At 40.4% G+C, this 288,358-nt stretch overlaps 3 protein-coding genes and 2 long non-coding RNA genes across 12 annotated transcripts in view; 2 read left to right on the forward strand and 3 right to left on the reverse strand.

Annotated features, from left to right (window-relative positions):
* Positions 1-727: 727 nt before the first annotated feature.
* Positions 728-51,688, reverse strand: akr1a1a (aldo-keto reductase family 1, member A1a (aldehyde reductase)). Of its 4 annotated transcripts, none has more exons than XM_043687794.2 (9): positions 51,633-51,688; positions 39,638-39,741; positions 38,966-39,085; positions 25,211-25,362; positions 21,650-21,845; positions 17,924-18,123; positions 10,776-10,848; positions 4,784-4,870; positions 728-1,260 (listed from the first exon to the last, which is right to left on the reverse strand). In XM_043687794.2, the coding sequence occupies exons 2-9, from the start codon at positions 39,719-39,721 to the stop codon at positions 1,195-1,197; spliced, it is 978 nt and encodes a 325-aa protein (XP_043543729.1). In that variant the 5' UTR covers positions 39,722-39,741; positions 51,633-51,688; the 3' UTR covers positions 728-1,194. The 4 variants fall into 4 exon arrangements, with proteins under 4 accessions (XP_043543729.1, XP_087845638.1, XP_043543759.1 ...); XM_087989512.1 differs by lacking the exon at positions 51,633-51,688 and adding an exon at positions 44,944-45,092; XM_043687824.2 differs by lacking the exon at positions 4,784-4,870.
* Positions 51,689-51,968: 280 nt separating this feature from the next.
* Positions 51,969-164,739, forward strand: LOC148152178 (uncharacterized). 4 transcript variants are annotated; one of them, XR_015757811.1, is made up of 4 exons: positions 51,969-52,099; positions 66,299-66,383; positions 70,194-70,495; positions 150,801-152,142. It is a non-coding gene; the product is annotated as an uncharacterized LOC148152178 (long non-coding RNA). The 4 variants fall into 4 exon arrangements; XR_015757810.1 differs by lacking the exon at positions 51,969-52,099 and adding an exon at positions 161,341-164,739 and having other exon boundaries at positions 66,080-66,383; positions 150,801-151,409; XR_015757813.1 differs by lacking the exon at positions 51,969-52,099 and adding an exon at positions 161,341-164,739 and having other exon boundaries at positions 66,080-66,383; positions 150,801-151,355.
* dnajb5 (DnaJ heat shock protein family (Hsp40) member B5) lies at positions 74,026-150,851 on the reverse strand. Its single transcript, XM_043687782.2, has 4 exons — positions 150,770-150,851; positions 150,351-150,606; positions 109,171-109,781; positions 74,026-76,576 (listed from the first exon to the last, which is right to left on the reverse strand). The coding sequence occupies exons 2-4, from the start codon at positions 150,559-150,561 to the stop codon at positions 76,343-76,345; spliced, it is 1,056 nt and encodes a 351-aa protein (XP_043543717.1). The 5' UTR covers positions 150,562-150,606; positions 150,770-150,851; the 3' UTR covers positions 74,026-76,342.
* Positions 164,740-185,905: 21,166 nt separating the features above from the next.
* The window catches only part of epg5 (ectopic P-granules autophagy protein 5 homolog (C. elegans)), a 147,892-nt gene continuing 45,439 nt past the window's right edge, over positions 185,906-288,358 (reverse strand). The window contains exons 12-44 of one of the 2 annotated variants that reach the window (XM_087989528.1): positions 285,826-285,980; positions 280,900-281,040; positions 278,530-278,694; positions 270,697-270,819; positions 268,188-268,447; positions 265,006-265,146; positions 263,342-263,486; positions 258,453-258,650; positions 257,947-258,057; positions 256,051-256,173; positions 243,438-243,604; positions 242,120-242,350; positions 238,530-238,653; positions 238,139-238,280; positions 237,554-237,725; positions 236,969-237,134; positions 233,243-233,385; positions 231,747-231,903; positions 229,582-229,776; positions 226,973-227,186; positions 224,916-225,061; positions 223,515-223,722; positions 220,509-220,584; positions 215,272-215,375; positions 214,678-214,857; positions 211,205-211,386; positions 209,675-209,878; positions 208,900-209,044; positions 206,541-206,783; positions 198,982-199,201; positions 197,121-197,336; positions 193,918-194,032; positions 185,906-188,167 (exon numbers count right to left, since the gene is read on the reverse strand). In XM_087989528.1, the coding sequence (XP_087845654.1) occupies positions 187,988-188,167; positions 193,918-194,032; positions 197,121-197,336; positions 198,982-199,201; positions 206,541-206,783; positions 208,900-209,044; positions 209,675-209,878; positions 211,205-211,386; positions 214,678-214,857; positions 215,272-215,375; positions 220,509-220,584; positions 223,515-223,722; positions 224,916-225,061; positions 226,973-227,186; positions 229,582-229,776; positions 231,747-231,903; positions 233,243-233,385; positions 236,969-237,134; positions 237,554-237,725; positions 238,139-238,280; positions 238,530-238,653; positions 242,120-242,350; positions 243,438-243,604; positions 256,051-256,173; positions 257,947-258,057; positions 258,453-258,650; positions 263,342-263,486; positions 265,006-265,146; positions 268,188-268,447; positions 270,697-270,819; positions 278,530-278,694; positions 280,900-281,040; positions 285,826-285,980 (5,492 nt within the window). In that variant the 3' untranslated portion in view covers positions 185,906-187,987. The remainder of the gene's footprint in view (positions 188,168-193,917; positions 194,033-197,120; positions 197,337-198,981; positions 199,202-206,540; positions 206,784-208,899; positions 209,045-209,674; positions 209,879-211,204; positions 211,387-214,677; positions 214,858-215,271; positions 215,376-220,508; positions 220,585-223,514; positions 223,723-224,915; positions 225,062-226,972; positions 227,187-229,581; positions 229,777-231,746; positions 231,904-233,242; positions 233,386-236,968; positions 237,135-237,553; positions 237,726-238,138; positions 238,281-238,529; positions 238,654-242,119; positions 242,351-243,437; positions 243,605-256,050; positions 256,174-257,946; positions 258,058-258,452; positions 258,651-263,341; positions 263,487-265,005; positions 265,147-268,187; positions 268,448-270,696; positions 270,820-278,529; positions 278,695-280,899; positions 281,041-285,825; positions 285,981-288,358) is intronic. The other variant, XM_043687752.2, reaches the window with a different exon arrangement.
* LOC148152179 (uncharacterized) lies at positions 238,367-243,522 on the forward strand. Its single transcript, XR_015757819.1, has 3 exons — positions 238,367-238,449; positions 240,761-240,924; positions 243,385-243,522. It is a non-coding gene; the product is annotated as an uncharacterized LOC148152179 (long non-coding RNA).

Below are 288,358 nucleotides of genomic sequence, written 5' to 3' on the forward strand. Positions count from 1 at the left end.
TTGCAAGTGAAGGATGTGAGCAAAGGGGCTAATTGATCCTCCTCAATGTTAATGAGAACCTCGAAGTTTTTTAATGTAGTGAGGAGGAGGTAGAAACCCTGTCCATTATATTGCATCTTTAGGATGTACTACTAAACCTTCATTGCCTGAAATGGTCTCCAAAAAGTAAGCCTTAATTCCAGTGTATACTGCAGGTTCAGAATTTTTGATTTCATCAGAATTAATTTTATTTGGGGGGGGGGGGGGGGCAGTATGAATTTTGAATAAAAAAAGTTTAAGGACCTAATTCATCTTTTACTAAGGGAGCACTGTCTACTGCTCCAAACCAAATAACCATTTTCCAAATTCCATTCTAAGCTCTCTATGTCTAACCATTGGCGGTATATTCAAAGCCATAGTAAATTGTTCCTTTTTAAAACTATGGAAATGTATTTAGATTAGATTAGATTAGATTAGATTCCCTACAGTGTGGAAACAGGCTCTTCGGCCCAACAAGTCCACACCAACCCTCCGAAGAGTAACCCACCCAGACCCATTTCCTTACTCATGCACCTATCACTATGGGCAATTTAGCATGGCCAATTCACCTGACCTGCACCTCCACATGCTGTTTTAAAAAATGGACATATTTGATCAAGTACATTTTGTAATTATGTAAATATTTGGTGTATTTAACATTAAATGCATTGTAAAATAGCATATTGAAGAAAAACAAATCACTTTTACATTTAGCTGCAAACAATTTATTTAATGTTTGATATGCTGAAGACAGTCAGTAAAAATGGTTAAATGTTTACATTGTTGCATGCATACAGAAATTCTACAGAATTATATTCTTGTTGGACGTTCTGGATCTTATGTGTTGTTCTTCTATGCTCACTTCAAATTTGCACTCAGTATTACTGATGAATATGCCATGTTCATTTATTAATTTGCTTAGAAATAACCAATATTTTGTTTGATTTTCAGTTTTTAAAGTAAAATTTGTCACCTCTACTTGCCTTAGCCAATCAGGTTCAGTAGAAATCAGTGAAGTTTTAATTATTTAAATGTTTATATCCATGACATTAAAATTATTTCTCTATTTCTTTTTAATTGTTCCACCAATTTTAAGAAGACTTAATTTCGAAGCTGATTCAAAAGGAAAATTTCCAGTATATGTTGTGGATATTTTTGGAATCTGTCGATTGATCTTCAGTAAGGCTCATTAAAAGGGAAATATGGATGACTTGAATCTCTCCAAACTCTCATACCACCTCTCTACAAAAGTAAAGAAAGGACAATTAGAACCTGTAGTATTTCTGACAAGTCTCACAATGAGTCAGTGGCACTTAGATGTGTGTATATTTCTGCACAGAGGCAGTTATCTAAACTGGTCTTTCAGCAGCGGAGATGCTAATTTTCTCTTCTCTCAACAAGTAGTTGTAATCTTAAATCCTGATTATAACTAATGTATTCTCATTGCTTCCAAATTTTATTCTTAAAGAGTTCCAAGCAAGATAAGTTTTTTAAAAATTATAACATTTTCCTTCTGAACCAGGAAGAGCTTATGTTAATACATTTCAGGCTACCCCTCATGTGGCCTCATGCCACCTGAAATCCCATATCCAAACAAATGCCATTCATTTTGGCGTCTTTGAGTGGTGTACACACAGAGTCATACGGCATGGAAACACACTCTTTGGTCCAACTTGTCCATGCCAACCAGATATCCCAATCTGACCGAGTCACATTTGCTAGCATTTGATCCAAATCCCTCTCAACCCTTGCTATTGATGTACCCATTCAGATATCTTTTAAATGTTTTAATTGTACCAGCCTCCACCATTTTGTCTGATAGCTTGTTCCATAAACACATCACCCTCTGTATGAAAACATTACTGCTCAAGTCCCTTTTAAATCTTTCCCTCTCACCTTAAACCTATGCTCTCTAGTTTTGGACTCCTCCATCCTGGGAAAAAGACCTTGGCTCTTCACCCTATCCATGCCCCTGATGATTTTATATGCCTCTTTAAGGTCACCCTTTAGACTCTGATGTTCCAGGGAAAAAAAACCCTAGTCTATTCAGCCTTTCCCTGTAACTCAAACCCTTCAGTTACAGCAACATCTTTAAGGAGATTCCCCAAGGTTAAAATGTCTGGCAATTTGCGTGTTTAAAGCCATCTGTTACAAAGCAAGTTGCTTACTTTGTTCTTTATATCTGTGTATCCAGTTCAAGACATAACTATGAAGTCTATTTTTTCTAAAGTTAAAAATCACACAACACCAGGTTATAGTCCAACAGGTTTATTTGGAAGCACCAGCTTTCGAGGCACTGCCTCTTCATCTGGTGGTTGTGGAACAGGACCACAAGAGACAGAATTTATGCAAAAGGATTAGTGTCACGGAGCTGTAATGACATATTAAACAAATTTTATATTAAGTCTTTCATCTTTTAGAATGGGAATATGCTAGTTTTGGTTCTTTAATATGTAAATCCTAGAACTCCTTTTAAGTTATATTCTGAAGATAGCTTCAGCTTTTCTAATAGGTGCCATCTTGGCTCAGACAATGCATTAAATGTGTGAGGTTAAAGACTGCCTGTGTCCCAGTGTTGAGACAGACTGGTTCTACTTCTAATGTAGGACTTACAGAATCATACATGGATTTATGCAGTTTTTGAGCAAAAAAAAGTAATTCTGCAAATGCAAATTCACCCCATAAACGTTTATGTGTGCGCATGTAGGAGAGAAAGAGAGTGTGTGTGTGCGCATGTGAATGTGTGCATGTGGGTGTGAGTGCATATGAAACGTGTGTGTGTGTAAGCTTGGTCAAGTATGTGAGTGTGATGGGATATAAGCTGTGAGAGGGTGCGTGTGTGGTGTGAGTGCAGGGGTTGCATGTGTGTGCATATGAGAGAGAGTCTGAGAGTATGTAGGAGTGTGTGTGTATTGTAGTCGGTCAGTGGGTCAACTGTAGTGCAACATGAACCCAAGGTCCCGGTTGAGGCCGTCCCCATGGGTACCGCACTTAGCTATCAGCCTCTGCTTGGCCACTTTGCATTGTTGCTTGTCCCAAAGTCTGTCTTGGAGGATGGTCACTCGAAGGTCTGAGGCCAAATGTCCCTGACCACTGAAGTGTTCCCCGACCGGGAGGAAACACTCCTGCCTGGTGATTGTTACGTGGTGTCCATTCATCTGTTGTCATAGCGTTTGCTCGGTCTCGTTAATGTACCATGCCTCAAGGCATCCTTGCCTGCAGCATATGAGATAGAAAACATTGGTCGAGTCACATGAGTACCTGCTGCATACATGGTGGGAGATTTCCCCACATGTAATGGTAGCATCCATGTCGACACTGACACGTTTTGCAGCGGCTGCCGTGACAGGGTTGTATGGCATTGTGGTCGATGTTGTCCTGAAGGCTAGGCAGTTTGCTGCGAACAATGGTCTGGTTGAGGTTTGGTGATTGCTTATAGGTGAGAAGTGGAGGTGCTCACCCTCATTGATAACGTGTTGCAGGCTGCAAAGAACATGGCGTAGTTTTTCAGCTCTCGGGAAGTACTGGACAATGAAGGGTACCCTATCAGTTGCAGCTCGCGTCTGTCTCCTGAGAAGCTCATTACGGTTTCTCGCTGTGGCATGTCAGAACTGGTGGTCAATGAGTTGAGCATTGTACCCTGTTCTTTTGAGAGCATCCTTGAGCACTTCGAAGTGTCCGTCATGTTCCTCCTCATCTGAACAGATCTTGTGTATGCGTATGGCTTGTCTGTAGGGGTTGGCTGTTTTAATATGTTTCATGTGGAAGTTAGAGAAGTGTAGCATTGTGAGGTTATCCGTGGGTTTGCAGTAGAGTGAGGTGCTGTGGTGTCCATCTTTGATGGAGACGCATGTATCCAAAAATGAGATAAATACTAAAGAGTCATCTATGGTAAATCTGATGGTAGGATGAAACTCATTAATATCACTGTGTAGTTGTTTCAGAGATTCCTCGCCATGGGCCCAGAGGAAGAAAATGTTGTAAATATATTTTGTGTATGGTGCTGGTTGCAGGACCTGTGCAGAAAAGAAGTCTTGTTCAAACTTGTGCGTGAAAATGTTGGCATATTGAGGTGCAAATTTGATTCCCATGGCTGTTCTGGATGTCTGGATGAAGAACTGATTCTCAAAGGTGAAAGTGTTGTGGTCGAGGATGAAGTGGATAAGTTGTAGAACGGTGCTCTGAGATTGGCAGTTGTTGGTGTTGAGTACTGAGGCTGTTGCCCTGATGCCGTCATCATGGGGGATGCTGATGTAGAGTACTGAAACGTCCATTGTAACAAGGAATGTTCCTGGTTTGACTCGTCCATGGGTGCTGAGTTTCCGAAAGAAATCTGTAGTGTCGTGACAGAAGTCTGACTCAATATTGAGACACAGACTTTAACCTCACATGTTTAACGCATTGTCTGAGCTGAGGTGGCACCTATTGTTAGAAAAGTTGAAGCTATCTTAAGAATATAACTTAAAAGGAGTTCTAGGATTTACATATTAAAGAACCAAAACTAGCATATCCCATTCGAAAAGATGAAAGACTTAAGCTAAAATTTGTTTAATATATCATTACAGCTCCATGACACTAACTCTTTTGCTATAAATTCTGTCTCTTGTGGTCCTGTTCCACAACCACCTGATGAAGAGGCAGTGCCTCGAAAGCTAGTACTTCCAAATAAACCTGTTGGATTATAACCTGGTGTTGTGTGATTTTTAACTTTGCCCAGTCTAACACCAGCACACCCAAACCATGACTATTTTTTCTAAAGACTTACTTCTATTGTTGGCACTATTACTCTTCCATTGCAATCAAATGATTCAATTTGTTTCATATCTTCCTTCGATAACATGAAATTGAAGACCTGTTTTATAAAATATATATTATGTTCCTATTATATAAAATCTTGAGTTCAATATTTTATACTGTGAATACATCTACACAGATACATACAAAACTTTAAAGGATGCTTTTAATTTACTTATGTAGGAAGCTCTTTAAGAGGAAGGAATAGAAAATACTAAAAATGTTAATCAAATGATTTCTGATGGCTACAGTGTCTGCTTTGCAAAATAGATCTGCACAGTCTGGCACACCATGGCTTCCAAGTTATGTGTTGCCTGAATTCAACATATTTATATTCTTGTTGGATCAAAACCCTATCACTTTCTATCAGTATTGTGGAATACCTTCACTGCATCATTGCAAGAAGGCGGCTCATCACCAATACCTCATGTGCAACTAAAAACGAGCAACTAAATGCTCATCTTGCAAATGATGCCACATCCCAAGAATGATTTTTTTTAAATTAAAGTACTTATGTCGATTTTCACATTTTATAATTTTGATTATAAGTTTCCACTTCTGGTTCAGATGTCTTATCCTAATTCTTCAACATATTTACAACAATTAGCATCTTAATGTGACTCACAATCTCAGTAATGCAAGGATACAGTGTTTAACCTGACTCATAACCTTGACATTGGAATGCAGCTTTGACTTCACTCAATATATGCTGTTTTACATTATGTTGCCTGGACTAAGCCTCAAATGAGAACCTATGCTTTTGCACGTGCTAAAGGTCTAATATGCGTTATTGTTTATGATCTTGAATTTGAGTTTTTTGACATTTTCATTCTGTGACTTTCTTTTCAAAGGTCAGAAATTCATTTTAAATATTAAGTTCAGATCATTTCTAAGAAGGTATGTGACTTACAGTGAATGACTTAATAAGCTAACTAGGGACTACAGTGCTGAAACTGTGAGTTTATGATTTACAGAAGGAGAGGCTCAGGACCTCAAGTGGTTTCAGTTGTGAAGAAAAGATAAGATAGGCAGTTTTGTTTTGGTATTTCCAGATCATCAAAACTGGAAAGAGGTCTGTAGTTGTTTAAGCAGTCAAAATAGATAGGCCTGGTAAAAGTTCTGAGTTCTTTTTTAGAGTTCAGTAAAGAAGGTAAGTGAGTTAGCCTGTCTGTGTGTCTTGGTAGTGATGGAGAGTATTTCTTCTCATGAATATGCAAAAAATCACCAAAAGGAAATGCTCATGACCTCCTCAATTGAGTAAGACTTTTAAAGTGAAGGTAGGATGAAACTTCTTTGAGCTGAGTGTTCCATAAAGTCTATTACAGGGAAAAACAGTTAAATATTTTATTTGCTGTTTATGACATCTTCAAAATTTTTGTCCATAAATACCTTTTTTTTATTCTTTTGTGTAATAAGCTTGTGTTTTTTGGTTAAAAGTACTTTGGCAGATTTGTGTGGATATATTCAGTGAATGACCACCATAGAAAGCAAATCGCAAAAATAATAGCTTATGTTGTGTCGAGGTCAGGTTTCATTCTGGAATCTGATTTGTCCAATATTACCATCAGCTGGGATCATAACACATTCCTCTCTGAGGAATCCCACTACCTGAATACTGAGCTTCCTGAATCAAAATGTAATGTAATCAATTTAACTATACAAACTATCTATTCCACTCAACTGCTCTTTTTGCAGAAGTATACATCCAGGGCTCCGTAGAGTATCCTCATTGGGTTTAATAATTTTGTAAATCTGCCAGTCAATCTGAAAAAGGATTATTTGTTCCTGGTGGCCCTTAGTAAATGTAATGTTTTTGTAAACATCCACAAGCAGTTGAATAATTGAGTTAACATGCATTTCTTTTAATTGCATACTGCATCCTTGCATTGCAACGATCCTAAGCAAAGTAATAAATGGCACTAGAGTCAAAAAGTGTGGTGCTGGTAAAGCACAGCTGGTCAGTCAGCATCTGAGGAGCAGGACAGTTGACAGCATAAGCTCTTCATCAGGAAGCTTAAACAGCCCAGCAGTAAAATTGGACCCTTGGTCCAACTGAATCTCTCTGGGTAGCCCATACTGTGTGAAGAAAGCTATGAACTCCTCTACTACCCTTTTTGCCTTGATACTCCGTAATGGAATTGCCTCTAGACATCTGGTGGACACATCCATTATGGTTAACAAGTACTGGTTCCCACTTTTAGCTCTTGGGAGGGGACTCACACAATCATAACCCGCGTGAAAGGTTCTTCAAATATGGGAATGGGCAAGAAAGGTGCTGGTTTTATTACCGCCTGTGGCTTACCTACCATTTGGCATGTATGACACATACGGCAAAAGGTAACCACATCCTTGTGCATTCCAGGCCAATAAAAATGTTTTTGTACCTTAGCCTGAGTCTTTTGTACTCCCAGATGACCTCCTACAGGTAGTTCATGTGCAACCTGTAACACCTTTTGTTTATGTGCTACTGGCAACATAATCTGTGTACTTGGGCCCATTTCTCCTCTGCACTAACCTGCCGTGATCTTTATTTCTGCCTTAGGACTCTATCTTTCAGATAATAACCCTCCAGAATATTCCCTGCCTCCTTTTCAGAGTACGAAACCACAGAAATATCTTTTATCATTTTGTCTTGCAGTTGCAAGTCCTTAACCTTTCAGGACTAAACACTTCTGTCTGACCCTCTGCCTGTTCAGGTTTTTCTTGCACCATTACATCACACAGGGTATCCGCTGACTGAACCTCAACTCTTCATTTTTCTGTTTAGTTTTTGCTTCGTGCTGTGACTTATGACAGTGAGATCTGGTTTACACACAATCTGGGAAAATACCAGGATATTTCTGTTTTAACTCATCAGTTTCTTGATTCTCCTTATGTTTCTCCACAACATGGGGTGTCACTCCCACCTTGGATCCTGCCAAATCATTCTCAAGAACGAACTGAATTCCTGCGACTGACACTCTGTCAATCACTCCCATTGCAACTTCCCCAGTCTTGAGTTGGCACTCCAACTTGATCTTATATAGGGGAATGCTAAATATCTGTCCATCTATCCCACATATTATCACCTCTTGGGTAACAGATCAGAAAGAGTGCATATTCACTCATCTCATACTATCAGCGACTGGTTAGATCCTGTATTTCTCAAAATGATAACTTCTTGTCCTTTTCCCCCTGTTCTTTCTGAGTAAACTTTAACCACAGAGGTAAATTCTTTGTAGAGATCAGGTACTAACTCCACACCCAGCCCCTGTCTCGGCTGTGCACTCTCCTGCAGCTCCTTGGCTCTTCTTGGGGTCTCCTTTACTACCTTCACTAATGTCACTGGCTTAGCTTCTTTTACCACATCTTTTCCCACAATGCCTTTCTTTACGTGTGACTTTACGTGTCCCACTTTACCACAGTGAAAACACCTGAGGCCTTTCACCTTCTTTCCACCCTCTTGGGCTTCTTTCTTACCCTGTGGTAAATTCTTTCCAGTGCTCTCTACTCTTGGTTACGTAGCGTAGGATCTCCTCTTCTCCCAACTTCTATTCCTCACAGGATGAAATTCTGGCCAGAAGCTTGTGTTATGCACCAACATGTACTCATCTGCTAATTCTGCTGCCCTTCTCACTTCCTGAACTTTGTTACTCCACGTGAATTCTTACCATCTCTGGAAGTGAGCTTTTAAACTCCTCCAGCAGAATAATCTCTCTTCGAGCCTCAAAGATCTTCTTTATTTTCAAAGCATGCACCCATCCATCAAAATGATTATGTTCAATTCTTTCGAACTCAACATAAGTCTGACCCAGTTCCTCCTTTGTGTTTCTGAACCACTGTCTATATGCTTCTGGTCCCAAATCATAAGCACTTAAAACAGCCTGATTAACTTCTTCATAATCTCTTGACCCCTCATCTGACAGCGCAGCAAATACCTCACTAGCTCTGCCTACCAGTTTAGTCTGAATAGCATTACCCATAAATCCTTGGACCATTCCATCTACCTAGCCAATTTTTTCAAATGAAATAAAGAAGACTTCAACATCTTTCTCATCAAAATGTGGCAGAGTTTTGACATATTTATATCTATCACTACCTTTTCTTTTAATCTCTAACTTGTTAAGTTGATTTTGCTGACTAAGTTGCAACTTCTCAAGTTCAAATTTTCTCTCTTTTTGCTCAGTAAGAACTTTCTCTTTCTTTTTCCTCTATCTCTCTCTCTCTCTCTGTGCTCAGCCAGGAATCTTCTCTCTCTCTTTTACCTCTCTTGCCCTCTCTCCTCTCTCTCTTTCTCTCTTCCTTGTTAATCTTCTAACTCCATTTTCCTTAATTGTAATTGAGGTTTTTCTAACTCTACTGCACTTGTCTGTTTCTCTGATGCACCTAAGTGTTTGAGTCATTCCCTTACAATTTCAGCTTTGCTTTTGTCCTTGGTTAAACCCAAATCTAACTTATTGGCTAATTCTAAAAGTATGGCTTTTTTCTTTCCCTCTGAACTTCCTTGGCAAATTTGAGAATCATTTTCAAACCCCAGAACCTCTTTAGCAATTTTAAGAGCCATTTCTCTCACTTCAAATTTAATCAATCACAAGTCACCGAAAGTGAACAAACTACCTCACCTACGTTTTATTTAAAGATCTCGGACACTAAACTGCAAGTGTTTAAATTTGCTGGAATTTTTCGTACCTCCAAATCTATTCAAATCTGTCCAAACCAGTTCAAGTCATGGACCCGAGCCCCCAAACTGTTATGACATGGGGTAAACTCACCTGCTTAATTTAAAACCAGCAACACAGAAAAGATTTATCCCGTGCAGTAATCTGTGAGAATTCAATAGGCCCAGAACTAGTTAAAGTAAAAATTAACAACTCTATTTCTTAAAGTTTAACAGAGGATAATTAACTAACAACTACTTACCATTCCTTCCTCTAACCTATCTTTTACCTTCCCTTCTATAATACTAGTCTGATAAAACTCCCAATTAAGATTTACAAAACACCACTTCTTATCTCAAAACTAGGTAGCTTTCAGTTTTTTCTGAATCCCTGTCTTCTTTTCTTCTTCTTGGGGAATCTGCTTGACAGGTTACTGATTGATAAAGGTACCTTTTAAGAGAGCTATTTTTTGGGCGGTTGTTTTACATGCTGGTGGCTTGGTCGTTCTCCTCCAAACTGTTCAATTTTTCCCAATCTTATACCCATAAAGCATCAGATTGGGTCACTGGTTTTTAAGATTGTCAATATACTAAATTCAAACTGGATTGGGGTTTGGTTTTTTTTGGGGGTATAATTTAAACTGATTGGCCTAATTTGAATCTGTTTTGTTGTTTCCAGGCAACCAGCTTATCAAGTTGTTCGACTGAATGTTACATTTTTTCTTCAGGACACTTGGTTCTGTCAAGTAATTTTTCTGAGCTTTAACTCTCTTAAAGGTACAGTACACCCACATCTTTATAACACATATCTGTCTCCTCCATATTGACCTAAACCAGCTGCTGGTCCCAACAAACACTCAAAATTTAATATTTTCATTAGCTTCACTTTATGACATCTCCCGTTCTCATTTAGTTATTTCACTTCCTCCAGCCCTACACTTTTCACTTCTAGAATTCTTGATTCTTCTGGCCTCTTGTAAATTTCCTTTTATTCACTGTGCCACTGGGTGCTATGCCTTCAGCTGCTTAGATATCATGGGTCTTGGATTTGTTTCCAAACTCGTTCTACATTTTCATCTCTTTATAACCTGCCCCTTTGACCAAACCTTTGGTCACCATTCCTAACTTCTCCTTGTTCCATAAAGCATTACAGGGCTGTGTAAATGCAAATAGTTTCTGTTGTTACGCCAAGCATACATGTTTAACATCTTTCTGTGATTGTAATGGTCTTGCATTATTCATTCTGAAGCATGACAAATATTCTTAATTACATACTCATGTGTAAAATTGAAGTTTACAAATCTTATGCCATTGCCAAAAATATTACCTCGATATTTTCCTTAATTCTGGAGGGTGTAGCACTTTTTGGTATGCACGGTATTTTTCTTTGCACTTGCCACCTAGAGGCGAAAAAAAAAATGATCAGACTCTCGAAGAATTTTAAGTTATTAATTTGAAGACTCCTACTTTCCATGCACAGAAGAAATATGAAATTAAGCTTTGCTAGTCCCCAATGGAACCAATTTTGAGACAGCTTCAGAAAAAGCAGCTCAATTGTCGTTTTAATCTGCTAAAGTGTCAAAGTGAACAGTTACAGAGGTCGAGCGGTCTAAGTTTCTGATAGTATCTCTTTGGTTCAAGCCCAACCGCTCCACTGTCACAAAGTGTCTGAACAGGTTCATGAAAAGAAAATCCAGAAGTGACATGTACTGATGTGTTAGAGTTTGCGGGGTGATTGAGTAATGTTAAACAACATATATAAAGAATGCAGCATCAATCCATGAAGATATTTGTGCATTTGCAAGGCTAAAATGAAAAGTCATTCAGTATGTTTAGATACTTGATTCTAAAATTCTAAAATTTATTTTGACTTTTGGGTGGCTGAATGGTAACAGTCATACCAATGGTCTCCTGTAACCATCATGAATAAGTGGTCATAATTTTGAGGGTTTGGCCATTTACTTTATGGTGCCGAATAGGTATTCTAAGGCAGCTCCGTGTATTCAGGCTGGACAAAGTCAGGTTGCCCAGTCTGACGATTAGGTAAGCACAGTTTGGATTGGGAGTTCTTGGGGATGGATTACTTACTGAGCAGTAATACTGGAAAATGGCAAACTAAATCCTTTGATCCTAATTTGCACATTAAAAGCTGTCTTAAGTAAGATAGGTGGGTGTTGAGAGTGCCAACACACATTTAAAAATAGTGACAAATTGTTATTATCTGAATGAGAAAGACATAAAGCCATTATTAATATATACTGTCAACAAATATGTCAAATAAAAAATGGGTCTTTCTATATTATATTAATGAGGGTTTTCTTGTGGTCAGTCCCCACCTCTGGACCAGGAGGCCTGGGTTCAAGTTCAATCTGCTGTAGAGGTGTGCAGTAACTTCTCTGAATAGGTTGATTAGGAAAAATAGGGTCATTAAAAAAATACTGTACACTACGTAAAAGGAGTCCTCTTGTGGCTCAGTGGTAGTGTCCCTACCTTGGACCGGAGACCTGAGTTCAATCTCACCTGCTCCAGAAGTATGTAATAACATCTCTGAATGGTTGATGACAAAAATAGATTTAATAAAAATAATTAAATCTACACGACATAATGACTTAACATCATTGCCCCTCCAGAATTTCCTTTTTAAGATTTACTGGGGAAAGTTTATATGTTTAAAAAAGAATGACAATGCCCTGCAGATACTAATTAAACTTACCACAAATGACTTGTGGAAATATATTTCTAGCAACCTATGTATTGTTACAGTTGGGGTAGCCCATGGCACAAAATGGCTGCCCATTGGTATAAATATGGTGGAAATTTTTAATTGCAATAATAGGATCAACTTGCTGGTCAGCATTAAAGTGAGATCATAAGTTAGCACCATGGTAGCTTTGAGAAAAGATAAATCCAAGGTGGCAGGGTCTAATTTGAACAAAAGGAGAAAGTGAGGTCTGCAGATGCTGGAGATCAAAGTTGAAACTTTATTGCTGGAACAGCACAGCAGGTCAGGCAGCATCCAGGGAACAGGAGATTCGACGTTTCGGGCACAGGCCGTCTCTTACAGACATATGAAATTGTGGTTTGTACAGAATTGGCCTGTGCCCGAAACGTCGAATCTCCTGTTCCCTGGATGCTGCCTGACCTGCTATGCTGTTCCAGCAATAAAGTTTCAACACTAATTTGAACAAAAATCTTACAAATTAATATATCGGGAATTCTGTGCAAACCACAATTTCATATGTCTGTAAGAGACGGTCTGATAAGAGATGTCTGGGAACACAGCCTGAAGTTTGTAGCAAGAATTAAAAATAGAAGCATGATCCCACAATAACAGAGACAAGTGATAAGTTAAAAGGACGAGATTATGACTTGTAAAAACCAAGAAGTTCGGACAAGTTCATTGAACTGGGAAAGTGATTGAGTTTCAGTCTTATCAATGGAATAGATGTTGTCTTATTAGGTAAAGAGTAAGTGTAGAAATATTTAGAGTAGGGTCAGAAAATTTCATCTTAAAGGACAGCATGTGGCTAGCATGAATTATGGTGCAGTTACAGAATAAAGGGGCAGTGTTTACCTGACCTTCCAAGGTCAGGTAGGACAGAAGCTGCTCACAACCTGTTGGCTAAATAATTCTAACATTAGATATAACCAAAAACCTCTCTATGTAACCAACTTTATATTACAACTGATATTATGAATTTTATAGCAATTAGGAGAAATTTGCATCTTCTTGTATTAGGGAAGTTGAAATATAAGATGATTTACACAATTTGATAGGGATGTCAATGAATACAATGAATATCAGAATTCGAGCTGTCCTTAGAGATAAGCAAGTCTGGAAATATCTAAAAGAAGAGTATAACCATTAACTGTGGAATGTGAATTCATAGGATACATTGTAAGATCTAAAAGCCTCATGATAATGATGTGTGGTAAACATTGTGAGATCATGGGGAACCAAAGGGCTAGTCATAGGATTGTTCATCATTGATCAGGTGTTTTACAGATTTGATGTAAAGATTGATTGGGAAGGAACAATAACATCAATGTTGCATGTAATTATTGTAAGGCAAAATGTATACAAATACTGTATTCCACTGGGGAAATTAAAGTGTCATTGGCCTCTCCTATCTGAGTCATGATTAAGAGGGCACCTGGGCCTCATGTGAAAGCCTGATGTGGAGCAGTCTCTGGCCTCTCCCGCAGGTATGATAAAGAATTTGAATAAAGATCCATTGTACGGCTGAACATAGAACTCAAAACTCCTCTTTGACATCTCTCTCCAACAGTTACTATATTGTTACATGAAAACTATAAGTCATCTAAAGTTATGCCATTCTCAATGACTCTTTGGTTGGCTACAGATTAATCCAAGGAAGACACAAGACAAAATAAATTTTCTGAACAATCAAGCAGAAAAGTCAAGGTTTGTATTTTGAAAGGATGAAACTATTTGATTCTTTAGTTATTTTAATTTATTCAAATATTCTCTAAAGATGCAGCTAAGTTGGGGCAGCGCAGTGGCTCAGGGGTTAGCACTGCTCCCTCACAGCACCAGGGACCTGGGTTCCAGTCCACTTTTGGGCAACTGTGTGGAATTTTCACATTCTCCCTCTGTCTGTGTGGGTTTCCTCAGATAGTCCGAAGATGTGCAGTTTAGGTGAATTGGCCATGCTAAATTGCCTATAGTGTCCAGGGATGTGTAGGCGAGGTGGATTAGCCATGGGGAATGTGGAATTGTAGGATGGGGTATTTTGGATAGGTACATGGATGGGAAGGGATTGGAACAAGGATTGGAATTAGCTGATTGGGCACCATGGTCAGCATGGACCAGTTTGGGCTGAAAGGCCTGTTTCCATGCTGTATTACTCTGTGACCAAAATTCTGCTTTGGCAGCCAGGGTCGTGGCAAAATCACCAGGCTAATGTGAAATGTCAACTATTCACCAACTAACTAGGATAGTTAACTAATTAGATTACTCACTTTAGAATATGTATGATTATGCAAACTTGATGTTTGGATGGTCTTGACAGACTAATTTCCCAGCATTATTCCACAGTAACTTTTTTAAAGTAAATAGATAACACAAGCATTATAGAATAGTAATTAGAAAATCAAGACTAGACTCAAGCATACAAAGGTCTATTACTGCACAAATTCATACTTGTTACTAAGTAAATCATGGCTGTAAAATATCCAAGATACCTAAGAAATTCCTAGCTCCCCTGAGACATTTCAGAACCGGAGCTAGAATAACTGATCTTTAAGAGGATTTCAGCCTGTGCAGTACATATTATTTGTGGTTAATTATTTATTAATTTCTGAAAGCTTGCCACAATTCCTGGGCACAGGAAGTTTAAGTTCACAATGTAAACTGAATTGACTTTAAAGGGAAGACAGTGCCTAGAGCTACTAGTGCTAGCTTACTAATCCAGACACCCAGGTGATATTTTGTGGACCTGGGTTCAAATCCTGCCATGGCTGATGGTTGAATTTGAAGTCAATAATAATCTGGAAATAAGAGTCTAATAATGCCAAAAAACCATTGCCAATTGTCAGGAAGAACTCATCTCATTCTCTAATGTCCTTTAGGGAAGGAACTCTGCCATCCTTACCTTATCTGGCCAACATGTGACTCCTGGCTCACAGCAGTGTGGTTGACTCTTAACTGGCCTCTGGACAATTAGGGATTGGCAATGAATGCTGGTCCATCCAGTGACGCCCCCATGTCCCATGAATGAATAAAAACAAAAGAACTGACTGGAAAATGTGGCCATAATTCAACTCACTGCTTTGTGTTTTGCTTAATAACAATTACAGTGAAGATAACCACATCACTTAAAATACAAATATTTTAAATAACCATTTGCATAATCTTTCATTGTTGGCTAGATCGACATTCATTTCCAATCCCAAATTGTCCTTGACAAGGTGGCGGTGAGTTGTCTTCTTGAATTGTTTCAGTCCTTGGAGTGTAGTGACAAGAAAATAAGAAATAGGAACAGGAGTAGGCCAACCAGCCCCTCAAGCCTGATCCACTGTTCAATAGGATCATGGCTGATCTGACATTCCTCATATCACCTTCCTGCAGTATCCCCAATACCCTTGATTTCCCTACTGATCAAGAATCTACATATCTCAGCCTTAAATATACACAAGGTCTCGACCCCCATAGCTTTCTGTGGCAAGGAGTTCCAAAGACACTCAAGCCTCTGGGAGAAGAAATTCCTCCACACCTGCACCCATTATTCTGAGACTATGCCCTCTGGTCCAAGACTCTCCCATGAACAGAAATATTCTTACAGTATTTACCCAGTCAAGCCCCTTAAGATTCCTATATATTTTGTATATGATATCCACAGTCCCGTTAGGGAGGGAGTTCAGGATTTTGACCAGCTGACATCTCAGAGGGTTCTTGCAGATGGTGGTTTTCCATTTATCTATTGCTCTTGGCCTTCTAGTGGTAGAGATCACATGGCTGAAAGGTACTGTCTAGGTAGCTCTGGTGACTTGTTGCAGTGTATCTTGCAGATGGTACTACATCTACATGATAATGCCATTTGCTACCACTGTGCCACTGTGTTGATGGTGGAGGGAGTGAATGTTGCAGGTGTTAGATGTCGTGCCAATCAAATTGTCTGTTTTGTATGGAACTTCATGAATGTTGTTGGAGCTGGACACATCCAGGCAAACAGAGTTTTTAAAATCAATTTCTGGATCCTATTGTGCTTAGTAGTCATTGGACAGGCTTTGAGGAGTCAGAAGGTGAGTTATTCACTGTGGAATTCCCAACATCTGACCTACTGTTGTTCCCACCTGGGCGAAAGTGAGGACTGCAGATGCTGGAGAACAGAGTCAAGATTAGAGTGGTGCTGGAAAAGCACAGCAGGGCATGCAGCATCTGTGGAGCAGGAAAATTGATGTTTCGGGCAGGAGCCCATCATCAGGAATGAGTCTGTGAGCCTCCGGAGTGGAGAGATAAATGGGAGGGGGCGCAGTGGGGTTGGGGAGAAGGTAGCTAAGAGTGCAATAGGTGGATGGAGGTGGGGATAAAGGTGATAGGTCAGAGAGGAGGGTGGAGCAGATAGGTGGGAAGGAAGATTGGCAGGTAAGACCGGTCATGAGGATGGTGCTGAGCTGGAAGGTTGAATCTGGGGTAAGGTGGGAGGAGGGGAAATGAGGAAACTGGTGAAGTCCACATTGATGCCCTGGGGCTCAAGTGTTCTGAGGCGGAAGGTGAGGCATTCTTCCTACAGGCACTGGGTGGTGAGGGAGTGGCGATGGAGGAGGCCCAGAACCTGCATGTACTTGGCAGAGTGGGAGGGGGAGTTGAAATATTCAGTCACAGGGCAGTGGGGTTGATTGGTGCGGGTGTCCCAGAGATGTTATTTGGCTGGTCTAGTTCAGTTTTTCTCAAGGTGAGCCAGAATTACAATAATTTCTGGATATTTTGCATTAAGTGCAATGCCCGCACAAATGCAATGCAGGGTCACAGCAAGATTCCCAGAGTACACAGATGTGGCGGAAATAAATTTAGTGCTTTATGGTTTTTTTCCCACACTTGACATCTATCCATTGCTGTTGCAAATGTGGTTTAACATCTACGAATGAGTCTGTGTGGTAAATCTGGACAGATTTCAAATAATTGGATGTTGCCATACTTGGAAATGTTGAGACAACATTCCTGATATATTTAAAGAATGGAAGTCTAGAACACTACAGCACGGAAGAGATGATTTGGCCCATTGAATTTGTGAAGTGCTATCCAATTGGTCCCTTTCTCCAGCACCTACCCATAATCCTGCAAATGTTTCCTTTCTAAATCTACATACACACACAATTCACTTAAAAGTTCTTATTAAAACTGCTTCCATTATCTTACCATCCTACTACATTATAGTAACTAATAGCTGCATAAGGAGATTGTTATCTCACCTCTTTTATTTTTGACTTGATTGCCCTTGGATTTCATACTAATTAATTTTACAGTTCTGTAAAACTACTTGAACAAACAAAGTGAAGTGATGAAAGTAGAAAGTTGTAAATGAGAAGAAAGTCAAACTGGAGATGAAGAGAGATAATGTTATCTTATCAATGCTCACCTTTGGAATATAGGACTATTTAAAAGCAGAGTGAGTTACTGAGCCAAGTACAGTTAGTTCTGCTATAACGTGGTAGTTCCGTTCTCGTGTAATCATGTGTTATAAGGAAATCACATAATAGCAGTACCATTTAAACTAATGGGGCCAGAATCACGTTATATTCAATACATGCTTTAAAACTTCGTGCTTTAGAAACAGTGTCCACAGTTTGTCAATCATGTTATAGCAAATTCGTGTTAACAAAACGCGCATTACAGCAGAACACCCTGTAGTAGAAAAACATAAAGATTGTTTAAAAATATAATCTTACTAATAGGAACTATATGTATTTTTTACTGAAATTTAATCTTTTACATATCAAATGGAACTTCACCGTATAATAACTTGAGCTGGGGATTTTCTATATTTTTCTGCAATTTTCAGGATTCGTGGATCTTCCAGCAGTTTTGCATCACCAGGGCCAGCCCAGGGTCGATCAGGTGATCCAAGAGGGCTGTATGCTGAAACAACAATTTTTTGTTTTGTACAATGATCCACTAGCCGCTTTTGGATCAAGTATGGGTGGCATTCTACCTGTAATAGAAAACCAAAGAATTTTCAATTCTTGATGAGAAAAGGCACAGCATCTGATTTTAAAGTCAGAAGTCACACGACACCGGGTTATAGTCCAACAGGCTCCGAAAGCTTATGGTTTCAAATAAACTTGTTGGACTATAATCTGGTGTCATGTGATTTCTCACTTCATCTACCCCATCTAACACCTACACCACCATATCACATCTAATTTTAATTCTACAATCTCTTCAATAACTAGTCCGGATTTATTTTGAAGCAGCATGCACACTTTGTATTATCTAAGTTATGAGTGTCTTGACAACATTGAATATTCATATCCATGAACAGGAAAATGGTGATGTGTTCCCAAATCAGGATGATGTCATGTCATGGAGGAGAACTTGATATTTCAGTGCATCTGCTTCTCTTGTTGTTCTAAGGTTAAGAGCTGTGGGTTTCCGAAAAAACTGAGGTGAGTTACTGCAGCGTGTCCTTTAAGTGGTTAGAAACATAGTAATGGTTCTCTGGTGGTAGAAGGTGTCCAGGATGGTGTCAAGTCAATTGAGTGTCACCAGAACTGCTCTCACCCTGGAAGGGGGTAATCATATTCTGAGTTTGTGCTTTGTAAATGGTGGAAAATCTCTGAGGAGTCAGGAGTTGAGACACTCCTCAAACAGTACCCACTCTTTGATTTGCACATATAACCAGTTTTTATATGCTGGTCCAGTTAAGCTTCTATTTAATGGTGGCCACAGAGAGTTGAAGGTGGGGGTTTGGTGATCATTTTGCTGATCTCGACTCGGAGCCTAGTTTGTTCCAGAGTCCCCAACTGCAGTACTACAGCTAGGATATTGTATGTTTACATGGCTTTTCATGTAGCCAGTACCTACAGCCATTTTGAAATACCACCTACAATGAGATTGTATTGGGTTCTGCACAAATGGAGTTTTCAGCAGTAGGCTGACATAGATCATTGGATTTCTATTTGTCCCAATTAAAACATTTTTCACCAAATATTAATTAATCTGTTTTAGACTTGCACAGTATATTTTTACTCAAATTACAGGATGCGGACATAATTAGCTGAGCCAGTATTTATTGCTCTAATTAGTCTTGAACTAATTAGGTCATTTCAGAGAGCAGTTAAGTGTCAACAACATTATGGACCTGATGCCACATGTATGCCAGACAAGAAAAGGATACTAGTGAACCAGGTGGGTTTTTAATAACCATAGGTTATATGGTTGCATTAGGCTAGCTTTTAATTCCAGATTTTTATTGAATTCAAATTTCACCCTTTGCCATGGAGGAATTTGAACTCATGACCCTAGAATGTTAACCTGATTTCTAGTGTAATGACAATACCATTACACTACACCTTCGCATATTAAAGGTGACTTTGTCTTCATTCCTAGTATACCTTCTCACAGTTCATAAACCCTGCTGACTTACAATCTGTTAATATTATAAGCACATACCTCTTACTTTCCACACTTTCCTAAACACAACCTGAATCTTATGCTTTTTTCCTCACAGATACTCAAGATCTACAATGAGGTCAGGCAGTGGAGGAAATCCACCAAGACTATGATGACAACACATTGTCTCTTGAATTCACAGTCTCTGCCACCAATGCAGTTATACCCATTGTGCATATTATCAAGGTTAGTAAATAGGATAGAGATGGGTAGATATGGGGTATGGTTAACCCAAAGCCAGGATGGGGGTAAAAGGAAAACATTTGTGCCATTTCATCAGAGACTGGGTTTGCAGTGTAGGTGAGGTCATTGTTGAGCCTTGATACAAAAGAGGACTACTAGATGAATATACACAATGAAATGCTTGGTGCAGTCAGAAAATCTATGTCCAATGTCAAGGAAAATAGGAAAGTTTGGCACTACCTTGGTACAGGACTTCAATTAGAGCCTGGAGCCCATTCTTTTATGGTAATTAACTCCATTAACACAATCTGTCTTTAAGCATGATGCAGCATCTGGTAGCTCATGTTGAAGCTTTCACAGCATCTCAAGCAGCCAGCCAATCTATCATTACTGCAGTGGAGGCCCTGAGTGCTGTTACATATGGTCAGTTAACTGCCATCCTGCCTGTGATACTAGCCTGCAAAAGGGGCTTGAATGGTATCACAGCACCTCAGCTATCAGTCCTGCTACAATTGATTAGGATTGTTGAGGTACAGCCCCAGGGGAGTGGCAGTCGTTCCATGGAGGACAGACTGTTGTTTTCTCTTAGGATAACACCATTTTTCTTCCCACAACTATCACTCTGTCAATACACTTGCCTGCCAGCACAGATTGACAGTGACCACGAAGGTATGGTGCAGTTCCAAATCAGGATTTTCAATGATCACAGTGGCTTGACGTTGTCCTCCAAGATCACTGACAGTCTCTTCCACTAAAAGGGAGTAGGCTTTCACCAACCACAGAATTAGAAAATTAACCAAGGAAACCATGATTACTTTAAGTCTGGATACATAATGGCATGGTCTAATTTATGAAGTTGATTCGGAATGCATATTTTGTACTTGCATTATGGCCAAGAAAAAAAAAGTGTTGGTGGTAATATAAAGATAAGGAGTGTGCAAATGTTGATGAGTCAGGGATTTGACACTGAGGTTATTGTTAATGTAATCAAATTAGTTCTTCAGTGGAGTTTGAACAGGAAGAGGCAGTGTAGCTTGCATCCTTCCCCTCCTGGCAGGTTGTTCCACATTGTGTGGCCTCTGCTTATTCATCAATCTTTTTCCACACTCCAAGGAGAATGCATGTTCATGTTTTGGAGCACTTACTTTGTATACAGGTCTTGAATTCAGCTAAAATCTTTTCAGTACCTGCTATTTTGCTCTCTGTACATTTCTAAAACTTTAAGCAACTATGGAAAGCAGCAAAAGCATGTAGAATTATGGCAGCAGTCAGAAGAAGAAAACCAGCAATGAACCTATAAGTAGTTGATGATCCATTAAAGTAGAGCTGCTGGCAAAGTCATTAAACTTTACTTCAGCTGTGTGAGGTTAAGAGAGGGTACTGGCGAGAACATGGAGTTCCAAAATGGCAAAGGTTGCATTAAATCAGTTTAACACACTGAATGATATCATGATCTGCTTGCTCTGTACATTTCTGATAGCAGGTAGCTGCATATGCACTAAGATGTTTACATTTATCAAGATGGTGCTCCACACACTTTATATCAGTAGTATGTATACACAGTGTGAATGTTATTTTAGAATAACATCAGTAGCAGCAGCCAAAAAACAGAGACTAATAAGTTTAGCTTTGCTTCTTCAGGTTTTCTGAATGCAAGGATCAGAGTGATATATCAAAGATAGCTGGAATGAATCTCACACATCTGCTACTTGTAATGCTTTATTCCAATCTCCTGTACATTCTTATTCAGTTATTGTTTGGCTGTACTTGTGCTCCAATTTTATTGTATGGTATAATAAATATATGCCATCAATAAATAAGTTTCGCAACAAAGGGTTTCTAAGAGATAAAGAAAGTCTGTGAACATTGTCATTGACACAAACCTGGTTAACAACAGGCCTGTAAATTGCAATAGATAATATGTCATCTATTTGCTTTGAGTTGAAGTTGGATAAACCAATTGCCTTAACCAAACCCTTTTCCAGTAGTTTTTCCATGGCCCTCCAGGTATCCTTGTAATCAATATCAGCATAACGCACTGTTCCATCATCATTCTTTGGAATCATAATGTTACCACATCTGCAGAGGCAGGAGACAGAATAATTATCTATTAGGAGGTGAAATTCAGCTCCACATTGCAGCTCAGAGTGTCTTTAATCTGTACTTAAGTTTGCAACTCAGTTTAATTCATGAGTTAATTTGGACTGGAACTACTTCATTTTTCCTTACTCCAGAACTAAACAGTTAAAAAAAATGTTTTACATCACACCTGGCAACCACAGCATGTAAATAAAATGTGACGGGAGACTGGTCTCTGTGCAGTTATTTCAGCTACCTTGGTGGGAAAGGCTGTCGCTCTTAAGTCAAGAATCCAACTCTTTTGTTCACATTTGGACCAAAGCTGTAGTGTTCTGATGGGATCTGAACTGAGCATTGGCGAGAAGGTTTTGCTGAGTTAGCACTGTTGACAACGCTGGTCATCACTGTCTTTGTGAGTAAGAGGAGACTGATGGGGCAATAATTGGATAGGTTGGATTTATCATTTTTCTGGACAGGATATACATGAGCAATTTTTCACATTGTTTGGGAGATCCCATTGTTGATTCTAGAATACCTTAAAACCTGTCTCTTTGACTGAGCCCAGTCCGAATAATTGTTTATGAGTCAGTAGACCAAGACCTAGATTATTTTCATTTTAGAGTAAATGTGGTAATGAGAGAGGAGGGTAATGAGGCAGCAGGTCAGAATCTGGAACTGGACAGATTGAGGAAGTTGAGAGAGGAAAATTGGAGTCCATAGAGGTATAAGAAAGATCAGGGTACACAGCCAGGAAACTTTGTTACCTAGCCAAGGCAGAAGTGCATCAGAAACATTGACTTTGGGTTACAGGCAGGTTGGAAGCTGGGTTTAGCAGGGTATTAGAGATCAGATTCACATTGGAAGGTGGGTCAGAGGATATAGGAAGAGTCAGGTGATTGTGGCAGATGGACCAAAAAGCCTCAGGAAAGACACTGAAGGCCAGAGGCCAGGGTCAGAGCAAAACTGGTAGAGTTGGGGTTCAGGGGAATGAGCTTAAAAATGTGTTGCTGGAAAAGCGCAGCAGGTCAGGCAGCATCAAAGGAACAGGAGAATCGACGTTTCGGGCAATAGCCCTTCTTCAGGCTTACGCCCAAAACGTCGATTCTCCTGTTCCTTTGATGCTGCCTGACCTGCTGCGCTTTTCCAGCAACACATTTTTGAGCTCTGATCTCCAGCATCTGCAGTCCTCACTTTCTCCTAGTTCGGAATGAGTGGGTTATATCTAATCTTTGGTAGTTAGTGAAGCAGCTAAACTGAAATTAGTAAGCAAATGGAAAGGCATTTACCTCTTGCAATAGCTAAGTTTAAAATTTTGGTTAAATATGAAGAACCAGTCTCATGATAATAGTTAAAATTTCCACTTGCTTCCTTTCTCACCTCTTCCAGACTAAGAGTGGAGAGTTTAAAGACAGAATTCAGATCTTCTGGGGGCTAAAGTGATCTGTAATGTGCTCAGGACAAGGGACAGGAAGTGCATCTCAGTCATGCTGCTAATAGAGCAAAAGTTCAGTCTGCTAGCAAGATCGTTGCTAGAAGATTTTATCTAAAAGCTCATTAGAACAAACAAAATAATGCACTTGGAGGATAACTTGATGAATGAACAAATTTTGGACAGTAAAGAAAGTTGAAAGAGTCAAACCATTGTTACTGCAGCTCCTTGGATGCTGCCTGAACTGCTGTGCTCTTGTTCTAGAATACCAAACAATTCTGGTCGAATTCAATTAATTGCTTTGGCTGAGTTAGGAATAATCAACGTCAGTCATTTTCTACTGCAAACTCCAGTTCATGATAAACGGTTTTGATGTTAAAATAAACTCTGAGGAGGGACTTTTCTGGAGGTAAAATATATATTTAAAAACATATAAAACCTATTTTTTGTCGCAATTTCACACTTATTCACATAATACTCCATTTCCAGATCTTTGTCAACTCACTTGGAGTCATTTAATGGGATACAAAAAATAGTGGTATCATAAACAAACATTGTAATAGTACAGAAAAAGTAAACTGAGTGTAATATGTCAGATATTCTACCCTATAACTATCAAGGTGAATTTCTCTAAGAGGAGTGATCAATAACTGCAACATATCTGGATTCTTGAGGCCAGAAGATTGGACTCATTTAGTAAACATCTAAATGCTGTAATGGGAAGACGGTAGAGTTGGTATTTGGGAAGTACATGATCAAACATGGACCGAAGAACTGTCTTATTATTTTGAGAGATGTTTGATGAGATCTGGTATGTTCTATGGGACAAGGAATAAATGAGACTCGTTATGAAAGGATGTAGTATTTTATTTTGAAGAATTAATTTGACTTTTTGTATAAATGGTAGACAAGCTTTTGGAAGGCAGATTCAATTGCAACTTTAGGAGAGAATTTGATAATTATCTGGAGGGAAAATGTTTGCAGGGCTGCAAGGAAAGGCAAGCAAATGAGACTTATTGAGTTATTTCTATAGGCAGCCAGCAAAGACATGGCAGGCTGAATGACCTTAATCTATACTTTGATGATTCCAGGATTCTATAACAATTTTCAATTTTTACTCAAAATGCAAGAGAGAAAATAAAGCAAATCCTGAGTGTTTGATGCACTATAGTTATAGAATAGAATCCCTACAGTTTGGAAACAGACCCTTTGGCCCAACAAGTCCATGCCGACCCTCCGAAGAGGAACCCACCCAGATCCATTCCCCCACCCCACCTCTCGACATTCAACCAACCAATGCATGTAACCAACACATCCCTGAAAACTATGGGCAATTTAGCATGGCCAATTCACCTAACTTGCACATCTTTGGATTGTGGGAGGAAACCGGAGCCCCCAGAGAGAATCCACACAGACACAGGGAGAATGTGCAAACTCCACACAGACAAGTCGCCCGAGGCTGGAATCGAATCCAGGTCTCTGGCACTGTAAGGCAGCAATGCTAGCCACTGAGCCAGCGTGCCATCCATATTGACAGGAAACTGTCAATATTATCCATTTTAATTATTTTAGTACAGAGATCATCAATTTTGTCTTAAGAGGAACTAAATAGGAGTTACTCTCTATTGGTGTGTTGCAGGGCTTCAGGACTATGAGATTCATTAGCAGTGACTCACTCTCCTGTGATTTGATTATTGCAGTATTTCCATATATTCCCATAGTTTACTAATCTCAAACCACAAATCTTTACCATCCAACAGCAAATATGAGGAAAATTTAACATTGTATTTTGACCTAGTTTGTTTTTGTTTACTAGGACTGCCATATTAGTCAATGATGAGACAATTATAGTTTGAATTATTAAACTTTAGAAACACAACACAGTGGTGGTGGTTTAATAACTGGAGCAAAATTGGATAGGTGCATCAGGACATACTCAAATGCCATTGGCCAGTGCATCAAATATAGATCTAGATAGTCTAGTTGTAGGTCCTCCAGTGTCTTACGGCATGCTGCTTCTACATCATCTGGGTGATGCTTGGTGTTCCAAAGTTTGGATGTAATGAAAATGTCCTCCCGCTTGATAGACTACAGAAAAACAATGAGGTAACAAAAAAAATTAATTCAATTGACTTACATAATCTCTTTGCTGTTTTATGATATAAGCTCCAATCGCCACTGAATAAAATCAGGAACGGATACACCTTCTGGGGAAACTTGTTTATTTGTGCACCTATTGAGACTTTGATCAGTAACATGCAATCAATATGACACTAGGTCATGTTGTCACACTGGTAATCACACTTTCTTGCATATTAGAGCAGAAGTTTGATTGGTGATGTGAAATTAAATGTGTGTTTAGTATACACAAGACTTGAAGAAATAGTTCAAAGAAGAAGTAAGAAGACACTCCAACACTTAATTTTTCTTTTAGATAAAGCATTTTCAGTGCCAGTCAAGAAATGGAGAGTTGTAATGATGGGGAATGTTGGGATGCAAGGGGGAAAAAGAAACATCAGAAAAGTTTAGAACAGATCAGAAAGGTGTGGTTTCATTGACAGTCACTAAATTGATAAGTATTTAACATAAATTACTCAATGTAGTGGCTTTATTAGTATCTAAGGACAGCAAGGCATTGTAGTTGCTGCTGGTATGCGAACTCGAATAAGAGAATTCAGAGGCAGGTATCCCATCGCCAAATCACCCTGCATTTACATGTAGAGAGTCCTTGACACTGATCCTGCTCCCTCAAAGCCAGCTCTGAGAGTGAACAACATATCTGACACTCTTGCTTTTATTTGTCAACCAGGGTTCCCTGATAGGATCAGGTTAACAGCCCCAATCAGAGAACTCATTCTATGATGTTGACCTGGCTCACCTCTTTACTACAACATATATAACTATATTATTAGACAACTTGGAAGATATAGCAAGTGCTGAGGGGAGCCTGTAAACATACAGTACTTTGAGTTCCAGAAGGCACTTGATCAAAGGTTATTGTGGGAAAAATAAGAACTCATGGTGAAAAGGGATAGAGAATAATTAAGTATTTAGACAATAGACAATAGGTGCAGGAGTAGGCCATTCAGCCCTTCGAGCCTGCACCGCCATTCAATATGATCATGGCTGATCATTCCTAATCAATATCCTGTTCCTGCCTTATCTCCATAACCCTTGATTCCACTATCTTTGAGAGCTCTATCCAACTCTTTCTTAAATGAATCCAGAGACTGGGCCTCCACTGCCCTCTGGGGCAGAGCATTCCACACAGCCACCACTCTCTGGGTGAAGAAGTTTCTCCTCATCTCTGTCCTAAATGGTCTACCCCGTATTTTTAAGCTGTGTCCTCTGGTTCGGCACTACCCATCAGCGGAAACATGTTTCCTGCTGCCAGAGTGTCCAATCCTTTCATAATCTTATACATCTCAATCAGATCCCCTCTCAGTCTTCTAAACACAAGGGTATACAAGCCCAGTCGCTTCAGTCTTTCAGTGTAAGGTAATCCCATTTCAGGAATTGACCTCGTGAACCTACGCTGCACTCCCTCAATAGCCAGAATGTCTTTCCTCAAATTTGAAGACCAGAACTGCACACAGTACTCCAGGTATGGTCTCACTAGGGCCCTGTACAGCTGCAGAAGCACCTCTTTGCTTCTATACTCAATTCCTCTTGTTATGAAGGCCAGCATGCTATTAGCCTTCTTCACTACCTGCTGTACCTGCATGCTTGCCTTCATTGACTGGTGTACAAGAACACCCAGATCTCTCTGTACTGCCCCTTTACCTAAATTGATTCCATTGAGGTAGTAATCTGCCTTCCTGTTCTTGCCACCAAAGTGGATAACCATACATTTATCCACATTAAACTGCATCTGTCATGCATTTGCCCACTCACCTAACTTGCCCAGGTCACCCTGTAATCTCCTAACATCCTCATCACATTTCACCCTGCCACCCAGCTTTGTATCATCAGCAAATTTGCTAATGTTATTGCTGATACCATCTTCTATATAATTCACATATATTGTAAAAAGCTGCGGTCCCAGCATGGATCCCTGCGGTATCCCACTGGTCACTGCCTGCCATTCCGAAATGGAGCCGTTTATCACTACCCTTTGTTTCCTGTTAGCCAACCAATTTTCAATCCAATCTAGTACTTTGCCCCCAATACCATGCACCCTAATTTTACTCACTAACCTCCTGTGTGGGACTTTATCAAAAGCTTTCTGAAAGTCCAGGTACACTACATCTATTAGATCTCCCTCGTCCAACTTCAGAGTTACATCCTCAAAAAATTCCAGAAGATTAGTCAAGCATGATTTCCCCTTCATAAATCCATGCTGACTCTGTCCTATCCTGTTACTACTATCCAGATGTGCCGTAATTTCATCCTTTATAATAGACTCCAGCATCTTTCCCACCACTGAGGTCAGACTAACTGGTCTATAATTTCCTGCTTTCTCTCTCCCACCTTTCTTAAAAAGTGGTACAACATTAGCCACCCTCCAATCCTCAGGAACCGGCCCTGAATCTATCGAACTCTGGAAAATAATCACCAACGCATCTACGATTTCCCGAGCTTCCTCCTTCAGTACCCTGGGATGTAGATCATCAGGCCCCGGAGACTTATCAACCTTCAGACCTAACAGTCTCTCCAACACCAAATCCTGGCAAATATAAATTCCCTTAAGTTCAGGTCCTTCCGCCACTGTTACCTCAGGGAGATTGCTTGTGTCTTCCCCAGTGAACACAGATCTGAAGTACCCATTTAATTCCTCTGCCATTTCTTTGTTCCCAGTAATATATTCCCCTGTTTCTGTCTTCAAGGGCCCAATTTTAGTCCTAACCATTCTTTTGCCTTGCACATACCTAAAAAAGCTTTTACTATCCTCCTTTATATTATTGGCCAGTTTACCTTCGTATCTCATTTTTCCTCTGCGTATTTCCTTCTTAGTAATCCTCTGTTGCTCTTTAAAAGCTTCCCAGTCCTCAGTTTTCCTACTTATCTTAGCTATGTTATACTTTTTCTCTTTTAACTTTATATGTTTCTTTACTTCCCTCGTCAGCCCCGGCCGCCCATGCCTCCTCCTGGGATCTATCTTACTTTTTGGAATGAACTGATCCTGCAACTTCTGCATTATACACCGAAATATCCGCCATTGTTCCTCCACGGGTCATTCCTGCTAAGGTATTGCACCATTGAACTTTGTCCAGCTCCTCCCTCATAGCTCCATTGTTCCCTTTATTCAACAGAAGTACTGTCACTTCCGACTGTACCCTCTCCCTCTCAAATTGCAGATTGAAGCTTAATGTATTATCTTTGAGGAGAAAGTGAGGTCTGCAGATGCTGGAGATCAGAGCTGAAAATGTGTTGCTGGAACAGCGCAGTAGGTCAGGCAGCATCCAGGGAACAGGAGAATTGACGTTTCGGGCATAAGCCGTTCTTCAGGAATGAGGAAAGTGTATTATGGTCACTACTTCCCAATGGCTCCTTCACTTCGAGGTCTCTGACCAATTCTGGTTCGTTACACAATACCAGATCCAGAATTGCCTTCTCCCTGTTCGGCTCCAGCACCAGCTGCTCTAAGAATCCATCTCTGAGGCACTCCACAAAGTCTCTTTCTTGAGGCCCAATACCATCCTGATTCTCCCAGTCTACCTGCATGTTAAAATCCTCCATAACAACTGTAGTAACATCTTTGCGACAGGCCAATTTCAGCTCCTGATTCAACTTACATCCGACATCCAGACTACTGTTTGGGGGCCTGTAGATGACTCCCAAGAGGGTCTTTTTACCCTTAGTATTTCGCAGCTCTATCCACACTGACTCTACATCCCCTGACTCTAGGTCCCCCCGCGCAAGGGACTGAATATCCTCCCTTACAACAAGGCCACCCCACTCCCTCTGCCCGTCAGTCTGTCCTTACAATAGCACGTGTAGCCTTGAATATTCATTTCCAAGGCCCTGTCCACTTGAAGCCACATCTCAGTTATCCCCACAATATCGTATCTGCCAATTTCCAAAAGAGCCTCAAGCTCATCCATCTTATGTCTAATGCTTCGTGCATTCATGTATAGTATTTTTAATTTGTTCCTGCTCTCACCATTCCCATCAACCCCTATCTCACTCAACCTTACAGCATGATCCCTTTCTGAGTTTTCTGCCTCATTGATACAGTTGTCAAGTTTGTGATACAGATTTTTAATCAATAAGGGAATCAAGGGCAATGGGAGAAGGCAGGAAAACAAAATTGAGCACCTTGAATGGCAGAGCAGATTTGATGGGCTGAATGGCCAACTTGTGCTATGACTTATGGGCTTGTGTAAAAATGTCTGATTGGCAGAACTGGAGTCACACAAAAGTATGAGTCTCCACATTTTACAATTTACATTAATGACCTAGATGATGACATGAGCATAGTGGAAAAGGATGTTGTTAAGAAATTGTCCTTTGCTTTGGGCACTCTGTCCATCTGTTCCACTCTCTCCTCCTCCCCCTATGTCAACAGCATAAATTTTCCAGTTTTCAGCTCTGAAGATGTCATATCAAACTCAAAATATTAACTGTCCAAAAATGCTGCCAGACTGGAGGTTTCTCCATTTTCTTTTTATTTCAAATTTCTAGTGTATGCTGTATTACCTTTCATAAAATTAAAGATGTTGTCTTCAGTTATGTAGAGTACAGGTGAGACCACATTTCAAATACTGTGTGCAGTTTTAGTCTCCTTATTTTTAAAAAAAGCAAATAAATTAATTGAAGGTGATTCAGAGAAGTTTGCTCGATTGATATCTGGAATGTGCAGGTTTTTCTTATGAAAATGGGTTGGACAGGTTGTGCTTCTTTCCATTTAGAATTTAGGAGCATGAGGAGTGACTTGACTGAAATGTGTAAGGATCTGAATAATCTCAACAATATACTCAACAAAAGTATTTTTCTTCTTGTGAGTGAGTCTAGAACTGGGGGGGGGGGCTGCAGTTTTAAAATTAGAGGTTGCCCTTCAAGGACTGAATTGGGGAAATTGGAACTCTGCCTTGAAAGGTGGTGGAAGTAGGATCATGGAATACTTTTAAGGCAGAGGTAGATTTTTGTTGTGCAAGGGAATTGAAGTTTATTGGGGGTAGATGGAAATGTTGAATTAAAAACACACAGATCAGCCATGATCTTGTCGAATGGTAGAGCAGGCTCAAAGGGTCATGTGTATCATTGGGTGTGCTGGAGGGTTTTAGTACTAGCTAGCCTTTGGAACTAAACATTCTTTGAAAAAAAATAGGTACCTTAACTACTCATCAGATCAGGTAGCATCTGTGGAAAGTAAAACAGTTCCATTTCATATTTATCTTAAAATTAATTTGGCCATTTATATGGGGGCACAACTTTCCTCTGTCATTACTATAGCAAGGGGAGATCCACTCGTGCCAACTGGATAAGCTAACACCTTTGGTTTCCCATTTTGACCTCAGTGCAACGCCATGGTGTCTCAGCCTTCCAGCCATCTTATCTAAGTCCTGTCAGCCCGCAGCCAACAAAAACTATCTTTTCCCCTTACCTTGGTACTTGGCTCCAATAGCCTGTCTTTTGTCTCAGCAGTGATCTCTGTACTTGTCTGGCACTGCTGGGGCGCTATACAGCTTCCACCTAGTTAAATGGAGACAGATCTGATGGCAGACTTCCTTTTAATGAGCAGAAATCCCAGGTAAAGCCAACTAAGTGACTGTGGAACACCCTTCCTTCCCATGGGCAGGCTTTGCATTGTCTTTTCAGTCGAGATTGTGGGATGGCAGTATCCACTGTATGCTATAAACTCTAGCTGCATTGTCTCTAAACCATTTATTTCTATTCAATGTCACAAATTGATCTATCTCATTGTGATGATATTTGCTGATGTACTATTGCTGTTGATATCTGTCCCTTTTTGCTTTGCTCGTCATTATACTGCTCCATGGCTTTGATCTATTTTAATCAAACCATCATAAATCACCAGTGTTACTAATTTAAAGAACAGTTAACAAGTATGACCTACCAAGGCGGTGCAGCAATAACAAATATGGGGTCGTAGAAAAGAAAGAGGACAGGGATTAAATTAAAATGGAATTGAAGGGAGAAATAATGCACTCCAGCCTCTGCAGTGCCCCCCTCCTTCTGAAGACTTTGAGGATAATATCTTATCTTTTATTCTTTAAATTTCAACATTTCCTTTACCTGAACTCCCTCTTTTTTAGTTTAAACCCTCTCCACATTCATCAGGACCATTTATCCCAGCCCAATTTCAGTGGTGCTCATCTTGTCAAAATCTATCCCTCTTTCAATTGGATCAAAATCTCAACTTCCCACACAATTCTTTGAACATTGTGTTTAATTCTCCAATTTTCTTGACCCAAGTTAATTAGCCCATAGCTTGGATAACAATCCATTTTTGGACCCTAACCTTCAAAGCTTTTCAACAGAACACTATTGGTTGTATCTGCATCAGTGTTTTCTATCTGAACTACAGGGAGTAGGTAATGATTAAAAAGTTAAGATGATCAATTCACTGCGAGGAGGCTCAAGTGGTATGAACAGTCTGTTTCTGTGCTGTTTAACCAATGTAACCTTCTGGACAAACATATGAACAAGGAACACGAGTAGGCCATTTGGCCCTTTCACCCTGCTATGTCATTCAACAAAAGCATAGCTGATCTGATTTTAACATTGACTCTATATCCCCAATTATCCTGCATCACTCTGTTAGTCAAGAATCTACCTACTTTTACCTTAAAAATATTTAAAGATTCTGCATTCAATGCCTTCTAAGTGAAGGAATTACAAAGATACTCTCTGGGAGAAAGAAAAATTCCTCCATATGTCTTTAATGGGCCATCCTTATTTTTAAATTGTGATGCCTAATTCTAGATTCTCCAACAAGAGGAATCATCTATTTCACATCCACCAGATCAAGTCCCCTCAGGGTCTTGTATGCTTCAATTACAACCTGCCTGACTCTTCTAAACTCTAGAGAATACAGGCTGAGCCTATCTTGCCTTTCTCCATAAGATAATTCATTCATTCCTGGTATTAGTCAAGGAAACCCCTCTGCTCTCTTTCCAACATATTAATATTCTTCTGTAGGTACGGTAGACAGATGCGGTCTCACCCAGGCCCTGTATTTGCTCTCCTAACTGTTTTCCCCATGCACTTCCTATCATTCATTCGGGTGTCCAATGATTTGCTCACATTATACCTGCTAAAAGTCTCTCTTTTCCTTTTTATCCAGTCTTGAGTGTTTTCGATATCCAGGCTGTCCTGCGCTTGTTGTTCCTGTTTCACCTTAAAGGGAACATGTTGGGCTGTACTTGCTAATGCCATTTTGAATGCCCCATTTTTCTGTAGATTTATTGTCTTGCCTGAAGACTGTACTTAGATTCTCAATGTACAGTTGCCAATCCTGCATTTCCCTTAACCACATCTCTGTAATAGCACACGTGCCAATCGACATTGTTAGTTTAATGCTAAGAGTATTATAGATTAGGGCCATCCAGCTTTGCCTTATTCCCTTGTGATTCCACATGGCTGAACTTTCTCTGCCTTGATTCCTTTACTAAACTATGCTCTGTCTTTAATGTACTAATACGGCGTCCCTTCCCCCTGCTGAACCTGTTTAAATTCCTCCCAACATGGAGCCTGTCTGTTCCACTATCCAATTAATTCCTATCACTATTGCTCCTGCTTCCTTCTTCCTCCCTGCCTGTGCAGTCAGGACGCTTGTGGTGTCAGAAGCTTGGGTTTGTCAGTACTCCCTTGAGCAACCAGTTCCCTAGTCAGCTTCCAAAATGGAAAACTGATTTGGAAGCTGGACTCTAGGAGACTCCTGAACTACCTGCCTGATTCTCTGACTATCCAGTGGTCACCCATTAGCATCTTTCCTTCAGTTCCTTGAACTGTAGTATGACCACCTCTCTAAATGTGCTGTCCACAAAACTCACAACCTCACAGATGTGCCACATTTCTCCGGCTGCTGCTCCAGTTCCGAAACACGGAGCTCAAACTTCTGCAGTTGGGAGCACTTACTGCATCTGCATATACACACACACAGTCATCAAGGATTCTGATGGGGCCATGACATCCCACATGTGACAGGTCACAAATTACACTCAACTGATCCCAATCATAATTTATTTAGTCTTGTTATTTTTTCTAATGACTTAATCTTCAGGATACTCCCTTTCCATTAACTGTAATCTCTAATTCACTGACATTTACTTCTATCTCGTGGTTTTCCAGTTAATCCCTTAATCTTCTCCTGCCCTTGGTCTTCTCCTGCCCATACTGCTCTGTGAAAATATTTAGGAAAACAGAAGAGGAGATACAAAGAAACATCTGCCACTCTCAGTTACTGAACTTCCTCACCACTCTGCAAGTTGCTTTCTTAAGTCTGTCCTGACAAAGCGGCTGCGCTGCAAAAGCTTGTGTGTTTTCAATTAAACCTGTTGGACTATAACCTGTTGTCATGTGACTTCTGGTTTTTTGCTGGTTGTACAGAGCCTTTTTTTAAATGCTCCACCTCAGCTTTTGCAGGAACTGGTTTTAACCAGATTAGATATTAACCCCAGTTATCCATCCAAGCTACAGCAGTACTATGAGGCTGTTTTTTGCTTCTCATCCCTAAAGTTGTCTATCCTTTAGAAGTAAACCTTACTAAACCTTTCCACAGGAGCTGAATGCAATTGAGTACATGACAAAGCACTCTTTCAAGGTTTCCATTGATAGAAAAGGATTCTACTCCCTTAACATACAGATCATTTGTTACCACAATAACCAGATAATGAAGCTACGCACTAAATATCAAGTAATCTGTTTTAAATCTTGCATCCTGGACCACTCTGAGGTGCCAGCTTTTGTTTTTGAAGTCTTTCAAAGTGTAGTCAATCTGTGGAATTCTTTACTGTCGAGGCTGTCAATGCTGTGTTGTTAAGTATATTCAAGCCTGGGATAGACAGATTTTTAGTTTGTAAGGAAATCAAGGGTTATAGGGAAAAGTCAAGAGGATTGAGGGTTATTGGATCAGCCATGACCTCATTGAATGGTGGAGCAGATTCAATGGGCTGAATGGCCTACTTCTGCTCATAGGTCATATGGTTTTATCAAAGCCTACAGCTGTGTCTGACAAATTACAACTTCTCACTCACTTTCTGCCCTCAGCCTTTCCCCTCCCTCCCAACCGACTCCCACAGCTACCTGGACTACACCTCCTCCCATCCTGCCCCCTGTAAAAACGCCATCCCATTCTCCCAATTCCTTCGTCTCCGCCGCATCTGCTCCCAGGAGGACCAGTTCAAAATACGTACAACACAGATGGCCTCCTTCTTCAAGGACCGCAATTTCCCCCCCGACGTGGTCGACGGTGCCCTCCACCGCATCTCCTCCACTTCCCGCTCCTCCAACCGCCACCAGGACAGAACCCCACTGGTCCTCACCTACCACCCCACCAATCTCCATGTACAGCGCATCATCCGCCGTCACTTCCGCCACCTCCAAACAGACCCCAGCACCAAGGATATATTTCCCTCCCCTCCCCTATCAGCTTTCCGTAGAGACCACTCCCTCCGTGACTCCCTTGTCAGATCCACACCCCCCACCGACCCAACCTCCACTCCCGGCACCTTCCCTTGCAACCACAGGAGGTGCAACACTTGCGCCCACACCTCCCCCCTCACTTCTCTCCAAGGCCCCAAAGGAAACTTCCATATCCGCCACAGATTCACCTGCACCTCCACCCACATCATCTACTGCATCCGCTGCAGCCGGTGTGGCCTCCTCTATATTGGGGAGACAGGCCGCCTACTTGCGGAGCGATTCAGAGAGCACCTCTGGGCCACCTGGACGAACCAACCCAACCACCCTGTAGCACAGCATTTCGACTCCCCCTCCCACTCCACCGAGGATATGCAGGTCATTGGACTCACCCACCGCCAAACCACAACAACGCTACGGTCGGAGGAGGAGCGTCTTATCTTCCGACTGGGAACCCTCCAACCGCAGGGGATGAACTTGGACTTCACCAGTTTCTTCATCCCCCCTCCCCCCACCTTGTCTCAGCCGAATCCCTCCAGCCCGGCACCGCCTTCCTGACCTGCAGTCTTCTTCTTGACCTCTCCGCCTCCATCCTACTCCGACCTATCACCCTCACCTTAACCTCTTTCCACCTATCACATTTCCAACGCACCTCCTCCAAGTCCCTCCTCCCTACCTTTTATCTTCTCCTGCTGAACACTCTCTGCTCATTCCTGAAGAAGGGCCTGTGCCCGAAACGTCGAATCTCCTGTTCCCTGGATGCTGCCTGACCTGCTGTGCTGTTCCAGCAATAAAGTTTCAACTTTGATCTCCAGCATCTGCAGACCTCACTTTCTCCTCCCTCCCAGAACAAAGATAGGGTTCCCCTTGTCCTCACTGATCAGCCTGTGACTCTCTGCATTCAAAGGATTATTCTCTGCCATTTCCGATACCTCCAAAGTATGCTGCCACCAAACATCCTCCCCGCCATCCCCATCAACATTCTGGAGGGATGTTCCCGCTATAACACCCTGGCTTACTTCTCCATTACACCTAACATTCCCTCACTCCCCATGGCACCTTCCTATTCAGTTACAGAAGGTGTAACACCTCCCAATTCACCACCTCCTTACTCACCGTCAAGCTGAAGCAGCATTTTATTTGTACTACCTTCAATTTAGTCCACTGTATTCACTTTCATAATGCACCCTCCATTCCAATGATGAGTTCAAACAGAGGTTGAGTGACTGTTTTTAAACGGCTCTCTCTATAGAGCAGTAAAAATGACCTTGATCTTTCAGTTGCTTGCCATTTCACTAAACCATGCCAATGTTTCTCTCCTGAGCCTGCTGACGTGTCCTGAGAAACTCAACGCAAGCTGGAGGAACAGCACTTCATTTTCTACACCTTCAAAGCTATTAGCACTCAACACAAGAGTTCAACAACTTCAAAGTATGAACGCTGTTCTCCATTTTGAATTACCAACCCCCAACCCTCTCTGGATCTGGTTTGTGTCTCATTATCTTTCGTTTCATTGGAGTTTATCTATTTTTTCTTATTGAAGCTTACATATTTTCAAAGCAATTTTTACATCTCCATTTCTCCTTTACCAGCATGAGAACTCACTTTGCATTTTGCTATGAACATTATCACATTCTGTTCCACTTGCTGCTGCTTCCCCTTTGTCAACAACATAAAATCCATAATTTCCCAGCCCCTTTCATTCCCAAAGAAGAGTCTTTGGAAGTTCCCAAAGTTGAAATATTAACTCTGTTTCTTTCTCCATAGAACTAGCCATTTGGATACAGAACTGGCTCAAAGGTAGAAGGTAGGTTGGTGGTGGAGGGTTGTTTTTCAGACTGGAGGCCTGTGACTAGTGGAGTGCCACAAGGATCGGTGCTGGGTCCTCTACTTTTGACTAAATGATTTGAATGCGAGCACAAGAGGTACAGTTATTAAGTTTGTAGATGACACCAAATTTGGAGGTGTAGTGGACAGCGAAGAGGGTTACCTCACATTACAACAGAATCTGGACCAGATGGGCCAATGGCTGAGAAGTGGCAGATGGAGTTTAATTCAGATAAATGCGAGGTGCTGCATTTTGGGAAAGCAAATCTTAGCAGGACTTATACATTTAATGGTAAGGTCCTAAGGAGTGTTGCTGAACAAAGAGACCTTGGAGTGCAGGTTCATAGCTCCTTGAAAGTGGAGTCGCAGGTAGATAGGATAGTGAAGAAGGCGTTTGGTATGCTTTCCTTTATTGGTCAGACTATTGAGTAGAGGGGTTTGGAGGTCATGTTGCGGCTGTACAGGACATTGGTTAGGCCACTGTTGGAATATTGCGTGCAATTCTGGTCTCCTTCCTATCGGAAAGATGTTGTGAAACTTGAAAAGGTTTTGAAAAGACTTACATCGATGTTGCCTCGGGTTGGAGGATTTGAGCTACAGGGAGAGGCTGAACAGGCTGGGGCTGTTTTCCCTGGAGCGTCGGAGGCTGAGGGGTGACCTTATAAAGGTTTACAAAATTATGAGGGGCATGGAGAGGATAAATAGTCAAAGCTTTTTCCCTGGGGTCGAGGAGTCCAGAACTAGAGGGCATAGGTTTAGGATGAGAGGGGAAAGATATAAAAGACACCTAAGGGGCAACGTTTTCACGCAGAGGGTGGTACGTGTGTGGAATGAGCTGCCAGAGGATGTGGTGGAGGCTGGTACAGTTGCAACATTTAAGAGGCATTTGGATGGATATATGAATAGGAAGGGTTTGGAGGGATATGGGCCGGGTGCTAGCAGGTGGGACTAGATTAGGTTGGGATATCTGGTAGGCATGGACAGGTTGGACCGAAGGGTCTGTTTCCATGCTGTACATCTCTATGATTCTATGAGATGCTGCCTGGTCTGCTGAGTTTCTTAAGAAGTATCCTTTATGTTCCAAAGTTACTGTTGTCTGGCACTGGGAGTGAAGTTGTTTTTTGCTTAGCTAGATATGCATCAGTACGTCATGTTGTTCCAGCTCATGTCAAGGGACTGCTGGCATATTTTAGGAACAAGGAAAGATCTATCCTGTATTAAGAAGATGAATGCTGTTGAGTACCCTGATGAGTGTATGCAAGCATTTTGATAAAATTTGCCTTAACAAACATGCTTAAAGGAAAGGCAGTATAAAAATGTACTGAAATTCATCACAATACTACATGTGCGTCATCATTTTACAGCACTATGGTGCTATTGCTTTATGCAGATATATTGGGACTATACAACATGTATCTCATGATTTGGGCAGTTATATGTATGTAGTGGTTATTGACTGGGTGCTGGCAGATGCATTATTGAATTGATTTGTGAATTGAGAGAGTAAACGCCAAGGCACTGGAGTAATTCTTAAATCCTAAAGGTACTCAAAAATGTATTAACAGTTACAAGTATTAAGGGACTAATTGCAGAAAAATTATTCTTGGATTGCATTGAACATCAAGGACAGTTAATGTACAAATTGTGGAAAATGAGCTATCATTTCAATGCACACTCAGCACTTTTAAATTGCATGTCAGTTGGTGTGCTACAAGAAGTGACATTGCATACCAAAGTCAAAATAGTCTTGGGTTCCCTGCCTGCTGTATGGTTTCTCCAGAAATGGATCTATACCTGGATTACACCAGCAGACCAGCGATGTATGAAGCATGCTGCCTGAAAGATACAGTTACATTATGTGCTAACATCAAAAATATTGTCTGTAATACAGGGAGATCACTTCTGCTAACTTGTGGGTGATCAAAACTTCAGAATGAATAATCACAAAAGTATGAAACTCTGTAATTTCCCTTTGGGAATCTTAATCCACCTTAACTTGGAATATAAACAGGAAGAAATTTGAATGGAAGGGGGTTATGTGGAGATAAAGGATTTGAGTATCACACTCTGACTTTGTTTCTAAATCCATAGATATACTGAAGATTAAGAGTAGCTTCATATGATCTGTTAAAAATTAAATAAACCACCAAAAATCTTTATAAACTGTAAATCTAGTTGGTTTATATCCAAAAAGAAAACACATGCATTTAATATCAAATTTCTTGATTTTACATAGTTTTTCTCTTGATTATGAAGTGGTGGATTGGCATTCCAATTAACATCTCTTTTTCTAAAATAAACTTTCCAGCTTCCTTACTTTATTAACTTGTAATTTTTCATGAAGGACTTCTCCAATTTCATGCTCATTGCTGTAGCCAAAAGCACAGTCTATATGTTGGTATCCTATTTCAAGCGCATAACTGACTGCTGATTTCACCTGCAGAAAGCAAAGTAACACAGATTCAAATGTTGGTGAGTTGCAATATCTGGTTTTACTGATAGATCTGATTCGACAAATTGTATTGCAAAATATTTAAGCTGCTGGGTAATGGGCTATGATTCCTCTGGGACCAAAGCTTGAATGCAATCTTGATTGATGGGAAGAATTTTGTTGAATGAAGGGAATCTGTATTAAATCAGTTTTTTTGCAGCTTTATATCAGTTTTTTATGGCAAAGTTACACAATGCACACAGTGCAGAAATTTAGCATTAGTCTCACTCCGTGAAGCTGCATGAGAGAGTAGTTTGGGATGTGAAAAATGTAACACTGAGATTGATTATTGGAGGTTGGCTCATGGTGGAGGGACCTTAGAATATAAACTATCCTACAGGTGACTTTACCGAATTCAGTGGTGATGTTGGTTTTATTCCTCAGCATTAGAATAAAGTATAGAAGAAAATAAATTATGATGAGGAACATGTAGTAGCTAAAATGTATTAAAGTAACAAATGATTGACTAATAACTGTGCTGCAATTATAGGCACTTACCTGTCCAGCTGAATTCTTCCATGTTCCAAGTCCAACTAATGGCATTTTCTGCCCAGTGGCGAGTGTAACATAGTCACAACTCATTTTTAATCTTTATTGTTCAGCTGTGAATTGTTAAAACAATACCATCTGTTTAAAGCCACAAAAATAATCTGTAAACAGAGAACGATGTGAAACTCTTGACAAAACCAACAAATGAAGCAATACTCTCAATCTGGCGAAGACACACATCTGGACTGATGTTGTTAACAGCAACTTCTCCAAACCTTGGCTTTCATCGAAGAGAATTATTTAACTTCTAATTCTTTCTTTCCCAATGGCAGAAAAATTTATAACAAAAAAAGTCATTGACATTTATTCAAATCAGCATTCCATCACTTCACAATGTAACACATTGTTGCACTATGATCATGGTTGTGATCCCAAATTCTCTGCAGAAAAACTGTGCTTGAAGGGAATGCGGGTCAGACAGAGCTACAGCTTTGCAGTCTGATTCTGACTGCTTTCCTTTGAATGTAGTTCTGAGCTGAAAGGGCTGGATTTGTTGATAAATTAATAGTAGTCATTGAATGTGCTCTGCTATGGATAAATAAAAACAAATTCAGAATTGCAAATCTCCACAGCAAAGGCAGCATAGTGGCACAGTGGTTAACACTGCTGCCTCACAGCGCCACAGACCCGGGTTCAATTCCCGCCTTAGGTGACTGACTGTGTGGAGTTTGCACATTCTCCTCGTGTCTGCGTGGGTTTCCTCCGGGTGCTCCAGTTTCCTCCCACAGTCCAAAAATGTGCAGGTTAGGTGAATTGGCCATGCTAAATTGCCCATAGTGTTAGGTGAAGGGGTAAGTGTAGGGGAATGGGTCTGGGTAGGTTGGGCTTCGGCGGGTCGGTGTGGACTTGTTGGACCGAAGGGCCTGTTTCCACACTAAGTAATCTAATCTAATCTAATCCCATCCAAAGGTGTGTAGGTTAGGTGGATTAGCCATGGGAAATGCAGAAAAGGGTGGGTCTGGATGGGATGCATTTCAGTCAGTATGGACTTGATTGGCTAATTTTTATGATTCTATAAAACACAAACAACAAATTAAAACAAGCACTGATTAGAGGTAAAGTACCTCCCAGATCAAGAGAGGTAGACAAAAAAAATGAGGCTGGTTATTCCACCATTCCTGTCCACCTGTTGTCTGTATAATGCTACTGGACAAAGATCCAGTAAGGGGTATCTTTCTGCCCTTCAAGGTCAGGATCAATCCATAACATGGTAAGACACAGGGATAGGGGAAGAAATGTTGAAAAGTAAAGCAGGGACATGAAGGCATGTAATATTTTCTTCATTCATTTTTGGAATGCAATTTCCCTTTATTATTCATCCCTAATTACCACAACAAAGAACAGATTAAATTGAGTGGATTACTAGTAGATAGCTAGGCTTTTCTGTGTTTACACTGTCTAGTCCTGTTTCAATCTTAATGTTTCTAAAATGAGATTACCCTTCATTCTTCTAAACTCCAATGAATAAGTCTTAACTGATCCAGTCTCACTTCATATGTTAGTCTTGCCATCCCTGGAAACAATTTGGTAGACTTTTGTTGCACTTCTTCCATAATTAGAATATCCTTCCTCAGATTTGGATACAACACAGCATACAATACTCCAAGTACTTGGGCAGCACAGTGGCTCAGTGGCTAGCATTGCTACTTCACTGCACCAGGTTCTTGGGCCTTGGGTGACTGTCTGTGTGTTGCACATTCTCCCTGTGTCTCTGTGGATTTCCTCTGGCTCCAAGTTCCTCCCACAGTCCAAAGATGTGCATGTTATGTAGGTTGGCCATGGGAAATGCAAGGCTACAGCGATGGGTTGAGGGTGGGTCTGGGTGGGATGTCGCTTGGAGGTTTGGTGTGGCCTTGATGGACTGAATGGCCAGCTTCCATACAGTTGGGATTCAATGATTCTAAGAGAAGATCAGTTTTGTAATATGAGCAATTTGGAGCTGGAGCTGGATATCAGATTGAGTGAGGACAGTAGGTTTCCTTTCTAAAGGATATCTGTTGAGTTGACCTGTGCAAAATTGCAGTTATTCTTGTCTACTTAATTGTTTTAAATGTAGCTTCCTCATTTGTCTATATGTATCTAGATGTGTGTAAAAAATACACACTTCTTATTTGTTGCTACTGATATTTACTATACTCTTGAAACTCAATGTAATGTTAAATTACTTTTTCTGGGAATTGAAAGCCCAGCTTCCATTGTGACCTTTGCTTTTCTGTGATAATTAATCCAATCCGTACTTTGGAATGAAAATGGATAACTTGCATTTTTACATTTGGTTAAAGAATAATTTTGCGTCCCCAAGAGCTCAAATGATTGATTTACACAAAGGTGTGTCAGAACTCAAACTTAACATAAGTATTATAGAAGCATAGAAACATTAAACTGGAGCAAGGGTAGGTCATTTGGTTCTTGGAACCATTCAAAATGATCATGGCTGATCAGCCTGCTCTGTACCCTGTTCCCATCCTCTTTAATTCCTTTTGCCTTGAGAACTATATCTAACTTCTTCTAGAGCTAACTCCTAAACAGCTTACCCAGTGCCTTTAGATTGTGACCTCCAGCTCAGGTCTCCTCAGTCATCAGGAACACCCTTCACGTGTTTACACTGTCTCGTCCTGTTACAATTTTACAGGTTTCTAAAAGATAACCTCTCATTCTTCTAACCTCCAGTGAATATACTCTTAACTAATCCAATCTCTCTTCTTATGTCAGTCTTGCCATCCCAGGAATCAACAGACCTCTATTCCACCTCCTCCATAATGAGAACATCCTTCCTCAAGTATGGAAACAAAATTACACACAATACTCTAAGAATGATCTCATCAAGGCCCTTTACAATTACACCAAGACATCCCTGCTCCTGTACTCTCATTTTCACGCTATGAAGACCAACATATCATTTCCCTTCTTTACTGCCTGCTGCATTTGCTTGCCTAATTTCCGTGGCTGGTGTACAAGGATACTCAGGTCTATATGCACCTCCTTCTTTCTCAAGCTACTGCCATTCAGTTAATCTGCCTTTCTGATTTTGCTAGCAAAGTGGATAGCCTGACTTTTATCCATACTATATTTCATCTGCCATGTATTTGCCCATTCATTCAACTTGTCCTAATCACACTGAAGCATCTCTATACCTTCCTCACAATTCAGTTTTGTGCCATCTGTGAAACTGCGGATGTTACATTTAGTTCCTACTTCTCAAGCATTAATATATATTGTGCATAGCTGGGGTACTAGCATTGATCCCTGCTCTACTCCACTATTAACTGGCTGCCACTCAGAAAAAAATCAATTTATTTATTATGTTTGATTCCTGTCTGCCAAACAATTCTCTATTCATGTTAGTTCACTACCCCTAATCTTATGTGCATTAATCTCTTATGTGGGACCTTATAGGCTTATTTGATGAAAAGATAGCCTTTTACTTATACAGCAGGTTATCAAAGGAAACATAACAAAGCTTTTTGTACGAACTGATTATCTTGAAATGCAGTGACAGTTAATACCAACAACTCAGTACCTTTAATATAATAAAATATCCCAAGCTGCTCTTCAGGAACATTGTTAAAGAAAATATAACCTTGAATCACCATGAAGATATTAGGGCAAACAGCCAAAAACTGTTAAAAGTGACAGGATTTACTAACTGTCATAAAGAAGGTAGAGATGGGTGAGGATGGGGGTGGCAGTGTGTGGGGGGAAGAGGGTTAGGATGGAATTAGGCTTAGGACCACAAACAGTGTGAAGAAAATCAAGAAATTACAGGGAAATGGAATTGAAAAGAGTGTATAACTGAAGGCATCAAGGAGGTTAAATAAGGAAACAAGGATGAGGGATTTGAAAACAAGCATGAGGATCTTAAATAAAGAATGACAGCCATTTTCTACACAACAGAAATGAGTGACCAGTAAAGAGCATTTTGGTAGTGTTGGATGTACAAGAAAACTTGGCCAATACAGTGGCTTGTTTATCTTTGAATTGTGACACAAATCCTTGTATGTCCACTGAATCACTGGAAGAATTGGACAGCTTTACTTTATATGACACCAGCAAGTACCCTGTGATTATTGCCTTGCAGTGTCAACCTCAATTTCTTGCGGAAGCTGGCATTCTGTCATATATCTGCAGGATTCTTGTTTTCCACAAGAACTAGCTGACAAAATGATAAATTCTGCAGGACTTTGTTCTGCCATTTGTCATGGTTGAGCTAAAGATCCATGTTAAGCAAAATATGAGCTAACTAGGTTATGAATAATGAAAATTTCTAAAATGCTGGTTAATCTCAATGACCTTTTTTATTGGATGAATGACTATTAGTTTACATTTAAGCAAAAAACATTGTAATTTTGAGTGGAGACTGGAGAAGATATGAGATATGGGGTGGCACGTTGGCTCAGTGATTAGCACTGCTGTCTCACAGCGCCAGGGACCTGGGTTCAATTCCTGCCTCGGGCAACTGTCTGTGTGGAGTTTGCACATTCTCCCTGTGTCTGCGTGGATTTTCTCCGGGGTGCTCCGGTTTCCTCCCACAGTCCAAAGACGTGCAGGTCAGGTGAATTGGCTATGCCAAATTGCCCGTAGTGTTAGGTGCATTAGTCAGAGGTAAACGTAGGGGAATGGGTCTGGGTGCGTTGCTCTTTGGAGGGTTGGTGTGGACTTGTTGGGCTGTAGGGCCTGTTTCCACACTGTAGGGAATCTAATCCTATCATATAGTCAGTGAATTAATGGTGGGGTGGGGTTGGTGGTAATTAGGAGCAAGGGAGAGAAGATATTGCATGTAGTAATGAGTGGTATAGTGGGAGCTTGGTGTAATTACAAAGATAGAGTGTGCGGTAGTAGAGCAAAGACGGAGGCACTTAGTGGACAGGCAAATAGTCTTGGCTCTTTCTGTCCAATTAAGGATTATTTTCTCCTGGAATTAGACAAAGGGAGAGATTGAGTGAGATGAAAGTGGGTGGTGGTGCAGGTGGAGGTAGGAATCCTGAGTGAGTGAATATGTCGCACAGAGACCATGCGCAAAATGTCATGGAGCAGGTGGGGTGGAGTTGCCAGTGGTTAGGTGCAAGGGAGAAAAAATATTGCTGGCAGTAATGAGAATGGTAGAGTATGAGCCTTGGTGGGAAGTTGGTGTTATTCCAAAGATAGAGTGTGTGTAGAGAAAAGATGTAGGCACTTAGCCTGGCAGAGAGGAGAAGGTTATTGACTTTCTTGTGGCATTTCTACCTGTTTCTCCAGACTGTGGAGATTACACTGACCTAGTTGACAATGTAGACCAAGCTGGCAGGTTCTGGGGTGTCGTAGCCTCCTTTGTCAGTCCTGGATGAAGAGGGCAGCCTTCATCTCTATAACTCTGTCCACCTGGACCTCCAGATCCCTGTCTGAAAAGTCGGCTATCAATATTTCCTTGTCAGAGGCAAAAACAAAAATGTACCATGCTGGCTTCTACAAACTGACAACACTTAACCAGTTGCACAACCTTTTAAAAACATTTGGCACTGGTGCGATGGCCAGGAATGGTGTGTATTTCTGTTTAGTGATCGGGAGTGGAATGCCGTAAGATTGTGCAGCAAAGTTAACGAGGTGAGTTTGGGATGATCATGCTTTGGGAAGAAAACTTGCTAGGCCTCACGGAGCAAAGCTTTCCTGAGACTCAAAAAAAAAATGACACTTAACTGATTTTTGTTAAAATTCAACTCAAGGTGTAATTTTATCTTGAATTTGTATATCATTTATTTTTCTGGTGCACTATGATTTTACTTTTCATTTTGCTTTTGACTTCCCCAGGAAAGCTGGGGGTGTAAGTTATAGTATTGAAGAGGAAGAACTTCTGGTATTGTAAATATTTCCGAGGACCTAAAGGTACTTGGAAAATGTAATGGCACATGCGTGTGAACAGTTGTTTGCTGTCAACAAGTCACTGAGGTTTTAAGTTTCCTCTGTACTTCAGCTGCTTGAAATGTTTTGGTGAAACTGTTGGCAAATCTCCAATTAAGGCAATTAACTCATGTAATTGGATTCGATTAAAGAAGTTGTTGATTTAGCTTCCTCACATTCAATAGCTTGTTGTAAGCTACTGCTCGTTGGATGAAGCATTTATGAAATTCTGCATGACCCACTGAACTATGCCTTGTGTCAGCTATTACAGCTGTTATCATTCAGTTATTTGATAAATGGAATGAATAAGAGATATGAGTATGCAGGGACCAAAGCCTCAGAACACATTATCCCAGGGAGAGGATGTACAAGAAAAACATTCCTATAGCAAATAGGAATGCCTGAGAAGGTTGAGGCTTTCTAAGAATCCAAATATTGAGGACTGTGAAATGTCAGCTGGTGATTTTAGAATCTGTTCAGTAACTGTAATCACAATGTATAGAATTGTTAATGGTCTTTAATTTTTCAATTATGCTAATCAGTTGATGGGGATCCAAAGCAAAAGGGCATTCATCTCTAAGAGGCACTGAACTAGTTTATGGATAGAAAATATTTAATTTTTTTTAAAATCAAGAATCAGATAGACAGATGGTCACAATTCTGATCTATTTCTGCTTTTCCAAGGGTCATCAGTAGTCTAAACTATTTACATGGCTTACCTCAACTTGAAAGTATTTGATTCTAGCAATGGTTCAGGTAATTTGTAGAGAGGAAAAACATTCTTCGTGAATGCACAATCTGTGCAAGTATTCATTCTTAATAATGTTTTCATGATTATATTTGAATAATTTTGCTTGACTGATTACCATTTTTTGGGGTAATCCAAATATCCCAAAAAAAGCAATCAACACACAGAAATAAAATGAGAGAAAAATATCCATGTACTTCGGTCTGTTAAAATAACTTTAATTTTGAATATGAGAGAGAGAGCTAGTTAGATATGGAAACACAAATAGTGTTCCAAGAGTTTACATAAATATTCTAAAAAGAGTTAAAGTGAACATTGGTTCAATATAAAGTGAATCTGGGAAATTAATAATACAAAATGAGGAGACAAAAGATGAATTAAAAAGGTAATTTACATCAGTCTTCATTATAAAGGAGTAAAGTCACATCCTAGAGCTAGCTGTTTGTCAAGAAATGGAAGAGAGGTAGGAAATCAAGAAAATTACATTCAGCAGGGAACTGGTACTGAGTAAATTATTGGAGATGTGGGCTGACAAGAGTCTGGGTTCTGATTCAAATAATCATAGGGTCTTAAAAGTTGTTTGAGAGATAATTGATGTGCTAGCTTACATTTTCCAAAATTACCTGATTTAGGGATGGTTCCTTGAGATTGGAAAACAATGAATGTAATTTCTTTGATTCAAAAAGCAAGGGAGACTATCAGCAACAAACTATAATCAATTAACAGAAGGTGTAAGAAGTTCATCATAGAATCCCTGCAGAGTGGAAGCAGGACATTTGTCCCATCAAATCCACACTGACTCTCTGATGAGTATCCCATGCAGATCCACCCTCATATCCCTGAATTTCCTGTGGCCAATCCACCTAACTCGCACATCTTTGGATTGTGGGAGGAAACTGGAATACCCGAATGGAAATCCACGCAGACACAGGGAGAACGTGGAAACTCCACACAAACAGTTGCCCGAGGCTAGAATCAAACCCAGGGGTCCTTGGCGCTGAGAGGCAGAAGTGCTAACCACTAAGTCACCGTGCTGTTCTTATTAAAGACACTATAACAGGGCACTTGGAGGAATTCAAGGGATTCAGGCATGGTCTTGTAAAAGTGAAATCACGATTTAACCAACTTAATGGAATTCCTGAAAAAAGTAACATGTACTAGAGGGGAACTAGTGGAGTTACTGTTCTTAGATTTCTAGCAAGTATTTAATAATGATTGGCTAGTTAACAGGAAACAGTGAATATAAATAAATGCGTAACTTTCTGTTTGGTAAGATAATGGGTAGTGTACCATAGGGATCAGTGCAGAGGTCTTGACTTTATAATGTAAATAAATGAAGGGGCTGAAGGTTTGGTTGCTAAATTTGCTAATGACACAAAGATAGGTAGGAGAGTGAGTTATGAAGAGGATATAAGGAGGTTACAAAGGAAAAACAGTAAATAGGTAAATGAATGAGTAAAAATCTGGCAAATGGAGTATAATGTGTGAAAATGTGAAATTGTTCTCATTGATCAGAAGAATAAAAAATGATCATGTGCAGAGGTTGTGGTTGTTCGAGTGCATGAGCTGTGAATGGTGCAAAAAAAGAAAATAATTATGAAAGCTAATAAAATATCTTAACAATTCCAGCTGATGGTAATAACGGACAAATCAGATCCCAGAGTGAAACATGTCTTGATAGACCCCATAAGTTTTAGTTTTATGATTTATTTACTATGGTGGTTAGTTACTGAATACTGTATATTCACAAGAAACTGCCAGTAAATGATCGAATATAAAAAAGTTTATTATATGCAAAAGGGAAAAAAAACACTAAGCAATTGCATTACACACAAACCGTTTGGAATGGTCCTTTTGCAAAGATCAATCATTTTGCCATTAACAACAACCTAACAGGTACTGCAACCTCACTGCCTGTACTTCAAAATTCCTTGTAATTGTGGAGTTATACAGTCATACAGATCAGAAACAATCCTTTCAGTCCAACTAGTCCACAGCAACCATATTCCCAAACTAAACTAGTCCCACTTGCCTGTGTTTGGCTCATATCCCTCTTATTCATGTACTTATCCAAATGTCTTTTATATGTACCTGCATCCACCACTTCCTCTGACAGTTCATTCCACACACACTGTAAAAAAAAACAATGCCCCACATGTCCTTTTTAAAACTTTCTCCTCTCACCTTAAAAATATGCCCCCTAGTTTTGAACTCACCCACCTTAGGGAGAAGACCCTTGCTTTTCACCTTATCTGTGGCCCTCATGATTTTATAAACTTGCACAAGGTCACCCCTCAATTTCCTATGGCCCAATGAAAAAAATCCTAGCCTATTTTTATATCTCAGACCCCCCATTCCCAGCAACAGCCTGGTAAATCTTTTGTGAATCCTCTCAAATGTAACGATAGCCTTCCTTTAGCACGGCGACCAGAACTATACACAGTACTCCAGAAGAGTCCTCACCAATGTCCTTTACAACCTCAACATGACATCCCAACTTTTATACTCAAAGATCTGAGCAATGAAGTCAAGTGTGCTCAATGCCTTCTTAATCACCCTGTCTACTTGTGACACAAATGTCAAAGAACTCTGCATCTGAACCTCCAGGAATACTACACTCTAAAATGCAACAACTTGCGTTTATCCAAATTAAACTCCATCTGCCACTCCTCAGCCCATTGATCCAATTGATCAAGATTGCTTTGTAATCTTTGATAATCTTCTTCACTGTCCACTATAGTACCAATTTCAGCAAATTTCTGCATTTTAAAGTCCCTTCCTCAGACCCTTAAATGAACTGTTAACACAAATCGCTTATTTCTTAATAAGGGTTCCTTAATCTCCTCTTCAACAACCTTCTGTCTCTGGCGCTTTTCACTTCCAAACTCTGCTGCTATCACAGGCCTTTACTCTCTGAATGACCCACTTCTCCCTGAAAGAAACCTGTATACAGCACCTGAACTTCTGGATGGTTCAGTATTTCTGTCATAGGACACCTTGTTACGAGACAATAGCAGGTTTTTTTTTTCCTTTCTTTCCCCCTTGTATCTATGCACTGAACTACTTACCTCAGGCTCTACTTGATAAAGCTGCAAACACCCTACCAAGAATGGGTGGGTTGTAGATTAGATTAGATTAGATTAGATTAGATTACAGTGTGGAAACAGGCCCTTCGGCCCAACAAGTCCACACCGACCCCGCCGAAGCGAAACCCACCCCATACCCCTACATTTACCCCTTACCTAACACTAGGGGCAATTTAGTATGGCCAATTCACCTGACCCTGCACATCTTTGGACTGTGGGAGGAAACCGGAGCACCCGGAGGAAACCCACGCAGACACGGGGAGAACGTGCAAACTCCACACAGTCAGTCGCCTGAGTCGGGAATTGAACCCGGGTCTCTGGCGCTGTGAGGCAGCAGCGCTAACCACTGTGCCACCGTGCCGTCTTAAGAAGAAGAGTCAGATAGGTTAGGCTTGTGTCTGTTGGAGTTCAGAAAAGTAGCAGGACGCTTGATATTAAACAGATAGGATCTTGAAAGATCTTGACATGGTGCATGTGGAAAAGAGATTTCCTGTTGTACGAAAACCTTGAACCAGGGGTTACTGTTTAAAAATTAAGTGGTTGTCATTTGAGAAAAAAATTAGAATTTATTTTCTCTCAGAAAGACTGTTTCTTAAAAGGCAGTGGAAGCACAGCCCTTGAATGTCTCAAGGCGGAGATAAATAAATTCTTGGTAAGCAAAGAGAATGTAGGGTTATCAGGACTCGGCAGGAACGTGGAGTAATCAGAAAAACTACAACCTTTAAAATGACTGAGGAGGCACAAGCAGTCCATTGGCCTGCTCCTGCTTTGAAATTTGTATGTTAATATGTAAAACAGAGTTTGATGCCTGAATTTATTTCACTAGTAAGGTCAGCATTTAATGCTCATTAGGCAGCAGAGGCCTTAGTCATTGGGTGGCTTAATAGGTCAATTCAGAGGGCAGTTAAGAATCAGTATAAGAACACAAGAAACAGGAGTAGACCTTTTGGCCCATCGATTTTGCTTTGCCACTCGTAGAACAGTACAGCACAGGGAAAGGTCCTTTGGCCCAGGATGCTGTGCAAAACATGACGCTAAATTAAATTAATCCCTTCTGTTTGCCCATGGTCCACATCTCTCCATTCTTTGCTTATTCATGTGCTTATCTACAAGTCCCTTAAATGGCCCTATCATATCTCCACCACCACTACCTGGCAGCACATTCCAGGCACCTACCACAATCTGTGTAAAAAACTTGCCCCTCACATCTCCTTTGAACTTATCCCTTCTTATCTTAAACACATGTATTAGACATTTCAACTCTGGAGAAATATTCTGACTGTCAACCCTATCCATGCCACTCATAATTTTATAAATTTCTATTAGGTCACCCCTCAGCCTTTGCAGCTCCAGAGAAAACAATCCTAGTTTGTCCAGTCTCTCCTTATAGCTCATACCCTCTAATCCAGGCAGCATCCTGGTAAATCTCTTCTGTATTCTATCCAAAGCCTCAACATCCTTCTTGTAATGTGGAAACCAGAATTGAATGCAATACTCTAAATGCAGCCTAACCAAAGCTTTATAAAGCTGCAACATCACTTCCTGACTCATGTAGTCAATGCCCCGACCAATGAAGGCAAGCATGCCATATGCCGCCTTTAGCACGCGTTCAGTGCAATCGTGACAACCTTGGCCTTCAACACCATATTCCTGCCTGCTTCCACACTGTTAGATTCCCTGAAACAGGAACGGATCTGTCCAATCAGCCTGAAATGTAATCAACAATAGAGCATTCACAACAGTGTGGGATAGAGAATTCTATTGATTAAATTATATTGCGAAGGATGTAGAGTGACATTTGGGCATGCTTAAGCAGGGGGAGAGAGACACAGGCAGACGGGTCAGACAGGTTAGGCTTGTGTCTGTTGGAGTTCAGAAAAGTAGCAGGACGCTTGATATTAAACAGATAGGATCTTGACATGGTGCAGACAGAGTGAGTGAGAGAGTGAGAGAGAATATCCAGATGGCTCTTCACCATTTAAATGGTACATTGGTCCATAACCTCTGGATTATTAGTCCAGTCACCGTGGTCTTAGCAGACAGAAGGGCTGCTATTTCATTACAGAGAGGTGACTAGTGGTACTTTAAACAAAGGGTCACTGTGTCTGAGATGAAGGGAGAGGTTGAGAAGGAGTCCTTCATAGTAATCTCAGCTAATGCAAGAACTGAATCCACACTGTTGCTGTCAATGTCATATGTCACTACTTTTGATATTCAAGCACAAGCAATTACTTACTGTTGCATAAACTGTTGAGACTGACTGTTGGAAACTTGCCTGAAGTACAGATTGTCAGTTGCTTTATGCTGATTACCTGCTTCTGTTCAAAGACTTTATACTTTGGTAACTAGTTAATGGATATTGATTAAACCTGTTAGTTGCTAAATTAACAGAATTAACAAAAAAGATTAGAGTTTAAACCTACTGGCCTCGATTATACTTTCATGATCTTATTAGCTGGTTTACAGTAGCCTTTATAATGTGGGTTGAGGACGTTACTTGGTCAGCCTCTCTGCTGGAAATGGTATTGTGCCAATGGAAAGATCTGACAATTTTTGACAAGATAACTATGCATGGAATTCTGGAATTTTTGTGGGTCAGTTGAGTACAATTAATTTTTATTGCAATCTTGAGTCCTCTGCATTTGGACAAAAATCCAATTATTCATGCTAATGACACGAAGGAGCAATCTGCCTTTTGTTAAGGTGAGTTGTTCGAAACAATTACCATACATGTTTGAAATACTTGTACATCTGTATTCCTGATATCATAAGCTTGAAGGCTACAGATGCAGGTGGCTGAGGATCGAAGTCCTCTTTGTTGTGTAAAAACGTCAGACATCTGTTTGTTGGCTGAGCAACCCAACTGCCTATTTTGAACTCAAAAACTACTTAAAATCTTAAAGAACTGCAGATGCTGCAAATCAGAAACAAAAACATAAATTGTGGAAATGCTTAGCCAGTTTGATAGCATTTGTGGAGAGAAATCAGAGTTAATCAGAGTTGGCTAGCTCACCGAACTGCTGGGCTATTATGAAGATGTTTCGTTACCATGCTGGGTAACATTGTCAGTGTGACTTCCATGAAGTGCTGTTTTTCTGTCCCGCTTGGTTTTTATGTGATCTGGCCTGTTGGGCTAAATAAAACTCCTGGGCTTTCTCTGTCGTGGTATGTACATTGGGTCTATGTGTTTGTTGATGGCCTTTTTGCTTGAAAACCAGGTTTCCAAGAACTTTCTGGTGTGTCTCTGATTAGCTTGTCCCAGAATGGTTAATTTGTCATAGTCGAATTGATGGCCCTCTTGGTCTCTGTATACGGAGATGAGGGAGAGTGGATCATGTCATTCAGTTGCCAGATGGTGTTTGTGAAGTTGGATGGCTAGTTTTCTTCCTGTTTGTCCAATGTAGTGCTTGCTGTTGTTGCAAGGGATTTGTTTGTACCACATTGGTCTGACATGTTGTGGATATAGGTCCTTTGTCCTGGTTAGTGGTTGGTGTAGTGTGTCTGTTGGTTAGTGTACTACCATAATACCTCGTGGTCATAACAGCCTGGTAGTTTATTCTGATACGTTCTTCACTCTTCCACCCAGTGTGTTGGTCGATACAGCGTCTCCTTGATGATGTCTGTCGGGACTGGCATCGGTGGACGAAGCTGATGGTATATCTGTTGTTAGCAAAGACTTTGTGTAAATGTTCTTCCTCTTCCTTGCACAGTTCTGGTGTGTTGCAGTGTGTCACAGCTCTTTTGAATCGTGTCCTGACACAGGTCTGTTTGTGGACTTTGGCATGGTTGCTACTGTAGTTGATGATCTGGTCCGTGCGCCGTTGACTTGTTGGTATGTCTAGCCATTGAAAACAAAATGGGTGGTGAGGCAGAGGTCCAGTAGCTTGACTATGACAAAGTTAACCATTCAAGGACAAGCTAACCAGACAGTTTTTGGAAGCCTGTATTTCAACCAAAAAGGCCATCAACAAACATAGACCCAGTGTACAAACTGCCACAGAAAAGACCAGAAAGTTACACTCATCCCAATAGAGTGGACCACACAAAAGGCAAAAGTGAGGACTACGGATGCTGGAGATCAGAGACAAGATTAGAGTGGTGCTGGAAAAGCACAGCATGTTAGGCAGCATCTGAGGAGCAGGAAAATCGATGTTTTGGGCACTACTCTAATCCAGACCACACAAAAATCAAGTGCGACAGTACAACAGTGCTTCATGCAAGTCGTACGGATGATGTTACCCAGCATGGTAACGAAGCGCCTGCAAAATAACCCAGCAGCTCGGCGAGCTAACCAGTTTCCGCATCCACAATCCAAGCTACAGATCTTGGCAAAAACCTTAATCAGAGTTAATGTTTTGGGTCAAGTGACCCTTCCTCAGAACTAACTGAGGAAGGATCACTCAAACCCGAAATGTTAACTCTGATTTGTCACGACAGATGCTGCCAGACCTGTTAAGCTTTTCCAGCAATTTCTCTTTTTCTGTCAAATACCAGCCTCTTGTATGAGCAATCTATTAGACTTGGAACAACTCTGCCATTTCATCTGTTTTTAACGTTTGATGGTTCTGTATCTTGTTTAGAAATGAGCATGCAAAAACTAATAAACCTTGCAGATAGCATTTGCGAAGCTACAACTTTCACTCCTGCCAAATCATAACCTAGGAAGTTAACCCTGTCCATAGAGAATTTCTGAAACAAACTCAACTGTCACTTCTGAATGTTAAGTCAAATTTAAGTGTATTGTGTTCAAAGGGAGAGGTATGTAGTCCCTATTTATTATATTTATTAAAACCTTTTAATGTGTCCTCTGGGGAAAAGCTTATTGACAGGGCTTTCAAAAGAGCAGCTACCACATGCAGACAGCCACTCTGCTCCTACTTTCTGCTGTTTAAACGCAGCTTTGCATTGCAATGGCAACTTCTTTGGAAATGCGGAGAATACTTTAAATCCAACTGTGACTTTATAGTGCAAAGTAGTCAGGGGAAGGTAGGCCCACATTCTCATGGCAGTAGTTGCTGTATGTGATTTTAAACGTTTAGCAGCACAGACAGCCACTTTGGCTCCTGTGAAAGGCTAAGTATGTTTGTAAGTGTGTGGTTAGGATACCAGGTATATGCCAGGTGGGTGGAGTGCCACATAAGTCGGTTATCTGGGCTTAAGGTGAAATGTACGTTTTGATGTGATTAGCAAGGGTGGGGGTTCAGGTGTAGGAGGGAAATGAACATTGTTGGGTGGAAGAGTGAATATGTCAGGTCCTGGGGAGAGGTGGTGTTTGGATTTTAGGCAGAGAGAAATTTGCTAGGTTAGGGTCCATGGAGATTTAAGGGTTCTGGGGGAGCTGAAATTGGGGTTGTGTATAGTAAGCTGGGTGTCGGTTTAATAGAAAAAAATTTTAATCTTCTAACTATTCTTACATAACTATTAACTGCAGCAAAACAGGTGGGTTTTTATGAAAATTCACAATGGATTTCTGGTCAGCATTAGATTTTTAATTGCAGATACTTATTTTATTCAACTTTTAACAGCTGTCATCGTGGGATTCAAACTAGGACACCAGACCTTTACCTGGGTCACTAGTACTCTTGGGAGGGTCGGTGTGGACCACTTGGGCCGAAGGGCCTGTTTCCACACTGGAGGGAATCTAATCCAATCTGAAAAAAATCTAATCTAACTTGGAGTTTTGAAGGGGTAACAGAAAGGAGCGATGAGGGCAATATTATCATTCATGGATGACGGCATCACTGGCAAGGGCAACATTTATTGCCCATCTCTAATTGCCTAGACAGCACTTAAGAGTCAACCACATTGCTGTGGGTCTGGAATCACATGCAGTCCAGACCAGGTAAGGATGGTAATTTCCTTCTCTAATGCCTTCTAGGGAAGGAAACTGCCATCCTTACCTGGTCTGGACTACATGTGACTCTGGATTCAAAACAATGTGGTTGGCTCTTATCTGCTCTCTGGGCAATTAGAGATGGGTAATAAATGCTGTCTTTGCCAGTGATGCCCTCGTCTCATGAATGAATAATTTAAAAACATATTTAACAAAATCACATACAATCACAGTGTTGTTGCAGAGCATAAGGAGACCATTCAGAAAGTCATGCTTGCATCAGCTCTTCAAATGCGCATCATTACTGAGTGCCTTTTTCCCACATCTTTGCACGTTTTTTCTAACCAAGTAATCATCCAATGCCCTCTTGAATGCCTCAATTGAACCTGCCTCCATCACATTTCTACGAAGTGCATTTCACACTGTAACTCCTTGTTTGATAACAGGCATAGACTTGTGAGAAAACTTATAGCCCATAGATAGTATCAAAATGGATATAAAATTGGCTCAGTGATAGAAAACAGACAGGAATGGTCAATGATGTGATTTAAGGTGTGTGATTTTAAAATTTTGAACGAGTGGTATGGGGGATTCTGTCTGTGTGTATGAGGTTGTTTAATGATTAATTTATTAGTAGTTCTGGAACAATTTTTTTCTTAACACAAGTATATGAGAGAGAGAGTCCCTGGAATGATAATAAAAATTTGTTTGCATTGGGTGAGTTTTGCAAGTGGACAGAATAATTTATTTAATGGCATTTGTTTGCTTGCAGTTTGAAGAATCAGGAATTTTTGCTTGGGGGAATAACTGTATAGTTTGAAGATCTTTTGCTTTCAGTGCTTTTTGGAGTTAGATGTTAAAAACATAGTTCCTGCTGAAGAAGTAAGATAATACAGAAGTTAGGAAATAGGTTACCTCAGGTTTAAGTATTTTAGTTTGAAAGTTCCAGGAAGGAAGAACTTGATTAGAATCCAGAAGGGGTTATTTACACAGGAACGGGTTCTTTGGCCCTCCAAGGTTGTGACGATCACCATACCCTAAGCAAAAAAAAAAACAAATCTTCTGCCCATATTCGGTTCATATGCCTCTGTTCCTTCCCTATTCATGTAACCATTCATGATGCCTCTTAAATGTCACAAATGTGCCTGCTTCCACCACCGCTTCTGGCAGTGTGTTCTAGGATTCCACTACACTGTGTGAAAAACTTCCCTCGCATTTCTCCCTTAGACTTTCCCCCTCTCACCTTGAACCAGTGCCACCTTGTAATTGAAACTTCAACCCAGGGAAAAAGCCTCTGACTATCCACTGTTTCTATGCCTCTCAGAATTTTATGGACCTCTATCCGGTCTCCTCTCAGCCGCTGTCTTTCCAGCTCAAAGTCTAAAATCAGTTGTGTGATTAATCAAGGAAGAGGCTTTCAAACTCTCAAGACTGGGGACTGAAAGAAACTGTTAAATCAAATCTATAAATGTGATAAAAAAAAGAGCATTTTCTCTTGGATTTGAGTACTATAAATTGATGGTGTGTGGATGGTTGGTATTGTATTTTTACTGTGTTTTGAAATCTTCATGAGATTTCTTTAAAGATGTAATATGCAAAGTAAGTAAAGGGGTTCCAGTAGATGTAATATATTTGGACTTCCAAAAAATGTTAGGTAAGGTACCGCACATAAGATTAGATTAGATTAGATTACTTACAGTGTGGAAACAGGCCCTTCAGCCCAACAAGTCCACACCGACCTGCCGAAGTGTAACTCACCCAGACCCATCCTCCTACATTTACCCCTTCACCTAACACTACGGGCGATTTAGCATGGCCAATTCACCTAACCTGCACATTCTTGGACTGTGGGAGGAAACCGGAGAAAACCCACGCAGACACAGGGAAAATGTGCAAACTCCACACAGACAGTCGCCTGAGGCGGGAATTGAACCCGGGTCTCTGTTGCTGTGACGCAGCAGTGTTAACCACTGTGCCGCCCATAAGATTCGAACCTGTGTAGGGAAACCCCAATGGATTTCTAATCCATCACCTTAACCACTCGGCCATGCCTACACTAGCTTGATCCCAAATATGGAGTGATTGTCTATGAGGAGAGATTGAATAAGTTCGGCCACAATCATTGAAGTTGAGAGGAACGAGAGGAGACCTTATTTAAACATATAAGATTCGTAAGGGGTAATTCTGAGAGATTATTTCTCCTTGTGGGAGAGTTAACACCCGAAGGCATAATTTAAGACATAGTGGAAGATAAAGTGGAATTTCTTCTCTCAGATGGTAGTGAATCTGTGGAACAAAAACCAAAGATTCTGAGCTCAGGAGTGGAGGAGCCTCAGCCCTTGACCTTGTCCAACAGGTATGAGATTCTTGCTCCCTGTATGGATGAGGAAAAGGGCTGTGGACAGGATGAGCCAGCTGACCATGGCACCATGATACAGAAGGTCATTCATGATGGGGAGCAAAAAGACAAGTAGTTGTTATTGGGAATCCTATAATTGGGGGACAGATAGTATTCTTTGCGAGCCAGATAAGGAGTACTGCAAAATGTGTTGCCTGCCTGGTGCCAGGTGCAGGACATCTCTGACTGGCTTGAAAGGATATTGGATTGGGAGGGGGAGGATCCAGTTGTGGTCCATGTTGGCACTAACAACATTGGCAAGGCTAGGAAGGAGGACCTGTTTGGGGAATATCAAGCACGAGGAAGGAAATTGAAGAACAGGTCCTCAAGGGTCATAATCTCTGGATTACTGCCCAAGTATAGGGACAGGGATAAGAAAATTAGGGAAGCAAACACATGGCTAAGAGAAACGCGTGATGTGGGAAAGAAGGATTCCATTTCATGAGACATTGGCATCAGTTTTGGAAATGGGGAGCTCAGGAGTGGAGGAGCCTCAGCCCTTGACCTTGTCCAACAGGTATAAGATTCTTGCTCCCTGTATGGATGAGGAAAAGGGCTGTGGACAGGGCTAAATTGCCCGATGGGATGGTCTCCACCTGAACCGATCTGGAACCAGTGTTCTAGCGAAAAGAATAAATAGGGTGGTCACTAGGATTTTAAACTTATGAGTTGGGAGGAAGGGAAAGGGAGAGCGACAGAAAGTATGGAGTCAAGTAGAAAGATAAGCAGCAGGTTAGCATGTGTGCAGGATTTAAGTTCAAGGCAGACTCGGAATGAAGCAAGAAGAAAGAATAACTTAGGACATATCACGAGAGATGTTGGAAATCAGGAGAATAAGAAAATTAGCATTAAGGCACTTTACCTGAATTCTTGTAGTATTGGTAACAAAGTAGATGAATTCACAAGTAGATGGCACAAATCATCGTGAATGATTTTGATGTGATAGGCATCACAGAGACGTGGTTACGGGGATTCAGGACTGGCAGTTAAACATCCAAGGATTTACAACCAATCGAAAAAACAGGGATGTGGGCAGAGGGGGCAGGGTTGCCTAGTTAGTTAAGAATGAAATTAAATCTATGGCACTGAATGACATAGGGTCACACTTCAACCCCAGGGCATCAATGTGGACTTCACCAGTTTCCTCATTTCCCCTCCCCTGACCTTACCCCAGTTCCAACCTTCCAGGTCAGCACTCTCCTTATGACCTGTCCTACCTGCCAATCTTCCTTCCCACCTATCCCCTCCACCCTCCCCTCTGACCTATCACCTCCAACCCCACCCCTATTCACCTATTGTACTCTTTGCTACCTTCTCCCCAGCCCCCCCATTTATCTCTCCACTCTGGAGGCTCCCTGCTTTTGCCCGAAACGTCAATTTTCCTGCTCCTTGGATGCTGCCTGACCTGCTGTGCTTTTCCAGCACCACTCTGATCTAAACTCAGAGGATGTGAAGTCTCTGTGGGTGGAGTTGAAGAACCACAAAGGCAAAAATACCATAATAGGAGTTATGTACAGGCCTCCTAACAGTGGTCAGGACCAGGGGTGCAAGATGTACCGGGAAATAGATAGGGCATGTCAGAAAGGCAAGATCACGATGATCATGGGGGACTTCAATATGCAGGTGGACTTGGTGAATAATGTTGCAGATGGATCCAAAGAAAGAGAATTCATGGAATGCTTACAGGATGGCTTTTTGGAACAGCTTGTGATGGACCCCACAAGAAAGCAGGCTATTCTGGACTTTGTGCTATGCAATGAGCCAGACTTCATAAAAGATCTGAAAGGAAGAGAACACTTAGGAGGCAGCGGTCATAATATGGTACAGTTCAGTCTGCAGTTTGAAAGAGAGAAGGCAAAATCGGATGTAATGGTGTTATAGTTAAATACATGTAATTACATAAACTCCGCTTTTTCCCCTAAACTCTGTTGAACACATCCTATCCTGTACTATCAATCATCTTTTTGACTGTTTTCAGGTGCTTCTGTTTGATAGCTATTGCTGTTTGCAACAGTCCAGATGCACCATCTAGATGTAGAAAAATAAGCAATATTACCTCATGGTCCCCTGTTCAGAATTGCAACTTAGATTAATGGCTCCCATCATTATTCAATGACACACATTACAATTTGTTGAGGCAAGTTCTAAATCTTAATAAACCATCTTCCCTGAAAGCTGTCATTCCTGGTTAATTATGGCATGACAAATGATATTGTGAATGAGCCCCCTGTAATGGGATATTTCCTTCACAAACATCAAATTATTTACATCCTAGCTGATAAACATTAATCCTGATCTCTCGTCCTATTTCTTAACTCAAAACAGTCAAAACAGTCCTCACTACTGTAGAAGTCCAAACTAAGGTGGGTTAATATACCACTACCTTGCTTATGGCAGGCATGGTGTCTTTTTCCCAAAAACAGAAATTACATTGCTGTAAAAATGCAAAAAAAACCCCATTACTGTAAGCATGTGAAATTGATTTCTCCCATGGGATTGAAGCAGACAGAGAAGTTGAAATGAACAATATCTCTGCCTGAACATGTTGCCATTTGCTGCAGGTCGGTAGCTTGCCTCAGCAAACATTTTCTCCTGCCGAAAAGAAATATTGTTTTCTTTTTGAAATTCCACTTCAATGTCACATAGCTACTTGTCTTTTAAAAGGACACTGAATAAATATGCAGGCACATGCAGAGAGAGTTGAAGCTAACACAATTGAGAATTGCATTCTCCTTCTGCAAGGAAATACATTACAATATTTTATCATCTAATGCAGTCAAGCTACAACACAGTCTCAATTCTTTCATCCTAACATCTGTACTTCCACAGTATCTCATTTTTTTGGTTATGTTATGAAACCAGTCAACAGCAAGTAATCATAACTGTACTTCTATTCACTGGACTTGCAACAACAAAAAAAAATTGTCAGCTAAATTGTATCATGAAATGTTAAACGCTAAAAATTCTGAAATAGGCAACTTTATTTAATTATTTTTCACTATGGTAAAAATCTACAAGCCAACTATAAGCAAAGAAAAACATCTTCAATCAAACATGAGGGATTAAATTAAATCCTAATCCTATCAAAATACAAGAAAATTAGATTAGGAGATTGTCATATAACCCATCAAGTTTACACTAATATTCCACACCATAGATTTACATCAACAATTTCCTGCCCAATCACCATATCACTTGATTTCCTTTGTGGCAAAATCTATCAATCTCAGTCATGAGCACAGGAACGAATACACAAACATGAATAAACTACTCAGCCTGTCAAGACTGCCCCACCACTCAACACAATCATAACTGATCGACACATCAATGCGTTTTACTCACCCCGTCCAAATAACACTATTGAAAATCAGAAATCTGTCAGTCTTGATCTTCAAAATATTCAAAAACTGGACCTTCACAACCTCCTGTGATAGAGAATTCTAAAGATTCACTCCGCTGGTAAAATAATTTCTCCTCATCTAAGTGGCTTCCCACTTAATTTTAAATTATCCCCCCAGATTTTAGATTGCTGAACTAGGCAAAACATCTTACCTGCAACTACCCTTTCTAGTCCTTTAAATATTATAGGTCATCTCTCATTTTTTGGTCAGTCTTCTCTGTAGGTGCATGTCTCCATTGCTGAAGATGGATTATAATCATTTGTTAGTAGAAAGTGAGGACTGCAGATGTTGGAGATCAGAGTCGAGAGTGTGGTGCTGGAAAGCACAGCAGGTCAGGCAGCATCTGAGGAGCAGGAGAATCGACGTTTCGGGCATAAGCACTTCATCAGGCATAATCATCTACTGCAAAAGAGTCAACATGCTGCGTGAAGATCATTGAGTATCTTATCTTTCAAAACGTATTTGTGGCAGCAGAGGCCATCCTTAATGTCAATCAAATAAAACAAAGAACTATGTTTGGTTCAGATCTCCAGCATGCAAAGTGCCAGAGAAACTCAGCAGGTCTGGCAGTATCTGTGAAGAGAAAAACAGAGTAAATATTTCAAGTCCAGTGTCCCTTCATCGGAACTGAAACTGGGAAATTGTGGTAATCATGCTGATGACAAGGTGTGAGGAGAGAATCAAGTACATGGAGACAGGGCCCAAAGAGAGAGAAAAAAATGGGGTATGCGAACAAAGAGATGGTTGATGATAAACCAAGAAAGATAGAAATACTAGGTAGAGTTCTAACAAGCAGCATTGCTACATGGTTGAAAATGGATTGACTGCGCTTGAAGCAACCCATACAGAACAAGACCTAGGGTGTTAAGTGGAAAGTAGTGACATAGACAAGGGTGTTCTTTTTATTCACTCATGGAATGTGCATATCACTTGGACTGACTCGGAGGGGAACTTGCTGGTGGTGGTGTTCCAACAGATCTGCTGCCCTTGTCCTTCTAGATGGAATTGGGCGTAGGTTTGGAAAAAGCTGCCTCAGGATCTTTGGTGAATTTCTGCAGTACATCCCATAGATGGTAAACACTGCTGCTTCTGAGTGTTGGAGGTGGAGGGATTGGATACTCGTAGATGTGATGCCATTCAAGCAGACTGTTTTGACTTGGATGGTGTCAAGCTTCTTGAGTCTTGTTGGAGCTGCACCCATCCAGTCAAGTGTGAAGTATTCCATCACACTCCTGACTTGTGCTTCGTAGATGGTGGACAGGTTTTAGGGAGTCAGGAGGTGAGTTATGCACTGCAGTATTCCTAGCCTCTGACCTGCTCTTGTAGCCACTGTATTTATATTGGAAGTCCAGTTGAGTTTCCAGTCAATGGTAATCCACAGGATGTTGATAGTGCGGTAATTTGGTGATGGTAATGCCATTGAATGTCAAGGAGTGCTGGTTAAATTGTCTCTTATAGGAGATGGTCATTGCCTGGCATGTGTTTTATTTTATTCACTTGTGGGATGATAGCGCTGATTGGCCAGCATTTATTGCCTGTCCCTTCTATCACAAATGTCAACCCAAGCTCGAATGTTGTCCAGATCTTGTTGCATTTGAACATGGACCTACTTTGGCATCTGAGGAGTCGTAAATGATGCTGAACATTGTGCAGTCAGTGGCAACTATCCCCACTTCCAAACTTATCATGGTGGGACAGTCATTGAAACTGCTGATGACTGACCTCCAACAGCTACACCAATCTTTCTATTTGCCAGATATGACACCAATCTGCAGAGTTTGCCGCCTGATTTCCACTTTCTGAGTTGAACAACTCTAATGTTGTGTCCTGAAGGCTGTAAGGTATCCAGGGAGATGATTCAGAGCCATTTTTGTGAAGGAAGTGTTAACTGTTCAACAAAGCTGTCATCCAGTCTGTATTTTGTCTCCTGAATACATAGAAGATCCACTTTGTAAGCAGCAAGAACAGCTGATGAAATGGAATGAAGGGCAGATAAATTGCTGCTTCATCTGGAAATTGTGCTTGAGGCCCTGAATAGAGAGGCAGGGAGGAGGTAATTAGGCAAGAGTTGCACCTTCTGCAATTGCATGCAAAGGTGCATTGAGGTGTTGGGAGTGGACCAGTGTGTCTTAATGGGAATCGTCTTTGAGGAGTACTGACAAAGGAAAGGAATATGCGTCTGTTGATTGTATCCCATTGGAGATAGCAGAAATGGTGGCTTATGATGTTTTGGAAGTGGAATCTATTGATGAGGAAAGCGAGAACTGGGAAACCCTATAATTATTGTGGGAGGTATAAAAGGTCAGAAACAGAAAAAAAATAATTGTTATTAAACAGATGGAAAATCCAAACAAAGATTATATAAACTAAGTTCATCATCTTCATGATAACATTTTTAATTAAGGGTATTTTTAAGTTTTAGTTCATCCGTTAGGTTAGTTGAGAACACCAACTAATTGTTGCCAACAGGCTGACAGCTTAACATAAATATGCTGACCAACGGTATTTGTACAGATGGTTGATCTATTTTCCATTACAGTAAACTGGAGTTGCAGGATGGCCACATATGGTATGACAACTCAGCCAATTTTTTTCTACAGAAAATCAAGGGCACAGCAATGTACATAAGATATTCCATATCTGGTAAAAACAAATCATTGGTGTTACACAGTTACTGAACACCCTAACAGTTAAGGTAAAAATGCAGCAGAGAAACAAGTTTGAAGTCATCGGATATGAGCAGAGCAAATTTTTTGATAGTTTCATTAGTTCTGATCAGCTACTGTTTATGTTCGATACACACTTGTTCAGCTATAAAACCAAAAGATATCCCTATGGTTACAAATTCTCAGCTTATAACAACTTTTCTCATTTTAGCTTGTTAAGTTGATCAATATTTCTTCTATTACATGTCCTTGTAAATGCAAACATTTACTGTTGTAAATATACTACGTACCATAAAGTTATAGAGAATTTACAGCACAGGCCCTTTAGCCCATCATATCTGCACTGGCCATTCAACATCCACCTATTCTAATCCTATTTGCCAGCACTTGAAAGTTATGAAATTTCAAATGTGCATCCAAGCACTTGTAAAATGTTGAGATTTCCCACCTGAATTACCCTTCCAGGCAGTGTGTTCTGGATTCCCCACACCTGGGTGAAAAAGAAATTTCTAAAATCTGCTCTAAACCTGAACAGCTGAAGCAGATATTCCAAAAAAAATCCTCTGTGTAACGAGCAGAGGGCAACCTCCAGAGAGTGGAGTGTGGTAGTTTGGTATGTATGGGAGTTTGAATTAATCAGAGAATTTAGTACTAATTGCTGCTAGTTCCTGGATGACATGAGCTAATTAGACCTTAAGACTGAGGAACAAAATTAGGCCATTCAGCCCATTGAATCTGCTCCATCCAATTAGATCATGACTAACCTTCAACATCACTTTCTTGTCTTTTCCCTATAACCCTTGATTCCCTTACAAACTAAAAATCTGTCTATCTCAGCCTTGAATATACTTAACAACACAGCATTGACAGCCTCTACAGTAAAGAATTCCACAGAGCTGAAAATGTGTTGCTGGAAAAGCGCAGCAGGTCAGGCAGCATCCAAGGAGCAGGAGAATTGACGTTTCGGGCATGAGCCCTTGAATTCCACAGATTGACTACACTTTGAAAGACTTCAAAAACAAAAGCTGGCACCTCAGAGTGGTCCAGGATGCAAGATTTAAAACAGATTACTTGATATTTAGTGCGTAGCTTCATTATCTGGTTATTGTGGTAACAAATGATCTGTATGTTAAGGGAGTAGAATCCTTTTCTATCAATGGAAACCTTGAAAGAGTGCTTTGTCATGTACTCAATTGCATCCAGATCCTGTGGAAAGGTTTAGTAAGGTTTACTTCTAAAGGATAGACAACTTTAGGGATGAGAAGCAAAAAACAGCCTCATAGTACTGCTGTAGCTTGGATGGATAACTGGGGTTAATATCTAATCTGGTTAAAACCAGTTCCTGCAAAAGCTGAGGTGGAGCATTTAAAAAAAGGCTCTGTACAACCAGCAAAAAACCAGAAGTCACATGACAACAGGTTATAGTCCAACAGGTTTAATTGAAAATTCACAAGCTTTTGCAGGAACTTTGTCAGGACAGACTTAAGAAAGCAACTTGCAGAGTGGTGAGGAAGTTCAGTAACTGGGAGTGGCTGATGTTTCTTTGTATCTGCTGTTTTGTTTTCTTAAATATTTTCACAGAGCAGTATGGGCAGGAGAAGACCAAGTGCCAAGAGCTGGAAAATTAAGGGATTAACTGAGAATCACTAGATAGAAGTAAATGTCAGTGAATTAGAGATTACAGTTAATGAAAAAGGGAGTATCCTGAAGATTAAGTCATTAGAAAAAATAGCATGACTAAATAAATTATGATTGGGATCAGTTGAGTGCAATTTGTGACCTGTCACATGTGGGATGTCATGGCCCTATCAGAATCCTTGATGACTGTGTGTGTGTGTGTATGTATGTGTATGTATGTATATATATGCAGTAAGTGCTCCCAACTGCAGAAATTTGAGCTCCATGTTTCAGAACTGGAGTAGCAGCCGGAGAAATGTGGCACATCTGTGAGGTTGAGTTTTGTGGACAGCACATTTAGAGAGGTGGTCATACTACAGTTCAAGGAACTGAAGGAAAGATTGTAATGGGTGACCACTGGATAGTCAGAGAATCAGGCAGGTAGGCCAGGAGTCTCCTGGAATCCTCCTTCCAAATCGGTTTTCTATTTTGGAAGCTGACTAGGGAACTGGCTGCTCAAGGGAGTGCTGAGAAACCCAAGCTTCTGACACCACAAGCGTCCTGACTGCACAGGGAGGAAGAAGGAAGTAGGAGCAATAGTGATAGGGATTAATTGGTTAATAGAACAGACAGGTTCCATGTTGGGAGGAATTTAAACAAGTTCAGCAGGGGGGAGGGATACCGTATTAGTACAATAAAGACAGAGCATAGTTTAGTAAAGGAATCAAGGCAGAGAAAGTTGTCATGTGGATTCACAAGGGAGGAGGGCAAAGCTGGATGGCCCTAATCTATAATACTCTTAGCATTAAACTAAATATGTCGATTGGTGCTTGTGCTACTACAGATGTGTGGTTAAGGGAAGTGCAAGATTGGCAACTGTATATTGAGAATCTAAGTAAATCTTCAGGCAAGACAGTAAATCTACAGAAAAATGAGGGGTTGTTCAAACTGGAATTAGCAAGTATAATCCAACATGTTCCCTTTAAGGTGAAACAGGAACAACAAGCATAGAAAACCCTGGATATCGAAGAACACTCCAGACTGGATAAAAAGAAAAAGAGGCTTTTAGCAGGTGAGCAAATCATCGGACACCCTAACAGGAAGTGCATGCGGAAAATAGTTAAGAGAGCAAATACTGGGCCTTCTTATTACTGCATCTGCCTATCGTACCTACAGAAGAATATTAATATGTTGGAAACAGGGAGATGGGTTTCCTTGACTAATACCAGGAATGAATGGATTATCTTATGGGGAAAGGTTGGAGAGGCTCAGCCTGTATTCTCTGGAGTTTAGAAGAGTCAGACGGGTCTCAATTGCAACATATGAGACCCTGAGGGGACCTGACCTGGTGGATGTGGAAAGGATCTTTCCTCTTGTGGGAGAATCAAGTACTAGGCACCATAATTTAAAACTAAGGGTGGTCCATTAAAGACATATGGAGGAATATCTTTCTCCTGGAATGCTGAGTATCTTTGTAATTTCTTCACTGAGAAGGCATTGAATGCAGAATCTTTAAATCTTTTAAGGCAAAAGTTGGTAGATTCTTGATTTAAGAGTGATGCAAGATAATTGGGGATATAGAGTCAATGTTAAAATCAGATCAGCTATGTTTTTATTGAATGACATAGCAGGGTGAAAGAGCCAAATGGCCTATTCTTGTTCCTTGTTCATATGTTTGTCCAGAAGGTTACATTGGTTAAATGGCAAGAAACACTGTTCCTACCAAAAAAACCCCATGTTTGCGCTGTCACTCCACTTGAGCCTCCTTCCAGTAAATTGATCATAACTTTTCAATCATTCCCTACTCCCTGTAGTTCAGATAGAAAACACTGATGCAGATACAACCAATAGTGTTCTGTTGAAAAGCTTTGAAGGTTAGGGTCCAAAACTGGATTGTTCTCCAAGCTATGGGCTAATTGACTTGGGTCACGAAAATTGGAGAATTAAACACAATGTTCAAAGAATTGTGTGGGAAGTTGAGATTTTGATCCAATTGAAAGAGGGATAGATTTTGACAAGATGGGCACCACTTAAATTGGGCTGGGATAAATGGTCCTGATGAATTGTCACTAGGAATGTAGAGAGGGTTTAATCTAAAAGAGCAGAGGGAGTTCAGATAGAGGAAATGTTGAAATTTAAAGAATAAAAGACAAGGCATTATTCTCAAAGTCTTCAGAAGGAGGGGGGCACTGCAGAGGCTGGAGTGCATTATTTCTCCCTTCAATTCCATTTTAATTTAATCCCTGTCCTCTTTTTCTCTACCCCATATTTATTATTGCCACACCGCCTTGGTAGGTCATACTTGTTAACTGTTCTTTTAAATTAGTAACACTGGTGATTTACGATGATTTGATTAAAATAGATCAAAGCAACAGAGCAGTATAATGACGAGCAAAGCAAAAAGGGACAGATATCAACAGCAATAGTACATCAGCAAATATCATCACAATGAGAGATCAACTGGTGACATGAATCAAAAGAAATGGTTTAGATCAGATCACTGTTAGAGTCATAGAGATGTACAGCACAGAAACAGACCCTTCGGTCCAACCCATACATGCCGACCAGATATCCCAATCCAATTTAGTCCCATCTGTCAGCACCTGGTCCATATCTCTCCAAACCCTTCCTATTCATTTACCCATCCAGATGTCTTTTAAGTGTTAAAACTTAAAGTGGCTCCACCACTTCCTCTGGCAGCTCATTCCATACATGTACGACCCTCTGAGTAGAAAAAGTTGCCCTTTAGGTCTCTCTTATATCTTTCCCCCTCACCCTAAACCTGTGCCCTTTCCTTCTGGACTCCCCGACCCCAGGAAAAAGACTTTGTCTATTTATCCTATCCATGCCCCTCATAATTTTGTAAACCTCTAACAGGACACCCCTCAGCCTCCGACGCTCCAGGGAAAACAGCCCCAGCCTGTTCAGCATCTTGCTATAGCTCAAATTCTCCAACCCTGGCAACATCCTTGTAAATCTTTTCTGAACCGTTTCAAGAGGAAGGAGACCAGAATTGCGCACACTATTCCAACAGTGGCCTAACCAATGTCCTGCACAGCCGCAACATGACCTCCCAACTCCTGTACTCGATACTCAGACCAATAAAGGAAAGCATACCAAAAGACTTTTCATCATCCTATCTAACTGCAACTCCACTCACAAGGAGCGATGCACCTGTACTACAAGGTCTCTTTGTTCAGCAACACTCCCTAGGACCTTACCATTAAGTGTATAAGTCCTGCTAAGATTTGCTTTCCCAAAATGCAGCACCTTGCATTATCTGAATTAAACTCCATCTCCCACTTCTCAGCCCATTGGCCCATCTGATCAAGATCCTGTTGTAATCTGAGGTAACCTTCTTCACTGTCTGCTACACCTCCAATTTTGGTGTCATCTGCAAACTTACTAACTATACCTCTTATGCTCACATCCAAATCATTTATATAAATGACGAAAAGTAGAGGACCCAGCACCGATCCTTGTGGCACTCCACTGGTAACAGGCCTCCAGTCTGAAAAATAACCCTCCACCACCACCCTCTGTCTTCTACCTTTGAGCCAGTTCTGTATCTAAATGGCTCGTTCTCCTTGTATTCCGTAAGATCTCACCTTGCTAACCAGTCTCCCATGGGGAACCTTGTCGAATGCCTTACTGAAGTCCATATAGATCACATCTACCGCTCTGCCCTCAACAATCCTCTGTTACTTCTTCAAAAATCTCTATCAAGTTTGTGAGACATGATTTCCCAAGCTGAAACTTTATTGCTGGAACAGCACAGCAGGTCAGGCAGCATCTAGGGAACAGAAGATTCGACGTTTCGGGCACATGCCCTTCTTCAGGCATGTGCCCGAAACGTCGAATCTTCTGTTCCCTAGATGCTGCCTGACCTGCTGTGCTGTTCCAGCAATAAAGTTTCAGCTTTGATCTCCAGCGTCTGCAGACCTCACTTTCTCCTCGATGATTTCCCAAGCACAAAGCCATGTTGACTATTCCTAATCAGTCCTTGCCTTTCCAAATACATGTACATCCTGTCCCTCAGGATTCTGGCTCACTGGTCTATAGTTCCCTGACTTGTCCTTACCACCTTTAATCGGTGGCACCATGTTAGCCAACCTCCAGTCTTCTGGCACCTCACCTATGAATATCGATGATACAAATATCTCAGCAAGAGGTCCAGCAATCTCTTCCCTACCTTCCCACTGAGTTCTAGGATACACCTGATCAGGTCCTGGGGATTTATCCACTTTTAATTCTCCTTAATTCTATTTGCCAAAGCTATCTCACACCTGTCCTCTTTTTGCCCTCCTGATTTTTCTCTCAAGTATACTCCTACTGCCTTTATACTCTTCTAGCTTGCAATGGATCCCGCCATCTCTCCATCTCATCTGAAAAGACAATGCAGAGCCTGCCCATGGGAAGGATGGGTGTTCCACAATAATTTAGTTAGCTTTAGCTGGGATTTCTGCCCATTTAGACAGGAGGTTTGCCATCAGATCTGCCTCCATTTGACTAGGTAGAAGCTGAACAGCCCCAGCAGTGTCAGACAAGTACAATGACCACAGCTGGGACTAAAGAGAGGCTCATGGAGCCAAACACCAAGGTAAGGGGAAAGATAGTTTTTGCTGGCTGTGGGCTGGCAGGACATAGATGAGATGGGTGGAAAGTTGGGTTTGAGACACCCTGGCATTGCACAGAGGTCAAAATGGGAAACCAAAGGTGCTAGCTTATCCACTTGGCATAGTTGGATCTTCCCTTGCTATAATAATGACAGAGGAAGGTGGTGCCTCCATTTAAATGGCCAAATTAATTTTTAGATATGAAAAGGAACTGTTTTATTTTCCATAGATGCTACCTGACCTGATGAGTAGTTTTGTTTTATTAGATTCCCTACAGTGTGGAAACAAGACCTTCGGCTCAACAAGTCCACACTGACCCTCCGAAGAGTAACCCAACCAGACTAATTTCTCTCTGACTAATGCACCTAACACTATGGGCAATTTAGCATGGCCAATTCACCTGACTTGCACATCTTTGGACTGTGGAAGGAAACCGGACCACCCGGAAGAAACCCATGCAGACAAGGGGAGAATGTGCAAACTCCTCACAGACGTTCCAGCCCAAGGCTAGAATCAAACCCAAGTCCCTGGTGCTGTGAGGCAGCAGTGCTAACCCCTGAGCAACCAGGTACAGTACCTCCTTTTTTTTTCAAAAGAATGTTTAGTTCCAAAGGCTAGCTAGTACTAATACCCTCCAGCACACCCAATTAAACACATGACCCTTTGAGTCTGCTCTACATTCGACATGATCATGGTTGATCTGTGTTTTGAATTCAACATTCCCATTTACCCCCAATAAACTTTAATTCCCTTGCATAACAAGAATCTACCTCTGCCTTAAAAGTATTCCATAGCCCTGCTTCCACCACCTTCCAAGGTAGAGTTCCAAACTCTTGCTACTCAAAAGAATTTCCCCAATTCAGTCCTTTAAGGGCAACCACTAATTTTAAAACTGCAGCCTCCTAGTTTTAGACTCACTCACAAGAAGAAAAAACACTTTTGTTGAGTATCTTGTTGAGATTATTCCTACACATTTCAGTCAAGTCACTCCTCATGCTTCTAAATTCTAAATGGAAACAAGCACAACCTGTCCAACCCATTTTCATAAGAAAAACTTGCTCATTCCAGATATCAATCGAGCAAACTTCTCTGAATAGCCTTCACTGAATTTTTATGCTTTTTTAAAATAAGGAGACTAAAACTGCACAAAGTATTTGAAACGTGATCTCACCTGTAATCTTATATAACTGAAGATAACATCTTTAATTTTATGAAAGCATAATACAGCATACACTAGAAACCTGAAATAAAAAGTAAATGGAGATACCTAACAAGTCTGTGGACAGTTAATATGTTGAGTTGGATATGACTTCTTCAGAACTGAAAGCTGGAAAATGTATGCTGTTGACACCGGGGGGAGAAAAGGAGAGAGCGGAACAGATGGACAGAGTGCACAGAGCAAAGGACAATTTCTTAACAACATAGATGATGACAAACGTAGTGGGAAACTAAGTCATTAATGTAAATTGTAAAAGATTGAGACTCATACTTTTGTGGGACTCCACTTGCTATATTTTCAAAGTAGTCTAATAATTTGATTATATATGTTGTGATTGTAATGAGGTGAGCCAGGTCAATGTCATAGAATGAGTTCCCTGATGGGACCAGATTAACAGCCCCAATGAGGGAACTCTGGCTGACAAGAGCAGGAGTGTCAGATATCTTCACTCTCAGAGCTGGCTTTCAGGGATCAGTGTCTTCATTTACACCTAGAGTGGTTTGTTAACAGGATACCGCCTTCTGAATTCTCTTGCTCTAGTCTGCATACCAGCAGCAATTACAATGCCTTGTTGGCCCATATCCTGAAGAAAACTTTAACTGCTTGGCTTTGTTTTGGATTTTTGCTGTGGGCTAACCTCTAGTTTCTCTATCCAGGATATATCCTGAGTGAGGCTATATAATTGCTTTCACTCAAGCGGTGTTTCGCAAGTAAGAACCAAACGAAACTGCAGCTGTTGTAAATCAGAAACAAAACAGAAATTGCTATAAAAGCTCAGCAGGTCTGGCAGCATCTATGGAGTGAAATCAGAGTTAAATGTTTTGGATCGAATGACTCTTCCTCAATTAATTCTGAGGAAGGGTCACGGAACCCAAAACATTAACTCTGATTTCTCTCCACAGATGTTGCCAGACCAGCTGAGCTTTTCCAGCAATTTTTGTGTTGGTGGTTCCCAAACTCAGTCGAATTGCTGAGGTTGTCTACTTCTTGGTCTGTGTGTAAAGATACTAGTGATAGCTGGTCACTTCTTTTGGTGGCTAGTTGTCTCAAAAATAAGAGGCAGCTTGGATTTGTAATATTCCTTAACTAAATCCATCAACTCCTGAAACGTTTTAGTATCTGGTGCCTCAGGGAAGGTTAATAACTGAAAATACTGTGGGTCCACAAGCTATCATGAGAATTACTACTTGCTTTTCATCTGCCCCCAATGTTAGTTACCTGGAAAGAAAAATGCACTCTTTCCACATTTGATCCTGCTGTCGAAGACTGGGCTCAAAGTCAAGTTTCCCAAATGAGCATGATGCTGGAAATGCTGACCCTAACTCAAAGATGATTGTTGTGAGCAAATTTCTTCAGGATCATGCTTTTCTCTTGTCGCTAGTGAAATAACTCCACAACTGTTGGTAGCCTGTCACCAAGTCACCTTATTTACAAGGAGAGTCCTTGACACTGATCCAGCTCTCAGAATGAACAGGATGTCTGACACTCTGTTCTTATCTAAGTCTTGGCTAACAGCCCCAAAGAACTCATTCTATAATGTCTATCTGGCTGACCTCGTCATAATCATTACAGATGTCTCTTTCATTAAACCTCGCAGATTCTCCCCAATTGCCTCGAATGTTTCTAAGTGTGTGGCTATAATCTCATTAATGACCGATTCAACATCTTCCCAAAACCGACATCAAGCTCACTGGAATGTTTTAAGTATCCTCTTTAATGAAGATGGAAGCAAAATATTTGTTCATTTCATCCACCATTTCCTTACGTACCATCAATCCCCCATTCTCATTCTCTAGAGGCCAAGACAGTCATTTTACATAGTCTTTTTCTATAAACTTGTAAAATCTCTTGCTATCCTTTTTTTTTGTTTCTATTCCAATTTCATCCTCTTGGTTAGCCTTTTAGTCACTGTCTGACATTCTTTAAACTCTGACCTGCCACTCCTCCATTGTGCAGTTATATGCTTTTTCCTCCAGTTTGATGTTTTCACTCGCTATTTTAGCTAACCAAGGATGATGGGTCCTACCTTTAGAAATTTTTCTTCAGAGTAGGAATGTACTTCTGAAGTAACTTCTTAAAATGTCGACCACAGCATCTGTCTGGATCTATCTTCTAGTCTAATTGTTTAACCTACTAATTTTAGATCTAATCTTCTCCCTTTCAACTAGTATATAAAATTCACTATACTGTGATCACTGCTACTTTGAAGTGTCTTTATTTGAGGTTATTAGTTATCCTAATCACACAATCTAATACAACGTGTTCTCTGGTTGGTTTCAGAATGTACTGCTCTAATAAATTCTCTCAAAACATTGTGTAAACTGCTCATCCAGGCTACTAATGCTAATGAGTTTTCCAATATAGGGTTTTTGAGTCACATGTAGGCCATATCAAGTGAAGACTGCAGATTTCCTTTGCTGAAGGACATTAGAGAATACATGGCTATTTCTGGCAATGGTTTCATGGTCATCATCAAATTAAATAAATATCTGTAATAAAGAATCTAAATTCCACTATGTGCTGATGTGGGATTTAAACGTGTGTCCTAAGGGCATCAGCCGAGTTTCCAGATTAATAGTCTAACAATAATACCATCAGACTATTGCCACTCCATCATTGCTCCAGAAATTCATTTCGCTTTAACCTGTCTCTTGCTTCTTGCTCTTTGCATATTTGAATAACAATCTCTTGGAAATCTGAGTGAGTGATCTTATTTGAAATCTGTAATTTTTCTTTTTCAAATCTTGAGGGTTGTCTATTTAATCACAATTACAAAATAATTTATATATATAAACTAACGTTTTGTTGTTCAATAAAATGAAATGTCCAAATTAAGCTACTGTACTGTTGATAAATACAACTTAAGTTTTTGAAAAATGTTCAGTCAAAATGCAGTTTATTCTTTAAGAATTAAGATACAGATGGAAGTATTGAAACAGTCAACAATTTATAGGTTTGAAAAAGTATCCTTGTGGATTTTTCTTCTTTTGAAAGTCTTTTTAGAATTAAAAAGTAATATGCAGGTAGAGAATTTCACATTTTTTCTTAGCAGTACCTGTACTGCTTCCATTATTTTCCTACTTGTACAATACAATGGAATTTTGTAACCAAAACTAGTGTCAGCTCTACTTCTCATCCACAAAATAAAGTGAGAAAGGCAGATTCAGAAAATTTATCCAGCATTAGCAATGCTCTCACGTTCTTTACAAGTATTTTTTTTAAATGAATACTTAAGAGACTTGCATTGCCATGTTTTACATTTAAACAATTGATTAGACATATAAAATGCAGGAAAAAAAAGGATGAAGCATTGCAAAACTTCTAGTCAATGCAGTTTGCATTTTCCCTTTAGTAAATAAATGTGGTTTAACCAAATGGGGATAAAGGAGGACAGGGGGATAGTAAACAGAAATGTTGCTTAATAATTTTGTATTTTGATGAAACTAGAAAATGTTTGTGTAATCCCCTAAAGAGAAATTTACCAGATTATAAATGAAAATAATTGTTCCGTTTAATGCAAAGTTTCATAGCAGCAGATATACTCAGCAAAAACATGCAACCCTAGAGTTACAGTGCAAACACAAACACTTCCCCACAGCAATTTTTCAATATCAGTGGAAGGGGTCCATAAGAGACCACCAAAACAAACCCCTCCCTTAGCTCTCGCATGCTTACATAGCTTCGTTTAAGATTGTGAAACTGCACCAACTTTGTCCATCAGAATAGCATAAACAAACAAAGCACAATGCCCTATTTTAAAAAGTGATGTGAACTAGAATAGGAGTGTTTCAGCATACTGAGAGCCAAACAAGAATAAATTGTTTGGCTAGGCTGCGCAGGAAAAGCATGGTACAATAAAATTACAAAAACGCTGATAAAATAATGAAGATGGTCAGTAATTGGAAAGTGAATATGAAATCTAAATTAATCATAAAATTTGTGGTGATGTTGGGAAAACTGGATGAATTTTTTAATGTGATATAATTCAAATATTGAAAAGAAAAGATCAAAAATAACTCCAACTTAATCAGTTATTAGGACTGCAGTGACTGTTAGCAGAAAGTAGAAAATTTAATCATGACATTATAGAAAGGAACTCACAGAAGAAAATACAAAGTTGAACATTTGACATGTGAGAAATATTAAATGGAATTTTTTTGCAATTGATCAGAGGATAAGTCAAGAGTATACCAGTTTTATTAAAATGCCTTAATGTAAATAATTTCAGCATTAAGAAACTTGGTTCAGTTCTAAATTAGAAATTGTCAGCCTCCAAAGCTACCTGTTCTGTTGCTTACAGATGACTTTACAAGATACTGCTAGTTTTTAGTATTTAAAATCTTGAATTGTGCACACAGTTTATTGTCATAACCAATTAATTTAAAAACCACTTTATTTTCTCACTATTAATGGTATGCCAAATATACATTGTTTCAAATAAGCTTGCTTTTAAGGAACAATGGTTCCTCTACATAAAAGGGTTGCTTCTGCCTTCACTATTTTCATTGTATAGATCCAAATGTAATTCTGATTGCTGACTGAACCTCTTAATTTAACCCCTTGTGGAACAAGTTTTAAAAAATATAAATCAATACTACTGCAAGTTTTTATAGCTTTACAAAACTTGAAACTTTTGATTCAGTGGACTTCTATCAACCCATACAGCTATTCCATGGTTCCAACAAGCCCCTACCATTTTATGGCACTGTGATGACTTGTGCTTCAAAACTACTGACCAGAGTTAATCTAGTTTAAAATTATTCAGTGTTTTTCTGGAAGAATAATATTTAAAGCTCATCTCTCAAACTGCCACCTCTAGTTTATTATGCAGGTACTTCAGTTTCTACATAATTACTCTATATTGACAAACCCAGCTTTAAAGATGTAGCACTGCACCATATCTTTTCGAATACAAACATATTTAAAATAAGTTTACCACATCTACACCTGCATACCCACCATGACAGTGGTGAATTTCAGTATGCATCAAGATTATTATTCCACTAAAACAGATTCAACAGTTCTTTTTCACACTTACCATTGTTATCATTACAAGGCTCAGCATACAAAAGAACTGAAATGCTCGGACTTAAAGTAATTCTCTTTAAAATGGATTACATTATATTAGAAAATGGATGATCCTTTTGTTCTCTTCAAACTTCTGGCACTGTATTAAATATTGCTTTGATTTGAGTTCTAAGAAATTGGAAGATGTTGCTTCAGGATTTCTTTTGTTGTTTGAGACATTTTGTCAGGAAATTTTATTTGAAACTCTGCTATATAGTCACCGCGTTGAGTAGGTGTCTTAGGAAACGGTAAACCCTCTCCTCTCAGCCTCTTCACAGTCCCAGGCTTGATAACATCATTGCAAGGTAGGGGAATCACTCTGCCATCAATTGTAGGAATATTAACTGTACAGCCACACAAGGCCTATGAAAGTAAACAAATGTTTAATTATACTAAGATATTAAAATCCACTTTTTTCTGACAAATGTAATACAAACAAGTACATAAAATGGAAGAGGAGAAAATCAATGTATTGTATCAGGTTTTTTATAGAACAGTAAGGGAAGTTTTGTGTTACATTACTAAACAAATAACAAGGCATCTTTAGGGATCAGGGAGATTTTATAGATATCAGATTCACATAATACAAAATTTAAAAGGAGGTGCTTTGTGACCAGAATTATCTTTAATAAATAATTTTCTTAAAGCTCTGTATTCATAATCAGGCATACCTGTAGAGATTATTTTCTACATCATTTGACACAAGTTGGATCAAGGTATGCTAACTATTGCATCTGATAAAATGGTATAATCCAACCTGAAGTTACAGGTAACTGGACGTTTGTAGATGTTATTTCCAAACAAAATGCAAGAAGACATTTTATTTAAATTGAAATAAGTCTTTGGATTGGTTAGAAAACAAATTAAACTCAAAGACGACATTTTTTTTGTTTGGAGGAGAAAAATTTTGCAGCTATCCTGGATTTGATAATAAATTTCACTTAATTATCCTGAACTATGGGGACAGGTTAGGTACTTTCCCAGATAGGATGGCAATGTTTGAAAACTTAAGGGGAAAGTAAATTATCCCAAGTTCTTGTGGACTAGAGTACAAAAGATCACACAATGCACCACACTATTTCCAATCTGGTTGGCCTTCAATAAATTGAGATGTGTAGTTTTAGGCCATAAAAATAATCTAGTCAAATTAGAACAAAGAACAATACAGCATGGGAACAGGCCCTTTGCCAACACACTTTGCCCTTCCATATTAAATCTTCATTTACAAGATCCCTATCCCTCTATTCCCTTTCTATTCATGTATTTGTCCAAATGCTGCTTGAGTACTGCTATTGTCTGTTCCTACCACCTCTTCTGGTAGCACATTTCCAGCACTCGCCACTCTGAAAAATTTGCCTCACACAACTGTTTTAAATTCCTCCCCCACCACGATTCTCACACTTTTTCCCCCAGTACCTGACCCCTCCATCCTGGAAAATGCCTTATACTGTTCACTCTATCCATGCCACTCACAATCTTAGAAATTTCTATCAGGTTGTCCCTCAACCTCCTGCATTCCAGTAAAGACAAACCCAGTCTATCCAACCTTCCTTCATAGTTAAAATCCCCCATACCAAGCAACATTTCGGTAAATCTTTTCTGCACTCTCTCCAATGCATTCACATCCTCCTTGTAGTTTGGCGACCAGAACTGTACACAATTTTCCAAGTGTGGCCTAACTAAAGTTACGCTGCAAGTTTATAGAACTTTCCTATCCTTATACTCAATGCTCCTTCCAACAAAGGCAAGCATGCCATAGGCCTTTTTTACTACCTTATCTACCTGCACTACCATTTTCAGTGATCTGTGGACCTGCACACCCAGATCCCTCTGCATATCAATACAAGTGTTCTGCCATTCAATGTATAAATTCCACCTGTACCTGACCTTTCAAAATGCATCACCACACATTTGTCCAGATTAAACTCCATCTGCCATTTTTCTGTCATTGCCATCAACTGATCTATCCTGCTGTATCCTCTGACAATCCTCCTCACTGTCCGCAACTCCAATCTTTGTATCGTCCATATACTTACTAATTAGACCAGCCACATTTTCCTCCAAATGATTTATGTAGATCACAAACAGAAGTCCCAGCACTGATTCCTATGGAACACCACTAGTCGTAATCAATCATTCCAAAAAGCAATCTTCTCCCATGACTGAGTCAGCTTTGTATACGTCTTGCCAGCTCATCCCTGACACCATATGACTTCCTTTTGTACCAGTCTGCATGACCGACCTTGTCAAAGGCTTTAGTGAAGTCCATGTAGATAACAACATCAACTGCTTTTCCCTCAATTATCTTTGTCACCTCAAAAACCTCGATCAGGTTAGTGAAGCACAATCTTATATATAAGTATTGTCAAATTTCTATCCATGAAGTCAATCTGATGAACCATGTCACAATATTACCATGAAAAAGGCTATTTAGAAGTGTACTGGTAACTACCTAAATGAAAAAACTTTCCTAGGCTCACCAAGTTCTTAAATACTTGTAAATTTCAGTACCAATTATCAATATGCGAAGCACAGAGAAAGAAAGTTATTGTCTCTTATCCAGTTTGTTGATGCTATATAGCTGAGCACTGAAGTGCCAGTCTATCAACATTCAGATATCATAATGTTTAATACAAACTGCATCATCAATTCTGAAGCCACAATGCATTGAATTCCTTTATTTACCATCCCACAAATAAGAGCAGCCCAACATGTAACTAACACAAACTTTCAACTCTGAAATAATGATGTAGGAGCAGGAGGCTATTCAGCCCATTGAGTCTGCTCTACCATTCAATGGGATTGTGGTTAATCTAATAATCCTCAACTCCACTTTCCTTCATTTTCCCCAAACCCATGATTCCCTCAGTGATTAAAGAGCTGTCCATCTTAGCCTTCAATATACCTAATGACCCAGCTTCAACAGCCCTATGACAAAGAATTCTACATCTATCTGCTATGTCCCTGACCAATATTTCAGAAATGTCTCTTATTCTAAATTCCAATGAGTACAGGCCTGGCCTACTGGGGCTGAAAACCAATAAAACCACCAAACCCAGTGGGATGCATCTGAGGATATTAAAGGAAGAGAGTGGATGCACTTGTAATAATCTTCCAGGAATCTTTTAAGTTCTGGAAAAATTCCAGAGGCTTGTAAAACTGCTAGTGTTGGCAGTTTTATTTAAAAATGGAAAGAGACAAAAAAAAACAGGTAACCAAAGGCCAGTTCACTTCATGTCTATTACAGGGAAATGCAGCAGAGCAGTCAGAATACATAATATGCGTGGCTTCATGAAGAAGAAACCATGACTGACAATTTTACTGGAATTTTGTTTAGGAGGTATCAAACAGGGTAGATAATGGAGAAGTGGTGGATGTAATATTTAGATTTTCTGAAGGCATTTTATGAAGTTCCACACATTAGGCTACTTAAGATTGGAGTCCATGGTGTTGGAAATAATATTAAATAGAGGATTGGCTAACTAATAGAAGACAGTTGGAATAAGGGGCTCATCGTTCAGGATGGCAACCTGTAACTAAGGGTATGACCCATGGATTAGTGCTGGGGCCACAGTTATTTACAATATGTATTAATGACTTGGCTGAGGAAAGTGAATGTACTGTAGCCAAGTTGCAGAAAACACAAAAATAGGTTTGAAGACAATTGATGAGCATGATATACGAGTCTTTCAAGATGTATAGACAGGTTAAACAAGTGGGCAAAAACTTGGTAGATGAGCTGAATATTTAAATGGAGAAAGCTACAAAACAAACATTTATTGCATATCCCTAGTTGCCCAGACAGCAGTTAAGAATCAGCTGCATTACAATGGGTCTAGAGTCTCATGTAAGCTAGACCAGGTAAGGATAGTAGTTTCCCTCCCGAAAGGATATTAGTGAACTAGACGGGCTTTTCCTGATTATCGGAAATGGTTTCCTGATTATCATTATACTCTTAATTCCAGATTCAAAATAAAATCACTATCTGTCAGAATGGGAGTTGAACCTAGGCCACCAGAACACCACCTGGGTCTCTGGTAATAATACCATAAGGCCACCTTAACAGATGAGCAAAAATGTTGCAGTCTTTAAAGAAAAAAGGAATATATCAGGAATGTGGTCCTGAAATGGGTTTAGAATGAGTTAAGATTTTAACTATAATAATACCACAAGTGATTAAACTAAAGAAAAGCAAAATACCAAGGTCTAGCAATATACATCCTAGGATATGAAGGAAGATGAGAGAGGAAGCTGCAAGGATCCTAGAATTTGTATTGCAGGGTTTGGAAGTATTGATGTGTACCGCCGGAATGGAAATAGCCAATGTAGTATTGAGTTTTGCAATTGAAGTACAGAGGGAAAGTGAGGACTGCAGATGCTGGAGATCAGAGTCATGAGTGTGGTGCTGGAAAAGCACAGCAGGTCAGACAGCATCCGAGAAGCAAGAGAATCGATGTTTCAGGCATAAGGCCTTCAGGAATTCCTGATGAAGGGCTTATGCCTGAAATGTCAATTCGCCTGCTCCTTGGATGCTGCCTGACCTGCTGTGCTTTTCCAGCACCACACTCTTGACAATTGAAGTACAGAACTAACATCTTATTTACAAGCCAGTAGTTTAACAGTCTGGTAAAACTTGGAACACGCTTCAAAATATGAAATGCTCTCTTTCACTAGCAACACCTTATGTTCATATAGAACCTTTTAATACAATGAAACATCCCAAGGAACATCACATGAATCTAAAAATTATGACATTGAGCCACAAAAGAAATACAAGTTAGATAATGATTTTAATTGTCAGACTGGACTTGAAATGTTAGCTCTGATTCTATCTCTACAGGTGCTGCTGGACAGTGAGTCTCTAGAACTTCCTATTTTTGATCCAATTTTTTCCATAGTATGCAGTTTCTACTATTTAGTGTGTACATAGTCCCATGTTGTAGCTTCAGCAAACTGGCAACTATTTTTTAAATTCTGTCTGATACAGCTTTAGGCTTGCTTTCCTTTATGCTTCGTTGAAGCAAAGTTGGTCTCCTGACTTGTTGGGGATGGCAGAGTGAAGGATGAACTGGGCCACGAGATAATTGTAGTTGAATACAATTTCATAGCTGGTAATAGCTGGCACTGAGTTGCAAGCTTCTAAATCTACTCCATATCTACCTAATTTTATACCACACTAGCAAGTATTATAGAGTGCTTCTTCAGTCTGAAGAATTCTATTTCCCTATGGACTATGCAGTGATTAGTCTTACCAATATTGTCACAGAAAGATGTATGTTCAGGTAGATGGAAGAAGGTCAAGGGGCTCTTTTTCTTCTAGGTTATCTTATCACCTCCTGCTGACCCCATCTGGCAGATGTGTCCTTAGCAGATGTTTCAGTCATCATCAGTAGTGATGTTACACAGCAACTCTTGTTGGGCATTGAAGCCCTCCACCTGAAGGACATTCGGAGCCTTTGTTATCTTCAGTGTTTTTACGAAGTGAGAGTGTTCAACATGGAGGAGCACCGATTCATCAGCTGAGAGGGCGGTAGACAGTAATCAGATTTCCTTGCTGCAAGTCTGACCTGAGGACTGCCAGAGTCCAACCCCTAAAGCAGCTTCCAAACGCACACCTCTGTATCTGCTACCCTTCTAGGTGATACAGAAACATGATCTGCAATTCCCTTGCCATGTCACTGATTGTTTCTTCACTGACACCGATTCAAAATTCTGAAAATCAGTCCCTAGGAGCCCTTTAGTCTACCTGCACCTAATGGACTTCACGGCTTCAAGACAGCACTCAGCATTACCTGCTCAAGAGGTAAAAACCTCCAGCAACTCGATCCCCTGACTTGTCCGGACTTGTCCGACCTGCCCAGCTCCTTTTCCACCTATCCATTCCACCCTCTCCTCCCTGACCTATCACCTTCATCGCCTTCCCCACTGACCTATTGTACTCTATGCTACTCTCTCCCCACTCCCACCCTCCTCTAGCTTATCTCTCCACGCTTCAGGCTCTCTGCCTTTATTCCTGATGAAGGGCTTTTGCCCGAAACGTCGATTTTGCCTGTCCTCGGATGCTGCCTGAATTGCTGTGCTCTTCCAGCACCACTGATCCATTACCTGCTCAAGGCCAAATAGAAATGAAAAGAAATGGTCGCCTTACCAACAATATTGACATCTCAAGAATGAATTAGAAAGTGTCAGGATATCTCATCAGCCCATATTAAAAACAAGGATAGAACCAGGTATGAACTGATAATGGAATTCATAGTGTGCACGTGTACAAAAGACATGTTAAATAAAGTCCAAGCATAACAGTGCATCTTTGATCCACAGTAATGAATTAGTCAGCTCTTCAAAATGTGGGCAGACTTCATGCAGCCTCTATTAAGTTGCTATTGGGAAGGAGTGTTTCAAGTATCTGTAAATATTGTATACATTTTTTGAACCCACCAATCTGAAGCTTTATAAGCAAAGGCAATTGTAATGATTTTAGCTCAAAACTATACTACTACCAATGCATAGGAGTAGCTGACCTGTTAAAACAAAATCTGGTGTCAGATTCACTATTCCATGAGGAAATTCAACTTTTATAGATGTGTGAAATGTTATTATTAGGAGGAACACAGTCGATAACAAGTACAATTCTAGCTTTTTGCTATAAATATGGGATAACTAAAAAAACTAAAATTTGTTTGCTAACTAAAAATATAACGTTATACTTTAAAACTGCTATGAATTTGTCAAGCAGTAGCACAATAGCTTTAATTTTTTTTAACATTATGCTTGGAAATAAACAAAAGCCAAGCAAATCAATAGGTGAATATCACCAAAAGGTAATAACCTAGCTTGCACATTACTTATACAATCAAATTTACAAACAGAAAGAATGAATACACTCACGAAACTGGGCAGTGAGCAGCCAAATTATTAAGCATTTTGGTTTACACAAATATGCCTTTCTCAGCCAACTAAAACTGGTACATATTAGCCTAATGGTTATATCAACAAGGAACAGGAGTAGGCTAGTCAATGACTTGAGCCAATTCTACCATTTATTAAGATCATGGCTGATCTGATTGGAAATCTACATTCTTGCTCTGTTGTCCCAATAAGCCAGAGTTGAGAGGTTATCACAATTCTATCTACCTTTGCGATAACAACTTTCAAACAAGTGGTAAGGACAAGCCAGGGAACTATAGACCAGTGAGGTTGACGTCAATGGTGAGGTTGACGTCAATGGTGGGCATGTTTTTGGAGGGAATCCTGAGAGGCAGGATGTACATGTATTTGGAAAGGCAAGGACTGACTAGGGATAGTCAACATGGCTTTGTGCATGGGAAATCATGTCTCACAAACTTGATTGAGTTTTTTTGAAGAAGTAACTAACAGAACTTCAGTAAGGCGTTCGACAAGGTTCCCCATGGGAGACTGGTTAGCAAGGTTAGATCTCATGGAATACTGGGGGAACTGGCCGTTTGGATACAGAACTGGCTCGAAGACAGAGGATGCTAGAGGGTTGTTCTTCAGACTGGAGGCCTGTGGCCAGAGGAGTGCCACAAGGATTAGTGCTGGGTCCACTAATTTTCATCATTTTATATAAATGATTTGATGTGAATATAGGAGTAGTTAGTAAGTTTGCAGATGACACCAAAATTGGAGGTGTAGTGGACAGCGAAGAAGGTTCCATCAGATTACAACAGGATCTTGATCAGATGAGCCAATGGGCTGAGGAGTGGCAGATGGAGTTTAATTTAGATAAACACGAGGTATTGCATTTTGGGAAAGCAAATCTTAGCAGGACTTATACACTTAATGGTAAGGTCCTAGGGAGTGTTGCTGAACAAAGAGACCTTAGAGTGCAGGTTCATAGTTCCTTGAAAGTGGAGTCGCAGGTAGGATAGTGAAGAAGGCGTTTGGTATGCTTGCTTTATTGGTTTGAGTATAAGAGTTGGGAGGTCATGTTGCGACTGTACAGGACATTGATTGGCCACTTTTGGAATATTGCATGCAATTCTGGTCTCCTTCATATCAGAAGGATGTTGCGAAACTCAAGGGTTCAGAATGTTGCTAGGGTTGGAGGATTCGAGCTATAGGGAGAGCTTGAATAGGCTGGGGCTGTTTTCCTTGGAGCATTGGAGGCTGAGGGGTGTTCCAGATTGTGACCTAATCGAGGCTTATAAAATCATGAATGGCATGGATAGGATAAATAGACAAACTATTCCCCCTGGGGAGGGAAGGGGAGGGGGGGGGTCCAGAAGTAGAGAGCATGGGTTTAGGGTGAGAGAGGAAAGATATAAAAGAGACCTTTAGGGGCAACGTTTTCACACAGAGGATGGTGTGTGTGGAATGAGCTGCCAGAGGAAGAGGTGGAGGCTGGTACAATTGCAACATTTAAAAGGCATCTGGATGGGTATATGAATAGGAAGGGTTTGGAGGGATATGGGTCGGGTGCTGGCAAGTGGATGTGGTCAGTATGGATGTGTTGGACTGAAGAGTCTATTTCTATGCTTTATATCTCTGCTTCCACTACCTTTCACAAAGACAATTCTGAAGACTCATGACACTCAGACAAAAAGAATTCACCTTATCGGTTTAAATAGGTAACCCTTTCATTTTAAAGGGTGACCACTAGTTTTTGCTTCTCCCATAGAAGGAAACATCCTCCCCAGTCCCTCAGGATCTTATGTTTCTGGTGTTGATGGAAAACAAAGCATGACTAAAAAGACAAATTAAAAGTGGGTTACATTCCTGTCCTATAATATGAAAGACATATCAAAGCCAAGAGATCTGGAAATCCTCTGTTAAGCCTGTAGCAAATTAAAATCTCTTAGTATATCTCCCACTGCTTCTCTTCCCAACTCTCACACTTGCTGACACTTCGACTTGCTATTTCCCTCAAATTAAGACCACATGAAGTAGGAACAGAAGTAGGCCATTCAGCCCATCGAGTCTGCTCCACCTTAATGGCTGATCTGATTACTCTCAGTTCCATGTTCCTGCCTTATCCCTGAAACCCTTGATTCTCTTACTGATTAAAAATCTGAACATCTCAACCTCGAATACTTCATGAACCAGCTTTAACAGCCGTCCGTGGCAAAGAATTTCATAGATTCATAACCTTGCCCATTTTTATTTCTTCCTTTAATGCTCCTGCACTCGACACTTCTTCCGACTTTGTCACTTGCCACTTGACCAATCTTACTGACCTTTTTTTGAAAAGCTAACAGTAGACAACTGTAAACAACTCTTGTAATTCCTCTGAATTTTCAGAAAGTTCCCCCAGTTGGCAAATTAACAAGGTCAGAGAACATGCAGTCTGGCAAAAGATTGCTAGCTGGCTTCAAGAAGGGAAGCAGAGAGTAGGAGTACAGGTCAGTGTTCAGATCGGCAGAAGTTGAGAGGTGTCATTCTACAAGAATCAGTGCTGGGACATCTGTAACTTTATGAACAGCAATTTATATTTTGAAATCAAAGACACAAATTTCTAGATCTATAGAAGAAAATACTTTTGGTGCAGGGGTGTACTGGAAGTCAATATAAGGAGGAATCAAATGCATTACAGAGGAGAGTTTGAAATTTCTTTCAAGGTATTCTTGAATGTGCTGGTGTGCTATTTTCTTGAACTGCTGTAGTCCCTTTGATGTCAGTACGTATACAATTGCTGTTAGGAAAGGGAATTTTAAGTCAGTGATACTAAAGGAATGGCAAATATTTCTAAATCACGTTGCTGTGTGGCTTTGCAAGTAGTGATAGTACCATACATCTGTTGCACTTGTCCTACTGAGAGGTCAAGGTTTAGAAGATACTGTTGAAAAAAACCTTAGAGTTGCTTCAGTGCATCTTGTAGATGGTGCACATTGCTGCCGCTGCCACTGATTGGCTGGGTGCCAATCATGCAGCTGCTTTGTTCTGGATGGAGTCAAGCTTCTGGAGTGCTTTTGGAGCTGCATTCATCCAGGCAAGTGAACAGTATTCCATCACATTCCTGACTTTGTCTTATGCAAGGTGGACAGGCTTTGGTGAGTCACTGGCTGCAGAATTCCTAGCCTGCTCTACTCCAGTTCAGTTTCTGGTCAATGATAACCTCAAAATGTTGATAATAGGAAATTCATTGATTGCAAAGGGGCAGTGGTTAGATTCCCTCTTTTTGGAGCTGGTAATTGCTGGCTTGTATGTCAACATTATGGTGGAGGGAAGGTTATTGATGAAGCAACTGCAGCTTTAGAATATTACAGAGGACAGCCAAGTTCTGGGACTGAGATCATCAACTTCCAGCAGCTACAGCCATGTTCCTTTGTGAAGGATATGACTTGAACAAGCAGAGACTCTCTATCTGTCTGTCTCTCTCTCTCTACTCCCACCTCAACCCTCTGCCTGATGACCAGTTTTGCTCATATTCATTGATGCTGCAATGATATCAAAGGTGGTCAATGTCACTTTTAGAGTTCTATTCCTTTGTTCATGTTTGGACCAAGACTGTAATGAGGTCAGAAGCAGAGTTGCCTGGCAGAACTGAACTGACCATCAGTAAGCAGCAGGCAATATTGCCGAGTAAGTGCTGATTGATAACACTGAACAATTCCTCCCATCGCTTTGCTGATGATAGGTAGATAGTAGACGGATGTGAAAGTAAGTGGTTGAATTAGATTTGTTCTGCTTTTATGAGCAGGACATAATTGGATAAATGTCCATATTGTCAGGTAGATGTTAGGGTTAGAGCTGAAGATGGGCTGGGAAAATACATTGGAGAGTTTAACAAGATTTAAACAATGTATCAAAAGTCAGTCAACCGTAGCTAACAAGGAGAGTCAAGGAGTGTGAATGATTAGAAGAAAAGGTGTAAAAAAAACTACCAGGAATAGTGAGAAACCAGACGATTAATAGGATTTTAAAATACAGAGCAGTATCATTGCAGCATCAATGAATATGAGCAAAACTGGTCATCAGGCAGAGGGTTGAGGTGGGAGTAGAGAGAGAGAGACAGACAGATACAGAGTCTCTGCTTGTTCAAGTTATATCCTTCACAAAGGTACATGGCTGTAGCTGCTGGAAGTTGATGATCTCAGTCCCAGAACTTGGCTGTCCTCTGTAATATTCTAAAGCTGCAGTTGCTTCATCAATAACCTTCCCTCCACCATAATGTTGACAGATAAAGTAGGGGACAATAAAATGAAAAAATAAACCAACAAAAAAAACTATAAAAGCTTCTGAATGCCTGCAAAAAACCTCCCCTTAAACTCCTTTAGTGGGAGCATCGGGATTTTAGCTGGGGTGACGGATGCTAGATTTAAAACTTGGGAGTCCAGAGGTATCTCCTGCTTGGGAGACTTGTTCAAGGGGGAGGTTATGATGTCCTTTGAGCAGTTGCACCAGAAGTTTGGATTGCCTATCAGGGATCTTTCTCGGTATTTCCAAATTTGAGACTATATACAAAAGAAGACCACACTGATAACTAATCCCTACAAATCAGATAGGGAAAGGAGAGTTCTATGGCCGATAGGGCCCCCCCCACCTCGGTTAGTACTCTTTATCACTCATTATATAATAAAGTATCCAAGGACATGGAACGACTATTGAAAACCTGGAATCAAGAATTAGGGTTGGAAGTCTCATTAGAAATGTGGGAGAACATCTGGGAAAATGCCAGAAAGATCTCTATTTGTAATAGAACTCAGGCTATTCAATTAAAGATACTCCACAGGGCTCATATGGCACCTGAACGACCTGCAAAAATTCAAGACAGGAGCATCCCCAATGTGTCCGAAATTTAAAATAGAAGTTGGCACTCTGAGAGTGAGGACTGCAGATGCTGGAGACCAGAGTTGAAAAGTGTGGTGCTGGAAAAGCGCAGCAGGCCAGGCAGCATCCGAGGAGCAGGAGAATCAACGTTTCGGGCATAAGCCCTTCTTCAGGAATGAGGCTGGTGTGCCAAGTGGGCTGAGATAAAAGGTTGGGGTGGGGGCGCGCTGGGAATACGATAGGTGGAAGGAAGTGAGGGTGAGGGTGATAGGCCGGAGAGGGGGCGGGGGCGGAGAGGTGGGGAAGAAGATTGCAGGTCAAGAGGACGGTGCTGAATCCAGGAGTTGGGACTGAGATAAGGTGGGGGGAGGGGAAATGAGGAAGTTGGAGAAATCTACATTCATCCCGTGTGGTTGGAGGGTTCCTAGGCGAAGATGAGGCGCTCTTCCTCCAGGCGTCATGTGGCCAGGGTCTGGCAATGGAGGAGGCCGAGTACCTGCATGTCCTTGGCGGAGTGGGAGGGGAAGTTAAAGTGATCAGCCACGGGGCGGTTGGGTTTGTTGTGCGGGTGTCCCAGAGGTGTTCTCTGAAACGTTCCACAAGTAGGCGGTCTGTCTCCCCAATGTGGAGGAGACCACAGCAGGTGCAGCAGATACAGTAAATGATGTGTGTGGAGGTGCAGGTGAATTTACGACAGATATGGAAGGATCCATTGGGGCCTTGGAGGGAGGTGAGGGCGCAAGTTTTGCACTTCTTGCGGTTGCCATAAGATCCGCAGGTATTGGGATAGAGTAGCGAATGCCTTACAGAGACCTTGGGTACAGAGATTAGATTGGATCCAGTGTCCATGCCTTTGGGCTCTTCAGATTTTCCCTCCCTGGATGTGTACAGGAGGAAATTATTTTCCATGCTTTCCTTTTGTGCAAGGAAAAATATTTTAGTGAATTAGGTTGCTGAAGGCCCTCCAGGACTTTCGAACTGGCACAGGGCTTATGCCCGAAACGTCGATTCTCCTGTTCCCTGGATGCTGCCTGACCTGCTGCACTTTTCCAGCAACACATTTTCAGCTCTGATCTCCAGCATCTGCAGACCTCACTTTCTACTCATGGAATATACCCCCATTGACTTCCTCACAAATATGGTGCACCAAAAGACGGAATTATTCTTTAAAACATGGCAGCCCTTTTTGAACTATATCGACACAGGTATTTTGGCCATACGTCCAGGGTTTTGTCTAGTGGTGGAAATGGTTCTACCTGGTTTGGGGAACCCCGGGAGGAGGAATCCCGTGTAAACACGGGTTTTAGTATGACTTGATGTAAATCTATTTTGAGCATGTATTTAGTTATTTAATTATTTTGTTTATTGCTAGTAATGTATGATATTCTATTTTATGTTTTGGTTGTTTGTAAGAAAGATTAGTAGTTATTTGGGTTTTTCTTTTTTTTCTGGTTATTATCTTTCTTATTAATTTTATATTGATGTTTATACTTGTTTGTATTACTTTTGTAATTGTGTAAAAAAAACTTAAGTTTTATTTTTTCAATAAAAATACCTATTAAAAAAAGCTTCTGAATGTATATGAAAAGGAAACATTTGATTAAGACAAATGTGGGATCCATTAAAAGGAGAGTTGGGAGAGAAGCTAAATGATTACTGTACATCTGTCTTCACTGAGGAGAAAGTGAGCACTGCAGATCAGATTTGAAAAGCGTGGTGCTGGAAAAGCGCAGGCAGTCAAACAGCATCCAAGGAGCAGTAGAGTCGACGTTTTGAGCATAAGCTCCTCTTCAGGAATGGGGGTTGGGGGCAAAGGGGCTGAGATAAAAAGGAGGGAGTTGGGGTTGGGAGGCAAGGTAGGAATTTGATAGGTAGATGAAGGTCCCCACCTAGATGAGGTTGATGGTGATAGGTCGGAGAGGACAGTGGAAGGAAGATGGATGGAGACTCTGTGGCATATCAGAGAAGATCTGTGAGCCTGAAATTGTTGGAGAGGATTCTGAAAGATAGGATTTACATGCATTTGGAGAGGCGAGGATCGATTGCACAAAATCATGCTGACTATCCCCAAGTAAAATTGTGCCACACAAATTTGATTGAGTTTATTTCAAGTAACCAAAAACATTGGAGGGAGAGTGGTAAATGTTGTCAATATGGACTTTAGTAAAGCCTTTGACAAGGCTGTGTGTGGTAGACGAATTAGTAGAGTTAGATCACATGGAATTCAAGATGAGCTTGCCAATTGAATACAAAATTGACTTGATGGTAAGAGAAAGTGTGGTTGTGGAGGGTTATTTTTCGGATTGGAGGACTATGACCAGTAGTGTTCCACAAGGATTGGTATTGGTCCATTGTTGTTTGTCATTTATATAAATGATTTGGATTAGTAAACTTGCAGATGACACTAAAATTGGTGGTACAGTGGCAATGAAGAAGGTCATCTAAGATTACAAAGAGATCTTGATCAATTGAGTCAATAGGCTGAGGAGTGGCAGATACGTTTAATAGAGGCATATAAGATAATCAGAGGGTTAGATAGGGTGGACAAGGAGAGTATCCATGTATGGGAATGGCAAACACAAGGGGACACAACTTTAAAGTGAGGGGAGATAGGTATAGGACAGATGTCAGAGGTAATTTCTTTACTCAGAGAGTAGTAAGGGTATGGAATGCTTTTCCTGCAACAGTAGTAGATTCGCCAGGTTTAAGTGCATTTAAGTCGTCATTGGACAGGTATATGGACGTACATGGAATAGTGTATGTGGGATGGGCTTCAGATAAGTATGACAGGGCGGCGCAACATCGAGGGCCGAAGGGCCTGTACTGCGCTGTAATGTTCTATGTGTTTGCATCAGATTCCCCTTTGTGCAATAATCCAGTTAGAATAAATCCATACTGTACGTACATACAGGGTATAGTAAATATTGCAGGCTTATATCTACCTGTACAGGACTTTGGTAAGGCCACATTTGGAGTACTGTGTGCAGTTCTGGTCGCCTCACTTTAGGAAAGATGTGGAAGCTTTGGAGAGGGTGCAGAGAAGATTTACCAGGATGTTGCCTGGAATGGAGAATAGGTCGTATGAGGATAGGTTGAGAGTGCTAGGCCTTTTCTCATTGGAACGGCGAAGGATGAGGGGTGACTTGATAGAGGTTTATAAGATGATCAGAGGAATAGATAGAGTAGACAGTCAGAAACTTTTTCCCCAGGTACAACAGAGTGTTACAAGGGGACATAAATTTAAGGTGAAGGGTGGAAGGTATAGGGGAGATGTCAGGGGTAGGTTCTTTACCCAGAGAGTGGTGGGGGGCATGGAATGCGCTGCCTGTGGGAGTGGTAGAGTCAGAATCTTTGGTGACCTTTAAGCGGCAATTGGATAGGTACATGGATGGGTGCTTAAGCTAGGACAAATGTTCGGCACAACATCGTGGGCCAAAGGGCCTGTTCTGTGCTGTATTGTTCTATGTTCTATACCTTTCTGTTTCCAAGGATATTAAATGGGGTTACCAGGATCATTTTGAAACCTAAGAATTTTTTTGACTGCTAACCATTCCACTCACAAACTTAGGTCTTGGTGAATTTTATCCTTATTCTGACTGGCAGATGATTTAGAAACGAAAGCGAAAACCTCAAAGCGGAAGAAGGGACAAAGAAAGCTCCAGAAGATATACAAAATGAATGGGACACACGATAGAGAAATACAAAGGAAGAAGTGTGTGAAAGAGAGCAAGTAGGTAGTGACTACTGAAAGATGTCAACTTCAGAGATGAAAGTTGCAGAAATACATCTGAAGCTGCTGTCATGAAACAAGACTTTTCAGGAACATTGTAGTGTCCCTCCCTGCATATGCAGCAGAAACGTAAATGGTGACAAACAGTCCTGGCTCTGTCTTTTCTCAGAACTTTTTCATTGAGAAAATGGGGTGGTACGGTGACTCAGTGGTTAGCACTGCAGCCTCACAGCAACAGGGACCTGGGTTTGATTCCAGCCTTGGGTGACTGTCTGTGTGGAGTTTGCACAATCTCCCTGTGTCTGTATGGGTTTCCCCTGGGTGCTCGGATTTCCTCCCACAGTCCAAAGATATACAGGTCAGGTGGATTAGCCATGCTAAATTGTCCATAGTGTGAGGTGCATTAGTCAGAGGGAGGTGGGTCTGGGTGGGTTGCTGTTTGGAGGGTCAGTGTGGGTGTGTTGGGTCGAAAGGCCTGTTTCCACACTGTAGGAAATCTTAAATCTAAAAAAAAATTTGGATAAATGGACTTGTTATTGCATTTTGGGAAAACAAACAAGGGCAAGACTTATACAATTAATGGTAGGGCTGAGGGTAGTGTTGTAAAACAGAGAGGCCTAGGGGTTCAGGTGCATAATTCTTTGAAATTTGCACCACCCAGGTAGACAGTGTGGTTAGGGTGGCAATTAGCACGCTTGCCTTCATTGCTCAGACCTTGGAGTGTAAGAGTTGGGATGTCCTGTTGTGGTTGTGGAGAACATTGGTGAGGATTAATCTGGAATACTGTGTGTAGTTCTAGAACATAGAAGAACATAGAAGAATACAGCGCAGTACAGGCCCTTGGGCCCTCGATGTTGCGCCGATCCAAGCCCACCTAAACTACACTAACCCACTATCCTCCATATACCTATCCAATGCCCTCTTAAATGCCCATAAAGAGGGAGAGTCCACCACTGTTACTGGCAGGGCATTCCATGAACTAACGACTCGCTGAGTGAAGAACCTACCCCTAACATCTGTCCTATATCTACCCCCCCTTAATTTAAAGCTATGCCCCCTTGTAATACCCGACTCAATACGCGGGAAAAGGTTCATACTGTCGACCCTATCTAACCCCCTAATCATCTTGTACACCTCAATCAAGTCACCCCTAAACCTTCTTTTCTCTAGTGAAAACAGCCCCAAGTGCCTCAGTCTTTCCTCATACGATTTTCCTTCCATACCAGGCAACATCCTGGTAAACCTCCTCTGCACCCGTTCCAATGCCTCCACATCCTTCCTATAGTATGGCGACCAAAACTGCACACAATATTCCAGATGCGGCCGTACCAGAGTCTTATACAACTGCATCATGACCTCAGGACTCCGGAACTCAATTCCTCTACCAATAAAAGCCAGTACGCCATATGCCTTCCTCACCGCACTATTTACCTGGGTGGCAACTTTCAGAGATCTGTGTACATGGACACCAAGATCCCTCTGCTCATCCACACTACCAAGTATCCGACCATTAGCCCAGTACCCCATCTTTTTGTTATTCTTCCCAAAGTGAATCACCTCGCACTTAGCTACATTGAATTCCATCTGCCACCTTTCTGCCCAGCTCTGCAGCTTCTCTATATCCTGCTGTAACCTGCCACATGCTTCCTCACTGTCAACAACTCCTCCGACTTTCGTATCATCCGCAAACTTGCTCACCCAACCTTCTAACCCCTCTTCCAGGTCATTTATAAAAATGACAAACAGCAATGGTCCCAAAACAGATCCTTGCGGAACACCGCTAGTGACGGCACTCCATGAAGAAACTTTGCCATCAACTACTACCCTCTGTCTTCTTCCATCCAGCCAATTCCTAATCCAAACCTCCAACTCACCCTCAATGCCATATCTCCGTATTTTCTGCAGTAGCCTACCATGGGGAACCTTATCAAACGCCTTACTAAAATCCATATATACCACATCTACCGCTTTCCCCTCATCAACCTCCTTCGTCACCTTTTCAAAGAATTCAATAAGGTTTGTGAGGCACGACCTGCCCTTCACAAAACCATGCTGACTATCCTTGATCACATTATTCCTATCCAGATGTGCATAAATCCTATCCCTTACAATTCTCTCTAAGACTTTGCCCACAACAGAAGTGAGACTCACCGGCCTATAGTTATTAGGGCTATCCCTACTCCCCTTTTTGAACAAGGGAACCACATTTGCTATCCTCCAGTCTTCTGGCACTACTCCTGTAGACAAAGAGGACATAAAAATCAAGGCCAATGGCTCTGCAATCTCCTCCCTTGCTTCCCAGAGAATCCTAGGATAAATGCCATCAGGCCCAGGGGACTTATCTATTTTCACCTTTTCCAGGATTTCCAACACCTCTTCTCTACATACCTCAAAGCCATCCATTCTACTTATTTGTGCCTCAGTATTCTCATCGACAACAATGCCCTGTTCCTGAGTGAATACTGAAGAAAAGTATTCATTCAGTGTCTCCCCAATCTCTTCCGCCTCCACACGCAACTTCCCCCTACTATCCTTGACTGGACCTATTCCTACCCTAGTCATTCTTTTATTCCTAACATACCTATAGAAAGCCTTAGGGTTTTCCCTAATCCTATCTACTAAGGACCTTTCATGTCCCCTCCTTGCTGCTTTTAGCTCTCTTTTCAGGTCCTTCCTGGCTACCCTATAACTCTCAATCGCCCCAATTGAACCTTCACGTCTCATCTTGAGGTAGGCCGCCCTCTTCCATTTAACAAGGGATTCCAATTCCTTATTAAACCACGGCTCCCTCGCACGACCCTTTCCTTCCTGCCTGACAGGTACATAATTATCAAGGACACTCAATAGTTGCCCCTTGAACAAGTTCCACATATCATTTACACTCTTGCCTTGGAGTCTACTTTTCCAAGCCACACATCCTAAGTCATGCCTCACCGCATCATAATTTCCCTTACCCCAGCTATAATTCTTGCCCTGTAGTACACACTTATCCCTCTCCATCACGAGTGTAAAAATCACCGAATTATGGTCACTATCCCCAAAGTGCTCACCTACCTCTAATTCTAACACCTGGCCTGGTTCGTTACCCAGAACCAAATCCAGTATGGCCTCACCTCTTGTTGGCCTGTCTACATATTGTGTCAGGAAACTCTCCTGCACACATTGAACAAACACTGACCCATCTAACGAACTTGAGCTATAGCTTTCCCAATCAATATCAGGAAAGTTCTAGTCACCTTATTATGGGAAGGGTATTATTAAACTGGAAAGGGTTTAGAAAAGAATAACCAGGATGTTGCTAGGATTGGTGGGTTTGAGATATAAAAATAAACTGGAAAGGCTGGGACTTTTCTCAGTGGAATGTAGAAGATTGAAGGGTGACCTTATCAGAGGTTTATAAAATCATGAGGGGCATAGATAGGGTGAATGATAAGGGTCTTTTCCCTAGAATGGGGAGTTCAAAACTAAGGGAAAGATATTTAAGGCAAGAAGAGTAAAATTAAAAAAGGATATGAGGAGTAACATAGAAAGTGGTTCGTGTGTGGAATGAACTGCTAGAGAAAAGTGTTGGACGTAGGTACAGCTCCAACATGTAAAAACCATTTGGATAAGTTCATGAATAGGAGAGGCTTGGAGGGATATGAGCCAAACACAGGCAAATGGGAACACGGTTGGTATGACTAATTAGACTGAAGAGTCTGCTTCCATACTGTATGACTTTGACCCTAAGAGATAGATGGATAGCACATTCAGACAGGTCACATCATAGCTTAAGTGTCTGAGGGAGAAAGGGAATGGGTGACTACCAAACAGTTCAAAGGAAGAAGACCGGTACTGCAGGAATTGCCTGGAGTCCCGTTCACAAATAGTTTGTCTGTTTTGAAGCTGATGGCGAGGCAGTCAGAATCACATTTATGGTTTTAAGAATGCCTCTGTATGGGATGGGAGGGCAAAAAAGGAAGTGCAATAGTGCCAGATGTTTCAATAATTAAAGGGAACAGGCAGGTGTTTGTGGCAATAGACATCATGACCTCCCCCATCAAATAAATCTCCCAAACAGGAGACTCCTCTAAATTCCTAGAGCTTAAAGCCAGAGTCCATCGACCCTGGCTGGAATCCTAACATTCCTATTATGGGAGTGAAAGGGGACGTTTTTTGAAAGTTGCCCTCACCTTGTCACATCATTCTCCATGCATTAACTGTGTTAAGGACAATTGGGTTTCTGCAATGGTCCATAATAGTCCTCATCTTGTCCATAAACAACAAACTGAGGCTTCCCAGGCAAAATGCCCCCTCATCAATGTCCAACCCGATTGGCTGCAGTCCTGCCAAGTCTGGTCAGCCACATAGGATAGTAAGGAACTCAATTGATATTTCTTAAAGTCCGGGAAATCCAAACCTCCCATCCCTTGCGGAAGCTGCAATTGGCAAGCTTAATAAGAGGCCGCCTAAGGTGCCAAATGAAAGATCCAAGCCAACTGTAAAGCCTCTGTAGTGCTTGCCTAAGCAGCATCAAAGAGAGCATGCGCATGGGATATAATAAGTGAGGAAGAACATTCATTTTGACCAGAGCTATTCTACCCAACCAAAATTCCCTCTTGTTGGAAGATCCTCCCAGTGCCGAAAATCCTGCCTTATCTTCTCTAGCAACTGCACAAAATTAGCTTTATGTAATTGATTGAAGGCTGGGATGATAAAAGTACAGGAAACTTCCCTGTGACCATCTGAAAGGGAAACAGGTTCCATCCCCAAGATCGGATATTCTAGTAAGGCCCTCCCACAGGCATGGCCTCTGTCTTCACTAAATTAATTTTATACCCCGAAAACAAACCAAATAGATTAATCACTTGTATTAAACAGGACACAGATGTCATTGGATCAGTTAAAAAGAGAATAATGTCATCTGTGTAAAGGGTGATCTTATGCTTGCCTGACCCTACCTTCAGAGAAATTATATTGGGGTCTCTCCGGATGCCCTTTGCCAGCAGCTTAATCACTAGGTATGCTATTAGTGTACCTAATAGCGACGAGAGAGGGTATCCTTGTCGGCTGCCTCTGCCGATACTCTCTCTGACCATATACCATCAGGTCACTATGTAACACTGCCACCCACCTGACAAAAACACCTTCAAGACCAAATCGCTCCATTACATAAAAGAGGTACTGCCACTCCACCCGGTCAAACACTTTCTCTGCAGCCAGGGAGACTACCAAGCTTGGAATCGATCCTTGCTGGCATACCTGGACTATATTTAATACTCTAATATTATTAGTAGACCTATGACCCTTAATAAAACCTGTCTTGTCCTCCTTTACAATGAAGGGCAAAACCCTCTCCAACCTTAACACCAGCATTTTTGTCAGAATTTTAAAATCCACATTCAGTAACGATATGGGCCTGTATGAAGTGCAATCCTCTGGGGCTTTCCCTTTCTTGAGGATAACAGAAATATTTTCTTCTCTCAGAGGATGGAAGGCAGTCCTGACTGTATGAGCAGTTGTACATATTCAACAGTAGCTCGGCCAGCATGTCTACAAACTCCTTATCAAACTCACTTTGAAATCCGCCTGGGCCGTTCGCTTTACCACGCTGGAGCTGTCTCACCGCCTCCTGTATTTCTTGGATTGTCAGGGGGCATTCAGAAGAGACGCTTGCTCTGAAGTTACACCTGGAAGATCCAGGGTTTTAAAAAAGGACTCCATCTTCTTCCATGTGTTTTCACAGCCCTCCGACCGGTACAGCTCAGAGTAGAACTTCCTAAATGCTGCATTAATCTTTTTGGCATTGCAAGTAAGAGTACCAGCACTCTCTCTGATGGATGTGATAGACTAGAGGCGGGGGGGCATTCTTCTTTCTGGCAAGTTTGATACCATATTCAAATAACCTAAGTTTCACAACAGAGATTTCCCTCTTTGCTGTCTGGGTGAGCGCAGCATTCAAAGTAGCCCTGAGGACTGCAATCCGCTGCATTTTGGTTACAGACGGTCTGTCAAAGTATGCTGTCTCAGGTGCCTTCAGATGAGCCTCGAGCAAATGCTGCTGCTCTCCCCTCTGTTGTTTCTGGGTTACGGTGTAAGAAATAATCACCCACGTGCATAGGCCTTGCCTGTCTCCCAGAGCAGACAGATTACTGGCTGTACCCAAATTAACATCCCAAAAGATTTTAAATTCCTGCGAAAAATACTCTATAAGAGAAAAGGATCCTCTTGAAGAATGTGCCGCGAGCCTGTCCTGTTACTACCGGCCTTGACCTCCATGTACACTGCTGCATGGTTGGAAATGGTGATGTTCCCAATTCTGCAAGATGGCACCGAATTCAAAAATGTCGATGGGACAAAAAGAAACATCAATTCTGGTATAACATTTATATGGATTAGAGAAAAAGGTGAAATCCCTATCTTTGGGGTGAAGACATCTCCAGCTCCCTGTTCAGGTCCACCAACTGCCTTGATTGTGGGGACATACCCACAAGGCCCCTAGGCATCCTGTTCACTTCAGGGTCAATAAGTTGATTAAAGTCTCCCCCTATAATTATATGACACACCCCAAGGCCATCAACCTGGAAAGCATACGTGTTAAAAATTTGAGGGGATTGCCGGGGGGGGGGTGCAAAATATACATTCACAACCCCATATTCCTCTCCATGTATTAAAGCTTTACAATTCATAAACCACCCATATCCATCCTTAATTTGGTCTAAGAGTTGAAATGGGAGATTCTGGGTGAGTGTAGCAACTCCTCTACTTTTCAAATTAAAGAATGGGAAAAGCACCTGTCTAGACCCTCCCTGCTGTAACTTCAAGTGCTCCCTATTGGTTAAATGTGTTTCTTGCAGCAAGGCTACATCGATCCTTTCTTTTCTAAGGCTTGACAGTATCTTTTTTCTCTTAATTGCTGAATGAGTTTCCTCAACATTCCAGGTGCATGGCTAGCCACAGCCGTCTAAAACAGTCCGTGACCCCCCGGGAAGAAGAACCCCACTCATAGCACGCTGAGTGAAAACAGGAAACAGTTCGTATAAATTTAAAAAAACAACTACCAAATCAAAATTTCTAACATCTATTTCTACAACAGACCAGCATATAACACAAATGAAAGGAGACCTTCCCCCTTGCCCAGAGGGGAAGCTCATACTATCCACTAACCCCACCATGGCTCGTTCTCGCTAAAGCCGCGTCCCGGCCCCAGACAATACAAAGTAAGAAAAAAATTACACACATCTTCTAACAAGTTAAAAGTGGGCACTCAACCCATCCTATCTATACTGCAACGCTAGGAACTTCTGGTAGAACAGAAATATATAGCCCGCCACTGCATCCCCCAACTGCAACAACCCCCACCCCATCGCATTCCAGGAGAGAAAAACGCAAAGAAATGATAAAAAAGAACAAAGGATAGCGGGAGGGGAGAAAGAAAGGAGAAGAAAGAGAAAAAGAAAAAAACCCAATTATGACACCCAAAAATATTTTTAAAAAGTCCCCCGACAACCAGGGTAAACCAGGCAAATTATAGAGACAAAGTAAACATTACTGTCCATATTAGTCGATCCAACCAGTCTATTTTAAAGCATCCAGGAAGTCCTTTGCCTTTTCCGGTGAGTCAAAAATTAAACCTGGCCCCTCCGTGGGTGAAACGTAATGTTGCCAGATATCTTACGGAATACTGGATATTCAAGTCCCTCAACCGCCTTTTTACCTCAAAGGCCTTCCTCTTATGAATCACAACTGCTGAAAAGTCTTGGAAGATCATAATTTGAGATCCTTTTCATATCAGAGCCTGTGGATCCTTCCCAGTGTTCTAGAGGCTTCCAGCACCATTTGCTTATCTCTGTAGTGCTGGAGTCACACCGGGCTGGGGTGCTGGTCCAATCTGGGCCTACACACTGTGACCCGGTGGGCCCACTCGACCTGCACCCGGCCTGCCTCGACTTCAAGCTTCAAAAAGTGCAAGTGCCACTGTTCCAAGAGACTGACGAGCTGGTCTTCCTTCTCCCATTCCGGAAACCCCACCAGCCGGATGTTCTTCCGACAGCCTCAATTTGAGATTGTCAACCTGCTCCTCCAAGGCCCATTCCAGGGCCTGGACCTGACCCTGCCAAGGATTCCATTGCTCCACCTCCATGACAAGCTGCCAGAGACGCAGGATCTCCTGGTCATGCTTCTGCAGCATGACAGAGATTGGTTCCGGCATGGTCCGGGTCTCCTCCATGACTGAATCTATTTTTTGTTCTGCATTTTCAGTTTCACAAACTCTGAGACCAGACCCTGATCCACAGGTAAGTCACCTGGAGCTATCGTGGAGGCCGATGCCGCGGCTGTGGGCCTGTCTGTTGCAGTGGGGGTGCCCTGCTTGCTGCGATCCTTGCGGTCCCTTCCCTTTCGCCAGTCATTTTCCTAACTATTTGAAACTAAAACTGAATAATTCTGGGGGTCAAAAAGTACCTATTTCTAACACATTGGTTAATAAAGGGAGGGTAAGTGCAACACATTTCTGGGTTCTGGTTCAGAGTTCAGCAGGGCAGACTTACTAGGTTGCCGCCATCATGAATCCCCCGTCCTGATGCCTTTTAAATGTCGCAATCGTACTAGAGTCACAGAGTCATACAGATGTACAACATGGAAACAGACCCTTCGGTCCAACCTGTCCATGCCAACCAGATATCCCAACCCAATCTAGTCCCACCTGCCAGCACCCGGCCCATATCCCTCCAAACCCTTCCTATTCATATACCCATCCAAATGCCTCTTAAATGTTGCAACTGTACCAGACTCTACCACATCCTCTGGCAGCTCACTCCATACACATACCACCCTCTGCGTGAAAAAGTTGCCCCTTACGTTTCTTTTATATCTTTCCCCTCTCACCCTAAACCTATATGCCCTCTAGTTCTGGACTCCCCGACCCCAGGGAAAAGACTTTGTCTATTTATCCAATCCATGCCCCTCAATTTTGTAAACCTCTAGAAGGTCACCCCTCAGCCTCAGACGCTCCAGGGAAAACAGCTCCAGCCTTTTCAGCCTCTCCCTATAGCTCAAATTGTCCAACCCTGGCAACATCCTTGTAAATCTTTTCTGAACCCTTTCAAGTTTCACAACATCTTTCCAATAGGAAGGAGACAAGAATTGCATGCAATATTCCAACAGTGGCCTAACCAATGTCCTGTACAGCCGCAACATGACTTCCCAACTCCTGTACTCAATAGTCTGACCAATAAAGGAAAGCATACCAAACGCCTTCTTCACTATCCTATCTACCTGCGACTCCATTTTCAAGCAGATATGAACCTGCACTCCAAGGTCTCTTTGTTCAGCAACACTCCCTCGAACCTTACCATTAAGTGTATAAGTCCTGCTAAGATTTGCTTTCCCAAAATGCAACACCTCGCATTTATCTGAATTAAACTCCACCTGCCACTTGTCAGCCCATTGACCCATCTGGTCCAGATCTTGTTGTAATTTGAGGTAATACTCTTCGCTGTCCACTAGACCTCCAATTTTGGTGTCATCTGCAAACTTACTAACTGTACCTCTTATGCTCGCATTCAAATCATTTATGTAAATGACAAAAAGTAGAGGACCCAGCACTGATCTTTGTGGCACTCCACTGCTCACAGGCCTCTAGTCTGAAAAACAACCCTCCCACCACCACCCTCTGTCTTCTACCTTTGAGCCAGTTCTGTATCCAAATGGCTAGTTCTCCCTGTATTCCATGAGATCGAACCTTGCTAATCAGTCTCCCATGGGGAACCTTGTCGAACGCCTTACTGAAGTCCTTATAGATCACATCTACTGCTCTGCCCTCATCAACCTTCTTTTTTACTTCTTCAAAAAACTCAGTCAAGTTTGTGAGACATGATTTCCCACGCACAAAATCATGTTGACTATCTCTAATCAGTCCTTGCCTTTCCAAATATATGTACATCCTTTCCCTCAGGATTCCCTCCAACAACTTGCCCACTACTGAGGTCTGGCTCACCGGTCTATAGTTCCCTGGCTTGTCTTTACTGCCCTTCTTAAACAGTGGCACCACGTTTGCCAACCTCCAGTCTTCCAGCACCTCACCTGTGACTATCGGTGATACAAATATCTCACCAAGAGGCTGAGCAATCACTTCTCCAGCTTCCCACAGACTTCTCGGGTACACCTGATCAGTTCCTGGGGATTTATCCACCTTTAACCGTTTCAAGACATCCAGCACTTCCTCCTCTGTAATCTGGACATTTTGCAAGATGTCACCATCTAATTCCCTGCAGTCTATATCTTCCATATCCTTTTCCACAGTAAATACTGATGCAAAATATTCATTCAGTATCTCCCCCATTTTCAGCTGCTCCACACAAAGGCCGTCCTGCTGATCTTTGAGGGGCCCTATTCTCTCCCTAGTTACCCTTTTGACCTTAATGTATTTGTAAAAACCCTTTGTATTCTCCTTAATTCTATTTGCCAAAGCTACCACATGTCCTCTTTTTGCCCTCCTGATTTCCCTCTGAAGTATACTCCTACTTCCTTTATACTCTAAGGATTCACTCGATCTGTCCTGTCTATACCTGACATATGCTTCCTTCTCTTTCTTAACCAAACCCTCCTCCCCCACCTCCTCTGGCAGCTCATTCCATACATGTACCAACCTCTGCATGAAAACGTTGCCCCATACATCTTCGTTTGATTACAAATGCGGCATCATTAGTTATTGGAGCAAGTAAAACTTCGCCTTAAAAGTATCAAAGAACAGTGAGAATTTGAAGTGATACACTCTTCTGCAAATTGGAGGGTTAAACACTTTAGATTTACAGCATGCAGTTAGGAAAACAAATGGATTGTTGGTCTTCAGTGCAAGAGGGTTCAAGTACAGGAACAAGGAGGTACAGGGCCTTGATGACAACACATCTGGAATATTGTGCGAAATTTAAATTTTGTATTCAAGAAAATATATACTTACCATCAAGAGTCCATAAGATTCAAGACTATTAGATATAGCAGCAGAATTAGGCATGCAATCTTCTCCATCTTTTGATCATAGTTGATGTTTTTCAATTCTATACTTCTGCATTCATCCCATAACGCTTGATCCCCTTATCAAATTAATGTACACTTTTCCTATCTTTTTAGATTGTTCATGTCTCAACTATTTATTAAGAACAACTCAGTAATTTAAAATGGCTCGAAATTTCAACAATCTACTTGAAAGATCTGTGATTCCCAGATATCTCCTCCAAGTCTCTTCTCCCTCTCCTTACTTAACACTGATGGAGACATTTGTAGTATTGCGCACTAAAAAGAAATCTAGTATCAAGTGAAGCTCATTGTACAGTTTTCTATTTCACCTTCTGGCTCTCAAAAGTATAAAGCAGCAGCAGATAGTGGTTGCCTAAGATAAAGATTAGAAACCAAGAAAATGTTCTCTCGCCCATCAAAAGATACAAACTGTCATGAGTTACTCAAAACAAACATGGCTGAAAACAAGTGTAACTTGTTAGGGTATGATTACCCACCAATATTCTCCAAATTAAACCTTATGACCATGGAACCATGAAGCATGTACAAGGACAAGGACATGGTTACATTCTTAACAAAAGGGAAAAGAAGGTATACCTTAGGCACTGTCACTTCTTAACAAAAGTGAAATCAAGTATTTTGCCAGCTGGATACCAGTCATTTAGATGCTGGTAAAGCTTTGGATTTTCTATAAGCTTCATGGTTCAAATTTACAAGAAAGATGATCAATGAACCATGACTTTGAAACATGGTCAAACTTATATAAATATATCATGGACAACAGAAGTGCAGAAAAACCTGGGTAGGGTGGGGGAACAAAAAAAAAATCAATTTAGAGATAGCTGGTGTTCATATTTGAATTGCTGGATTATTCAGGTGTCACTTCGAGATTAGGTCCTGGTCTTAACTGCAGTGTCAGCAAACAAAAATCATTTCCAGCAGCCTTATTGGAGTAAATGGGACAGGTGGCTTTTCAATCTTTTTCAGGTAGGGGTTGGTGACATCAGTTCAACAAAAACGGTGACAGACAGAATGAATCAAGATAAAGTCAATTTTAAAATATGATAAGACAAGACTGGATCAATAAAAATAGACTAATAAACCTCAGGGTTATTCATGGGACAATTAACAGGTATTTAGATGTGATTCAAAATATCATTATATTATGATTTGTCCAAAGTGGAACAGCAGGGTTTTTGAAGTGATGCAAGACACAGAATTTGAAAGTTGATTATGACATTGATCAATTTTAAGGCATTATACTAGTTACAAGAAGCTTTATTCTGGTAATGACAGGATTAGTCATGGATTCATTTAATCTTGCTATGGCTGTAAAAGTCACAACTACTGTATGTGGAAAAGATCAGTAATACAAAGTATTATTTAGACTCACTATTAAGGATCAAAGAAGAGATTTTCTAATTAACCTGTTCAAAGGTGGTAATTCACACCTCTGCACCTCCTAGTGTCGTTATCTCTAGTCTATTGCTGTACCACACGAAACCCTCATTAAGGATCAAAGTAAAATTTGAAGGTCAATTATTTCAGGATTGGGGATGACAACACACTGAAGTCATTAGGAGTGGTGATTCCATGCAAAGTATCTGGAGTACCCCACTTTCTTAGTGCTAATGTAGTCTATAGTGAAATACCATTGTAGTTAAGCAGCTGTACATGTAAAATAGACAAAAGGACATAATATAATTGTTCTCTCAATCACAGCATTATTACAACTATTCAACAAAATATTTTAAGATTCTGACAAGTGTTAATGGCATCGGGTAAGAATGAGACTATAAAACACCAATTGTCTTAATATCAGAGAATATTTTCGCAGTATCACTAATTAAAAATTCTACTAAAAGGAAGCAAGTGTGGTTGATGAGTATATAATGGTCATTGAAGAAATGACCTGGATGGGGCAACCACATTAAGATGATAAGGCATGGTAGCAGAAATCATTCATTCAGCCCATGGGGTCAGCTTGACTGGTCATGGCTGAAATGATAATTCTCAATTTTAATTTCATGCCCCCAAACTCTGACCCAGTTATTGATCAGTCTGTCTCTCTCAGGCTTGAATATGCCTAATGACTCAGCCTCAACAGCACCCTATGATAAAGAATTCCACAGCTTCAGTACCTTCATTACCACCTTTGAACAGGTTTCATCACTTATATTCAAATCTTAAATTTGTGACCCTTTATTCTGAGATAACACCCTCTGGTCCTGGATTCTCCCACAAGGGAAAGCAGCCATTCTGCATGTGCCCTGTCTTTACAAACCTTAATTCAATACGGTAACCTCTCATTCTTCAATGCTCCAATGAGTACAGACCAAATCTACTCAACTTCACCTTGTAAGATAGTCCCTCTATACCTGGTTTCAGGTCATCTAAACTTCTTTGGACTGCCTCCAATGTCAGTACATTTTGCTTAGATAAGGTGCCCGAAGCTGTTCACAATAGTCCAGTGGAGATTTTTGGCAAAACTCCCCGACATTCATTCTCCATTTCCTTTGAAATAAAGGCTAATATTCTGTTGCCTTCCTGTTAACCCATCAAACGTGGATTGTAGCTTTTTGCGATTCATGAACTTTAACTGGCACAAGGTGTAATGAAATTGTAGACACTGATTTGAAGGTGGTAAATCATGCCTCATGAACTTGATTGAGGTTTTAAGAAGCAATAAAGAGGATTGATGAGGGCAGAGCAGTGGATGTGATCTATATGAACTTCAGTAAGGTGTTTGACAACGTTCGCCATGGGAGCCTGGTTAGCAAGGTCAGATCTCATGGAATACAGGGAGAACTAGCCATTTGGTTACAGAACTGGCTCAAAGGTAAAAGACTGAGGGTAGTGGTGGAGGGTTGCTTTTCAGTCTGGAGGCCTGTGACCAGTGGAGTGCCACAAGAATCGGTGCTGGGTCCACTGCTTTTCATCATTTATATAAATGATTTGGATGTGAACAGAAAAGATATAGTAAGTCTGCAGATGACTCCAAAATTGGAGATGTAGTGGACAGCGAAGAAGGTTACCTTAGATTGCAATGGGAGCTTGATCAGGTGGGCCAATGGGCGAAGGAACGGCAGACGTAGTTTAATTTAGATAAACGTGAGGCCTGCATTTTGGAAAAGCAAATCTTAGCAGGACTTATACACTTAATGGTAAGGGCCTAGGGAGTGTTGCTAAACAAGGAGACCTTGGAGTGCAGGTTCATATCTCTTTGAAAGTAGAGTTGCATGTAGATAGGATAAAGGTGGTGGTGTTTGGTATGCTTACCTTTATCGGTTAGAGCATTGAATTTAGGAGTTGGGAGGTCATGTTGCGGCTGATCAGAACATTGCTTAGGCCACTCTTGGAATATTGCGTGCAATTCTGGTCTCCTTCCTATCAGAAGGATGTTGTGAAACTTGAAAGGGTTCAGGAAAGATTTGCAAGGATGTTGCCAGGGTTAGAGGATTCAAGCTGTAGGGAGAGGTTAAATAGGCTGGGGCTGTTTTCCCTGGAGCGTCGGAGGCTGAGGGGTGACCTTAGAGGTTTATAAAATCATGAGTGGCATGGTTAGGACAAATAGACAAGATCTTTTCCCTGGGGTGGGGAAGTCCAGAACTAGAGGGCATAGGTTTAGGTGAGAGGGGAAAGATATAAAAGGGACCTAAGGAGCAACTTTTTCAAACAGAGGGTGGTGCGTGTATGGAATGAGCTGCCAGTAGCAGTGGAGGCTAGTACAATTGCAACATTTAAAAGGCATCTGGATGGGGATATGAATAGGAAGGGTTTGGAGGCAAAGGGGTTTAGAGATTAGGCCTAACATATGATGATCAGCTGAGGATCCAGGGATTGTAATTATTAGAGTTTAGAAGATTGAGGGGAGATCTAATAGAAACTTACAAGATATAATGCATGGCTTAGAAAGGGTGGACGCTGGGAAGTTGTTTCCGTTAGGTGGGGAGACTAGGACCCATGGGCACAGCCTTAAAATTAGATGTGGTCAATTTCGAACAGAAATGAGGAGGCATTTCTTTAGCCAGAACGTGTTGGGCCTGTAGAATTCATTGCCATGGAGAGCAGTGGAGGCCGGGATGTTGGGTGTCTTCAAGGCAGAGATTGGTGAATTCTTGATCTCGCAAGGAATTAAAGGGTACGGGGAGAGTGCAGGTAAGTGGAATTTAAACGCCCATCAGCCATGATTAAACGGCGGAGTGAACTCAATGGGCTAAATGGCCTTGCTTCCACTCCTATGCCTTATGGAGTTATGAGGTTAGGATATCAGGTCAACATGAACCAGTTGGACTGAGGGGTGTGTATCTATGCTGTACATCTCTATGACTCTAAGGTGTGGAACAAAGACCGACATTTTCATTTTATACTTTACAGATATAGCAACCAGGGTCAGTTTCTCTACAGTATAGATGCCAAGGACAAAAAGGATGATTACAGATACAGTCATAGCAAATAGATGGGGACTAGATTTGGAACACAAGTTAAATTTCTGACTAACAGTTAGTAGGTGGGGGGAAAATGTTGGTTAGTGACACATTTGGAAACGTGAAAATTTGAACATTGTGGTCATAGAGTCATAGAGATATACAGCATGGAAACAGACGCTTCGGTCCAATCTGTCCACGCCGACCAGATATCCCAACCCAATCTAGTCCCACCTGCCAGCTCCCGGTCCATATCCCTCTAAACCTTCCTATTCATATACCCATCCAAATGCCTCTTAAATGTTGCAATTGTACCAGACTCTACCACATCCTCTGGCAGCTCATTCCATACACGTACCACCCTCTGCGTGAAAAAGTTGCCCCTTACGTCTCTTTTACATCTTTCCCCTCTCACCCTAAACCTATATGCCCTCTCGTTCTGGACTCCCCGACCGCAGAGAAAAGACTTTGTCTATTTATCCTATCCATTCCCCTCAATTTTTTAAACCTCTAGAAGGTCACCCCTCAGCCTCTGACGCTCCAGGGAAAACAGCCCCAGCCTGTTCAGCCTCTCCCTATAGCTCAAATTGTCCAACTCTGGCAACATCCTTTTCTGAACCCTTTCATGTTTCACAACATCTTTCTGATAGGAAGGAGACCAGAATTGCATGCAATATTCCAACAGTGGCCTAACCAATGTCCTGTACAGCCGCAACATTACCTCCCAACTCCTGTACTCAATAGTCTGACCAATAAAGGAAAGCATACCAAACGCCTTCTTCACTATCCTATCTACCTGCGACTCCACTTTCAAGCAGATATGAACCTGCACTCCAAGGTCTCCTTGTTCAGCAACACTCCCCAAGATCTTACCATTAAGTGTATAGGTCCTGCTAAGATTTGCTTTCACATAATGCAGCACCTCGCATTTATCTGAATTAAACTCCATCAGCCTCTTCTCAGCCCATTGACCCATCTGGTCCAGATCTTGTTGTAATCGGAGGTAACCCTCTTCGCTGTCCACTACACCTCCAATTTTGGTGTCATCTGCAAACTTACTAACTGTACCTCTTATGCTCGCATCCAAATCATTTATGTAAATGACAAAAAGTAGAGGTCCCAGCACTGATCCTTGTGGCACTCCACTGATCACATGCCTCCAGTCTGAAAAACAACCTTCCATCACCACCCTCTCTCTTCTACCTTTGAGCCAGTTCGTATCTAAATGGCTAGTTCTCCCTGTATTCCATGAGATCTAACCTTGCTAATCAGTCTCCCATGGGGAACCTTGTCGAACGCCTTACTGAAGTCCATATAGATCACATCTACTGCTCTGCCCTCATCAATCTTCTTTGTTCCTTCAAAAAACTCACTCAAGTTTGTGAGACATGATTTCCCATGCACAAAGCCACGTTGACTATCCCTAATCAGTCCTTGGTCATGTAAACTGCAGCTGCAAATCCTTTCAACAATGTGTTTGTGAATGAAATCATGGGGCAACTCACGAGCTGGTCCATAGCCGAATAACCAAGTCACAAGTTAATAACTGTCTCGGTTGGGCTAGTGCAGGGAAAGATGATAGCGTATTGGGACGAAGCAAGGGACAGGTAACAAACCAGCTTTCAAAAGGATGGGTTTGTGATAATGACTTTGTGTGCCTTGCTGAATGATTGGGTGGCAAGTTATAATTCAGCTTCTGGCTTTTCAATTCACTGGCTCACGAATGGCTCAGTGGTTAGCACTACTCTCTCACAGAGTCAGGGACCCGGGTTCAATTCCACCCTTGGGTGACTGTGCAGACAACAAACACAATCTTTGTTTTTGTGTGGGTTTCTTCCAGGTTTTCTTGCATAGTCCAAAAATGTGAATGTTAGATGGGTTGGCCATGCTAAATTTCCCAGTGTCCAGGGATGTGCAGGATAAGTGGATTAGCCATGGAAAATGCAGGCTTACAGAGATTTGGGGAGGGGTGGTGGAAAGCTCCTCAGAGGGTCGGTAAGGATTTGATGTAGCTATTCTATGATTTCAAGATAGCCTCTAAATCATAGGTTTAAAAAAGAAAGCGTATTTGTACTTACTTCCCTAAGAGTGACTTTCACGACATAAACTACATTGGATCCATCTCTCTTGAAATGGAGATGAGGTTTGTCTTTCAGAATAAAGACAATATCAGCTGGGATGTTGTTTGCTGTTTCATCACCTTCCCGGGGGAACGTGATTTTTGTGCCCTCTTTCCAACCTTTTTTAATAACAACATTCAGAATCTTGTCTTCGGTCCTTGTGGTTCGGCCATCTGGGTTCAGCCGTCTACGTGTGATCTTCATTCTTTTAGTACAACCATGGTAGATTTCTTCAAGGGATACTCTAAGTTCATGAATGACAGGGGGATCCTGTACCTTTCTCCGAGTATGGAGGGAGCCTGGATGCCGCCGATGAAATCCATTCATTCCATTGAAACCAAAATGGTTAAATGCATTGAAGGGATCATGGTCGTCATCATCATCATCAATGTCCATGTCGTCATGAATAAAGTCAGTAGTCATTCTAGAGCGTCCTGGAGCACCAAAGAAAATATCAAACGGACTGGAACCACCAAAAAAGGATGCAAAAGTGGCATGGGGATCACCATGGAAAGTGTAGTGGAACGTATTGCCAGGGCCACCTGTAGAGGCTCCTCCAGCCTTCAGACCTGTCACATAAAACAGATTACAAACAAGTTACAAAGACAATCCATAGATTACCTCATAATTACAATGTCATATAACTTAGAATGGATTCAGCAAGGAATAAATGATGCAATGCTTAAAGTACTACAACATCCTACTGGATGAGTTATTACACATATCTTTGTGGTTAATAGAGTAATACAGGAGGAGAATATTGAACCTCATAAGAAACTATAGTCTAATGTTCTATGAAAATAACAGGACATTCAGATGTTTTGCAGCTAAAAAAAATTTTAAAGAAAGGATTATGGAAAGTCCTCTTAAACAGGTAATTTAGAAATCCCTTTAATGCTCAAAATAGACTGCTAAATTCTAATTACTTGCATAATGCTTGTACATTTCTGTATTTGATTGTATAAATTTGGTTTTATGAAATTCAGCGGCTAACTCTGACACTTAATGTATATTTACGAACAAATGCCCAAGAGCCAAAATAATTGATTCTCAAAATTTTTCCAAAACAAATTGACTGCCCCACTTTTATATCATGAAATCTTTTGGATTCTGGACAGTTACTATTATATTACAATGTCTGACAACCTTGATTAAAGAACAAATTAATTACGCCACAAGCAACGGATCACAAAGTCACTTTAAACAACTATACAGCTTTAAACTTTAAAAATAATGTTTCACATGCCTGCTATTTGAGGATTGATAATCATATCAACTGAAAGACAGACCAAATTGTTGAGTCCCTAAATGGTTTTACCGACTTATGCTCAGCACCCAAGTTCAAGAGAACCAACTATTCCTAATTTTATATGCAGAATTAAAACACTTAAATTGAATGAACACTAATGCAGCACACTCCTGCTGCCACGGTCAACTGGGTTCTATTGTGAAATCCAAATGCATTTTGATTCATGCGCATTGGCCTGGGTCTGGTCAACACTTCCAGTGAACCAATAGCTTACATTCAACAAATACACTATAATTTTTCAGATAAATAGCGATGATAATTTTTACCATCACAGCATAGCTAAAGTTATTATTTAAGGATTACACAACAGCAAAATTGAATATTTACATGACAGTGTATTAAATATAAAATATTGAGCAAACCTCTCAAAGCAAGTCAACTAAACCATGATTGAACATAAATGCTTTCCTTTAGCAGGTATGAACCCATTCTACATATTTATACTTCATTATTGGCTTAAAAGCTCTGACCAGGTTAATAAACAATAATACCAAAACTTAATATAGATTTACTTATTAAAATTAAATAGAATTTAAAATTATGATAAAGGGAGCAAGGAGTTTCATGGAGCAAAGACTAATTCTGACTCGTTTCAACATGGGTTAACAAACAGATCATGCCCAGTGCAGATGGATTTCTTAAAAGTGAAACATCATTTTATTCTTTTGCATTAATTTTTCTCTTTTCCCTTTCATCTGAAATCCCTCTTCTACCTTTCTTCTGAATTAGAGAGATATCTTTTTCCCTCAATATAAGCATTATGTAATCCATTTTAAATTATCTGCAGCCTTCAAAGAAGGACTTTTCAAATTCTCAGTGATCACAAAAGTTCCTTAAATATTCGACAAATGTGGACAGCTTTGACAATTATCTTAATAATTTTAATGTTAAATTACTAAAATAAAAAGGAAATTCACAAGAGTCTGGAAATCTGAAGCACTTTAAATAGAATGAGCAAGTGGTTATTGTGTACCTACAGTTTTTGGAGAGTTAAAAAGATTCTTCTCTGCTTCCTAAAGAAAAGAAAATGATTTCCATAAGACTCAACTTGTTGCATCTGTCAAAGGAGATCAGAAATTTCTACAAATGCTCAGTCCTCACTAATTAGCTGGCACCCAAATATAGTTTGTTAATTGCTTTCATTGAAAAGTCAGCTGAAATCAAGATTTACCCCTGTGGTGCAAGTGAAGTTTTTTTTTTAAAATCTGACTTAATCTGGAGTCTTGGATGTCAGTCTAATATTCTAAGGTTTTATTGCTTCAACAGTCAAAGTGAAATGATGTAACAGCACTTCATTGGAACTCCACAATTAAAAAAGAAAAGCATTATTTTGGCTTAAATTATTAGGCCAAAAAAATTAGCCAATTATGTCAGAAGTGTGATCCGATGCCTGCACTTGGTGTCCTCCACACCCAAAATGTGCTGCAACTGAGGAATTCCAATATTTCCGCCAGGACTGGATTTGAATGCATATTCTCCGTCTTAGAAATTCATTTGGTTGCAAAGTATTAAAAGCTAAATATGATGAAAGTAAAATATGGCGGATATCAGAAGTTTTAAATAAACAATGCTGGAGAAACTCAGCAGGCCTGGAAGCATCTGCGGATAGTAATCAGAATTAATAGAAATGTTAACTGTTTCCCTCTCCACAGATGATGCCAGACCTGCTGAGTTTACGGAGTTTCTCCACCATTCTCTGAATTTATAACTGTACACCTTTCACTTAAATTTAAAATATGCTGATATTGTTTACTTAAAGCATCAAGGTAGTGCAAACTTAAAATTACTACAATTATCGATTTGAGACTTCAATAAATAATATATGTTGTAGAAATGCTTTTTGAAATGGTTCTGTAACTGAATGATTCTGTAAATTTTCATTAGTATTGCTGTAGAACATACCTATTTATTTTATTACAACAGACTGCATTATCAACAGGTGTAAACCCATTTGGTCCTTGAACAATTTAGTGTTCTTGTGGCTGATCTGGTTGTGGTCATGTAACTGGAATGAGGTCAGCCAGGTGGACTTCACAGAAGAAGTTCCCTGCTTGGACTAGAGTAACAGCCCAATCACCGAGTCCTCGCTGACAGTTATAAACAGGAGTGTCAGAGTTTCTGTTTACTCCAGGAGCTGGCTCGGAGCTAGTTGGGTCAGTGACATCTACTATACATGTGTAAACAAAGGGTGACTTGGTGACAGGATACCTGCCTTTGTGGAGTTTTCAGTGGTGAAGAGAGGGAAGCCTGACTCATTTGATCCAGTCCTTGTTCACAGGGCCCAGTATGTGAAAAGAATGTGTTTTTTCTCAGACAAATGAAACTGGGGCAGATGAAAAGCAACAAGTAATTCTCCTGACAGTTTGTGGATCTTTAGCTTTTTTTATGCGATTTAACCTCGCTAACCAGTCTACCATGAGGAACCTTGTCGAATGCCTTTGCCAAGGTCCATACAGATCACATCTACCGCTTTGCCTTCATTAATCCTCTTTGTCATTTCTTCAAAAAGTTCAATCAAGTTAGTGAAACATTATTTCCCACACACAAAGCCACATTGACTATCCCCAATTAGTTGTTGCCTTTCCAAATACACGTAAATCCTGTCCCTCCAGATCTCCTCCAATAAACTGTCCATCACTGATGTTAGACTCACCGGTCCATAGCTCCCTGACCTTTTCTCACCACCTTTCTTAAATAATGGCACCACATTAGCCAACCTCCGGTCTTCTGACACATCACCTGTGGCTACTGATGATACAAATATCTCAGCAAGGGACCCAGCAATCACTTCCCACAGTTCTAGGGTACACCTGATCAGGTCATGGGAATTTACTCACTTTCATGCTTTTTTTTGTAAATATATTTATTAGCAAACTTTTTTAACTTTACAAACATATAAAATTATTGGAAAATACAATCAATAACAAATATCAGTATAATAAAAAGAAAAAACACCAATTACAATACGACTGTCTACTAACTACGAACCTACCCTATAAGACAAAACAAACCCTAACACTGTGCAAAGCAACACCAAATAACTAATAGATTAAAAAAAAGCAAAAAAAAACCCAAAAGAAAAGAATACAGAACAGGTATGCTCGGCACAAAGCTCCCAAACAAAGGAACAGGAGCATTGTATATATACCCGTATTAACTCAGGAGACCCCCTCCAGGGCCCAGGGCTCAACAAACCTAACCATCCTGGTTAAACATGTGCCCTAGTTAAGATAGCTGACAAATCTATATCCAAATAACTCAAATAGAGCTGCCATGTCTTATAAAAATGGTCCGTTGTGTGATGCACCATGTTTGTAAAAAGGTCCAAGGGAATGTGCTCCATAATTAATTTCTGCCATCCCAGCAAGCCCAGAGGGTTCTCAGACACCCAATTCATCAGAATATTCTTCCGTGCACAGTATGCAAGAATATTAAAATAGTTTCTTCTCATACCAGTCTAAACATGGTAAATTCGGTAGACTTAAGAGGAGACATATTGGGTCTACTTTGACTTCAGTCCTCAATACCCTCCCTATCTCTCCCGCCACAGCACTCCAATAAACATGGAGCCTGTGGCATGTCCAGAAGCTATGGGTAAGAGTACCTACACTTATTTTACATTTGGGGCACACTGAAGATGCCCCTTTTTAAAACTTCACCAGACTGTCAGGACCTAGATGAACTCTGTGCAGAACATTTAACTGCGTAGCGCATGTCCTATTACAGATGGAGATCTTTCGAGCATTCTCCCATATGTTCTCCCATGTACAGAAGAGATCTCCACTCCTAGCTCTTGCTCCCAGACCTCACATAACCTGTTTACATCCTGCCAGGCCCTGCCACCCAGCAGGCGATAGAGGGCACTAACCGAAAGGGTGCTGGTGGAATGTAGCAACAATCTCTCTGTATCGGGCTTATAGGGTTTAGTGAGAAGCATGGTCTTCTTCTGGATGAAATCCCTAACTTGAAAAAAATGGAAAAGATCTCTGCTGGACAACCGTATTTGCAGCTCAGTTGCTCAAAAGACATCACAACTTCCCGCTCAAACAAGTCTCCCAAACTAGAAACTCCTCTCGCTGCCCATGGTTTCAACCCCGAGTCCAATTACCCCTGGTCGGAATCCTGGCATGCCAAGTATAGGCGTAAGTCTTAGATAAGCAACCCTCATTCTGACGCATCGCCCTCACGCCTTGACTGGACTAATGACAATGGGGTTCCGGCAGTGGTCCATAACTGTCATCATCTTATCCATGAACAACAGGTTAATAAGAGGGCACTTCGCCTGGGAGGCCTCGATACCTAGCCATATTGAGTTCAGATCATTACCTACCCAATCACAGACAACGGACAGCAGGGAACTCAACTGATACCTCTGGATGTCTGGGAAATGAATTCCCCCCCCTCCTTGAGGCAACTGTAATTTAGTAAGTTTGATGAGGAGCCACCCATGACGCCAAAGGAACCAAACTACCCCATAAACTTCCGTAGCGTTGACCTGGGAAACATTATAGGGAGCATATGCATGGGATAAAGCAAATGAGAAATAACAATCTTCTTAATGAGAGATATTCAGCCCAGCCATGAAATTGGAAGAGCCTCCCATCTCTGGAGATCTCGCCTAATATTGTCGAGCAAGTGAACAAAGTTAGTCCGAAATAACAGATCAAACTTGGCGGTAATAAAAATGCCTAGGTATTGGAGCCTTGCCCGTGACCACTTAAAAGGGAACTTAGAGCCACCTTCAACTTCTGGCACATCCTTGAAGTTTCCCCAAAGGCTTAGTCTCGGATTTTGCAAAGTTAACCTTGCATCCTGAAATAGCCCCAAATGAATTGATACATTGTATCAAATGGGTATGGAGGTCATCAGGTTCGATAAAAACAGAAGGACATCATCCGCATACAGTGTAATCCTGTGTGCCCTCGATCTCACTTCCGGAGCGGTTATGTGGATGTTCTGATGAATGACCTCTGCCACCGGCTCTATCACCAACGTAAACAACAACAGTGAGAGAGGGCAACCTTGCCGACTACCCCTACCAATCCTAATGGTGATGATGACGGCCAGAGCGTGGCGATATAAAACCTCCACCCACCTAGCAAAGACCCCACTCAATTCAAACTGTTCTAAGACATAAAAAAAATACGGCCATTCCACCCAATCAAATGCTTTCTCTGCATCTAAGGAAATCACCAACCCCTGAATTGATCGTTGCTGAATATGGTCCAAGTTTGTCAGCAACCTTCTAATATTATTAGAGGACCTATGCCCCTTACAAAGCCTGTCTGGTCCTCTTTAACAATATGGGGCAACACCTTTTCCAATCTCAGCGCTAGGATCTTAGACAGAATCTTGAAATTTGAATTAAATAGACAGATGGGCCTTTATGAGGCACAATCCTCAGGAACTTTCCCCTTCTTAAGAATTAAGGAAATATTAGCTTCTCTGAAAGATGGTGGTAGGCATTCATGCATATAGGAGTGATTGTACATCTCCAACATCGGCCCTGACAGAACCCCTATAAACTCCTTATACAACTCACCCAGGAGACCATCAGGGCCAGGTGCTTTCCCACTCTGAAGTTGCCTAGCTGCCTCCTGTATTTCCTGAACTGTCAAGGGGGCACTAAGGAGAGAGGCCTGTTCCAAGGTTACCCCTTGGAGGTCCAGGTTCTTAAAAAAGGTCTCCATTTTAGCCCTCCTGTCTTCACAACCTTCAGACCGATACAATTCAGAGTAAAAGCTCCAAAAAGCCTCATTAATCTTTTTAGCATCATATGTAAGGACCCTGGCACTGTCTCTGATTGCAGTAATGGATTGGGGAGCACACTTTTTCCTAGTCAGGTACGCTAAATACTTCCCTGGCCTATCCCCATATTTGAATAGCCTTTGTCTAGCAAAAGCAAGTTCTTTCTTTGTGTTTTGTGTCAGTATTGAATTCAAGGCAGCCCGAAGCTTAGACTAAGCCTGTAGCTTAGTCACTGAAGGCTGCGCAAAATGTGCCGCCTCTGCGGCTTTCAAACGCGTCTCAAGTAGACGTTGCTGATCCTCCTTCTGTTGTTTCTGGCTAGCCAAATAGGAAATAGCTAATCCCCTAGCAAAGGCCTTAAACAGTCTCCCATAGCATAGATGGACTACTAGCCGTGCCTGAGTTGATAGTCAAGAATTCCTGAAACTCCTTCAAAAACTATTCCACAAATTTGGAATCCTTAAGGAGAAAGGATCCAAATGCCAGTGCCGCAAACCTCGCCCTTCACTCTTGACCTTAACCTCCAAATATACTCCCGCATGATTAGAGATAGCTAGATTCCCAATTTTACAACCTATAATCGAATCCAGAAGGGCCGAGGGAGCCAGAAGGAGGTCAATCCTCATGTGATATTTATGTGGGTTTGAAAAAAAGGTGAAGTTCCTGCCGGTAGGGTGAAGACATCTCCAAATATCCACCAGCCCCAACTCCTCGCATAAGTCAGCCACCTGCTTAGCCTGTGCAGAAATAGTTGGGGGCCCACTAGGCATCCTGTCCACTGTTGGATCCAAAAGACAAATCACCCCTTCTTGTGACTAAAAGTAATAAAAAATAAGGGGAGACAACAAAGGCCATCCACAAAATTTCCCATTATAAAATCCAGTTTAAAAAAAAGGAACAACTTATTCCAAGTTTCTTTCCCCCTTTCCAAAAAAGAAATTATTAGGGAGAAAGAAAGGATTAAAAAAAAAGGAAAAACATGGGGAAAGAAGGAAAAAAGAACGAACATTAACCGTATTCTTCAGGCCAGTCCGTGTATTTAAAGCATCTACAAAGCTTTTAGCTTTATCTGCTGAGTCAAATGTATAAACTGAGTGCTCGTGGCTGAAATAGAGCACTGCAGGATTCCTCATGGAGTACTGGATGCCCAGGTTCTTCAGCCTCTTTTTAAACTTCATGGAAGGACTTCCTTTTTGAATTAAATCTGCCGAGAAATCCTGGAAAAACACGATTTTTGACCTCATGTACAGCAGTGCCTGCAGATCATTTCCCAATAGTCTGAAGGCTTCTATAACTTTTTGCTTGTCCTTAGATGAGTGAAAGTGCACTAGGATCGGGTGGGGGTGCTGCACCGGCCCTGACCTGTGCACTGTAACCAGATAATTCTCCTTCGCCCTGAAGAGCATTTAGAGAACTTGGACATAGTGCTTAAATGCTTCTCTAAGGCAGGTATACGCGTTAGAAGGGAAAAATGTGTGTTAAAGGCACCCCAAGTGACCTACTTGGGCTCAGAGTTGACAAGACTGGATACATCTATTGGAAGATGAGGGCAATCAAAAGATGCTCCAGTTCCCATGTCTTAGGTCTTTCCTTAGGTTGGTGAATTATTAGGGAAAATTCATACATAACCTTGTTCCATCCTGGCATCCTTACTTCTGCTATTGAAAAAGGTTCAGTCTTGGAAATGGTCTTGTAGCCAAGATGCAGTCTTTTGGGAAGTGAAGCAGCAGCTATTGTCGTCAAAGGTGTCAGCACACTTTGATTTCAAGCAAGATGTGGTACTGACATGCAATGCCTCCTCATACGGTATCAGAATAGTATTGGCTCACCAGTGGTCCATAGAGGAATGCTTCCTGGACTTTGGCTGATGATGAACAAAACATGCCCAGATAGAGAATGTTGGTTTGGCGGTTATTTTTGGTGTAAGGAAACTCCACCAATACCTTTATGGTTGTAATTCTTACTAGTCATGAACTACAAACCCCTGTAAGGACTCTAAAGTGGACAGTAGAATGCCAACCATAGCTTAAGGTTGAATTCAGCCGTAGGCTCTTATTCAGTGTGTACAATTACAAGTTGGAACACTATCTGGGAGGCTAAGTTACAAACGCGGATGCCTTGACTGCCTCCCACTGGTGGAAACACCACCGGTGGTGCTGTCACTAGAAGAGTCCGTACTGGTATTAACCTTTCTGGATACCCTTATTGTTAACGGTGACAATATAGACTGTGAAGATCCTGTTCTGGCAAAGCCGAAACAGCTGTTGGTGATGGGGGGAGCAAAATGGCCATCACAACCAGGATCGAAACCTTTCTGAACCTGGTGAGAATAGATCACTATAAATTATGACATTATTATAGGGAGCATTAGTGATTGTCCCAAACAAAGGTTGCCACCAGATACTGGCTGAACGCCATCAGAGGTTTCCAAAATGTTGGTGAGAAGTTATGTCTGGTGGCCAGGATTGGATCCCGAAATAGCCGCATTGGTGGTGCAGTGCTAACAAGGACAAAAGTTACCGCTAGCAGCTCCCCCCCATTCATGGAAATGTCTGGGTAAACCTCAGACTCATTTAATTTTGTTTAGTGAAAGACACAAGGTGCACGAATTCAAGTTTCCACCACCAGGAAGAAAGGAAACACCCAAGTGGCCTGTGACAAGCAGTGCCCTTCACATCAAAGGGCAATGCTGTGTGATCAAACACTGAAGGGGAGGGCAGGGATCAAATAAAAATAGAGTTGGAGAGGGAAATAATGCAATCCACTCCCTGTGGCACCCATCTCTCCCTGAACAATTCCAGGGTGTTGGTGGACACTGTGCTCCTTTTCCAGAGACACCGGGCTCTAACATAACTGTGGAAGAGGGGCAACAGTCGGCCCTATCGACCCCCTCCACAGCCCGCTGCCTGGACCTATTTACGGCCAGTCTGGCCAGGCCGACTCGTTTAATTTTTTTTTAAACTGGTCCAGCTCCCTCAGAGCTAGCTCTGAGTGAACAAAATCTATGATGCTGCTGTTTATTCTTTTTCCCTGTTTAATTTTTTTTCTTCTTTTCCCACACTACCGTCGAACTGCGGTAGTGCTTATTTTTTCCCCAGCACCCATGTTGTGTGTGTGCAAGTGTGAGACACAGTGAAAGACACAAGGTGCACGGATCTTTATTCAAATTTCCACCACCAGGAAGAATGGAAACACCCGAGTGGCCTGTGACAAGCAGTGCCCTTCACATCAAAGGGCAATGCTGAGTGATCAAACAGTGAAGGGGAGGGTAGGGATTAAGTGAAAATAGAGTTGGAGGGGAAAATAATGCACTCTACGCCCTGCGGTGCCCACCTCTCCCTGAACAACTCCAGGGTGTCGGTGGACACTGCGTGCTCCTTTTCCAGAGACACCCGGGCTCTAACGTAACCGCGGAAGACGGGCAGGCAGTCGGCCCTAACGACCCCCTCCACAGCCCGCTGCCTGGACCTATTTATGGCCAGTTTGGCCAGGCAGACACATTTAAGGTTGACAATGTCAGTCCTTTCATTGGCTGAAGGTTCTTAAGTCATTGAGGACACCCATTCAATATGGTTGGACGTGCACAAACTTCATTCATCGTTCATCTTTCTTTCCGCCTATCTGCTCCACCCTCCCCTCCGATCTATTACTATCAGCCCCCACCCGCATCTACCTATTGCCTTCCCACCACCCCACTATTTATCTCTCAATGCCCCCAGCCCCGCATTCATGATGAAGGGCTTTTGCCTGAAACAATCGACTTCCCTGCTCCTTGGGTGTTGCTTGACGTGCTGTACTTTTCTAGTGCCCCACTTTTCAACTGCGGTCTCTAGCATCAGCAGTCCTCACTTTCTCCATAGAGTTCATTCGTCAAACATGTGGACGATTGAAAAGCGATGAGCATCTTTTGCAAAACACGAACTCCTGAAAAAGTGTTGGTCACTGATAATGGGGTCATCATTTACCAGTAGGGAATCTGAGTATTTCCTAAAATCGAATGGCTTTTGGCAAGTAAGGACAGTTCCATATCATCCATCGTCCAATGGTCTGCTGCAAAAAGCAGCCTGAATTTTGAAGGCAGGCTCGAAGAAACAGCCTACTGTTTACTCGATAACAAACTGTCCCAGTTCCTGTGTGATTATAGGACAACTATAGGGATAGCTTCAGAGTTGCTAACAGGGAGACTATTCCGCCCCAGGTTAAACCTGATCTTCCTGGATCTTTGGCAGACAGCTGAGTGAAACAGCATCAGAAGCAGGGTAGGAGCAAAACATACCTGGCCTCTCAGAACACCTGGCAAGGCTGTCAGAACCTGAGGGTTCTCCCCCTCTTCTTGGCATTTAAAGAAGCCTCCTAGGATGCAGCAGATAACATATCCTTGAAGCCATTAGTGCCTGAAGATAAAGAATGTGTTCTGAGATGCTACAGGTTCAAGAAGTTGGTCCAGTACAGGCAGCCAGTATCCAAGGCAGAGTTGGAAGAAATGTATCTGGTGCAAAAACGCTACAGAAAAATCTGAGGGCCCATGTCCCAGGACTTGGAGGGAGGGGGATTTAGTGATTATAATGAGATTAGCCAGGTGGACCTCATACAATGCATTCCTCGATTGGGGTCGTTAACCTAGTCCACATCAGGGAGTACTGGCCGAGAGATATAAACAGGAGTGTCAGAGGTTCTGTTCACCCTTGCAGCCATCTCTGAGCTAGCTGGGTCAGTGTCATGTACTATGCACATGTAAATAAAGGGTGACTGGATGATGGCATGCCGGCCTTCGTGAAGTCATTTCAGGTCCAGATCCATTTTCCTGTCAGTATCCCAAAAACCTTGACTGCCTTCTTATTCAAAAATCTAACTTAGCCTTGAATAAATTTAAAGACTCAACCTCCATTACATTTTGCAGAAGATAGTTCCACAATTAGCAGCATTCAGAAAGAACATCTCATCCATGTCTTAAATGGCAGAGCATTTATTTTTAAACTATTAACCCTAGTTTTAGTCTCTTCCACAAAAGGAAACAACTTCTGGGTTTCCATCCTATTCTGTCCCCTCAAGATCTTGTTTCAGTAAGATCACCTCTATTTTTTCTAACTCCAAATGGGTATAGGCCATCCAACCTTCCTGCATCAACCACCTTGGAATTGTTTCTAAAGCCATTAAGGTATTTTGTTTCCTCCAAAAGGGAGACCAAAATTGTACACAGTACTCCAGCCTCAGCAATGATCTGTACAGATGTAGAGAAACTTTCCTAGTCTGATATTTCATTCCTTTGCAATAAAGAAATGATACAAACATACTTGGTCTGCCTAAGACAGTGGTCACATAAGATGGAGTTAATGATGGAATTCGAACTGGAGACATAGTCACTTCAACCACTTTGATATTTAGGTGGAGGAAACTAGCTCTTTCAAGACTGGATGCTGAAGGAGTAGGCAGATAGTACAGTGGAGTTAAGAGATATACTGGATCTGTAAAAAAAAAAGTGATGAAAGTGAACAAAGACATTTTGGGGAGGCTCCAGCCTAGTGGTATTATTGCTGGACTGCCAATCAAGAGACACATGTAATAACCTGGGGACCTGGGTTTGAATACCACCGTGGCAGATGGTTGAATTTGAATTCAATAAAAATCTGGAATTAAGAGTCTAATGATGGTCATGAATTCATTGTAAATTGTTGGAAAACCTTACCTGGTTCACTAATGTCCTTTAGGGAAGGAAACTGCTATCCTTATCTGGTCTGGCCTGACCTATATATGACTCCAGACCCACAGCAATGTGGCTGTCTCTTAACTGACCTCTATGCAATTATGAATGGGCAATAAATGTTGGCTTAGATCGCGATGCGCTCAGCCCATGAATAAATACAAAAAATGCTCAGTTTGTTTTATGATAAGGAACTCTGTAATTATAGCACATTATGTAAAACCTCTAGGCCACCAAATGTTTCGAATTATAAGATATTAAGCAGGTAGAAACATTAGCATTCCCTTTATGTATCTTCTATTACAATCAAAACTGAGGACTAATGTACATGTATAAAATCAAAGTGACCTTAGAATTCAATGTTCAGTTAGTGCATGTAATATAGATTGCAGTCTATCATAACTTGACTTTGACACCATGTGTACATGAAAAGACTACAGCAATGCTTCATAAAGTTTTTTCTAACGTAATCCTATTTTAACTCTCCAGTACCTTTAAGTGTAATTAAAGATGAGCAACAAATGATGGCTTTGCTAGGAGTACCCACATCCCAAGAATGAATATATTTTAAATATCTCTTTAAAAAAAGTGATCTCTACAAAAACTGAAACAGTATATAATTAAAGTTTGTGTCAGGTCAACATTCATCATCAATATGAATTTTAAAGTATTTTGTATACTTACACCATTTTAGTTAAGCTCTCCATATTTCCTGATGACAGAAGAATCAATGAAGCCCTTTTTTGTCCCCCTGCACCCTATATTTCCCCAGTTCACTCAGCAATCCCTTTACCTGTTCCTTGCCCCAGGGTCTTTCACACTTTTGCAGGCTGGACTTTTTCAAGAGCTATACAGTAATATCAGGTTTCTCTGGGAGACCAGAGGTTGCTTTATGGCTAGGTCCCATGACTGAAAACCACTGCTGAAACAATGTGACAAGGTGAGACTAAAGTCATCAGGTGAACCCTGTCAACAGTTCAGACTTCAGCATCTAATAGCATGAGATATAGGTCAAGGTTGAGATCAGAAAATCACTTCCAAAGCGCAGAATTCCATCCTTGGAAAATCACCAAACGCTGAAACTCTATCGTGCTTGAAGAAAATTGGTGGTAATGTGGACTGAGAAGAAGAAGGTTACCGAAGAATACAACGAGATCTTGATCAGATGAACCAATGGGCTGAGATGTGGCAGATAAATTTAGATAAATGAGAGGTGTTGCTTTTTAGTAAAGCAAACCAGGGCAGAACTTACAGTTAATGCTATGGCTCTGGGGAATGTTGTTGAACAGATGCACCTGGGGATACAGGTTCGGAGTTCCTTGTAAGTGCAGTGTCAGGCAAACAGGGTAGAGGAGGCGACTTTTGGCAGGCTTATCATCATTGTCAGATTATTGAGCAAAGAGTTGGGACATCTTGTTGTGGTTGAACGAGACATTGTGAGGGCATGTTTGGAATACTGCATACATTTCTGGCTGCCCTAGCATAGCAAGGATGTTATTAACCTTGAAAGGAAACAAAATAATTTACAAAGATGTTTACGGGATTGGAGGTTTTGCGCTGTAAGGATAGGCTGAGACATTCTGCCCTGGATTGTCAGAAGCTGAGGGGTGACCTTAGAGGTTTATAAAATCATGAGGGGCAGGACAGTGTGAATAGTCAAGGTCTTTTCTGGAGGGGGGGTGGGGGAGTCAGCTCCAAAAGTAGAGTGCATAGTTGAAGGTGAGGGAGAAGGTTTAAAGGGGACCTGAGGGGCACCTCTTCAGGGTAGTGGGGTATGGAATGAGTTGTCAGAGGAAGTGGTAGCGGTCAATACAATTACAACATTTAAAAGACATTTACATCAATACATGAGTAAGAAAGGTTTAGAGGGGTATGGATCAAATACAGGCAAATGGGGCTAGTCTGTTTCCATGCTACATGACAATGACTAAATCTTGCAGTACACAGATGTTTATCAATTGTCTGAAGATAATGCTAAGGGGTAACACAAAGTGTGGCTAAGGCTTGGTCCTTAGTAGACTCCAGAAGTTATTGTGCAGGTAGCTATTTCTAGATCTGTTCTAAATACAATAGCACAGAACATAGTGGAAGCTTATTGCATATTCCCATTGAATTCAATGCATTAAAAAGACCCTGTAGTAGTCAAGAAAGGATAATACATCATAATCAATAAAAGAACAGAAATTGCTGGAAAACTATTTGCTGGAAAAGCAGCGGGTCTGGCAACATCTGTTGAGAAAAAGCAGAGTGTTTATGTTTTGGGTCCAGCGTACAGGACATTGGTTAGGCCACTGTTGGAATATCGTGTGCAATTCTGGACTCCTTCCTATCGGAAAGATGTTGTGAAACTTGAAAGGGTTCAGAAAAGATTTACAAGGATGTTGCCAGGGTTGGAGGATTTGAGCTACAGGGAGAGGCTGAACAGGCTGGGACTGTTTTCCCTGGAGTGTCGGTGGCTGAGGGGTGACCTTATAGAGGTTTACAAAATTATGAGGGGCATGGAGAGGATAAATAAACAGTCTTTTCCCTGGGATCGGGGAGTCCAGAACTAGAGGGCAAAGGCTTAGGGTGAGAGGGGAAAGATATAAAAGAGACCTAAGGGGCAACGTTTTCACGCAGAGGGTGGTACGTGTATGGAATGAGCTGCTACAGGATGTGGTGGAGGCTGGTACAATTGCAACATTTAAGAGGCATTTGGATGGGAATTGAATAGGAAGGGTTTGGAGGGATATGGGTTGGGTGCTGGCAGGTGGGACTAGATTGGGTTGGGATATCTGGTCGGCGTGGACAGGTTGGACCGAAGGGTCTGTTTCCATGCTGTACATCTCTATGACTCTATGACCCTTCTTCAGACACAGTGTTTTTCAAGCAACATGATTTTGTTTCTGATTTCTAGCATCTGCAGTTCTGTTTTTATTGTTTTGTTAATGCATCATAATGTTCATTTGGTTAAGATTGTAGCATATATGTTGCTGTCTCAGTTGTGCAATCAGAGTTAAGAGTCATTTTGTGACTTTGCTGGATCCATCAACTCCCTGTTTGGCCATGTACACCTTTCCTCCCAATAACAGCAAAATCACTATACTAGTCAATATGGACTAGGCGAAAGTGAAGACAGCAGATGCTTGAGATTAGAATCGAGAGTATGGTGTGGAGAAGCACAGCAGGTCAGGCAGCGTCTGAGAAGCAGGAAAGTCGACATTTCGGGCAAAAGCTCTTCATCAGGAATGAGGTTCGGAGCCTTGGAGATGAAGAGATAAATGGGAGGGGGTGGGGCTGGGGGGGATGGTGAGGTAGCAGAGATCGCAATAGGTGGATGGAAGTGCGGGTAAAAATGTGATAGGTCAGAGGGAAGGTTGGTGCAGATAGGTGCGAAGTCAGATGGACAGATGAGACAGGACATGAGGACATTGCTGAGCCTGAAGGTTTGAACTGGGATAAGGTAAGGGGGGGGGGGGGAAAAAATGAGGAAACTGGTGAAATCCACATTGATGCCATGGGGTTGGAGGGTCCCGAGGCGGAAGATGGGGCATTCTTCCTCCAGGTATTGGGTGACTAGAGAGTGGCGATGGAGGAGGCCTAGGACCTGCATGTCCTTGACAGAGTGGAAGCGGGAGTTGAAGTGTTCGGCCACTGGGCTGTGGGGATTGATTTGTGCAGGCGTCCTGGAGATATTCTTGGATGCGCTCTGCGAGTAGGCATCCTGTCTCCCCAATGTAGAGGAGACCGCCTCGGGGGCAACAGATACAGTAAATGATGTGTGGAAGTGCAGGTGAAACTTTGATGGATATGGAAGGCTCCTTGGGGGCTGTGGATGGAGGTATGGGTGGGGGGGGGGGGGGGCGGGGTGGAAAGAGATGTGGCTGCAGGTTTTGCAATTCCTGCGGTAACTGGGAAGGAAGGATGGGTTGTTGGGGGGAGGGGGGGGGGGGGGGGGCATGGACCTGACAAGGTAGTCATGGAGGGAACACTCTTAATGGAAAGCAGATAGGAGTGGGGAGGTGGTGGGGTCAGTTTGTAGGTGGTGGAAATGGCAGAGGATGATGCAATATATACAGAGATTGGTGGGGTGGAATTCTGTCCTTGTTGCGGTTGGAGGGTTGGGGTTCGAGTGCGGAGGTCCAGGAAGTGGATGAGATGCGTTAGAGTGCATAATCAACCATGTGGGAGTTGAAATTGCAGTTTAAAGAAGGAGGCCATCTGGTGTGCTCTGTGGTGGAAATGGTCCTCCTGGGAGCAGATGCGGCAGAGGCAGAGAAATTGGGAATCAATATGGAGTCAACCACTTAGCTCACAAGCAAAAAGCACAACTGCTATTCAGAATCAGTGATGCTAACAGCACAAATCACATTGTTCTTTTGGGTAGCATTCAGAAACCACTCTACCCAACTTTAAATAAAGAGAAGACAAATTGGGGGAATACTACCTTCAATCTTTGCATCCTATTAACCTAGATCAGGTTTCCTGTAACCCTAGGAAATATTCTATTTTGCAGCCCAAGGCTGATTCAATTATGTTTCTTTGCTTTACTGACTATAATTATGGTACAAATCAAATTCAAATAAAAAGTGGCAATAAGCATTAAATAAAAATAAGGTTATTAAGTATTTGTGCATTTGTGACTAACACTGACACCAGATAGAGGGCTGTACCTTATATGCAAAATTGGAGCAACAATTGGTGATGTCCAAAAAAAATTAATAATAATTTAATTTAACTTACACAGCTTAAAATGGTTAAAAGTCACAAGACACCAGATTATAGCCCAATAGGTTTATTTGAAATCATAAGCTTTCGGAGCGCTGCTCCTTCGTCTGGTGAAATGAGAGAAGTGTGTGGACACAGAATATAAAATCAGTAGCTCTCCACCAACATATTCTGTGCCTGTGCACTTCCTTCCATTTCACCAGACAAAACAGCAGTGCTCCGAAAGCTTGTGATTTCAAATAAACCTTCTGGGCTATAACCTGGTGCTGTTTGACTTCTGACTTTGCCCACTCCAGACCAACACCAGCACTTCCACATCATAGCTTAAATGGTAACAGTTGCACCATATCAACAATCATTTCCTTCTCATTATTATAGGATATAAAAAGAAATGTTGATATCAGGTTAGAACAGGACCAAATGTGGCTGTAATGTGCACCTTGGGCTCAGTAGTGTCAACAATCACAATGATCATGATCAGACATTTAGGTGGCCAAACTAATCCACTTGGATTAGTGATGGAATCAGATTGGCTGCCAGATTTCACTGCATCTGGACACTGCGTGAATTTAAAGCTTTATTAATTGTCTGTTTAGAGCATTAAAGTAACTTAAATGTTTTGCAGGTGTTGCTGAAAATGTCTTTCTAACAAATGATTCTTTACAGCTGTAGAAAAGTCAATTAAAAACTACACATTGTGAAAACAGGGTATGGGCTTTCCATAATGTTCTTGGTTTCAGAAAAGTACACTCTTCAGAATTTTGCAAAAAAAAGTCCCCACACCAATGGGGTGACATCACAGATGCAACTTCACATGCACAAAATGATTGTGCTGGCCGTTTCTAATGGCTGGGCCCTATCTCCTGTTTGTATAAATTAACAGAGCAATAGTGTGCACATTACATGAGTTTAACCACTACAAGGCAATGTTGCCAAACCTGCAGAACAGTGTATAATTATGGTCATTGCAATACAAAATATTCAGGGAGCATAGCTACAAAACAAAACATTGATGCCTAGCTTAAGAGATCCAAGCTATGAGCCTGGGTAAAATTACTGTAAAAGACTTGGGGACTCATTTTAAAAAAGGTATTCTGGGACACAAATTAGATGGACTGTCTACTTCCAATCTCACTCATGTTCCTTTCACATTCTAACTTACAAGCCATTCATTTTTCCCAGTCAGTTGCCCAGGACGTAGACATGATATTACATTTACCTCCTTGTACATGCAAAGCACTTTCAAATGTCTTTTCAAAGCATCTCTTCATTTTGATCAATGCTAATGTTCTCTCTTATCACATTTACCAGTTAAAAGATTACAGTATTGTAGCATATTGAGTTATTAAACTCAAATGGAGTTATCGACAAATCTCATTACGAATACACTTATAAAGGGTATGATTTAGTGATAAAATGCATAAGAGTCCTCATCAGAGGGTGATAGTGGACAGTTGCTTTTCAGACTGGAGGCCTGTGACAGAATCAGTGCTGGGTCCACCACTTTTTGTCAATTGAATGTAAACATAGGAGTATGGTTAGTAAGTTTGCCAATGACACCAAAATTGGTGGTGTAGTGGACAGCTAAGAAGGCTACCTCAGTGCAATGGGATCTTGGTCAGATGGGTCGGTGGGCCGAGGAGTAACAGATGGCGTTTAATTTAGATAAATGTGAGGTGCTACATTTTGGAAATCAAGACATGACTTACACACTTAATGGTAAGGTCCTGCAGAGTGTTACTGAACAAAGACCTTGGAGTGCAGGTCCTTTGTTCCTTGAAAGTAGGGTTGCAGGTAGATAGGATATTGAAGAAGGCGTTTGTATGCTTGCTTTTATTAGTTAATGCAAAGAATATAGGAGTTTGGAGGCCATATTGCAGCTGTACAGGACATTGGTTCGGCCACATTTGGAACACTGCATTAAATTCTAGTCTCCCTGCTACAAGAAGGATGTTGTGAAACTTGAGAGGGTTCAGAAAAGATTTACAAGGATATTGACACAGTTGGGTTTGAGCTGCCTGTGGCTATTTCCTCTGGAGCAGAGGCTGAGTTTACAAAATCATGACGAAACTCGATTAACTTAGGTTGACATGGACAAGTTGGACTGAGGGGTCTATTTCCGTGTTGTATAATTCTATGACTCTATAACCTGTACTTGCCAAAGGAAGTCAATGAACAGCAATCAGCAAATGGAAACTGAAACAGTCCATGTCCAGGCTTGAGATGACAAGTAGCAAATAAATTTGTGCCACGCAAATGCCAAGCAATGACAGTTTCCAATAACAGAGAATTTGACCATCGCCTCATGATATTCGTTAGGCAGCACAGTGGCTAGTACTACTGCCTCACAAGTCCAGGGACCTGGATTTAATTCCACCCTGAGATGACCGTTTGTGTGGAGTTTCCACATTCTCCCTGTGTCTGTGTTGTTTTCCTCTGAGAGCTCTGGTTTCCTCATAATGTCCAAAGATGTGTAGATTAGGTGGATAAGCTATGAGAAATGCAGGGTTAGAGGGAATGGAATGGGTCTGAGTGGGATGCTCTTTAGAGGGTCGGTGTGGACTTGATGGGCGAAATGGTATTCTTCCATACTGTGGATTCTGTGATTCAATGCCATCATTGAGTCACCCAATATCAATATCCTGGGAGTTAACAGAGACAAGAAAGTAAATTGAACATGCCACATAAATGCTGTGGCTTCAAGAGCAAATCAGAAGCGAGAAATCACATCTACAAACATTCACTCTCCACCATCAATGCACAGTAACAGCAGTATGTACAGCAGAAATTCATGAAGGCTCCTTAGCCAGCACTTTCAAACCTATCATCTCGAAAGATAGACTGGGACTGCCATAGTGTTAAGTGCTTGGATGGAGAGGAATTTATTATGTACAAGAAAATTTTCTTTTTCAGTCAGTGGATGAACCTACTAAAAAAAACAAAACTTGACCTTCTTCTGGGAAATAAGGCAGGGCAAGTGACTGAGATGTCAATGGGGGAGCACTTTGGGGCCACTGATCATAATTCTATTAATTTTAAGTAGTTATGGAAAAGAACAGACCTGATCTAAAAGTTAAAGTTCTAAATTGGAGTAAGGCCAATTTTGATGGTGTTAGGCAAGAACTTTCAAAACTTGACTGGGAGAAGCAATTTCCACGTAAAGAGGAGGTTGGGAAGTGGGAGACCTTCAAAAATGAGATAACGAGAGTCCAGATGCAGTATGTTCCTGTTAGTATGAATGGTGAGGCTGGTAGGTGTAGGGAGTGCTGGATGATTGGAAAATTGAGGCTCTGGTCAAGAAAAAGAGGGTGGCATATGTCAGGTATAGACAGCTGAGATCAAGTGAATCCCTCAAGGAGTGGAATAGCAGTAGGAGTATACTCAAGAAAGAAGTCAGAAGGTCAAAAGGGGTACATGAGATACCTTTGGCAAATAGGGTTAAAGGAGAATCTAAAGAGATTCTAGAAATACATTAAGAGTAATTAGGGTGAAAATAGAGAGAATAAAGATCAACAGAACCCTGTGTGGAACCCCAGGAGATGGGGAAGATATTAAATGAGTATTTCACATTAGTATTTACTGTGGAGAAAGATATGGAAGCTAGAGAACTTGGAGAAATAAATAGTGATATCTTGAAAAGTGTCCATGTTACAGGTGGTGGTGCTGGATTTGTTAAAAATGCATAAAGATGAATAAATTACCTGGACCTGATCAAATTCCACAAATTTATGGGAAGTTAGGGAAGTGATTGCTAGGCCTCTTGCTGAGATGTGTGTATTATCAATAGCCACGGCTGAGGTGCCAGGAGACTGAAGGGCGGCTAACGTGGTGCCACTATTTTAAAAAAGTGGTAAGGAAAAGCCAGTGGTAAGGATAGACCAGCGAGACTGATGTCAGTGGTAGTTAAGTTGTTGGAGGAGTTTCTGAGGGACATGATCTACATGTATTTGGAAAGGCATGGACTTATTTGGAATAGTCAATATTGCTTTGTGTGGGAAACTGTGTCTCACTAACTTGATTCAATTTTTGGAAGAAGTGACAAAGATGATTGATGAAGGCAGAGCAGTGGACATTGTCTACATGGACTCAGCAAGGCGTTCAAAAGGTTCCATATGGTAGACCAGTTAGCAAGATTAGATCACATAGAATACAGGGAGAGCTAGCTACTCTAGTTATCTCAGAGTACAATAGGACCTTGATCAGATGGGCCAATGAGGAGTGGCAGATGGAGTTTAATTTAGATAAATATGCATTTTGGTAAGGCAAATCAGGGCAGGATTTATACTGATAATGATAAGGTCCTGAGAGTGTTGCTGAACAAAGAGACCTTGAGGTGCATGTTGATAGTTTCTATAAGATAGAGTTCCAGGTAGAGTCACAATTAGACTGAGTAGTGAATGCAGTATTTGGTACCCTTGCCTTATTGGTCAGTACATTATGTATAGGAGTTGGGATGTCATGTTGCGGCAGTACAAGATATTGGTTAGGCCACTTTTACAACAGTGCATTCAATTCTGGTCTCCTTTCCATAGGAAAGATATGAAACTTGAAAGGGTGGAGGAAAGATTTACAAGAATTTTGCTGGATTTGGAGAGTTTGAGCTATAGGGAGAGGCTGAATAGGCTGGGGCTGTTTTCCTATTTTAGCCTGAGATTAACTAATGGAAAATAGCTTAACTAAGGATGAAATCGGAGACTTCACGCTCTCTACATGGACTCATATTGATCTTGATGGTTTAGATTGAAGATCACATCTGTTGGTGGGCAGTGGCTGGTACACACGGCAGCATGTGAACATGGAAATAGAAAACCAGAGGAATAGGCCATTTGACCTACCGTCTGTTCCACTATTCAATATGATCATGGCTGACCATCCAACCCAGTACCCTGTTCCCATGTTCTCCACATTTCCTTTGAACTCTTTAGCCCCAAGAAGAAGAACCATCTCCTTCCTGAAAACAAACATTTGTGATTATTGCACACTATCCTAGAAATCTCCAGATCTACTGTCTTTTTCACTAATTTGCCCTTGTGGAATTTGAAGTCAGTCTTGGATTTATTAGTCCAAATACCATCGCCACTGTTACAAATCAGCAATACTAATTGCACAGAGCACTGGAGTGCGAGAGATATTAACGTAGCTGCCGATGGTTCATAGCAATAGTAGGGGAAGCAGTTAGAGAACAAAAACAAAATGTAAGGAGCCCAACACAAAATTATCCTGATCAGGGATATTGTTTCTGGGATGCATTGACAGGAAGAATGGGATGGAGTTATTGACTTCGATGGCAGAAATAAATTTTCAGCAACCAAAATACAAAAATAGGTGAGAAAGTAAGAATGACCGTCTACAGAGAGGCATAGTTTGCCTGAACTCTTAAAAATCTTTTCATTCAAGCAAATGAACCTTCAATTTTAGCACAAAAAGATGACTTTGAGTAAGGTGAATTAAATAATTGTTCCTTCCATTTTGCCATGCTTTAGAATACCTGCTGACATCTCCAAAACATTGAGTATACACTTGCAATACCCTTGCTAGTACAGGCAATTATGTTACAGGTCGTTCTGCTATAAAGCGTTTTGTTAACGCAAATTCGCTGTAATGCAATTGACAAATCGGGGACACTGTTTCTAAAATGCAAACCTTTAAAAATGTGTTGGCTGTAACATTAGAAACAGTGCTTAAAGTGTTGGCAAAGTGTGATTTTTCTAGAACACAAGGTTGCAAAAGAATGCAACCATTGTGTTATAGAAAAATTGACTGTATACCATTTGCTCATTGATGTGCTTATTTGGCACTGCCATGTTTTACAAAACAAATCCATTCAGAAATAGTTCCTCCTCATCTCTATCTTAAATAGGTGATCCCTCTCTCTGAGATTATGTCCTCTAGTCTTAGAATCTCCACTAGGGGTAAACAACCTCTCCACATATACCTCATCAAGCCTACTAGAAATCTTGTGTTTCAATAACGTCATCTCACATTCTTCTGAGTTGCAATGAGTACAAATCCAATCTACTCAACCTCTCCTTGTTAGAAAATTCTTGCATACCTAAAAATCAACCTAGGTGAACCTTTTCTAGACTACCAAATGCCAGTAAATCTTTCCTCAGATAAGGCGGCCAAACTGTTCACAGTATTAAAATGTCTTACAGCTACAGCAAGTCCTCCAATGAGGCGGCAATGGCCAAGTGATATTGCTAGACTACTAATCCAAAAACTCAGCAAATGTTCTGTGGACCTGGGTTCAAATTCTGCAATGGCAGATTTAATTCCAGATTCTTTATTGAATTCAAAGAGTCTAATGATGACCATGAAACCATTGTCAATTGTCAAAAAAAAACCAGGTTCACTAATGTCCTTTAGGGAAGGAAATCTTTCATCCTTACCTGGTCTGGCCTACATGTGACTGCAGGTCCATAGCGATGGGCTGACTTACCTGCCCGTTGGGCAGTACAAGATGGGCAATAAATGCTGGAGACGTCCACATCCATAAGTAAATTTAAAAATATTCAATTTTCTTTTGAAATAAAAGCCAAACATTCTGTTTAAACTCACTATAACCTACTGAACTTGGAAACTACCTTTTTAGTGATTCATGCACAAGGAACACAAATCCCTCCATGTTTCAACTTGTTGTGGTCTTTTCCATTTAAATAACATTCAGTTTATCTGTTCTTCCTGTCAAAGTGCATAAACATTTTCCCACATTATATTCTACCTGCCAAGTTTTTGTCTGCTTAACCTAAAGATATTTATTGTAAAGTATTTCTTTTGTTCTTCACTTTTTTCAAGTTGTTGCACACTTTACTGCCTAAATATCTTTCAGGACTGGTATATAAATATGAACAAAATCATCAAATCAACTTTGAGACAGTCCAAATTTCAAGTGGGTTGATTCAAGGCCAAAACAAATAGGACTGAAAGGCAGCATCCATGTTATGACTGAAATTTAATCCTCTTAAAAAGCCCACACGATGCTATCTGATCACTGGTCTGTGCATTTTAAACATCTTCACAATAAACAAAATGTCCCAGCAAAATATCCCCTATGCAATGTTGATTTATTGTGTAATTATATTGCAAAACAATCCACTTGGAAACACCAGAATTGTTTATAATACTCATTAGGAGTGCTTATTTAGTTATGCAGTCTCCATCCCTTTCATGGTCAAAAAAAAACCCTTACATTTCTGGTTTGTTGTAAGATCTCAAAAATTCTATTTCACTTGTAAACCAAAGATCCTGACACAGCATACTATTTCAGCTGTATCAGCTGTGTGATGAAAAAAATTGCTTTGTTCTACATTGTAAAAGACCACATATTTAGAAATTTAAACTGAAAAATAGAATTTTGGATTATTAGTTTTTTTTAAAAGAACCTCTAAAGAAAAGTGGTATTGTTTTGTTGGAACTTGGATTTAGATATTTTTGTGGGAGAAATGCATCAAAATGTGTTTGGGGAAAGAAAAGTAACTGCTCAGCAATAGCTAGTGGATTAGTTACAAGTAGAAGTTTTGTCACAATGCTGACAGGAGAGAAGGCAGATGGCAATCAGACCTACAAGCCTGCCAGCAAGTGAAATTGCAGAAAGTAATAACATTTTTTCCAAAATAAATAAAAGTTTTAATTCAAGTGAATAACTGATCTCCAACTGACCGATTACCAAATTGAGAAGCAATGTGAAAACAAAAAAAAAAATTCAGAAAAGAGCCACCTCAATCCACCTCTTTGGATTAGACTTTTATTCAGACTCTGTACCTCTGCCTATATTTTTCACCCACAATATTCCGAAAAAGAACTGTTTGTCTGTCCTTTGCATGAATAAATGTACGCAAGAATTTTAGAAAAAGGTTTTGTTTAAGTTTTCATATTAGTAATTAATAATCTCTTTGCCATATTTTAGATTATGTGGATATCTTTATTAAAATAAGTAAGTTTTTACTTTTGTATGTTAATGAAACCTGCAGTGAGTTTATTTTACATAGCAGTCACAGTCTGGCATTAACTATATTTCAGATTATATTAGTCATGTCTCACACTTAGAACAATTTTGTTAAACAGCAGGATTTGAATTTCAGGGACTGCAGATGCTGGAAATCTTTGTATTTACCTAGTTGATTTTAACCCTACTGCGAATCCTCTTGCAAGGATGCCTGCCTTGAAGAAGTTTTCCTCCTCTCTCTTCAAGAATCTCAGGGAGTCCCTCTCCCACTGCAACTTCCAGGTCATTTCCTCTGCTCTGAAGCTATTCCGCCTCAGAACACTTCAACCCCAGGACATCAATGTGGACTTCATCAGTTTCCTCATTTCCCCTTCCCCCACCTCACTCTAGTTCCAAACTTCCAGCTCAGCACTGTCCTTCATGACATGTCCTACCTGCCTATCTTCCTTTCCACATATCCACTCCACCCTCCTCTCTGACCTATCACCTTCATCCCCACCCCCATTCACCTATTGTACTCTATGCTACTTTCTCCCCACCCTCACCCTCCTCTAGCTTATCTCTCCACCCTGCAGACACTCTCCTTCATTAGGAATAAAGGCACTTTTGCTCGAAACGTGATTTTCCTGCTTCACGGATGCTGCTTGAACTGCTGTGCTTTTCCAGCACCACTCTAATCTAGGATTTGAATTTCAGTACACTATGCCTGTGTCCTGACACCTAAGAAACAAGCATATATTAAAAAAAAGTAGGCCGACATATAATTTTTTTCTCTCCATGTACCAAGTTTTCCAGATCCCTCTATACCCAAATTCTGCAACTCTCCTGATTTAAATAAATAATAATCCTACATTTTTATTCTTCCTACTTGATTCTAACTTTGCAGATTTGTCCTTCAGACAACATATATTCCTGTCCACCTTTGTGCCATCAATAAATCATATCAGGTCCCATCATTCAAATTATCAATATAGATTTAAATATTTGAAGCCCCAGCACAGATACCTATGGAAACCTATTAGATATACATCTTAACATGCCAAAAATAACCCATTTATGCCTTCTCTTTTCCATGAGTTAGCTTATCCTTTATCCATGTTTTCTGCTACATCATTATAATAACCTTTTTATGTGAAACCATGTCTTCATCTGAACCATGCTGGGACTACAGTCCTAGCGGAGATAGGAAAGATGTGTAGGAAAGTTACAGTGATCATAGGGGATTTCAATATGCAGGTGCACTGGGAAAGTCAGATTGGCAGTGGTTTGCAAGAAAAGAATTTGTGGAATGTGGTATGAGATGGTTTTTTTGGAGAAACTAGTAGTGGAGCCCACTAGGAGCAGACAATATTGGATCTACTGCAATTAGGCATACTTGAAAAAGGAGCTTAAGGTGAAGGAACCCTTAGGAGACAGTGATCATAATATGGTTGAATTTACTCTGCAATTTGAGGGGGTAAGATAGAATCAAGGTAATGGTATTACAGCTGAATAAAGGTAATGACAGAGACATGAGGGAGGAGCTGGTAGAATTGACTGGGAGAGGAGCCTAGCAGGAAAGACAGTGGAACTCCTGCCATTGCAGGAGTTTCTGGGAGTAATTCAGGAGACACAACAAAAATTCATCACTAGGAAAAAGCAGCATGGGAGGGTGAGGCAACCATGGCTGACTAGGGAAGTCAAGGGATAGCATATAAACAAAAGAGAAAGCATATAATGTGGCTAAGGACTGTGGGAAACCAGAGGAATTGAAAGCTTACAAAGACCAACAGAAACAAACAAAAAACGTGAGGGGGAAGATTAAATAGAAGGGTGAGCTACCCAGTAATATAAAGTAAAACTGTAAGAGTTTCTTTAGATATACAAAGGGCAAAAAAGAGAAGCAAAAGTGGACATTGGACCACTGGAAAATGACACTGGAGAAATAGTAGTGGGGAACAAGGAAATGACTGAGAAACTGAATAATTACTTCACGTCAGTCATGTTAGAAGACATGAGTAATATTCCAAAAATTCAAGAGAGAGTGAGGGCACAAAGATGAGTATGGTGGCCATCACTAAGGAAAAGTTGCTACAAAAACTAAATAGCATGAAGGCGGATAAATCACCTGGACTATACCCCAGAATTCTAAGGGAGATAGCTGAAGAGATCGTGGAGGCGTTAGTGGTGATCTTTCGGGAATCACTAGAGTCAGGGTGGGTCCCAGAGGACTGGAAAAATTGCTAATATGACAACTCTGTTTAAAAAGGGAGTAAAGGAAAAGACAGAAAATTATAGACTAATTAGCCTAACCTCAGCTGTGGGGAAGATCCTTGAATCCATTGTGAAGGATGAGATTTCTGAATATTTGGAAGTGTATGGTAAAATAGGGCAAAGTCAGCGTGGTTTTATCAAGGGGAGGTCATGCCTGGTAAATCTGCAAGAATTTTTTGAGGATGTAAGGAGCAGATTAGACCAAGGAGAGCCAATGGATATTATCTATCTGGACGAAGAAGGCCTTTGACAAGGTGCCACACAGGAGGCTACTGAGTAACTTACGGGCTCATGGTATTACAGGCAAGGTGCTAGCAAGGATAGAAGCTTGGCTATCTGACAAAAAAGTAGAGAGTGAGGATAAAAGAATCTTTCTCAGGATGGCAAGTGTTGTTCCGCAAGGCTCAGTATTGGGACCATAACTTTTCACTTTATACATTAACAATCTAGATGAAGGAATGGAGGGTATTCTGGCTAAGTTTGCAGACAATACAGAAGATAGGTAGAAGGACAGGTAACATTGAGGAGGCAGGGAGGCTGTAGAAAGATTTGGACAAGTTAGGATAATGGGCAAAGAAGTGACAGATGGAGTACAATGTTGGAAAGTGTGAGGTTATGCACTTTAGTAGGAAGAATAGAGGCATGAACTATTTCCTAAATGGGGAGAAAATTCAGAAATCTGAAGTGCAAAGACACTTTGGAGTCCTAGTCCAGGATATTCTCAAAGTAAACTTGCAGGTTGAGTCAGTAGTTAGGAAGGCAAATGCAATTTAGATATTAAAGGGTTAATTTGCTCTGCTGACCTGCAGGAAATTGGATGTCCCGAAGCTAGAGTGGTATGTCTCTGTCTTACAGGTAGAATGTAAGGAATTTACATTCCCATTCCTTGCTATTCAGAGCCATTTGTATGGCCATTTCCTAGTTATTCAGAGTAAAAGAATTACATTATCATCCCCTATTCAGAAATCAATAAGAACATTGCAATTAAAATTCTGACTAAAAAACGATTCACAACAGATATGGCCATTAAGTGATGATTTACATTACATCATTTCTGGAAATGACGTGATCACTACATTGTGTCTCGAGTGGCATGCGACTATGGGGGAAATAGTGGGGGGGGGGCATCTTGTTGGCATTCTTGACTGTAATGTGAAACTCTTGTACCGTATAAAGAAAGAACTGTCTCTTTGTTCAGAGAGATCTTTGACACAGTTCCGCAAGCCCTGCGAATTGTGTTAACGGTTCCTCCAGAAAGCTTGTACTTGCCTAATAAAAATTTGGTTGTTCACAGATGTTGGCGTGTTGCAGTTGCATCAAGTGTATATGAATCTCAAGAAAGAGAACCTAACACAATGGTGGCATTTATTTTGAGAGGACTTGAATATAAAAGCAGGGATGTACTTCTGAGGCTCTAGTAGGCTCTTGTCAAACCATATTTGGAATATTGTGCAAAGTTTTGGGCCCCATATCTCAGGAAGCATGTACTGCCCTTGGAGTGAGTTCAAAGGAGGTTCAGGAGAATGGTGCCAGGAATGAAAAGCTTAACATATGATCTGGGATAAGGTAGGGAGAGAGGAGATGAGGAAACTGGTGAAATTGACATTGATCCCGTGTTTTGAAAAGTATCTTGATTGGAAGGGCTCACGGATGCAAGTCTAATGGAATTAAGGCATTCAACTTTAATACAAGTAATTGAATACAACATGTTTTTAAACATTAATGTGATATTTTTAAAATCAGAATGTAATTACATTCAGGTTCTTTGATTTTTGTGTAATAAAATATTGTTTAAAGCATGAAACTTGTGGTAACTTTTTTTTTACAAAATACCTAGGTTTATTCTAATAAAGTTTATCATTGCATTGCTTATTATAAACTTGGTTATTTCAAAGATAAAATTTGAATACTACACATACTATTGCAATTTGTAGTTTTCACCTTAATTGCCAGGAAAATGGAGAGGGTTCTATATTTGTCAAACTTGAAATTTTATTGATTTCACATGGTATTTATGTAAATAATTTGACTTATTCCAGTTTACCAATCCAGAAGAACTGCACCATGTGCAAAATACCCCAAAGTCAATCCTAATTTTGCTTCTTTGTTTCAATCTGCATTCTTATTTTACTATTAACTTAATTCAAAGTAATTCTCTGGATTTACCTTTTCCATTAATTTGCTGTCAATAAGATTAATTCTCACAAACCACCTTCAAAGCTTCATCAGAAAATTGATTCCTAATGTTAAGGATCAAAGTTGTAACTTTTGTTGCAAAATACTTAATGTTTGGATGCCTCTGCTCTGTCTAAGTGACAAGAATAGGATCTGCAACAAAAGGTGTAGTCCAAGCAGCTATTTTCAATATTACCCAATAACTTACAGTCTATATTAAGAATATAGTTCAATATCTATTTTCCACAACAAGTAATAGGACAGAAAGATTGGAATGGGTCAGGAATCTAACCTCATGCACAGCAGATAAGGGGACAACTATGAGACAGGATGTGGTCAATGAAGGACTAAGGGTGTTATACTTAAATGCATGCAGTATATGAAACAAGGTAAATGAGCTTGTAACAGATTGAAATTGGTGGGTATAATGTTGTGGGCGTCACAGAGATGCAGCAAGACAATCGGCTGGGAACTAAGTATCTGTGGATACACAACCTATCAAAAAGATAGGCAAATTGGCAGAGGGTGTGTTGCTGGAAAAGCGCAGCAGGTCAGGCAGCATCCAAGGAGCAGGAGAATCGACGTTTCGGGCATGAGCCTTTCATCAGGAATTTCCTGAAGAAGGGCTCATGCCCGAAACGTCGATTCTCCTGCTCCTTGGATGCTGCCTGACCTGCTGCGCTTTTCCAGCAACACATTTTCAGCTCTGATCTCCAGCATCTGCAGTCCTCACTTTCTCCTAAATTGGCAGAGGGGGCAGGATATCCTTATTAGTATGAAACCAAATCAAATCGATAGCAAAAATGATAAAAAGGTCAGTTGGCATAGAATTTGTTTGGGTAGAGGTGAGGAACTGCAAAGGAAAAGAAGACCCTAATGGGAGTCATGTACAGATCCCCGAGTTGTGGTCAGGGTCTGGGGCAGAAAAAAATCAGACATGGAGAAAAGGCATGTAAGAAAGGCACTATTACCACAATCATGGGGTCTTCAATAATCAGGTGGACTGGGAAAGGTTGGTAGCAGATCCCAAGAAAACAATGTATCAGATTTTTTGGAGCAGTTTGTGGCAGATCCCATGAAGGAACAGACAGTTCTGGATCTGATGATGTGTAATCAAGGCAGACTTGATTAGACAACTTAAGTGAAGGAACCCTTAGGGGTCAGTGACCACGGTATGATAGAATTGACCTTGCAGTTTGAGGGAGAGAAGCTGGAATTAGATGTAATTGTAATATAATTTAAAAGGTCACTACAAAGACACAAGGGAGGACCTGACCAGGGTTGACTGGAAGGGGAGCCAAGCAGAAAAGACAGTGGAGCAGCAATGATTTAAACCAGTAAGGTGAGGAAGTAGGACTCAGGGAGATAGTGAGGAAAGAGATCAATCTGAGACTGGTACAGTTGGGAAAGGAAGTGAGTCAAACAATCAGGCCAGAAAGGAACAAAGCAGAGAACAAGGTAGGACTGATAAATTAAACTGCATTTACTTCAATGCAAAAGACCTAACAAGGAAGGCAGATGAACTCAGGGCATGGATGGACAGGACTGGCAGCATAATATTCCAGGATACAAATGCTATATAAGAAGGATAGAAAGGGGGGGGGGGGCAAGAGAGGAGGGGGAAGAGGTGTTTTTGATAAGGGATAGCATTAATGTTAAGGATCAAAGTTGTAACTTTTGTTGCAATATACTTAATGCTTGGATGCCTCTGGTCTGTCTAAGTGACAAGAATAGGATCTGCAATAAAAAGTGTAATCAGAGTAGCTACTTTCAATATTACCCAATGGCTTGTAGTCAAAGAATACAGTTCAATATCTAATAGGACAGAAAGAATGGAATGGGTCAGGAATCTAACTTCATGCACAGTGGTTAAGGGGACAACTATGAGACAGGATGTGGTCAATGCAGGACTGAGGGTGTTGTACTTAATGCACGCAGTATATAATATAAAAGGTATATGAGCTTGTCATGCAGGTTGAAATTGGTGGGTATCATGTTGTGTACTTAGGGAGGATATTCCTGGGAATATATCCAGGAAGTTATTTGGGTGGACCTGAGAAATAAGAAAGGGATGATCACCTTATTGGGATTGTATTATAGACCTCTAATAGTCAGAGGGAAATTGAGAAACAAATCTGTAAGGAGATCTCAGTTGTCTGATAGAGGATTTTAACTTTCCAAACATAGACTGGGATTGCCATAGTGTTAAGTGTTTAGATGGAGAGGAATTTGTTAAATGTGTACAAGAAAATTTTCTGATTCATTATGTGAATGTACCGACTCTTGGGAAATAAGGCTGGACAGGTGACTGAGATGTCAGTGGGGGAGCACTTTGAGGCCAGCGCCTATAATTCTGTTAGTTTTAAAATAGTGATGGAAAAGGATAGACCGGATCTAAATGTTGAAGTTCTAAATTGGAGGAAGGCTAATTTTGACGGTATTAGGCAAGCTGTACAGGTCATTGGTTAGGCCACTGTTGGAATATTGCATGCAATTCTGGTCTCCTTCCTATCGGAAAGATGTTGAGAAACTTGAAATAGTTCAGAAAAGATTTACAAGGATGTTGCCAGGGTTGGAGGAGTTGAACAATAAGGAGAGGCTGAACAGGCTGGGGCAGTTTTCCCTGGAGCATCGGAGGCTGAGGGGTGACCTTATAGAGGTTTACAAAATTATGAGGGGCATGGATAGGATATATAGACAAAGTCTTTTCCCTGCGGTTGAGGAGCCCAGAACGAGAGGGCATAGGTTTAGGGTGAGAGGGGGAAGTTATAAAAGAGACCTAAGGGGCAACATTTTCACACAGAGGGTGATATGTGTATGGAATGAGCTGCCAGAGGAAGTGGTGGAGGCTGGTACAATTGCAACATTTAAAAAAGACATTTGGATGGGTATATGAATTGGAAAGGTTTGAAGGGATATGGGCTGGGTGCTGGCAGGTGGGACTAGATTGGGTTGAATATCTGGTCGGCATGGACGGGTTGGACCAAAGGGTCTGTTTCCATGCTGTACATCTCAATTACTCTAACTTTCAAAAGCTGATTGGGGGCAGATGTTTGCAGGCAAAGAGACAGCTGGAAAATGGGAAGCCTTCAAAAATGAGATCGAGTGTCCAGAGACAGTATATTCCTGTTAGGGTAAAAGGAAAGGCTGGTAGGTGCAGGGAATGTTGGATAACTAGAAAAATTGAGGCTTTGGTTAAGAAAAAGAAGGAAGCATATGTCAGGTATAGATAGGAGAGATTGAGTGAATCCTTAGAAAAGTATACTCCTACTGCTTTTATACTCAAGAGGGAAATCAAGAGTGCAAAAAAGGGACATGAGGTAGCTTTGGCAAACATTAAGGAAAAAAAAGGGAACTCGGGAGAGAATTGGGCCGCTCAAAGATCAGCAAGGCAGCCTATGTGTGGAGCCACAGCAGATGTGGGAAATACTAAATGAATATTTTGCATCAATGTTTACTGTGGCGAAGGACATACAAGATAATAATGTGGGGGAATAGGTGGTGACATCTTGAAAAATGTCCATATTACAGAGATGGTGGGGCTGGATATCTTAAAACATATAAAAGTGGATAAATCCCCAGGACCTGAACATGTTTACCCTAGAACTCTACGGGAAGCCAGGGAAGTGACTGCTGGGCCCCTCGCTGAGATATTTGTATCATCAATAGTCACAGGTGAAGTGCCGGAAGACTGGAGGTTGGCAAACGTGGTGCCACTAATTAAGAAAAGGTGGTAAGGAAAAGCCAGGGAACTGTAGACCAGTGAGCCTGATGTCAGTGGTGAGCAAAATGTGGGAGGATCCCGAGGGACACGATTTATGTGTATTTGGAAAGGCAAGGACTGATTAGTGATAGTCAACATGGATTTGTGTATGGGCAATCATTTCTCACAAACTCAATCGAGTTTTTTGAAGAAGTAGTAAAGAGGATTGAGGAGGGTAGAGCAGTGGATGCATTCTATTTGGATCAGTGATGCATTCTATATGGATCAGTAAGGCATTCTGAACAACTTCTCTTTCCAATCCTCCCACTTCCTCCACACCAAAGGAGTAGCCATGGGCACCCGCATGGGCCCCAGCTATGCCTGCCTCTTCGTCGGATATGTGGAACAGTCCATCTTCCGCAGCTCCATTGGCACCAACCCCCACCTTTTCCTCCGCTACATCGATGACTGTATTGGCGCTACCTCGTGCTCCCATGAGGAGGTTGAACAGTTCATCCACTTTACTAACACCTTCCACCCCGACCTCAAATTTACCTGGACTGTCTCAGACTCCTCCCTCCCCTTCCTAGACCTCTCCATTTCTATCTCGGGCTACCGACTCAACACGGACATTTACTATAAACCGACTGACTCCCACAGATACCTAGATTACACATCCTCCCACCCTGCCCCCTGTAAAAACGCCATCCCATATTCCCAATTCCTTCGCCTCCGCCGCATCTGCTCCCAGGACCAATACCAATACCAAACAACCCAGATAGCTTCCTTCTTCAAAGATCGCAATTTCCCCTCAGATGTGGTTGACGATGCTCTCCACCGCATCTCCTCCACTTCCCGCTCCTCCGCCCTTGAACCCCGCCCCTCCAATCGCCACCAGGACAGAACCCCACTGATCCTCACCTACCACCCCACCAACCTCCAGATACATTGTATCATCCTTCATCATTACCACCACCTCCAAACAGACACCACCACCAAGGATATATTTCCCTCCCCTGTCAGCGTTCCGGAAAGACTACTCCCTCTGTGACTCCCTCGTCAGGTCCACACCCCCCACCAACCCAACCTCCACTCCCGGCACCTTCCCCTGCAACCGCAAGAAATGCAAAACTTGCGCCCACACGTCCCCCCTCACTTCCCTCCAAGGCCCCAAGGGATCCTTCCATATCCGTCACAAATTCACCTGCACCTCCACACACATCATTTACTACATCCGCTGCACCCGATGTGGCCTCCTCTACATTGGGGAGACAGGTCGCCTACTTGCGGAACGTTTCAGAGAAAACCTCTGGCACACCCACACCAACCAACCCAACCGCCCCGTGGCTGAACACTTTAACTCCCCCTCCCACTCCGCCAAGAACATGCAGGTCCTTGGCCTCCTCCATCGCCAGACCATGGCAACACGATGCCTGGAGGAAGAGCACCTCATCTTCTGCCTAGGAACCCTCCAACCACAAGGGATGAATGCAGATTTCTCCAGTTTCCTCATTTCCCCTCCCCCCACCTTATCTCAGTCTCAACCCTTGGACTCAGCAACGCCTTCTTGACCTGCAATCTTCTTCCCAACCTCTCTGCCCCCACCCCCTCTCCGGCCTATCACCCTCACCTTAACCTCCTTCCACCTATCGCATTCCCAACGCCCCTCCCCCAAGTCCCTCCTCCCTACCTTTTATCTTAGCCTGCTAGGCACACTCTCCTCATTCCTGAAGAAGGGCTTATGCCTGAAACGTCGATTCTCCTGCTTCTTGGATGCTGCCTGACCTGCTGCGCTTTTCCAGCAACACATTTTCAGCTCCATTCGACAAGGTTCCCCATGGGAGACTGGTTAGCAAGGTTAGATCTCATGGAATAAAGGGAGAGCTAGCCATTTGGATACAGAACTGACTCAAAGGTAGAAAACAGAGGGTGGTGGTGGAGGGTTGTTTTTCAGACTGGAGGCCTGTGACCAGTGAAGTGCCACAAGGATCAGTGCGGGGTCCACTACTTTTTAATCATTTACATGAATGATTTGGATGTGAGCATAAGAGGTATAGTTACTAAGTTTGCAGATGACACCAAAATTGGAGGTGTGGTGGACAGCGAAAGTGGTTACCGCAGTGTACAACGGGATCGTGATCAGATGGGCCAATGGGCCGAGGAGTGGCAGATGGAGTTTAATTTAGATAAATGTGAGGTGCTGCATTTTGGAAAAACAAATCTTAGCAGAACTTATACACTTAACGATAATGTCCTGGGGAGTGCTGCTGAACAAAGAGACCTTAGAGTGCAAGTTAATAATTCCTTGAAAGTAGAGGCACAGGTAAATAGGATAGCGAAGGCAGCATTTGGTATGCTTTCCTTTATTGGTCAGACTATTGAGTGTAGGAGCTGGGAGGTCATGTTGCGGCTGTGGAGGTCATTGTTAGGCCATTTTTGGAATATGGCGTGTAATTCTAGTCTTCATATCGGAAGATGGTATGAAACTTGAAAGGGTTCAGAAAAGATTTAAAAGGATGTTGCCAGGGTTGGAAGATTTGAGTTATAGGGAGAGGTTGAATAGGCTAGGGCTGTTTTCCCTGGAGCATCGGAGGCTGATTTTATAGAGGTTTATAAAATCATGAGGGGCATGGATAGGATAAATAGACAAGGTCTTTTCCCTGGGGTGAGGGAGTTCAGAACTAGAGGGCATAGCTTTAGGCTGAGAAGAGAAAGATATGAGAGACTTAAGGGGCAACTTTTTCACGCAGAGGGTGGTATGAGTATGGAATGAGCTGCCAGAGGAAGTGGTGGAAGCTGGTACAATTGCAGCATTTAAAAGGCATCTGGATGGTATCTGAATAGGAAGGGTTTGGAGGGATATGGACCAAGTGCTGGTAAATCGGACTAGATTAGGTTAGGATATCTGGTTGGCATGGATGAGTTGGACCAAAAGGTCTGTTCCCGTGCTGTACATCTCTATGACAGGAGTTTCTGGGGGTAATTCAGGAGGCACAGCAGAAATTCATCCCAAGGCAGCAGCAGCATATTATGAGGAGGATTAGGCAACCGCGGTTGATAACAAAAGTCTGGGACAGCGTAAAAGCAGAAGAAAAAAAAAAGTATACAAGGTGGTCAAGATTTGTGGGAAGTCAGAGGATTGGGAAGAGTTAAAAATCTGCAGAGGACAACTAAAATAACCAACAAAGAGAGAAGATGAAATAGGGTAAGCTAGCTAGTAATATAGAAGCTTGCACTTTTTTCTGGATATCTAAAAAAGGTGACAGTCAGGCAAGAGTTGACACTGTACAATTCGAAAATGAGGCTGGAGAAGTAATTGGAACAAAGAAACAACAGAGAAACAAAATCAATACTTTGCAACAATCTTCACAGTAAAAGATACTAGTTGCACACCAGAACTTCAAGACAGTTGGGGGGGTAGAGGTGAATGTTGTAGCCAGCACTCAGAATAAAGCACCTGGAGAATTTGAAAAGTTATGAAGATGGATAAATCACCTGGATTGAATGGACTACATCCTAGGATCCTGAAGGAGGGGATTGTGGAAGCATTGATGGTGATCTTTCGGAATCACTGGAGTCAGGGAGAATCTCAGCAGACTGTAAAACGGCTAATCTAACACCTTGTTTAAGAGGGGGGTGAGGCAGAAGATGGGAATTTAAAGGTCTAAGTGGCTGCAGTTATTGGTAAGAGTTTGAAGTCCACTATTAAGGTTGAAATTGCAGAATATTAGAACAGAATTGTAAAATAGGGCGCAGTCAGCAAGGTCTTGTCAAGGTGAGATCACGTCTGACAAATCTAGAAATCTTTGAGGAGATTAAATGAAGGAGAACCAGTAGACATGATCTATCTGGATTTTCAGAAAGCCTCTAATACGTTGCTAAATATATAGCTGCATGGTGGTTCACACTGCTGACTCGCAAGGCCAGGGACCGGGTTTGATCCCAGCCTCGGGTAACTATCTGGAGTTTGCACATTCTCCCCATATCTGCGGGTGATCCAGTTTCCTCCCAAGTCCAAAGACGTGCATGTTAGGTGGATTAACCATGGAAAATACAGGGGTAGGGTAGTCCGTGGGTCTGGGTGAGATCCTCGGCACACAGTCTGGACTCAAATGGGATGAATGCCCTGCTTCCACACAGTAAGGGATCCTATGATTCAGTCAAATAAGGTAGGAGTGTTAGGGGTAAAGTAGTAGCATACATCAAGGATTGGTGGAGATAAAGAAGCCTCCTGCAGGATGGCAGCCAGTGGAGTTCCACAGGGATGAATATTGGAGCCATAAGTATTCATGTTATACATTAATGATGAGAAAGTGAGGTCTGCAGATGCTGGAGATCAGAGCTGAAAATGTGTTGCTGGAAAAGCGCAGCAGGTCAGGCAGCATCCAGGGAACAGGAGAATCGACGTTTCGGGCATAAGCCCTTCTTCAGGAATGAGGAAAGTTTGTCCATCAGGCTAAGATAAAAGGTAGGGAGGAGGGACTTGGGGGAGGGGCGTCGGAAATGTGATAGGTGGAAAGAGGTCAAGGTGAGAGTGATAGGTCAGACTGGGGTGGGGGCGGAGAGGTCGGGAAGAAGAATGCAGGTTAGGAAGGCGGTGCTGAATTCGATGGATTAGACTGAGACAAGGTGGGGGGAGGGGAAATGAGGAAACTGGTGAAATCCGAGTTCATCCCTTGTGGTTGGAGGGTTCCTAGGCGGAAGATGAGGCGCTCTTCCTCCAACCGTCGTTTTGTCCAACCTACCTCCGTCTGGCGATGGAGGAGTCCAAAGACCTGCATATCCTTGGTGGAGTGGGAGGGGGAATTGAAATGTTGAGCCACAGGGTGGTTGGGTTGGTTGGTCCGGGTGTCCCAGAGGTGTTCTCTGAAACGCTCCGCAAGTAGCCGGCCTGTCTCCCCAATATAGAGGAGGCCACATCGGGTGCAGAGGATGCAATAGATGATGTGTGTGGAGGTGCAGGTGAATCTGTGGCGGATATGGAAGATTCCTTTGGGGCCTTGGAGGGAGGTAAGGGGGGAGGTGTGGGCGCAAGTCTTGCACCTCCTGCGGTTGCAGGGGAAGGTGCCGGGAGTGGAGGCTGGGTTGGTGGGGGGTGTGGACCTGACGAGGGAGTCACGGAGGGAGTGGTCTTTATGGAATGCTGATAGGGGAGGGGAGGGAAATATATCCTTGGTGGTGGGGTTATACATTAATGATATAGATGAAGGAGATAAGGACATTGTTGCTAAGTTTGCAGATGATTCAAGGATAGGTGGAGGGCAGGTAGTGTTAAAGTGGTAGGGAGTCTGCAGAAGGACTTTGACATGCTAGGAGCATGGGCAAAGAAGTTGCAGATGGACTACAACATAGGAAAGTGTGAGGTGTGCACTTTGATAGGAAGATGAAGCATGGTCTATTTTCTAAATAGGGAAGTGCTTAATAAATCTGAAACTCAAAAGGGACTTAGAAGTCCTAGTTCAGGATTTGCTTAAGGTTAAAATGTCGGCTCAGTTGGTCGGAAGGCAAATGCAAGGTCAGCATTTATTTCAAAAAGGGCTAGAACACAAGAGCAGGGTGAACTGCTAAAGCTGTACAGGATCTGGTTAGACTATATTCAGAATATTCTGAGCAGTTTTGGGCCTCATACCTAAGGATGGATGTGCTGGACTTGGAGGGGGTCCGGAGAAAGCTTACAAGAATGAGCCCGGGATGAAGGAGTTGTCATATGATGAGCAACTGAGGACTTTGTGTCTGTAATACATAGAGTTTATAAGAATGAGGAGTGATCTAATTTAAACTCAGAATACTGAAACCTGAATAAAATGGACACGGAAAAGATGTTTCCACTAGTTGGAGAGACTAGGACCAGAGGGCACAATCTCAGAGTGAAGGGACGACCCTTACAACTGAGATACGGCAGAATTTCTTTAGCCAGAGTGGTGAATCTATTGAACTCATTGCTGTAGAAAGCTGTGTAGGCCAAGTCATTGAATGTCTTTAAAAAAGAGATACACAGGTTCTTAATTAGTAAGGTGATCAAGGGTTATGCAGAGAAGTCAAGAAAACGGGGTTGAGAAACACATCAACTATGATCAAATGGCTGGGCAGATGTGGTTGGCTAAATGGGTTGAGAGAGTGGTGCTGCAAAAGCACAGTAGGTCAGACAGCATCCGAGGAGGAGAATCGATGTTTCGGGCATAAGTCCTTCATCAGAAATGATGAAGTGCCCTGATGAAGGGCTTATGCCTGAAACATCAATTCTCTTGCTCCTTGGATGCTGTCTGACCTGCTGTGCTTTTCCAGCACCACACTCTCAACTCTGATCTCCAGCATCTGCAGTCCTCACTTTCTCCTAGTGGTTGGCAAAATGGCCTAATTCTGCTCCTACATATTGTAAGACTCCATTTTCACTTTGCTACTCTTTAGGGTTTGGCCATAACACAAACAAATAACGACGAACTTATTTCCCAAAGCCTCTGTCAGGGGTTCAAATTTTGTGCAAAGAATTGAGCACAAAAAAAATTTAGCCAAAGCATGAATGCAGTAGGAAGGGAGTGGGGCATCTGAGTTTGCAATTAAGAAATGAAACCGAGATCCTGTCTACCTTTCTGGCTGTAATAAATCCCATGAAACTATTTATAACAGCAGGAGTGTTATCCCTGGCATCTCGACCAATATTTATCTTCCAACTAACATCTCTAAAAACAAAACTAGTCATTAGCAGATTGCTGTTTGCCTATAGTTGCTGCCACATTTCTTATATCACAACAATGATGACACTTCAAAAATACTTATTGGCCTGTAAAGTGTTTTAAGACATTCTGAAGTCATGATGAGTGCAAGTCTATATTTTATTACTCTTCAATGGAACTGTTGAAATGCAAACATTATTCTTTATAATTTGATCTGATTTTAAAAGTTATTGGCTCTCTTAGGATTTGGCCTCATGTGTGAAGAGTTTGATAGTTTTAGACATTCCAAGAAAGTGAAGAATATATATAAAACTGGTTACAATCAGTTGCTCGTATTATTTCCCCAGGTTAACTGTTTATACAGCAAACCAAGAAAAAGCTAACAGTGAATTGACAACACACAACATAGTGTTAGACTAAACAAGTAGAAGATAATTCATAAATAAATCAAATAATGACAGAATAGTCGTACCACTAATTCCAAATATAACAGCAAATACTAGAATAACTTCACTCCAACAGAGGCTGTACCAAACTGCTTACACTGCCATTTAACGTTAATTGGCAGTAGTGCCCTTCAGCTTCGTTATTTTGAGTCCTGGTCATATATCAATGACAATGACAAACTTCTCTCCTTCAAAAAATCAAACAAAATCTAAAAACTTCTGTTTAAACATAACGGAGTGCAGGCATTGGAAATATAGGTACAAATGTTCATAAAAGAATAAACTGCACTGATGAGAACAATAATCATTCTGTGATAAAATTTGGAGGCAGGCTTTTCATTTTTATACATTTCTTTTTCTCACTGCAATGGATTGCAACACTCAATTGTCACAGGCAGATGGTTCCAAGCTGCCGCTGCCAGAGAATGCCTAAATGCAGGAAGACACAGGTAAATGGTCAGCTGTAAGGACACTCACCTTCTTCCCCATACTGATCATAAACAGATCGCTTCTTTGGGTCACTGAGTACTTCGTAAGCTTCGGCCACCTCTTTAAATTTCTCCTCGGCATTAGGCTCTTTGTTTTTATCTGGGTGAAACTTCAAGGCCATTTTCCTGTAAGCTTTCTTAATTTCATCGTCACTGGCTTCAGAGCTGATACCAAGGGTAGTGTAGTAATTTTTACCCATGATTTTGTTTTAATCCGAAACGTTGAACAGCCAGTCGCGATTTTTCTGAAGGAGGAGAAAAAAAAACCATTTTATTAGCGCAAAAATGCATAATTTCTGTGCTTTAAAAAGTTCCAGCCAGGAACTAGCGCATGGTAAAACTAGAAACACGCATCAAAACTTTACTTTGAACTCAAAGATCTTGAGCCCAAATGCCAAAATTTATTACCGTTAAATAATGTTTGTTTTCTCCCTTTAAGCCAACACGTCAACCAGAACCACGCTACCGTGCTACCTAACTTGTCAGCCGCTTGAATGCCGGTGGATGCGTCATAAACCCCGCCCACTCAACTGTTGATTGGACCATCTTCTCCATCACCGCCCCAAACGTTGTTTTCATTTAACTGGCCCACCCGCCGCTCTCCGCAGATGATTGGTGAATGCTGATGTCGATCATTTGACTTTTTAAAAAAATCGGCGGCCAGCAGGTTCGGCTGCAGAGGATGAGTCATAGACTGGAATTAGAGCGGAGTGCTCACGGCGGGTGGGGGAGTAGGCAAAAGGAGAGAAACTTCCAGAAACATTCCGGCACAGCAGCGCTTCCGTTCTGAATTCGCCTGCACAGGGAAGCTAGCTGATGGTTGGATGATTTTCAGTCGGTCCAGTTGAACTGAAGGAAGACAAATAGCTGCTATTTTTTAAATCGTTATTGATTTACTTTGATATTACGATGTTCTGATACTTTGAAGGGCAATAAGGATAAGTATGGCTATTTGATTTCCAGCCTCGCTTCCTTTGCGGCTCGAGCTATTTGAGTATGACTTATATCATTTTTCTCGCCTGAATCTACCATAACCATCCATTCAAATGTATGTCGGTTCCTGAACTTCATCTATAACAATTGCCCTTGATAGCATACTTTTGGGTGGACAAAGTTAGAAATCATACGACACCAGGTCCAACAGGTTCATTTGGAAGCACGAGTTTTCAGAGCGCCGCACCTTCATCAGGTGGCTTTGTATCTTCAGAAGCCCCAGTTTGATTTCCGGCAATGGGAAATTTTGGCGAGTGATGTTTTCTGATGTTGAGATTTCAAGAAAAAAAATCCACCAGTTGGAATTTATGAGACAATTCACTGACAGCCGTTCCGAGTAACCTTTGCATTTTCGGATAGGTGGATTTCTGGCCAGTCAGTTCTACATAATCAAAACTCTTTTTCACTCGTTTTTTTTTAGTTTTAAAATAAACTACCTATTCTCAAAGCTGAATCCTCTCAGCAATTTAGCTGCTAATCTCCAATCCAGCTTGTTTGTAAATCCTAGAGTCAGACAGAATGGAGACAGACACTTCTGTCCAAATCATCCATGCTGATCAGATATCTTAAACTGATCAATTTCCATTTGCCAGCTTTTGGCCCACAACCTGCTAAACCTTTCATATTCATGTATCCATCCAGATGCCTTTTTAAATGTTAAAAATCACACAACACCATCTTATAGTCCAACAGGTTAATTTGGAAGCTGCTCCTTCACCAGGTGGTTGTGGAGAATAAGATTGTAAGACACAGGTAGGCAACAATGAAAAGTGGCTGAGTAGAGGCTGATAGCTAAGTTCGGTACCCATGAAGATGGCCTCAGCTGGGACCTTGAGTTCATGTTACACTACAGGTGACCCCATTGCACTATATGTCACCTGTAGTGAGACATGAACTCAAGGTCCTGGTTGAGGCCATCCCTATCCCCAGCTTCGGCTTGGCCACTTTTCATTGTTGCCTGTCTGTGTCTTACAATCTTATTCTCCACAACCACTTGGTGAAGCAGCACTCCGAAAGCTAGTGCTTCCAAATAAATCTGTTGGACTATAACCGGATGTTGTGATTTTTCACTTTGTACACCCCAGTCCAACCCTGGCATCTCCAAATCATTTTTAAATGTTGTAATTGTACCCACCTCCACCTCTTCCTCTTGTAACTGGTTCATATACTTCCCACCCTCTGTGAAAATGTTGATGCTCAGGTCACTTTTAAACCTTGCCCCTCTCACCTTAAACCTGTGCCCTCTAGTTTTGGACTGCCTATCCTGGGAAAAAGACCTTGACTATTCACCTTATTCATGACTTTATAAACCTGTAAAAAGTCACCCTCCAGATTGTGAGGCGGGGAGGGGTGGGTGAGAGGAGGCTGTTCAGCCTCTCCCTGTAACTCAAACCCTCCAACTCAGCAACATCCTTGTAAATCTTTTCTGAACCCCTTCAAGTTTAAAAAAATCTTTACTGTAGCAGGGAAACAAGAATTAAAAGTAGTAATTTACATGTCTTGATATAAAATCAATTTGGTGGATTTGATGTCACCATCCTCGTTCATGGGAAGGATCCATAGGGCCTCCTTGATCTGGAATGGTAGAGAAAATAATTTAGTAATCTAATGTGATGATGCTGCCATCTAAAACAATATGTAGTTTATGACTTGACACCAATGATGTGAAAGTTACAAGAATGCAACTTTTAAAAAAATGTTTTGTGATTTACATGTGAAAGAAGTGAAACTATCATGGTATTCAAACAGATGAAAGACTCAACAGACAATCAAGGTATTTTTCAATGTATAATTTCAGTTACATCACACTAAACTTTTGCTGTACATTCTGTGCCTTACATTTGTGTCCACCACAACCACCTGATGAAGGAGTGGCGCTCCAAAAGCTAGTGTGCTTCCAATTAAACCTGTTGGACTGTGACCTGGTGTTGTGTGATTTTTAACATTGAGAGTATAGACATTGTTATGGAAGCCATGAGGGAGACCTTGATATCAGATTTTACTCTCAAGTCACAAAGTTGAGATTATATAGGGCAGGGTATTAAGCATTCCTCAACATTAACCCTTTCAGACCTCTACAGCCTTATATAGCATTCCCCATGTGTTTTTTTTCTCCATGTAGTTTTTGACTTCCTGGCTCTGTATCAAACTTAACTTAGAGACATGTTCACTGACATAGATATCTTCTTGCCAGTTCTGAGTTATTATTTTTCATAGAGTCACAGAGGAGTAGAGAATGGAAACAGATGCTTCAGTCCAAATTGTCCATGCCGACCAGATATCTTAAATAAATCTAGTCCCATTTGCCAGCATTTGGCCCATATCCCTATAAACCCTTCATATTCATGGAACCATCCAGATGCCTTAGAAATGTTGTAATTGTACCAGCCTCCACCATTTCCTCTGGCAGCTCACTCCATACACGCATCACCCTCTGTGTGAAAAAGTTGCCCTTTAGTTCTTTTAAATCTTTCCCCACTCACCTTAAAACTATGCCCTCTAGTCTGGACTCTGCTACCCTTGAAAAAGACCTTGGCTATACACCCTATCTATGCCCCCATGATTTTATAAACCTCTATAAGGTCACCCCATCCGCCTCCAATACTCTAGGGTAAACAGCTCCAGCCAATTCAGCCTCTCCCTATAGCTCAAACCCTCCAACCCTGGCAACATACTTGTAAACCTTTTCTGAAACCTTTCAAGTTTCACAACATTCTTCCCACAGCAGGGAGACCAGAACCGAACACAGTTTTCCAAAAGTAGCATAACCATTGTCCTGTACAGCAGCAACATGACCTCCTAACTCTTATACTCAATGCACTGACCAATAAAGGCAAGCATACCAATCGCCTTCTTCACTATCCTGTCCAACTGCAACTCTACTTTCAAAGAACTATGAAACTACGCTCCAAGATCTCTTTGTTCAGCAACACTCTCCAGGATAGAGTCATAGAGATATACAGCATGGAAACACACAACTTAGGTCCAACCCGTCCATGCCGACCAGATATCCCAACCCAATCTAGTCCCACCTGCCAGCACCCAGCCCATATCCCTCCAGACCCTTCCTATTCATATACCCATCCAAATGCCTCTTAAATGTTACAATTGTACCAGCCTTCACCACGTCCTCTGGCAGCTCATTCCATACACGTCCTGTACAGCCACAACATGAACTCCCAACTCCTGTACACCCCCAATACTCTGACCAGTAAAAGCATACCAAACACCTTCTTCAAAATCGTATCTACCTGCGACTCCACTTTCAAAGAGCTATGAACCTGCACTCCAAGGTCTCTTTTTTCAGCAACACTCCCTAGGACCTTACCATTAAGTGTATAAGTCCTGCTAAGATTTGCTTTCCCAAAATGCAGCACCTCACATTTATCTGAATTAAACTCCATCTGCCACATCTCAGCCTATTGGCCGATCTGGTCCAGATCCTGTTGTAATCTGAGGTAACTCTCTTCGCTGTTCACTACACCTCCAATTTTGGTGTCCTCTGCAAACGTACTAACTGTACCTCTTATGCTCACATCCAAATCATTTATGTAAATGACAAAAGGTAGAGAGCCCTGCACCAATCCTTGTGGCACTCCACTGGTCACAGGCCTCCAGTCTGAAAAACAATCCTCCAACAGCACCCGCTGTCTTCTACGTTTGAGCCAGTTCTTATCCAAGTGGCCAGTTCTCCCTGTATTCCATGAGATCTAACCTTGCTAATTGGTCTCCCATGGGGAACCTTGTCAAACGTGTTACTGAAGTCCGTATAGATCACATCTACTGCTCTGCCCTCATCAATTTTCTTTGTTCCTTCTTCAAAAAACGTCAATCAAGTTTGTGAGACATGATTTCCCATGCACAAAGCCATGTTGACTATCCCAAATCAGTCCTTGCCTTTCCAAATACATGTACATCCTGTCCCTCAGGATTCCCTCCAACAACTTGCCCACCACCAAGGTCAGGCTCACTGGTCTATAGTTCCATGGCTTGTATTTACCGCCCTTCTTAAACAGTGGCACCACGTTTGCCAACCTCCAGTCTTCCGGCACCTCACCTGTGACTATCGATGATACAAATATCTCAGCAAGAGGCCCAGCAATCACTTCTCCAGCTTCCCACAGAGGTCTCGGGTACACCTGATCAGGTCCTGGGGATTTATCCACCTTTAACTGTCTCAAGTCATCCAGCACTTCCTCCTCTGTAATCTGGACATTTTGCAAGATGTCACCATCTATTTCCCCACAGCCTATGTCATCCATATCCTTTTCCACAGTAAATACTGATGCAAAATATTCATTTAGTATCTCCCCGATTTTCTGTGGCTCCACACACAGGCCGACTTGCTGATCATTGAGGGGCCCTATTCTCTCCTTAGTTACCCTTTTGTCCTTAATGTATTTGTAAAAACCCCTTGGATTCTCCTTAATTCTATTTGCCAAAGCCATCTCATGTCCCCATTTTGCCCTCCTGATTTCCCTCTTAAGTATGCTCCTACTTTCTTTATACTCTTCTAAGGATTCACTTGATCTATCCTGTCAATACCTGACATATGTTTCCTTCTTTTTCTTAACTAAACCCTCAATTTCTTTAGTCATCCAGCGTTCCCTATACCTACCAGTCTTCCTTTTCACCCTGACAGGAATAAATTTTCTCTGGATTCTTGTTGTCTCATTTCTGAAGGCTTCCCATTTTCCAGCTGTCCCTTTACCTGCGAACATCTGCCTTCAATCAGCTTTCGAAAGTTCTTGCCTAATACCGTCAAAATTGTCCTTTCTCCAATTTAGGTCTTCAACTTTTAGATCTGGTCTATCCTTTTCCATTCACTATTTTAAAACGAATAGAATTATGGTCGCTAGCCCCAAAGTGCTCCCCACTTACACCTCAGTCACTTGCCCTGCCTTATTTCCTAAGAGTAGGTCAAGTTTTACACCTTCTCTAGTAGGTACATCCACATACTGAATCAGAAAATTTTCTTGTACACACTTAAGAAATTCCTCTCCATCTAAACCTTTAACATTTTGGCAGTCCCAGTCGGTGTTTGGAAAGTTAGAATCCCCTACCATAACTACCCCATTATTCTTACAGATAGCAGAGATCTCCTTACAAGTTTGTTTCTCAATTTCTCTCTGACTATTGGGGGGTCTATAATACAATCCCAGTAAGGTGATCATCCCTTTCTTATTTCTCAGTTCCACCCAAATAACTTCCCTGGATGTATTTCCGGGAATATCCTCCCTCAGCACAGCTTAATGCTATCCCTTATCAAAAATGCACTCTCCCTCCTCTCTTGCCTCCCTTTCTATCTTTCCTGTAGTATTTGTATCCTTGAACATTAAGCTGCCGGTTCTGCCCATCCCTGAGCCATGTCTCCGTAAATGCTATGATATCCCAGTCCCATGTTCCTAACCATGCCCTGAGTTCATCTGCCTTCCCTGTTAGGCCCCTTGCATTGAAATAAATGCAGTTTAATTTATTAGTTCTACCTTGTCCCTGCCTGCCCTGACTGTTTGACTTACTTCTGTTCTCAGCTGTACCCGTCTCAGATCGATCTCTTTCCTCACTATCTCCCTGGGTCCCTAGTTAAAATCCTCCCAAGCAGTTCTAGCAAATTTCCCTCGCAGTATATTACTCCCCTTCCAGTTTAGCTGCAATCTGTCCTTCTTGTACAGGTCACTTCTACACCAAAAGAGATTCCAATGATCGAAAAATGTGAATCCTTCTCCCATACACCAGCTCCTCAGCCATGCATTCATCTGCTCTATCCTCCTATTCCTGCCCTCACTAGCTCGTAGCACTGGGAGTAATCCAGATATTACTACCCTTGAGGACCTCTTTTTTAAATTTCTGCCTAACTCTGTAATCTCCCTACAAAGTCTCAACCTTTTCCCTTCCAGTGTCGTTGGTTCCAATGTGGACAATGACCTCCTGCTGGCCCCTCTCCTCCGTGAGAACATTCTGCACCCTCTCTGAGACATTCTTGATCCTGGCACAAGGGAAACAACACACCATTCTGCTTTTTCTCTGCTGGCCATAGAAACGTCTGTCTGTATCTCTGACTACAGAATCCCCTAACACAATTGATCTCTTGGAAGCCGACGTACCCCTCGTTGCATTAGAGCCAGTCTCAATACCAGAAACTTGGCTGTTCGTGCTATGTTCCCCTGAGAATCCATCATCCCCTACATTTTCCAAAACAGCATACCTGTTTGAAATGGGTATAACCACAAAAGACTCCTGCCCTAGGTGCCGACCTCTCTCAACCTTCCTGGAATTAACCCATCAATGTGACTGTATCTGAGATTTTCCCGCCTTCCTATAACTGCCATCCATCACATACTGTTGCTGTTGCAAATTCCTCATCGCTTCTATCTGTCTCTCCAACCGATCCACTCATTCTGATAAGATTCACAGATATAATCCGCAGTAACCCTTAAACGCTCTTTAAACTCCCACATCTGACAAGAAGTACATATCACTGCAAAGGCCATTTTTGCTCCTTCACAATCTATAGACCCAGAAAATAACACCGTCTTATTCCTCTACAAACACTGCCCCAGGTTAAATTAATAGCTATGGCTTATATTTTAAGTTTAATCAAGAGACTTATCTCAAAAAACATATAATCAAGAAAGAATCCACTATACTCACTACTGCAGCCTTTCTCTTGGACAGACTTAAAACAACAATTAACTTATCTGATTCTGTGCTGTGAACTTCGCCCAACAGCTCCTCCAAGATTAGTTGTGAATTTCACTGTTTGTTAATTTTCCCAGATGCACTCCGATGTCCAGCGATACACGAATTCAAACAGCAAAGACGGTAACTGTGCAGGTGTTCTCTCTCTCTCGCTCTCGCTCTCGCTCTTTCACTCGCTCATTCGCTTGCTCTCTCGCTCTCTCTCTCTCCTGCACTGTCCTCACCATGTGCTTTCTTTGTCTGCTGTTCTCCCTTTTAAATTGGTGTTGTTTTGACTTTTTTTTTCCAAAGTTCCAAAACAATGCAACAGCATATAAAACAGTAATTGCTGCTCCTGGAATTCGAGGGAATCACCTCCAACATCTAAAATACCTCAAAAAAAGGAGCAGCTCTTACAGCCAGAAATTTTTCCCGTCCTCCATCTTGGATTACCCAGAATCCTTTTGTCTTACCATTAGGTATATAAGTCTTGCTCTGATTTGCCTTTCCAAAATGCAGCACCTCACATGTATCTTTAAACTTCATCTGCCACTCCTGGGCCCAATAATCCACCTGAGCAAGGTTCCATTGTACTCTTGAGGTAGCCTTCTTGGCTGTCCACTACACCACCAATTTTGGTACCACTGGCAAACTTACTAACCATACCTCTGATGTTCACATCCAAATCATTTATATAAATGACGAAAAGCTGTGGACTCAGCACTGATCCTTTTGGCACACCGCTGGTCACAGGCCTCCAGTCTGAAAAGTAACCCTCCACCACCACTCTCTGTCTCCTACCTTTGAGCCAGCTCTCTATCCAAATAGCTAGTTCTCTCTGTATTCCATGCAACCTAACCTTGCCAACCAGTCTACCAGATGGAACCCTTTCTTAGGAATATCTTTGGCTTATCTTCTATTGTAACCAGTTTAACCTTGATCTGTCTCCTGTGAGTAGCTTTGTTGACACATCTTCTGAAAGCAACCTAGTGTTTAACAGATCAAACATTATTTTCTAAAGTAGATGGCATTTACTTGTGCCTGTGAATTAACCTTGTTCTACAGCATCGGCATTGATTCTTTGTATCTCCTGGAACAGAAATGACAGTGAATTGAACACTCAAATAAAATCAAAATACTGCGGATGATGGAAATCTGAAGCAGTCATAGAGAATATTAGAGAAATTAGCAGCATGTGCGGAGAGAGAAGAAAAGTGTAATAACTCAGGAAGTCCAAAGGAACATCCTTTATTATTGAATACAAAGATAGTATTACAACTCATGGCATACATAGGCTTATCCGAATCCAGGTTAAAGACAAAAAAAACTGCAGAAGCTGGAATCCAAAATAGACAGGCAGGATGCTGGAAGAACACAGCAAGCCAGGCAGCATTAGAAGGTGGAGAAGTTGACATTTCGGATGTAACCCTTCTGAAGAAGGATTTTGGATTCCAGCTTCTGCAGTTTTTTTTGTCTTTAACCTGGATTCGGATAAGGGTTACACTCAAAATGTAGACTTCCCCACCTCCTGATGATGCCTGTCTTGTTGTATTCTTTCAGCTTCCTGCCTATTTTGTCCGAATCCAGGACAGGCAGTTCTGCAGACCATACCTGGATCAGCTTTATAATTTTTAAAAATTTAACCTATTTTTCTAATCAACCTGTTCAGAGATGTTATTATGCACCTCTGGAGGTTGTGGGACTTGAACTCTAGTTTCCTGGTCCAGGGGTAGTGATGCTATCACTGCACTACAAGAATCCCTTTTAAATTTAACTATCTGCCCTGGCAGGATTTGAACCCAGTTTCCCAGAACATTACTTCAGTCTCTGAATTTACAGTTCAGCAATAATAATACTAGGCCATTGCCTCCCAAAATAGCTTACCTGGCTTTCACATCCTGATTGACAAAGTATTCACTTAACAAGAACTACTGTTTATTACAAGTAAATAGACTCTAGCCACAGGTAAAAACGTATGAACTGTCAGCATATATTTCTATAAGTGAAACTGTGGGAGACTGGTTAGCAAGGTTAGATCTCATGGAATACAGGGGGAACTAGCCATTTGGATACAAAACTGGCTCAAAGGTAGAAGACAGAGGGTGGTGGTGGAGGGTTGTTTTTCAGACTGGAGACCTGTGACCAGCGGAGTGCCACAGGGATCCATGCTGGGTCCACTACTTTTCATCATTTATATATATGTATTGGATGAGCAAAAGAGATGTAGTTAGTAAGTTTGCAGATGACACCAAAATTGGAGGTGTAGTGGACAGCGAAGGAGGTTTACCTCAGATTACAACGAGATCTTGATCAGATGGGCCAATGGGCTGAGAGGTGGTAGATGGAGTTTAATTTAAATTAAAGCGAGGTGCTGCATTTTGAGAAAGCAAATCTTAGCAAGATGTATACACTTATTGGTAAGTCCTAGGGAGTGTTGCTGAACAAAGAGACCTTGGAGTGTAGGTTCATAGCTCTTTGAAAGTGGAGTTGCAAGAAGATAGGATAGTGAAGAAGGCAATTGGCATGCTTTCCTTTATTGGTCAGAGTATTGAGTACAGGAGTTGGGGGGTCATGTTGCAACTGTAAAGGACATTGGTTAGGCCACTGTTGGAATATTGTGTGTAATTCTGGTCTCCTTCCTATTGGAAGGATGTTGTGAAACTTCAAAGGCTTCAGAAAAGATTTACAAGGATGTTGCCAGGGTTTGGGGAGGATTTGAGCTATAGGGAGAGGTTGAATAGGCTGAGACTGTTTTCACTGGAGCATCAGAGGCTGAGGGATGACCTTATAGAGGTTTATAAAACATGAAGTGCATGGATAGGATAAATAGATAAAGTCTTTTCCCTGGGATGGGGTTGTCCAGGACTAGAGGGCAAAGGTTTAGGGTGAGAGGGGAAAGATATAAAAGGAACCTACGGGGCAACTTTTTCACGCAAAGGGTGGTCCGTGTATGGAATGAGCTGCCAGAGGAAGTAGTTGAGGCTGGTACAATTGCAACATTTAAAAGGCATCTGAATGGGTATATGAATAGAAAGGGTTTGGAGGGATATTGGCCGGATGCTGGCAGGCGGGACTAGATTGGGTTGGGATATCTGGTCAGCATGGATGAGTTGGACTGAAGGGTCTGTTTCCGTGCTGTACATCTCTATGAATCTCACCCCTTATAAACTCCCCCTGACAGAGAAAAATAAAAAAAAAACATGGATTTTATGGGTAGAGGGAAACAGTTCTATGGTTGCTGTTCACAGGATCTGCTGAGAAGAATCTTATGTTAATCAAAATTCTGCTTTTTTGTCTTCCTTCTCCAGATGTTTCCATTGTTTTGCAGGATGTATCGGGTAGCTGGTTCATACTTATAAAAGATCTCTAATTTATTAATCAATTGACACTGCTTACAACAGCTGCTGAAAAGAAATAAACTGGTCTTCTTCAGGCTTAAAGTGGCTTTTACTGCAGGGAACACAGATCTCCTGAGCTGGTAGAGGTCTGATGGCTTTTCACGATCTTGTCAACAGCTCAAAGCTGTTCAGTCACCGAGGAACTACTTACGGAGTTTTTGGCAGGCAGAGGGACTTTGTTATTGAAAACTGGTCGCCTATCCACAGGCCAATCAACTACAGTTGCTAGCTGAGTCTTCATTTGTACACAACCTTGGTTTGCAAACAACAGTACAACCACTGCTTGAATAAGCAGCTGCGTACAGGTTGTTCTGCTGTGACATGCATTTCGTTAACATGAATTCATTAAAACATGATTGATGAATTGGGGACATTGTTTCTAAAGTGCAAAGTTTTAAAGTGTGTATTTGTTATAAAGCAATTCTGGCCCCATTAGTTTAAATGATGCTTCTCTTTCACGATTTTATTATAACACGGGATTGCACAAGAATGGAACTACTGTGTTATAGCAGAACTGACTATACTTACAGCGAGTGTCAGGTTAATTGCTTTTAAAATCTAGAATAATCCTTCAACAATACTTTTTTCTTAAAATAGTTGTTTTCCTATTTCAGTCCATAATCAAAAATACAGAAAAATAAAAAAAATAGAATTTTTACATCATTATGTCTAGATGGGCAATGTACATATCAAATTTCTGGATTTTTAAAATTCACTCAAAGGATGTGGGTGTCACAGGATGGATCAGCATTTATTGCTCATCCCTAGTTGCCCTTGAGAAGGTGATGTTGAGCTTTCTTCTTGAACTGCTGGAATCTGTTTATGGGTTAGGAAAGGAGTTTCAAGATTTGGATCAAGCAACAGTAAGTAAAAAGTAATATATTTCCAAGTCAAGGTGGTGAACAGTGTGGAGGAGGCCTTGCAGTTATGGTTTTCCCAAGTATTTGCTGCCCTTGTCCTTCTAGATGGTCATGATTGTGGGTTTGGAAGTCGCTGTCTAAGGAGCCTTGGTGAATTTCCGCAGTGCATTTTGTAGTTAGTACCCAGCTGCTCCTGATGGTTGATGATGGAGGTAATGAACATTTGTGGGTGTGGTGGCAATCCAGTGGGCTGCTTTGTCTTGATTCTTGTCAAGCTTCTGGTTGTTTTTGGATCCACATTCATCCAGGCAAGTAGGAAATATTCTATTACATTCTTGATGTGTGCCTTGTAGATGGTGTACAGGCTTTGGGGACTAGGGAGGTAAGCTACCTGCTGAAGGATTTCTTGACTCTGATCTGCTTTTGAAACTGCAGTTTTTCTGTGGTTAGTCCAGTTGAGTTCCTGGTCAAGGATAATCCACAAGATATTGATAATAGAGAATTCAGAAGTGGTAATGCCATTGAATATGATAGTTAGATTCCCTCTTGTCATTCCCTGGTACTTGTGAGATTTGAATGTTACTTGACACTTGTTAGCTAAACCTGGATGCTGCGCGGACCTTGTATCTTGAACATGGAGTGATCAGTATCTGGGGAGTTACAAATTGCGCTGATTGTTATGCAATTATCAGTAAAGATCTCTATGTCTGACCTTATGATGGAGTGAAGATGATTGGAACAACGAAGATGATTGGGCCTAGGGAACTACTCTGAGCAACTCCTGCAGTGATATCCTGAAGCTGAGATGACTGACCTCCACTACCACAACTAAATGCTGTGTTAATTATTACTAGAACATTAACAATTCATTGGTTGTCAACTGTAGTGCATATACCAATACCTAAAATCTACAGTTATGCATGCAGTTCATGATTATAAGCATAACCAACCTGAACTTAGGAATTCATGAGGACTTTGGAATCTTCTAAAAAAACAATTCTGAAGTCTCAAAAGTCTCTTGTATCTAGCTGACATTCTGAAAGCATGTAATTCTGATAAATACTGGGATAACCTCTGGGACAATTTTCTGAACAACACTGCAGCTGTACCTGCACCAGATGGACTGCCATGTTTCAGTAATGTGGAACATTTCCACTTTCTTAAGGGCAGTTAGAAATGGGCAACAAATGCTGGCCTTGCCAACAATGCCCATATCTCATGAAAGAATAAAAAAGAACTAATGCTTTAAAAAAAACACTTAACTTCCAACCTGACAAGAGAACATCCAAGCTCAACCTATCCAGAAACAGTAGATGTTTACCAAACTATCCACTTATTTAGCATGATGGACATTTCTATTTAAACACTGCTGATCACCTCTTGCCTTGCAGTAAATATAGTACCACTCAGACCTCCTCCTTAGTTTTTCTTGGCATTCTATGTTAAGTACAATTGGAATTATTTTTAATTCCTTTAGTTTATCTAGATTTTAAACTTGTTTATCATTAAATCACTTAGTATACTTGGAATATCTTTGAGGTAGCTTATTGCTTATGTCCTATTTATTGATTATTTGAAAATATGTTGGCTGTCAGAAATTTTACTAGTTTGTGCATATTCTTAGTTTTATGCGTTTTTCTGGTTATCCTATCTACTTTGCTACTGTTATGCTACTGAAATTATCATGAAAGATTACCTTTAGCCCCAGCTCCTTTGCTATTTACCAAATTTCTCTGGCCCTCTGAATCAATATTTTAGAAATATTTAAGCATTGTGTTAAATTCATTTGGGTAAACTCTTTCATCACTTTTGCTGAAGATTTGTATAGGCCATTTTCCTCTTATCTTACTTTTAATATGTGTTTTTTTAAAAATCCACTTTCAGTCTTAGAGCGTCTACTCATTAGTACCTTCACCGTCCCTTCAGAGCCTAACCTCTTGACTTGCTACCTTTATTCATTCTCATTATTCACAGCTTCCCATCCTCACTCCATTCGACTTCAAGTCATGGGTTAGACTGCAGCTTCCAGCCAGGCCTGCTTACCTTAACTTTGACCTGATTGTACTTTTGGAATAAAGGAGTGTATGATTTTTAACAAATATCAGTATTGCATTTTTTAAAGAAAACTTAAATTGCTTGAGGAATGAGAAAACCATTGTAACATGTACACTTTGTCATTTAATTGCAATGTCTGACTTGTTATTTAGACTAATTACTAAAACACAGCTGTGCATCTCATTAGACCTGTTGAATTATTTCAATATTTACCTAAACAATGTGAGATTCATCTGGAAATCTCAAAATAAACGAGATTAAATCCTACTTAACCAGTGTTTTGAGTAGGGTCTGATGACATAATTTTGGGGAAATCTCATACATGTATTCCCAAAAGTCATTGAGGAGGAGAATCTCTACTTTTGTGTGGACAGTCAACAGCTTTTTGCATTAAACAGAATTTACTATTCTGCTCATTTGGGCTATTTAACTCCCTTTGCAATGTTTTGTTGTGGTCATCTAGCTTAGTATCATCTGAGACTTGCTTATATTCTTTTTCCAAATTAAAATCTTTATAGGTAGAGTGAATAAGTAGGACCACAACACTGATAACTGGGGAAGACAATTTGTTGGAGAATGTTATTAGCATTTTGCATTAAATCTTTGTATTCACAAACACTTTCTTATCCATGTCTCAACGTTACAAGTCAAGTATTCTACTCTTTTAGCTTTTGAAATTTTGTTATGTATGACATCTGTTTCCTTAGTCTTATTTTTCTCATCTGCCCTAATCTTGTTGATTAAGCATCATAAACCTTTCAATATAGTGAGGATGCACCTCACAAGACTTTTATTTATGTTGGTTGCATTGAGGTAGATATTAATTTACGAATGATAATTTAGTTAAAGAGAGAAAAAAAACATGCAGGCCTACAAGACCATAGGACCATACAAAATGGGAACAGAAGTAAGCACTTGACTGATCAGAAAATGAAAGAGTTGGGGAAGTACAGCTAACTGAATAGCTCTTACTGACAGCTGGAATGGACACTGTGAGCTGAAGGTTCTCTTTCTGTGCTGTAACCATGTATAATTTATGATATAGTTTTAATTGGTGAGGTTAATGGTTTAATAGACATTGAGGGAACTGAATTAATCTATCCATTTAAAATAACATGGTCTGGAGCTTTCTTGTCTCATCTATATGTCTGTTTTGTCAGCCTGATGTGCAGCCCCAAGCCTTTACTTGATGTCCTTTAAAGCTGTCAACACTTCGAATTAACAGCAGTTCAGAATAGCATGTTTATTTATACCTGAAGACGATAATTTAAATGCTTCAACTCGTATGGGCAAGACCTAGGAGTTAAGGGACAGCTGAGTTGCCCTATCTCCTGTGATAAATTGCTGTTCATAGTTGTTCAGCATTCTGGAACCACTAAAGCTACAGATGTCTTGAGATGCAGTGGTAGTGTCTCTATTTTGGCCAATCATTCATCTGCTCTTGATGGTGTGTCGTAACATCTCCAAAAAGAAGGAAACATATGTCAGGTATAGACGGGATAGATCGAGTGAATCCTTAGAAGAGTATAAAGAAAGTAGGAGTATACTTAAGAGGGAAATCAGGAGGGGAAAACGGTGACATGAGATAGCTTTGGAAAATGGAATTAAGGAGAATCCAAAGGGTTTTTACAAATATATTAAGGACAAAAGTGTAACTTGGGAGAGAATAGGGCTCCTCAAAGATCAGCAAGGCGGCCTTTGTGTGGAGCCACAGAAAATCGGGGAGATACTAAATGAATATTTTGCACCAGTATTTACTGTGGAAAAGGATATGGAAGATATAGACTGTAGGGAAATAGATGGTGACATCTTGCGAAATGTCCAGATTACAGATGAGGAAGTGCTGGATGTCTTGAAACGGTTAAAGGTGGATAAATCCCCAGGACCTGATCAGGTGTACCCGAGACCTCTGTGGGAAGCTGGAGAAGTGATTGCTGAGCCTCTTGCTGAGATATTTGTATTATCGATAGTCACAGGTGAGGTGCCGGAAGACTGGAGGTTGGCAAACGTGGTGCCACTGTTTAAGAAGGGCGGTAAATACAAGCCATGGAACTATAGACCGGTGAGCCTGACCTTGGTGGTGGGCAAGTTGTTGGAGGGAATCCTGAGGGACAGGATGTACATGTATTTGGAAAGGCAAGTATTGATTCGGGATAGTCAACATGGCTTTGTGCGTGGGAAATCATGTCTCACAAACTTGATTGAGTTTTTTGAAGAAGTAACAAAGAAAATTGATGAGGGCAGAGCAGTAGATGTGATCTATATGAACTTCAGTAAGGCGTTCAACAAGGTTCCCCATGGGAGACTAATTAGCAAGGTTAGATCTCATGGAATACAGGGAGAACTAGCCATTTAGATACAGAACTGGCTCAAAGGTAGAAGAGAGAGGGTGGTGATGGAAGGTTGTTTTTCAGACTGGAGGCCTGTGACCAGTGGAGTGCCACAAGGATCAGTGCTGGGCCCTCTACGTTTTGTCATTTACATAAATGATTTGGATGCGGGCATAAGAGGTACAGCTAGTAAGTTTGCAGATGACACCAAAATTGGAGGTGTAGTGGATAGCGAAGAGAGTTACCTCAGATTACAACAGGAGATGGGCCAATGGGCTGAGAAGTAGCAGATGGAGTTTAATTCAGATAAATGTGAGGTGCTGCATTTTGGGAAAGCAAATCTTAGCAGGACTTATACACTTAATGGTAAGGTCCTAGGGAGTGTTGCTGAACAAAGAGACCTTGGAGTGCAGGTTCATAGCTCCTTGAAAGTGGAGTCGCAGGTAGAGAGGATAGTGAAGAAGGCGTTTGGTATGCTTTCCTTTATTGGTCAGAGTATTGAGTACAGGTGTTGGGAGGTAATGTTGCGGTTGTACAGGACATTGGTTAAGCCACTTTTGGAATATTGCGTGCAATTCTGGTCTCCTTCCTATCAGAAAGATGTTGTGAAACTTGAAAGGGTTCAGAAAGGATTACAAGAATGCTGCCAAGGTTGGAGGATCTGACCTACAGGGAGAGGCTCATCAGGCTGGGGCTGTTTTCCCTGGAGCGTCAGAGACTGAGGGGTGACCTTATAGAGGTTTACAAAATTATGAGGGGCATGGAGAGGATAAATAGAGTCTTTTCCCTGGGGTTGGAGAGTCCAGAACTAGAGGACATAGGTTTAGGGTGAGAGGGGAAAGATATAAAAGAGACCTAAGGGGCAACTTTTTCACACAGAGGGTGGTATGTGTATGGAATGAGCTGCCAGAGGAAGTGGTGGAGGCTGGTACAATTGCAACATTTAAGAGGCATTTGGATGGGTATATGAATAGGAAGGGGTTTGGAGGAATATGGGCCGGGTGCTGGCAGGTGGGACTAGATTGGGTTGGTATATCTGATCGGCATGGACGGTTGGACCAAAGGGTCTGTTTCCGTGCTGTACATGTCTATGATTCTATGAATCACAGCATTACTACTTAATTAACTGTGAAATTTCCGTTGAACCTGAGCTTTTTGTCTCAGACTCTGGGAAATGTGCAACATTAGCATCAAACAAGTGCCTTGCTTGCCAGATCTGACAGCTTACTTCTGTCGCCACTAATGTCAGACAACAGCATTAATAGGGTCCCTCTGCAAAATGATAGGGTGTTGTGGCACCCCACAATGTTCCTGCAGATAACAGATATATAGTTACGAATAACGAAGGCTACTATTACCGACAATATGCAAATTGTCTGCAGCCATCAACATAAGATCATGTGTCTAAACCCTTATGTTAGCTAGTTATGTGACAATTTAAATTGGTGCATCATTTTGTCATTTAATGTAAATGCAAGATACCTCCTAGGAGACCAAGGATATCCTTTTGAATCCGAACTCATGACATATTTGCAGGAGCCACAATCATGTATATTGGAAAAAATCAACTGATAAAGTGCCAGAGTAAATGTCTTGGCAGGTCAGGGATGTACTTTACTCGTTTTCATGAACATAAGTGTTAATGTTTGTGCCAAGTGAAACAAATGAAGCATCTAATAAATCACATCAAAGAGATATCCAAAACGGGCAGGAGGAATCAAAAGACCCTGTTCTTGATTTATCTATGCTGACTCTTAAGGAAGGAAGAAAGGAACAGGGAACTATCTGGCAGTTAACCTGATGTCAATTATTAGAAAAAATCTGGAATCTATTATTGAGGAATTTGATCCAATGCACTTGGAGAACCATACTATAATCAAGTAGAATGAAAAAGGTTTTACAAAGAGGAAATTGTATTTGTCAAATTCTTTAGATTTTTGAGGATATAACTCATGTTTGATAGAGGACAACTGGTAGATGTTATATACTTGAACTTCCAACATTTGGAGATGCCGGTGTTGGACTGGGGTGTACAAAGTTAAAAATCACACAACACCAGGTTATAGTCCAACAGGTTTGATTGGAAGCACACTAGCTTTCGGAGTGACGCTCCTTCATCACCTGATGAAGGAGCGTCGTTCTGAAAGCTAGTGTGCTTCCAATTAAACCTGTTGGACTATAACCTGGTGTTGTGTGATTTTTAACTTTGAACTTCCAACAGACATTCAATTAGATATCATGTAAAATGTCAATGAACTGGGAATAAGAGCTAATGAAATTGGGGAAATATTTCAGCATGGATGGAAGTTTGGTTAACGGACAAGAAGCAGAGACTAGGGACATCAAGGACAGATTTATTTACAATCTTTCTCAATGTTAGACAAGAAGACCAAGAGCAATTTTGCTGATGATACAACATTGAATGGGAATGTAAGCTGTGAGGAGCACACAGAGTTTGCAGTGATTTTTAGGTAATTACGTTGGTGGGTGTTAAGGTGGCAGTGTATAATGTAAAGAAGTGTGAAATTATTCACTTTGATACTAAGAATAGAAAAACAGATTTCTTTTTAAATTGGTCCATAGGAACAAGATTTGGGCCTGCCCTGATATTTGATATAATTGTGGCTGATCAAACACTTCATTGCCTTTTACAGAACTTGTGTCCAGGAACCTGTATGCCATTGGTAATCAGAAATCTACTTTAAACACAGTCAAGGATTGACCTCCCACAGCCTTCCGTAGTAAAGAATTCCAGAGGTAAACAGTCATCTGAGTAAAACAATTTCTCCTTATCTTGGATCTAAGTGGCATCTCCCTGATTTTTAATTTGTGCCCCGATTCTAGACTTTACAGCCAAGTACAAAATTTTAGCTTCATCTATCCTACCAATCATCTGTCATTCTTCCAAATTGAGAATACAGACCCAATTAGCTCAATTTTTCTTCAAATGACAGTCCCATCATCTGCAGAACAGGTCCGATGTACCACTAATGCACTCCTTGACAAGGATTAGAGTAGAGTAGATTAGATTACCTACAGTGTGGAAACAGGCCCTTTGGCCCAACAAGTCCACACCGACCCTCTGAAGAGAAACCCACCCAGACCCATTTCCCTGTGACTAAAGCACCTAACACTATGGGCAATTTGGAATGGCCAATTCACCTAACCTGCACATCTTTGGACTGTGGGGGGGGGGAAACCGGAGCACCCAGAGCAAACCCACGCAGACACGGGGAGAATGTGCAAACTCCATACAGAAGGACACCTGGGTTTCACTGTATAGCTACAATGAAACTATGAGTTACTTTACACATCCAATTCTCATAGCAAAATGGATAACTTCATATTGCTGCTATATTTTTACACTAAACCTGTCCAAATCTTCCTGAAGCCTTTTTACATCTTCGTCTCAACACATTCTCACTTAATCAAAAAAATGTGTGGCGCTGAAAAAACACAGTAGGTCAGGCAGCATCCGAGGAGCAAGCGAATCAGGATTGTGGGTCCCTCTTCCTGATGAAGGGCTTATGTCAACAGCATCGATTCTTCTGCTTCTCGGATGCAGCCTGACCTGCTGGTGCTTTTCCAGCGGAACACTTTTTGACTCTGATCTCCAGCATCTGCAGTCCTCACTTTCTTCTACACATTCTCACTTAGCTTTGTCTCATCTACACATTTGGAAATATTACAGTTTCCCCATGTCCAAACCATTGATATATATTGTGAACAGCTGGGGCTCAGGTACTGAAGTTTGCAGTACCCCACTAGTCACAGCCTGCAAACATGAGAATGACCTGTTTACTTGTACTGTCTGTTTTCTTTTTATTAGCCAATCATTAATCTGTGCCAATACATTACTCCTAATGCAAGTGCTTTAAGTTTTCTAACTGGTGTCTTGCTGGTGGCTTTCTCAAAAACCCTCTGAAAATCTCAGTTTCTGGTAAGCTGGTGGAGGAGTAGGGCTCCTGAGTTTGGGGCTCCTCTGCTCTGATCACTTTTTTAGATTTCTTTTGTTTCTTTTGTTTTCCTTACTTCTTGTGAAGAGCTCAGTCATGGCAACGGCATTGGTAGCAGCGAGGCTGGTCGGCGAGTGTGCCCAGTACTTCTGTATCAATGAAGTTGTCCTAGCGTCGACCCATGCCTGCTGTGGCGGAGGCGAGCATGAGTTCTCAGTCGTGTCTGCATCCAGCGCAGATTCATGAATGTGGTGGCAAGTTTGAGCTCAGTGCGAGACTTGGCAGCATTGGCAAGGTGGGCCCGAAATAGACTTATGATGGTGGTGGAGTTGAGTTTGGGAAGGTGTGGCCGATGACATCAGTGGTGGCTGCATTGGCAAGAATTAGTGAGGACTGATAGTGGTGGGGCCATTGGTGGAGGTGAAATTGTACTGAAGAGTGGGCACTTCTTCTTCCAGCGATACAGTGAAAGGTACTTGTAGCTGGCCACCAAGCCCATGGCACGTGACAGAACGCTTAACAAGAAGGACTGTAAAGTTGAACACTGTTTATTTATTTCTCTGCCTTTGGGTTTATGTTTTGGTTTATTTTTCTATTTTAAGATGGCGGGGGTGAGTGACGACACTATGCAACACGTTTCACGGTAGTGCATAATAAAATACACGTGACAATAAATAAATAACCTGTGATTCTCCTTCCTAAATGTCAAATATCCTTGAATATTCATTTCTCAGTTCTGGACCAAACTGGTATGATTCTGCAGTGGCAATTAGATACATCTGTACTTATGCCTTTTGATCATCTACCTTGTTGTGAATACTATGTTTATTCAGGTAGAGTGCTTTTTACTTTGTCTTTGTGACATAATTCCATTTTCTAAGCAAAGTTGATATTTGGCTTCATTTCTCCTATCTTCTAGTCTCCCTAAACTTCCTGTTGACAACTTTACCTCCTTCCAATTTGGATTGCCCCTCAGGTTCCCATCCTTTATAGCATGAAACATCTTATTGTTGTTGCTCCAAAACTCTTACAGGTACTGCCATCAGGAAGGATGACAAATACCATCTTGGCTCATATTTCAAGGGAATTGGGGGATAAGAATAAGGAAACTTGTTACATTTGCATGCCAGGTGGTTTCAGAGATTCTGTAATTGTGACCATCTTTAAGAAAGTTGTCAAATCCGATTGCATTAACTACAGAAAACTCATATTCTGCCTGTGATTCAGGATCTTCTTCCAGATTTCTGATATGGATTACACTCTCAAAGGGACACAACAGACATGATCTTTACTGCAAAGCAACTATAAGAGAAATGTAGGTAACAGCACTAATCCTTGCACATGTTCTTCTTTGACCTCACAGATACCTTTAGCTCTATCAACCTCAAGGGTTTATGGAGTGACCTCCTTTGTTTCAGCTGCCCCCAAAAGGATCCTGGATCCATCACAGACCCAATTCATATTTGGACTGAGGTCAGGCATACTGTGTGATTGCACTTAGATATAGAAGCACAGAAAAAGGCCCTTTGGCCCATTGTCTGCCTAACTATTCTAATAACATTTACCAGCATCTAGCATACAGTTTTGTATGCTTTAACATCACAATACATATTGAAATCATTCTTCTAAGGGTTTCTACCACTAGCACTCTTATAGGCAGAGAGTTCCAGATTCCTACCACCTTCAGTCCTCACATCTCATCTAAACCTTAAATGTATGGCATCTGGTCATTGGATATCCTACTAAGGTGAAACATTCCTTCCTGCCCACTGTATCTATGTCCCTCATAATTTTATACATCTCTAACATGTCCCTCCTCAGTCTCCTCTGCTCCAAGGAAAACAACCCCAATCTATCTCTTCATAACTAAAACCTGATATCTAAAAGTATCTGCTCCCAGTCCACTCTGGCCAATTCATATTTGATCTTATTAAAATAGGCCTTCCCCTAGTGGAGAACTTCGATTTTTGGCTCATCCTTCCTTGTCCTTTTCCATACAATCTTAATTCTAATAGAATTATGATCACTGTCTGCAAAATGTTCCCCACTGATACTTCAACCATGTGCTCAGCTTACCTAAAATAAGTCCAAAACTGCCCCACTCTTCTATGGCCTTCCATATACTGTCTTAAGAAAGCTCACCTCGATACATTTTAAGAATTCTGCTCCCTCTAAAGCTTTCTCACTGTGACTGCCCCAGTTAATATTGGAGAAGTTGAAATCACCCACTATCTATTTCTCTAAGATTTGCCTACATACCTGTTTTCTATTTCTCAGACTGTTAGGGCGCAATGTGATTGTTCATTTTTGGTTTAAAGTTCCACCAATTTCATTTGAGGAACTTTTTAAATGTCATCTTTCCTTGTAATTGATTCTCTGATCAATATTTTGAATGCATTTCTCTTTTACTTCGTATCCTGTTTCACCTGAAGATCCTGGAATATTGAGCAGCCAATCCTGGCCCTCTCTCAGATATGTCTCAATGACAGCAAAGACATCATACGCCCTCGTTTTAATTTATGCCCTCAACTCATTTGCCTTGTTCATCAGACTTCTTGCATTAAAAGAAGTATCATCCAACCTTGCCAAACTCCCTTGAGACTTAAATGGTCTATAATTTCTTTGCCTTCCTGACTCACTTGCTATCTCTGCTCATTTGCACATACAACCTTCTCTCGAGATCCCACCCCCTATGCCAAGTTAATTTAAACCCTACTGACAGCAAGAGTGAACATGGTTTGTTTACTTATATTACTTTATTATATTGGCTCTGACTTCCATTTATTCCTGTTGTTTCTCAGCTAATCCCTTCTTTCAAAAAAGTAGATTTTTAAAAATCGTGAACCAATCAACACAATTCCCTGTGATATCACTGTTTGATTTGTTTTCCCAATCAGCAGTACCCTTATGCTGCAGTTGTGAAATTCAAGTGCCCACCACACCTCATTTCAAATGATTTTGAATGAATTAATGATTTTATTGTCACATAGGTCTAGCAAGATACAGTGAAAAGTGTTTTATTGTCACAATCCAGTGCCATTTTGAGTTATGAAAAAGATTACTTTCATCTTTTTTTCTTTTTCTTTTCTTTCTTCAGCTTCAAGGCCAGAGCAGTGTCAGTGGGACAGTGGCTGCAACATCGGTGGTGTGGATCAGCACTTCTGGTGGCAGTGGCAGTGCCCAAAGCAGAAACTCTTGGTGGCAGTAGGCCCGAAGCCTGGACATTAGCGGTGGCTGTGCTCAGAGTGGGGGACTCCTGACTGAGGTTTATTGTATTCAAATTGGGTCTCAAGCCCAGCTCCAGTGCTTTTGCAAGGTGTCTGGGCCTCATGGAAACCCCTCTTGGGAACAGCAATAATGATGCTGATGCCCTAGGAAACCCCAGCTCCACTGCTCCTGCCGCTGCTTTGCTGACACCGCCAAGAGTCCTCGCTCCAGGCTTTTCACAGCCAGGAGTTTCTGGTCCAGGCACTACAACAACCAGATGTCCCCACTTCACCCATGAAGTGAGATTGGACAAACTGGGACTGTACTTTCTAAAGTTCTGAAGAATTATGTCATTGAAACTTACAACATTCTTACAGGTATAGCCAGGGTAGATGAAGATTTTTTCCCTCACTGGGGAATCTAAAACCAGGGCCACATTTTAAAAATGAGAGATCGCACTTAGGTTAAGATGAGAAGATCTATCTTCATTCAGACAGTTGTGAAACTTTGAAATTATGTGCCACTGTTAGCAATGGAAACTTAGTCTTTGAGCATGTTTAGAATAGAGATTGATTTCTGATTTATCAAGGTCATACAGAGTTATTTATGGAGATAGGTTGGGTAAAAGATGTAGGAGATAGCCAGGAAATTGGAGTTGAGAATACCTTGATGTTATCAGAATATGAGAAGGGGGCTGAATAACTCACTCCTACTCAGAATTTATATGATTGTTCACATCTTCATTTGAACCTTTCAGAAGTTAATGTTGGAGATTTAATTATTTTTTACATTTTCAATTTGTTTCCATATCTTCCCAATTCCCAAATTATTTCCCAAATCTTTTCTTTCTGTGCATGATTTTAATTTAATTGAAACTTCCTTTTTTCACAATTTGCATGTTACAGCAAAGTAGACTGCTTTGACCAGGATGGTGTAGAGCTTCTTGAATGCTGTTTGTGCTGCACTCATCCAGGAAAGTGGAGAATATTTCATCACACACCTGACTTGTGCCTTGTTGGTGGTGAATAGGCTTTGGGGAGTCAGGTGTGAGCTACTTTCTGCAGAATTTCCAGGCACTGACGTACTTACGTCGACACAGTAATTATATGGCTGGGCCAGTAAGGTTCTCATAAGTCATACTCCCGCCATCTTGATGTTGGGTGATTCAGCAAGGTAATATTAAATGTCAGGGTTGATAGTTATTGCTTACATTTGTGCGGCATAAGTCACACTTGCTATTTATCAGCCAAGGTTTGAATTTTGTCCAGAGTTTGCTGCATCTTCATAAATGATAGGTGAGGTGAGGTGAGGTTTTAAACTAGTATGGCAGAGGAATGGGAACCAAAGTATCAACTTAGATGGGTAAAATTCAGATCAGGAAACAGGAAATAGAACATTAGTTAGTGATGTGGTCAGCGACTCAAAGACAAAAACGAAGATTAAAACATGTCCAGCAAAGGAAATTAGAGTCATAGAGATGTACAGCATGGAAACAGACTCTTCGGTCCAATCCGTCCATGTTGACCAGATAGCCCAACCCAATCAAGTCTCACCTGCCAGCAACAGGCCCATATCCCTCCAAACCCTTCCTATTCATATACCCATCCAAATGCCTCTTAAATGTTGCAATTGTACCAACCTCCTCCACTTCCTCCAGCAGCTCATTCCATACACGTACCACCCTCTGCGTGAAAAAGTTGCCCCTTAGGTCTCTTTTATATCTTTCCCCTCTCACCCTAAACTTATGCCTTCTAGTTCTGGACTCCCCCTCCCCAGGAAAAAGACTTTGTCTATTTATCCTATCCATGCCCCTCATAATTTTGTAAACCTTTGTAAGGTCAACCCTCAGCCTCCGACACTCCAGGGAAAACAACCCCAGCCTGTTCAGCCTCTCCCTATAGCTCAAATCCTCCAACCCTGCCAACATCCTTGTAAATTCTTTCTGAACCCTTTCTGGGGCGGCACGGTGGCTCAGTGGTTAGCATTGATAAATTGATGACCATTGACTGACCTTGATAAATCAGAAATCAATCTCTATTCTAAACATGCTCAAAGACTAAGTTTCCATTGCTAACAGAGGCACATAATTCCAAAGTTTCACAATTGTCTGAATGAAGATAGATCTTCTCATCTTAACCTAAGTGTCATCCCACATTTGTAAGATGTGGCCCTGGTTTTACATTCCACAGGGACCCGGGTTCAATTCCCACCTCGGGCAGGTGTCTGGAGTTTGCACATTCTCACCGTGTCTGCGTGGGTTTCCTCCGGGTGCTCTGGCTACATCCCACAATCCAAAGATGTGCAGGTTAGGTGAATTGACCATGCTAAATTGCCCGTAGTGTTAGGTGCAGGGGTAAATGTAAGGGAATAGGTCTGGGTGGGTTGCTCTTCGGAGGGTCAGTGTGGACTTGTTGGGCTGAAGGGCCTGTTTCCACACTGTAGGGAATCTAAGAAGTTTCACAACATCTTTCCGATAGGAAGGAGACCAGAATTGCATGCAATAGTCCAACAGTGGCCGAACCAATGTTCTGTACAACCGCAACATGTCGTCTCACCTCCTGTACTCAATACTCTGACCAATAAAAGAAAGCATACCAAACGCCTTCTTCACTATCCTGTCTACCTGCGACTTCACTTTCAAGGAGCTATGAACGTGCACTCCAAAGTCTCTTTGTTCAGCAAAACTCTCTCGGACATTCCCATTAAGTGTATAAGGTCTGCTAAGATTTGCCTTCCCAAAATGCAGCACCTTACATTTATCTGAATTAAACTCCATCTGCCACTTTTTGGCCCATTGGCCCATCTAATCAAGATCCTGTTGTAATCTGAGGTAACCTTCTTTGCTATCCACTACACCTCCAATTTTGGTGTCATCTGCAAACTTACTAACTGTACCTCTTAAGCTCGCATCCAAATCATTTATGTAAATGACAAAACGTAGAGGGCCCAGCACCGATCCTTGTGGCACTCCACTGGTCACAGGCCTCCAGTCTGAAAAAGAACCCTCCATCACCACCCTCTGTCTTCTACCTTTGAGCTAGTTCTGTATCCAGATGGCTAGTTCTCCCTTCATTCCGTGAGATCTAACCTTGCTAATCAGTCTCTCATGGAGAACCTTGTCGAATGCTTTACTGAAGTTCATATGGATCACATCTACTGCTCTGCCCTCATCAATTCTCTTTGTTACTTCTTCAAAAAACTCAATCACATTTGTGAGACATGATTTCCCACGCACAAAGCCATGACAGGGTTGAGCTTTTTAAACTTCAATGCAAGAGCATTGCAAACAAAGCAGATGAACTAAGGGCAATAATAGACACATGGCAACATGATGTTATTGCTATAATGGAAACCTGGCTAAAGGAGGGGCAAAATTGGTAGCTTAATATCCCTGCATATGGAGTTTTTAGATAGGATAGAGTGGGTGACAAAAAAGGGTGATGGGGTAGCATAATGGTTAAAGACTCAATTACACTGTGAGAAAGGATGATATAGTAAATGGGTTAACAAATGAGGTTTTATAGTCTGACCTTAGGAATAAAAAAAAGGAAGTCACACTACTAGGAGTATACTACAGACCCCCATTTAGTGAGAGGTAGATAGAAGAACATACATGTAGACAAATTTCTGCACGTAAGAATAAGGCGCCAATACTAGTAGGAGACTAACTATCCCAATATAAATTGGGTTTCAAACAAATTAATGGGCATTGAGGGTGAAAACTTAATGTTCTATATCCAGGAAACTGTTTTTAAACAATGCATGACAAACCCAACAAGAGGAGAGACAATTCTGGATTTAGATTTGGGAAATGAAAATAGGCAAGTGGGTGATGTGACAGTGGGTGACCATATCGGTGATAATGACCACAATTTGGTCAGATTTAGTATTAATATGGAAAAGGGCAGAGGTAAATCAAACATTTTTTACTTGGAGAAGCAAATTTAAAACTCTTTTTAAAAAATAGCTGGATCTGCACCTTAAGTGCTGTAAGCTATAGGGCTATGGGGCATGTGCAGGAAGATGGGATCAGAAAGATCATCTGCGTGTCTTTGAGTTGGCATGGACAAGATGGACTGAATGGCCCCCTTCTGTGCTGTACCATTTCTATGGTTCTATCCTCCTATGATACTGTCCAATCAGCAGTGATCACTTCTGCATCTGACCTGATGGAAGAAGATCATTAATGAAGTAGTTTAGACCCATTACGATTGGATCCAATTTACTACTCTGAGGAACTCTTGCAATGAAGTCCTGAGATGATTGAACTGCCACAACTTTCTTTTTTGTATATTTTTTGGTAATGATAATGAAAGCAAATTTGGAGGAATAAGAAGCCAAGAGAATTACAGAAATACTAACTGTTCAAAATTTTTACCCCCATAGAATGCTTGGGCAGTGACGTTGCATGAGATATTAGGGGATGTGATTATGGGGTCCAGGTAATTGGCAAGACACTCAATTATTTTAAGAAAGGAAATCCCAAGGCCGTAAAGCACTCTGACATCAGTATTGAAAAGGGAAATTTCATGATTCCAAGTATGGAGGAATTAAATACTTACAACATGCCTTCAAGAATTACAAAAGAGTTGTGGAATAATAAAATAAGAAAGGTAGGATAAATCCATGAAAATCACTTTGGAATCACGTGCAGAAGTACTCCAATGACGATTTTGTTTTCTGACAAGTGATGGAGGAATATCAGGAAGGCTAAAGCAACATGAAGAACATTGTAATTGAGCTAGAGGAGTGGTGAGGGAGGCAGTTTGAGAACGTCTGTGTGTCCCTGACAAGTATGTGCGACTATTACTGAAAATGTACAAAGTGTACCACTCAAGCAACGTGGGAGAAGAGTGAGTGTCTCAATTGGAAGAAGTGCAATTGAGTGTGACCTGATAGGAAAGTACTACTGAAACCTCTGTAAAGAAGTTACAAGACAGTTGAGAGACTGGCCTTCCAATGTAGTGCAGAAACATAGGCAAAATGAGGAGCAATTTACAAGGTATAAATAATATGTGGATGTATGGATGAATGTGTGAAGTTATTAAAAACAGAAAAAGAACAGAAACCAGTACATCAGAGGATCAATGATCACTGTGGAAGCATTGTAGTAAATGCTGGGAAGATATTGAAATTGAATCATGTGTTCGAGTGTGATTACATGAAGTGTTGTAGATAGCAGTACCATGAAGAAGAGGAAGCCTTAAGATCAGTTGGAAGGGTCTGATGATGAGAGACATTAATGGGATTGTTATAGGAGCAAACAGAGAAGGGTGTCCAACCAATATTTTCATGATCCCAAACAAAACAGGAGAAGCTAAAAGAAGGAAGCAATGTTTAGGCATAGGATCTGTTGTAGATACATGGTTCTAAATATCAGTTTAGCTGTTGTTCTCTTGTAGCAACATATGTCTCACTTTGAAGAGCCTGCAATATTCCAGGTGTACACAATTTATTTTTGGGAATACCTTGCTACTGTCATCTTCTGCTCTAGCAGCATGATTACTTTTCTTTATTCATTCATGGAACGAGGCTGTTGCTGGCTGGGCCAGCATCTATTGCCCATCCCTAATTGCCCAGAGGGCAGTTAAGAGTCAACCACATTGCTGTGTATCTGGAGTCACATGTAGGCCAGACCAGGTAAGAACAGCAGTTTCCTTCCCTGAAGGAGATTAGTGAACCAGATAAGTTTTCCCCATCAATCAGCAGTGGATTCACGGTCATTGACCATCTTTTAATTCCAAATTTTTATTGAATTCAAATTCTAGCATTTGCCATGGCAAGATTTGATCCCAGGTCCCCAGAACATTACATGAGTCTTTGGATTAACAGGCTATTGATAATATCACTAGGCTATCATCTCCCCCTTAAATTACTCTAAACAGTGGCCTGAAAAATACTTGGAAGTAGCTTGAATCACTGGTCTGATGACCAAAACACACAGCATACATTTCTGTTCACAATGCTGAAAAGTCAAAAAAAAATCTTTAATACATTCATCTTTTCAGGTGGATAAAACAAAATTCATGTAACTGATGTCTACATGCTTTTCTGATTTAAAATGCTTTAAGAATTATGTTAAAGAAACAAGTTGTATTCCCAGTTGAAAGAAAATTTAATGAATCTGACTACTATCTTTGACCTGTTTCTATTCCCTAATATTGATATTGCCAAATTTAGCTATGTCTTTTTTTGGTATTAATTTGCCCGATATATATTTAAGAAATTGTTGGAAGTTCAATTTACTGCAGAAAGACAATAAGGATACATAAAATTGAAAGTAAATTTTACTTTAAGAGTAATTTTTTAACCTTTGTGAAAAAATCCACCTTGACATATACAAAACCAACCCTGTTTTCACACTTAGTAACATGTTCAAGAATTGGTGCAAGGTCTATGGATTTGGCAGCATGAATGCTTCTTTGAACTGCCAGATTGAAGTATCTGAGATTTATTTAAGGGGCCATGTGGTGACTGGTTCACTGATAAATCAATTTTTTGTCAGCAATAGGGAAGGAAGGCACAGCCTAACAACAATGGGGAGATGAAATTACCAGCATTTGTTTGTAGGTCTTAAATGATTTTTTCAAACTTAAATTCAATGTTGTCATTTGTTCTGAAATTTAGAAACAGGAGAAGCCTGCTTCCCCATTTAATATAATCATGACTTCAATGCCTTTTACCCACAATCTTTTATGCCATTGATAAACAAAATTTATCAATCTCTTCTTTAAATATGCTCCAAGATTGAGCTTTCACAGTCCCTGGAGTAGAGAATTCTAAAGATACACCAACTCACAAAAAAAAATTCATTTCAGATCTAAAAGGTATCCTCTATTTTTAAATTATGGCTCCTGGTTTTTGACTCCCCACAAGTGAAATAGCTTACCTGCATCTACGTTGACTAGACCTTTAAGTATTTTGTAAGTTTCAATGAGATCACCTCTCATTCTTTGAAACACTTTGAAATACAGTTTGCCCAATCTCTCTTCTTAGGACAGTCCCACCATCCCAGGAACAAGTTCTAATGAACCATTATTGCATTTCCTCCTGAGATCAGGAAAAACAAATGCACACTGTACTCCAATTGCAGTCTAGTCAAGCTCCTATACAATTGAAGATAGACTTAAAGAGTCAGAGATATACAGCATGGAAACAGATCTTTAGGTCCAACATATCCATGTCACCCAGATATCCTAACCTAATCTAATTCCATTTGTCAGCACTTGACCAATATCCCTCCAAACCCTTCCTATTCATATACCCATTCCGATGCCTTTTAAATGCTATAATTGTATCAGCCTCCACCACTTCCTCTGGCACCTTATTCCATATATGCACATCCTCTGCATGAAAAAGGTCCCTTTTATATCTTTCGCCTCTCACCCTAAACCTATGCCCTCTAGTTCTGGACTCCCCCACCATAGGGAAAAGACTTTCTCTATTTATCCTGTGATTTTACAAACACTCATGATTTTACAAACCTCTATAAGGTCACCCCTCAGCCTCTGATGCTGTAGGGAAAAGAGTCCCAGCCTATTCAGCCTTTCTCTATAGCTCAAATCCTCCAAACCTGGCAACATCCTTGTAAATCTTTTCTGAACCTTAAGTTTCACAACTTCCTTTCAATAAGGAGGAGACCAGAATTGCACACAATATTCCAAAAGTGGCCTAACCAATGTCCTGTACAGACGTTACATGACATCCCAATTTCAATACTCAATACTCTGACCAATAAAGGAAAGCATACCAAATGCTTTCTTCATTATCCGAGCTATCTGCGACTACTTTCAAGGAACTATGAACCTACACTCCAAGGTCTCTTTGTTCAGCAACACTTCGTAGGATCTCACATTCTCTTCTGATAAAAGCTAACATTCTATTAAACTTCTGAACAACTTGCTGGACCTGCATATTAACCTTCAGTAAATTATCAAGAGCATTGAGGCCCCATGGCACATCTACACTTTTCAATCTCTTACCGGTTTTCAAATATTCTGCCTATATGTTCTTCTTACCAAAGTGGAAAACCTCACATTTTTCCACATGGATGTTCTATCTGCCATAATCTTTTCCACTCTACAAGCTTGGCCAAATCCTCTTGAATTAATTCCACATTTTCCTGACAACACATATTCTTGCTTAGCTTTGTGAGATCTGCAAATTTGGTAATATTGTATCTGGTTAGACATCCAAACCATCGATATATATTGTGAGCAGCTAAGGACCAAGCATTGATTATTGAGGCATGCATTAGTCGCAGTCTATTAAGACAAGAAAGATCCATTTCTGCTCAGCCTACTTTACAACTGTTAGCAAATCTTTAATGCATATCAGTACATTATCTCCCATACCAAGTTCTTTAAATTTGCTATCCCAATCTCCCACAGGTGTCCTTTGCAGACCTGTCAACTCTTGATCAATTTTATTTCATCAGTAATGTTGTCACATTTACATTCTACGCTTCCCTTACATTTCTTCATCCTCCATTGCTGGGATACAAAAAGTTCCCAGTCCTCATTTTACAATATCAGACTTTTTAAACTTCTACAAAACTTTTTGGCTATAGGAAAAAAACACTCCATATGAAAAATTGAGAACCAACTTCAAGTCCAGAACTCTTCAAATTTTAACCTTCTGTAAACTTCAGAACAAAAAATGAGATGTAGTTATTTTTGGAATGAACATTTTTCTTGCACTCTCAGCCTGTGAAGTTTACCCAAACAAATCTTTTGAAAGGTCATTGTATTTGAAAATTTAAAACTAAAAACACAGGCAACTTGGGTAGCATTGCATGAATTGGGTTGTCTTAATTCTCTTCATACATAAAGTGAAATAGAACACACTGAACCCATTCAAATTGTAGGACTTGCTTTTAGTGAACATAATAACAGCTGTCACAACCACCTGATGAAGCAGCAGTGCTCAGAAAGCTAGTGCTTCCAAATAAACCTGGTGTTGTGTGATTTTTAACTTCATACACCCCAATCTAACACAGACACCTCCAAATAATGTCAGCAAAATACAAAGCAAGATTTGGGGGTAACTTAGATTAAAAGGTAATAAAGATAGCCATGAACCCAATGACAATTCCAAAGTTAAATGTAGCCATTGTGATGAAATCTACAAGTTTTAAAATTTTAGCTGTTTAGAAGACACACTGACTCCCAATTGGGGAACACTTCAGTGGTCCAGGACATTCAATCTTGGACCTTCGCGTGACCATCCTCCAAAGCGGACTTCGGGACAGGCAGCAGTGAAAAATGGCTGAGCAGAGGCTGATAGCTAAGTTCCATAGCCATAGGGAGGGCCTCAACAGGACCTTGGGTTCATGTCACACTACAGGTGACCACCATTGCACTATACACACACATACACAGACACTCACAACTCCCCACCCCAGACACACACACACACTCCCACACTCACATATGCACCCCCTCACAGACTTACGACACACTACACACATATATACATACTCAACCACCAACCCAGACAGACACACAGACCCACATGCACACATATAATTTGTGGGGTGAATTTGTACTTGCAAAGTTACATTGTACTTCGCTCAAAAACTGCATGAATTCATGTAAAACTCTGATCTCACTTTTTAGATTAGAATCAATCTAAACATCATGGCTTAGACAGAGACACACCTTCAACATATTGTCTAGCTAACACCAATTGTTACAGCCAACCTGAGAATGCAACTTAAAAAAAAGTTTTGTGATTTACACATGAAAGAAGTGAAACTATCATGGTATTCGAACAGATGAAAGACTCAACAGACAAGGTATTTTTCAATGTATAATTTCAGTTATATCACACTAAATGTTTTGCTATAAATTCTGTACCTTGCAATTGTGTCCTCCACAATCACCTGATGAAGGAGCGGCGCTCCGAAAGCTAGTGTGCTTCCAATTAAGGAGGTAAAAACAATGACTGCAGATGCTGGAAACCAGATTCTGGATTAGTGGTGCTGGAAGAGCACAGTAGTTCAGGCAGCATCCAAGAAGCAGTGAAATCGACTTTTCGGGCAAAAGCCCTTCATCAAACCTGTTGGACTATAACCTGATGTGTGATTTTTAACTTTGTTCACCCCAGTCCAACACCGGCATCGCCAAATCATACCGAAGATCAGCCATTTTCAAAGATGATCATACTGAATGGCACATATGGCAGACTGTAACAGCCACATGATTGATTTCTTAAGTTCATTTGCATATTCTTCTTCCTAAATAATTTCATTGATTTAAATTTTTGATGGGTTGTTTGAAGATTTAGAATTGGTGGTTTTCATCATTCTTAGTACTTATTGCCAGTTTCATGTTTTTTTGATTCACAAGTTCCCTATTTCCTCAGTTCTAGGTTGTACAACTTAACTAAATGATGATATTTGTTATTCTCTTATTGTAATAGAACATGTGGCCAGCAGAAAAGAGATGACAGACAAGATTATCAATGTGCAATTATTTGTTACTCAATCTCAAGGTGGCACATAATGAGTTGGAGAATACCTAGCTTCATCTTTCCTGTAAGTGATCCTTGTATTGATTGTAATGACCCACCCCTACAGGAAAGGCAAGTTGAATAAAATTCTAAAATCATGTGTAAGATTATTGATATGAAACAGTCTTAGTTTATTGAGGGAATTAATCAATGCTACCTATATGTATAGTCATTCCTCCGTATGTGATGGTTCTGTTTCTGAGAACACCCATGAATGATGAAATTTGAGAGTTAAAACACAGGTCAAAAAACACAGAAATGAGAGTGTGGCTGCAGATGTTGAATTTAGTTGCTACTTAATTTCCAGTGCAGATAGACAAATTTGCGAGTTGTGAACTCACAGATGCAGGTCGTTCTGCTGTAATGCGCGTTTTATTAATGCAAATTCTCTATAACGCGATTGTTGAACTGGGGACACTGTTTCTAAAGCTCAAACTTTTAAAGTGTGTATTGGTTATAACATGATTCTGGCCCCATTAGTTTAAATGACGTAGCTATTACATGATTTTTTTATAATACGGGATTGCACGAAAATGCACTATAGCAGAACCAACTATACAGTGAATTTTCTGAATGATTTATTGTCAGATATATCTGGGAGATACTATAGAAGTGTTCTGTCGCCACAATCAGGGTCATTTTGAGATAGAAACAAGAAGTACTTCACAGTTCATCATCCTTGTTTGGGGTCCCAAAGATTACTCCATGATTTCTGCAAGGTCTCTGCTCCAGGCAGAGAAAACTATTTTTTGTTTTTAGTTCTGAGAATTCAGAATATTCATGAGTGGTGCTTCCCAAACTGTTTCCCCGCTCTGATACCATATCGAGGATTGAACATTGTTGGGATACCTCAGTAAAAAGTATGAGAATGGGTCGTGAGAATAGGGACCCATTAGAGCAGGGGCACTGCTATTTTAAGCAAATTGAAACCCCTTGGCATTGCTGCCTTGGAGGTCAGGAACCCACTTGGTATTCGGACACCCAGTTTGGGTAGCTCTGTTCTACTGGATAGCCCTAATGCTGAAGAGGGCTATGGCAATAGATAGATTGGCTAGATTGCTGCAAACAAGTTGTGAGTAAATACAAGCTTACAATTCTATACTGTAACTAAGTGATGACTATCATATGTATAAAAGAATGAATCGCTGTCAATAGACATTTTACATGCAAGTATAATCAGGAAATACTGGAACAACTCAGTGGGTCTGGCACCATCTGTAGAGAAAAATTTGGAGGTGACGGTGTTGAACTGGGGTGTACAAAGTTAAAAATCAAACAACACCAGGTTATAATCCAACAGGTTTATTTGGAAGCACCAACTTTTGGAATGCTGCTTCTTTATCAGGTGGTTGTCCACCTGATGAAGGAGCAATGCTCCAAAAGTTAGTGCTTCCAAATAAACCTGTTGGACTATAACCTGGTGTTGTGTGATTGTTAATTTTGTAGAGAAAAAAGCAGAGTTAATGTTTTGAGTAAAAATACCTAATTCTACCAAACTAAACAAAATCATTTTCACTTCAGAAATGCACTTTGAATCATAAGGGAAAGACATTGATACACTTAGAAAGGAAACAAGTTTATTTTTTTCTGTATTTTCAGACTGTACATTAACAATCAAGATTCAAAGTTTAAGAACACAAAAGAATAAAAGACCACAATGTAGCTTATATACAACACTGCTCAAAAATAAAACCACACTTGATAAAGATCATTGTCAATGTACAGTTATTAAATATCAAATACACATGTACTTCCAATTTCATAAAAAACATTTTTTTACAGGAAGAGCCACTTTAGAAGCATTATATTGCACATTTTAAGTATTAACTGAATCTTATTTGACACTTCAAACATCAGCCTAGCAGTAGCTTCCATCAAAATAATACCAATGTAAAAAAAAGACTTTGAAGTTGAATGTCTAAAGAAAGAGTGCAAGAAATCCTTCACATTGTGGAAGGTACCATTGATTTCACTTGAACTCAATTTTACTCAGTTCTGTAAAATGAAGAGCATCACATCACAAATAGCAGCATCCAATATGTGCTTTCAATAACTTGAATCATACAGATTAAATCACTTAAACAGCTCGACTTTTTAAACAAAAAAAATATTCAGTTAGAATTAGATATTTTAAAACATAAATTTGTGACAAAATGTTTTCCTGCATTCATTGAGGAATATTGTAGTTGCTGAACGCATTACTATCTGGTTCATGAAACGTTTATTAAACTAATTTACCCAATTTAGATCTTGACTGTTATGAGTTTACTATTTCTTGTTCCATAACTAATAGCATCTGAGATTCACTATCATTAACAATTCATTAATTAACTTGAATGTCATTTTAACAAAAAAGGTATAGTTTGACTAACATTATATCATTTTCCCAGGTGAATATGCATACAAGTCCAGTTTGCCACTGCACATTCATTATGTAATAATGAAAGTCTTCAACTTTATTAGTATAATATTCAATATATTGAATTTTCAGATGATATGGCACCTATAATGTCACAACATATTTTGTTAAATAATCTTGATACCATCAGCTGAATGTCAAAATATTTATGAAAATTAAAAGTACATTATAGTTTATTTGCATCATGTGCTTACATGTGAAAAGATAAAGGCACTCACAGAAAGCCTGTTGCTACTTTCTGATTTCAAAGCGCTATTTTAAAGAAGCCCATTTTAAAAAAGAATACACATAAATGATTTCACATTTAAAATAGCAGAGATCTGGATTCCAAGTGAATATATTAATTACTCATTGCATTTCCATAGATAATTTCAAGACTAATGATACTTAACCACAGAATTCCACTTCAAGTAACTGATAATTGAGAATAAAAAATTGTTTAGTTTATCCATTCAGAAAACAACTTTTCTTCAAATATAATTTCAATAAATTACGGATATTTGATAGAGGCATTTGAAATTAGAAAGGAATGGAACACAATACATAAAAACTACTTCCTGTGATTCTTGGGTCCAAAACAAGGTTTAAGACTAATTGAAAAAAATCAAAGATGGAGAACAAGAGTTTTGTTTCTTTATACTAAGGGTTACAAGGCTGTGGAATGCACAAGCAAAATTAGCAGATAAAAGACAGATCACGTGAACATTTAAGAATGGGTTCAATAGATGATTGATTACTTTTAAAGTCAACTAATTACCACATTTCTGTTTTGGCTTTGTAATTTCCATTATAACCAAAACTTCACCCGAATGTCTGTTGCTCATATCCTTACTTGCACCAGTTAATTTGTTTTTCTTCATTTGTTGGATGCAAGGTGCAATATTTAATTGATTATTTCATAACAGGGGACTTAGGATGTAGAATATGCTTTATCAACAATAGAAATGTTTGAAACTCACTGATATTACACATTAGATTTTAGTACATAAATACAAAACTGTGGATTATCAAGTAGTAGGCTGATATCCTTTAACAATGACTGTTTGTTTATTTCTAAAGAATTTCTGTAAAGAGCTCTTATTAAACAAGCTAATAACCTGAACTAATTTATTAATGTAGTAATTTACTTAAAATTCCATCAGTGGAGATACTGACTCTCCATTTTTCTTATGAATTCATTTTAATGAAAATATTGGACTTGCTGCTGTGGCAAAATATTTAGCGAATAATGTCCAGATAGTGTGTGTCAGGGTAAAGGAAATTCAGAAGAATAGCTAATAGTTTGTTGCCATCCAAAAGACAATAGTTTGGGTTCTTGATAAATAACGTAGCCTGTGAAATTTCTTCTTGGTAATCTGCATACTTGCTCAATGACATTGATTCAAGTCCATTCAGGGCCTGAAATAGAGAAAGAAAAAGAAAAATAATTCTTTGAAGTACAGAATAACATCTTTCACAATTGAGAAATATTGCTTATATTAAAACTACTTAGTTGGCAAAGTAAAAATGGTTAGTAGTGATTTTACGATTTTATTATTTGTTCAGTGGATATGGGCTTTCCTGGATGAGGGAGCATTTATTATCTATTGGTAGTTGCTCTTGGGAAGCTGCCTTCTTAAACTGCTAGAGTGCTGGTATAGACTGAATTCCAGGATTTTAACACGCTATAGTGCAGGAACAACGACAGATTTCCATATCATAATAGTGAGTGGCTTAGAGGCACATTTGCAGCAGGTGATGCTCTCATGTATTTACTATCCTTATTGGATAGATAGGGAGTGGACATGGATTTGGAAGGTGCTGTCTAACAAGCCTTGGGGAATTTCTGCAGCACAGAAGCTACAGGAAGCTACTATTGAGTGTTGGTAGGAGATGGATTGAATTTTTGTGGATGTGAAGCCTACCAAATGAGCTGCTTCGTACTGAATGGTATCAAGCTTTAGAGTGAGACCTAGTCATTCAAGTGCTGAAAAACCGGGATTAGGATAGTTAGATGATTGTTTTTGATCAATATGGACATTATGGGCCTCCTTCTGCATTGTAAATCTCTAAGCCTTTCTGACTAATCCAGGCTAGTGGGGAATATTCCATCATATACTGCCTTGTGCCATGTAATTATGGACAGGTTTTGGGGATCAGCTGCTGAGTTATGTGCTGCAGGATTCCCATCCTCAGGATCAGCTGGTGAATATACTTTGTTAAATAGGTGAACTCTTGATTGCATTACATGAAAACAAAATGCCTTCAATAGCTGATATCGTAAGTGGAATACAATGAACCCTTTTGCTTGCATATATTATGGGACCACTACAGTTGAATAAAAAAAAGTCCAAAAATGTTGGGGAACACAGGGTCTAGTGAGGAGGAAGAACTGAAGGAAATCAGTATTAGTAGGGGCATGGTGTTGAAAGATTGATGGGATTAAAGGCCAATAAATCCCCAGCACCCAATAATCTACATTCCCGGTTACTTAAGAAAGTAGAGAAATAATGGATGCATTGGTGCAATACTCTATAGACTCTAGAACAGCTCCTATGGATTGGACTGTAACTTGCTGATGTAATCCAATTACTTTAAAAAATAGATAGATGAAACATGGAATTTTGGACTGGTTAGCCTTACATTAATTGTAGTGAAAATGCTAGAGTCCCTTATAAAAGATTTAATAGCACAGCACTTGAAAACAGTGACAGGTTTACAGAGTTGGCAAGGATTTGTGAAATGGAAATCAAATTTGATAACTCTACTGGAATTTTGAGAGGATGTAACTAGTAGAGTTGATAAGAGGTAGCCAGTCGATGTGGTTTACCTGGGGTTTCAGAAGATTTAAGAAATTAGCATGTTAAAATTAAAATGGATGGGACTGGGGTAATATACAGACATGGATTGGGAACTGGATGGCAGACAAAAACAAAGAGTAGGAATAAACAAACCATTTTCAAGTGACAGCCAGTGATTAGTGGTCCAGTTAATAGGTTAATTGGGTAATTGTGAATTGTTAATGAGGAAAGAAAAAGAGACATGTAAAATGGGTTAAATTAAGATGTGAAAAGGACCTTTCCACTTAGTGCAAAGACACAAACTATACAAGTATAAAACAAAGAACTGTGTATGTTGAAGATCTGAAACAAAAACAGACATTGCTGTAGAAACTCAGCAGGTCTGGCAGCATCTGTCGAGAGAAAACAGAATTAATGTTTGAGCCCAGTGACCCAGTTCTGAAGAGGTTTATGAGCATTATTATTTACAATGTGATAATATCTCAGACATAGCCTGGGCTTCATACTTACTGATTACATACATTGGAGATACAGTAACTACAAGCAGGCTACTAGTGATTTTTATTTGTTCATGGGAGGTTAGGATTGCTGGTTAGGCCAACGTTTATTATCCATCCTTAACTGTCTAAATGACAGATCCAGTAAGGATGGTAAATATCCTTGCCTAAAGGAAAATCTACAGACTTTACAATGGTTGTTAGTATTAAGCTATGTTTTAAATGAAATTTTTATTGAATTCAAATTTCACTGTCTGTCACAGTGAGATTCAAACTCATGTCTCCATAACTCTGATTTCTGTCCATGGATGCTGCCAAACCTGCTGAGCTTTCCAAGCAATTTCTGTTTTTGTGACCCGAGAACATAACCCTGGGTTTATGGATTCTAGTCAATATCATTATTATTGAGGCATTGTATCTTCCTGTACTTAGTTTCTGCTGCTACTGAAGGTGGAAGTGACCAAGGCATTGTGATAATGCTGTCATTTTAAAAAGGTTATTTTATCCTTTGAGAAGCTGCTAGTTAAGTTGTAGCAGAAGCTGCTACAGTCCAGAGAAAGGTTCCAAGCTTCAGCAGATGATTCTTGACTGACTTTTGTCTCTGAAATCTTTCCTGCCTATAAGAACCTGTGTTTGAATTTATCTATTGCCAAGGGTTTTTTTTTGTGGGATGTTACAGGAATTGGAACAGCTCCTTAGTTAAGTTGCTATGTCAGGTCAGTTAAGTTTGCCAATAGGAGACAGTGAAGTCTGCAGATGCTGAAGATCAGAGTTGAGAGTGTGTTGCTGGAAAAGCACATCAGTTCAGGCAGCATCCAAGGAGCCGGAAGATCAACATTTCAGGCTGGAGCCCTTCATCAGGAATGAGGCTGATGAGTGAGAGTGAGGTGGGTGGATAGAGGTGGGGGTAAAGGTGATAGCTTGGAGAGGAGGGTGGAGCTGATAGGTGGGAAGGAAGATGGACAGGTGGGATAGGTCATGAGGGCGATGCTGAACTGGAAGGTTTGAACTGGGATAAGTTGGGGAGGGGGGGAAATTAGGAAACTGGTGAAGTCCACATTGATGCCCTGGTATTGAAGGGTCCCGAGACAGAAGATAAGGCATTCTTCCTTCAGGCATCGGGTGGTAAGGGAGTGGCGATGGAGGAGGCCCAGGACCTGCATGTCCTCGGCAGAGTGGGAGGGGGAGTTGAAATATTTGGCCACGGGTCGGTGGAGTTGGTTGGCGCAGGGGTCCCGGAGATGTTCTCTAAAGCGATCTGCGAGAAGGCGTCCAGTTTGCTCAATGTAGAGGAGATCGCATCGGGAGCAACAGATACAATAAATGATGTGTGGAAGTGCAGGTGAAACTTTGATGGATGTGGAAGGGTCCTTTGGAACCTTGGATGGAGGTGGGGGGGGGGGGGGGGGGGGGGGGGGGGGGGGGAGGTGTGGGCACATGTTTTGCAATTCCTGCGGTGGCATGGCAAGGCAAGGCACCGGGGGGAGGGTGGCTTGTTAGGTGGTGTGGACCTGACCAGGTAGTCGCGGAAGGAACGGTCTTTGCGGAAAGTGGATAGGGGTGGGGAGGGAAGTATATCCCTGGTGGGGTCCGTTTGTAGGTGGCAGAAATGTTGGCAGATGATGCGATGTATGGGGAGGCTGGTGGGGTGGAAGGTGAGGACCAGGGGAGTTCTGTCCTTGTTGCAGTTGGAGGGATGGGGTTCGAGGGCGGAGGTGCGGGACGTGGATGAGATGCACTGGAGGGCATCTTCAATCACATGGGAGGGGAAATTTTGGTCTTTAAAGGAGGAGGCCATCTGGTGTGTTCTGTGGTGGAACTGGTCCTCCTGGGAGCAGATACGGTGGAGGCGGAGAAATTGGGAATAAGGGATAGCATTTTTGCAGGAGGTAGGTTGGGAGGAGGTGTAATCCAGGTAGCTGTGGGAGTCGGTGGGTTTGTAAAAAATGTCAGTGTTGAGTCAGTCCTCGTGGATGGAGATGGAGAGGTCTAGGAAGGGGTGGGAGGTGTCAGAGATGGTCTAGGTGAATTTAAGGTCGGGGTGGAATGTGTTGGTGAACTGTTTGACCTCCTCATGGGAGGTCACTGAAGCAGTCATCAATGTAGCGGGGAATGGTGCCGGTGTAACTCCGCAAGATAAAGCCATCAAAGAGACAGGCATAGCTGGGGACCAAGTGTGTGCCTGTGGCTACTCCCTTCATCTGGAGGAAATGGGAGGATTGGAAGGAGAAATTATTGAGGGTGAGGACCAGTTTAGCCAAATGAATGAGAGTGTCAGTGGAAGGGTACTGTTGGGGACGTCGTGAGAGGAAGAAACGGTGGGCTTGGAGCCCTGGGTCATGGTGCATGGAGGTGTAGAGAGATTGGATATCCATGGTGTTAAACTATTCTAAATTCCGTTTTCTTTTGTTTGTGTTTCAACTGTAGTGTTTAAATAAACTCTGTTTTGCTCAAAGCTGTGTGGTTTGACCAGCTGCATCACACCTGAAATATCCACTCCACATCTGCCTTTTAACTAAAAAAAAGTTAGGGTCTAGGCTACCTCCTTAAAATGTTTCCAGGGGGTCAGGCCTGGTCCCAAACGGTATCTTCATGCTGAAAGATTACATGAATTAATATCATCTAACTGCCTTAAAAATAAACTGCTCGAGTGGTCTGGGATTGATGCAATAATATCGCAGAGAAAGATGTCATTGTTAGATTTGGGAAAAAAGGTGTGTTTTAAACTTCCCCAGTCATACTTTTAATTTCTTTTTAAGCAGTTATCACATTTAAAACGTAGCTCTCTGGAAATGAGAGATCCAACCACAAAGGTTTCCTTGAGTGAAAGTAGAGAAATTTTATAACTGAGAAACTTTGTAAGGAATGCACCACACAAATAATAAATTTAAAAGGGAGAATGTCTGGGTACAGACAGGGAAAAATAAAGGTTAAGCAGGGCGGCACAGTGGCTTAGTGTTGAGCACTGCTGCCTCACAGTGCCAGGGACCCTGGTTCAATTCTAGCCTTGGGCGACTCTTTGTGTGGAGTGTATACATTCTCCCTGTGTCTGCGTGGTGCTCTGGTTTCCTACCACAGTCCAAAGATGTGCAGGTTAAGTGAATTGACTGTGCTAAATTATCTGGTGTTCAGGGTTGTATAGGTTAGGTGCATTAGTCAGGGGTAAATGTAGGGGAATGGGTTTGGTTCGGTGATTCTCGCAGGGTCGGTGTGGACTTGTCGGGCCAAAGGGCTTGTTTCCACCCTGTAGGGATTCTAAGTGGGCCATAGAGTCTTTGAGGTGTTAGATTTGAAAGCAGAAACCATCGTTGATTTCATTGTTTACTTGTAGATACATCAGTAGCAGAGCCTGTAAATATTTTTGTGTCTTCTTCATTAACTGCTTTTTACAAGATGGAGAGAGAGAGAGAGAAAGAAGAAAAGAGAGAAATTATATACAAGAATTAATTAAATAGGAGGTGTGAATTTCTTAATGTTAACTCAGTTGTCTGGTTTTGATATCCTTCAATAAAACGGTTATTTCAGTGCAGACAGGTTAATTTATTCCACATGTGCCTCACAAAGCTTGCCTCACTCTGATCAGATGACTCCTGCAAATATTTTAGGTCCATGTTTCTTTCTTTCACAAAGCCATTTTAAATCTGCGAAAGTCTCAGGTCTAACAATCAGCTATCAACATATGGAGCTGACTCCTGATACAGTATAATAAAGGAAAATCATTCACTAATTACATACTACAGTTTTAGGGTGGATGATAGTGTAAAACACTTCTCAACAGGAGAATTCTGATGGGGTGAATTGCCTTCCTTAACTGTTATTATTTATGAGAAAGGAAATGCAATAGTGAATTCATTGTGCAGGTTCTCAATACCAGCTGTGCTTTGGGAGATAGCTGCAGTTCTGAGCTAGGCTTTAATCGAATGCAGTTTTCTGCAGGAAGCTGTACCAATAGGAAAGCTGACATGCATCGTGCCACCACTCGAAACCTGTAAAAACAAAACAATCAGAAATTTTAATTCAATTCTTGTTTTGTGTGGGTTTTTAAATTCACATGAAATCGAATCTTTTTGTCCCTGTGACTATTTGTAGAGGATAGTGGCACAGTGGTTAGCACTGCTGCCTCACAGCGCCAGAGACCCGGGTTCAATTCCCGACTCAGGCAACTGACTGTGTGGAGTTTGCACATTCTCCCCGTGTCTGCGTGGGTTTCCTCCGGGTGCTCCGGTTTCCTCCCACAGTCCAAAGATGTGCACGTAAGGTGAATTGGCCATGCTAAATTGCCCGTAGTGTTAGGAAAAGGGGTAAATGTAGGGAAATGGGTGGGTTACGCTTCGGCGGATCGGTGTGGACTTGTTGGGCTGAAGGGCCTGTTTCCACACTGTAAGTAATCTAATCTAATCTAATCTAATAACACACCAATAATGCTCAAATAGTTAATGTTTGTAAACCTCAGAATACAATGTCCAATATTAGATGTGAGTTTGTGAATTGAATGATATTTACTCAATAGTCCTGACTGTGAAGGATCACATCAAACACTAATTCAATATCATCAGTTAGGTGTGGAGTATGATGCATTGGATTTAGAAGCTCCATATTGACGTAGTGGATCTGGTTCTATGTAGGCAAAAGAGTTTGCCATAGATTGCACCCTTTTCATTGATGAAAGAGTCAGAGAAGGTCAATCTTAGCTGCACTCCTCCAGGAAACACCCTGACTAATTAGAGTGTACCAGTCAAGTCTGAGGATTTTCAACTAAGATTGATCGTTAACAATTCCTGCTGCATCTCCATGCCAACCATGCTCAACCAATCAGCACTTTCTTCTCATGCTGTATAAATTGGTGTTCCTCTTCCATTTTGAGTATCAGTCTTGACGAATGCAAGACCAAAAGCTTCGACTTAGTATCTCTTCAGCAATGTTTACATCCTGTGGTATCCAACAACTATTTAATTAGAAAGACTACGAACTTCACATTTCGAGAATACAGATGTGTAAAGAGAGTCACATTTCATATATATGTAAAGTGAAATACTGCAGATGCTGGAAATTTGGGATAAAACACAAAGTGCGAGAAATACTAAGTAGGTCAGGCAGTTTCTCAGAAGAGAAACTGAGTTTCTATTTGTAGACTGATGTACAAATTTACTTTCAGCTCCTTTACTGAATATTTACAACGTTGTATATATATTTGTAATGGAAATGTGTTGCTGGAGAAGCGCAGCAGGTCAGGCAGCATCTAGGGAACAGGAGAATCGACGTTTCGGGCATTAGCCCTTCTTCAGGAATGAGGAAAGTTTGTCCAGCAGGCTAAGATAAAAGATAGGGAGGAGGGACTTGGGGGAGGGGCGTCGGAAATGTGATAGGTGGAAAAAGGTCAAGGTGAGGGTGATAGGACAGATTGGGGTGGGGGCGGAGAGGTCGGGAAGAAGATTGCAGGTTAGGGAGGCGGTGCTGAATTTGATGGATTTGACTGAGACAGGCTGGGGGGAGGGGAAATGAGGAAACTGGTGAAATCCGAGTTCATCCCTTGTGGTTGGAGGGTTCCTAGCCGGAAGATGAGGCGTTCTTCCTCCAACCGTCGTTTCGCTGTGGTCTGGCGATGGAGGAGTCCAAAGACCTGCATATCCTTGGTGGAGTGGGAGGGGGAATTGAAATGTTGAGCTACAGGGTGGTTGGGTTGGTTGGTCCGGGTGTCCCAGAGGTGTTCTCTGAAACGCTCCGCAAGTAGGCGGCCTGTCTCCCCAATATAGAGGAGGCCACATCGGGTACAGAGGATGCAATAGATGATATGTGTGGAGGTACAGGTGAATCTGTGGCGGATATGGAAGTTTCCTTTGGGGCCTTGGAGCATTCCGTAAAGACCTCCCCTCCCCTATCAGCATTCCATAAAGACCACTCCCTCCGTGACCCTCCCCTCCCCTATCAGCATTCCGTAAAGACCACTCCCTCCGTGACCCTCCCCTCCCCTATCAGCATTCCGTAAAGACCACTCCCTCCGTGACCCTCCCCTCCCCTATCAGCATTCCGACGGTTGGAGGAAGAACGCCTCATCTTCCGGCTAGGAACCCTCCAACCACAAGGGATGAACTCGGATTTCACCAGTTTCCTCATTTCCCCCAGCCTGTCTCAGTCAAATCCATCAAATTCAGCACCGCCTCCCTAACCTGCAATCTTCTTCCCGACCTTTCCGCCCCCACCCCAATCTGTCCTATCACCCTCACCTTGACCTTTTTCCACCTATCACATTTCCGACGCCCCTCCCCCAAGTCCCTCCTCCCTATCTTTTATCTTAGCCTGCTGGACAAACTTTCCTCATTCCTGAAGAAGGGCTAATGCCCGAAACGTCGATTCTCCTGTTCCCTAGATGCTGCCTGACCTGCTGCGCTTCTCCAGCAACACATTTCCATCTCTGATCTCCAGCATCTGCAGACCTCATTTTCTCTTCATATATATTTGTAACCCTTACCAACCAAATAATCATTTCATATGTTCCTATTTTAACTCACCGTGGACTGGGCAATGCCAGCCACCTCTATTAGCATTAGAAAAGAGACAAGCACGGGATTGAAAACATGAAATGCTGGAAATACAAAAGCATGGAAGTGATTTATATCAAACTGTGTAAATGTTGACTGAATGGTTTATAACTCCTTTGAACTTTCTCACACTGAAATAAGATATTCAAGAAAACAATTGTTAATTAGAATTATAATTTGCAAAATATTTCATAACTGTTATGAATTCTATAACCATGGAATATCAAATAGACAATTTGAAATATTATTCGGAAAATAGGCTTAAAAAGCACACTAAAGCAATTAAATTTATAATATATATCCTACCTTTTCTCAGTGAAATATATTAATCATTTCTAGTTTTGAACACAGCTTGGTAAAATATTATTTATATATGAATTAAATAGTAAAAAATACATTCTTGAACCTAATAAGTTAGACTGATGCTGTGATCTTTCCATACCTAAAAGAATTGATTTATACGTTTGTCACTGAAGACAGAGGCAAAAATTACAATGCAAACGTATATTTTTTAAACTTTAAACAATATGCCCACCTGTTTGAGAGCGGAGATTTCCTTCCAAGACCAATAGCTCCCAGAAGTCCGGAAGAGAGCTTCTCCTCTGCCAGATGACTTTGCTTCATTTGAAATGCACTTAGTATCCTGATCAAAATTTCCAATGCAGTGACATCGTTCTGCTCAAGCTGAATTAATGCTAATTGCAATATTTTATGCCACCACAGGAAGAGCTTAGCCTCATCATTTGTATTGCTGTTTGAGAAAGAAAACAATGTTAACTTTCAATAGAACGTAAAATCTCACTTGAATATCTACCAGATTAGTAGCTATAATTCCTAAAGTTTGAAATGGATTTTTTTTGTATTAAAACAAATCCATCTTCAATTAAGTGTTATCAAATTCCCTTTTGTGTGTTTTCAGCACCAACACTCTCTCCCAATACATTTCAAGCTGCACCAGTGTCAACAATACTTTAGTTGTTGTAGTATCAACTCTAAGCAACTTACAGATTTACACATTGCACATAATTTCATCCTCAAACTTCTACTTGCATTTGTCTCAACACCTTTGATATTTCATTCAAATTTTACTCTTTCCTGTAGTTACCCTAATTTTAAATCTTTCTTTTAGCATTTTTGTTTGATGTTTATTCCATTATCTATTTGACAGTGGAAACAACAAGTGTGTAAATTGAAAGGCTGTCACAATCCACTTTAGAAGTACGGTCATTCTCAGGTCTCATAACTCCAGGTATCGCTTCAAACGTGAATGATTTACTCAAAGCACACAAAGTCCCCAATACACCTGTCTGATGGCATCAAGTTAACAGAAAACATTGATCCACGTTCCTATCCTGAACAAAAATTACTATTTATTACGATAAATAAGTTCTAGCCACTGGTAAAGAAAACTGTGAACTAAGAACGTGCTGTACATCTCTATAACTCTACTAGGTGAAACACCTAAACACACAAATGGACAGACACAGAAACCCAAAAAAAGGGTGCTATGGATGGAGGGAAAAACAAGCTAGGTAAACGTAGTTCAACAGCACCACCCCACAGGTTTCGATGAGATGTTTCTTTTGCTTCCCAAACCTTCAGTCCTTTGATTTCTTTTCTCCAGGTTCTTTCATTTTGTTTTACAGGTGGCACAGGGTGATTAGTACACTGATTACAAAGTCTCTAAGATAATGATTAAAGGCAACAGCTACAGCAATTTGTGAAAGAAAACATGTGGCTTTCTTCAGGCTTTGGTTATTTTTACTGCAGCAAGCTAAAGATATAGAACTTGCTTTTCTAGCATCCTAGAAACTTCTACTGTACTCACACCCATAAGCTGTTCACCTCCCAGCTGCCAGAGACCTGTCATCAGACTGATAACTTCTGGCATCCACAACTGGTGACAATTGCACAAATTAATCAGCTACCTGTTGCTGGCTAAATCTCATATCTCTCACACACATACCCAGGTGCCTTTCCTTTTTAACCGTCCTCCCCCAAAGCTTGCAAAACAACAGCATAAATGCAACTGACAGAGTTCCAGTAACATGTTTGTGAAAGTGCAATTCCTTCCCCGGTCCTTGGTTTTAAAATCAGTCGTTTTTCATTTTATACCACAATCAAATATACAGAAAAATTATAATGTGCAATTTCTCAACTACTCAATTAAAATGAATTGGAAGATGGAAAGTAAATCAGAGAGGCTGGCTTGCAAATCTGATATGCATATTTCATACAAGTTTCCTGACACAATTATAGTTCTGTGCAAATTAAAACACCTTTACATTAGTCTGAAATTTCAATTATAATTTGAAAGAAAAACCTATGAAAGTTCTTTCAAAATTACTTAAAACTTTTGGATTATTTAAATAATTTAATAATCAAATCAATATTACCAAGGAAAGACTTGTTCTATCCACTTGCTAAGCAGAACCAGCATTTTCATTTCATTGGATAGAGTCTGCTCCATGTTCAAACGCTGAAGAATATACACATAAAGTGTCAAGTAACTTCCTAAATTCAAGCACTCTTTGAGAAATTCTTCTGCTGTTAGCTCTGGTACTTGAAGAGATACCAAAATTGGTCCCCATCCAAAATACTGATCTCGACATGCTCCTAGATAATAAAAAAAATTAGTTACTGAAACAATAAAAAAAGTTAAAATAAAAATCTGATTTGTTACAAATCAAGTATACAAATATGTTGCTCATGTGGAATTATTTTCAAATTAAAAGTTGGGATATATTAAATAAAATGAAAACTGCTTAGTATTAATTGTAAAAATGCTGGGAACAACTAAGAGTTTCCCAGGCTTTGTCTGGAATTGTAGATACAATGTTGTGGATAAATGGAACTAACATATACTCTTACAAGAAATATTTCTAGATGAAATATTAAGCATTTGTGCAAACAAAAAGTGTACTCCCATTTAAGACAGAGTTGAGATTTTTTTCTGAAGAGTTTCAGTCTGTGGAACTTTCTTCATCAGAAGCAGCAGGTTCACTGAATATTTTTAAGGCTGAATTAGAGAGATTCGTGATCGACAAGGGAGTCAAAGGATATAGCAGGTAGACAGGAAAATACAATTAAGTACTCAATCAGATCAGCAATGATCTTATAAATTGGTTGAATAGGCTCAAGGGGTCAAATGCCCTACTCGTGCTATGTATCCTAACGTAGCACCTTTAACATAATAAATACCCAAGGTGTTTCAGAACAGCATTAAAAATAAAGGAAGACCAGGGAAAAGTTCCCTAACACTCAGATGCTGCTCCCAACACTTAAATGAGGTCAGCATATCCCACGCCAAATGCCTCTTTGTCCTCTGGTATCAGTGAACCATCCCCAATTATCATGGCTGCATACTTTCTTTATCCGTTAACTAATGTACCATCTTCTCAATAAACTATCTGAAAATTTCCATAAATTGTTGATTACTTACATTGGGCACTGTGATTTCGAACTCTCTAAAATCAAAAGTAGCCCACCTGATTGACATGCTATCCATCACGTTCAACAATCAATCCTTGTATCACAGATATGTAGTGGCAGAAGTGAGTACCATCTGCAAGATGCAGTGCAGTAACTCACTAAGGCTCCTTTAAAAGCACTATCAAAACCATACCTCCTCCAGCTAGGCGATTAAGGGTAGAAGATGCATGGGAACACAACTTGTGAGTTCTCTCCAAGCCACATACCTATCTGACTTGGAACTATATTGCCATTGTGTCAAAATCCTGGATTTTGCAATCCTGCAATCCTAAACAGAATTGCAATGTACCTACACATCAAGCACTGCAGTGGTTCAAGATGACCGCTCACCACCACTTTTTCAAGTGCAATTAGACAATGTGCAATTAATGCTCGCCCAGCCCAGCCTGTGACACCAACTCTTCATAAACAAATACTTTTATAAAATACCAGAATGGTTAAAACTGGGGATGAAGAAGAGACTAGAAATAGAGTGTAGGAATCTTGGTGGGTTGTGGGGCTGGAGGAAATTACAGACAGGTAGATGTGTGGTCATTGTGGGATCTGGAAGGAAGGATGACTATTTTTAAAGCTGTTATTTGACTCGAAACCATTGCAGGTCAGTGAGTGCAAGGGTGACAGGGAATTGTATCAGGTGCAAGTTAAGACACGGGCAGCAGAACATTTGAATGATCTCAATTTTACAGAGGTAGAATGTTGGAGACCGGTCAGCAACATGTTAGAATAGTAAAAGGTTTCAACAGCAGATGAGCTGATTTGAGATGAAGCTGGGTGATGTTACATAGATAGGAATAGTGATGCCTTGAAATGAGGTTGAAAGCTCATGTTGAGGGAAAGTGTAACACTAAGATTGTAAACAGGTTGGCTTACTTAGAACATAGCTGAAAAATGTGTTGCTGGAAAAGCGCAGCAGGTCAGGCAGCATCAAAGGAGCAGGAGAATTGACATTTCGGGCATAAGCCCTTCTTCAGGAATCATCACCTTTGATGCTGCCTGACCTGCTGCGCTTTTCCAGCAACACATTTTTCAGCTCTGATCTCCAGCATCTGCAGTCCTCACTTTCTTTTTACTTAGAACATAGAACAGTACAACCCTTCAGACCCCAAGCTCTTCAGCCCATGATGCCGTGCTCAATATGATGCCAACTGTCGTAAGGGAGGATAGAGTTAGTATGGAATGGAATTTGGAGTGGAAAATGAAAACGTACCTCAAATCTTTGTTCATGCAGTACTGAAAATGATGAGCATCAATTAATTCAAGTAGTAGTGAACTACATTAAAATGAAGGAGCCAATTGCAAAGTATTTTTGGGTGAAAGACATGGAAATGTTATTACCTACTAATCCTTAGAAAAGATTATAAAATGGAACAAACACACATATTAACATAGGTAATAAGTTTAAAAGCAGTGTACATGCAGGATGAATAAAGCCCACACAAATTGGAAGTCCTTATTAGAATCATTTAGGTCCTAAAGTTTTTTTAACCTGAGATCACCATCCAATGCTGCCCCTTCTATCTACCATGGGAATTTACTGCTGCTATACTAACTGCTGAGTACACACCGCCAGAAGCAAAGGTTGAGGAAGCTCTGCATGTGCTGTACACCACCACTAACACCCTGGAGACGGAACACCATGAGACCCTGTTTATTGTGACTGGTGACTTCAATCAAGCCAATCTAAGGAAGATGTTGCCCAAGTACCACCAGAACATTACCTGCTCCACCCAGGGGCCTGAACATTTTAGACCACTGCTACACCACTGTGAAGGATGCCTACCATCCATCCCCCGCCCTCATTTCGGGAATTCTGACCACAATGCCATGCTTCTTCTCCTGACTTACAGGCAAAAGCTCAAGCAGGAGACCCCCTTGCGGATACAGGTCCAGTGCTGGTCAGAGGAATATGAGGATCAACTCCGGTGCTGTCTAGAATCAGCTGATTGGACCATGTTCAAACAGTCTGCAGGTACCTTGGATGAGAACGCCACCACCGTCACAGACTTTATCAGCAAGTGTATGGTGAACTGCATACTGAGGAAGTCAACCCATGTGCTCCCCAACAGGAGACCCTGGATGAATCAGGATATATAGAACCTGCTGAAAACCAGGCATGAGGCCTTCAGATCAGGAGACCCACTCAAATATAAGGAATCCAAGTATGACCTTCACAGAGCCATTAAGACAGCCAAGGACCAATACCAATCCAAACTAGAGACCCAGACAGACACCCGGCAACGATGGCAAGGACTGAATGACATCACAGGTTCCAAAAAGAGACGTTCAAAATAGCAGACGATGACACACCCCTTCCAGATCGTCTCAATGCCTTCCATGCTCGCTCTGAGCAGACTTTCGATAGAGAGGTAACACCTATTCCGACAAGTCCTGACGAACCTATCCCAACAGTCACTGCATCAGAGGTCAGATCAGTTTAACTTTGTGTGAATCCAAGGAAAGCAATGGGACCAGACGGAGTACCAGGCCATGCACTCAGAGCATGCACAGATCAACTGGCAGAAGTCTTCTTGGACATTTTCAACTTCTCTCTGCAGCAGGTCATTGTCCCTGCCTGTTTTAAGAGGGCCAACATGATCCCTGTGCCTAAAAAGGCTCATGCAGCATGTCTCAATGACTACTGCCCAGTGGCCCTAACTTCGGTGGTCATGAAGTGCTTTGAAAGGCTGGTCATGGCATTAATCAACTCCAGCCTCCCCACTACTCTTGACTCACTCCAATTTGCCTATCAAAACAACAGATCCACGTCAGATGCCATATCACTTGCCCTTCACTCCTCCTTAGAACATCTTGACACCAAGAACAGCTATGTAAGAATCCTACTCATTGACTACAGTTCAGCCTTCAACACTATTATCCCCTCGAGACTAATTACGAAGCTTGGTGATCTCAGACTAAGCCCCACTCTGTGCAACTGGATCCTCAGTTTCCTGACCCACAGGCCACAGTCAGTGAAGACTGGGGACAATATTTCATCCTCACTAACAATCAACACTGGAGCCCTCCAGGGTGCGTACTCAACCCCCTACTGTACTCACTGTATACCCATGACTGCGTCGCTAAATACCAGACTAATGCCTTTTACAAGTTCGCTGATGATAACACCATAGTTGGTTGAATCTCAGATGGCGGCGAAACAGACTACAGATGGGAGGTGGAAGACCTGGAAAAATGGTGAGAACAATCTAGCTCTCAATGCCAGCAAAACCAAGGAACTCATTATTGACTTTCGGCAGGATGTTACTCATGCTCTCCTACACATTAACAGCACAGAGGTAGAACAAGTGGAGAGTTTCAAGATCCTGGGAGTGGACATCCCACAACAAGCTTTCTTGGACTCTTCATGTGGCTGCACTGGTTACAAAGGCCCAACCATGTCTCTTCTTCCTCAGGCAGCTGAGGAAATTTGGTATGATGGCGAATACCCTTGCCAATTTTTATAGGTCCGCCATCGAGATCATTCTGTCTGGATGTATCACTACCTGGTATGGCAACAGTACCATTCAAGATCGGAGACAGTTACAGAGAGTGATGAACTCACCCCAGACAATCACAAAGACCAATCTCTCATTTATAGAATCCATTTACAAGGCCCGCTGTAAAGGAAAGGCTGCCAGCATTCTTAAAGATCCATCCCACCCTGACAATGTTTTTCTACAACCTCTACCATTGGGGAGAAGGTATAGAAGCCTGAACACATGCACCAGTCAGTTTCGTAACAGTTTCTACCCTACTGTTGTTAGGATACTGAATGGATTCTCAAACTCTTAGCATTCACCTGTATCTGTGTTTTTGCTTTGCCACAGTTTACCTATTATTTACTATCTATGCTACTTAACTCTGTGATCTGCCTGTATTGCTCGCAAGACAAAGCTTTTCATTGTGCCTCAGTACAAGTGACAATAAATTCAATTCAATTCAATAACTGTTGTTTAATTGTAACCAAGCATCCTCAGCAGTGGCAAAACTTGTAGATAACTTTAAGTTCTCATTGAATATTTTGTCCCGCAATTCACTTATTAATTGGGTGTTGTCTTCAAAGATGATAAGGAGCAAGTTATCAATCCATACACTTTTTTCTCTTCTACTACTCAAAATTAGCAGTTCGAATAGTGTTTATTTGCAAACTCCTGAGTCCAGACACATTGTCTTTCAAAGCTAAATAGCTTGCAGGCAAGCCTTTCTTCTCCCAATGTGTGAAATTATTAAATAAGTACGAATTAAGCAGGAGGTGCAAATGTTTTGATGCTTTGTTGCCTGGTTTTGAAATCTTTAGATAATGTGGTAATTTTGGTGCAGTTTCACTGATTCCACATGTTTCAATCTATCGTCAGGTGATCACAGTAGTCATTTTAAGCCTGAAGTCTGTCGCAAGATGGCTGGCAAAGGTTGAGCATGTGCACATTACAGCAAAGATGGTCTCAGCCTGCACAGATGGCATAGGTGACTTGACATTAGGTGCCTTTGTCCATACTCTGAAGCAGAAGATGGCTATGGTAGGTTACAGTGACTGAAAGGCTGTAATAAAGAAAGCTTTGCTGGCAGTGGGATTGATGTGGAGAGTTCTGGTCTCAAGAGGAAAGTGGAGAAGGCCTACCCAGTGCAAGCAAATGGATAGTGTATTTCTGGCTCCTTAAAAGGCACTAACAAGGAAATGCAGGATAAAGTGGTAACAAAGATAGATTAACCAATAGTAAAGAAACAATTAATGAGGAGATCAACAGTAAAAAAAAAATCAATCTGTGAAGAAACTTGCAGCCAAGAAAGTTGTAAACATAAAAACCTGAAATCAAAGGCCCTTCTTAGAGTCATAATGTCTCTCTTAACATAGTAAACCCACAATAAAGTTATCCCTATCCTACAGCCAGGCTCATTCACAATAGAGGTAAAAACAATGACTGCAGATGCTGGAAACCAGATTCTGGATTAGTGGTGCTGGAAGAGCACAGCAGTTCAGGCAGTATCCGAGGAGCTTCGAAATCGACGTTTCGGGCAAAAGCCCTTCATCAGGAATAAAGGCAGTGAGCCTGGAGCGTGGAGAGATAAGCTAGAGGAGGGTGGGGGTGGGGAGAAAATAGCATAGAGTACAATGGGTGAGTGGGGGAGGGGATGAAGGTGATAGGTCAGGGAGGAGAGGGTGGAGTGGATAGGTGGAAAAGGAGATAGGCAGGTAGGACAAGTCCGGACAAGTCATGGGGACAGTGCTGAGCTGGAAGTTTAGAACTAGGGTGAGGAGGGGGAAGGACAATAGACAGTGTTTTACTTTAATACAATAGCCAAATACTGCAGCTGTTGAAATTAATTTGAATTTGACAATTGTTTGATTTCCATTCTGTCTTAATAAAGGTGCCTGGTGAACATACCACTACTTTGCAAATGTGTTCTCTTTGCACCACCTAGTGGAACATCTGGAACATTTCCTTCTAAAAATTTGTATATGGAATCAATTTAAAATTTCAACATATGAACAAAAAACAAGAGTAAGCAGCTCGGACCATCAAGGCTGTTCCTTTTTAATAAAATCATGGCAGATCTGATTTTAACCTCAATTCTACATTTCTGCATATCTCTCATAATCCGACATAATCAAGAATCTATCTACCTCTGCCTTGAAAATATTTAAAGATTCTGCAACCACTGCCTTTTGAGAAAGGAAACTCCAAAGACACTCAATCCTCAGAGAAAAATAGTTCCACTTCTCTGCTTTAAATAGGTGACTCTATTTTTAAACTATGACCCTGAGTTCTAGATTCTCCCACAAGAGGAAATGACCTTTCTACATCCACCAATGTCAAGTCCTTTCAGGATCTTATATGTTTTAATTATGTCACATGAGTAGTATTTATCCGATTTACTGCCTTTTAGACCAATAATCATTTTAGTCCTTGAAAGGTCTCAGGTATAACAATGAGATGACAAAAATTAAAATCTGTGTAGCTCATCTTTACAACTATAATAATAACCTGAAGACAGAGCTATTTCATCAGCTACCATAGGGATTAAGGGGGAAGCTGGGTAAGCAGCAATTTAGTGGAAATAGGATCAAGAACATGAAGTGGATCTCAACGATTTGATGAACTCAGAAAAGGTATGAGAGGGGTATGAGAAAAGTAGAGAAAGATACCAGGGCAGAACTTAGATAAGGAAGGAGCACTCTAGGAGGTTTGCCCAATGAGTTAGTGGACGGGAGGGATGAAGTAGTGACAGCTATTGAATGATCTTAATATCAGTGTCAAATGAGTCTACAGTCTTGCACTAATTGTAGGAGGTAAGAATGAAGGGACTTGGAATCGGTATTTAAGAAGATATTTTTTCTACTACAAACTAAATTATATTTGCAGTCCAGAACATGCTGGAATAATGAGTAACTTTTGTAGACAAGAACAGAATCCAATTGTGTTTTAATTTAAGTTCAATTAAATTCAAACATACACAAATTGCTTACCCTCTTTGAAATAAGCCATGATGCACCCTTCAGTCGTTTCAGCCATATGTTTAACAGATGCTAGACTTTGACAAGTTGCAGTCAGTAGTGGTAGTGATAGATTATAGCACACCTTAGTCTCAATCCATGACCGCAAGCTCTCTCGTAATGACTCAGCTGATGTAATACTTGTGTTATTCAGCATCATTAACACTTCCATAAAAAGGCTGGCTATTGCCATGTGACGCATTTGACTGTCCACTTCTGGGAAAGGAATATTCAAAATAAACTATCCATGAAAAATTTATTTTCAAATCAATGCATTTAAGTAACAATAAAGCAATCATTAATGTACTATAAGATACAATTTGCTATTTCTTTTAAAAGTATATTTCTAATGGAGACATCTGGATCATTCCTTTCTAAAGATCTGTAATTACTGAATCAATTGAAGATGTCAACATATGAGCAAGGAACAAGGCTACTCTACTTCCCTATTCAATAAGATCACAGCTAATTTGATTTTAACCTCAACTTTACATTTCTGCATATTCCCAATAATCTTACATTCCCATAGCAATCAAGACTGTTTATTTCTACCTTAAAAATATTTGAAGATTCTGCATCCACTATCTTTTAGAGTCATAGAGATATAAGCACAGAAACAGACCCTTCTGTCCATGTCGACCAGATATCCTAAATAAATCTAGTCCCATTTGCCAGCATTTGGGCCATATCCCACTAAACCCTTGCTATTTATATACCCATCCAGGTGCCATTTAAATGTTGTAATTGAACCCACCTCCACCAGTTTCTTTGGCAGTTCATTCTATACACGCACCACCCTATGTGAAAAGGTTGCCCATTAGTTCCCTTTTAAATCTTTCCCTTCTCATCTTTAACTATGCCCTCTAGTTTTGAATTCCCCCACCCTTAGGAAAAGACCTTGTCTATTTACCCTATGTCTGCCCCTCATGATTTTATGAACCTCTTTCAGGTCACCCCCTCAGTCTCCAATGCTCCAGTGAAAACAGTGCCAGCCTATTCAGCCTCTTCCCATAGCTCAAATCGTCCAACCCTGGCAACATCCTTGTCAATCTTTTCTGAACCCTTTCCAGTTTCACAACATCCTTCCTATATCCAGGAGACCACATGAGAAAGGAAATTCCAAAGACTCTCAATCCTCAGAGAAAAACAGTTCCTCATCTCTGCTTTAAATAGGCCACTCTTTATTTTTAAACTGTGACCTTAAGTTTGAGATTCTCCCACAAGAGGAAATGACCTTTCCACATTTGTCTGGTCAAGTCCTTTCAGGATCTTATATGTTTTAATTATGTCACCCTGACTCTTCTAAACTCCAGACGACTGACCTATCCAACCTTTCTTTATAATCCAATCCACTCCTTCCAGATACTTGTCTCGTAAACGTTTTCTGAACTGCTTCTAAAGTATTAATATCCTTCTATAAGGATGACAACCAGTACTGCACTCAGTACTCCAGATGCGGTCTCCCCAGTGTCCTATATAAGAGAAGCATAACCTCTCTAATCTTGCATTCATTTCCTCTCTCAATAAACAGAACATTCTATTGGCTTTCCTGATTACATGGTGTACCTGTATACTAACCTTTTGTGGCTCTTGTAGGACACCCAGGCCTCTCTTGCATCCTCTCACCATGTAGATGATATGCTTTTTTACCCTTTCTGCCAAAATGGACAATTTCATACTTGCCCACACTGTACTCCATTTGACAGTTTTTTGTTCCTCTTTCTACATCTCTTTGGAGGCTCCTGATGTCCTTTCACAATTCACTTTCCTACCTGTCTTTTGGTCATCAACATTAAGGTTGATTTATTACATATAATATTATAGATTTATTGTTCTATAAAGATATACAGGGATGTGAATCAATGGCAGGTAAATTAATTTGTAGAATTAACATGGAGTCCAATATGACACTTCTCTGGTGCCAAAGAAGTCAGACTAAGCTTAAAACGTTAAATGTTTTCATTATATTCTCATGTACTTACTTCACTGTCTTTGTCAATCTTAGGGCAATTTCATAGCTCTTCATAAATTGATATAGAGAAGAAAAGGGGCAAAATGTGTAGATAATAGATGTAAGCAGCAACATATCAGAATGCCTCAATTTGTCATTCCTCATTTTGATGCAAAGCGGTGCCTGAGCATCTCAACTCAACATTGCTCCTGTTCCATTGACATGGGCATGCTGTGATAATGGAGCTGTCCTACTCTAAAGTACTTGAGATGTTGTAACAAGACGAAAGAGCAGATAGTATGTAATGTAGGAAATATTAGAAATAGGCTTTACAATGACATAAACAAGCTCTCACCTAGGTAGTTTTCAGACTGCACTAACCTGGTGGGTTAAAGATAACAATATCATCCAATAGTGTTATCATTTCATGTTTTAGTTGAGCATGGACTATTTGACCATTCTGATCCAAAGTGAGGAGGCACTGGACAACTTGGTGGACATATACCTTGGATTTATGTGTAGCATCCTAGAGAAACCATATATATAGTATCAGCAACTATAGTATTCACAAATGTGAGATTAAAATAAAATCAAATTCCTCAGAGAAACAATTTATTATGTGACCACAGGAAATTTAGAAATATCTGATATATCTAAACCAGGTGACTAGAAGGTTGAAATTGGTGCACAGGCATCATATTCTTGAAATGAATCAATCTGATTTTTCTTTGCCTCTGTAATTACTGTTAAACCAGTTGTACAGTGTTTCTTTTTGTGCATGCACCAGCTGTAGAGTTCTGCTTCAGAATCTGAGGTTATTCTGTAATAATACATTCAGAAACTCTCAGCACCCTTACTAGCAAGGATTTCAGGGAAAAGCAAGTGAGAGTCATTATTTAGCCTCAATTTTTCGTTGTTTTCCAACATTTACATGAATTTGTGCAGTTTGTGTCTCATGTCTCATACAAAATGCTGAATAAAGATACAAGCTGATTTGGAATATTTGCTCAGAGATGCATTTCGTTCATGAACATTGTTCAAAAGCAAATATATCACGGTGTATCTTGTACTGGAAATATAAAATAGAAAAACAATCAGATAAATTCAACACAAATTCCTGACCAAATAAATATTTTAAACTTCTACATTTACTTACACTGTGTACGTCCAATGTTTCACAAAAACCCGCAGCAATTTTTAAAAGCTTCAGTATCAGCTCAGTTGATGGATCTTTTAGAATGACAGTGGAAGGTGAGTAATGGGTACTGAAGTAGCTAATGACATTTTGATATGATGCTATGTCCACAAAATGCCAGGGTATTGCACTTGATTGTCCAAGAAGGCTACGTAATGAGGATTCCTAAAGAGATCAGCAGTGATGGTTGGGTTAACAAAACTTTAATTTGAAAACAAGTAAATAAACATAGTTATTCAACATTTTCTGAAGCTTCCAAAATGCACAGTAAAATTCTTCTACTTCATTTAGGAATTAAATATATGCAATTATTCCTATATAGCTGAAAGGATTTCAATTCTTCAAGAAGCAATTTACTTTTCAGAAATTAAGAAATAGGAGCACCTCACTCCACCATCCATTACAATCATGGCTGGTCACACACCAAACATTTGTCTATCTCAGTCTTAAATATATTAAACAATGATGTATCCACAATCCTTTTGAATAAAGAATTCCAAAGATTCACAATTCTTTGACTAAAGAAATTCCTCCTTATCCTTACCCTAAATGATTGACAATTTATCCTGAGATTGCTACTGCATTTTCTCGATTCCCCATGCAGGGGTACCAACCTATCACTGTCCACCTTATCTAGTCCCTTCAGAATCAAAAAGATCACCTCTCATTCTTTGAAACTCTCAATAGTATGGGGCCAATTTACTTACCCTTTCATCAAATGGTAACTCTCATCCGAGCTACCAACCTAGTGAACTGATATAATAATATACATTATTAGACAGTGAAAATAAGAATTTTCTATGCTAGTGACACTTTTGACTTGTGGTCAAAAATACCATCAAATCAGACTGTGGCTATCGACATAAATATACTTTATAATGCTACAGTCACAATTAATGTTTTTTGTATTATTAAAGCTGATTTCATACCTACATTTCAGAATCAGAAAAATCACAGATTGCCTCCTTTCACAATGCTTTTTATAATGTCTCTTTCGCCTCAGGTCTGCTACATGATATTTACTAATATCATTTTAGATATTAATCCTATTTTCCCATCATTTACATTTTGAGATGATGCATCAGGTTGACATCACTTGCTTATCTTCCTTGCTGCTGTCTTTGCCCCATCAAAGCACTGTAATGTCCTGCCCTTTAAACCTCTGTGGCTGTATGATGGTCTCACAGCAAAAGTATCAAACAACTTGTAACATAGATGAGCTTGATTCTTTTTTCAACCTTGGTTGCACAGACAGATATATCTCAAGTACAGATTTAAAATTATATGTCGTAATTCTGGATGTTAAAATAAACTTTTCTGGATCAATTATGGAACAAATTCTCTAAATTATGGTTTATTGGAGAAACCGCATTAAGTACAACAAACAAATGACACTGATAGTCAGGTTATTCAAAGAATGAATAAACTTGTTGTTTTTATGAAGTATCACAGTCCCTCCCAGTAGAAAGAAAAAAATACAAAACTACTTACTGGTTTACGTATAAGTTTGTCTTCTTTTGATAGAAAAACCATCATAAATAACAAATAGACAATCATATTCCGTGTCTGCAAAAGAGGCTGGGGATTCCAAGCATCAGAAAGAACATTAACCCAGTTAACTTCACAAAGCAAAGACCCCAAAAATAGGAAACAGCTCTTTGGGCTTCCTCTCTCTACCTGAAAAATAAGACCAAGATTAAACATCGAGATTGACCACTGTCCTCGCCATGAGTTTATGTAGAACTAAACTAAGATTAAACATAAACACTGAATGGTAGAGTGTTTCTCTGGACTATAATGTATCTCCACAAACAGAAGAAATAGAAAAACCTTGCACCTGAAAGTCAATTCTATTATGCTCTCAACATCTCTTCGGCAGCTGTACTCTACTTACACAATTGCTTCATTTCAGACAGCCTATGCTTGGTTATAAATCTTCTCTTTACTGAATAATCTAAAAAGGAACCAATCCATATTTACATTATCTGGCAAAGATCTATTTCATTGTTTTAGTAATGAAGTTATTACTTATTACACAATCAAATGTTTGACCAAGAGTGCCAGAAAGTACTCCATTATTCCATTGTAAAGATGCCAAACTGCTAAATGAATCATTGCAATATCAAGCAATTTTCAATACTGTTCTTTTATTTCATCAATTTTAACTGTTGTTTCAAAAAATCTAACGATGGAAACAGAATCGCAATTAGAGTCTGTCAAAAAGTCGGAAAGTATATTTAATCTTTTTATTCACTTATTCATTTCATTATAAGATACACATTAAAGTGCAGAATAAGCTTTTACATAAAAAGACATTTAGAAATAGAATGAGCGTATCTAGAAAATTTAAAACCACTAAAACACTAGCATTTTATATAGATACATAGAAAAGTACAGCACATAACAGGCCCTTTGGCCCATGATGTTGTGCCGAGGTTTAATCCTAATGTAAAATATAACTTAACTTACGTACCCCTCAACTCACTGCTATCCATGTGCATGCACAGCAGTCGCTTAAATGTCCCCAATTACTCTGCTTTCACCACCACCGCTGGCAACGCATTCCATGCATTCATAACTCTCTGCGTAAAGAACCTACCTCTGACATCTCCTTTATACCTTCCTCCTAATATCTTCAAACTATGACTCCTCGTACCAGTCAATCCTCCCTGGGGAAAAGTCTCTATCTATTCCACTCATTATTTTGTACACCTCGATCAGGTCTCCTCTCTTCCTCCTTCTCTCCAGAGAGAAAAGTCCGAGCTTATTCACCTTTCTTCATAAGGCAAGCCCTCCAGTCCAGGCAGCATCTTGATAAATCTTCTTTGCACCCTCTCCAAAGCCTCTGTATCTTTCCTATAGTAGGGCAACCAGAACTGGACACAATATTCCAAATGTGGTCTCACCAGGGACTTGTAGAGCTGCAGCAAAACCTCGCAGCTCTTAAACTCGATCTCCCTGTTAATGAAAGCCAAAACACCATATGCTTTCTTAACAACCCTATCCACTTGGGTGGCAAATTGAGGGATATATGTACTTGCACACCCAGATTTCTCTGTTCCTCCACACTGCCAAGAATCCTGTCTTTAATCCTATATTCAGCTTTCGAGTTCGACCTTCCAAAATGCATCACTTCACATTTATCCAGGTTGAACTCCATCTGCCATTTCTCAATCCAGCTCATAAGTGTAAGTATTAATCTCACAAGCATATGCATCACAAAGTATAAGTATTAATTCCTGATGAAGTGACCTTCAAACACTGCAAAAGGTAACTGAGCAATTTTCACCAGAGGGGTGAAAAAAGGTGATTTGGATACAAGATTTACAAACTTAGACAAATTGTTTTGTTAAAAAATTCTTAATACATTTGGTTAAATAGTTTGAGATTCACCACCATCTTTGAAAGCTATTAGCGATGGGCAATAAATGCTGCTCTCATTTTAAAAACATCAGTAGACTAAATACTGCTCTCATCCCTTTGCTGATGATGTGGAGGTTCTGGTGTTGGACTGGGGTGGACAAAGTCAGAAGTCACATGACACCAAGTCACAGGTAGGCTGAATTTAGTTGCTCTTACAAAGCCTGCCGATATGTCAGACCAAGTCGACTCCTGTGCTGTGACCATTCTACAATGTGTTCAGAAAAAGGCAAAAGCAAAAGTTACATGACATCAGGTTATAGTCCAACAGGTTTATTTGAAATCACAAGCTTTTGGAGCATTGCTCCTTCATCACACGAAGTAGACTTCACTTCAGAGAAGACTTCACCTGATGAAGGGGCAGTGCTCCGAAAGCTTGTGATTTCAAATAAAGCTGTTGGACAATAACCTGGTGTCATGTGACTTTTGCTTTTGCCCTTTTCTGAACAAACTATAGAATGGTCACGGCACAGGAGTCAACTTGGTCTGACATATCGGCAGGCTTTGTAAGAGCAACTAAATTCAGCCTACCTGTCCACCCGTTCCATGTAATCCTGGATTTATTTTCTAGATAGATCATTATCCAATTTCTTGAACCATGATTAATCCGTTTCCTCCACCCTTACTTCTCTCCACATTCTCGGACGCATTTGATCTTTTTCTGCTGTCTTGATAACTTCTAAGTACAGTCAATTTTGTAAATGCATTCATTAGCAATAATTGGTCCATCTGATGTTTCAGCTATTTCCTCTTTCTCTATTTTGACCCTGGTTCTCACTTGTATATCAATCTGACATCTACCGTATATACCTCTTTTGTCTTCTTCTTACTCCCATTGTCATCCAGGGAGTTCTGGCTTTGCATGCCCTAACTTGCTTCCACTTCAGTATGCCCGAATAATCTTCATTTCATGGCAGCTCATTGGCAGGCAAAACACTAACTGAACAATCTTTGATTCTAATTAGCTGTACCAGATCTATTGTCACTGCACTAAATTGGCCCTCCAATTATTTTGTTTTGTTCAGATTCTTCCTTAGCTAATCTAAATCTTATGATGACTGTTCATTAAATGTTCCCACTCTGAGGCTTTATTCAGATCATTCTCTAGGACCAGGAATGTCTTGTTAGGCTAGAAACATCATGATCTAAAAAAATTAACTTGAACACACTCAACTTCTTTCCATTTCAGACTTTTACAGTGTTTCTATGCCAGCTTACACTAGCATAATAAACTCCTCCATAGGCTTTGCAACCTGTCTAATTTCCTTACACTTCCTTTGCTTTATCTCTTTCCCTCTATTTGGTATTTATAGAACACACCCAATAGTGTGTTGTACCTTGATTTTTAAAAAATATTCCTAATTAAATCCATTACACCCTTGATCTTTCAGAGACACCATCTCTCTTGCGCTGTAATATTATTATTAGTCAGTACTGCTACCTATTCTCCTATCTTTTCTTCCCTATCTTTCAAAAAAGCATGAGGTACTCAATCCTGTCCTTCTTTAAGTCAGAGATATTAGAACAACTTTTCACAAAGTGACCTACTTTAAAGAACTCTTCCATTAAGGCTTGGTCGGGGTACAACTCGTTCCATGGCAGATTGGAATATTCTGAGTGGTAGGTATACAGGATATACTCTGGCAATTTGGGTATTGTGCAAGTTTCACAATAATGCATCAAGTGGAACCAAAGAGCCCCTCTTTGGCCAGGAATTAGTTTATCTGTAAGAAAAGGAGTGAAAAAGACAATATTGTGGACAATGAAGAAAATGACAACTGTAATGATTTTAAATATTTGTGATGAGGCTAAAATGGAAAAACAAACTTATGTTTGCTTTCTTTTAATAATCATTACCTTAGTTTTATCCAATTAACGTAAAAGTTGCAGCTCAAAGTATAGCTTACTGGGTGTGGAAGCACTTTGGAAGGATCTAACAATTACACAAACGCAAAACTTTCTCTCTTATATTATTGTGTTGCAAAGTACTTAAAATTAATATTGAACATGTTGATACAATTTAAAAAAAGCAGTCACTCATCTTGCATTCACCATTCTACGATTTCTGAATTTAATACACATTGCTTAAAATCCACCTTTCTTTCCAGAATTAAAGGCTAAAATAAATCAGAAATTACCTTTAAACTTTTGGTGCAGATAATCAACACATTTAGTAAATAACTTCACCACGCCAGATGCTATTGGAGTGTCAATCTCTAGCCAAGGATATGAACGACTATTGCTTTATAAAAATACAAAATTTGGATGATCAATTAAATATAAGCATTGTTACAATTTGCAATTAACTGTTTAAAAAAATCTTCTTAAAGTAATAATCATTCAAAATCATTTAAGTGGTTGAATTAGGAAGAAACCACAATAACTTGCATGTAATATAGCAAAACATCTCAAAGCACTATACAGAAGGGTGGTAACAAATGTGAAATAAGTTAAATGTAAGAAAATACTGGGACAGATGACTAAAAGCTTGGTTAAAGAGGTAGGCTTTAAGGAATTCTTAAATGAGAGTCATAGCTGCTAAGAGATTTAGGGAGCTAATTCCAGAATTTATGGGCTGGGTAACTGAAAACATGACCACAAGGACACAATTAAAACTGTGAATGCATGAAAGACCAAAATTGGAGGAACATGCAGTGAGAGGAGGTTACAGTTATGGATGAGGAGGCTATGGTATTGACAGCAAGGATGAAATGTTTTTAAATCAAGGCATCATTAATCCCGAAGCTAATGCCAATCAGTGAGCACATGGGTGATGGGTGGATGGGATTTGGTGTCAGTTAGTAATATTAGCATGTTTAGAGGATTGGCTAGCTAATTGAAAAGTTCAGATAAAGAGTCCATTTTCAGCATGGTAACCTGCAATTAATGAAGTACCACTGGATCAGTGCTGGGCTCACATATATTTACAATGTATTTTACTGCTCTGGATGGAAGTGAATGTACAATCGCCAAATTTGTAGATTACACAAAAAAATGTGGGAAGGTAAGTAGTGAGGATAACACAAGGAGTCTACAGAGGGACAGGTTACACAACTGGGCAAAAACATTGCAGATGAAATCTAATGTGGGAAAAGATGAAGTTATGGACATAGGCAGGAAGAATAAAACAGCTGAAGGTCTTAAAGGACATGAGTGACCGAATGACAAATTGGCAATGGTTGTGTAATGGCCACTGGGCCAGCTTTGTGTTCCACATTTTACTTGAATTCAAATTTCACCACCTGCCACACTGAGATTTGAACTCATGTCCCCAGAACACTGTTGGACATTTCCAAGTTTAGAGGCTAGGTGAACAGCACTGGAAGAAGAGAGAGCATAAAGTCCTTATTTTTGTTCTTTGTAGTTTGTTAAGAATTGAGGGGGAGTTGGGTGGGGGTGGGGGGGGTGAGATAGAGACAGAGTGGGAGAGAGAGGGGCTGTGGGGGAGAGGGGAGGGAGAGAGAGAGAGGCGCTGTGGAGAGAGGGAGAGAGACTGTGGGGGACTGGAAGACAGAGAGAGAGAGAGAGAGAGAGAGAGAGAGAGAGAGCGAGCGAGCGAGCGACAGAGCAAGAGAGAGAGTTATGCTTTGGCCAGTAGTTGACGCCTCATATTCCACCTTGGGAGCCTGCAACCAAACGACTCTGATCTCCAGCATCTGCTGTCTTCACCTTCTCCTATAGAAATTTCAGGCGTAATAGGGCAGGAGTAAGAGAGATGGGGGTGTTGCATTATTGTTAAAAGAAACCATCATTGCAGTAATGAAGGCGGACATCTGAGAGTTATATGTAGTTTACTTGGACTTCAGTAAGACCTTTGTCAAGGTCCTACATGGAAGACTGGTCTAAGAGATAAAAGCCCAATGAGATCCAAGGTAAGTTGGCAAATTGGATCAAAAACTGGCTTACACATAGGAGGCAAAGGGTGATGGTGGAGCATTATTTATGTGATTTGAAGCCTGTGACCAACAGTGTACCATTGGGTTCGGTGCTCAGGCCCTTGCTGTTTGTAATGTGTATTAACGACTTGGACATGAATGCAGAAAATATAATTTGCAGATGACATGAAAATTAATGATCTTTTTGATCATGAGGAGAATGATCTCAGGCTCCAGGATCAACGATTGTGATCAGCTGGTAAACTGGGCAGAACAATGGCAAATGGCATTTAATCCTGACAAGCGTGAGATTATTTGATTTGATTTATTGTCATGTATACCTAAGTACAGTGAAAAGCCTGGTTTGCAAGCAATACAGGCAGATCATAATAAGCAAGGTCATACAGATCGTATGGTGAAAAAACCTGGACAGAATGAGGCATAGAGATTACACCGTAAAGGATATACATTCGACAAGAACAACATTTACAAGATCTGCATTATTTGATGCGAGAGAGTCCATTGATCAGTCTAATAACAGTAGGGAAGAAGCTGTTCCTGAATCTGCATGTGTTCAAGCTTCTGTATCTTCTGCCAGACAGAAGAGGTTGTAGGAGAAGAGTAACGGAGGAGTCTTTGATGATGTTGGCAGTCTTTCTGCAGCAACAAGAGGTAATAGAGTCCATGCATGGGAGGTTGGCTTCCGTGATAGTCTGGACTGTGCACACAATCTTCTGTAGTTTTGTACGATCCTGGGCAGAGCAGCTGCTGTACCAGGTGGTTATTCACCCAGAGAGTATACTTCTGTGGAGCATCTATAAATGTTGGTGAGGATCCTTATGAACATGCCAAATTTCCTGATCTGCCTGAGGAAGAAGAGGCATTGTTGTACCTTCTTGACATTGCAACCACTTGAGAAGTCCAGGACAGATTGTCAGTTATTGTTACTCCTAGGAACATGACACTCTCAACCTCGGCTCCGTTAGTGTAGACGGTGGCATGTTCTTCTCCTTTCTTTCTGAATTCAACGATCAGTTCTTTAGTTTTGCCAACCCTGAGAGAGAATTGTTATCATTGCACCACGTTACCAAGCCCTCTATCTCCTGTCTGTATTCTGACTTATCATTTTGATATCCCTCCTATCAAGGTGGTTTTGTCAGCAAACTTGTAGATGGGTTCATTTGGAATTTGGCTACATAATCATGGGGGTACAGGGCATACTTTGGGAGTTGAGAAGGCTTCCTTGGGGGGGGTTCTAGTGTTGAATATTATTGTGGAGGAGGTGCAGTTGTCTACCTTCACTGATTGCAGTCCATGGGTCAGGAAACTGAAGATCCAGTTCCAGAAAGTGAAGCCAAGACCTGGATCTCAGAATGTTGAAATCAATCTGGATGGGATAATGGTGTTGAAGGCAGATCTGTAGTCAATGAGCAGGAGTCTGAAGTAGGTGTCCTTGTTGTCCAGATGTTCCAAATTATGTACTTTGGAAGTTGTGATAATGGAAGGATACACTCAATGAATGGTAGGTCCTTAGGGAGTACTGAGGAATGAAGGGACCTTGTGTACAAGTTTTTAGATCCATCAAGATGTCAGCACAGTAGACAGGATGGTGAAGAACGTATGAGATGCTTGCCTTCATTAGCCAGATTGTAGATTATAGGAGCAAGGAAGTCTTGTTACAACTTTATAAAACATTGGTTAGGCCACAATATCAGAAAAGCACAGCAGGTCAGGCAGCATCCGAGGAACAGGAGAATTGACGTTTCAGGCTTTAGCCCTTCATGAGGAATGAGGCTTGAGGGCCCGGGGGGGCAGGGGAAGCGAGAGTTCTGAGAGCTTAGTAGGGTATAACCCAAATGCACATAAATGGGATTAGTCTACTTTACTGTTTGTTGGTCGAAATAAACATGCTGGGCCAAAGGGGTTGTTTCTATGCCATATGATTCTAAGACCATTATTGCAATGCCTGCCCTGTTGAATGGGGGAAGACTGCAGAAAGCTGAAGCATAAAATGGATTTGGGGTTCCTCCTGTATAAGTCATTGAGAGAGAGCATCCAAATTCAGTTGGTAATAAGGCATGTTAGGCCAAGCCTTTATTACATGGAATGGGGAATAAAAATAGGAAGATTTTGGTAAAACTATACTAGGATTGATCATACTACAACTGGAATACTGTGAACAGTTCTGGCTCCCTTTCCGAAGGACAGATAGATTGGCATTGGAGACAATCTATACAAGTTTCATCAGGTTCATCCTGTTTAAGAATGGATTATTTTATGATAAGAGATTGAGTAGGTGTGACTTTTACTCACTGAAGTTTACAAGATTGAGAGGATCCCTTATTAAAACATTTAAGATTCTTAGGAGGCTTGACAGAGTACATGTGGAGAGGTTGTTTCTCCTTGTGGGAGAATCTAGGATCAGAGGGTATAATCTCAGAAGTGAAACTGTGGAAATTTTTGTTTCAGAGTGCTGTCAGGACTGTGTCATGAAGCATATTCAAGGCTCAGACAGACAGATTTTTAATCAGTACAGAAATCAGGGGATATGTAGAATTCGCAGGAAAGTGGAGTTGAGGATTATCAGATCAGCCATTATCTCATTGGTGGAGCTGACACAATGGGCTGAATAGCCTATTTTTGCTCTTACATCGTATATTCTCAGTGGCTGAAGGTACAGATCAAAGTGTCAAGTGAATAAGCTCCTTGCAACTGTGTGAATTCAGTGAACGGGGGAAACACAGATGAAAGGAACTTTCAAAGTGCTGGACTGATTATTCAGTAATAGGAAATGTGGCCAGAGGTTACTCTACTGTTAAATTGTTGCAATTGTAATCTTGCTTGATACATGAGGAATTACAGATTCAGATGTGATTAGGTCATATTAACACATCATATCAATAGATGAGGTCACGGATAAACAACATCTAACATGAAACAAAACTGGAGCAAATGGCAGAAATTGGAGGCATGTGTAACTGATGAAAATACTAGCATTATAGAAACTGTGAGTTCTATAATGTTGTTTGATGGGTACATAATTTTAAGATTGATCCATTGTGCGCAACAAAGGAGTTGTGTTATTGGATATGGGAAAATATATAAATGTCCCATTAAACATCAAAATAAAACCTGCAACACCAAGCAGAGATCTGAACACATCAGAGGACAGGTTGTAAAAGTTCACTTTTGAGGTGCATTGTAAAGTTAAGGAGAAGTTAAGCAACACATAGTTAAGCAACAACATTGTAGAGGCAGGGACACCCAAGTGGAACAGATGGGAAAGGAAAAGGGAGTGCTAATGGTGGTAGAATAATGAAGGATGAAGAGAAGGTGTTAATGATAGATGTTAATGCAGAAAATTGGTCAACTCTGCTGAGAACATAAGTATGTAAATGTGGCCTTGCAGTTGGGTGGTTAGTCATAGTAGTGGCCTTTAGAGCACTTTCTATTTCAGATCTCCAGCATCGATGTTGCTTTGTTTTAACAAAAACAGTTACCTTGCTTCCTCTGTATTTAGTACCAGTAGCCACGGCCTGAAAAGTCCCACCAGTTTTGCATATATCATTTTCAAACCTAAAATGAAATAAACCCAAATTATTAAGGCTGGATTAATGAAACAAGATTAAATAGCTGAAATAATGGACAGTTTTGATTTATTATTTGTAAAATGAATAAAAGAACTAAAGTAATATGTTTTGCCACTCAATTTACAACTGAATTTTACAACCAATGCAATAACGCACATTTTGTATTATGCTTCATAAGTGATAAATCAGATGTAGGACATTAATACAATAGTTAACCAGAGGACAAATGATTATTCCCATTATTTGGAATGTATTAAATCACAGCCTAATTTCTTTTCCTAACAGCAAGCTGCTTGATCATTTATCCCCTCATTATCAATTAAAGTAATTTAGGGAAACTCAAAAAAGTAACACACTGTTAGAGATTGTTAATATTACAAAATTTTAATATTAAGTAAACAGAGTTTTCCACAAATCCTACTGCATCAAACATTCTCCCTTCTGCTGTGACTCAATTGATAGCATCCTTCCCTGAGTAAAAAGATGTAAGTTTAACACCCCCTCCAAAGACTTGAGTTTGACACTCCATTGTAACAAAGGCTAAACTATCAGAGGTGCATCTTTCAGATTAAATTTAAAACTGAAGTCCTATTAGCCTTCCCAGATGGGCAGAAAAGATCTTTTGGCACAATTTAGAAGTGGACAGTTATTCCAAGTCTCCAAGGCAACATTTATTCCTCAATCAACACCACTAGAAAGAAATCTGGTCATCATCATCATCATACAGCTGTGCAAAAATTGCCTGCCAAGTTTCCCAGATTACAACACTGACTATACATCAAAAGTCTTCTTTAGCTGTAAAGTGCATGGACACATTCAGAAATCATGAAAAGCACTAACATATGGATGTCTTTCTTTCTCTTTCAAAATACTTATTCAGTTACTTATGGTTGAGGCCAGACAACTCTGATGAGGCCAATTACGTGCCAGATTAACTTGATTTTTAATCACATCATCAGGCCTTCACCGAAATACTCCCATCCAGAGAATTCTTTCAGACGTAAATCAATTTTGGTGGCATTGATTTAAAAAGAAATATTATTTAAGACACCATGCAAACTTAATACTCTTTTCAAATAGAGCTGTAGAGAGTCTTAATACCCACTTACATCAATTAAGCTTACAGATGGAATCTAGCTTTAAAACTTCATCCAAAAAAAAGGTAGCTGCAAAAATACATTATTTGCATGTTTAAGGTCGAAAGTGGAATTTGGGTTCCCAACATTTTTACTTAGAAGAGAGCCGCATATTAAATCAAATGACATGAAATACATCACATTGTCTCATGAATGAAAAAAAAACATCTTAAAAGGTGGATTTGGACAGGTAACATGCATCAAAATTCATTTTCGTACAGAGCGAAATGCATTTGAACTTGGTGTCTTACAAAGTAGAGTAATGACATATTAACTGATGTTGTGCTCACACGGGAAGCTGCTGAGCAAGGTGAAGGCCCATGGTGTTCGAGGTGAGCTACTGGTATGGATTGAGGATTGGCTGTCTGTCAGAAGGCAGAGAGTTGGGATAAAAGGTTCTTTTTCGGATTGGCAGCCGGTGACAAGCGGTGTTCCGCAGGGTTCAGTGTTGGGGCCGCAGATGTTCACATTATATATTAATGATCTGGATGAAGGGACTGGGGGCATTCTAGCGAAGTTTGCTGATGATACAAAGTTAGGTGGTCAGGCAGGTAGTACTGAGGAAGTGGGGAGGCTGCAGAAGGATCTAGACAGTTTGGAAGAGTGGTCCAGGAAATGGCTGATGGAATTCAATGTGAGCAAATGTGAGGTCTTGCACTTTGGAAAAAAGAATACAAGCATGGACTACTTTCTAAATGGTGAGAAAATTCGTAAAGCCAAAGTACAGAGGGATCTGGGAGTGCTAGTTGAGGATTCTCTAAAGGTAAACATACAGGTTGAGTCCGTGATTAAGAAAGCGAATGCAATGTTGTCAATTATCTCAAGAGGGTTGGAATATAAAAGCACTGTTGTGCTACTGAGACTTTATAAAGCTCTGGTTAGGCCCCATTTGGCGTAAAGTTTTGGTCCCCACACCTCAGGAAGGACATACTGGCACTGGAGCGTGTCCAGCGGAGATTCACACGGATGATCCCTGGAATGGTAGGTCTAACATATGAGAAACGGCTGAGGATCCTGCGATTGTATTCATTGGAGTTAAGAAGATTAAGGGGAGATCTAATAGAAACTTACAAGATAATACATGGCTTGGAGAGGGTGGGCGCTAGGAAATTGTTTCTGTTAGGCGAGGAGACTAGGACCCGTGGACACAGCCTTAGAATTAGAGGGGGTAAATTCGGAACAGAAATGCGGAGACATTTCTTCAGCCAGAGAGTGGTGGGCCTGTGGAATTCATTGCCACAGAGTGCAGTGGAGGCTGGGATGCTAAATGTCTTCAAGGCAGAAATTGATAAATTCTTGATGTCACAAGGAATTAAGGGCTACGGGGGGAATGCGGGTAAGTGGAGTTGAAATGTCCATCAGCCATGATTGAATGGTGGAGTGGACTTGATGGGCCGAATGGCCTTACTTCCGCTCCTATGTCTTATGGTTTTATTTTCAGTGTAGATAGAATTGGACTTACAACAGTAAATGCAATTTGTTTACTTTCAAGGGTATTTGTTTTAAAGTGCACTTTCAGTGCAACAGGCATTTGTTAGAGTTCCTGATAGAATCAAGGGTCAAGTTTTTAACTCAGTGATTGATCAATTGGCTAATTTACAAATGATTACAGCATTAAGTAACTTCATTAGTCCAAAGTAATATGCATATTTCATATTATCAGTTACTAATGTTGACACTAACATTTTAACACCATATTTAGTAAGTGAAAAGTACAATGCAATTTTTACTTAATTAAGTGTCAAATGCTGATTCATCAATCCTATCCTTCAGTTAATACCTGTCACGTTCTTGATGCTGGATGGAGGTTCTTGGGCAAGTTTGGCAATCTCTGAATCAATAAGAAGCCTAACAAGAAACATCAATAATTTCTTCACTTCATTCATGTATGGAGTCCACTTTGAAAACAGACCAAAGCTCCTTAAATCTGCTTTTGAAAGGCGCAGTTTGAAGAAGAAATCAGACAGCCACTGTATGGTTTCCAGTACCTGTACGGTGAAACAGAGTTTAAACTGTTCATAGTATGTATTTTTCTTCCCGATTCTATCTCAAAATATTTAGATTAAAAAAATTCAAACTTTTGCTTGAAATTGCTTTATTCAAAAAAAAAGGTAAACCGCAACTCCGCTGAGTAAAGTAAGGTTTTAAGAGTGATTCGAATTCTGAATCACTTATTCTCAACCTAACTTTCAGGAAAAGGGGTAGGAATTTTAGGACCAAGATGAGGAAACATTTTTTCATTTGCTTAACCTGTGGAATTTGCTACCACAGAAAGCTGTGGTCATTCAGCATATTCAAGAAAGATATTGATAAATATTTAGATATTAAAGGCATCGAGGAGTATGGAAAAAAAGGACCATGGCTTTAAGATAGAAGAAAGCCACGATCATGTTGAATAGAAGAATGGGCTTGAAGGGCTGAATGGCGTACTCCTATTCCTAGTTTCTGTATTACATTCTTCACAATCATTTTTTAAAACACATTTAAACAATAAAGAATCAGATGCACTAAATTTCACTCATTAGGAATAATGGTCATTTTGAGCTTCTTTTGTTTTCTGTAAATATATTTTTGGAACACATTTCTGACTACATATAAGTAATAGGAGGTAAAAGCTTTTTGGTTCATTCAGCTCTGGAGAGTTCCCTTTGCAAAGGTGTTCCCACCTGCAGTATTAACAAAAGTTTAACTTCTTAAGAAATAGGAAACAAATTATTTAATTTCAGATGTAAAATCTACTGAAACTAATGGAAATTACTGATGTAAATGTGTTGTGCTGTAAATACACCCTCTCATCTGAGCACCTACACATTTATAAACTACATAGTTTATAAAAATGGAAAAACACAACTGTGTGCGGAGTTGTATGTCTTTGTTTCAACTTTACTGTACTTGAAGACGGAAAGAGTTTAATTGTGAAGTAATAATTAAAACCTAAAGTTGAGAGACATCATTTCATGTGTGTGCGCGCGTGCGCAGGGGGGTTGCAGGAAAGAGAAGTCAGACAATATTAAAATTGAAGTGAATGCAAGAATGATAAAGAATCTTTAAGAAATACTTTGAATGCAAAACAATGCAAGTAACTTCAGTAACAATGTCAAATGTCTTTTTAGATTTTCCTGAGGCGGGATATTCAATTATTTTTCTCATGTTGGAAAACAATTGATAGACTGTGCTTTACCTGTTCATATGATAGCCTGATCTGAGGACGTTGGTGTGTTTCTGCACATTTTACAATTGGGGGTTCATGTTCATCTTCAGAGGTACAATTTAAGGTTTTCAAAGCAATCCTCCAGCAGTCAAGGTTCAATCTCTGTTCTGAAGAGCCTTAAACAGAGTGAAAAAGAAATGAGGAGACATTTTTTTCAACAGCTCTAATAATTCGGTGCTGTCTTGTATTAATTATCTTTCTTGCATTTGTAAAACAACATTATGAACTATCAGAGATGTTGGTAAAATTTTACAAAATGATCTTTGAAGCCTCAAAGACTCCATCCAAAATCTTTGCATATGTGCTAAATGCCAGGGCATTTTTATCATTTGGGGTATGGGCTCTATTGTGTGTGGATCTGACAAAACTAACGCACATCTTTCAACACACCGTGTAACCTGCTTGGTTCCCTTGTGCCTAGTTTTTAGATTAGATTACATTAGATTTAGATTAGATTAGATTAGATTACATTACAGTGTGGAAACAGGCCCTTCGGCCCAACAAATCCACACCGACCCGCCGAAGTGCAACCCACCCATACCCCTACATTTACCTCATACCTAACACTACAGGCAATTTAGCATGGCCAATTCACCTGACCTGCACATCTTTGGACTGTGGGAGGAAACCGGAGCACCTGGAGGAAACCCACGCAGACACGGGGAGAACGTGCAAACTCCACACAGTCGCCTGAGACGGGAATTGAACCCGGGTCTCTGGCGCTGTGAGGCAGCAGTGCTAACCACTGTGGGTGGAAAATTTGAGGCGGATTAGTAACGTGAGTACAGCATGTTGTGGCTAAAAAGGTGTTGAGTATATCCAAAAAGATGATTTTAAGTTAAACTTTCAACTTACATAGAGCAATCTACTGTATACTGTAAGTGATGCAAAAAAAAAACACAATGCAACAGCCAAAACTGAAACTCCTGGCAATATTCATTTTATGGGATGTGGGTTTTGCTGCCTGGCCATATTTATTGCCCATCCCTAACTGCCCTTGGGAAGGTGGCGGTGAACAGCTTTGTTGAACTGCGGTGCTTAACCTGATGCTGAGAGATTTTTAACTTTGTCCTCCCTAGTCCAACACTGGCTGCTCCACATCACAATATATTTCCATGCCAGGATGGGGAGGGCTTAGAGGGGAACCTGTAGTCAGGTTCCCCTATTATTTTTCTGCTCTTGTCCTCCTAGATGGAAGTGGTCATGGGTTTGAAAGATACTATCTGAGCATCTTTGGTGAATTTCTGCAGTACATCTTGTAGATAATGCACAGTGGTGCTACTGAGTGTTGGTGGGGGAGTGAGTGGATGCTTATGGATTCCAATCAAGCGGGCTGCTTTATCCTGGAATGTGTCAAGTTTCTTGAGTGTTGTTGGGACTGCACTCATCTAGGCAAGTGGGGAGTATTCCATCACACTTCTGACTTATGCCTTGCAGAAGGTGGACAGGCTTTGGGGAGTCAGAAGGCTCAACTGCCAGCTGCCTCAGATTTAATGATAATAAAAGTTTATCTGATCCTCAGCTGAAAGAGGGAAGTAATTAAACAAAAAGGATATTCAGAGTGTGGGCACAGTATTTTTTTTCCAGGAGCCTTTATCAGAGGGTGGTATGGAGATTGGATGTTTTTGCAGGCAGGCATGTGGGACAGGAGGAGAGAGGACTACTATACTTTTGAAACTAACACAAGTTTAGAGGAATTAATGTTCATTTTAGATTGATATGGGATTGAAGAATATCATACTTATAAAAACAGGAAAATACTTCCAAGCAAAATCATTGTCTGTGTAATAATCCATATGTTTCTGTCTATTTAGGTAATAGTTTTCTATATAGTTACAAATATTAACTAATTCCTGAGTGAGCCTGGCTGGGTAGCAAAAATATCAATGATATTAAAAGAATTCAATTAGACAAATGTGTCCTGGGTTTGACAAGTCAATTGGATAAGCAAATCTAAATTATGCAAATTTACCATTTAAAAATGTTATCTTCCACCTTCATGAAAATTCCTGTCGATAACTACTTACTCTGCATCAGAAGTCTGAGGAAGTCACTATAGTGATCAGGGAATTGATACTGCAGAACATACATCCAGTGTTTGCAAAAAATGTTAAAAGCCATTTGAACTTCTTCCTCTGGTTGAAAGCCACACAAAGTCAGAGCTGAATGAATGGTCTCCAACAGCCGCGTCCGTTCAGACATAGCTGGCTTGGTAGAATTCAACCACAAAATAAGGTCAAACTGTAAAATAAAAATAGAAATCAACTTTTGAGACGCTCAAAATCATGAGTGTTCTGGACAGAGTAGATAGATGAACTATTTATACTGCCTAAATCGTCTTTTTCTATGCTGCAGGCATTCTAGATTCTGTGACCACTGCCATGACTGCAGATGTGCAAAAAGAAGGCTTGAGAAAAGTTATGATTGTTGAGAAAACTAGAGAAGTTACTTTTCTTCTGTTTAAGTAACAATCTGATGGTAGTGAACATATCTTACTAATAAAGGAAGCAAAAAAAGACTTCTGTATTACCTCTCTAGTAAACATGGAACATAATCACACAAGTAATTAAAAATGGTTTTGCTTGAAAGTATTTTCCTGTTTGTATAAGCATAATTATGTGTTCTGTTATGCAGATTCTTTTCAGCCAACATTGGTTCAGATCATAAGACTGCTTTGGTATCAATACAATTAAGACAAGAATTGTGTAAAAGCATTTAAAAAACTGAAGTCGGGACAACTTGAAATAACCCAATATCAGAAAATAGTACAACAATACTTTGGCGATAGTGACCATTATTCAGTTATGTTTACAATAGCAATGGACAGGGATAGGCATATACCGCAGGGAAAGAGGTATAACTGGGGGAAAGGTAATTACAATGCAATTACACAAGATTTAGGATGCATAGGGTGGGAAAGGAAACTACCAGAAATGGACACACTTGAAATGTAGAGCTTATTCAAGGACCAGCTACTGCGGGTCCTTGATAAATATATACCGATCAGGCAGGGAGGTAGTTGTCGAGAGAGGGAGCTATGGTTTACTAAAGAAGTTGAAGCTCTTGTCAAGAGGAAGAGGAAGGCTTATGTGAGGATGAGGCGTGAAGGCTCAGTTAGGGGGCTTGAGAGTTATAAATTAGCCAGAAAAAATCTAAACAGAGGGCTAAGAAGAGCCAGGAGGGAATATGAGAAGTTGTTGGCGGATAGGATCAAGTAAAACCCTGAGGCCTTCTATAGGTATACCAGGAATAAAAGAATGACTAGAGTAAGATTAGGGCCAACCAAAGATAGTAGTGGAAAGTTGTATGTGGAATCTGAGGACATGGGGGAAGCACTTAATGAATACTTTTCATCAGTATTCACATTGGAAAAGGGCAATATTAGTGAGAATATGGAGATAGAGGCTACAAGATTAGATGGAATTGAGGTAGACAAAGAGGAAGTTTTAGCAAATTTGGAAGATCTGAAAATAGATAAGACCCTGGGGCTGGATAGGGAAGCCAGGGAGGAGATTGCAGAGCCTTTGGCTTTGATCTTTATGTCATCATTGTCAACAGGAGTAATGCCAGAAGACTGGAGGATAGCACATGTTGTTCCCTTGTTTAAGAAGGGGAGTCGGGACAACTCTGCTGATTACAGGCCAGTGAGCCTTACTTCAGTTGTGGTTAAGGTGTTGGAAAAGGTTATAAGAGAAAGGATTTATAATCATCTGCAAAGGAATAATTTGATTATGGACAGTCAACACGGTTTTGTGAAGGGTAGGTCATGCCTCACTCACCTTATTGAGTTCTTTGAGAAGGTGACAAAACAGGTGGATGATGGTAAGGTGGTTGATGTGGTGTATGTGGACTTCAGTAAGGTGTTTGATAAGGTTTCACACGGTAGGCGATTGTACAAACTATGGAGTTTCTGGATTGAAGGTGATTTAGTGGTTTGGATCAGAAATTGGCTAGCTGAAAGAAGATGGTGGTTGACGGGAGATGTTCATTCTGGAGCTCAGTTACCAGTGGTGTGCTGCAAGGATCTGTTTTGGAGCCACTGCTGTTTGTCATTTTTATAAATAATCTGGATGTGGCCGTAGAATTCCTTGCCTAACAACATTTAGAAGTGTATCACCTAAGGACTGCAACATTTCAAACAGGCTCATCTCAACTTCCTAATGAGTGATGAATGCAACGAAAATAGAAATTGCTGGAAAAGCTCAGCAGGTTTGGCAGCATCTATGGAGAGAAATCAGAGTTAACGTTTTAAGTTGAGTGACCCTTCCTCAGTTAGTTCCGAGGAAGGGTCACTTGACCCAAAGCGTTAACTCCAATTTCTCTTCACAGATGCTGCCAGACCTGCTGTATTTTGCCAGCAATCTCTATGTTTGCTTCTGATTTAAAGCATTTACAGTTCTTTCAAGTGATGATTGCAATTCTGCCAGTGTTACCTGTAATCCAAAACGAAATTTATGAAACTTAGATATGGTAACTAAAAGAATGCAGACAGACTTGCAACATATCACTGACATTGAATTCTGCAACTTTGATACAAATTTTGATTCAGTGAAGGGGCAAGTATAAAATAATTAGTTAACTAACTGGACAATTAAAGTAGCCAGAGTTCAATGGTTTCTAAAAAGAACAATTTTACCTTTGTTAGTAACATGAAGATGACATCTCCACTATCTGTGTGGAGGACTTTGACAACTTCTTCATAAAGATTGACAAATTCATCTGGAGATATATTTGGAGTGAAGTATGGTGACAAAAGGTTGCATAATCTTCTGTTCTGAAGAACTTTTTTCAACAAATTTTTGCTTTCTGTTTTAGCACAACTCAGAAAAACCTGCAAAATCATAGAAAAATATTTAGATTTATCTTTAATTGTAATAGTTTGAAATTTTACTTGCACCAAGTGAAAATGTAATAATCAAAATATGGAGCAAAATAATTCAATAAATGCCTTAAGTTGTTCCAAGAATTATAGAATCATAGAACATACAGTATACAAACATACTTTGGTCCAATTTGTCCATGCCAACCAGACATTCTGAATAAGTCTAGACCCATTTGCCAACGTTTGGTCCATATTCCTCTAAACCCTTTCCATTTATATACCCATTCAGATGCCTTTTAAATGTTGTGATAGTACCAATCTCCACCACCTATGGCAGTTCATTCCATATACACACCACCCTTTGCATGAAAACATTGCCCTTCGGTCTCTTTAAAATCTTTCCCCTCTCAAACTATACCCTCTAGTCTTGGACTCCTCTACACTAGGAAAAAGACCTTGACTATTCACTTTTTCCATGCCCCTCATGATTTTATAAACTTATATAAAATTACCCCTTAGCCTCCGACACTCCAGGGAAAATAGCCCCAGCCTATTCAGCCTCTCCCTATAGCTCAAGCTCTCTAACCTGGCAACATCCTTGTAATGTTTTTCTGAACCCTTTCAAATGTCACAACATCCTTTCTACAGCAGGGTGACCAGAATTGAACACAGTATTCCAAAAGTGACATAACCAATGCCTTGTACAGCCACAACATAACCTTTCAATTCTTATACTCAGACCAATAAAGGAAAACATACCAATCCCTTTACTTAACTACCCTGCCTACTTGCGACTCTGCTTTCAAGGAACTATGAACCTGCACCCCAAGGTCTCTTTGTTCGGCAACACTCTCCAAGACCTTATCATTAAGTGGACAAGTCCTGCTCTGATTTGCCGTACCAAAATACAGCATCGCACATTTATCAAATTTAAACTCCATTGGCCACTCCTTGGCCCATTTACCCATCTGATCAAGATCCTGTTGTAATCTTCTTTGCTGTTGAGTACACCACCAATGTTGGTGTCATCTGCAAACTTACTAACCATACCTCCTATTTTCACATCCAAATTGTTTATATAAATGACAAAAAGGCAGAGGATCCAGTACCGATCCTTTTGGCACGTTGCTGGTCACAGGACTGGAGTTAGTTGAGTAAATTAGTAAATCCTTATGATGTGGTATGTTCAAACTAAACTTCAAGTAAGATTAAATTTACTCATCTAAAATACTGATAATTCCTTTAAAATTCAAAAGGAAGATGTTAATGTTTTTGTCCAATAGTTCGATGGTTGTGCTAAATTTCAAATTACAAATAGGTAACTAATTTAACCTAAATGGGCTATTATCTTCGTTCAAACAGTGAGAAAATAATTTTGCACAGAATCTGAGATCTGCTCTCAATAATTCACTGATCCCATCCAATATTATCAATACTACCCTATATCCTTTTCTTTTTTGTCTATCTAACCTAAATGATGATATCCTTTAATATTCGGTTCGCAGTCGAGATCATCCTGCAGCCAAGTCTACATAAATGGCAATTAAATCATACTCTATTGACTCTACTACCATCAATTTAGCTATCTTGTTGTGAATGCTGTGCGCATTCAGACAGCGCGCTCGAAGGTCAATTATGCTAGTGACAATATTAGAACATTTTTATGCCTCGTGCCGATAGACAGTTTTTGACCAGCGGGAAGGGAAATGCAACTTTGCTTCAGGATCTTTAGGAGGGAAATAAAATTAGCTGAAACTCGTGTTCTTGAATGATACCTTGTAACCTCAGATAGTTAATGCCAACACAAAGTTTTTTGTTTGCTTTGCTAAAATTGTTTGAGAAGAATTTCACCCAAACCACAATCCAGATGACATCAAGATTGGATTGGTTTTAACGTCACCAAAATACTAGCCACTGGATTTACACCTTGTGCACTTATTTGGTTTATATATCTGTAATGTGTAAAAAAACTTCCATACCTGTCCAAGAATTTCAATACATGATGTAAAAAACTGCCTTGTTGGTGGATGTCGCTGTGTTTCATCACAGACAAAAGACACAATCTCATAGAACAGAGCAATGGCAACTTTCTGAAAAGTTTCTGTATGATGCAACTTGAAGGCATTTACCAAGGCCCTAGAAACAATCATAACTTAAATGAGGAAGCCAACAAACAATGATGGTAACTTAGAAATTATGCAGGTAACAAAAGATCAAAAATAACACTGATGTATATATGTCTTCTTCACACACAAACACAATTGGAAGTACACTTTATACAGTATGCATTTAGAAAAATGTTTTTGTTAACTGACAATTCAAAATTTAGAAATATCACCAAGAATAAAATGAGATGTGAAAGTATTTTTAAGAATAATAATAGAGAATATTTGGACGGGTTTATCCTGGGAACAAATCAGAGTGTAATGGTATAATTTTCTTTGGGGGAAATGCAGTTTCATTTCGGGTGATTCATCCAAATCAGATGATCCAGCAAAGGACTGCTTTCATTTTATCAATGCAACAGAAGAGTGATTGACTTTGGCTAAAATCCTCCCACATTGGAATGACTTAGCACCTATGAAATTTACCCCAATGTAGTACCAGAAGTTGAACAATCCCAATAGAATCTTTAAGACCTGAGGCAAAATCCTTAGGGGTGTGGGTTGGAGGCAATGACGGTCTAAAATCTTCAACATTGTGGCACAGGAGAGAAATCTTTGTCTGCACCATCAGATTTGAAGTTGACAACAATGGGCCAAAAAGTAAACTGAAAGGAACACTGCAGAAAAAATTACAAAGTGGAAATCAATAACTTCGACCGAGCAATGGATAGAAAGATGCCATGTTGGCGGAAATGCCGGTTCAGGGGTTTCAGACGGTTCAGACAATGTCAAATTGAAATAACACAATGGTAAAAAAAATTAATATAAATACACTTGTGTGAATATAATACAAGTCATTATTTTGATAAATTGTTATCTCACTAGTGATTCAACGTATTAGGGTTTTAATGCTTCAACCTTATTAAAAAAATGTTAAAAATCACACATTTGTCCAGGTAAACAAAAAGTAAATGAAATATAGAAATGGAAATTTCAGAAAATATTTACACCTTCCATAAGGGAGCTCAATGAAAGCATATTCGACTCTTTGTTTAATCTGAGAATTACGTTGTCAAATAAACCACACATCAATTTTTAGTATCTAGTATACTTGAATATATGTTGTGAAAACTTTTGACTTGCAACCATTAGGACAGGTACAACAGTGCCAAATTTCAAAGGGAGTAAGAACTGTGCATTCTCTAAGGCACTGCTTTGACGACAGTCAACTTGTCAACCGATTAGCACACTTTTCCATGCAGTATGAATTGTTGGCATTCTAGCATCTGTCTTGATGAATGTAAAGTATTGGCAGTGCATCTACTATTTCTCAGCAACAACATTATTTCTTTTTGGGATTATTAACTTACGTTATAAAGTTTTCCACATATACAGCAGCTTCAGCAATGTTTTGAGGTGGTGATTTTGCAACATCAATTTGTAGCTGCTTAATGTCTTTCACTAAATCATCAAGCTGTTTTTGGATGGCAGAATTCTTGTATAATTCTTTACACTGAAATTTGAACAGAAATTCATCATTTAATTATTTTCAGATTACTTAGATATACACAACCCAACTGGCATACATGTATAAATTTTAATTCTCTGCAGCAATATACTACATATTAATATCCCAATACTATTGTGTGTGTAAAGCTTAGGACAAAAAAGGCTATTTAGTCTACATAATGTACGCTAATATTGATGTTTCACAATGCCTTGCACCTAAGTCATCTCAGCATAACCTTATACCTTTGTTATGTACATATTTAGCTTCCCTTAAAATCATCTACTGACCTCAAATACTTCATGTTGTGGAACATCACATATTCTAACCACTCTCTAGGTAAAAGACGTTTGACCTGAATTCCTTATTGGATTTATTTTTCAGCAACCTGTTCTGAAGTATTATTACACACTTCTGGAGCAGTTAGGACATAAACCTAGATCTCCCAGGTCAGAGGGATGGACGTTACCACTGAACCATAAAAGCTCTTTTTATTGGATTTATTGATGATCCCTGATTTTGGTCACTCAATAATATTTAATGTGCTTTCCAATGATATTTGTCTTTTTCACATCATTAATCAATAAGTATGAAAAACTGAAGCAGTTTTCTTGTCTTATTTAAAAGAACATGAATGTTATGAACTATATGTTTGTTTCTTTGGTGTCTGGGATTTGCAACTATGCAAAATAGTAACATGGGAGCAAAGTTAGGCCATTCAGCTACTCCACCATTCTAGATCATGTCCGGTTATTAACGTCAATATCCTTTTAGATTACCGACAGTGTGGAAACAGGTCCTTCAGCCCAACAAGTCCACACCGACCCTCCGAAGAGCAACCCACCCAGACCCATTCCCCTACATTTACCCCTTTACCTAACACTACAGTCAATTTAGCATGGCCAATTCACCTAACTTGCACATTTTTGGACTGTGGGAGGAAACCGGAACACCCGGAGGAAACCCACGCAGACACGGGGAGAATGTGCAAACTCCACACAGACAGTTGCCTGAGGTGGGAATTGAACCCAGATCTCTGGCACTGTGAGGCAGCAGTGCTAACCACTGTGCCACCGTGCCGTCCCTCAGTGCTATCTTGATGTCATCAGTGTGTAGAATTCTTATCGTTCTGTGATTTGAACATAATAACTCCTGAACATAATGAACAACCTAGCTCTCAATGCCAGCAAAACCAAGAAACTCATTAATGACTTTCGGCGGGATGTTACTCATGCCCCTCTCCACATTAACAGCACAGAGGTGGAACGAGTGGAGAGTGTCAAGCTACAATAGATGGTATGTTCTCAGCAGACAACTACACTGAAAGAGAATGCACATGAAGAGCCGTGTGCTTCCTTCAAAGGTTCATACACAGGATGGAATGTACACAGCAGCATTACTAAAAACCAGGCTCAGTATTCTCCACATCAAAATGTAATGCCATGACAGCTGTCATCAATGTCAAAGTTCAAGCATCTCTGATGGCTTGAGGTTATCTGCAGTGAAAGGGTTGGTAGTTTGACCATTATAACTTCTTTCATCAATGGGACATCTGAAGAGACTGAAAATCTCTCAAACTGTTTGAACGCAAACCTTTCCTCTCGCGCTACTGATGTGGAGGGAACCTGTTCTATAGCTATCCCTGTCAGCCAGGAAGATTTGGGCAGGCTTCCTGGAGCAACTTGGGCCTACAGGGTCTTGTCTTGATGCAGTACATCCTCTTCAGCTTAGCATTCTGTAAACTTTGGGATCACAGGAGGTCCATGTGAATGAAAACATAATTAGTGGATATTTTGATTGCAGGTGCCATTGAAGTGTCCTGAGAAGAAGCTTCTGTGGGTTGTGTGTGCGAGATTCCTCCTCCCTACTTGCACCTGCTAGAACCCTGAGAAGTTGTTGCACCTTGGAGTGAGGTTGAGGCTTCTTGTTCCTCTCTCACCTTGCAGGTGGTACTTACAATTGTTACTTATGGTCAGTGGTAGAGCAATTGCTTGGGGCTATGATGCCAAGAGGTGTGCTTTCTTCTGGACGGTGTCAAGCTACTTGAGTGTTTTTGGAACTGCATTCATTCAAGCAATGGGCAGTATTTCATCACACTCCTGACTTGTGCCTTGTAAATGATGGACTGGCTTTGGGAATCGAGTGAGCTCCTTGTCGCAGGTTTCCTAGCCTCTGACTATGGCTGGTTCAGTTTAGTTCAATTTCTGATCAATTGTAACTCTTAAGATGTTGATAGTGGGGGAATTCAGTGATGATAACATCAATGAAAGTCAAATGGTAATAGTTCGATTCTCTCTTTTTGGAGATCATCATTGCCTGCCATTTGTGTGGCACAAATGTTACTTGCTACTTGTCAGCCTAAGTCTGAACACTGTCCAGGTCTTGCTGCATCTGGGCATGGACTGCTTCAGTACTGCATCCAAAGAGGTGTGCAGTTAGGCTTGAGATATTGATAATGCTAGCAGAATGCCTGTTGGAACAACCCAAAAGTGGTGAGCAATTTTGCCACTTTAGCTGCATGATTCCACGGCAAGGATGTCAAGAAGTCTAGATGCATAATTTAATGAGGTGAATAACAGAAGATTTCATGAAATTAGTCTTCGTATAAAACTGGTAAATGGGAAATCAAACTCAGGCCACAAAAATAAAATATTTATATGGTTTCCACTTATACTGTATACCATTAGTTAGCTATTGGACAGTAATGGCAGATGCACAGCAAATAAATGTTTCCTTCTCTTTGCTCTTATCACTTCTTTATTTTTGTTGTTTCATGCAACGTGGACAATGCTGCTAAGTCCAGATTTCGTTGTCCATTCCTAATTGTTCTTGAACTGAGTAGCGTGTCAGACCGTTTCAGATGGTAGTTAACAGTCAATCACATTGCTGTGGGCATGAAGTCACATTTAGGCCAGACCAGGTCAGGTTCCCAGATTTCATCATTCCCTTTAAGGACATTAGTGAACCTGATAGGATTTTCCAACATTTGATGATAGTTTTTGTGGTCATTATTATGGACGTTAATATTATATACCAGATTTTAAAAATTGAAATGGAAATCCAAGCAGTTGCTCATGGATTTCAGCCCATTTCCCAAAAGATTAGCCTGGACCTCTGGATTTCCAGTGTAGTAATATTACCACAATTTTGGCTTGCTCATCTCAAAATCTCAAAATTTGTTTCTTTCTTTACAAAATGAAATACCATTCAACGTGAGGTGCTTTGCAAAGTACCAAAGATGGAAACTATGTTAAAAAAAAATGCAAAAATATATTCCTTTGTATTAACCCATCTACTTCAGCTGAAAGTTTTCTATGACACAACGAACATTATAGAGGTGTGTTTGGAATGGTTTCAAATCTAGTCAATTCAGAGTTCCTTCAAGTATTGAAAGTGAGAATGACCAGGTCAAGGCAATAATACCCTCATTTCCATCATAATGAAAGATACTCTAGCCTTTGAAGTACCACAATTGATTGGGTCAATTTTTTCATAATCTAAAGGCAATGAATTAAGTATTAGGTTATAGTTAATTTTACATTTGGTCGCTTTAGTTACGTAGCATAAACATGTGGAAATAATTACTAACCTTCACAGAGATTTTTGCTGCTCCTTGGCATACATGATTTGAAGAGCTACCACGGCATTCTAGTTTCTTTGTGATTTGTTCCTCTCGATTGCTGTACAATTTAGGTAATGTTTCCAAAAGTTCACAGTCCAGCCCCGTTTGCTGTGATTCCCATTGGGCTGCAATTCTGAAGAACAGAAAAGGTTATTTCGCATTCCTTTATGATCCACGAAATATTTTAAGTCAATTTTAGTAATATGTTGTTTAGATTAGATTTACCAATAGCGAATTTACCATTAATTAACAAACAACAGCAGAAGTGAACAAATGTGGCTGTTATTGGTGAATATTATGTCAAGAGATGGAATAATAGATTGATGTACACATAAAGGTGAAAACAGCTCGACATATCATCACTCCTCGAGAGACATCATCACTCCAGCATCTGCAGTCCTCACCTCCTCCTATATCATCACTCCTGAGGAACTATTCATCAGTCATTAGCTCTAAGTCATCAAGTGTTGCCAGATACAATTTGATTTGAACCACCAAAAATATCCTTTCCTCAAGCAACAAAAAGACTAATTAATGTGGCTAGTCACTTACTTCGCTTGCTGTCGTAAGATGTTAAGATTTTGTTGAATAAGTTTAATTGCCACCTTTTTGTCTGATAGACTAGCTTCAATAATATCTGGAACAGGAGCTTTCACACGTTGTATGGACAGAGTAGGTGCAGGGACATCATGGGTCTTCAGATTGCTGAAGATTCTGTCTTTTGCTAGAATGGAAAGAAAAACTACAGTCACCATAATGGTTGTGGGAAAAAACCTTGTCATTAGTAGAAGGACCAATTAGTGGTGCCATTATTTTCCACAATTTGGTGAATCATGGCATAGCCTCCCAAGTTTAATTCCCTTGATGAAAACCAGACCTTCACAGTTGTTTCATAAAACCTAGATGTTAGTATCTGTTTTTCATACTGGTGTTATTTTAAAAATTAAATTCTGCTGTCTGATGTTCAACTTCCTGCTGGTCTGCCAAGTTACAGATGATTTCTATCACAGAAGCATGGTAAAGAAATACATCATCTCGTACATACATCAGCATGTTTTCAATTCTAGCCTTTATTAAATGTATACACTTTACATTTGTTAACATTTTTATTTACAATATAGCATTTTGAAAACTTGCCTGAAAGTGGATTAAAAAAGTTATTCAAATTTGAAGTCCTATATACTGCAGAAGGCTTTTGGTGGAGCTGGATCCAGAGATTCGATGTCTCAGTGAATTCATGCTTAATACGCTCATTATCAACGTATTCAGTCCAAAGATCCTAAATAAACATAAGACAAGTTAAAGGCTTGTAACGACGAGACTGAATTAGGCTAATTTTATTTCATGTCTCTTATTTAATGATTAGGGTTCTTGTGGAGCAGTGATACTGTGCTTGGAGCCAGAAGTCCTTTTCGCTTGATTCTAGAACAAGCCCAGTTGTTCCAGAGGTATGTTATAATCCATCTGAACAGTTTGATTAAAAATAACTTACTTAATGATCTATTTGGGTTAAAGCATGAAGATTTACCTGCTGGTTCTGCATAACCTTTGCCAATCTGTGCGTATCATACTGCACTGGCAGAGAAGGCAGATAAAGATCAGTCTTTTGTAGATTCATATCATCCAGCCAAAAGGCAAAAACATGGAAAAGCCTATTAAAAGAACAATCACTCATTTATGTAGCACCTTCATCCCAGAACAAAATGATTCATACAATTAACTGCTTTAGAGTTGCACGAATTGACATCAAGTGGGTAATCACAGCTCAATCCCTGTGCCAGTAAGATTCCAGAGAAGTAAAATCACTAAATAATCTCTCTCAATCAGATCAATAATCTTGATTTGGTAGATATCAAAGTATTTAAATATACCAACATAAGAACAAGGTATTTATTCCCTTGAACCAGTTCAACAATTGGACTATGATGTAACTCCTTAAAGCCATCTTTGCCTGAATACCTTTGATTAAGAATGAATCTCAGATGTAAAATTGAGCATTTAGTGCCGTTTGTGGAAGACTGTTTCAAAGTTCTACTATACATTGTGTCCAATAAGTGTTTCTTCATTTCTCTCCTGAACAGTTTGGCTCTAATCTATTTTTAAACTCCCCAGCCAGTGAAAAGGAATCCACTCTAAATTCAAAGCAGTTGAAAATTATTTAAGCACCAGACTTATACTTCATCAGTTAGATTGCTTGCTATATTTGCTGGACAGTAAGGTGGACTGGAACATAAAATACACGAGGACTTTTAAAAGGAAAACTCCAAATAAATATTTCAGAGCATATAGAGATTTGCTGTCATAGAACAAAACAACACAGCACAAAATCTAATTACTAACACTTACCAACTGTGCAGCATTGAGTCTTAATAATTACAGAAGCCCAAAACTTCCTTATTACTGCTCTTACGTGATTTGTCATTGCCTCCACCTTCACTGTTGCCTCGGGCACTGCTGATCTTTCCATTTTTGAATGATTTAACAATGAATGTTTTCACAATTTGCCTCAAATTTCTCACTCACTCACACATCTAATAAATGGACCTTTGCTTCATTTGCTCTGTTAGCGATCAGTCATGTTTTGGAGCCTCCATCCATTCCTAATGTATAAATGTTTTAAAAGTTTGTTTACCATAAAAGGCTTGCAATTCCATCTGCGTCTTTTAATTCTATAACCCTCTTTTTTGTGGCCTCAGTTGAGATATAGAGTGGAACTGGTCACATGCTAATAGGGATGTTCTTCTTAAGGCAGTAGCCTACCTGGTCAATTTGTCTACAGGTTCCTGAGCCACAACTGTATACTTTCTTCATTCAGTCATCCCTTAGAATGAACGTGAAGAATTCTGCAAAATTTTAAAGTTGCGTGTGGGTTTCCTCCAAAAGATAAGTAATGGTTATAGTTTTTTGTCATCAGAACATGCCAAGTGATGGTCCTCTTACGACCAGATATTTTTAAATTTACTGTTTTCGCTCTTTTAACGTACTGCTTTGTTTGATGGAACATCAAAAGTTAAGAAAGTTAACTATTATCTTAAGTTCAAAATACGGCAGCTCAGAGGTTAGCACTGCTGCCTCACAGTGCCAGGGACCCTGGTTCAATTCCAGTCTGTGTGGAGTTTGCACATTCTCCCTGTGTCAGCGTGAGTTTCCACTGGGTGCTCTGGTTTCCTCCCATAGTCCAAAGATGTTCAGGTTAGGTGCATTAGTCAGGGGTAAATATAGGCTGGGGGAGTGGGTTTGGGTGGATAACTCTTCAGAGGGTTGGTGTGGATTTGATGGTTCGAAGGGCCTGTTTCCACACTATAGGGATTCTATTTTTCAGTTTTTCCTTGCAATAAACACAAACTGGTGAAATTTAAATATCTTTGCTGTTTGAAATGTTCTGTTGTCATCATGTTTTAATGAATATGTTTAGCCCCTACACCTTCACAAATCTGTAACAGTAAGATACAAATCCATCAAAATCAGTAATCCCACTTGTGACTGCTATTTATCATGTTTCACACACACTCATTTTGGTGGCTCCAGAAATTCCATTGTGTCAAGGGTCTAATAACCAATTTTTAAACTGCTTTTCCAGCTGTGGCCATTGTGCAGCATGCCTATGAAAAGTGTACTTGTGTATTTTCACTGATTGCTCTTCTTGCTACTTTCAGTCATGCATAACTTTCATGTGTAAATATAAATATATGTATAGTAACATTTGTTCTGATGCAGGGTCACTGGGCTCAAACACTAACTTTGTTTTTCTCTCTACAGATGCTACCAGACTTGCTGGTATCTCTAGCAATTTGTGTTTTTATTTCAGTTTTCCAGTATCCACAATTCTTTGTCTATACTTATTGTCTTGGGCTCATTGGATTCAATGAATTATGTGTTAATCATCTGTGCGACAGGATAATGCTCAAACCACAAGGCACATGGTAATATTAAGCAACCTTTTTTCAAAGAAATGTGAACTTATAGTCCATCAAGTAAGGCAATTGAAATTATTAGACATTTTAAATTTCTTTGGTTCAAAAATAATTTCACATTACCAGGGATTGATTACAGTAGCACCTGTGAGAAAGGGAGGAATCGAAAAGGTCGGAGCAACAAGGGGAGAACATTAACTTTAAGAAATGTGGCTTGGAATTGCTGCATGTTCAGTTAAAAGTCAGAAAAATCAAACTCCTGATTCAAACACAACGCTAACCTGCCCATGTGAGGTTTTAAGAAGCAAGAAGTTGGATGGGCAATTAATCTAATTCAAAGAAGCAGACTGCAACTTTAAATATGATAAAGTGAATGTGCCATGTTGTCACACAGCTTTGGAAATTTAACAGCCATCAGCTGGGTTTCTCAAATGCCAGTTAACTCAACAGATTTCTTGAGGCAAAAACATTGGAGATTTGCAGGGTAAGTGCCTCCATACACACCCCCAGATTCCTGCCTGAGCAATCTCTGAGATTACTAATCATCCATCTTATACAAGATCTTCAATCTCCTCTGCACAGTCCTACCAGGTCCTGATCTCCTCAACAGAACCAAGCTCAAACCTTTGTATCCCTCAGAACTGTTGACCTCAAATCCTCCTCTAATACTAGCCCACAAATCTTCCCAATTCCACTAGCTCAAATCTCTAGTGAACATCTATCTCACCTAACCTTAAGCAACTCATGGCCCCTGTCAATCAAACTTAGTCTCTGAGGAGAGAACTAATATCAAATTAGTGGATTCAGTTAAATAATAATCATATACAATATCTTAATACTATTGCAGAACAGCCCAAACAAACTAAGTTAGTTCAGAGTAATCAAATGATATATCAGACATACCATAACCTGACAGAGAAAATACAGAGATGCAACAGACAGGCTAGTAAAACCATCTGTCCTTCTAATCCCCATTTTGGTCTTCTACTTTCTGCATAAATGTTTCTAGATTCAAAATTCAATTTTATTTAATTCATACTATTCAATCCAGGACTGTTATCCTCTCATGGTAAGCTTTGTCTTATGGATTGTACCTCCTACCACATAAATAGATAATGCAGAGATTTTAGCTGTGGGAAATGTTTTCTATTTGTCATGTAATGGCAAAAGTTGCAAGTAAATAAATTGCAGAAGTTATTGTTACCTGAGCAATTCTTTATGAAGCTCTGGAGATGTCATAGATTCAGGCAGATGACTTGCATTGTTCTCATTCAATGTTGAGGCATTGTCTCCATCTTTCCAGACCTTTACAGCCTTACCAGCCGCATGATGAAAATCTGCTATTTCGACAAGGCGCTTTTTCATTTCTTTCAGTAAGTTAGAGTGCGAAGTTGTATAAAAATAATGTTTTCCAATACAGCCACTTACTGGCAAACTGAATAAAAGATAAGCTATTGGAATTTTCTTTCAAGTACAAATATTACAATTAAAATTATACCAAATTATTGAGATTTCATATGCATTGCTTGCTCCAAAAGTGACAGATCTGTACCGCAGAATACTTTTCAGCATTTCAAATCATATCCTCAATTGTTATACATAAGAACTTCTATCATTTTACAATACCAATCAACTGAATTACCCTGCTCTGAAGTAGTCAAAAAGAAAATCTAAATCAGTGGCTCTTCATAAGTCTGATACTGAATTTGCATTTGGTTTCCATTCTCTCGATGTGAAATTGAAGAACAGTGACAATTTTATTCATAGCTGAGAAAAGGGCAATCTGAAGCTGTAAAAAAAGGGACTAGAAACATAACTCTAGGCTGAAGGAGAGCAGCAGACTGCATTTTCTTTATAATTAGGAGCATAGTGCTAGAAAAACACAGCAGGTCAGACAGCATTCAGGGAGCAGGAGAATCAACGTTTCAGGCAAGAGCCCTTCATCAGGAAGCCTCATTGATGAAGGGATCTTGCCTGAAACACTGATTCTCTTGCTCCCTGGATGCTGTCTGACCCGCTGTGCTTTTCCAGCACCACACTCTCGACTCTGATCTTCAGCATCTGCAGTCCTCACTTTCTCCTGCATTTTCTTTATAGTCAGGTCTCTAGTTACAGGAATCAGTGTCAAAGAAAAGACGTTAAATGAGTAGAGCTTCAGGCTACTGATATATATTTTCAAATTTTAAGAACTGTTTTAACATTCCTGAAATGAAATTAAAATGTAGCCAATTTCTGCATGCTACACTTAAGAAATGAAAAGGAGATATGTTTGGCAAGACTTCACTTAATTATTAAAGCATTAATGACAACAGTTACAATAAAATTAAATGGGAAATTTTGCCTCAATAATTTATAAAAGCTGACAAACTAATCAATTACAAATGCTGGCAGCAAGAAGTAAGTTTTTTTAAGAACAGGAAATACACACTTTATCCCAAGTTTTAATTGATTCATTTAATATTTAAATAGACTGTTTGAAATGACTCAGCAAGAAAAGTAACTCAAAAGTGTTAAAAAGTTACCCAAACTCTGGCCCGGGACGATGAAGATAGAGAATGAAGAACTTCTGCCAGATGAGAGGGAGAAGTGGATGATCTGCAGGAGTAGCTAAAGCTTGATGGGCCCAGCGATAGATCATTAGCCGCTGAATGGATGGAACAACTGGCAATTTTAAGTGGCTTTGTGCCTTCTGTAAATAAAATAGACAATGAATGATATAAATTCTCCACTTTTCTAAAATGTAAAAGCACAGGTTGATACTTCAAGGTCTGTAAGACTGGTTTAAAAAAAAGACTCTCTGTTGTGGTAATTTTGTCGTTGAAAAAGTAAAAAATGAGAATAAAATTTGATTTTGTCTTTGATTAAGCATGATCTAAAACTTTTTTTTTTAACATAAGTATTTCCTGGTTTCTGGAATGGTATTGCTTGCTTGGGGTGGATGAAAGGTGAGGTGAATGGGGAGGAAGGAAGATGAATGATTATTTAGCTACCTTCTAACACATATCCATTAGATAGTAAATTTTGTAATATTTTGTTCTAAAAGAACTTGAGCAAGGCTGAATTTCCATGCATTATGGGAGACAGAAACTATCTCTAGGAATGAATGCTTATACAGCTCTATTGTAGAGATAAAGGAGTTTCTGTGCTGGTATGCATTCTGGTCAAAGAAAATATCATAACTATGAATCTGGGACTTGAATATTGATTAGGTGGTGCAGTTAATAGTTAAGTGAACTGCAATTGTGGAGCAGCAAGAACAGTGGGTAGTGTGAATATTGGACAGGAGATGAAATCAATTAATTAAGTAACTGCCCTAAACTAGTTCAGTAACTGTCAGACAATAGACTCCTCTGGATCTCAGTTGTATAAATGAGAGATTTAGCTTCGTGGGACAGAAAGGAATTGCTGCCAGTTTGCTGAGTAAGGGATAGAGAGTTCCTTTTTAAAGTAAGTCAGCCTCAAGGAATTCAGGACTTCAAAAGCTGCACAAGAGGGCAGGGTTTTAAAAATCAAAATGACACAGATAATGATAAATTCATTAATCTCTAATCTTCGGTTTATAACTAATACTATAAAAGTAAGCTTAAGTTACAGCAAGCCAACTCAGCCATGTGGACAGTATATCTCGTGGCATTTGGAGAATTGTATACACTTTAGTGGAACTAGATGAATATGTGCAGAAAGTGTTACCACAGGCAGAAATATGAGCTTTGCTTTTGGAAGTTGAGCTGCAACTGGAGTCATTGGTGAATCTTTAAAGCTGAGAGTTGTGTGTCAAAGAGTCATTCAGATGTACAGCACGGAAACAGACCCTTTGGTCCAACTCACCCATGCTGACCAGATATCCTAACTTAAATAGGTCCCATTTGTCAGCATTTGGCCCATATCCCTCTAAATCCTTCCTATTCATAAACCCATCCAGATTGTACCAGCCTCCACCATTTCCTCTGGCAGCTCATTCCATACATGTACCATCTTCTGCGTGAAAAAGGTGCCCCTTAGGTCCCTTTTAAATCTTTCCCCTCTCACTCCAAACCTATGCCCTCTAGTCCTGTACTCCCCCACCTCAGGGAAAAGATCTTGTCTATTTACCGTATCCGTACCCCTCATGTGGGTAGCACTTTCAGAGAGATGGTCACAATGCAGGTAAGGACCATGCAGGCAGATTGGGAATTGAAGGCTTATATATAGCTTCAATAGGGGCAGATAGGGTGACTGCCAGACAGCCCAACAGAATCTAGCAGCTAGTGCAGGACTCCACTGCACTCATGCCCAAGATTCAGTTTTTTATTATGGATATTGGTGAGGATGATTACTCCTCAGACCAATGCAGCAAGTTCCAGTCTGGTACACCATTGGTGGACTAGCTATACAGGAGGGGGGAGAAAAATAAAGCAGTAGTGATAACAGGTTCATTAATCAGGGAACAGATAAGTATTTCTGTAGCTGTAGATGTGACCCCAGGAATTTAAAAAAATTCTTTCAGGGATGTCTGCAAGGCTGGGCCTCCCCCGTTACCTTCAAGAAGGTGGTGGTGACTGACTTCATGTCTGGCAGGGTCAGCTGACTCTGCAGTCCAGTTGGTCTCAGTACAGATGGCTCAGAGCACCTCAATCTCCAGTTTTGGGTTGCTAAGTCAGTTTGAAATATATCCCAATTGGTACAATGGTAATATCATACAACTTGATAGAGGGTATCCTAAACGTGAAGTCAGGACTTCCGATGCACCTGTAGGAGGCAGACTGGGGAGCATGAGATCAAGTTATTTTCTCCTTTCTGCTGGATCCCTCACCACCTGCCACAGACCCAGTCAAGCTGTTGTGCCCTTTATGACTTGACTAGTAGTGGTGCTACCAAGCTGCTATTGGTGATGGCCACCCAGAATATCTTCTGCATCCTTGCCACCCCCAGTGCTTCTAATCAAACATTCAACATGAATTCATCAATAGGACTGCACAAAACACTATATAGGACAAACAGGAAGACAGCTAACAATCCGCATGCATGAACATCAACTAGTCACGAAACGACACGACCAGCTATCCTTGGTAGCCACACATGCAGACAACAAGCAACATGAATTCGACTGGGACAACACTACTATCATAGGGCAAGCCAGACAGAGAACAGCCAGGGAATTCCTAGAGGCATGGCAATCATCCACAAACTCCATCAACAAACACATCGACCTGGACCCAATATACCAACCACTACAGCGGACAGCTGAAACTGACAACCGGAAGCGGCAGGGACAGACCACTATAAACACCGGAGGAAACATCAAAGAAGCACTTCGCAGGAGGCTCCCAAGCACTGATGATGTCGCCTAGCTAGGGGACGAAACGTTTGCAACAAAAACTTCCAGCTCGGCGTACAGAACCACAACAACGAGCACCCGAGCTACAAATCTTCACACAAATTCATCAATAGTAAATGATAATTATAGCAGGAAATTTTCTTGACCATGTTTGACTTGGTGTTTTCACTCATTAAAGGGTCAGGAGTTAATGTGAGGACACCCAGAGGCAATCCTTCCCAACTATATACTAGTGGATTGCCACCTCGACTAGGTCTGTCCTGATGGTGGGGCAGGACATACCCAGAGACGGTGATGACGGTGGTGTTTGGGACATTGTCTCTAAGATAATACTCTGTGAATATAACCATATCAGGCTGTTGCTCAATTAGTCTGTGTGACTGCTCTCCTAACTTTTCTAATGTCTTCAGATGGTAGTAAGAAGAACTTTGCAGCGTTGACAGGGTCAATTTCACCATTGTCATTTCTGGTACCTAGGCCAACGCTAAGTGGTCTGTTTTCAGCTGTTTGATGCAGTCCACTTCAAAGGGTAGTTAAGAGTCAAATACTTTGCTGGGGTCTGGGGTCACCTGTGGGGCAGATCAGACACAGATGGCATATTTCCTTCATTAAAAGGGCATTGGTGAATCAGATAGATTTTAATGGCAATCAACAATGGTTTTATGGTCATCATCAGAGTTTTAATTTCGTATTTTTTTTACACTAGGATCCCTAAGCATTACCTGGGTGTCTTGCTTACTGGGCCAACAACAATATCACCATTCCACTGCTTCCTGCTAAGGTGGCTATATTGGTATGTTGGCTCCCTGGTATCAATGTTAAAAATGTGTCAGATTGGCTGCAGGACATTTTTGTAGAGGAGGATTATCAGCCTACGGTTGCGGTCTGTGTTGATACCAAGGATATAGGTTGAAAAGGGGATATAGTCCCATAGTCAGAACATAAGGAAGATTAGCAAGCAGGAATTCAAAAGTAGCAATCTCATAGTACCCAGTACCACATCTAAGTGAACACAGAAATAAGAGGATATGGACAGATGAATACATGAATGAAATGATGGTGCAGGAGACAGGGCTTTAATGAAGCATGCAGGTGCAGTAGGTAGTGAAGGCAGCAAATGGTATGTTGGCCTTCATAGTAAGTGGATGAGAGTACAGCAGCAGATATCATGTTGCAATTGTACAGGGTCTTAGTGAGACCACATTTGGAGTACTGTATGCAGTTCTGGTCTCCCTATTTGTGAAGGGAGAGAGTGCAACAAGTCTAAGTACAATGGTAATATCATGCAACATGGTAGAGGGTATCCTCAGTGTGAAGACAGGATGTCAGAAGCACCTACAGGAGGCAGACTGGGCAGCATGAGATCTGGTTATGGACAGAGTGCAACAAAGGTTTACCAGAGTGATCCCAAAGATGGCAGGACTGACATATGAACAGAGAGTGGACTGGTTAGGATTATCTTCACTACAATTTATAAGAATGAGGAGACAGGTAATCTTTCAGAAACTAAAAAATTATAATAGTACGAGACAGAGAAAATATAGGAAGGATGCTTGCGATGACTAAGAAGTCCAGAACCAGGGTCACAGTTTAAGAATATGGGGTAGGCCATTTACGATTGAAATGTGGATGAATTTTTTCAGAGACAGGTGGTATTGCTGAGGCACTATATGAATAACTTGTTTCTGTCTTTACCAAGAAAGCAGATGTTATTCAGACCATGGAGACAGGAAAAGGAATCTCAGTTAATCAAGTTCAAAATTGTTAAGGAAGATATTTATTAATGACTTGGATGAGGGGATTGAAGGATGGGTCAGCAAGTTTGCAGACGACACAAAAGCTGGAGGTGTCGTTGACAGTATAGAGGGCTGTTGTAGGCTGCAGCGGGACATTGACAGGATGCAGAGATGGGCTGAGAGGTGGCAGATGGAGTTCAATCTGGATAAATGCGAGGTGATGCATTTTGGAAGGTTGAATTTGAAAGCTGAGTACAGGATTAAGGATAGGATTCTTGGCAGTGTGGAGGAACAGAGGGATCTTGGTGTGCAGGTACATAGATCCCTTGAAATGGCCACCCAAGTGGACAGGGTTGTTAAGAAAGCATATGGTGTTTTGGCTTTCATTAATAGGGGGATTGAGTTTAAGAGTCGTGAGATCTTGTTGCAGCTCTATAAAACTTTGGTTAGACCACACTTGGAATACTGAGTCCAGTTCTGGTCGTCCTATTATAGGAAAGATGTGGATGCTTTGGAGAGGGTTCAGAGGAGGTTTACCAGGATGCTGGTTTGACTGGAGGGCTTATCTTATGAAGAGAGGTTGACTGAGCTCGGACCTTTTTCATTGGAGAAAAGGAGGAGGAGAGGGGACCTAATTGAGGTATACAAGATAATGAGAGGCATAGATAGAGTTGATAGCCAGAGACTATTTCCCAGGGCAGAAATGACTAACACAAGGGGTCATAGTTTTAAGCTGGTTGGAGGAAAGTATAGAGGGGATGTCGGAGGCGGGTTCTTTACACAGAGAGTTGAGAGAGCATGGAATGCTTGGCCAGCAGCAATTGTGGAAGCAAGGTCATTGGGGAAATTTAAGAGACTACTGGACATGCATATGGTCACAGAAATTTGAGGGTGCATACATGAGGATCAGTGGTTGGTACAACATCATGGGCTGAAGGGCCTGTTCTGTGCTGTACTGTTCTATGTTCTATATACTGAATATGTTGTCAACTTAAGAGTTGACAAGGCAACAGGACCAAGTGACAGTCATTCTCAGGTGTTGAAGGATGTGAAAGTACCAAGTGCGGAGATAGAGGCCGTGATGTTTCAGTTTTCTCTGGATTCAGCAGCGGAACCAGAAATGCATACATTAAGCTCCATTGCAAGGAAAAGCTCAGCAATTACAGTCCAGTCAATTTATCTTTCGTAATGGGGTAACTTTTATAAACAATAATTTAGACAGATGTACAGCAAAAGTTATGGAATAAAAAGGACAGTGGCAACAGAAATACAAACTGGCTGGATAAAAAAACAAAGTAATATTTCACATACTTTTCAGTTTGGAACAAAATTTGTCATGGAGTACTCCTTGGGTTGGTATTGGGATCCTTGCCTGTCCTAACATATATCAATTATCTACACATGGAGTACAAAGGATAATTTGTCAAATTTAGAATGATAAAATATTTGGGAAAATTATAAACTGTGACGTACACAATGTAGAACTTTAAAACAATATTAATGAGTTTGAGGAGTAGATGGATAGCTGGCAGACATAATTTAATGTTGAGAAGTGAGAGGCAACACATTTTGCTGCAAAAAACAAATAGACTTGGGTGTACATGTGCCTAAATCAATAAAAAGTAGCAGGAGATATAGAGAGTGCAGTTAATAAAGTATACAGTATCTTAGACTTTATTAATAGAGGCATTCAGTATAAAAGTAAGGAGGCTATGCCACGTGCACAATGGGAGACCAGTGAGACCTCAACTGCAGTATTACGTACAATTCTGTGTGGCACATGTCAGGATGATGTGAATGCACTGGAGAACATGCAGGAGAGCTTTACAAGAATGGTAAGTTGAGAATCTGAAAAGAGATTGGCAAAGTTGGGACTGCTTTACTCAAAGAGGAGAAATCCAAGAGAAGATTTTGTTTTCATTTATTCTTGGGATCTGGGCAAGATACCCAGCACTTATTACCCATTCCCAGTTGTCTGTGAGAAGATGCTGATAAGTTGCCTGCTTTAACTGCTTAAATCCATGATAAGACAATCAGATATACGAGCAGAATTCGGCCAATGGAACTATCAAGTTTTTTCTGCCATTCAAACATGGCTGATATGTTTCTCAAACCCATTCTCCTTCGTTCTCGCTGTAATTTTTAATCTGCTTTAATCAAGAATCTATCGCTGTCTTAAATACCCTCAATGACTTGGCCTGCACAGTCCTCTGTGGCAATAGGTTCTACAGGTTCATTCCTCTTCAACTCAGTTCTGAACTGTTGTCCCTTCATTCTGAGGCTTCAATAACGTGCTTCTTATCCTTCTTAACTCCATTGGGTACAGACCCAGAATCTTTAATTGTTCCTCACAGGGCATGCTCTTCATCCCCGGGCTCATTCTTGGATACATCCTTTGGAACCCCTCCAAAAGCAAGACATCCTTCTTTAGATACGGGGCCCAAAACTGCTCGTTATATTCCGAATGTAATCTGACCATAGCCATATACTGCCTTAGCAGTAAATCGCTATTCTTGTATTCAAGCCCTTTTGAAACGAATGTTAACTTTACATTTGCTTTTCTAATTGCCAAGTAAACCTGCATGTTAACCTTAAGAGAGTCCTGAACTAGGATGCCTAAGTCCCTTTGTGCTTCAGATTTCTGAAGCCATTCTCCATTTAGAAAAGAACCTATGCCTATATTCTTGCTACCAAAGTGTATAACATCACACTTTTTCACATTGTATCCCATCTGCCACTTCTTTGCCCACTCCCCTGTCCAGGTTCATCTGCAACCTCCCTGACTCAAAACTACTTGTCCCTCCACCTGTGTGTCATCTGCAAACTTAGCAACACCATCCTCAGTTCCTTTGTCCATATCATTCATGTATCACATGAATAGATATGGTTCCAATATGGGACTCTGTAGAACTCCATGAGTCACCGGCTGCTATTCTGAAAAACACTCCTTTATCCCCACTTTCTGCCTGTCAGCCAATCCTCTATTCATGCCAGTACCTTGTCTCTAACAGAATGGGCTTTTATTTTATTTAGCAGCCTCCTCTGCAGCACCTTGTCAAAGGCCTTCTGGAAATTCAAACAGATCACAGGATTTCCTGTGTCTAACTTGTTCATTACCTCCGCAGAGAATTCCAACAGATTTGTCAGGAATGATCTCTCTTTGATAAAGTCATGTTGATTCAGCCCTATTTTACCATGCTCTTCCAAGTGCTCTGCAATCTCATCCTTAATAATGGACTCTAAATCTTTCCAATGACCAAGGTCAGGCTATAATTTCCTGCATTGACCTCCTTCTTAAACAAGGTGTTACATTTGCCATTTTCCAGTCCTCTGGGGTCATCTCTGACTCTAGTGATTTATGAATGATGACCATTTCTGCATCCACAATTTCAATGAGAGGTAGTGAGTCCATTGGTCTGTGATTTATCAATCTTCTGGCCTTTCAGCTTCCTTAGGCACCTTTTCTTAGTGATGGCCACTACATTCACTTCTGCCCCCAACTCTGTTGAAGTTCTAGTATGCTACTGATGTCTTCCATTATGGAGGGAGTTCCAGGATTTTAACAACGAATAAACAATAGGTAAGGTTGGTAAGTGGCTTGGAGAGAAACTTGCAGGAGGTGGCGTTTGCATTTACCTGCTGCCCTTGTCCTTATCGTTGGTAGTGGGTTTGGAAAATGCTGTCCAAGGTGCCATGGTCAATTTAATCAAATAATCTTGTAAATGGCCCACAGTGCTGCTAATGTGTTCTAATGGTGGAAGAACTGAATGTGGATGTGGTGACAATCAAGCAAGCCTTACTTTGTCCTGCAAGGTCTTGACTTTCTTGAGTGCTGTGAGAGTTATACTCATCCAGGCAAGTGGGAGTCAGTTAGTGAGTTACTAGCTGCAGGATTCCTAGCCCCTAACCTGCGTTTGTAGCCAAAGTACTTACAGAGGTAGTTCAGTTCAGTTTCTCGTCAATGGTAACCCCAGAACATTGATTGTGGAGAAATCTGGTGATGGTAATACCATCGGGTGTTAATGAGGGATGGTTAGATTCTTTTTTATTATTAATGACCATTGCCTAGCACTTGTGTGAATGTTAATTGTGATTCGTCAACTCAAACCTGGTTATTATTCCAAGCCTTGCTGCATCTGAACATGGACTGCAACAGTATGAGTCCAGAATAGTGCTGAACATATTGTAGTCATCAGCGAACATCCTTACTTTCACTCTTGTGATAGATGGAGGCAACTAATGAAGCAGCTGAAGATAGTTGGGCCTACGATACTACCCTGAGGAACTACTGAACAGATGTTCTGGAGAGATTCTCAACCTTCAACAACCACAACCATCTTTCTTTGTGCCAAGTGTGACACCAACTAGTGGATAGCTTTCCCCTGACTCCCACTGACTCAAATTTTGCTGGGATTCCTTGATGCTACATTTGGTCAAATATAGCATTGATTAGTTCACCTGACAAATTCAACTCTTTGACTGAAGCTTTCAAAATCTTGAGGGGTCTGTTTCTACCCGTAAAAGAATCAAGAATGGAAGGGCACAAATGTATTTAAATATGAAAGAAGTGAGTGTGATGTGAGAAAAAAACTCTTTCACAGAGCAAATGGTTCTCATTTGGAATGCACTGCCTGGAAATACAGCGGATGGAGGTTCAAGAAGGCATTCGACAATCATTTGAAAATAAACAATGCATAGGGTTATGGAGAGGACTAGGAGACTGTCACTAAATCGTAATGTTCATTTGGAGAGCCACTACAGATACAATGGGCTGAATGGCCTCATTTTGCATTGCAACAGTTGTGTGGGACACTGGGTTCAATTGCTGCAGAAATGCTGATTATCTTGTCTGTTTAACATTCCATATCTTCCCACTTAGACCTGTTCATGGTGGCCTCCTAAATCTTGGAACTTGTTACAAAAGACATTGTATGAACCCACAAATAATGCAAAACTCAAGGGTCCCAACCTTTATTTGTTGTGGAATTTGTCTTCTAAAGAAATCATGTGAGCTGATTTCACGTGGTCAATTACATGACCTAAAATGCACGAATGACTCAAATAAGTGTTGACAGCTCTACTTTTTCTATATTCTTTCACAGTATATGGCATCACTGGCAAAGTAGCACCAGTTTCCCATCCCTAATTATCTGAGAGATGATTGAAATGAATCTACTTTGTCAACTGTTGCAGAGTCACGCAGAGTGCTCTAGAATTCTGATCCAGTGACAGTGAAAGGAAGTGATCCCAAGGTAGGATGGTGCACGGTTTGCACGGGAATTTAACAAATGGTGATCCTATGCATCTGCTACCCTTTGTCCTTCTCGGTGGTAGAGATTGTGGGTTTAGAAGATGCTGAAGTAGCTGAACTGATTTACTGAAAATCATCCTGTCTACAGCACACATTGTAGTCACTGTGTGTTGATAGTGAATGATGTTAATATTTAAGATGGCGGATGGGGTTCCAATCAAGTAGAGGTAGTCCAGGACACCACAGAATTATTATCGTGCAGAAAGAGGCCGTTCGGCTCATCATACCTACACATGATCAATTTTGTTGAGTGTTGATGGAGCTTACTTATTCAGGCAGGTGAAGAGTATTCCATCACTGTTGAATTGTGGCTTGCATGTTTTGGGTAGATTTTAAGGTGTCAAGAGATGAGGTGTCTGCCTCAGAGCTTCTGACATGTTCGTGTAGCCACAGTATTTGTATGGCTAGTCCAGTTCAGTTTCTGGTCAATGTAACCCAAAAGACAGCAATGGTGCGAATCACTGGTGGTAATATGATTAAAAGTTAAGAAATGATGATTCTTGTTTGTTGTAGATGGTCATTGCGATGGTGTGTGACATGAATGTGACCTGCCACTTACTCATTCATGCCTGAATATCGTCCAGGTCTTACTACATATGTAAATTGATGCTTCAGTATTTGAGGAGACATAAATGGAATACTGTGCAATCATTAGTAAACACCCACAGTTAAGACCTAATGAAGAAGGGAAGGTAATTGAAGATAACTGGACCTTGGCACAATCCCAGAAAACTCCTGCTACTATGACTTGGAGCTGAGATAACTGGCCTCCAACAACATAGCCATCTTGCTTTGTGCTATGCATGATTAATTAGAGGAGGGGTTTCCCCAATTCCAACTGACTTCAGTTTTGCTCCCAATTGTCTTGATGGCACATTTTCTCCGCTGAGCCTTGATGTCACTCTCACCTTACCTCGAGTTCAGTGTTTTTGGTTTGCATTTGTTCAAGGCTATAATGAAGTCAAGAACTAGGTGACTCTGGCTGAATCCAAACTGAATGTCAGTGAATAAGTATTACTGATTAAAAACCAGGTAACACCTCTATTGATAACACTTTTCATCACTACATTGGTGATCAAGAATAGACTGACAGTGCAGTAATTGACTGGATTGCATTTGCCCTGCTTTTATGGATAGGACATACCTGGGTAATACCTCAGACTTTTGGGTTATGCCAGTGTTGCAGTTGTACTGGAAGAACTTGGCTAGGGGAGTGGCATGTCTTAGAACATAAATCTTTGGTACTACATTTGAAATATATCTGGACTCAGCCTTTGCACCATCCAGTGCCTTCAGCTGTATTTTATCACAGATTGAAAGAAATTGGCTGAATACTGGCACCTGTACCTTGGGACCTGCCAGAAAGTCAGTCACTTATGATCTGCTAATAGCCACCTCCTTAGCCCAGCACTTCAAATATTAGCTACAGCACATTACAGAACATAGAAAACATCAGTACAGGAACAGGTCTTTCAGACTCCATTTCTATGCTGACCCATGATGCTATTCTAAAATAATTCCATCTGCCTGCCCATGGTCCAGATCCCTCTATTCCCTACATGTTCTCATGTCTGTCTAAATGCCTCTTAAACCTTGCTATTGTATCTACTTCTACCACCTTCCCTGACAACATGTTTGAGGCACCTACCATTCTCTGTGTAAAAAACTTGCCTTGCACATCTTTGTTAAACTTTCCTCTCTCACCTTAATTCTGTGCCCCTAGTAACTGACATTTCCAACCTGGGAAATAGACTCTGACTATAATCTCTATCCAAGCCCCTCATCATTCAATATACTTTTATCAGGTCACTCCCTCAGCCTCTAACACTTGCAAAAACAATCCAGGTTTGTCCAACCTCTCCTTATAGCTAATATACACCAAACCAGGCAACAACCTGGCAAATCTCTTTTGCACCCTCTCCAAAACCTCCATATCCTTCCTATGGTGTGGGGACCACAACTGCATACAATACTCTAAATGTGGCCTACCAAAGTCTGATACAGCTCCAACACAATTTGCCAAATGTTATATTCAAACCCCTGATTGATGAATGTAAGCATGTTATATGCTTTCTTTACAACTTATCCACTTGTGTTGCCAATTTCAGGGAGCTACAGACTTTCAAGATCTCTCTGCATATCAAAGTTCCTAACAGTTCTGCCTCATTGACAGAAGAGATCCCAAATAGGGTTCTGAAAACCATTACTAGACACACCCTCCCCCATACTCCCAACACAGTTTTGTTGGGATGCCTGGTATTCTGATCCATAACAGCCATCTTTCCTCTCAGTGATTTTTGTAAATATATTAGATTTTACAACAACCTTCCTTAATTAAGTACACTGTAATCCAAATAAATTACAAGAGACAAACAAAAAAGACATCAAATTCCTATCCTGCTGATCACCAGAAGCAGAAACAATTCCAGGTGAGGATGAAAGAAATGCTGTTAGAAGGGCAGCCAATACTGGTATATTTGGCAATTGTAAATGATAAAAGCACCAAATTTATCGATAACCAAATTCACCAATAAAAGTACCTTCCAGTTATCATATTTTATGAAATCATCCTGTTTGGACATGTTATGACACACACCACCATGGTATGTGGGACTTGAATCTGGAACTTCTGTGCCACAATACACATAAAATCAACAGATTTTGGCTAAATTGTACGCATTCACATAAATTAGTCTTCATACTCAATTAGATTGGTCAAGACACGATAAATCACATTATACACAATTAGCTTACATAGAGTTAATACATACCCTTAAGGCTTGATCTGGAGTAACTGATGGTTTATTGATTAATTCAAATTCCACATATCTACGGAGCTGAGAATCTTCTTCGAAGATTGCCTCCATGTTAAATATGATCCAGGAGAACCACACCTATTTAGAAGAAGTTGGTAAAGCATTGTGATACTGAACAGATATCTAACCTCAGTAATTCAGAAAATGAGACTTCTTTTTTTGCTTTGGTACAATAGCTTCTACGTGCATTCGATGCTTAAAAAACAATGAACGCACAAGTACCCAGTTTTTTCACCCATCCTAAATGTTAAACATCAGCAAGTCATTATACTTTAGAAGAACTCTGCCAAGCATTTATCCAATACCTCCTTTCACAGTAATTTTGACTTCAATTGCTGCACTGTTGGAGGCAAGACATTCTCACAGTTCCCATTTTAAAGTCACCCACTGTGTTACATCTGTGTTGTATTACTGTTCATTTTTGCCTTACGGCACCTGGGGCAGAGATGGAACTATTACTTGATGGCAGAAATTTTCTTTATAAATGTAGACATTGTTAAAGAATGGTCGATCACATTATTATAGTTTGTTAATATAGTTGTTAAGGTTGATAGAAAAACATGTGGAAGTGAATGGTCTGATCAGTAGGGAGCAGAGGGCTCTTGTGGAGCGGTCACAGTCTCCCAACCTAAAAGCCAGGAAGAACTGGGTTCAAATCCAACCTTGTCCAGAGGTGTGTAATAACATCTCCGAATAGATTGATTACAAAGATCTCCATCAGGTTTTGGGTCCTCTTCAGGACCCTACACCTGGACCAGGAGGCCCACGTTCAAGTGTCACCTGCTCCAGAGGTAAAAACATCTCTGAATAGAAAACTAGGTTAAATAAAAAAAAACCAAATAGGGAACAGAGGACTCTTGTGATTCAGTACTATTTCTCTTACCTCTGAGCCAGGGGGCCCAAGTTCATGTCCCATCTGCTCCAAAGGTGTGTAATAACATCTCTGAACCGGCTGGTTAGAAAATATCACAAAAGGGAAGTAGCAGGGATGCCAGTTGAGGTGAGGATGATTAGACTGGGCAAGTTTATAAACTCTCTCCATGAAGATCTGTATCTTGGTTTCTTTCCTGGCTGTGTTGGTGCAAACACCATCTCCAAGTTGTGCAAAGAACATGCACGTGCTCTGACATGATCCGACATCACAGAAGTGATGAACGTGAACATCACAGAATCAATGGACATGTAGGTGGTACCAAAAGTATGAATAATAGAATTCAGAACCCAGAAGTCTGAATCACTTGAATCCCATATTGATGTTGAGTGATGGGGGTCAGAGGGAAGTAGGAGGAGGAGGAAGAGGAGAAACACACATCAGCAGCCTGTGACATCAATCATCCAGAATGGACAGTGGTTGGATGGCCGAACAAGCAAGTGGCGAGAAACAGCAGATAGGCTGAGTGTTGTTGGAGCTGCAAATGGGGAATTTTCCATCATATCCTTGACTTGTGCCATGTAGATAATCGACAGGATTAGGGGAGTCAGTTGGTGATCTATTTACTGAAGGATTCTCTACCTCTGGCTGGTTCTTGTCGCTACTGTATTGATAAGGCTAGACAAGTTCAGTTTCTGGTCAAATGTAACCCTTGGATGTAGTTAATGGAAGATACAGTGAAAACAATGCCATCGAATGTAATAGGCAATAGCTAGATTCTCTCTTGTGGACATGATCATTGCTTGGCACTTGTGAGACGCAAATGTTGCTTGTCACTTGTCAGCCCAAAGCCCAATGTACAAGTTATTAAAAATATTTAAAGCAGGCTGTCTTGTTAGTGATGTGATTAGAATTTTAATATATCTAATATATATATATATATGTGTATGTGTGTGTGTGTCGTATAGAAAAGGATTTACCTCAGTTGAAGTGGCACTGCCTTCAATAAATGATGGAGTCAAGTTGCCAGCTAACATCCAGCTCATGAAAGAAGTGAACAATCCACGATCACCATGGTATCCAAGGGCACTCTAAACATTTTATTCAAATAAGAATACCTTTTTAGATATTTATAAGAAACAACACATCATATAACTGGATTTATACAACTGTAACAGGCTTCACTATTATAAATAAGAATTGTAAATGAGGAAACAAATTGACACATTATATGGACAGTCCTAAATAAATAATTAATTTTAATACTGTGCCTATTTTGCAATATAAAATGTAAATATGTGTTAAATGTTTTTAAATGAAAATTCTTAGCTAGTTTATGGTTTAAATTCTCTTACTGAACAGTGATAAATGAAGAAAGTTTTTCTAATGATATTTGGCTACTCTTTCATCTGCATGAAACCACGTGTATTCCATGTTCAGCTGTACTAACAGTTTTTTGACTAGTTTGAAGGTTTCTGCAAGATACCTTGTGCAGTTGATAAAGGGACTTTTGCAAACAGTCTTCCTGTTGATAAAGAAATGCCACCTTACAAAGGTTATTCATCAAATACAAAACACTTCTGTCTTTGTGCCAAAGTTGTTGGTTTGTCAAGATCTGAGTCCAAAATTCCAGAACAGCAGCTGCTCCAACTCTGTCAGGTTTATTGTTTTCTGAGATGTGAGTCTGTAAACATGAAAGGCAGTTAATTGATTTTTACAGCATCACATCCAAATGCATTAACTATTGTACTTATGTGAACATAAAAAGTAGTTCTCTGAAATACATCATATAAATGTCTTTCATGACCACTACACATGCTAAATCACTTCATGCTGATTAAGCACTTTTGAATAATCATTATAACAACATAAGCAGCTTGGAGACCAATTTTTGCAGAGCAAATTCCAGCCATGTGATAAAGGCCATGTAATCTGTTTTGTATTGCAAAATGAGGAATAAATATTATCCATGATGCTAGGGATAGCTGCCCCATTCTTCTTTGAATGAGTGTCAGGATTTCTGTTATATCCATCTGAGAAGGCAGACCAGTCTACTGTTGAATCTCTCATCTGAAAGTCATTACTTCCCTATTGCATCAGGACTGTACTGGAGTGTCAGCCTCGATCTTTGTGCTCATGTCCTGAAGTGAGACTTGAATTCATACCCTTCTCAACCAAACAGAATGTGCTACCACGTGAGCCATGACTGCACTTTTACTTGAACATTATCTAGCATTCTTTGTAATACTCAATTTTGACACCATCTTATGGAGAACATACAGAAAAAAAACCTTGAAATTAAAAATTATATTTTGAACCATGTGAAACCTCAGACACCTTAAAGCTAATTCTAGGCAGTTCAAATGATATTTTTAAACCAAATGATTCTTAAAGGTCTGATCTAATTTTTTTTTATTTGTACACAAGATGTAGGAGTCACTCGCTGGGCCAGCATTTATTACCTACCCCTGCTTCCCCATTTACTGCAAGAGTCCACACTTTCAATAAATGCTCAGGGATGCCATCTGGGAAGAAGAAAAATCCAGGAACGCCTTAAAGAAAAGTCAGTTTGATCTTCTGTTGTCTAGTATATCATTATTTAATGCCAGGGAAGTATTTGCCAGCTAATGAGTATGATCTTATTTGCTAAACAATTAAGATTCTCATTATAACTTGTTACATGTGTGTTTAAAGTAATTGAAACTTAAAAGATAGACTTTTGCTTTTGGAGTCCAAATTAAGTAAATGCAAAAATCTGGAAAAACCTAATGATGCGCTGAAAAATTTAGAGAGTAAGAAGCTGATTTTCAAACTGAAGATCTACTCAGAATAAAACATGAGAGGTTAGGATATGTAGAGTAAGAGGGATAAAAGTTTCATGTGGATCACGTGAAACTATTAAGATTTGTTTATAAATTAGTACATCCAAATACAAGTACTTCTTAGAATACAGTAGTAGCAACTAGTCTAAGTGGAAAGAAACCAGACTTTGGATGGAGCTATCCCCAGAACTGAATAAATATCCTGAAGTAGCCAGATTCACCCACCTTGGCACAGTAGGATCTGTTTGCAAGAGATTAAGTAGAAATACTGTCAAAGCTGTCAGGTGACTGTAGATGTCTACGGGATACAGGCATTACTGATCAATTGACTACCCATTCCTATCTATTCTCAAAGATAATGGCAAAAGTCCATCTCCTTCTTCTGCCTCAATTCATGTGGTGAACGTAGAATGCTATTAGGGTAATAAATTACTGATCCAAGTTAGGATGGTTGTGTGCCTTGGAGGAGACTTTTGAGGGAGAAAATACCCAAGGTCCTATATCTTCTTCCTCAGTGGTGCAAGCTGTAGTTTGAGAAGGTTATTAATTCTTCCATGGATGTGGAAGTTATTAATTCTTCCATGGATTGGTAGAGTCCTTGGCCTTTTGTCACCTAATCCTCAATGCCCTCAAACTGTCTGGCTTACTGGACAACAAGTTAACAAGATATGATGGCTCAGATCCTGGCCACACCAAGGCTGACTGGCAGATGTCCTTCCCTAAAGAATAATTAGTTTACCAGACAGGATTTTATAACACTCAACGATAGTGGTCACAGTCACCATCACTGAGACTAACTTTATAATCCAGATTTATGAAATGAATTTAAATTTCCCCAGCTGCCCAGGGTTTGTGTACTTCCCCAGAGGATTAGCCTAAACCTCTGGATTACTAGCCTAGTGACTGCCATAAGACCATAAGACATAGGAGCGGAAGTAAGGCCAGTCGGCCCATCGAGTCCACTCCACCATTCAATCATGGCTGATGGGCATTTCAACTCCACTTACCCGCATTCTCCCCGTAGCCCTTAATTCCTTGTGACATCAAGAATTTATCAATTTCTGCCTTGAAGACATTTAGCGTCCCAGCCTCCACTGCACTCTGTGGCAATGAATTCCACAGGCCCACCACTCTCTGGCTGAAGAAATGTCTCCGCATTTCTGTTCCGAATATACCCCCTCTAATTCTAAGGCTGTGTCCACGGGTCCTAGTCTTCTCGCCTAATGGAAACAATTTCCTAGCATCCACCCTCCACAAGCCATGTATTATCTTGTAAGTTTCTATTAGATCTCCCCTTAATCTTCTAAACTCCAATGAATACAATCCCAGGATCCTCAGCCGTTCCTCATATGTTAGACCTACCGTTCCAGGGATCATCCGTGTGAATCTCTGCTGGACACGCTCCAGTGCCAGTATGTCCTTCCTGAGGTGTGGGGACCAAAACTGGACACAGTACTCCAAATGGGGCCTAACCAGAGCTTTATAAAGTCTCAGTAGCACAACAGTGCTTTTATATTCCAACCCTCTTGAGATAATTGACAACATTGCATTCGCTTTCTTAATCACGGACTCAACCTGCATGTTTACCTTTAGAGAATCCTCAACTAGCACTCCCGGATCCTCTGTACTTTGGCTTTACGAATTTTCTCACCATTTAGAAAGTAGTCCATGCTTGTATTCTTTTTTCCAAAGTGCAAGACCTCGCATTTGCTCACATTGAATTCCATCAGCCATTTCCTGGACCACTCTTCCAAACTGTCTAGATCCTTCTGCAGCCTCTCCACTTCCTCAGTACTACCTGCCCGTCCACCTAACTTTGTATCATCGGCAAACTTCGCTAGAATGCCCCCAGTCCCTTCATCCAGATCATTAATATATAATGTGAACATCTGCGGCCCCAACACTGAACCCTGCGGGACACCGCTTGTCACCGGCTGCCATTCCGAAAAAGAACCTTTTATCCCAACTCTCTGCCTTCTGTCAGACAACCAATCCTCAATCCATACCAGTAGCTCACCTCGAACACCATGGGTCCTCACCTTGCTCAGCAGCCTCCCCTGTGGCACCTTATCAAAGGCCTTTTGTAAGTCTAGGTAGATAACATCCACTGGGTTTCCCTGGTCTAACCAACTTGTCACCTCTTCAAAGAACTCCAACAGGTTTGTCAGGCACGACCTCCCCTTACTAAATCCATGTTCTAATCCGACCCTGCTCTTCCATTATACCAACATCTCTCCAGTTTCTTTATTTGAGGAAGACCTGTTTCAAAGTTGCTGCAGTATATTTTGTAGCTGATACAACCTGAAGTTTATTGCAGTGTGGTGAAGGGATGTAATGCTTAACATTGAGGAATGGGTGCTGATCAAGCCGGCTACTTTGGCCTGGCTGGCATCAAACTTCAAATGCCTTTGGAGCTGCAGTACACCAGGAAAATTGAGCACAGAATGCCGAGCTTCTAACCTGTTGTAGCCATGGCATTTCTTGTTCAAAGATCTCAAATGTTCAGCTACACAAGAAATCTAACTATGAAATAGTGACTTAAGTGATTTTCCACAATGCATGTAAAGTTATTCATTATTAAGTAACATCCAGCTGATATTGTGTTAACAATAGATCTTGTTCAATTGGGATAAATGCTTTATAACAGTGCAGCTGGAATAGAATCACACATAGAAGTCAGCAGCAATGACCATCCTAAGAAAGGTGACCAGAAAGATTAGTGATCTCTGGTGTGGATTTTCTCTTTCCTGACAGTTGTATAATTTGGTATAGATCAAAGTGGTTGTTCTAGCTATAGTAATGGCATCAAGCAATCAATCACACTGAAGTATTCTCTCACACACAAAACCAGGTTAACTAATCTGTTTAATCTCCACTTTAAATTTCATGGCGAGTGAAACAAATGATCAGGATGTAGCAGTAGTATGAAAGTTGAAGGTGAAATGTTAAACATTTAAAAAAATGAATATTTATAAACAAAATGGATAAATCTGACAATCTACAAATATAGTATTCATTTTCCACAGCCAGAGAGGTTTCTCAATGGTGATAATGAACTTATTAAAAACCTAATTATATGGCAAGGTTTTCATTTCAGCAGCTCTGTTTCTTGCTGGGTATGGTTGTATCCCTTGATGGTAAAATCTGCTTGTTCAAAAGGTTCTACTGCAAGACTAATCATGTGGAAGAGCAATTTCTTATTGGCTTAGTAATTTCTAAATAACTGCAGTCTGAGGGGGGATCCTTTGGAGAACTGGTAGCAACTTTTGATTTCTGTGTTTAATTGTACTTCTGTCCTTTTCAGAGGAGAAATGATGGTAAGCACAGGCAGTTTTGAGGCTAATCTAATCCTGGCTGATTACTGGTTAAAAGTGGCAGTGTTTGCATCTGTGGCAACATGTGACACAAGTACATTACAACAATGATGACACTTCGGAAAACATTTTGAGACATTCTGATGCCAGTGAAGGGTACTACATGAATGCAAGTCAATGTTCTTGGTTTGATAATTTCTTGTATCAATCCTTCATGAGCATTATCTAATTAACTATACCTGGATCATGCTGTTTAACAATTTAATGTTTTCTCCATAGCTGATGCCAGTCAAATGTTGTGCTACTTTCTGGGTCACTTGCTGAGTCATTCCCTGAAGTATACCACTATCAATCTGCAGAAAAAGCTGCATATACATTAAAAACCTGAAGTAGAGGAAGAAAGAAAGAAAGAGTGAGTTTTTAAATTTGCTTAATATTAAATTTCCTCATCATAATTCAAAACTACATTTGGTGTTGAGACAGAACATAACAGATATTGTTAGTAAACAGTAATACAGAGGTTTTAGAAACTGAGAATAATCATTACTAGGGAAAATGTACAGTGCAAACTTTTGAGATCGAAGACAGACAAATCGCCAGGTCCTGATGGTCTAAATCCAAGTATCTTAATGGAAGTGGCAGCATAGAGAGTGGATTCATTGTTTATAGCATTCCAAAATTCCCTGGATATGAGAAAGGTTACAGTGGATTGGAGAAGTATTTGTGTAACACCCTTATTCAAAAAGGAGGAAGACAAGAAGTGGGAAAACTGTAGACAATTGAGATTAATAAGTATGGTTGGGAAACTGTTAGAATCCATTGTTAAGAAGGTTATAAAAGCACTTTGGAAAGTCAAAACACAATGTACCATGGTTTTATGAAGGATAAATCATATTTGACTAATTTGCCTAGAGTTTTTTCGAAGATATACAAGAAAGGCGAATAATGGGGATCCTGTAGATGTAATATATCTGGACTTCAGGAGGCATTGGATGTTACACAAAAGACTAATACACAAGGTTAAGATCACACATGGTTAGGGATAATTTGTTAGTGGTGCTGTTACATGACGAGTATGGGGAGCTGTTGAAAAGACCCAGGGAAGGATGTACTTTGTTCAACCCCACTTTTGAGTTCTCCTCCACCCCCCCACCCCAACTTTATGCTACCAACGTCACTCCCCACAGGTGTCCCTTCATGATTCCTCTTCATTCAGGCCTCACCATACAACCCCAGACCCCCAGCTGTGTGGGCAGCTGCCACACCTCAATTTGGGGAACCGCCTTCCCCATTTGGACTGAAATGAAGACATAATGCTCAGACAGAGTTAGGCTCCCCAATAATGAGTATTAGCAGACAGCCCCTCCTTTAAAATGAAAAGTGAGAAATTGAGGAAGCAAAAAGAACTATTGGAGATGAATCCTGTGGTCTGAATGTGCTAGTTTAGACAAGAATTAAAAAAACTTTCATAACATTAAAACAATTTGAGTGATTTGTGATAGTCTAATTCTTTCAGAATTAATTAGTTAATAAATATCAAGCAATTTTGTGACCTTAATCTTCACTGATAAATATAACTTTTAAAAATGTAATTTAACAGTCAGGTTGCATCATTCAAATCTAGGTGATGATAAATATGACTCAAATAAGAATTTAATTCAAAATTGTTAACAAGTGCATTGAAAAGCGTATCAAGGAAATGTAACATCCAAAGTCAGTATGATGCACACAAACTATACTCTAACTTTAGCAAATAGTTGTTCTGTCTTTCAACACTGAGAAACTTTAAAGCATTTTGTTATTTGTTGTGGAATCGTAAGCCATTACTCTCAACAAGTATATTCTAAAGAAGAATAGGAGAGTTTTATTTTTGAAGCAGAATGTAAGTTAGCTTCTACTTAACTGCTCATTTTTCAGAAGATAATATTGGCATCGGTAGAAGAGTGGCAAGATCTTATCCAACACGTGGACTACTGCTTTAAGATGTTTTGACTGCACAAGTACACCCAGCAAAGGTATTCCTTCAGAGCAGAACTTGTCAATGCTAAAAGATATTTTAAAACATGAGCAGATTCAGACAATCATAATACGGACTTTATATCTTTAATTAAAACCTGTAAGCATTTAAGCTGCTTTATGGGCTACAGCATGCAACAATTAATAGAGGATTCCAGGAGAAAATGCCATGAAATATGTTAACATATTGCCATGGAGATGAAGGCCATGGCACAATATTTTTCCCTGTCACACTAAAATATAAAGAGGAGTTACTTGTCATTTGAACGTGTCTCAATTATGACTATTAATTTTCAACTTTCACAGTATGCAAATGTATAAAAGGATGCTACAGCTACATCTTTCCAAATGTAGCTGACTCACGGTTTAGAAAACAACATTATTTAACTAAGAACCAAGTAATAAAATAGAGATGCAGGGCAAGGTTTTGTGTTGTACCCTGCATTTGGGAGCTGTAGATCACAGTGACCACTTCTGCAGTAAGCTTTGGTTGCTTGAAGAACTCCTGTTCAGAGTTGATGATCTGCAGTCTGAGCTTCAAACCAGAGTGCTGTGTTTCAGGAGACAGTCACACCCCTCAGAATAATTACCTCAAATTTAGTCAGTGGTAAGGGACAGAAGGGTGCATCAACAAGGAGTCCAGGAGGTCATGCTGAAGAGGCCCGAGTCCTTGAGCTTGTCGAACAGATTTAAGACTTTTGGTCCTTAAATGGACGAGAGAAGGGATTGTAGGGAAGATGTGCAAATTGATCATAGCACCATGGTATGGAGAACCATTCAAGAGTGTTGTCACCTTGGGGTGGTATGGTGGCACAGTGGTTAGCACTGCTGCCTTATAGCACTAGGGACCCAGGTTCAATTCCCATCTTGGTGACTGTCTGTATGGAGTTTGCACATTCTCCCCATGTCTGCATGGGTTTCTTCCAGATGCTCCAGCTTCCTCCCACAATCCAAAGATGCGCAGGTCAGGTGAACTGGCCATGCTAAATTGCCCACACTGTTCAGGGATTTGTAAATTAGTTGCGTTAGTCAGAGGTAAGTGCAGGGTAGGGGAATGAGTTTGGGTGGATTACCCTTTGGAGGGTCAGTGTGGAATTGTTGGGCCCAATGGCCTGTTTCCACAGTATACGGATTCTATGAAGTGGGGAGAAAAGAGAAATTATGTTGTAATTGGGGATAGTATAGTTTGGGGTATAGTTCCCATTTCTCTGTGGCCAAGATTGAGAGTCTTGAGTGCTGCCTGCCTGGTGCTCAGGTTAAGAATGTCTCATCTGGGCTGCAGAGGAACAGAGTCGAAGGGGAAAGATCCAGTCGCTATGGTCCACATAGATACCAATAATATGACAGAAAGAGGAAAGAGACTAAACTAATCATTGACATTTAGAAGAATGAGAGGTGATCTCATTGAAACATAAGATTTTTAAGGGGGTTGACAGGATAAATGCTGAAAAAATGTTTCCCTGCATTGGAGAGTTTAGGACCAGCGAGTATAGTCTCAGAATAAAAGGGTGCCACTCTATGACGGAGATGAGGAGGAATTTCTTCCCTCAAAGAGTTAAGTGTCTTTGGAACTCCTTGCCACAGAGAGCTGTGGGGGCACAGTACTTGCGTATATCTAAGGCTGAGATCGACTGATTCTTGATCAGTGGGGGAAATCAAAGGTTATGGAGGAAGGACAGGAAAGTGGACATGAGGAATGTTGAATCAGCCATGATCCTATTGAATTGTTCAGCAGACCTGAGGGGCTGAACAGCCTACTCCTGTTCCTATTTCTTACGGTCTTTATTTAAATGTTCTAAAAAGCTGTATAGTAAGAATTATTGCCCTGATTGACATATATATGTGGACAGGCACATGGAGAGCAGTGAGTTGAGGGGTGCGTAGGTTAAGTTACTATTTTTTACATTAGGATTAAACCTCGGCACAACATCGTGGGCCAAAGGGCCTGTTCTGTGCTGTACTTTTCTATATACTATTTATTGGATACTGTGTACAATGCGAGAGGATAATATCATATCCAGTTTTAACAGCATCCATGATCAACATCTTGCTGCCCAGATTCACACATGTAGAGTTTCAAACTCCAGCACAGATTCTTGACTTTGGAGTAGGAGCAGCAAGGCGAACAAAACTAAGGTGATGGTCATCAGTGACCTTCACTCCATTTTAAGGTCAGAATTTAGCATGTCAGCTGGGAAGTGTAAATTGCTTAGCACCATCTGCGTATTCGTACATTTAAGCAGTGTCCATAATCTAGTAAAACCTGGACAACATTTGGGCTTGGGCTGATTTATGACAAGTTACATTTGTGCTCCACAAGTACCAAGCAATGACTTGAAAATATATTGTTATTCCTTTACTGTTGTCAGGTCATATTCCTGAATCTCCCTTCCTTACAGCACTGGTTCAACAATATCCTTTAGGGAAGAAAATGTGCCATCCTTATAATGCTTGGCAATATTTGACTCCAGACCACAGGAAAGTGTTTGATTCTTAACTGCCCTCAGGGTAATGACGAACGACACAGCAAATTCTGGTCTAGCCAGAGATGCCCAAATCCCACAAACAAATAAAAAACAAACATCAACTTGCTGCGGTTCAAAAAAAGCAACTTACCATCAGCTCTCAAGGACCTATTAAGAATGGTTAATAAATACTAAATCTTATCCCATGGAAAGAAAAAAGAAACTCTGCACAAATAATTCCCCAATGTCAAACAACGTGACAATATTATTGGCAAGAGAAAATAACTGAAGACAAGTTCAGCGTTGTTGTATTACATAACCCAAAGGTGAAACAGGAGACCTGGAAGCCTTCAAAAGGAACTGTTTCTTGACCGCCCCCTTTTGATTGATATAGGGGTTGGATTTGCTGGAAAATTATTCAATTAAACCTGTTGGACTATAACCTGGTGTTGTGTGATTTTTAACTTTGTGCACCCCAGTCCAACACTGGCATCTCCGAATCATTATTCAAAAACGTTAACACTTCTTTACAGTAACCTCTTTTTTTTCAAAGATGCATAGCTAATCTTACTCTTGAACATGACATTTCCTATTCACATCATACCTGTGACCTATTGATGTCATTGATAATGCAAGATAACAACCAATAGGAATGCCACCTTTCACAGCTTTAGAAAGAGGATGGAAGTTAGGCGACTCATTCAATTCAGGCGCAGTAAAAGAGCTGTTAAATGGTGACTGATCCTGGGTACTGCAGGGTTGATTATTGCACAACTTCAGCCGAACAACCAATTCCCATGCCCAATGATTAAATAATGCCTCAGGAGTCTGATTCAGGCGAACAACATTAGCCAAATATGACACCTATAATTAAAAGATCAAAAGTGTTAATATGTAGTAGCAATACAATTCAAATGTTTAATTAGCACAAGATTATTACCAAGCAAAAGTTTGGCTCACTGCATTACAAATGACTGAAGTATATGGCAAAGTTTTAATATCATTATGTTAGGAATAATATGGTGACACTTCTTCATTTTATTTAAAAGAATTTCTTGATCCTCAATAATGTCAATACAAAAGACTTTGCACAAATGTCCCAAGGTGCCTAGTAATACAAATGTCAGTCTTTAACCATTTTGATTCATTCCATTTGATATCAAGTTGGCTGAGTGCATTTGATACGGAAACATCAATGGGGCGCTTACACCATCCTAGATGTTGTGCAGAAGATTCCAAACCTAGTTGTGCTAGTAGCCATGATATTCCAGTATAACTACAAAAAACAGGCTGTTAGTGTGGGAATTGCTCATGTACAACCAGTCCACAAATAAAAGGACAAATTCAACCACTCTCTGTTCACTTCACTCTGTCTAATCTCAAGTATCAGCAAAATGACAAAAAGTGTAATTGACTATTATGATCCATGATTTCCAGGATTGTTATGGAAATATTAACATTTATTCATGAGCACAGATAAAAATTTGAAATTTGGAAACCAGGTTTAAACCCAGCTGGACTCTGCAATTACAAACTGCAGAGCAGGAACAAACAGCATTCATGCAGCCTGGCCTTGGACAACCAACTTCATGTCAAAATCAGACAGGCCTTGAACTGCCTGACCAGGTGCTAACTGTTTCAGAGAGAATGTTCTTTCTACGTCCAGTGAACCTGCTTTGTTAGAAGAATGTTACGCAGACTTGGTGGCACCCAGTTTAAGGCCATGCTTTGCGATCTACAAATATGGAAGATAATCATTTCATTGAATCCTCTTGCTCCTGCCCATGTTAGTATTGGACACAGGCCACAATATCTTCCTGAAGAAGGGCTAATGCCCGAAACGTCGATTCTCCTGTTCCCTAGATGCTGCCTGACCTGCTGCGCTTTTCCAGCAACACATTTCCATCTCTGATCTCCAGACCTCACTTTCTCCACAATATCTTCAAGAGCATGAAGAGGGAGATAAAAGGTGCAGCTTTGAGCCTCAGCATTCTGCTTTTGCATCCTCAATGACAGCATCTCCAAAGAGCACCTTTGACTGGCAGCCGAGTTACACTGCATCCATCTATTTCAGTCTTAGCACTTGGCTCACAAAGCACCCTGTGTTGTTGCATTCTTTAATGCTGACATCCATATACAGAGGAACCTCGATTATTCGAATACCAATTATCCGAATGAGATCTCGAGGTCCCGATAGAAACATTACATCAAAGATGTGTTTCCAACAGTGATCGCGTCTTTTGTTTACAGTGATTAAACAGGCACCATCTTCAAATGACTGACCTCCCACCCTCTCTCTCTCTCCACACTTTCCCTGGAGGTCTATAGAGGGGTGTACTCTTCACCTCCGCAACCACTCCCCCCCTTTTCCCAGATAATCTCTTCAACATTGTCCTGTACAGGGCAAACATGAAATGTATCAAAAAGTTGCAGTAAAACGTTGTGTGTGTGTGTGCTATTTAGAGACTTACCGTACAAAGGCAGCTGTAGCAGCAGCAGCCTTGTTGTTGGTGTACAGTCTGGCTGCCCCGGAGAGGGGGTGGGGGGTGGTGTTGGATGGGGTTCTGGGGGCGTGGGGAGGCTTGTGGGCTTTGTGCTGGGGCGTTGTTGGACTGGGTTGGGGGGGGCGGGCAGTGTTGGATGGGGTTCTGGGAGTGTTGGGGGCTCGCGCGCTGTGTGCTGGGGTGAGGGGGCCGTGTTGGACCGGGTTAGAGGGTGGACGGTGTTGGAAGGGGTTTGGGGGGGGGTGGGGTCTCATGCGCTGTGATGCTGCCTTATCTTCTGAACAGGGAGCAGACTTTTGAAACTCCGAGCCCCAGAGGAAAAGCATTTAAATCGATTAACCGAATATTTGATTATTCAAACGAAATAGTGCCGCCCATCTTGTTCAGATAATCGAGGTTCCCCTGTACTTATTTTGAAATAATATGCAGATTAACAAAACTGCATTTCTCACATCTGACAGGCATTACAGTCAGCATATGCAGTCACTTCTTTATTTAGGCATTTTATTTGATAACTTTTATAATAAAAATATGCAAAAATATTTTGGAATATTTCACACATACTATTTCATAACATTGTTCAACTCGTGGGATTCTTGCATGTGTTACCTGTTTTATACTTTCAGAGATGAATCCACTGTAAGGCTTATCAGTGAGGTACTTCTGATATACTTCCAGAACCATCAATGCTACTTCTGTGTGAAGGGAAGCATCAAGTGCAAGGGTTGATTGCTATAAAATAAAACAAAATAGTACTTCAGAGATATTACTCTGTGTCAAAACACCTTAATCTGCATAACAGTTTTAAAATTTTCAGGTAAAATGTTTCTTTAATGATCTAACAAAATTACTTTTCATTACTTTTTGTAATTGTGTCCTATTTTTGGAGTATACTTTGAATTAGTATACTTTTTATTCCCAGAAAGGTCCCTTGTAATTCTATTTTAGTGTAGTTTGGATCCAATATACCCAGGACCAGATTGCCTATATCCTAGGGTCTTAAAGGAAGTGGCAGCAGAAATAATCCGTAACTTAAAATATTCCAAAATTGCCAGAAAGGTTCCAGCATATTGAAAAATGCTAATGCAACACATTTATTCAAAAGAGAGGGAAGCAGAAAGTAGGAAACCGCAGACCAGTTATTTAACGTGTCATGGTAAATTGTTCGAATTCATTATTATGGAAATAATAACAGGACATTTAGAAAGTCAAAATACAATCCATCAGAATTAGCATGGTTTTATGAAGGATAAATCATAACGACTAAGTTGCTTTGAAGATATAATAAGCAATATGGATAATGCGGATCCTGTGGATTTGTAAATCTGGACTTCTAGAAGGCATTCGATCAGGTGCCACATAGAAGATTGATACAATAAGTTAAGATCACATGCAGTTGGAAGCAATTTATTACCTTGGATACAGCATCAGCTAACGAACAGAAGGCAGAGAGTGAGATAAATGGGTCTTTTTCCAGTTGGTAAGATGTAACTAGTGGGGTGTCACACGGTTCAATCCTTGGGCCCAAACTACGTACAATCTATATTAATGATTTTGTTGCGGGGATAGATTTGTAGATGACACTAAAATAGGTGGGAAAATAAGGTGCAATGAAGAAATAAGAAATTTACAAATGGATATGGATAGGTTTAGGAAATGGGCCAAAATTTGGCAGATGAAGTCTAAAGTGGATAAGTGTGAGGTTATCCATTTTCATTGGAAGAATAGAAAGGCAATTTATTATCCAAAGAGAGACAAACTCCCGCGAGTTTCAGTGCAGATAGATCTGAATGTCCTTATGCATGAATTGCAGAAAACAGGTAGTTCTCCTATAATGCTGTAGTTGCATTCCAGCGAAATCTCACTTAATACAAAATTAAGTAATATAAATAATGGGGCCTATGGGAAAAGTGGGGCTGGGGCAGACGAGCAAAAAATATCACTTACGATAGCTTAAAAATCACCCAAAAGTCTAGCGCAAAGTGTAGTGCAGCCTGAATGAAGGTTGAAGTCATATTTATTAATTAAACAAAAGTAAACGTAACATAGTACATTTAAAAAATGTAAGAAAACTCTTCTCTTCAGTACCTCTCACACAAAGCTGCTCTGATGGCAGCTGACATTGGGGCATGCGCAGAATGGCATGATGACCAGTGCTAACATCAAGCATGCGCAGAATGGCGCAGACACTTCAGCATATGTGCAGTACAGCACGAAGGCTGGAACTGATGTTGTGCATGTGTGGAACAGCATGGACACTGGTGTATGCGCAGAACAGCACTAAGATTTAGGCATGGACATTGGCGCATTTGCAGAATGAAGCGTGCAAATCAATCCCTTATCATCTCTGTTGGGAAAGTGTTAGAATCAATTATCAAGAAAGCAATATCAGGACATTTGGAAAGTCAAAACACTAAACATCAGAATCAGCATGATTTTAGAAAGGCAAATCATGTTAGACTAATTTGCAAGAGTTCTTCGGAGATGTAACCAGCGAAGTGCATAATGGGGATCCTATAGATGTAATATATCTGGACTTCCAGAAGGCGTTTGATAAGGTGCCATACAAAAAGTTAATTCAGAAGGTTAGATCCTATGGGATTAGGGGTAATTTATTAGCTTGGATAGGTGACTGGCTGATTGACAGAAGACAGAGTGTTAAGATAAATAGGATACTTTCTGGATGATAACAAGTAATTAGTTGGTTGCCACAGGGTTCGGTCCTTGGGTTCCAGCTGTTTACAATCTACATAATGACTTGGATACAGGGATCAAAGGCTCAATAGCCAGATTTGTGGATAACGCAAAAATAGGTGGGATGGTAAATTGCAATGAAGAAATAAGAACCTTACAAATGGATATAGATAGGTTAGGAGAGTGAGTCAAAATGTGGCAGATGGGGTTGAATGTGGATAAGTGTGAGGTCATGGATTTAGGTCAGAAAAACAGAACAGTGACCTATTATCTAAATGGAGGGATACTTCGGAGTACTCAATTTCAGAGAGATCTCGGTATCCTCATTCATGAGTCACAGAAAACTAGCATGCAGGTACAGCAGATAAATAAAGCAAATGGAATGTTGGCTTTTATAGTTAAAGGTAAGGAAGTATTGTTGCAACTATACAGGCATTGGTGAGACCACCTTGGAGTATTGTGCACAATTTTGGTCCCCTTATTTGAGGAAAGATGTAGAGACATTGGAGGCAGTTTAGAACTAGATTGATTCCAGAGATGAGGGGTTTGTCATATGAAAAGAGATTGAAGTATTTAGGCCTATACTCTGTAGAATTCAGAAGAATGAGGGGTGATCAAACTGAGTTATTCAAGATGATAAAAGGTGTGGATGAAATAGACGAGGAGTGGATGCTTCCTCTTGTGGGGCATTCTAGGATGAGAGGTCAGAGTCTTAGGATAAGGGGTTGCAAATTTAAACAGAGTTGAGGAGAAACTACTTTTTCCAAAGGGTTGTGAATTTGTGGAATTTGCCATTCCAAAGTATGCTAGATGCTGGATCAGCGAGTAGATTTAAGGAGGTGGTGACAGATTTTTAATTGATATGGGTTATGGGGAGAAGGCAGAAAAATGGGGGTGAGGAGCATATTAGCCATGGTTGAATTGCTGAACCGACTTGATGGGCCAAATGGCCTAATTCTGCTCCTCTATCTTCTGAACTTATGAAACTCTGGAGTTTAGGAGGATGCTTTGTTATGTAGGGCAATCTAGAATGAGATGTCATAGTCTTAGGATAAGGGAGTTTTAAAACAGAGATGAGAAGAAATTACTTTGATGCTGGAACAGGAGTAAATTTGAGGAGGAGATAGACTTTTACTTCGTAATGGGTTGAAGGGTTATGAATGGTGGGCAGGAGAGTGGATTTGAGGCTGAATTGAGATCAGCCACGATTGTATCAAATGGTGGAGCAGGCTGAACTGCTGAACCCTGCTTCTAGTTCTCATATTCTAATGTTAATGCTCCTTTTCTTAGTATATAAGTAGTATAGAAGTAGCTGAGGGTAATTCATTAGATGCAATTTGCTTGAGTTTTTCATCTAGAAAAATAGTATTAGGGCTCATGGAATAGGAAACAAAATAGAGTAGATATTTAAGAATTGTTGCGTGGAGTCCAAGGAGATAGGGGAAGTGCTAAATGAATATTTTTCGTCAGTATTCACACTTGAAAAAGACAATGTTGTTGAGGAGAATACTGAGACACAGGTTACTAGATTAGACAGGATTGAGGTTCACAAGGAGGTGGTGTTAGCAATTCTGGGAAGTACGAAAATAGATAAGTCTCCTGGGCCGGGTGGAATTTATCCTAGGATTCTTTGGGATGCCAGGGAGGAGATTGTAGAGCCTTTGGCTTTGAGCTTTGTGTCGTCATTGTGTACACAAATAGTGCCAGAAAACTGGGGGATAGCAAATGTTGCCCCCTTGTTCAAGGAGGCAAGTAGAGACAACTCTGGTAATTACAGACTTACTTCAGGTGTGGGTTAAGTATTGGAAAAGGTTATGAGATAGGATTTATAATCATCTAGAAAGGAATAAGTTATTTAGGGATAGTCAACACAGTTTTGTGAAGGGTAGGTCGTGCCTCACAAACCTTATTGAGTTCTTTGAGATGGTGACCAAACAGGTGGATGAGGTAAAGTGGCTAATGTGGTGTATAGAGATTTCAGTAAGGCATTAGATAAGGTTCTCCACAGTAGGTTATTGTACAAAATATGAAGGCATGGGATTGTGGATGATTTAGTGATTTGGATTAGAAATTGGCTAGCTGAAAGAAGACAGAGGGTGGTGGTTGATGGGAAATGTTCATCCTTGAGTTCAGTTCCTAGTGGTGTACCGCAAAGATCTGTTTTGGGCCACTGTTGTTTGTCATTTTCACAAATGACCTGGATGAGAATATAGAAGGATGGATTAGTAAATCTGTGAATGACACTAAGGTCGGTGGAGTTGTCGATAGTGCTGAATGATGTTGGAGGTTACAGAGGGACATAGATAAGCTGCAGAGCTGTGCTGAGAGGTTGCATATGAAGTTTAATGCAGAAAGGTGAGAGATGATTCACTTTGGAAGCAGCAACAGGAATAAAAACTACTGGGCCAATGGTGAGATTCTTGGTAGTGTAGATAAGCAGAGAGATCTCGGTGTCCATGTACATAGATCCCTGAATACTGCCACCCAGGTTGATAGGGTTGTTAAGAAGGCATATGGTGTGTTTACTTTTATTGGTAGAGGGATTGAGTTTCGAAATCACGAGGTCATGCTGCAGCTGTACAAAATTCTGGTGCGGCTACACTCGGAGTATTGCTTACAATTCTAGTCACCGCATAATAGGAAGGATATGGAAGCTTTGGAAAGGGTTCAGAGGAGATTTACTAGGATGTATGGAGGGAAGGCCATACGAGGAAAGGCTGAGGGACCTGAGGCTATTTTCATTAGAGAGAAGAAGGTTGAGAGGTGAATTAATTCAGACGTATAAGATAATCAGAGGGTTAGATAGGACGGACAGTGACAGCCTTTTTCCTTGGATGGTGATGGCTAGCACAAAGGGATATCACTTTAAATTGAGGGACAGATGTCAGAGGTAGTATCGTTACTCAGAGAGTAGTAGGGTCATGGAATGCACTGCCTGCAATAGTAGTAGGCTCACCAACTTTAAGGGCATTTAAATGGTCATTGGATAAACATATGGATGAAAATGGAATAGTGTTGGATAGGTAGGGTCCAGATTTCCCTACCACCTAGAAGGATAAGGGCAGCAGATCCATGAGAGCACCATCACTTGCAAGTTCCCTTCCAGGACTTCTGCCCACACCTGCTGCTCATCTTATGACTAGAGTGTCTTATGTCGAGAGTGTTATGCTCCTAGGAGTGACGATAACCAACAATCTGTCCTGGTCCTCCCATGTAGATGCGATAGTCAAAAACGCAGAACAATACCTCTTCTTCCTCAGGAGGCTTAGGAAATTCAGCACGTCCATAAGGACTTTCACCAACTTTTACAAACGCCCGACAGAAGACATTCTATCTGGGTGCATCACAGCAACTGCTCTGCCCAGGATCGTAAGAAACTACCGAAAGGTATCTACTCAGCCCAGACATCAAACAAGGAGAAAGTGAGGACTGCAGATGCTGAAGACCAGAGTTGAAAAGTGTGCTGCTGGAAAAGCGCAGCAGGCGTGGCATCATCCGAGGAGTAGGATTCTTTTGCACCTCGGATGCTGCCTGGCCTGCTGCGCTTTTCCAGCACCACACTTTTCAAGACCATCACACAAGCCAACCTCTCATCCGTTGACTCAATCCACACTTCTCGATGCCATGGACAGACAGCCAACACCATCAAAGTTAAAAATCACACAACACCAGGTTATAGTCCAACAGGTTGATCAACCACCTGACGAAGGAACAGCGCTCCAAAATCTAGTGCTTCCAAATAAACCTGTTGGACTATAACCTGTTGTTGTGTGAATTTTAACTTTGTACATCCAGTCCAACACCGGCACCTCCAAATCATAACATCATCAAAGACCCCCTCCCACCCGGTTATACTTTCTTCCAACTTCTTCAGTCAGGCAGAAGATACAGAAGCTTAATTCCCTGTGACCTGCCTGTACTGCATGTAAAACAAAAATTTCACTGTACTTAGGTACATTGACAACAATAAATCAAATCACATCAAAACAACTATCTGGGAACTGGAAGATCTGGACCATTATTTTGAGGCATGTTATATGATTTTAAACATAACTGAAAATCTCATGTCAAACCTAATCTTTACTGTCTCCAAAATTGACATTTTAATCTCCCAGAACGAATCTAAAACTATTCTCCACTTTTGATGGCCTGTTTTCTCTACCCTTCTCAACAATGTGACTTCTAATCTCAGAACTGATTTTTACTCTGAGGGTACCACTTGAGATTTCTTCACTATGTTTCAAGCTAGGTCATTTTACCAGATTACTTCAAGTCCTCATGAACTCTGTCTTCAGTCAGAGCATGGTGTCTCATCCACATTCTGCAAGCCTCTGTCTGTCTCTTTCAGATTCATGCAGGCTCCCTTAGGTTTCTGAAGTTGTAACCAGATGCTACGTCAGCTTGCTTTTGGCTTTCCCCAATTATCACTTACACCAATGGCAACATGAATCATATAGGCCTTACATATAGTTAATTGGCATTTTTAACTATATTCTATACTCCCAACTCTTAGAATTAAGAGCTTAAAACACAACTGTAAAACCTGATATTCTCAACACACCCTGTGATAAGAGTAGGAAAGGATAAGAACTGCAGATGCTGGAGATCAGACTCAAAAAGTGTGGCGCTGAAAAAGCACAGAAGGCCAGGCAGCATCCGAGGAGCAGAAGAGTCAACATTCAGGGCATAAGCCCTTCATAATGAACGTGTTTGATGTTTCGGGCATAAGCCCTTCATCAACAATGTTTATGCTCGAAATGTGACTCGATGCTGCCTGACCTGCTGTGTTTTTCCAGTGCCACTATTTTTGAACCACCTGTGATACCTTTAGTATAGTAGTTTACCCATAATTATCATAATCCTCATCATCTACAAGCACCTTGCTGCGCCTTAATCTTTAAACAAACAAGACCGACAGAATGCAAAGCAGGTCACATGACTGTCTTCATTGCACCACTTTAGCAAATTAATGTTCACCCCAAAACAGACCAACTTAAAACAACTGCATCAGATTACTTACATTAAGTAATGTAACAAATATACATTAAATAATATTTAACCAATGCCAATGTACCAGAGAAAGACTTGCATTTATATAGCACTTTGCATTTCCTCTAGATGTCTGAAAGCACTTTCTAGCCAATTAAGCATTTGAAGTGCAGTCATTGTTATAAAGTAGTAAAGCATGTGCTTTTAATGGCAAGCTCAGCTATACATCTGTAAAGATGCATCCAAGTTACAACTCTAATTGATAAAGTACAGTCTAATTTGAAATTTTTCCAAACTAAATAATAGTCAGTTCTTCTATAACAAGACGGTTGTGTTCTTCTACAACCCTGCATTATAGAAAATTTGCACTTTAGAAACAGTGCTTAAAGTGTTGGTGATGTAATCGCATTGCAGCCAACAGATTTTAAAACTTTGCACTCTAAAAACAGCTTCCCCAATTCGTCAATGGCTCTACAGCAAATCTGCATTGATGAAACGTGTGTTATAACAAAATGACCTGTCATTGAACACCAAGACTCCAGACTGTGACTCATTTCAACTGTTGTTTCAGGTATTAAGAGTTATAATCCAGTTTAAACAATCTCTACTGTGGTTCTGGCTGCGTAACATGTACTAGATAATATAAAGTTACTTTAAACAAAAAAAATTCAAGATTCTCAGCATTAAGAACCAATGATAAAGTTTTGGTAAATGGTTAGCAAAATGTTACTTTTGCCCTTTGTAATTTCAATAACCTACCTGCTCATCAAGACCCCAGTTCAGTCCTTCAAGTATGATGCAAGCCAACTTGTTCTGCACAGTGGATAAACTGTAGTTCAGAAGCCACTCACGAACTATATCAATTTCAGTTGAAGTGATTTTCCATAGGTGCAGGGGAAGTTCTTTAAATAGGTATAGAGAAACCTACAACAAAAACTTTGTTGAGTTTCTTTCCTCCAAAAGAAAAAAAACGCTTCCAGTATTGTCTCTAAGACCAACATTAGATTGTAGATTTTGTAAATTCACATCTGCTTCCTTGTCTAAATTTATAATTTGTGCCCAGATTGCACAAAGCTATTAAACAATGTGCAGATCATAAAGTCTGCTTTGTTACACTTCTCCTATACTCTCAACCCCATTCTGATTGCTTCATGCTTAATCATCAAATTGCTATTATAGTTTTATAGGGTCTTAGAAATGACAATTTCATGTTGCATTTTGAATTTATTCTATTCTTGAATTTATCTCTGTGCTGAAAGCTGCAATATATTCCCAATATATATTACATAAAATAGCAATAGAAACAATATTAATAACATTTCTAAAGCAGAAATAGATATCTGTCCATTAAATGAAAAACCAAAAGAACTGCAGATGCTGTATATTAGAAAAAAAACAGAAATTGCTGGAAATGCTCAGCAGGTCTGGCAGCATCTGTGGAGAGAAATCAGAGTTAACGTTTCAGGTAGAGTGACCCTTCCTCAGAATTAATTGAGGAAGGGTCATTCGATCCAAAACATTAACTCTGATTTCTCGCCACAGATACTACCAGACTCGCTGAACTTTCCCAGCAATTTCTGTTTGTGTTTCCATCCATTAAATTTATGTTGTCATTGTAATAATAAGTTTAAAATGTTGAGATAAAATTGTTTGCAATGTATTTTGAAATACACGCACAGTGATTGCAATTGGTATCATTTTCCGCGGGCTGCTAATTTATTTTAGTAGAATAATAAACATGCTCATGGAAGGATTTTATTAACACTTCAATGATAATCTAAATACTAAACTGAAAGTATAAAATGTACAGGGGTAAAAATTTCTCAACATTTTACCTTTTGATCATTTAATTTTAAGAACAAAATGTACATATAGGTACACATATTGCCTATCTCTTTGAAATGTTAATAAGGTGCTGTGTGTTTTTAATATTGTCAGATTTCATTTCATATTTTTTGCATTTAAGTAATTTGTTCTTGCTTCAACATTAGGTCAGAAGGGATACGGAATAAAACCTTCAACAATTCTGACTCTATTAAATAACTCAAAACAACTCTTTGTACCACCAATTTTATTTCAAAATAGCATAAATATTTTTTACTCCTCATGTTAGCCTTTGTTGTGATCTGTTTATTTGGAAACCTGTGATCTGTATATCATTTTGCATGGGACCTGACTTGTTAGCAGAGGAAGCTTTCACCAGATATTAGTTTATTAAGGAGAGAATGTATAATTATTTATCATTAAATCCCAGTTCCAATATGGTTAATACACTTAAAATGTGCAGCTGAATCAATTCAAAGTCTGCATCATTGCTACCTTAGCTAGGGATCTTGTGGGACAGTGGTAATGTCCCTACCTCTGGATTAGGAGACCCAGGTTCAAATCCCATGTGGTCCAGAGGTGTGAAATAATGCTTAAAGAGGTTGATTAAGAAAAAAGCTTACCGTCTTAGCTCACCTGCAGCCTTTGTCACCCACAAACTTGATGTGTGTGCATTAGCTTGGCTGGTTTTCCACCTTCTACCCACCATAAACTTCTGAAACTGCTTATAATCTGACTCCCATCAAGTTGTATTTACTCAGCTCTCCCACACTCGATGAACTACAATGGCTCCTCGTTCAGTAATGCTATTTTACAATTATCATTTTTGTTTTCAAATCCCTTGTGCACTGTATTTCTAATTTCCAAATCTTTTTGCTCCTTCTATTCTTGCCTCTTGGATATTCCTGATCTTAAGTTCTCTACTTCAGCCATGTAGATCCTAAGTTCTCGAATTCCTTCCCTAACTTCTTTATCTTTCTAGCTTTGACTCTTACATCTTAATGATGCTTACAACTTCTTGGACCAAGGATTTGACTATTTAACCTAACATTTCATGTCAAATTTTGTATGATAACGTTTCAGTGAAGCGTCTTGGAAAATTTTACTATGGATACTATAAGTTATTTATATATTAATCGTGTTGTAACAGAAAAGGTTATACTTTCCTCTTCATAGTAAATATATTTTGTACTTCACGAGGGGTTAATAGTTCACAAAGTAAATTACATTTCTTCAACCTAAAATTAACTAATTGATTAATGATCAAAGCTTTGAAATCTTATTCAATGTTAAAACAGAACATACCATGCCAACTGTTTCAATAGTTTCTCGGACCCGATCCAGAAGTATAGAGATTATATCAGGATTAGCTGTCAAAATTGTGACCAAAAGTTCGCGGCCAACTTTGGAAAAGGTTTCTCTCGTGCAAAGACTTACAAAAGCTACCTATAAAAGACAAATACATATCACACATTTTATATATGCACAAAGAAATGTATCACCATACTGCATTACCTTAGTTGGCAACTCCAAGGTGGTGATGATACTATTTCTGTATTGCTGAATTTACAATTTTTGAAGAGAGTTTGAGCAGGCATCATAACCACGAAAAAATTACAATAAAATGCTCTCTCCTATTTGAGCACCCAATTAATCAATAAAGCACTTTTTCCTCAATGTTTACCTGCTCCAATTATGATTTTTCACACCATATCCCTTTCAATGATAAGCCTCTGGAACAGGAACTTAATTCAACCCTACTTATGGCTTATAAGCATCCTCACTGACATTTTCTACCCTCAGAAATTTGTCACAATCTTTTACCTCTTCCATGACAACATTTACTATGTGAAACTCCAAAAGAACCACCACAGACCTTTCAGTGAAGGTTGGGGTCAAACATAGCAGTATCATCACATCAATCCTTTTCTTTATCTTCCTTGCTACAACATTGCCCCATACACCAGAAAATTACTCTCAGGCATGGAAATAACTGCCAGAACAGATGGGAAATTGCTCAAATTATACTGCCTTAATCCAGAAAATGAGAATTACTCTAACCTCAGTCATTGAGCATCAACCAGCAGGCGATGTTTACTCAGAAACTGATACTAGGTCATTGTTGACTCCTTCATAAAAAAACGCAAGAAAGTCATCCCACAATTCTTGCTCTCTCCCAACACTGATTGCTGGCTATTTTCCAAACCTTGGGACCCTCCTCTCAACAAAGTTAAAAGTTAATGCAAAATGATCAATTCCAGTGTGAGAGCTGTTTTCAACTGATTGAGGAAGAATATTAGAGGACCACAATCTCAAAACAGAGACAATGGCTATGGTTTACTAGTCAGCAGCGACCCTGCATTCATATATGCTTTAGAGATTTGGACAAACTACAGCAGACACCACCTTCAAAAATTATACCAACTGTGTCTTTTTAAGATTGTATAAACATCAATGTTGCCTCTCAAGTCCACATGGTCAGCATTGAGGCATTATTCACTCAAAATCACCTCTATTGGGCAAAAGATGACATATACACATAAACATACAAAAAAACCAATTGATATTTGATCCTTCAAGCCTGCCCTGTCATTTAATAAGATCATGGCTTTTCTGATTGTAACCACAAATCCACATTTTCACATATTTCTGACAGCCTTTCATCCCCTTGCTTACCAAGAATCTATCCACTTCTTGTTTAAAAATATTTGAAGTCTGTACTTATATGGCCTTTCCAAGAAAAACGTTCTCAATGCACAGAAAACCAATTCTCATCTCTGTCTTAAACTGGTGAGGCCTTCTTTTCTAATAATGACTCCGAGTTCAAAATTTTCCTGAAGAGGAAACATTCACTCCACGTCTCCCCGATCAAACCCCTCCAGATCTTAGAAGTTTCAACTAAGTCTCCTCTTACTCTTCTAAACACTGTCCTAGCCTGGTCATCCTGTTGTTGGACCGGTTATTCAGCTATTTGACACCACTCGATGCAACTCCTCTACTCAAAGCTCAGTTGGGCATATACTCCCAGCAATCCAATGGAAGGATTTTGGCAATATCCTTAAAACAGTCTTCAAGAGGGTAAACATCCCCTCCACCTTATGAGTATCCCAAGTGCATGAAGGAAAATGGAATAGGGTATGTTGATGACCTGTGGAACATAAACACTGGCACCAATCAATTAGACAGAATGGCCTACTCTTCTACTGTAAATACTTCTTGAAAAAGTTGTCTTCTACTTATTCCTTGGGATTGAGCATCACTTTTTTTCCACACAATAGAAACAGAGTGCCATATGCAGACTCTGCCTTACGCAGAGCAAATAATGGTAGGGAGTTTGGAGATATAAGTTCTTAGGAGATATGTGCACTCTCTCAGATGCCTTAGCTGCATCTCTGCTTTTTCCCAGTAAAGTTTCTTAATATCTCCTAATATCTTGACATGTATACTATTTCAACCATTTCAAAATCTTTATCAGAACATCCATTAGCCATTTCTAGAGAAAGAGAGTCCAATCGATTAAATCTTTCCCAATAAATATAACCTTTTAGTTCTGACACTATTCTTCTGCATATGTCTTGCATTATATTTAGTGCCTCCAAATCCTGCCTGTAATACATGACTAGAAATGCTCACTGTACATGTGTAGTCAAACTAAGAATCAGTACAAATTGAACAACTAGAGTGAGACAATTCAAATGCTAGATAGCAGGCTTCAATGGGACAAGAGGAGACATGAGCAGGATTGATAGGAGTGAAAGGTTGGCAGGAAAACTGTACAGTGACTGAACAATGGGTTACCTTCAAAGAGAAGATGGTTCAGGTATAGTCAAGGTACATTCCCTCAAATGGGAATGGTAGAATAAACAAAATCAGAGCTCTGTGGAAAGCAAAGGAGATTGAAATGAAGATAAAGAGGAAAATTGTGCTTATGACAAACAGGTGGAAAATAAAACTGAGAACCAAGAGGAATATCAAAGATTCAGAGGGGAGGTGAAAAAACAAATAAGAGGAGCAAAGAGGAATTATGAGAAAAGAGTGGCAGCCAACACAAGAAATGTCCCAAAGTTTCCTATGACCATATAAAGAGGACAAGGGTGAGAAGAGGAGGACTGATTAGGGACCAAAAAGATGATGTACAGCTGGAAGGTTGAAGTAGTTGTGACTGTTCTTGTTGGAGAGAAGAAAGAGATCTGACAGAAGTTTTCAAAATTGAGAGTGGCTGGATCAAGTAATAGAGAAACAATTTCTGCTTGTAAATAAATAACAGGGCATAGATTTAAATTGATCTGCAAAAGGAACTAGGGTGAAGTGAAGAAAATCTTTTTCTCTTAGCTTGTAGTTATAGAATGCACTGCTTGAACATGTGATAAGAACAGGTTCAATTGAGGTATTCAAGATAGCATTGATGATTATTTGTACATAAAGAATTTGCTAGGCATAAGGCAAAAGTAAGATGATTGGCATGAGGTAATGTTGCTCATTTAATGAGACACTGAAGGCACGATGGGCCAAATGGTCACCTACTGTCCTGTAACACATGACTCTATGAACATGACTACTGAACTTGCTAATTCTGAACTTCTAGAAATAAACCCGCTGTTTTTTGTTAATTATATTTAAAAAAAACCTGAGTTCCTACTTTTAGTTATCTCTAGTCCCTTTGATTCTCTACCCTATTTAGACATATTTTTCAGTACTGTGAAACTTTCTTGTTCACCCTACAAAAATGTATAACCTCATACAGATCTGCATGGAAGTTAATTTGTCAATTACACACTTAGCCCAAAAATTAATTGAGGTCTTCCTGCATTTTAATGTTAAAAGAATTGCTGTATCAGAGGATAAGCTAACATATATTCAATACAATCTTCCAATATCCAACAAGAAGATATCCATAAGATAAGGCAACTTCAACTCCTAGATCATATCACTTAAACTTGAATTTATTTAAGGTGAACATTTTATCTATGAAACATATTGCAATTTTAACAAAGTATATTGAATTGTTTTTATTTGTTTCAAGTAACACAGTAGAATTTCACCAGATTCACCGAACAGCAATCAGGAATTGGAATAATCTTCCTCTTTCCCCAGTTTAGGTCACAAAGGCTCAATTTGAATGGGGAGGTGATGATCTCATTATATTTTCAATAGACTATTAATCCCGAGACCCCAATAACGCTCTGGAGACCTGGGTTTGAATACTGCCATGGCAGATAGTGGAATTTGATTTCAATTATTATCTGGATTTAGGAGTCTAATGATATCCATGACATCAAACCAATAGCAGATTTTGAAGAATGGATTGTTTTTGTTTATTGCAAATAAGACAGTTGTTATTGTTGATTGTCCAAAGACAATGTCCATTGTTGATTGTCGAGGAAAAGCTCTCTGGTTCACTAATATCCCAAATACATCAAACACTTTGGGCAGGAATTTAATGCTCAATGTTGACGAGGACAAAGGTGGGCATAAAAATATATGCCACTGACTGGGACAATGATTTCCTGTCACAAGGTTGTCTTTAGGCCACTTGCCTGGAGGCAAGACAGGGAGCAGTTGGGCTCACAAATGCCAGATAGCCACTGTGAAACACTGAGAGGTAACTTAAGTATTATTGGCAAAAGGTGTCAGGTATAAGGCAGTTGCCTCAAAGTGGTTTTGGGACAACAGACCGGCACATCCAACAGGTTTGAGGCCTATCCCCCTACCAACCTTCAGATGCAACTGTAGGTTGTTCTCTGCAGTGGATCCTTAACTTCAATACCTGGGCTACAATTGTTTATTTTTGTTAAGAGTTTGAAAATTTGGAGAGAACGACTCCATCTTGAGGGTCAAGAGGCCACTCTTCATCATTATTTGGATAAGAGCACACCCTCTGACCACTAATTGGACACTTTGGGGGAAATCACAGAGTGAGAGCTTCTGATGCCAATTTAACCAAAACTACATGAAAAAAAATCTGCACTCTAAATCTAACTATTCATCTTCAATAAACTAATTGACAGTGAGAAGTACACTCAAGCATTTCACGTACTCCCACACATGATATGCACTAATTCAAGTTTGTGGAACAATAATCATTAATGACTTGCAGCCAGTGGCATTGAAAAATATTAATCATGACATTTTAAGGTGCTGAACTTTTACACAAGCTTATCGTTGTCTTTTACAGCTCAACATGAATACTACTAATCGAAGAGGGTTTCAATTTTTAAATTATTTGCGTACCTCATATATTTCTAAAGCAACTGTCTTCACAAACTCTTGATCAACATTTCCTTGCTTTGGTTGAGTCATATGTGCAAATGTGGTGAGAAGGCATATTCCTTCGGAGTTGGTAATGTTGGACAGACATTGTTCAAACATTTGTTTATGTTCAGGGTCTGAATCAAAATAGAGATAAATAATTTAATATGTTTCAAAGCAGAGCTATTAACATGTACTGTCAAATAAATTGGAAGCAATGCACCTTAAAAAAGATTTTTCACAGTGAAGTGTAAGTGGCTTGGGCCAGCAGATCCATATTTTAAAAATGCATTTCTCCTATAAATGTGCTGCTTACAAATTTAAATGCAAGTTATATCTACACCATTTTCTTGAAAGAAATAAATTAAAAGTGACAAGTTTCTTTTGAAGGGTTGGGATGCTTTATACTTTATTTCTTCTGTACATATGCTAGGAAAGGCTCATATTAATATATTTATGATCTTTACCTTACATTTTAGTTTTGTTTTTCAGAAATTTTGTCAATTGACATCATCCGCAGATACTAAGAGTCTGGGAACTGAGTCACATGTGAACCAATTCAAGTAAGGCAGCGGCTTCAAGCTGAACACAGTACTGAGGAGGAAGCAGCAAGTTTGGAATTTGGAGATAGAGGAATAAACACCTTCTGTATACAGCACTGACAGAAAAGGTAGCAAATTTAACAAGTATGGACAGCAGGGAGTGGCTTCGTTCTCTATTCAGTGCCACAAGTGGAGGCAGGAATTTAAAAGAATGCAGTGTGTAGGGTGCAATTTCCTTTTGAACATAACATTGAGAGGGGAGGCAGCAACTTAAAAAGAGCATGAAGTGCCGGAAGTGGAATCTTTCTGAACATAGCAGTGCTGAGAGAGGTGACTTTGAAAAAGCTCCAAGGTGATGCCATAGTAAATCTGTATGTTTATCAGTTGGTGAGAAGCCTCCATTTAAAAGTAAATCTAAATAACTGAAAACTAAAACAAAAGTATTCCCTGCTCTCCCTGCTGTCCATACTTGTTAAATTTGCTACCTTTTCTGTCAGTGCTGTATACAGAAGGTGTTTATTCCTCTATCTCCAAATTCCAAACTTGCTGCTTCCTCCTCAGTACTGTGTTCAGCTTGAAGCCGCTGCCTTACTTGAATTGGTTCACATGTGACTCAGTTCCCAGACTCTTAGTATCTGCGGATGATGTCAATTGACAAAATTTCTGAAAAACAAAACTAAAATGTAAGGTAAAGATCATAAATATATTAATATGAGCCTTTCCTAGCATATGTACAGAAGAAATAAAGTATAAAGCATCCCAACCCTTCAAAAGAAACTTGTCACTTTTAATTTATTTCTTTCCTTCATATATTTCAGAAAGGAACACCAGTAAAAGGGAGAAAAATTAAATCAAGTCAAAACAAAACAACATGTCAAATGGAAGGAAAATAAGTTACTAGTAAATCTTTATACTAAATTTATATTTATTCTGAAGGTGACAAATAATTTTCAGAGTTATGGGATGGCAAATCGGTGGAACAAGTGAAATGTACATCCTGCAGTATGTATTAAGTCATGGACACACTATGGGTCTCAGACAAACACACCTACAGAAAGTGTCACCACGGAAAAGCTTGCGCTCTGTGTTTCGGAGCTTGAGCTGCAGTGGAATCTCTGTGGATACGTGACTGGCACATACAGCAGATGTTTATAATGCAGGTTAAAAACATATGGGCATAGATGGAATGGGTGACTAGCAGAAAACAAGGTGGATAGTGCAAGGTCTCCTGAATCCATAGTGCATGGCAAATGGTACACTATTTGGAAACTAGTGAAGGGATAGTTCCTCAGGGGAGTGCAGCAAGGGACAAATCCATCGCATCAAAGACATCTCAACTATATTGGGGGCGGCACGGTGGCACAGTGGTTAGCACTGCTGCCTCACAGCGCCAGAGACCCGGGTTCAATTCCCGCCTCAGGCGACTGACTGTGTGGAGTTTGCACGTTCTCCCCGTGTCTGCGTGGGTTTCCTCCGGGTGCTCCGGTTTCCTCCCACAGTCCAAAGATGTGCAGGGTCAGGTGAATTGGCCATGCTAAATTGCCCGGAGTGTTAGATAAGGGGTAAATGTAGGGGTATGAGTGGGTTGTGCTTCGGCGGGGCGGTGTGGACTTGTTGGGCCGAAGGGCCTGTTTCCACACTGTAAGTAATCTAATCTAATCTATATTGGCCAGGAGTGGGTGGTGGAGGACAATGAGATTGGAAGGGCAATAATGCCAGGGCATGCAGGAAAACCTTTGAAGTGAGGGGAATCAGCCAGTAGTCGTGGTCTGCATTGGCACCAATGGCATAGGGAGCAAGTAGGTGAGGTTCTGAAAGTGGAATACAAGGCGTTAGGCAGCAAATTGAAAACAGGAGCTCAAGAGTAGTACTCTAAGATTTAACCACTACCACATGACATTCAATGGCGATATCATCACCGAACCCCCCACTATCAATATCCTGGGAGAAGTTACATTTGACCAGAAACTCAC

The sequence above is a fragment of the Chiloscyllium plagiosum genome, unplaced genomic scaffold (genome assembly GCF_037043375.1).
Source record: "Chiloscyllium plagiosum isolate Xiang-an unplaced genomic scaffold, Cpla_swu_hap1 HiC_scaffold_1, whole genome shotgun sequence".
Classification (NCBI taxonomy): domain Eukaryota; kingdom Metazoa; phylum Chordata; class Chondrichthyes; order Orectolobiformes; family Hemiscylliidae; genus Chiloscyllium; species Chiloscyllium plagiosum.

Coding starts and splice junctions, on each gene's coding strand:
- akr1a1a (XM_043687794.2), bottom strand. CDS start 39,721: ATGAGTTGTGACTATGTTACACTCGCCACTGGGCAGAAAATGCCATTA. Junction 21,846..25,210: donor CACTGGCCAATGGCATTTGA/GTATGTCCTGAT, acceptor CTGCCTCTGCAG/ATGTGGTAACATTATGATTC. Junction 18,124..21,649: donor ACAGGCCTGTTGTTAACCAG/GTTTGTGTCAAT, acceptor TTTCTATTACAG/GTAGAATGCCACCCATACTT.
- dnajb5 (XM_043687782.2), bottom strand. CDS start 150,561: ATGGGTAAAAATTACTACACTACCCTTGGTATCAGCTCTGAAGCCAGT. Junction 109,782..150,350: donor TGATCAGTATGGGGAAGAAG/GTGAGTGTCCTT, acceptor TTTATGTGACAG/GTCTGAAGGCTGGAGGAGCC. Junction 76,577..109,170: donor TGAAAGTCACTCTTAGGGAA/GTAAGTACAAAT, acceptor TTACTTTCATAG/GCCTTGTGTGGCTGTACAGT.